The sequence below is a fragment of the Poecilia reticulata genome, chromosome 6 (assembly GCF_904066995.2).
Source record: "Poecilia reticulata chromosome 6, P_reticulata-male-v2, whole genome shotgun sequence".
NCBI classification, from domain to species: domain Eukaryota; kingdom Metazoa; phylum Chordata; class Actinopteri; order Cyprinodontiformes; family Poeciliidae; genus Poecilia; species Poecilia reticulata.
Genome location: NC_088835.1, coordinates 8,352,037 through 8,611,659, shown reverse-complemented (window position 1 = coordinate 8,611,659; position 259,623 = coordinate 8,352,037). Strand labels below are relative to the sequence as shown.

The 259,623-nt window shown below is 39.6% G+C and overlaps 9 protein-coding genes and 5 long non-coding RNA genes across 23 annotated transcripts; 5 read left to right on the top strand and 9 right to left on the bottom strand.

Annotated features, from left to right (window-relative positions):
• The first annotated feature begins 8,713 nt into the window (after positions 1-8,713).
• Positions 8,714-10,810, top strand: LOC145551936 (mannose-binding protein C-like). Its single transcript, XM_081607816.1, has 5 exons — positions 8,714-8,860; positions 9,191-9,387; positions 9,538-9,597; positions 9,723-9,788; positions 10,051-10,810. The coding sequence occupies exons 2-5, from the start codon at positions 9,213-9,215 to the stop codon at positions 10,431-10,433; spliced, it is 684 nt and encodes a 227-aa protein (XP_081463942.1). The 5' UTR covers positions 8,714-8,860; positions 9,191-9,212; the 3' UTR covers positions 10,434-10,810.
• Positions 10,811-14,998: 4,188 nt separating this feature from the next.
• Positions 14,999-18,445, top strand: LOC145551933 (mannose-binding protein C-like). Of its 2 annotated transcripts, XM_081607809.1 has the most exons (6): positions 14,999-15,119; positions 15,449-15,645; positions 15,802-15,855; positions 16,013-16,072; positions 16,349-16,414; positions 16,675-18,445. In XM_081607809.1, the coding sequence occupies exons 2-6, from the start codon at positions 15,471-15,473 to the stop codon at positions 17,055-17,057; spliced, it is 738 nt and encodes a 245-aa protein (XP_081463935.1). In that variant the 5' UTR covers positions 14,999-15,119; positions 15,449-15,470; the 3' UTR covers positions 17,058-18,445. The 2 variants fall into 2 exon arrangements, with proteins under 2 accessions (XP_081463935.1, XP_081463936.1); XM_081607810.1 differs by lacking the exon at positions 16,349-16,414.
• Positions 18,446-28,320: 9,875 nt separating this feature from the next.
• Positions 28,321-29,876, bottom strand: LOC103465938 (interferon-induced transmembrane protein 1-like). Its single transcript, XM_008411169.3, has 2 exons — positions 29,588-29,876; positions 28,321-28,966 (listed from the first exon to the last, which is right to left on the bottom strand). Exons 1-2 carry the CDS (start codon positions 29,813-29,815, stop codon positions 28,784-28,786), a joined length of 411 nt encoding a protein of 136 aa, XP_008409391.1. The 5' UTR covers positions 29,816-29,876; the 3' UTR covers positions 28,321-28,783.
• A 6,519-nt stretch (positions 29,877-36,395) lies between these two features.
• Positions 36,396-37,374, top strand: LOC145551935 (uncharacterized). Its single transcript, XR_014087816.1, has 3 exons — positions 36,396-36,753; positions 36,914-37,051; positions 37,159-37,374. It is a non-coding gene; the product is annotated as an uncharacterized LOC145551935 (long non-coding RNA).
• A 7,586-nt stretch (positions 37,375-44,960) lies between these two features.
• Positions 44,961-46,576, bottom strand: LOC145551934 (dispanin subfamily A member 2b-like). The gene is made up of 2 exons (XM_081607813.1): positions 46,276-46,576; positions 44,961-45,759 (listed from the first exon to the last, which is right to left on the bottom strand). The coding sequence occupies exons 1-2, from the start codon at positions 46,510-46,512 to the stop codon at positions 45,601-45,603; spliced, it is 396 nt and encodes a 131-aa protein (XP_081463939.1). The 5' UTR covers positions 46,513-46,576; the 3' UTR covers positions 44,961-45,600.
• Positions 46,577-47,024: 448 nt separating this feature from the next.
• Positions 47,025-49,615, bottom strand: LOC145551862 (uncharacterized). 2 transcript variants are annotated; one of them, XR_014087721.1, is made up of 3 exons: positions 48,811-49,615; positions 48,483-48,704; positions 47,025-48,357 (listed from the first exon to the last, which is right to left on the bottom strand). It is a non-coding gene; the product is annotated as an uncharacterized LOC145551862 (long non-coding RNA). The 2 variants fall into 2 exon arrangements; XR_014087722.1 differs by having other exon boundaries at positions 48,843-49,614.
• An 8,661-nt stretch (positions 49,616-58,276) lies between these two features.
• Positions 58,277-60,833, bottom strand: LOC145551937 (uncharacterized). The gene is made up of 2 exons (XR_014087818.1): positions 59,887-60,833; positions 58,277-58,702 (listed from the first exon to the last, which is right to left on the bottom strand). It is a non-coding gene; the product is annotated as an uncharacterized LOC145551937 (long non-coding RNA).
• Positions 60,834-67,462: 6,629 nt separating this feature from the next.
• LOC108166348 (dispanin subfamily A member 2b-like) lies at positions 67,463-70,013 on the bottom strand. The gene is made up of 2 exons (XM_081607820.1): positions 69,089-70,013; positions 67,463-67,814 (listed from the first exon to the last, which is right to left on the bottom strand). Exons 1-2 carry the CDS (start codon positions 69,308-69,310, stop codon positions 67,668-67,670), a joined length of 369 nt encoding a protein of 122 aa, XP_081463946.1. The 5' UTR covers positions 69,311-70,013; the 3' UTR covers positions 67,463-67,667.
• A 42-nt stretch (positions 70,014-70,055) lies between these two features.
• cat (catalase) lies at positions 70,056-81,119 on the bottom strand. The gene is made up of 13 exons (XM_081607818.1): positions 80,945-81,119; positions 77,209-77,380; positions 76,916-77,026; positions 76,388-76,518; positions 76,167-76,271; positions 74,984-75,109; positions 74,711-74,902; positions 74,341-74,493; positions 74,125-74,263; positions 72,985-73,115; positions 71,979-72,086; positions 70,731-70,814; positions 70,056-70,638 (listed from the first exon to the last, which is right to left on the bottom strand). The coding sequence occupies exons 1-13, from the start codon at positions 81,008-81,010 to the stop codon at positions 70,573-70,575; spliced, it is 1,584 nt and encodes a 527-aa protein (XP_081463944.1). The 5' UTR covers positions 81,011-81,119; the 3' UTR covers positions 70,056-70,572.
• LOC145551939 (uncharacterized) lies at positions 72,036-76,115 on the top strand. The gene is made up of 2 exons (XR_014087820.1): positions 72,036-72,126; positions 75,866-76,115. It is a non-coding gene; the product is annotated as an uncharacterized LOC145551939 (long non-coding RNA).
• Positions 81,120-82,833: 1,714 nt separating the features above from the next.
• Positions 82,834-112,701, bottom strand: syt12 (synaptotagmin XII). Of its 2 annotated transcripts, none has more exons than XM_008411170.3 (8): positions 112,109-112,701; positions 93,762-93,822; positions 93,293-93,486; positions 91,806-92,192; positions 86,979-87,194; positions 86,209-86,329; positions 85,253-85,386; positions 82,834-84,404 (listed from the first exon to the last, which is right to left on the bottom strand). In XM_008411170.3, the coding sequence occupies exons 2-8, from the start codon at positions 93,805-93,807 to the stop codon at positions 84,231-84,233; spliced, it is 1,272 nt and encodes a 423-aa protein (XP_008409392.2). In that variant the 5' UTR covers positions 93,808-93,822; positions 112,109-112,701; the 3' UTR covers positions 82,834-84,230. The 2 variants fall into 2 exon arrangements, with proteins under 2 accessions (XP_008409392.2, XP_081463945.1); XM_081607819.1 differs by lacking the exon at positions 112,109-112,701 and adding an exon at positions 96,255-96,277.
• LOC145551938 (uncharacterized) lies at positions 87,123-101,262 on the top strand. The gene is made up of 2 exons (XR_014087819.1): positions 87,123-87,255; positions 90,009-101,262. It is a non-coding gene; the product is annotated as an uncharacterized LOC145551938 (long non-coding RNA).
• Positions 112,702-114,161: 1,460 nt separating the features above from the next.
• Positions 114,162-206,435, bottom strand: peak1 (pseudopodium-enriched atypical kinase 1). Of its 4 annotated transcripts, XM_008411173.3 has the most exons (8): positions 206,196-206,435; positions 189,120-189,224; positions 166,642-166,699; positions 157,718-157,800; positions 135,086-138,515; positions 129,414-129,655; positions 122,137-122,954; positions 114,162-118,261 (listed from the first exon to the last, which is right to left on the bottom strand). In XM_008411173.3, exons 5-8 carry the CDS (start codon positions 138,406-138,408, stop codon positions 116,927-116,929), a joined length of 5,718 nt encoding a protein of 1,905 aa, XP_008409395.2. In that variant the 5' UTR covers positions 138,409-138,515; positions 157,718-157,800; positions 166,642-166,699; positions 189,120-189,224; positions 206,196-206,435; the 3' UTR covers positions 114,162-116,926. The 4 variants fall into 4 exon arrangements, with proteins under 4 accessions (XP_008409395.2, XP_008409393.2, XP_008409394.2 ...); XM_008411171.3 differs by lacking the exon at positions 166,642-166,699; XM_008411172.3 differs by lacking the exons at positions 166,642-166,699; positions 206,196-206,435 and adding an exon at positions 205,695-206,174.
• Positions 206,436-214,515: 8,080 nt separating this feature from the next.
• On the bottom strand, positions 214,516-231,504 carry hmg20a (high mobility group 20A). 4 transcript variants are annotated; one of them, XM_008411176.3, is made up of 9 exons: positions 231,234-231,502; positions 227,649-227,716; positions 227,285-227,494; positions 225,276-225,408; positions 223,733-223,770; positions 219,203-219,278; positions 218,559-218,774; positions 215,124-215,256; positions 214,516-214,952 (listed from the first exon to the last, which is right to left on the bottom strand). In XM_008411176.3, the coding sequence occupies exons 2-9, from the start codon at positions 227,712-227,714 to the stop codon at positions 214,949-214,951; spliced, it is 876 nt and encodes a 291-aa protein (XP_008409398.1). In that variant the 5' UTR covers positions 227,715-227,716; positions 231,234-231,502; the 3' UTR covers positions 214,516-214,948. The 4 variants fall into 4 exon arrangements, with proteins under 4 accessions (XP_008409398.1, XP_017160990.1, XP_017160989.1 ...); XM_017305501.2 differs by lacking the exon at positions 227,649-227,716 and having other exon boundaries at positions 227,285-227,570; positions 231,234-231,503; XM_017305500.2 differs by lacking the exon at positions 227,649-227,716 and having other exon boundaries at positions 231,234-231,503.
• Positions 231,505-259,623: the final 28,119 nt, after the last annotated feature.

Here is a 259,623-nt window from a genome sequence, read left to right as displayed (position 1 = left end):
GTTATGTTTGAAATGTAACCTTAAACTTAGAAAAAACACCCATGAGTGAATGAAAAATGATATCATTCCTCTGGGAGGCAGAGAGGAGGATGAGAGTACTGGGGAGGTTACATGCTGAACAAAAGACCTGGTTTGATGAGCTACCTGACTGCGGGGGTGAGTGAATTGAGCAGGATGCAGGCTGAGGAGAGAGGAAGAGGCACAGGGGGCGAGGTAGGACACACAGGGGAACAGGAAATAAATCTAACACTAAAGAGTAGGTGGAAACCTAATAAAACTTGAGCAACAAAACAGGAAGTCATGTTGCTGGTAACCTGAAACCATTTCTGTGAATTAACTTTTTATTCAAGGTAATGAGTGCAGAACAGACTTTGTTTCAGAACAGAAAGTCAGGTCTATTACGTCGTAGGCGTCATGATTTTAGGAATGTTCCGAACCCACATGCAGCAAAACACTCAGGAAGACTGAAGATTAAGGGTTTTATTTACAAGAGTAATAATGTGGTATGAATGGAGAATCCGTAAACGGCAGGCAGGCCAGAAGCGTTGGGGCTGGGCTCTGAAAGGACAGATCCGGAGAGGTGAGTATACAAAGCTGCCAGAGCTTGGGGAATAACGTGCTAGGCTTACGGGGTCCGAAGAACGTCTGCCCAGGGAGGGAGAGGGAGGCCGACTTGGTAATGCTCGCTGTCGTCAGGACTCCCAGGTCGAGGAGATCCAGATTCCTGCTAGCGAGCTAGACTGGTCCCGGACTTCATCCAATTTCCAGGCTCGGTCAAACCACAAGGGTCAACACTCTGGCATGGAAGTGTTGGCTGGAGGCTCCTCTTATACTCATAGAACTAATCAGATGATCTGCAGGTGTGTACTGACACACCCGCAAGGTGGAGCGTCAGGAGAGAGCTGAGGGAGCCCCCTGGTGGCGAGCTGGTGGCAGCGCGGTGACAGAAGATGACAACAGTAGGAGGCTTTGAGGTTAACGTCCGTCTCATTGCACCCACTAAAACTACTATGCAAGTTAAACGTTCATAAGGACTAGCTTCGACTTCCATCGACAAAGAGTTCAGAAGAAATAATTCCTTTTCATGGTGCACCACAAAAAACTATAAACTAACCATACTTTAAAGCAGTGTTTCCTAACCCTGGTCCTCAAGGCACACTGCCCTGCATGTTTTAGGTATTTCCTTGCTTCAGTCCAGCTGATTTCAATCGATGACTGATTAACAGGCGTTTGCTGAACTGCAATCAGTTGAATCAGGCACATTAAAGCAGGGAAACCTCTAAAACATGTAGGACGGACTGGGGGCTTTGGTGGGAGCGGCAGGTGGACCACGCCCAGATGGACTCATTGAGTGAACAGCCGGAGGGGTCGGTGAAGCAACAATCAATCAATCAAACAAACAAACAAACAAACGAAGACGGTAGGAGTGATTCGGCGGATTGCATAAACTGTACATTGACTGTAGCAACATGGCTTCTTCATCAGGAGGGAATAGTGGTAATGAAATGGAATGGATGATATCAAGGTCAGCAAGAATGAAAAGAGCACTTAGGAAGAGACAAGAAAGGGAAAGAAGTTGGTCGGAAGAAATTGAAGCCAGAGAAGAAGCCAACAAAAAGTCAAAAACTAACGACAGCGCGAGTACAAGAGAAAAGAATAACTTTAATAGAGAAGTGGAATTTAAGGTAATAGTGGAATTTAAGCAAGAAGGAGGATTTATCCACCCAATAAAGCTGACTAGAGCAATAGAGAAAGAGATAGGAAAAATTAAAACGGCTAGAATCATGAGTAACAAAAGAGTGCTAATCTATGCTAGCAGTGAAACTCAACAACAAAAGATAATCAGAATGGAAAACTTGATGGGGGAAAGAATCAAAGCACATATTCCAGGGTCCTTAGCAAGGCTGAGGGGAGTTATATCAGGAGTTCCAACAGAAATATCAATGGAGGAGTTGAAAAAAGAAATTAAAGGAGGAAAAATAACAGATGCCACCAGGATTAAAAGTAAAAGAGATGGAGAACTTAAAGATACAATGGCAGTAATTCTGCAATTTGAAAATATCATGCCAGAAAATATTCAACTAGGATATTTGAATTACAGAGTCAGAGAATACATCCCAAAACCCCTCAGATGCTTTGCTTGTCAAAGAATGGGACACATTGCAAAAGACTGTAAAGGAAAACCCAGGTGTGCAAGATGTGGAGGTCCACATGAATATGGAAAATGTGAAAAAGAAGCTAAAGTCAAATGCTGTAACTGTGGAGGAGAACATAGTGCAGCATATGGTGGATGCAAAATACAAAAGGAAGCTAGAGAAGCTCAAGGAATTAAAATAACAGAGTCTCGTATGCCGAAGCCTTAAAAAGAGTAAGGAAAGATGACTCAAGAGAAATTAGGTCAGGAGAAATGGGTCAAAGAAACACAATTTGGAGTTCAAATCGATGGCAGAATGAGCAAAGACAAAGCTCAGCTCCAACAACAATTATACAAAAAACATGCTCACATAAATGTAAAGTGGATGAAAATTCAATGGTGGTGAAAAAAGAAAACTTTGTCGCATTTATGTGCCACATTATTAATGTTACAGTTCAAATAAAGAAGAAAAGTGATAAAATAAAAGCAATTGTAACAGCGGCAGGAAGATTTCTAGATATGAAAGAAATCCAAGCAGATCAGATTCATACCATTTTAAGTGCCACAGAAATGACAGAGAATACTCAGGAATAGACTCTCATAATAATTATTCATATTCTTCAATGGAATGCTAGAAGTTTAATTGCCAATGGACAAGAACTTAAAAAATTTATTTATGATTTAGAAATAATCCCAGACATAATATGTATACAAGAAACATGGTTGAAACCTAACCTAGAATTTAAAATCCCAGGATATAACGTAGAAAGACAGGATAGAAGTAATGGTAGTGGAGGTGGATGTGCCACTTTAATTAAGGATGGAATAGCTTATAAGAGAAACATAATAAATAAAGATTTAGAATGTGTTAATATAGAAATATTTAAACTAAGAAAATATGGAAATATTACAATTATAAATTATTATAACCCTTGTAAAAGTCTTGATAGTGAAATATTTACAGAAGTTGCAGGAAATATAAATAGAAGAGAACTATGGGTGGTGATTTTAACGCACACAATAGGCTATGGGGTAGCAAGAAAACAGATCATAATGGTATCATAGTTGAAGAAATGATGGATGAAAGGTCATTAGTCTGTCTAAATAATGGAAAAGGTACAAGAGTAAATATACACAAAAATACAATGTCATGTCTAGATGTTACATTAATAACTGACTGTCTTGTTGGTTCATGTGAATGGGATATTCACAGGGAGACTACACTAGGCAGTGATCATTTTCCAGTGAGTACAATAATTAATGACAGTATAAATAGGCAACAAGAATTCATACTAACAAGATGGTGCTTTAAAAAAGCCAATTGGCAAAAATTCAAAATTAATTGTGAAAAAACCAGCCATATGGTTACATTAAATGGTAACATTGAGGAATGTACAAAACAGATAACAGAACACATTTTAAATGCTGCAAATTATAGCATACCAAAAATCAAAGTCAAAGGTAAGAAAAAAGTAGTTCCCTGGTGGAATGATGAATGCAGTACAGCAATTAAAGAACGTAACAAAGCATTTAAAATTTAACAATCGAAAACCTTATTGAATATAAAAAGAAAAGAGCAATAGCTCGGAAAATTATTAAAGGGGCTAAAAAGAAAACATGGAGAGAATATTGTTCCTCAATAGGTTCAGAAATAAAATTACAGAATGTTTGGTCAATGTTTAGGAAAATGACGGGGAAAAGAAATGAAGTTAAAATACCAGCATTAGTCCGAGGACAGGAAATATTAGTTTTAAATAAAGATAAAGCAGAACTATTAGGGGAGACTTTTGCTGCAGTTCACAGTGGAGAACATCTTACAGACATTCATAGACAGCAGAAAATACAAAAATTAGGAAATTATAAAAATATATTAGAAAAATGTCAGAAATGCATGTGAACACTAGACATGAATATAACCATGAAGGAAATGAAAACGGTACTGAAAGGGACAGGATATTCAGCTCCAGGGGAGGATCAATTATGTTATGCTATGTTTCAACAGATACCAGAAGTAACATTGAAATTAATATTACAATTATTTAATAGAATATGGAATGAAGGTTTAATACCAAATAGCTGGAAAAGGGCAATAATACTTCCATTTAATAAACCAGGGAAAGATCCTACTAGTCCAAATAACTATAGACCAATAGCTTTAACTTCTCATTTAAGTAAATGGATGGAGAAAATAATTAGTAGATTAGGATATATTGTTGAACATAAGAAACTAATAAATAGATACCAGTGTGGCTTTAGTACAGGAAGATCAACAATGGATGCCCTAACCAGAGTATGTAATGACATAGAGAAAGCTTTAAAAATGAAGGAGGTAATGATTATAGTATTTTTTGATATAGAAAAAGCATATGATTCACTGTGGAAAGAAGGATTACTTATAAAAATCAAGCAGATGGGAATTGGTGGAAAGATGTTTAATTGGGTAGCAGATTTTCTGCTGGATAGAAAAATAAAAGTTAAGATTGGGAATGATTATTCAAAAGAGTTTAATGTGGAGAATGGGATTCCTCAAGGAAGTGCAATTAGCCCAATATTATTTAATATAATGATTAATGACATTTTTTTCTGACACTGATAAATGTATAAATTCTGCATTGTATGCAGATGATGGGGCCATATGGATGAGGGGAAAAAATGTAAAATACGTAGTGGAAAAAATTAAAAAAGCAATTAAGAAAGTGGAAAAATGGTCATATGAATGGGGTTTTAAATTATCAGCAAGTAAGTCCTGTTTTATGGTTATTACAAATAAAAGAAATATAGATACAGGAACACTAACATTATATGGACAACCTATAGAAAGAGTTAAAGACTTTAAATATTTAGGATTATGGTTAGATAAGTCTTATACATGGAAAACACATATAGAAAAGTTAGAAACTAAATGTAAGAAGGTCATAAATTTACTTAAGGCTGTGGCTGGAAATAACTGGGGTGCAGACAGAGAGTCATTATTAAACATATATAGGGCTCTTATGAGATCAATAATTGATTATGGCAGTTTCATATATAGAGCAGCAGCTAAAACAACACTGCAAAAGATAGACAGACTACAAAGTAGGGCTTTACGTATATGTACAGGAGTGGTAAAAACGACACCTATTAATGCTCTTCTAATAGAGACTGGAGAGACTCCGCTGGAAATGAGAAGAATAAAATTAGCCTTAGTATATTGGATGAAAATTAAAAGTAATGAAGAAGAGAACATAACATCAAATATAGTAAAAAACTGTTGGGAATATGCAAAGTTCCAGAGTAATGGATTCGGATGGATGATAAGTAAACTGACCAAAAAATATGGATTAGAGGATAAGGAAATAGCTCAAATTAATCCAATTAGTGTTATTCCTCCATGGCTATTTCCTGAGATCAATGTAGACATGACAATTCTTAAAATGAAAAGTAACTGGAATTTAAATGAAATGGGTGTAAAGACTGATATATATTTAAGGGAAACATATTATAACTACCTCAAAATTTATTCAGATGGCTCTAAAAATCTCAAAGGATGTGTGGGAATAGGAATAAATATACCAGAGTTTGAAACTTACATCTCCAAAAGACTATCAGATCACCTTTCTGTTTTCACAGCAGAAATGATGGCAGTAATATTAAGCTTGCAGTGGGTAGAGGTGGTTCGACCAGACAGGGTGGTGATATGTTCAGATTCTAAAGCAGTATTAGAAAGCATTCAGGGAGAAGGAAATAATAGGAAAGATTTAGTATTAGTAATAGAAACAATACATAGTTTATTTAGATTATATAGAGGTGGTATTGATGTCTGGTTTTGCTGGGTACCAGCTCATGAAGGGGTTAAAGGAAATGAAAAGCAGACAAATTAGCAAAAAGGGCCTTAGAGATGGCAATAACAATTAGAATTCCTTTTGGGAAAGGGGAAGGGAAATCATGTATTAAAAATAAAGAAATAGAAGAATGGCAAAAAAGGTGGAATGAAGAAAAGAAAGGGAGAAGATTGTATAAAGTCCAAAAGTCAGTACTAATTACAAATATTAACGAGAGAAACAGAAGGGAAGAAATAATTATGACCAGATTAAGAGTAGGTCATACCTATTTAAATGACACCTTATATTTAATAGGGAAGAAAAATAATGATAAATGTGAAGGATGTGGTGAGAAAGAAAATGTAGAACATGTATTAATGAACTGTAGAATATATGAATCTGAAAGGGAACATTTGAAAAGAATGGTTAGAAGGACAGGTCAAGAATGGAGTCTTAAAGGAATATTAGGAAATGAAGGAAACATAAAGGATATTTATAGACTAAGGAAAGCATTGTTTACTTTTCTTAAAAATACAAGATTAATAAATAGAATTTAAAAGATGTAGAGAAATGTTGCTACACACTCATGTACAGTAGGTGGCGGTATGCACCTTAAAGTTGCTTGCAATCCGCCATAATAGAAAAGAAGAAGAAGAACATGTAGGACAGTGTGCCTTGAGGACCAGGGTTGGGAAACACTGCTATAGAGGATAGGGATGTCCATTGTGGAATCCACTAAAACTTTTAGACATTTGTTTTATTTTGTTTTTGCATTTTTTAAAATCAGGATAAAGTGTTCACTTTGAATGCTCCATTATTGTTTCTTGCTCAGACAAATGGTGGCTCTGTCTCATGGCCTATTTTGGTTATACAGATCAAGAATTTCTTATTTCAATTATGCTAGAAGCTATCTAATTTGGGTAGTATGAATTATGTGTCAAAAAATAAGAACAACAAATGTTTCTTGATTATTGATTTGTGTGATCAAATCAGGACATAACACAAAACACCACAACAACATGACACTGTCGACCATGACTTATTATTCAAGTGACTGGAGATCTGCGTCGGACTCTCTGGCACAGTGCTTGAATGGTTTACGTCTTACCTAAAGGACTGGGATTCTTCTTGCCAATAGGTAACAGAAGACAGAAGTCGTACATGGGGCACCCCAAGGTTTCATCTTGGGGTCCTTCTCATTTAATATCTACATGGGGGTGACGCATCACTCTTCAATACAATGTCACCAGGTGTCTATGAACCCAAATCAGGAACTAGGCAGATGCATAGAACAAATCAATGCAGGTGCCATAGCTTTTCTCATCTGAATAGAAACAAAATGAAGTAATTCCAGTGTTTTTGGTCTGATCACTTATTTTCAAGCTTCCAGAGAGGATTTGAGTTTTCTGTGTTTATTTTAGCTTCTGTCTCAGTTGAGTCTCCATGTTGTCCTGTCTACCCCTTGATTGCCCCCAGTTGTGTCTCGTTCCCCGGATTAGCCTCTGTGTATACAATCCCACCTGTGTCTCTTGTTCCTCCTCGTCTATCAAGTTGTCAAATGTCATTGTCTCCAGCAGTATTTTCCAGCTGCTACCAGTTCTGAACTCCTCACCTTCTGCTCACCTGTGCCGCCTGGATTTAGTGCATTATTTGTGATTAAACCATCATTTTCTCTACTACCTGGGTCCACTGCGTCTACCTCACCATTCTACAACCACACTTCATGGCACTTCCAGCTTGAAAATGGCAATCAGGCCTGAAATCTGGTGTGTAAAGATGGACTCGGACCTGAATCTTCAGAGACACATAAAGACAATTACAAGGTCAACTTTCTATAATCTGAAGAACATTTTCAGGATAAAAAGAATAATGCCCCAGCCACATCTAGAGCAACTCATCCATGTATTAACCTTTAGTCGAATTGATTACTGCAACAGCGTCTTCAGTGGTCTTCCAGCTGATCCAGAACGCTGCTGTTTGTGCCTCCACTAAAACTAGGAAGACACAAACAGACCACATTCCTCCAGTCCTAAAGTCTTTACACTGGCTCCTTGTAGCTCAGCTACACAAGTAAACGTCCCTTTCTTTTCTAGATATCGTCACATAATGCTGATGACCCCAATCAATGCGTTTACATGATGTATTTCTGGCTTTATGGAGAAATGTATGGAGATTAAGTGGATATTTTTCCCCCTCATATTCACCTGCTATTCCTTCAATTTACCTGGACATACTTAAGATCTGACAATCATAGAGGTTGTGATCAGCACTACTGTCACCTCCTAACAAAAACCTTTCTTCATCGTGGTCTCGGCTCTCTGCATATTTACACTGCATGATTTTCTTCATGTAGTTTCCTCTGTTTCCTCCTTGTAGTAAACAGGCTGGGTGAATTGGTAGTTTTGACAGATTAGTATTTGTTTCAGGACATATCCATCACCTCGTCCACACATGGTGACGGGTCCAGGTGGTCCAGGGAACCCATTACAAAAAAACATGAAGAAATCTTTGTTGTGCAGGTTGATTTCCACAAATGGAAGGTCTTTTTTAATTTCTTTCTCCCATCCTTCTCCAAATTATTTGTGTTTCTCTGACTAGCATGTGACTACCTAATGAGCTGTTACCTGGAATCCCAGGAAATCCAGAAAGTCCTGCATAAATGATGTCAACCAAAAATGGTACAATGATAGAAAACTAACAAGAACTCACTGTGAAAATGTGATCATCCAGAATGTGCTGCTGCTTTGCCATGGAATGATATTTTGTCAGACCACAGGAACTCTCTGCATGTCTTGAATGTTGTTTTTCATTCTTGACTAATTATCTTTTCCTCTGGGCTGGATCTCATGTTTGTGAATCTTCATTCACATCAGAAGGTTTTTGAACGGCAAAGCAGCAGCACGTTCTGGACGATCACATTTTGACGGTGAGGCTTTTGATTCATTGTTTATCATTGTACAGTTTTCTTTCCTTTTAATTAGCCTTGCATGTTTAAAACTACAATACTTGCACTTTGTTAATTTGCAAAAAAGAAAAAAGGAGATTCACAATCTCATTTACTGGTGACTTCAACACTTGAGCATTTCTAATGTTCGCCTTGGAAAGATGTGACACAATAACTGACTGTAAACCTGTTCTAACAGGATTAAATGTTTAAATGTGTGTCTGAACTGATAAAAGACAGAAAAGACAGGATCTTTTCTGTTGAGAAAACGATCTTTCAAACTAAGTATCAAATTTAACTCATTTTTTACAGTATCCAACACTAAACTGAGAAGATGAGGCTTTGTTTTCTCTTCTGTGTTTTCTGTCTGATGGTTCCCATGAGCCTCAGTCAGCTGCCGGGTCCCCCTGGTCAGAAAGGTGAACGCGGACTTCCTGGACTACCTGGATTTCAAGGAGAACCTGGACCACCTGGATTTCCTGGAGCACCTGGAGCACCTGGAGCAATGGGTATCAACTCACAAAGCAAAGAAAAAGTTTTTTCTGAAGAGCTAAAAATCAAACAAAAAGTCTAAGAGAAGAGCAATGAAAAATACTGTAGCCAAATTCTTAATTTTTTTCATGTCCAGTGAAGATTGCTTCATCTCTTTTTGGATTCAGGAACACCTGGAATGACAGGAGCAACTGGACGACCTGGACCTGTTGCCGTGTGTGGACGAGGTGACTGTTTATTATTGGAATTATTGGAATATCATATTAATATAGATAAGAGAAAATCACAGGACAATATTTCTGAGCTGCAGCAAAATGAACTTTGGTAACCAAACTTGTTCTGTTTTATCCAGAGATCTTTGATTCTTTCAGACGGGATATTGAAGGACAGATGAAGATCACCGCTAAGCTGGACCTTGGTGGGCTTTCTATTCAATTCTGATCAGCCAAGAATTAAACCAGCAAAAGCTGTTTTAGAGTTACTGAGGATCTAATGTTTTCTCAATGTCTGATTTAGAGTGTTACACATTTTGTGTCCATGCATGACAAACATCTAAATATTGTTATGCAGCAAAGTTAATAGAGGACTTAAAGCAGTGACTCAGAGAACAGCCACACGATTATTTCACGTTGTCCAAAAAAAAAAAAAGATAACCTCAAATTTTCTGCATGTTTTTCCAGCTATAACCTTTGACTTTGTGAGGAAGGTGGGTCAGAAATACTTTGTGTCCAACAAGGAGAGAGGATCTTTCCAGAAGGCTGCAGATTTCTGCGACCAACGAGGCTTGGAGCTGGCTCTGCCCCAGAGTGAGGAGGAGAACCACATGCTGCTTCAGCTGATGGGTCAACATGAGAAAAGAGCCTGGATCAACATCAACATGAAAAAAGCAGAAGGGAACTTCCAGTCCGACATGAAAAATCGACCTCTGACCTTTACTAAATGGGGAGAAGGACAGCCGGATCAGAGCATTCAGGACAGAGGCTGCAGCATGGCAGCTGAGGACGGCACCTGGAGAGTGACACCAGACTGCTCTCTGGACGCTGACATCATCTGTCAGCTGTAGAAAGATCATCCACCAGGCAGCTTCCTGAGTAATCTAGATATGACTTTAATTAGCCTTCGTAGTGCTGTGCTTCAGCCTTTTTACAACTTAATCCAGATTAGTGCATTCATACTGCTTTCATCACTCAGCCCTGTTCTGCTCGTCCTGATGGAGTTTATCCACACTCAGTCTAATAAGTATTTCACAGATCCTGTACACATGACGGAATATAAATTTACGTGTTCATAATTAATAAAATTAAGTATGAATTGATTTTTTAAATTTTTTTTAAATAGTAAATTAATAGTCATTAGTGGAGCTCAATGTGAAGCATACGGTATACACTTTTATTAAGTTTAATTCTTTATCATTAATAAAGATTTGACTGACAGATAAAATGGTCTAATTTCTGTCCTTTCAAACTAGTTTATCTTAGAATAGATTACCCAAGCACAAGTAGTTTTAAAAAGTTATATTATCAGAGTCCAGTTATGTTTGAGATGTAACCTTAAACTTAGAAAAAACACCCATGAGTGAATGAAAAATGATATCATTCCTCTGGGAGGCAGAGAGGAGGATGAGAGTACTGGGGAGGTTACATGCTGAACAAAAGACCTGGTTTGATGAGCTACCTGACTGCGGGGGTGAGTGAATGGAGCAGGATGCAGGCTGACGAGAGAGGAAGAGGCACAGGGGGCGAGGGAGGACACACAGGGGAACAGGAAATAAATATAACACTAAAGAGTAGGTGGAAACCTAATAAAACTTGAGCAACAAAAATAAACTGTAAGAAATAAACATAAGTAGAAACACTAAGAAGAAATGAACTAAAGGAAAACAGGGACAAGACAGATCTAAACAAAATAAGAAAGTGACCCAAAATAATAAACTGGAATGAAATCAAACTACAAAACAACCTCACAACCCAGGATCCTGACAGTGACATACCCTACATCCTTTCTTCTCATTCTGACCAGTCAAAGTACATTTACTATGGATCCACAGATTGCTTCTTACAGATTAACATTCGCAACCTCATTCAGAAATTGGTAGACAATTTTGCTGAGTCAAAAGCTGAAAAGACAATGGCACTGCAAGTTTTCCAAATTGTTTATCATACATTTGAGATTAAGCAACACCTTTGTTTATAATCAAATCTGAAAAGCAATAAAACACTGCTGTTTGAAACTTACGCTTAGTAATAAAAGCTATAGTGCTGGACAGTGATTTCACAATATTGGGGCCAATAACAAGACAAAAACTGTTTTCAAAGAAGAAGATGAGGAATGCTAATTTAATGAGGTCAATGATTTTATTTTTTTATCTATGAAATGTTCTTGTTCTCCTTTGGGAGGTTCAGTTGTGAAATCAGCAGGGGCAGATTGCCTTAGCAAAAGTGTTAAAGCTGTCCAGGTACTCAGTTCTGTCACCACTTCTGCAATGGCAGGAAGTCATGTTGCTGGTAACCTGAAACCATTTCTGTGAATTAACTTTTTATTCAAGGTAATGAGTGCAGAACAGACTTTGTTTCAGAACAGAAAGTCAGGTCTATTACGTCGTAGGTGTCATGATTTTAGGAATGTTCCGAACCCACATGCAGCAAAACACTCAGGAAGACTGAAGATTAAGGGTTTTATTTACAAGAGTAATAATGTGGCATGAATGGAGAATCCGTAAACGGCAGGCAGGCCAGAAGCGTCGGGGCTGGGCTCTGAAAGGACAGATCCGGAGAGGTGAGTATACAAAGCTGCCAGAGCTTGGGGAATAACGTGCTGGGCTTATGGGGTCCAAAGAACGTCTGCCCGGGGAAGCAGAGGGAGAGGGAAGCCGGCTTGGTGATGCTCGCTGTCGTCAGGACTCCCAGGTCGAGGAGATCCAGATTCCTGCTAGTGAGCTAGACTGGTCCCGGACTTCATCCAATTTCCAGGCTCGGTCAAACCACAAGGGTCAACACTCTGGCATGGAAGTGTTGGCTGGAGGCTCCTCTTATACTCATAGAACTAATCAGATGATCTGCAGGTGTGTGCTGACACACCCGCAAGGTGGAGCGTCAGGAGAGAGCTGAGGGAGCCCCCTGGTGGCGAGCTGGTGGCAGCGCGGTGACAGAAGATGACAACAGTAGGAGGCTTTGAGATTAACGTCCATCTCATTGCACCCACTAAAACTACTATGCAAGTTAAACGTTCATAAGGACCAGCTTCGACTTCCATCGACAAAGAGTTCAGAAGAAATAATTCCTTTTCATGGTGCACCACAAAAAACTATAAACTAACCATACTTTAAAGCAGTGTTTCCTAACCCTGGTCCTCAAGGCACACTGCCCTGCATGTTTTAGGTATTTCCTTGCTTCAGTCCAGCTGATTTCAATCGATGACTGATTAACAGGCGTTTGCTGAACTGCAATCAGTTGAATCAGGCACATTAAAGCAGGGAAACCTCTAAAACATGTAGGACAGTGTGCCTTGAGGACCAGGGTTGGGAAACACTGCTGTAGAGGATAGGAATGTCCATTGTGGAATCCACTAAAACTTTTAGACATTTGTTTTATTTTGTTTTTGCATTTTTTAAAATCGGGATAAAGTGTTCACTTTGAATGCTCCATTATTGTTTCTTGCTCAGACAAATGGTGGCTCTGTCTCATGGCCTATTTTGGTCATACAGATCAAGAATTTCTTATTTCAATTATGCTAGAAGCTATCTAATTTGGGTATTATGAATTATGTGTCAAAAAATAAGGACAACAAATGTTTCTTGATTATTGATTTGTGTGATCAAATCAGGACATAACACAAAACACCACAACAACATGACACTGTCGACCATGACTTATTATTCAAGTGACTGGAGATCTGCGTCGGACTCTCTGGCACAGTGCTTGAATGGTTTACGTCTTACCTAAAGGACTGGGATTCTTCTTGCCAATAGGTAGCAGAAGACAGAAGTCGTACATGGGGCACCCCAAGGTTTCATCTTGGGGTCCTTCTCATTTAATATCTACATGGGGGTGACACATCACTCTTCAATACAATGTCACCAGGTGTCTATGAACCCAAATCAGGCACTAGGCAGATGCACAGAACAAATCAATGCAGGTGCCATAGCTTTTCTTATCTGAATAGAAACAAAATGAAGTAATTCCAGTGTTTTTGGTCTGATCACTTATTTTCAAGCTTCCAGAGAGGATTTGAGTTTTCTGTGTTTATTTTAGCTTCTGTCTCAGTTGAGTCTCCGTGTTGTCCTGTCTACCCCTTGATTGCCCCCAGTTGTGTCTCGTTCCCCGGATTAGCCTCTGTGTATACAATCCCACCTGTGTCTCTTGTTCCTCCTCGTCTATCCAGTTGTCAAATGTCATTGTCTCCAGCAGTATTTTCCAGCTGCTACCTGAACTCCTCACCTTCTGCTCACCTGTGCCGCCTGGATTTAGTGCATTATTTATGATTAAACCATCATTTTCTCTACTACCTGGGTCCACTGCGTCTACCTCACCATTCTACAACCACACTTCATGGCACTTCCAGCATGAAAATGGCAATCAGGCCTGAAATCTGGTGTGTAAAGATGGACTCGAACCTGAATCTTCAGAGACACATAAAGACAATTACAAGGTCAACTTTCTATAATCTGAAGAACATTTTCAGGATAAAAAGACTAATGCCCCAGCCACATCTAGAGCAACTCATCCATGTATTAACCTTTAGTCGAATTGATTACTGCAACAGCGTCTTCAGTGGTCTTCCAGCTGATCCAGAACGCTGCTGTTTGTGTCTTCACTAAAACTAGGAAGACACAAACAGACCACATTCCTCCAGTCCTAAAGTCTTTACACTGGCTCCTTGTAGCTCAGCTACACAAGTAAACTTCCATTTCTTTTCTAGATATCGTCACATAATGCTGATGACCCCAATCAATGCGTTTACATGATGTATTTCTGGCTTTATGGAGAAATGTATGGAGATTAAGTGGATATTTTTCCCCCTCATATTCACCTGCTATTCCTTCAATTTACCTGGACATACTTTAGATCTGACAATCATAGAGGTTGTGATCAGCACTACTGTCACCTCCTAACAAAAACCTTTCTTCATCGTGGTCTCGGCTCTCTGCATATTTACACTGCATGATTTTCTTCATGTAGTTTCCTCTGTTTCCTCCTTGTAGTAAACAGGCTGGGTGAATTGGTAGTTTTGACAGATTAGTATTTGTTTCAGGACATATCTATCACCTCGTCCACACATGGTGACGGGTCCAGGTGGTCCAGGGAACCCATTACAAAAAACATGAAGAAATCTTTGTTGTGCAGGTTGATTTCCACAAATGGAAGGTCTTTTTTAATTTCTTTCTCCCATCCTTCTCCAAATGATTTGTGTTTCTCTGACTAGCATGTGACTACCTAATGAGCTGTTACCTGGAATCCCAGGAAATCCAGAAAGTCCTGCATAAATGATGTCAACCAAAAATGGTACAATGATAGAAAACTAACAAGAACTCACTGTGAAAATGTGATCATCCAGAATGTGCTGCTGCTTTGCCAGGGAATGATATTTTGTCAGACCACAGGAACTCTCTGCATGTCTTGAATGTTGTTTTTCATTCTTGACTAATTATCTTTTCCTCTGGGCTGGATCTCATGTTTGTGAATCTTCATTCACATCAGTAGGTTTTTGAACGGCAAAGCAGCAGCACGTTCTGGACGATCACATTTTGACGGTGAGGCTTTTGATTCATTGTTTATCATTGTACAGTTTTCTTTCCTTTTAATTAGCCTTGCATGTTTAAAACTACAATACTTGCACTTTGTTAATTTGCAAAAAGAAAAAAGGAGATTCACAATCTCATTTACTGGTGACTTCAACACTTGAGCATCTCTAATGTTCGCCTTGGAAAGATGTGACACAATAACTGACTGTAAACCTGTTCTAACAGGATTAAATGTTTAAATGTGTGTCTGAACTGATAAAAGACAGAAAAGACAGCATCTTTTCTGTTGAGAAAACGATCTTTCAAACTAAGTATCAAATTTAACTCATTTTTTACAGTATCCAACACTAAACTGAGAAGATGAGGCTTTGTTTTCTCTTCTGTGTTTTCTGTCTGATGGTTCCCATGAGCCTCAGTCAGCTGCCGGGTCCCCCTGGTCAGAAAGGTGAAAGCGGATTTCCTGGAATACCTGGATTTCAAGGAGAACCTGGACCACCTGGATTTCCTGGAGCACCTGGAGCACCTGGAGCACCAGGTATCAACTCACAAAGCAAATAGAAAGTTTTTCTGAAGAGCTAAAATTAGAACAAAAAAATCTGTAGAAAGACAAGAGCCATAAAAAAATACTGTAGCCAAATTTTTCATTTTTTTCATGTCCAGTTAAGATTGCTTCATCTCTTTTTGGATTCAGGATTTAAGGGAGATAAAGGAGATCTTGGAATTGCTGGATTTCCTGGACGACCAGGTATCTGTTTACAAAGCAATGAAAGAGTTTTTCCTGAAGAGCTAAAAGCAAAACAAAAAAATATCGAGAGAATGAGAAGAGCAATGAAAAGTACTGTGGAAAAACATCCTAATTTTTTATGACCAATGAAAATTTCTTCATCTCTATTTGGATTCAGGCAAACCTGGATTAGATGGACCACGTGGAAGACCTGGACCCGTCGCCGTGTGTGGACAAGGTGATGATTGTTTCCTGAAACTGACTTGAATAAATAAAGTTATGGTAACATTACATTACATTCACTTCAACACAACAGCAGAACAGTTAGACGTTTCTCATGTTTTAACAGACCAAGTCACCAATTGAAAATCAAAGACAAACAATTTTTACTATTATCTAATGCAAATTATTAGAGAAGTAACATATTACTGTAAAGGAGAGAAAACTAGTGGAAAATAGTTCTGAGCTGCAGCCAAATGAACTTTGGTAACCAAACTTGTTCTGTTTTATCCAGAGATCTTTGATTCTTTCAGACGGGATATTGAAGGACAGATGAAGATCACCGCTAAGCTGGACCTCGGTGGGCTTTCTATTCAATTCTGATCAGCCAAGAATTAAACCAGCAAAAGCTGTTTTAGAGTTACTGAGGATCTAATGTTTTCTCAATGTCTGATTTAGAGTGTTACACATTTTGTGTCCATGCATGACAAACATCTAAATATCGTTATGCAACAAAGTTAATAGAGGACTTAAAGCAGTGACTCAGAGGACAGCCACACGATTATTTCACGTTGTCCAAAAAAAAAAAGATAACCTCAAATTTTCTGCATGTTTTTCCAGCTATAACCTTTGACTATGTGAGGAAGGTGGGTCAGAAATACTTTGTGTCCAACAAGGAGAGAGGATCTTTCCAGAAGGCTGCAGATTTCTGCGACCAACGAGGCTTGGAGCTGGCTCTGCCCCAGAGTGAGGAGGAGAACCACATGCTGCTTCAGCTGATGGGTCAACATGAGAAAAGAGCCTGGATCAACATCAACATGAAAAAAGCAGAAGGGAACTTCCAGTCCGACATGAAAAATCGACCTCTGACCTTTACTAAATGGGGAGAAAGACAGCCGGATCAGAGCATTCAGGACAGAGGCTGCAGCATGGCAGCTGAGGACGGCACCTGGAGAGTGACACCAGACTGTTCTCTGGACGCTGACATCATCTGTCAGCTGTAGAAAGATCATCCACCAGGCAGCTTCCTGAGTAATCTAGATATGACGCATTCATTTAATTTATTGATTCATAAGGCATCAAGAGGTAATGTTTTGTTTACACTTGTTTTCCATTTAGGCTCACTATATGTCGAGTATATGATGTGACTTGTATTATTTGTTGTGGGAAACTTTTATTAAGCCTGAGCAGCAAAGGCCTGTTGTAATCGCAAAATTTCTTATTGTTTTTCTGCCATTATATGCAGCCTTTTGGAGGCTTTAACATATTCAAATACTCGCCAAACTTCACCTGAAATAGTGTCCCAAGTAAAATTTTCTGATTCCAATGGAATCTCAAGTGGGTGTGGCCAAACTGCTCTGCAGCGCCCCCTAATCTAAGACAGGACAAACCATAGGTCACAAAGATCTGAAATTCTGAGCGTAGGTAGATCCCTCTCCCAAAATCAAGAAAAAAAGTCTCTTGGAAGTACCCTCTAAAATGTACAGGTAGGCAGCCATTTTGGTTCAAAGGGCAAATTTTGGTCATTTTCATGTCTACATACCCAGTGGTGCAAAAAGTGGGTACGCAGGGTATGCAACGCATATGGGCGCAACACCAGAGGGGGCGCCAAAACCCCGTCTTAAGGGGGCGGCGCGCCGATGATGTTTTCCCATACACTTCAGCGCGCCTTACGCTCCTTCACCTTGCGCAGATAACGAAGTAAATGTAGCGAGCTTTACCCTTCGTATTGTCGCCTCGGGGGGGTGAAGGAGTGAACCCTGACGTTCCTCTTCCCTTTTCTCGGGGGCGGGGGGAGATCTATGCTTCGCATCCACCTGAATAATGTGTAGTTGCGCCACTGTACACACCTCGAACTTTAACAAACTCCTCCTTGGGGATTTTGAGTTATTGGCTTCATTTTTGGTCAGTATGTAGGTTTGGGATGGGGGAGTAAAAGTTATCAAAATCGTTTAGAGCATGTTTAGGGGGCATGGCCAAGCAGTGAAGTTGGCGTACTGGCCAAACCAAACAAAACACTATAACTTTCACTCACAATTGTCAGTAAGTGAAAGTTATAGTTATATAACCAAAGATGGCATCACTCATACCCAAACTAGTTATGAACGATCCGGGTCGATGCCTGACGATCCTATGCCGTCATGTACTGACGTCATCATTACATTTTCTGATCTATGTTCTCTCCACCAACATGAACTTCTGCAAATTGATTTAGCCATTAGTATCTGTCGAGCTTTTTTTTATAGTCACCATCTGATCTATGCCACCTTCTATTCATCTATTTTACTTTTTACTTCATTTATTGCTTTTGATGTAAAGCTGGCTTGGATTGTGATGAAACCTCTGACTGTCACCTCCAAGTTTCTGATTAAATTCTGTTGTCAGAAAGCAACATATTTTAGTTCTCTGTGAAGAACATATTTTCTACTACTTTTGAAGCAATATAAGGTTCCTGTTTCTTAATGCTTTCAACCTGTGGGAACATTTCAAGCAACAATAACAGGATGTGACTTACTCCTGCTTTACTTACCAAATTTCAGAAACCGACGTGCCCAAATCTGCTTCTCATTGGTCACTGCAGCTTTAAACACTCATATTTATTCACTAGTTGTTTACAGAATGGGATTTCTTCTCATTCAAGGCTGTTGTTAGTCATGGGATGAGCTGGTTTCAGTGGCATGTTAATTACAGTGGGTGTGATGCAAGAATAACATTTTCCACAACAAGATTTGACATAAGCAGACTTTAACTGTTTTATTTTGGCACCAGAGCAAAAGCAAAACAACAACCAAGACATGGTGCAGATCAAATCCTCCTCATACAATGTGAAAATTTTGTTAATCATTATTGCAGGATCCGTAGCTTTAACGTCTTGCAGACAGAGCAATGACCACCACAATGTAAATAAAGAGCGTTAAAGAAGTCAGGACCACGGCCACGATGTTGAAAATGCGAGCGGAGGAGGCGTGACGTCGGGCTCCGTCCTGATCTCCAAGCGCCTTCTGGTCTCTGGCCTGAAAGAAGCAAAAATATATATATTATTTTAAAACTGGTTCATTTGCAGAACATTGGGTTATTCTCCATATGAACTATTTTGGGTCAAACGGCAAAGTTTCATCACTCTTACTGCCTGAAGAAACATCAGGACTTTTATCTTTGATTTGTTGCATGACAACTTGACTTCTCATTTTTGACACACATTCTTTCAAAGTAGAAAATAGAAAGTTTAAATGTTTTTTTAAACCCTTTGCAGGTTCATGATCCTTCCAGTTTGGGGATATTAATCTGGTTTTGGAACTGGATTTGACAGAAATGCCATTGAAGTATATAATTTTTAGTTTTGTGAAACAAAGGTATCACCAGTCTTTAATCTTTAATTTTGAATAATCCACCCTATTACTCTAATTGCTAGTCTCTAGGTTTCAGGTATCTACCACCTGGGTTTCACTAAAATAATCATCAGCTCATGAGTTCTGTGTTCCTTTCCTTTTCCCCCTTTTTCTTTTACAGTAACAAACAGAAGCTGGCTATATTAAAGACACATATTAAGGAAATTCTTTTATAAACTCACCCTGACAGAATAGATGAGAGCCCCCAACCCAAGACAGCAAAAATTTGCGTAGACGAAGCTGCACAGCGACCAAACCAGATAATCTTTTGTGGGCTCAATGGGGACGTTCACTACGGTGTGCTGAACTCCTCCAGGACCCACAGGCTGTCCAGGGGACGGCTCGTTGGCGTAAATAGGATGCATGGCTCTCTGCTCTGTTACAGATGGCAGGTGGATCTGAAGAGTCTCTTGAAGTACTGTCAAGTTACTTGGAGTAGACGTACTTTTTATGGTGGTTGTGATTTTCACTGTGGAAATTGTTACCACTGAGCAAAAGAGGAGGTGCAAAATAAAGTGAGTGTGATTGCCAAAACGCTTTGTGAAAGCACCAATATGATCCTTTATTCAACTCAAACAAGGTTTTGCAAATCACGGGGCAGGCTTTAGATTTTAAAATATTCTGCTTTTAATGTGAAATAACCTAGTCCATGTTCGAGGAGGTTAATTATTGACGTCTTTAAATGTGAGCAAATTAAACATCCTGGAAAATGAGGCAGAGTCGTCCTTTGCCCACATCTGAAATTCAGATCTGCAATCTCAAGCCAACTTCAGCTCTGTATTATTATTAATTTCTTAGTCGATTATGCTTCAAAGGAAACTCCAAACAGGTGTGTTTTTAGTCTAGATTTAAAGGCACTCAGTGTTTCAGCAGTTTTGTAGTTTACTGGAAGTTTGTTCCATATTTGTGGAGCGTAGAAGATTACAGAAAACTCTGTCAAAAGAGCAAGTTATTGCATGTAGTGTGAAGCAAGTTTTGTGAAACAAAGGAACCACCCGGTGATCTAAAGTTACTTGTGAGTCACTTACAGATATTGTATGGCAGCCATCTTTCTTGATGAAGTTTGTTTAAAGAAACAAGACTGATCCTAATAAAGCAGGTGGCATGCTAGTTGCTAGCTTATCCAAAGATGGCTTCAGAATGAATATAGCATCAACAGCCTTGATCAATATTGATTTACCAATTTCTTTTTGTTTTACTAAAATCATACTTGACCCAGTTTTTCTTATTCTATTGAAATTTGGAGCTTGGAAATTTTGTTCCTCTAAAGCTCTAAAGCATTTTTATTTTGGCCCATATAAAAACTCTGGCTGTTCTTAAAGGGCCAGAATGTATTGATAAAGTCCATTAAACTGTTAAGATATCAATAAACAGCCAGTTGGTTCAGCATTCAATAAGTGTTTCTTAAAATTAAATGCTATTGAACTGCCTCCCCGTCTTAGTAAATGTGTGTTCAGTCTGTCATCCATCGCTCCCATGCCGCTCGCAACTTCTTTTTGAACGGCCTGTTTACACCGATGTCGAACGGTTGGAGTTCTTTTGTTAATTACGGCAAACTCCGAATTAGTTTGCTTCACTTCCTTTTTCACAGTAGCAGTGAGATGGGCGCGCATGGAGTCGCAGATGAACAGGGACGGTGATGCGTGGGAAAACCTATCTGGTTTTTACCGGAGTCGTATGCTGCAGAACTCGGACAACAATTCTCTGATTGGTTTATCGCTGCCAGCGTATGTACTGTACACCTTACGTCTCTGTGCCAGGGACAGATTTTGGAATTCAGTGCACACATAAGGCGCACTGGATTATAAGGCGCACTGCTGATTTTTGAGAAAATTTAAGGCTTTTAGGTGTGCCCTGTAGTCCGGAAAATACAGTAACTTTAATCGGATTATTGACTACTCCTTGAAAACGGAATTTAGATTACTGATTAGTTGATTTGGAAAGTAACTAAGTTACATTAAAAGTAACTTTTTGGTTACTTTCAGCAGCTGCTGATAACAACGCTCCGCCACCTGTGAAAATAACATTAAACTTTGCTAATACTTACTTACTTGCAAGCTATTTTATAATTGTAACATCAACAATATGTCTACACTTATAAGGTTGACCTGAAGGGGAGATTGTTAAATGGTTACAACAGTACAAAAAAAAAACTTTTGTAATTTTTGCATGTTTTTGTGTGTTCAACTATTGTGTGGAAAACTCTAAATAAGATTTTAGAACATCCACCCTACCCCTCCCTGCCCCCAGCCTCCAGGTTCTGTGTTACGGCCCTGCATTTGTTGTCAGAGTGCATCGCACAGAGCTCCTCCTGAGGCTCCACAACTCAGATGGCCGCTGCACAGATTTGTGACATTTATCATAATATTAAAAATTATAATGGCGTTTAGTTGCACAACTCTACAGACTCGTTCATTCGTGGCTGTTTTCACGTTTTTTGCCTTGTTCATATTAGTCTCGATGTTTGCAGTTTTCTGGAGTGCAACGCGAAGCTTGACGTCATTCACAGCAAATATATTAATTTGACATTAACAAAGACACGGAGGGACAGATCATCCGGGAAATGATGGACAGGGAGAGTCTGACTAAAACTGCCTGTATGAGAGACAACTTTTGGGGCTTGCTATGTGTCTCTGCTTATTTCCAAGCCCAAATAAGCAACTTCATGTTCAAAAACAAGTCCAAAACTGCAACCCGCGACTCATTAAATTTCCACCCCAATGCTGCTTATAATAATTGGGCTTGGTGACAGAAACTCAAAATAGTTCTGTTTTCCAGCAACAAAATGTCCATCTCCCTCCTCCCTCCATTGTTTACATTTCTGTCGCTGCTGATAACTGTTGTATAGAAACGGCGATCACTCGAGGAAATCAACTTAAATTGCTAAATAAAATAATAACGCACAGTGATTTGTAACTTTAATCTGATTACTGGATTTGAAATAGCAAAGCATTAGATGACTTGTTACTGAAAAAGTGGTCTGACGTGTTACTGACATCACTGGGCAGGACTATAACTTGACATTGAGTCAAGTCATGTTTTTGGCCAATTTTGAGAACATTTGCAGTAAAATCAGAAAACGTGTGGGGATCTGCTGATTTTACGGATCTGTGACAAACAGGAGGGACTTACTGATGTAATTTGGGGCCTAGAGGGCCACATGAAAAGCTGAGGCAGGCCAGATTTGGCCCCCAGGCCTCGAGTTTGACACATGTGCTCTAAGGCAATAGTGTCCAGACTTTTTGTCATGGTAGCCAAAAATGTTGAAAGTAGTCAGTTTGTTACAGAATTTAAATGTTTTCTATTATTATTTATACTCAACTTGCAATGCCAACCTCATTTATTTTTTATTTTCACTTTTACCTTCTCAACAATAACCAAGAAAAAGAAAACAACCCACATACTATCTTCTTAGTTTTTCTGCTTTATCTCTGTCAGTTTTTGTTTTTTTAAAGTTTTGTATAGTTTCAAACAGGATGTGACTCACGCTTCCTTTGTTTTCCAAGTTTGAGATGCGGTTAATGAAGTTGAGGTTGCAAAGGTTGCGCTAAATAAAACATGTGGTAAACAGGACATGACACTCTGATGTATTTCAGTTATTCCACATTACAGAGGAATTACCGCAAAAGTGACACAAAACACTTAGAGAAGAACCGGAAAAAATGATGCAGTATGTGTATCTGTTTCCCGTCATTTGCAATTTATTCATGTGTGACCAGAACATCTTTGCAGAAGATGTGATGTTTTAGCCCAATTGTCAATTGCAGCTTTGTTTTCAAAAAGTTTGCATTTTAAGCTTCAGCTATATATTATTTAAAATCCATTTCCTTTCAGTTTCACAGTAGTTGCTGGCAGCCGGTTTAGATCAGACCTCAACAGTTTGATTACTCCTTGTCTATATTTATTTAAGGCACAAAGGATGACATTTAATAGTACTTACCATACTTTCCTGCCATTTGTTTTTTAACTGAATAAAAACAGGAAGCAAATGGAAACCGACACTGTTGGCATTAAGAAAAAGATTTAGAAATATTCTCTTAGAGTTTCACAGTATGAAAACTCCAGTAAGCAGCCAACAAATTAGAGGTAAGCAGACACAAACATATTTAAACTTATGTAGAAATATATATATTTCATATACATATATATGTAACAGAAAAATAAGTGACTGTAGAGTAAGGGTAAATTATTCATTAAAAAATAGCACACTGTGTTTAAAAGAAATGTACAACTATGAATGGTCATTTAACAAAAACAAAATACACGTCCTTGTATATTTGTGCATGAAAAACAACAAACTACTTCATTACAAAAAATATAAACAACTGCAAATGACAGTGGGAATTTAAAAACTCATTGAGTTTGCTGGGAACAGAGATGGTTATAAAGTCTTGCAGCAGCCAGGGGGAAGGATCTACAGTGATGCTCTTATGTGCGCCTAAGATGGAGCAGTCTGTCACTGAAGACACTCTCCATTATCATTAAACAACAGGATAATTTTGAGCTACGTCACCTGGTTTATGTGATCTTCTGAAACATCGGCAGCTCAAAAAATATAGAAATATCACCTAAAATGTACAATTTCACATTCTTAGGTTTCAAAATGAAAATCTTACACATAGTTGAATGCTAGCACAATTCAGTCTAGTCATGTTCTAAAAAAAGATGTTGCCCTTTTGTATAACTACTTTGTTCCATTTTAGCACAAACATTTATTTTAGATATATTTTAAGTTGTGCTTTTTCTTTTTTTTTGCCAATTTCAAATGTACTAAACTCCACTACGTACAAACTTGAAAAAAATGACGTATGTTAAAAATAGTTCACATATTGATTAGTCTGACTTGCAGCCACACTGAAGTCAACATTTATACTCTCAGTGTCCATTAATTTCACCATGGGATCAACTGACCTTTGTATGACCTTGTCTGATTGGTGCGGCTTGTTTTCTCATGACTGTTTGTCCAATTACGCATCACATAACATAAATGTAATGATTCCTTTGTCATAACAATCCCAGCTTTCACTATTGGTTACAAAGATTTCTGTCTTTATTACCCCCACTGTGTCAGTTTGTCACCAAATATACATATTTGTTTAAAAAGATTACACAGGAAACTCTCCACACAGAAAAAAGAACATTTCTGTTGTTTTCTTTTTTATTATCATCACGATGCCAGCTTTTCATTCATCTGAACTAAAACACACACTGTGGATTTTAAGGAAGCGAACTTTATGCAAGTGGACTTCCTTGTTGCCTCAGACCTTGCTACTAGTACTACTGTTACAGTTTTATTTTGGCACCAAAGTAAAAACAGAAAAGCAAGGGAGTGACAATGTTTAGTGTTTAGATGACACTCAACTTTTGTAAGTTGAGTGTCATCTATGATTTTTTGCAGTGATTGCAATCACAACAATGGGCACAACAATGGAGAGAACAATGACTATAGATGTCAGGACGGTCGCCACGATGTTGAGAGTCCGAGCAGTGGAGGCGTGACGTCTGGCTCCGTCCTGATCTCCAAACATCTTCTGGTCTCTGGCCTGAAAGCAGAAAACATATATATATTGTATTAATAACTGGTTCATACTGAGAACATCAGCAAGTCTTAATCTAGACTCAAAGTTGTTTTTTACCAGGTTCAGTAGAAAGGCCATCCATACCACTGAACTACCTTGATGTTTGAGTTTTATTAAATTAACCTATCAAACTGTGATTTAAAGTTATATGTCTCTAATCATGAATTCAGGTCCATATTATTCAAATTAGTCTCTAGATTTTAACAGATTTGTCCAAACTGCATAAAACCCATTTACCAAAAGGAGAATCAAAAGCCAGTTTGAACACTCTTCATGATTTCTGTCCTTTTCAAAGACGCTTAATTTAAGACAAATTAAAGAGAAACCATTTGCATAAACTCACCTTGACAGAATAAATGAGAGCCGCCAATCCAAGACAGAAAATATTTCCATAGACGAAGCTGCACAGCGACCAGACCAGATGATCTCTGGTGGGCTCAGTGGGGACGTTCACTACGGTGTGCTGAACTCCTGTGGGACCCCGAGGCTGTCCAGGGGACACTTCATCAACATGACCCATGGCTCTCAGCTCAGCTCCAGGAGGTATGGGGATCTGAACAATCTGTTAAAGAACGGGTTCACTACCTGGAGTGGTTTTGTTTTTTTAAGATGTCCTGGCTTAACAGGGGAAATTTCACCACTCAACAGCAGTTGGTATGCAATCCTGTCATTTCTAGTTGCTTTGTACGACGTAGAGCGTTCCCCCTCCTTCTTCTTAATAATTTCTTTGTGTTTGCCTATGAGCAAATATTAACTTTGAATCTTCATAAGCCTGACTTTCCATAATAATATAAGAAGTTATTTTCAAAGATTATTGACGAGGGGTGCTGTGGTGGCTCAGGGGTTAAGCACAACCCAAATAATGAGGTCTAAGTCTTGAATGCAGCTGTTGCAGGTTCAATTACTGGTCTGGTGACCTTTGCTGGATGTCTTCCCTCTCTCTTTACCTATTTTCCTGTCTTAACGCATTTCAAATAAAAGCCACTAGAACAAAAAAAATAAAAATTTGACTAGGGGCGTGGTGGTAGTGCAGCAGCAGAGGTGCAGGATGTCTTCTCCCCTCCCTCATAACCCACTTTTCCATCTATCTACTTTGGAATAAAGACCATAGAGCCAAAAAAATCCTTTAAAAAAATAATTAATTAAACATGGGAGTGAAGATGGACTCGTTAAAACAAACAGTCAGATGGCAAAGTTAGTTTCAGTTGGAAATATTCCAGAAAGACCGGCAAATTGGAAGAATGTAGCAAAACTTTACACCCTTCTAAACTAAAAGGTCGGTGAAGGAGGACGTTGATCAGAGTAGCCGCCAAGAGGTCAATCAAAACTTTAGAGGAGCTGCAGCATCTTGCTCCAAACCTTGAAGGATCTTAGCTTCCTCCAGTCTGCTCTGTCCCTTCTTATAGACGCTTCACTGTTGCGTCTCCAGTCCAGTCTGTCGTCTTGGGTTTGAATCCCGGCCTGGATTCTTTATGCATGGGGTTTGCATGTTCTCCATGAGCATGAGTGGGTTCTCTCCGGGTGCTACGGCTTCCTCCCACAGTACAAGAAGATTTTGTGCACATTAGATAATAGATAGATGATGGAAGAAAATTTTACAATAATTTTATAATTATTAATATAACAATTAATTATTATAAAATTATAATAATATAATAATTAGTAATAATAATAGCAATGATAATATGAATATTAATACATTAGTATATTAATCAATACACAATTAATTATACATTATATAATATGATACTTCGTGATATAGTAATTGTTATATTACTATATTATAGCTATATATAGTAATATAATTACTACTAGTTATATTAGTAATAATTTACTAATATAATTAGTATATTATATTAATACAAATATAATATATTAGTATTAATTATATATATAGCTTCTTTGTGTGCTTTGGAGTTTCTGTGCTGATAAATTTTTTTTGCGAACCAATAAAAGCTGGTAGCTCTTGAATTGCTACAAAATAAAGCTGTATTTCCTTCAGCCCACTGGCTGCAATGTTGACACCTTGAGATGCCATGAGACCTAAATCCTGAACATCATGGCATGGAGTGCATCCCGAAAGCTCATCTTCTGAAGTTGGGATATTTTTCCTCCAACAGGTTCCAGAGGAATCACCTCAAACCAGATGTTGGTCTGGATTTTATTTCAATGTCATTTGTGAATGTTGGAGCCTCATTTTCAACAGTGGAGCTATAAAAGTTGAAAAAAAGTTATTTTGGAGAAAATCTCATCAACATCAATATTTCCACTAAAAAAGATGCAAAAAAAAATAATTGTTTGATAAAGGAAAAGCCTCTCAGATTCTGAGCCCAACAGCACCAAACAATTTTTTGTATTAGACAATGTATTTAATTTCACACAATTATCGTGGTAGAAGCCATTTGTTTGTTAAATATTTAATGAAACATATTTACCGTGTTTGATGTTTGTTATAAATGACGTATACTCACAAAGAACGAGATAATTAGTCCAAGTTTGTCGTTTATTGAACGTTCAGAAACTACAGCGGCTGTAAAGAGCCAAAGCAAAGGTAAAACAACCCGAACAGCTGATCAACTCAAAACCACTCGCACCTTTTTACTCTCTCTCTCTCTCTCTCTCTCTGTCTCTCTGTCTCTCTGTCTCCCTCTCTGTCTCTCTGTCTCCCTCTCTCTCACTTAAGCACACCCGTTTCCATGGCAACCTCCTGCGCTCCACAAGCCAACCCGAGATTACGTTGAAAATATAACATTCAGTCCGTCACAATATCAGGTTTGCAGGCTTGATATTTATTTTGCGGTCATTAATAAACACTCTCCTGAACACAGAGGTGATTGATTAGTTAATTTTAAACTGCCCAGGCGAAAACTTATTAATAATGACAATATAGACATTAAGCCTGACGGCATAATGTAACAGACCCAATGTTCAGTTTTGGTGTTTTTGCTACTTTTTTGCTAGGGAAATGTTTGTTTTTTGGTGTTGATTCCCCTGATCGGTAATCTCTGCTCTATGTTTGTTGAGTTGTTGTCTGTCGGTTGCCATGACAACGGGTCCGTGTAAAGCCAACACACAGAGCGAGAAAAGGCGGAATAGAAGTGGTGTTTGGTTCTTCACCTGTTTATCAGCTTTATTGTACCTTTATTGTGGTGCACTGTCTGCAGCCGCTGCAATTCCTGAAAGTTAAATAAGCGACAAAAACTGAACTAATCATCAAACTACGGCTCCTACAGCATATTTAAAATAAAACGATTGACCAATATAAGAGAAATTTGCCCCTTCTTGCATCTTGACAGAACTAACGAAACAAAATTGTTTATTGATTTGTATCACAGAGAATTGATGAAACATCAGTTTTCTCCTCTTTATTTAGATATATCTGATAACAAATGAAGCACTACTAATATTTTTGTGACAGATTTCTGCTCGTCACGCATTGGGATAAAATGGTTTTCTGGACATAACTCAATGAATTACATAGTGACTAATAGGCGTTGTCCAATCCAATAATACATATCAATTAGCAGGAGTATGAAAGACATAAAAATAATTAACTATACTATAATAAGAAACTATATTTAATCCACAGTGCTACATAAAGCTCATTTTGAAACAATGCAAGTTAAAAACATTTTGCAACAAATAAATCAAGTATATTAAATCCAATGTTAGGTCTGTGTAAGCTAAACGTATATATATGGAGATATGCTGCCATCCCTGAACAAATCCCTGCCCCCCTTTTGCCACCCCATCAATATTTTTCTAGATCCGATGCTGGTAATATGAGTAAGGCCTTGCAGCACTTGCAACTACAGCAATGGGCACAACAATGACGAGAAAGACGATTAAAGATGTCAGTACAGTCGCCACGATGTTGAGAACCTGAGCGGTGGAGGCGTGACCTATGGCTCCGTTCTGATCTCCAACCATCTTCCTGTCTCTGGCCTGAAAGCAGAAAAAATATTATTTTAATAACTGATTCACATGGGTTCTCCCTTATTGCCTGCTGTAACTTTGGGACTTTTATCTCTGATTCATCAGATCACACGTTGATTTATTTATTCTTTTTACAAAAACACTCTTTCAAAGTAAAAAATAGAAAGTTTAAAGGTTTTTCAGCCAATTTTAGCCTTTTGATCCACCAAATTTGGGGTCTTAATCTAGTCTCAGAGTTTCAGTAGATATTTTGTTTATTTTTTCTTTCTTATTCTCTACATATATATTGTGATATATCAGCACCAGGCACAGTTTTCTGTTCCTTTCTCTGTTTTTGAAAACACAAAACCAATAAAACTGTGTTTAAATCAAAAAGAAATTCTTTGATGTTTGAGTTTTGCTAAGTCTCAAAGTTTCACACTGTGACTTACAGCTATTTGTCTTTAATCCTTAATTATCCAGGTTATTCTAATTAGTCTCTAAATTTGTCCAAACCGCATAAAACATATTTACCAAAATAGGAATCAGAAGCCAGTTTCAACACTCTTCATGATTTCTCTCCTTTTTTAAACAATCCAAAAAATTTAACATTTCAGACAAATGACTGAGAAACTATTAGCATAAACTCACCTTGACAGAATAAATGAGAGCCGCCAATCCAAGACAGAAAATATTTCCATAGACGAAGTTCCACAGCGACCAGACCAGATAATCTTTGGTGGGCTCAGTGGGGACGTTCACTACGGTGTGCTGAACTCCTGTGGGACCCCCAGGCTGTCCAGGGGACGCTCCATGTCCCCTGTCCTGCAGTGCGACGGTCTCATCAGGGTAAGGTGCAGAGGAGTATTCAGGATTCATTGCTCTCAGCTTGGCTGCAGGTGGAGGATGATCTGAGCAATCTGTTGAATTTGCAGTCGACTTTGGTTTTTAAGAGGGCCGTGGCTTAACAGTGGAAATTTCAGTTTTCAGTCTTGTGGTTTTCAAAAACCACAAGACTTTCATCTCCACTTACAGCTTCTTTCCTTTGTCTTCTTAATAGTTCATTAGTACTTGCTTATGAACGTCCAGGGTTAATTGAGGGTGAATCTTTGCAAACCTAATTTTGCAGAATAATTTAAGGAGTTATTTTCAAAAGTCACTGATTAAACATGAGAGTGAAGATGAACTCATAACAAAAATCAGATGGCAAAGTTAGTTACAGTTGGAAATATTCCAGAAAGACCAACAAAATGGAAGAATGTAGCAAAACTTTACACCCTTCTAAACTAAAAGGTCGGTGAAGGAGGACGTTGATCAGAGTAGCCGTCAAGAGGTCAATCAAAACTTTAGAGGAGCTGCAGAGATCCTCGGCTCAGGTGAGAGAATCTGTTGCCATGACAACTATGAGTCCAGCCCACCACAAACCAATCTGGCCTCTCTGGTAGAGTGGGCAGGAAGAAGTCCGTGTTTGAAAGAGAACCATGTAAAGTCCAGTTTGAAGGCTGGAGGCTGAGGAGCATCCAGAGCAAGACCACCAGGCTGAGGAACAGTTTCTTCCCTTCAGCCGTCAGGCTGCTGAACTCAAGATGCACCAAATGCAGCTTCACCTCATAGCTTGAGGCACATACCAGACACAGACACATAACTACATCACTTAATTTACTTTATGTTCATTTGTTTATTTTATTTCATTATTTATCAATTTATTTATTGTGTGTAGTGGATTTCTTTATCTGGGACATGAGGACAAATTTCGTACCACAAACTCCCAAGATGGTATGACAATAAAAAATCCTTGAATCCTTCTTGCCTCTGGGAAACCCTTTGAATATTTAATGTTTTTCGAGCAAAGAATATATTTTTAATGTGGTGAAAAAGATAGACTTGGAAGAAGATTGAAGAAATTTGTGACAGAGAAACAGGAAGTGGTGAAAACCTGAAGCCTAAAGTCGTCACCAGGGGGAACCTGGAAAATATAAGCAATGAGACGAGTACAAGTCAGTGTAATTATGTAAATATTTTCCTGTTTTTAGTAGAAAAAGTGGAGTTTAATAGTAGGAGGTGTTTTCTGCTGTTTCCTGGAAACATGAAGTTTTGTGTTTTAGCTCATTTGCTCACTGATTCTTTGTTCTAAACTTGAAAATTTTAAGGACAAAACTTTTTTAACCAAATACTCTGTGTCCATAACCAGTGAAATGTCACCGTGGAAACAACTGACCTTTATTTGTATGACCTTGCCTGATTGGTGCAGCTCGTTTTCTCATGATTGTTTGCTCAATTCTGCATCACATAATAAACATGTTATGATTAATTTGTCATAATTTTATATTTTACATTCAGATTTTTGTTTTTATTGTCCCCAATTGTCAATTTATGAACAAATGTTTTTGATTTAAAAAATGTCAGAAGAGGCTCTACACACAAAATAGATTACATTGCTGTGTTTTATAGAGCACAGGATTGTATTTATTATTATCATGATGCAAGCTTTTCATTCATCTGAAATAAAACACACTTTACAGATTTTAAGCAGGTGAACTTTATTCAAATGAAGTTATTCCCTATCGCTTCTGATCTTACTATTAGTACTACTGTTACAATTTTATTTAAGGCACCAAAATAAAAACAGAAAAGCAGACGAGTCATGGTGTTTTAACCCTTGTGTCTAGAAATGGGGTCCAACCGACCCCATACAGGTAAAACTTGTATCATTTGCCACAGTCCTCTACGTTAGCCTCAGTCTTCGCACACACAAGGGTTAAAACCCCTCATACCACACAAAAGTTACTTAGTGATATCTGTAAAATATTGGAAAGTTTACAATCACAACAATGAGCGCAGCAATGGAGAGTAAGATGGCTAAAGATGTCACAAAGACATTGAGAACGTGAGCGGTGTAGGCGTGACGTCTGGCTCCATCTTGATCTCCAACCATCTTCCTGTCTCTGGCCTGAAAGCAGAAAAAGTATTATTTTAATAACTGTTTCATGTGGTGAACAAAGAGTTCTCCGTTCTTGTTTGCTAAAACATTGGTATTTTAACCTTTGCTTTACCACAGCGCACATTGAGTTCAAACCTTTTTAGTTTAAAAAACGTTTAGCTACAACTTGAGTTAGACTCAAATCTAAAACTTTGAGTTTAGATTAAGACCTAGTTTTGGGATCTTAATCTGGACTCAAAGTTTGAGTAGAAAGGCCTTCCACATCATTGAAATAGTTTCATATTTGAGTTCTGTGAAACTAACCTATCACGATGTGATTTAAATCTTTTTGTCTTTAAACCTTAATTATCCAGATCATTCTAATTAGTTCCCAGATTTGTCCAAACTGCATAAAAGCCATTTACCAAAAGAGGAATCACACGCCAGTTTCAACACTCTTCATGATTTCTGTCCTTTTTCAAAGACAAACATAAAATGTTTATATTCAAGACAAATTACTGAGAAACTATTAGCATAAACTCACCTTGACTGAATAACTGAGAGCCACCAATCCAAGACAGAAGAAGTTTCCATAGACGAAGTTCCAGAGCGACCAGACCAGATAATCTGCTGAAGGCTCAGTGGGGACGTTTACTATGGTGTGCTGAACTCCTTGGGACCCCCAGGCTGTCCAGGGGACGCTTCATGTCTCCAGTCCTGCAGTGCGACGGTCTCAGCAGTGTAAGGTGCAGAGGAGTAGCGAGGATTCTTGGCCGTCAGCTCGGTTGCAGGTGGAGGATGATTTGAACGGTCTGTTCCAGAACTGGCACGCTGTCCGGAAAGGGGTTTGTTTTTTATGATGGTCGTGTCTTAACTGGAAATTTAACCACTGAAAAATGGTCAATGTGCAAAAACCACAATAATTTAATCTCCGGTTGCTTTGCAGCTAGGGTTGCCACCCGTCCCTAAAAATACGGAATCATCCCGTATTTGGCTGTTATATGTTGCGTCCCGTATGGGACGCGATTTGTTCCGTATTTCTATAAATGTCCGATAGACACGCCTATCACACACAAATTGTTACTAAATGTAACAATAATGACAAAAAACAAAACAGGAAATATTAAGGTCATCTAAATTCTCGTTGCGGGACCCCTGAACGCTACGGACCGACGCTGTTGTCACGGTTGCCTAGAGACGGACACTACACAGCCGCAGTGAGCTGCTATCAACCCGGATCTTTTTAAAACATCTTCAATTCTCCACAGTCCTTAGAAGCAAAACCTCTCGTAAAGATACAGACGTGAGAAGAAAAACGCAAATCCCAGGCTGAATAATGTTAGTGAGGATGAACACAGGCAATTAAAAAAAAAGTGTCCATTGTGGCGCAGTGCCATACCAGACAGAATAGATTAGGAGAGAAACACGTGGTAATGTGGCCTCGGTTTTCCTTTTTTTTGGAGTTCTATCAATGTTTCTTATATAGTTTTTTGATTGCTTGTTATATTTTGAAGTTATGTACTTTCTTACGTTTAGTTGAGTTAAACTATTGAGTTACTGTTTTGCATGTTTTCTGATTGGTTATTTTTGAGGTCACGTGCCCGGATACCCAGAGAAGCCCACTGCACCAGGTGCAGGTGCTATGCATCTACTTAACTAGCATGGAGACTGGGAAGGACAGAAGAAGGCAATATGCGGCTAGAAAAGGAGCAGATGGACCTGGAGTGATTGTGTTGTTGGACCTGGTCTGCATAGACCTGGAGGCCCCACTGAGCCTCAAGCTAACGGTCCAGGTGAGAGGTGGGGTCACCCTGGACAGGTCGCCAGTCTGTCGCAGGGCAACAGAGACAGACAGGACAAACAACCATGCACACACACACACACACACGCACACACACACACACACGCACACACACACACACAACCTGACAGTCATGTTTTTGGATTGTGGGAGGAAACTGGAGTACCCAGAGGAAAAACCACGCATGTCCAGGGAGAACATGCAAGCTCCATACAGTAAGGCCTGGGCCGGGAATCAAACCCAGAACCTTCTTGCTGCAAGGCAACAGCTCTACCAACTACACCACTGTGCAGCCCTCATTATTACCATTATTATTAATGCACCAGACCCAGACCTGCAGCCATGGGCGGTTCTAGGTGGGGACTAAAGGGGCACCAAAGAATTTATACTAAATAAATGTCTTATGTTAATACTCAGTGGTGGATTCTTTTTAACTTTCACAATTTTACTTTAACAATTTTTTAAACAAAGTTTCTTGTCTGAAACCTTAAGACTTTTATAACTGTCATGACTGATTTCTCTCTGACTGAGAGCACAACTCGTCATCATGGAAAGTAGAAGTCACTTTTGTTTGGTAAAGGATATTTTTTCTGTTAGACATGAGCTGCCATGCAGTCAGGGTGTCTAGAATGTGATGTCTAACAGAATATGTTTACATTTTGCAGACAGTGTGATGTTTTTCTTTTCATTTGTCATATCAGCTTCTTTTCTTAGTTGCTACAACCTGAATACACAATCTTCGAAAGTAGAAAATAGTCATTTTAAATCGTTTTGGTCGACTGGGGTATCAACCTGAACCTAAGGTTTGTGTGAACTGGGTTCAGTAGAAAGGGATCCCACTGAAATTTGGGATCATTTAAACTTAGTTTTCTTCATCACCAGTCCATATTTTTATTGACCAAAGTTTGTCAAAGTGTAGAAAAATACTAATGCACTTTCAGTTGTGGCTTTGGTTCCATTTAGTTTTATAGTTTTGTGATTATTGAGTTCTCCTTCCTTCTCTTTCCTTCTCGTTTTATCTCACGTCAGATTTTTTATTGCGCCGGTCGTGTCCTCATGCTAAGCTGAGCTCCACCTGTTTGCTGTTCTTTAGTTTCTGTTCTCTGTGGGTTTGTGATTCCAACATTCATTCTATTTTCTTCTTACGCAGCTGCTCTCACGCTGGTTTTTCCCATCACTCTCTGGTTCATGCTGACTCTGCTAGTCTTTTCTATTATCTGTTCACACCTCACAATTCCTCTGGATTTTGTATGAGTCGAGTTCCTGCAGAAAAAGGTGGTTCAGCAAAGTAATAAAAAAGGCCCACAGCCATGGGTGTAGAAGAAGATTTCGTGCAAAGCCAAACTACGCAGTCCCACCACAGGTCCTAATCAGAAGGTTTCGTTATGAGAAACTTCTTCACTCACAGGAAAACCAGGTGGTTTATGTGGTTGTTGTGTGGAGGTGCACAGAACAGGCGGATGACTCAAAGCTGGGAAGTCAAACTAACGTCTTCACTCAGACACAAACCAGGATGAAATAAAATCAATAAAACTCTGAACATCGCAGTTCTCAGATGTGAACGGAGGAAGACAGTGTTGTTGTTAGCATAGCTTCAAAGTCAGGAACTACTTTTTTCATTTTTCATTTGGTTATTTCCATATATAAACACACACACATGTTTGCGTGGCTATCTTTGTGGGGACTTTCCATTGACATCCCAAACTTTGACAGAAATTCTTCTCGATAAGGCAAAAAAAAAAAAAAAAATCTATATAAAGTATTTGTTTAAAGGAAGAGCCGTCTGCTTCCTCTCAGTTAGAGAACATTTCCTGTCACCGTTTCCAGCCTGCTCTGTTGACTATGGTGAACGTGGCTAAAAGTCAGATGCAATTTCAGCTGAAAGGTTTGTGGTCAGACTCAGGGTAAAACTGAACACACCGCTTTACTTTAGTTCTTTTTTTTGACACCAGCTGACGGCTGCAAACACACTGTGAACACATGAATGATGCTAACTCCGAAACACTCACAGGAATGAAAGAAGTGCAACAGAAAAACACTGCAAATGCTGCAACCACAAGAAATAAAAGGAAAAGGGAAACTCAGGAGTCTGGAAGTCTGTAGTGTCGCCTGAATGTAAACATGTTTCTGTTCTGTAGTATTTGCATGTGGGGTATTTTGTGGTTGTGTGTTTTGGAGTTTGCATTTGCCTCGTTCACTTGTTTGCGGTGCATTTTGCCATTTGCTGCATGCTCACAGCTGCACTTTTACCATTCTGTATGGCTAACTGCAGCAGCACAGAAAACGACCCAGGTGAAAAAAATATATACTTTAGTATACTTCAAACATACTTAAATTTGTGAAAGTACACTTTAAGTATACTAATTATTAAGTGTACTATCTATAAGTATATCTGAAGTATACTAAAAATACACTTGTACCAATTTCGAAATTAGAACTTTAAACACACTTAAACATAATTGTACCAAAATACACTTTTAATATATTAAATAAAAGTATACTTTACGTGAACAAAATATGAATGAATATGTATGAATTTTTAAGTGCCTTAATAATCTTTGACTATTTATTAAAATTGCATACAATAAAAAAATGATAATCATGATGTCATTTTTAAGAAAGTACCCAATCAATTTTCAGATGTGTGATGTAAAACCATACTCCAGACCAGATGGTGGCGGTTTTGCACATTTTCATTTATTTAAAAAAACACCACAAATAATTTCTTAAATAATTTATCAATTTTATTGTGACTTGTATGATTATTACTATAGCAATCATTCAGCTTCATGTTATAACTGCATGGAGGCTGTTTGTTGCGACTTATACTTTAATTCATAAACTAACCTGGTTTTAATTAAGCTCCATAAGACAAAGAGACTTTGATATTGTGAGGTTGTTGTTGTTCCAACTCGTTCATCGATGTTTTTATCTTCAACATATGTTTGCAGTTTAACTAAGCAAATGAAGATGAAAGAGGAAGCCAGAGAAATCAGGTGTTAGAAAACCTAAAGACTTTCCTGTCTCAGAAGAAGCTCTGACTCCACCAGATCACCAACCAGCTCTGACGATGAACCTTCACATTGTCTTCATGATGTAAGTTTGTTTTTTCAATGAGGAGCTAGCTACATTTTCAACAACAAAAACTGCTGTGTTACCAACACTAAGTGCTTAATAAACATGATTTGATTTAAAGGTAACTGGAAAGAATCTAACATTTCTCTTTCATAACATTTTATTTGTTGTTGGCTTTCAGGACCCTGTGATGGACTGGTGACCTGTCCAGGGTGAACCCTGCCTCTCATCTGATGGCTGCTAGAGATGGGCACCACCAGCCCCCCTCACCCCCCTGCAAGGATCAGTGTGTTCAGATCATGGATGGAAAGATTTTAAGGTCGTTTGTCTCCTTATGTCCACACTTAAAACAGCTTCATAGTTAATGCCAACATCAACTGACTCTATGACATTGCTGACCATTTTTTCTACTTCTAACATAAACAGGCAAAGAAGACACCCAGAAATGTGCTTCCACCCAAGGCATCCGATCCCAATCATCAGTTCTTATGATGTCACATACACAGCGAGTCCACAACGTCTTAAAATTGTATTATTTTTTTATTTGCCATTTTCTGTTCTCTTTAAATACAAATACTTTCTTAGTTTAATTGCTCTATTGTTCTTTTTTGTAGGTTTCTGTAAGGTGCAGTGAACGGGAATGTTCTGTCGTTGATCCTTACTTTCATGTTTTACTGTCACCCTTAAATTTTCATGTTCATGTGTTCACTTTTGATGTGTAAACTGATAATTTATGTAAAGTTCATAAAGTTGAGAGTAAAATTGGACAATTTTAAAATGTCGGTAATAAAGCAAAATATTTGAATTACCTTTGGTATCTTGTGTAATTAATCTTTCCATGTAATTTTAGCCTAAAACAATGTAAGTACTGTAGTAGTTATGCATGTCATTTACAAAATAGGTACGTAGGAATAAAGACTTTCACGAGTAATTAAAATGGTAGTTTATTATCAATAGCAGGAAATCAAAAATAAAAATTAAGTGTAACTTAAATACATTACTAATATATTAATAGTATATTTAAAATATATTTGAAGTATATGAAATATATATTTTTAATAGAATTCTGAGACAGAATTATTACACTCAAAATATAATAATTATATCAAAATATAATAATAAAGCTCTGAAATAAAAAGTATACTTTAAGTACACTCTAAGTACACTTGAAGTTGTTCCAAAAAAGTACGTATAGTATACTAAAATATACTGTTAGTTGTAATTTAATACTTTTTAAATACTACTAAAGTAGACTAAGCACAAAATTAGTTGTTCCAAAATAGTACAGTTTAAGTGCATCAATAAAAGTATACTAAAGTATGTTAAAATTTAGTATACTAAAGTATACTTTTTTTTCACCTGGGGATTTTCAAGCTTCAGAGTAAAAACACAACTGTCTGAAATAAATCGCCGTCTTGTGACAGTTGACTTGGATGGAGCAAAAACATCTATTTACCAAATGACTGTCGTCCTTCTTAAACAGAACCGTTTTGTATGAGACGATGTCGCCGCCACCTGGCTTAGACTGTTATGCCACAATCACATTATAAACAAAACTCATGAAATCAGAATGGAGTGATTGAAATCCCTCTGCAACTTGCGCTATCGTTACTCCCCGAACTCCCAACTGCTTCTGGGACTGATGATAAATAAAGTTTAAATCTGACACAAAAACTGACCTTTATGGAGAAGATGAGGGCCGCCAGTCCCAGGCAGAGCAGATTTCCATACACAAAGGAGATGAGAGACCAGATGATGTGGTTGTTGGGCAGCTCAGCTGGGATGTTCACAACGGTCTGAAGAGGCTCACATGTTCATGAGCCTCAGGGTTCTCATACTGCAGCAATGGAAGAACCAAAACTTGGCGCCCTGTAGCCATTCCTGTAACTTCAGCAGATGTGCAGGTTTTGGAGGAGAACTGATGCTGTTCTGAATGGAAAAGCAGCTTAAAACAGAAAAAAAATACAACAACAAAGTGCTGGATCACACGTTTCTTTCTTCCCCATATTTTCACCAAACTGAACATTACCTGAACAATCTCCTGTTATCTATTAAGTGGAAGATGGCACACATGGCTAACAGTATGATGCACCTCAGTGACTGTCATTTTTTATTTTTTTTTTTACATTTTATGTAATTTTCCATAGCAAAGCAGTCTACCTGTACAGGTAGAATCAAACAGGAGTGACAACAGCATGCCAACAGAGCGGTGGGGAAAACATCATCTAACAGTAAACATAGCTGGCTAAAATTAATTAGTAAAATATATACACAGATATAGTAAAATTACCTGTATTTAACCAAGAAAGTCCCATTGTGTAACTGTTGGTAATTGCAGAGATTATACAACAATTACTAACAGTTACACAATTAAAATATACAAATAATTCCTAAGAACATCACAATTTAAGGAAGTTGTCTTTAGTGTTCTCTGTCTGGACATAAAAGTGCTCAATGGAATAAGTTCTGTTAATTTCCAGGTTTTTTGCAACATGTTCCATGTAGATGGAGCAGCGTAAATAAATACCCCTTTCTCCCCAATTCCGTAAGATGAAATGGGAAGGAGCAAGAAACGATCGCTTGTAAAAATCAACACTTCTCCTCAAGGTTAGATCTCAGATGTAGGAGGAAAGCTCCCAAACATGGCCTTAGAAATAAATGTCCCAGCCTCCTCGAGGACAAAGAAGGTCATCACACTTTGGTGAACAGTTCACAGTGATGGGTCAAGGCTTTACTGTCACTAACAAACCTCAGAGAATCTCGACAGAAAGTATCAATCATTTAAAGCGTTCAGGCCTCAGTAATCTGAAAAAGATGAAAATGTTGCTGTGAGAAGCTGCTTTTATACACTAAAAAAAAATTTCATATATTTCGAAAGAAGAAACCCAATTTTTGTTTCTTCAAAAGATTTTCTTTATTCAAAAGTTGAAACATTTTTTAAAGTTTTGAAAATCTTTTTTCTTTACAACTGTGAGGGAGTCATCAAGCAAGAATCCAAAGTTTCTTGCTTGATGAATCGGGAAGACGAGACGACACAGGAACTAGATTAACAGAAAAAAAACACAAAAATCCACTTCCTCACTTTCATTGTGTGCAGAGAGACTAATTATTTTCCAAAAGTAAAGTGGTAACAACTGCAGATATACAAAAATACCATTTAGAACATGGCTGGTTGTCCACCAATGTAGTGTTCCCTCCTCTCCCCAGGGTTGCCCCACCTCCCACCCAAATCTAAAAACATTCATGTCAAATGTTTGCACTTCAAAGCGACCAGAGATGAAAGTATTGTGGTTTTTGCACACCAACCAATTTTCAGTGGTTAAATTTCCAGTTAAGACACGACCATTATAAAAAACAAACCCCACTCTGGCCAGTTCTGGAACAGACCGTTCAAATCATCCTCCACCAGCAACCGAGCTGAGAGCCATGAATCCTGGCTACTCCTCTGCACCTTACCCTGCTGAGACCGTCGCACTGCAGAACTGGAGACATGAAGCGTCCCCTGGACAGCCTGGGGGTCCCACAGGAGTTCAGCACACCATAGTAAACGTCCCCACTGAGCCTCCAGCAGATTATCTGGTCTGGTCGCTCTGGAACTTCGTCTATGGAAACTTCTGCTGTCTTGGATTGGCGGCTCTCATCTGTTCTGTCAAGGTGAGTTTATGTTAACCCTCTATGGCATGGCGTTCCCCTCAGGCAACAAACCACATTTCTTTACCTCACGTTGCTCCTTCATTTTATTTTTGGGGGTTGATGATTTAAAATACCTGCAGACATATTTTTGTCCAAATAAAAGAGGTAGTGAGGTTCATGTGACCTTTTACTTAGAAGAGGAGCAGTTCTTTTTACGAAGCAGAGGTGCATGCTACACCTTGCCTCCTACTTGTAAGTTATACATCACTTTTCTTCATGTTTAAATTTGGGTCACTCTAACTAAAACATTTTCATATCTGTGAATATGTTAAGAAGCACTGTAGATCATTTCAAGACAATTTGTTTTATAATTTATATGCTAAAACTGTTTTTTTGTTTGTTGCCTCAGGGCAACATTGCGCAGTTAGGGCCATTTTGCTCAGACAATATTATTCTTATGTGACAATATTCAATTGATTACAAAATAATTAGCACAACCAATTTTTTTACTTTATTATTGACTAACAGCAACAGGAGATGGATGCAAGGTCATTTCATGGACAAAAGGTGCATGGTTCATAAGTTGGGGTCATTCCTGATGAAAACATGAGGATCCACTGTACAACCATTATTTCATTGTTGGTTTATCCTCAAAACTGACTTCAGTCCCAAAGAGTGATAAACTGGACATCAATGAACTAATGGCCCTATTCCAAGGCAGGCAAAGAATGAAGCAATACCTGCCAAACCCTAAAATATGGGTCTGCAGGGAACTTTGTATGGCTGGTGCAGATGGTGTTCCTTACAACCTATACAGGGTGAGCCGTGCAACCACCAAATCTACCAGATATGGGAGCTGGTGGAAATGTTGTCCTTTGCTTGGCTCAAATTCTAACAAAGAATCAGAACTACAAACTCTTATAAAAAGAACCTGCAGCCCTAACTATAGTGACTGATGTGAATCTTTTTGCTACAACCCATAGATAATCAGATAAACAGACGGTGATTCACAGGTACGCCAATAAACAAGTGCCAAAAATGTGATATACACTCTTTTTCACATCAGCAAGCAATTCCTTCCTGATGTTTAACATATAATAGGGAAAAGATTGATTTCAACATCCTTAGTGGTTCTAACTCCGCCAAACATACACATGTACAAACACACAAACGCTTGTTTTAGAAATGTGCTTAAATGTACCATTCATTAATGACAGTTAGTTGTTTATTTTATATTTGTGAGTTGGAACCATGTCTGATTTATTTTTGTCAAAAAAAGTTTTTTTATGAATATAGTTTTGTTTTATTTGTATTTCATTTCTCATAATCACTGTAGAAAACTTGGCGTTTTAGACCCCTTGTAGCGCAATGTTGCCCTGAGGCAACAAACCCAAATCCGGTTCCGAGTGGTGTCAGGGTCCAATTTTATGATTGATATGTAATTAAGGGCCAACAAGCTCCCAAAGAATGCAGAAAAAATATTTTTTCCCCAAAAAAATAAAAAGTCATGCCACAGAGGGCTAATAGTTTCTCAGTAATTTGTCTTGAATGTAAACATTTTATGTTTGTTTGAAAAAGGACAGAAATCATGAAGAGTGTTGAAACTGGCTTCTGATTCCTCTTTTGGTAAATGTGTTTTATGCAGTTTGGACAAATCAGGAAACTAATTAGAATAATCTGGATAATTAAGGTTTAAAGACAAAAAGATTTAAATCACATCGTGATAGGTTAGTTTCACAGAACTCAAATATGGAACTATTTCAATGATGTGGAAGGCCTTTCTACTCAAACTTTGAGTCCAGATTAAGATCCCAAAACTAGGTCTTAATCTAAACTCAAAGTTTTAGATTTGAGTCTAACCTGAGGCTACAAGTTAGACTCAAGTTGTAGCTAAACGTTTTTTAAACTAAAAAAGTTTAGCGTTTAAACTTTTTTCTATTTTTTACTTTGAAGACAATAACTCAATGTGCGTTTTGGTAAATCAAAGGTAAAAGTCCCAATGTTTTAGTAAATAACATCGGAGAACTCTTTGTTCACCACATGTAACAGTTAATAATTTTTTTTTTTTCTGCTTTCAGGCCAGAGACAGGAAGATGGTTGGAGATCAAGACGGAGCCAGACGTCACGCCTCTACTGCTTGCGCTCTCAACTTCGCGGCGACCGTCCTGACATTTTTAACCGTCATTCTCTGCATTGTTGTGCCCATTGCTATGATTGCAAACGCTAGAAGATATTAAGGATATTACTAAGTAACTTGGGTTTTCAAACACCACGTCTTTCTCTCTATTGTTGTGCTCATTGCTGTGATTGCAAATGCTGCAAGCTATTAGAGATATCACTAAGTAAGAGGGGGTTTTCAAAAGCTGAGTGAAGCTGACACCAAATCTACATCGATCTACGTTCCTACCCTCATCTATGGTCATGAGATTTGGGTCATGACCGAAAGAATCTTTAACATCTTTAACCGTCATTCTCTGCATTGTTGTGCCCATTGCTATGATTGCAGAGGGGGCAAAATATTCCAGTTATCAATATACCAGATATAACCGATATACGTAATTCTTACGTGGTATGAGGGCTTTTCAAAGACCACGTCTGCTTTTCTGTTTTTATTTTGATGCCTTAAATAAAATTGTAACAGCAGTAATAGTAGTAAAATCTGAGGCAACAAAGAAGAACTTCATTTATAAAGTTCACTTGCTTAAAATCTGCAGTGTATTTTAGTTCAGAATGAAAAGCTTGCATCATGATAATAATAAATACAATCCTGTGCTCTATAAAACACAACAATGTAATTTATTTTGTGTGTAGAGCCTATTGTGTCATTTTTTAAACCAAAAACATATTTGTTCATAAATTGACAAATTGAGGACAATAAAAACAAAAATCTGAATGTAAAAAATAAAATTATGACAAATTAATCATAACATGTATATTATGTGATGCAGAATTGAGCAAACAATCATGAGAAAACGAGCTGCACCAATCAGGCAAGGTCATACAAATAAATGTCAGTTGTTTCCATGGTGACATTTCACTGGTTATGGACACAGAGTATTTGGTTAAAAAAGTTTTGTCCTTAAAATTTTCAAGTTTAGAACAAAGAATCAGTGAGCAATTGAGCTAAAACACAAAACTTCATGTTTCCAGGAAACAGCAGAAAACACCTCCTACTATTAAACTCCACTTTTTCTACTAAAAACAGGAAAATATTTACATAATTACACTGACTTGTACTCGTCTCATTGCTTATATTTTCCAGGTTCCCCCTGGTGACGACTTTAGGCTTCAGGTTTTCACCACTTCCTGTTTCTCTGTCACAAATTTCTTCAATCTTCTTCCAAGTCTAGCTTTTTCACCACATTAAAAATATATTCTTTGCTCGAAAAACATGAAATATTCAAAGGGTTTCCCAGAGGCAAGTAAGGATTCAAGGATTTTTTATTGTCATACCATCTTGGGAGTTTGTGGTACGAAATTTGTCCTCAGGTCCCAGATAAAGAAATCCACTACACACAATAAATAAATTGATAAATAATGAAATAAAATAAACAAATGAACATGAAGTAAATTAAGTGATGTAGTTATGTGTCTGTGTCTGGTACGCCTCCCTGCTGAGGCGCTCCAGGCACGTCCCATCAGGAGGAGGAAGACCCAGGACATGCTGGAGGGTGTATGTTCCTCTGCTGGCCTGGGAACGGCTTGGGATTCCCTGGAGGAGCTGGAACAAGTGACTGGATGGATGGATGGATGGATGGATGGATGGATGGATGGATGGATGGATGGATGGATGGATGGATGGATGGATGGATGGATGGATGGATGGATGGATGGATGGATGGATGGATGGATGGATGGACTTATTATCAAGCATCAATAAAAAAAAGCATATATATATATATATATATATATATATATATATATAGAGAGAGAGAGAGATTAATTTTTGTTTTTATTTTTATGATTGCATGCACTTTAAATAAAACTCATGTGAAGCCCATGTGAGGTGAGTTGTAATCTGCGATTTTTATGAATATAAACACTCAAGTATTTGAAAATGTTTTAATTAAAGTAAATTATTTTGGGAACAATATTGTGCTACTGGTCAGGTATTAAACACACCATGCATCAGTTCATAGTCACTGATATTTAGGACTAGTTGAAGAAGACTGACAGAAAACAGAAGGTACTGAAAACCATCCTGAAGTCGCCACCAGGGGGCATCTTAGCATCTTTTTGTAAAATGTAAGCAATGAGACGAACTGCAGCCAGTAGAGTTCAAGGCTTTTATTGTTTATTTAGAAAAAACTGAAAGTGAATAGGCATTTGTTGCTGCTTTCTGGATACATGAGCTGCTGTGAAAGCCACAGAATTGGGAAGATAGAGCTTACTGAGCAGCCGACATGGCAACCCTGACTGGTATATGATGTAATTTGTAGTAGTTATGGGCATCGTTATGTTTAGAGAACTCAATATGTTAGTTAATCATTTTTATTGATGCATGATAAGTCCATCCATCCATCCATCCATCCATCCATCCATCCATCCATCCATCCATCCATCCATCCATCCATCCATCCATCCATCCATCCATCCATCCATCCATCCATCCATCCATCCATCCATCCATCCATCCATCTTCTTCCACTTATCCGAGGTCGGGTCACAGGGCAGCAGCCTAAGCAGGGAGGCCCAGATTTTCACCAGCCACTTGTTCCAGCTCCTCCAGGGAATCCCAAGGCGTTCCCAGGCCAGCAGAGGAACATAGACTCTATAGCGTGTCCTGGGTCTTCCTCCTCCTGATGGGACGTGCCTGGAGCGCCTCACCAGGGAGGCATTCAGGAGGCATCCTGACCAGATGCCCAAGCCACCTCAACTGGCTCCTCTTGACGTGGAGGAGCAGCGGCTCTACTCTGAGTCCCTCCCAGATGACTGAGCTTCTCATCCTATCTCTGAGACCCCAGCCTCCCTAAGGAGGAAACCCATTTCAGCTGCCTGTATCCATGACCTCGTTCTTTCGGTCATGACCCAAATCTCATGACCATAGATGAGGGTAGGAACGTAGATCGATGTAGATTTGGTGTCAGCTTCACTCAGCTTTTGAAAACCCCCTCTTACTTAGTGATATCTCTAATAGCTTGCAGCATTTGCAATCACAGCAATGAGCACAACAATAGAGAGAAAGACGTGGTGTTTGAAAACCCCTGATATCACACAAGTTACTTAGTAATATCCTTAATATCTTCTAGCGTTTGCAATCATAGCAATGGGCACAAAAATAGAGAGAAAGACGGCTAACGATGTCAGGACGGTCGCTGCGATGTTGAGAGCACGAGCAGTGGAGGCGTGACGTTTGGCTCCGTCCAGATCTCCAACCAGCTTCCTGTCTCTGGCCTGAACGCATAAAAAATATGTTGTATCAATAACTGGTTCATACGGAGAGCATCAGGTTCTCCCTTATTGCCTGCTGTAACTTTGGGACTTTTATCTTTGATTTACCAAAACTCATGTTGACTTATTTTTTATTTATTTTACAAAACCACACACTCTTTTACAGTTAAAAGTAGAAAGTTTAAAGGCTTTTCTAGACATTTTTAGCCATTTGGAGTCTTAAGCTAGACTCAGTGTTTCAGTAGAAAGGCCATCCATGCGATTGAACTACCTTGATATTTGAGTTTTGTGAAATCACACTGTGATTTAAATCTTTTTGTCTTTAAATCTTAATTATCCAGATTACTCTAATTAGTCTCCAGATTTGAACAGATTTGTCCAAACTGCATAAAATCCATTTACCAGAAGAGGAATCAGAAGCCAGTTTCAACACTCTTCAAGATTTCTGTCCTTTTTTAAACAATCAGAAAATGTTTACATTTCAGACAAATGACTAAGAAATTATTAGCATAAACTCACTTTAACAGAACAGATGAGAGCCACCAATCCAAGACAGAAAATATTTCCATAGATTAAGTTCCACAGCGACCAGACCAGATGATCTCTTGTGGGCTCAGTGGGGACGTTCACTACAGTGTGCTGAACTCCTGTGGGACCCCCAGGCTGTCCAGGGGACACTGTATGTCTCCTGTCCTGCAGTGTGACGGTCTCAGCAGGGTAAGTTGTGTAAGCTACAGTGGTGTAACAAGGATCCATGGCTCTCAGCTCAGCTGCAGGTGAAGGACGATCTGAAGAGTCTCTGAAGAACTGGCACGCTATAGGAAGCTGATGTGCTTTATTTGATGCTAGTGGTTTGATAATGATCTATTCATCACCTACCAACAAGGTTACATTTATAAAACCCACAGTGCTTTCATTTCTACTAATTTTGTCAACTTCAGACGTTCAGAATTTTTAGCTCCTAAAATAAATTGCCTGTGCGCGCACAAGACATTTAAGGGTAAATTGAGATTTAGTTAAATCTGTCTGGCCTGAAAGCAGCAAAAATATTCATGAAAAGAAAAAGCCCGAGTTTGTTTTTAAGAGAAGAAGTTTAAAATCCTTTTCTGCTAAAGACGGATTTCTATGCAGTTGGGACAATTTTGAATGCAATTTTATCATTGCTCTTCCATCAAATATTCAATATGTTATGGAAAAACAGCTACACTTTACACATCATGTAAACGACAAAAAAAGGACAAAGGAGTGTTTTATTTTGATTTATACACCGTGTTCCAAATTATTATGCAAGTGATATTTTCTCAGATTTTCCTTAATGGTCAATCCAAATGATGGTCAGTCTAATTTTCAAGTCATGAACCTTTACAGTATAAATCTGTGGGGATTTGAGTTTTCTCTGTGTTTATTCTCAGTTCCGTTTCTTGTGAGTCTCTGTGCTGTCCTGGCTTCCCCCTAGATTGTTCCCAGCTGTGTCTAGTTTCCCTGATTACTCCCTGTGTATTTAAGTCCACCTGTTGTCTTTGTCTCTTGTTGAGTCCTTGTCGTATGTCATCGTACTATTGTCTAGCTGTCAGTCATCTCAGTCAAACTGTTAAGTCCTGAGATGACGCAGCTCTCGTTTGGTCAGTCCTGTAGCTGTTGCTCTCTGTGCTGAACTTTAGTTTTTCACTTTGTTTGAGCCGTTTATCCTCATTAAATCACCATAATCTTCGACAACCTGGGTCTGCCTGTATTCTCTGTCAATACCCACACTTGATGACAAAATCAAATTTTACTGAACAAACCTCCCAATGAGAACAGTTTTAGTTAAACTCAAAATGCACTGTTCCAAATTATGCACCGCAGATTTTCAAAACATTTTATGGATTATAAAAAACTGCGAACGGCCATTCTTCAAATGTCCAGCATTAAATGGTCACATTTACTAAAATTAAAATCCATTTCAATCAAAAACAACAGACCTTCTTCGGTATCACCTGTACAATTCTTGCATCCATTGAACTTGTGAGTTTGTGGATAGTTTTTGCTTGAATGTCTTTGCAGGATGTCAGAAAACCTTCCCAGAAAATAAACTCCTGCTGAAATAAAAAACAAAGCGGCAATTACACTATAAAAGATATACTGAACTATTTACAGCAAATAAATAAATACCAAGTGATAAACTGCTATCAGACTATTTTTTTAAAACACAGGGGGGTGAGCCGAGCTCACTCATTGAGCCAAGAAAGTCCCATGGCCTCGCCCCCAAAACGACCACTGCCTCACACCGTAGTCTATGCAGAGCTCCTCTCCTGCACTTATGTCTTTCGTTGCTTTTATTGGCTCAGCCAGGCCTGCAAACTTTGCCAATACACCTTTTGCATTAAAAGTCCTTGGCAGAATGATTTATTATTCTCCCAAAAGTGGCCATCTGTGGATGACATTGACTGTGGATCTGTGAATTGATGCACAGGTCCTGGTCTCCAGACTTAAAAAAAGAAAATGATTCCTCTCCCTCCTTCAGGGATTCCACCAACCGCTGACCCTCAGAGGCGTTGGTGACCTGATCGTGGTAGCAGCACAGGATAGAGCTCTTTGGGAATGCTCTGGTCGCAAAGAGCCCTGTGGAGGAGAAACTCAATTGAATTAATCCACTTATTGCTTTATTCATTTAATAATAATAATCATCTTAATTATTACAAGTGTCAGTTTCCAGATCTAGGAAACGGCAGGTAAAATCAGCCGACCTTTGCCTGCTCCTGGCTTTTTGCTGTCAGAAATCACAAGTCCAGTCCAACTCTGGCACTGGATGTGGTGAATGAGTTCCTGGTCATCTTCCGGGGCTCCGGTGGATGGTGGCCTCCAGCCCTCTAGCACCTGCTCAGCAGAGATGGAGTTCCCGGTCCAGTTTGACTTTTTAATGAAGCTCTGCTACTTGGCCAGGGTTGGTTTTTGCCAGCTCCATTTGGCTGCGAGAAAGAAAGAAACCACACGCACACGGTTAGAGCTGAGCATAATGCTCCCTGTTTAAGAATCAGACGAGGCAGGAGAGGAGGAAAAATCAAATATAAATACAATTAACAATAATCATCTTAAGTTGAGCCGACCATCACTTGTCAAAGAGGCTCCTTGTTGGGGGGAAACCTGCCTCTACCCTCTTCTTTTTACAAGGCGCTGCACCGTCTAGTTCAGGGGTGGGCAATCCTGGTCCTGGAGGGCCGGTGTCCTGCAACTCTTAGACGTCTCCCTGGTCAGGATGCCACGTTGGATTCAACACACTTGAATCCAACAGCTGAATCGCCTCCCCAGCTCAGTCAGGTTCTCCAGAGTCCTGCTAACGACCTCATTATTTGACTCAGGTGTGTTGAAGTAGAGCCACATCTAAAGGTTGCTGGAGTCCGGCCCTCGAAGCCTGGAGTTGCCCCCTCCTGGCCTAGGAAACTTTGCCTGGGCCTTTTAGGGGTCTGGGCGTCATCTGTGCAGCTGAAGGAGATTAAACCCGTTAAACACGTCGTCACCACACACACAGAGAGAGATCAAATGCATCGATTTATTCACTTAAAGCAGTGGGCCCCAAAGTCAGTCCTGGAGGGCCGGCATCCTGCGTGCGTCTCTCTCTGGTTTAGCGCATCTGGATCAAATGATGGCTCATTAGAGGCCTAAGAAGAACATTGACATGCTGAAAAGGTTGTTACTACCACCAGGGAGAGAATCAAAACATGCATAATGCCAAACCTCCAGGACCGACTTTGGGGACCACTGACTTAGAGGGATAGGAGGTGATAGAGGGAGAGAGAGAAAGAGGCCGTCAATAACCTTAGCTTGAGGGGCTCGTTCCACGGCATCACAATCGTTCTCATTTCACTTCAAAAAACACACAAAATAACCGGGACACTTTTTTTGAGGGTTAGTTAGTTTAGCTTTGTTTGCTTGATTCCAAGGAATGAAAATGGCTTTTCGCAGGGACCACTAAAGGGGCAAGTGCTCAAAAGAAAAAGGGCAAATCTAACCACATTTTAGGACAGAATATTAACAAAGTCACACAGCTTTCAGAGTTTAATAAACAATGATAAATTACAAATTGTGAGATATACAACTAGGTTTAGTACATCGTAACAATAAAAACATAGCAGCTGCCTTGTAATATTAAATATATTGTTGACTACCAAAAACTACATGTTGATCATAATAAAAACCTTTATTTTTGGTTCTTACCTGCGGTACTCGTTCTGACCCAGTTGGTCAACAATCCACTACCTTTGACTGCTCCTAGCAGATCCTTTCTGTTTTGTTTCTGACGTCTTTCTTTATGTAGCGTCTTTGAACTGAAAAAAGCAAAACATAATGAATTATGATCAGAACATTATATTAAACCACACTACCAATTCTTTACCTTTGTATTTAAACCAATATGTTTTTCAGTCCATAGCACAACATAACAATATTACTTAAAGTCTGGATTGAGTTTTCAACAGTAAAAATCAGATGTTTACTTTGTGCCACTTGGTTACCAGAAAACGCACTCATCTCTTAGCATCAGATTAACAACAAATAATTTATGAAATAGATTTTATTTAGTAATATCATTGCATATTTATATAAATATACAAAAACAAAATGTTTTTGCATATAAGGTGACTATGTTTTGTAGTCACCTTGTTGACTATAAAACATAAGAGGTTTCACAGTTTTGCAGGGTTATAAAAAGAAAAGAGAAAAAAATCCAAACATAGAATGTCAGATGTTTTTGTGTCTGATTATCTTTGTATTTTTTTTTGTTTGTGTATTTTCAGCAGCAGTAACAGGACATGACATCACTGTTCCTTTACATGCCACACTTAGGAAACGGTTGTGCTCAAGTCCACTTTCCAGAGAAAGTCACTGATGGGTGTAGTTCTGTTTACTATCAAATCAAATCAAATAAAAAAAAAACATTAAAAATTATTGCTAAATAATAAGTTGGCTCCTTAAAGGTTTTCCATCAGTGAAAATTGACCCCTTATTTTCCCCCCCAACTCTATCTACATCATCCACCTGAGTCGGGAAATCAAATTTTATGCCATTCTTGATTTGTGGTTGAAGGCCTTCAGAGGGCTGCAGCTGGCCCCCAGTCCACATGTTGGACACCCCAGCTCAACAGGATACTTAGTTTATATTTTAGTTTGTGTTCTTCTGTTTTTATGTTTTCTTGCTAACATATCATTGTTAGTCTATTTTTGACTTACTTTATCTGATCTTACTTTGTCCTCATAAACCAGATCAAACCAGATCAAACTATCTGGTTTGATCTGTTTAGTATACGTTTAGTATACTAAACGTATACTAAACGTTTAGTACACTAAACGTATACTAAACGTTTAGTATACTAAATGTATACTAAACTATACGTTTAGTAGCACAACTACTAAACGTATAGTAATTTTGATTTTAGTTAGCCATGCTATGCTAGCTTTGGTGCTTCATGACAAAAAAAAAATGTTGCTTATATTTTATAATTATGTATAGTTATGCTGTTTGTACCCTAACTTTTATAGTCAAGAACAGAAGCTGCTTATATTAGAGACAAATTATTAGCATAAACTCACTTTAACAGAACAGATGAGAGCCGCCAATCCAAGACAGCTGAAGTTTCCACAGATTAAGTTCCACAGCGACCAGACCACATAATCTCTGGTGGGCTCACTACGGTGTGCTGAACTCCTGTGGGACCCCCAGGCTGTCCAGGGGACGCTGCATGTCTCCTGTAGTGTGACGTAATTTTAAAAAAAGTTGTTGTTTTTTAATTACAAAAAGACAAAGAAGATGTACTTCTGAAAGCAAAATCGGGAATAAAACCAATTTCTGTCTTGTAAGTATAGAGGATCACCACGTGCATCACAACGTGTAATAAAAAACAATAAATAGTTTTAAAAAAACCTCGTACTAATAAACACTTAAAAGTGTGGTTTCCATGATTTTCAGACCTGTTTGGTCCAGCTCCTGTTTTTAAAAACGCCACTAAAACCATATGAATTCAGAAGACAATAGAGTTCACCTACCTGTAATGCTAAGAGTCAGTCTTACCCCATAGATGCCTGAAAGCCAAGCCTCATCTGTTTACGTAGATTCTGCCAGCAATTCAGAGGTTTCTGACCGGCCGTTCCCCCTACACCAGGGGTGTCCAAACTTTTTGCAAAGGGGGCCAGATTTGGTGTGTTAAAAATGTAGAGTGGCTGACCTTAGCAGACGTTCTTTACATAGCACAGCAATATATTTAAACAAATTCCAGCAAGCCATTCTGTGTTTCACATTTGCTTTTTTGTTTTAATTTCAGCGATCTAAAGCATGTCTTTAGGTTCATTTGAAACATGCATATCATATGCAATTGAATAATCACTTAACTTCACTTTTTAAACATTAACTGTTTTCTAACGGTTAAACAGAAGTAATTGTACTCTTGAGTGCAAATTACATTTGAAACATAAAACAATATCTCACCATGACAGTTCAACATTTACAGAATCTTTAAATAAAATAACAGAAATGAGCAAGTAATAGTCATATCAACAAGTGCATGGCTCATTTGACATTAGTAACTATAAATGTTGATTAGATTTTTAAGTTTATTATTCTGGAGTGAAAACTGAAAACTTGTCTGAATTTATGACTGATTTTGATCTTGAACAACATTTATTCAGAGACTTATTGTAAATGACAAATGACTTGTCTGCATTAATGTGACGGGTGATACTGAGATCTGGACTGCAGCACATAGGCCAGGTCTGGCGCAAAGGCAGTGGTACTGATGCGCAAGATGTCTCGTAAGTGAGAGTCCATTAGCCGTGTTCTCACACAGCTCTTATTTAAGTTCATAACCGAGAATGTCTTCTCACACAAATACGTCGACCCAAACAAGCTTAGCATTTTCTTACCAAATGCTCGAATCTCTCGAAACCTGTCCTTATCCAGCTGTCGGTAAAAGTTGGCGAGAGAAAGCTGCTGGTGCCGACTGCGTCACACTGCAGCTCAATGAGCTCCAGCTGCAAAGGGTCTGGAACATCATCTGTGTCCACGGAGAAAGGTGGTGAAAAAAGAGCAATCTCCTTCTCAATAGCTGCAAAATCCCGAAAGCGTTGTTTAAACTCTTCAGCCAGAGATGAAATATCTGATGCGTACCGCCTCGTTTGCGCACTGACATTGCTCTGTGGGAATTTGGTCATGATTTCTTGAAGTGCTGAAAAGTGTGCGGTATTGGGTTTGGTCGGTGACAGGTGTCTTTCAAACAGTTGCAGCTTGGTTCCAAAGGCTTTGATGTGCGAATATAGTTGGCTTATGACTGCCTCTGGTCCCTGGACACTGGTGTTCAGGACATTGAGGTGCTTTGTAACATCAACTAGAAGCCCCAAATCAACCAGCTACATAGGGTCACTTAGTTCTCGCATAGGTTGTCCTTTTTCAGCCAAAAACTCACCGATTTCTTGCCTAAGAGCGTGATAATGCAGAACCCCGACTGAGCCATCTCACATCAGTGGGATAGACAACATCTCCATATTCCGCATGAATCTCGTTTAGAAACTGTTGGAACTGACGGTGGCCCAGCGCTCTGGAGCGGATATAGTTCTCACCGGTTCCATAACATGTTCGTATTGGAGATGTTTAGCACACAGAACTTGCTGATGAATGATACAATGGAGTTTTACAGCTTTACCCCCTTCTTCACTTACTTTGTTACTTATTAGTGTTGCTAATCCACTTCGTTCGCCAGTCATGGATGATGCGCCGTCTGTAATATCCATCCATCCATTTTCTTCCGCTTATCCGGGGTCGGGTTGCGGGGGCAGCAGCTTCAGAAGGGAGGCCCAGACTTCCCTCTCCCCAGCCACTTCTTCCAGCTCCTCTGGGGAAACCCCAAGGCGTTCCCAGGCCAGCTGAGAGACTTAGTCCCTCCAGCGTGTCCTGGGTCTTCCCCGAGGCCTCCTCCCAGTGGGACATGCCCGGAACACCTCACCAGGAGGCATCCTTACCAGATGCCCGATATTATTATTATGCCGTCTGACATTATTATGCCGTCTGTAATAATCCCAGAAATTTTATTCCACGGGAGTTTCATGTCATCCATGGCAGCGCAAACAGAAGAGAATAAATCTGTTCCTCTCGTTTGGTTTTTCAGGCTCTTTAGGTCTAGTAGCTCTTCGGTAACGTTCATTTCGTTGCCCACTCCTCTCAAAAAAATAAGTAACTGAGCAGTGTCAGAGGCGTCTGTGCTTTCCTTGCAAGCTAGCGAAAAAAAAAGTCAAACTCCTTTCCTCTGACTCCCAACTGTCTTTTGATGTCTGATGACACTTCTAGCTTCGTGTGTGGCCACAGTGTTACGTGCCAGGCAGACTTCGGCAAACTCTTGCTGCTTCTCAGGACAGATTTTCTTCACCATAGTCATCACGCAGTCTTTGATAAATTCATCCTCGGTGAAAGGTTTGCAATGCTTTGCGATCAGCGCGGCTACCTCATACCTAGGTTTGTAGCCTCTCATTTGACTCTCGGGCTCTTGCAAAATGTCGCTGCTGTGAGATTAAACTAGCTTCAAGTTGCTTCCGTTTTCTCGCTGCGTTCCTTCCCTGTGATCTTGTCGTATATGTCAGCATGTCTCGTTTGGTAATGTCTCTTAACATTGAGCTGTTTAAAAACAGCCACAGTCTCTTTACAAATGAAGCAGACACAGTTGTTGCGTATTTCAGTGAAGAAATAGTCTAATTTCCACCCATCCTTGAACCGTCGGCCCTCGCAGTCAACTTTCCTTTTTTGTTGATTGTCGCCATTTTAGAAAATTGAGTGGAAAGAGTCACATGGGCTGCTGCCCAATAGTGGGTAAATGAGGAACAGCATTTAGTGTGTAAGCTACGCCATATGCAGGTAACAGTACTGCTGCCCGATGTATTAATTCTACGTGCGGGCCAGACGTTATTAATTTTATGACAGAGGCTGTGGGCCGGATGGCTGCATTTGGCTCCCGGGCTGGACTTTGGACATGCCTGCCCTACACTCTGCCGCCTTCAAGGACAAGCCTTCCTGTCCGCCCTCCAACACCGCTCTCCAAACCACTGACAGCCACTCGGCCCCACTCTCCGAACCACCAAGCTCCACGGAGAGACAACTCAATAGGTTTGAAGGAACTCTGGGACCTACCAGTCCCCTCTAAGTCGTTTGAACACACAGAGCGAGTAAGTTTTACCAATTTCTCATTTGCAACCTCCTGTTTACCAGCAACCTGAACTCACCACAATCCTCTTATCTTCCCAGTGCACCAAGAGCAGCCGTGCAGTTTCTGGACCTGCTTCACCTCTATTGTTTGCTTTCTGTAAATAAACTTTTCATATTTCATCCGTCTTATATGTTCATGCATGTGGGTAAGATCCGTTAAACCCATCATGACGGTCTGCAAATTGGCGGTACTATTTATAAAATTGCAGGTGATGCAATCAAAATCTGCCATTTGTCTCATAAGGTGTCGTTTATTCACTTGAATTTTGTGTTTTGTATAACTGCAGTTCTGCTTCAGCAAGAAAAAGTGTGGTAAATGTTGTTTTAAGTTGTACTTTTTTGCAATTTCAATTAAACTACAGAGTACATTTAGTTCTAAAATACAAAAAGATAATACATGTTAAGCAATTCAAATGTACAGCTGATTAGTCTGGCGTCAACTAAACTAAACTAAACATTTTAATCTACTGGGTACTTTTTTTTTTTTTTTTGCTTTTCAAGAAGATCAAAGGTCTTTCTTTAGTGTTATTGCAAGAACTTTGCTGGTGCAGTTTGGGAATAACTGACCTTTCACATCCAACTACAAAGATTTTTCTCTGTCAGTTTTTGACATATTTTTATGTTGAAAATTAAGACTGCACAGACAAAGGACAGGACATTTCTTTATTTTACAGAGCTTTATGGTTTATTATTAGGAAACAAGCTTTTCATTCATATGAGCTAAAAAACAGTACTGGTTTTAGATAAGCAAACTTTACAGAAATAAAGTTGTTTTTCACTGCCTCAAATGGAGGTGCACCAATTTATCAGCCAGACGATTTATCTGTGCTGATTTCCTTAATTTTGGGAGATCGGTCGATTTTTACATGTGAAGCCGATCTGATCCACCGATCTTAACCTCGACAAGGGTCTGAAAATCAACTACTTTCTTTTTCTGCCATTCTGTGAGAGGTTTGACTGACAGACCGGCCCACCAGGCCATGTCTACATGTTTACAGTTAACAATAGTCACCCCATTGTTGCCCATTCTACAATTTGGGGCAACAATGTTGCCCCAACAACAATGTTTCAGACATTTCAGACATTTTATCTGAAATGTTTTGTCTGCAACATTTCAGATGTTTTGTCTGCAACATTTCAGACATCAATTGTTTTGTTGGCCGATGCCAACAAAACAATTGTTTTTTACAGTTTTACATCCAAAACTGTAAAAAACATCACAGTTTTGGATGTTTTTTATTAAGCCTTAGCCTTAAGCCTGTCTACTGCGACTGTCGCAGTTTTGGTTTGGTACCAGAAGAAAAGCAGAAAAGCTGGTTAGTAAGCATCAGGTAGCAAATTTATAAGTAGCCTTAATAACAACCAAGAAATGGTGTTGGAAATATGAAAGTTGGTTAGTAGTTGTAGTAAATACGTGCTGATTGGCTTCCTACCACAATTAGAAAAATAATGCAAATAAAGACCAGTTGAGATGCCAGAGCTGTGGCCATGACGTTCAGAATGAGAGAGGTGGAGGCATAATGTCAGACTCCATGTTGATCTCCAACCACCGTCTGGTCTCTGGCCTGAAAGCAGCAAAAGATATTCATGAAAAGAAGAAGAAGCCAAGTTTAAGTGAAGAAGTTTGAAATCCTTTTCTGCTAAAGACAATTTTCTATGCAGTCTGGAACCGTGTTGAATGTAATTTCATCATTTCTCTTACATCAACTATTAAATATGTTATGGAAGAACAGCTACACTTTACTGCTTACACCATCATGTAAACGACAATGGCGTGTTTTACTTTGATTTATAAGTAGGTAGTTAATTTATCTTTGATTTGCCGATCATAGATTGAGTTTTCTTCACACTGACGTTTGAAATGATTCAACTTATAGACACAGTTTTTCAAATTAAAACAATAAGAAGCAGGGATGCACAATATCATTGGCATGGTATCGGTATCAGCTATTGCTATTAGCTGCAAAATTTAATAAGACATTGACCATTCCATCAAAATAACTCACTGATGTAAAAGACATTGATTTTATAAGACAAACCAGTGACAACGATGCCTCCAGCTCAGCACAACGTCACTGTTTATCTTAGAGAGCAGATGTCATGAATAAATTTGACATGAAACATAATTAGGTGAAAGTGTTGCATCATCTTCAGCCTCCTTTTTAGCTTTTGCTTGTTTTAGCAGGCTAAATTGACAAAAGATAACGCTGTTTTAATGCCACAATAGAGAAAGCCGTATAGTTTCAGTAAGAAGGCATATAGGAAAAAAAAAATTGGTATTGGTATCAGTTACCAGCCAAATGAGTTTTAGCACATCGGCATATCGGATATCGACCAAAAGTCCAATATTGTGCATGTCTAATAGGAAGCTTAAATGTGTCTTGTGTTTTTTTGGGGGCGGGGGTTTAACGATCTTATACAGCCAGTTTTAGGGTATGTTAGAAATGGAAGATATCAAACTGTAACTTAAATTTGTATACTAATTTTCAATAATCCCCCCAGACTCTTATTATTTAAATGATCTAAGTTTGAACAAACCACCTAATCCGCCATCAAAATGTGCAGGTGAAGCCAGTTCTAATGCTTGGAGAAGGAGAATGAACTTCTGGAAATACAATAGAGAATAAAACTACAATCAATCTGGTAAATTTCCTGGAAGACCAACAGGAAGTTGAGCTTAATTGCAACTTGGAATAAAAACGTTATGTGAATTTTACAGATTTCTTACAAATAAAAGTCTGAAAGTGTTTGTTTACTTGATTTGCCTCACAAAACCCAGAACAGCTATTTCCATTTAGAAGACATGGCCACCCACAGGAACTAACAGCTCAGGAATGTAATAACGCCATGGAGAAGTTTAGAGTCGAGAGAATCTGTTGCCATGACAACTGTGAGCTCAGCACTCCACAAATCAGGCCTTTCTGGTAGAGAGGAAATCCGTCTTTGAAAGAAAGCAGTAAAACTGAATCCAGTTATAAATCTGGTTATGATCTTTAAAGAAAATTCAATAAAAAGTTTTAAGCTGTTAAAGCTACAAAACTGGAAATATGAGGATGACAGAGCAGCCAACATGGCAACCTGCACTGGTGTGCTGTGTAATTTCACAATGGGAACAATTGATGTCTGCTCATTTTCTCATGACTATTAAGTTCAGCACCACATAAAATAAATGTCATAATTCCAGTTCTCACAAAGATTTCAGGGTTTTTTTATCAGTATTTTCTCAGTTTGTGTCAATATTTTTATGTATAAATTAAAATTGGAGACTCATCACACACACATAAATGAACAGACATTTCTGTGGTTTAGAGATCACAGCTTTGGATGTTTTTTATTATCGTGAAACAAGCTTTTTATTCATGTGAGCCAGGACACATTTTGCTGTTCGGTTGATGAGCAAACTTTACAGAAATGAAGCTCTTCTTCACCACTTTAGGCTTTTCTAGCAGTATTACTGTAACAGTTTCATTTTGATATCAGAGAAAAACCAGAACAAACAAGCCATGGAGATGGACAAACCCTCAAACATTATGAAAGATGGTTAATTGCCGCCCCAGGCTCTTATCTGACTTGTGTCTTGTGCCACTTTCACAGCCGCGACAATCTGCACAATGATGACAATAAAGACAATCAGAGACGTCAGGGTTGTGGCCACAATGTTGAAAATGCGAGCGCAGGAGGCGTGACGTCTGGCTCCGTCTGGATCTCCAACCACCTTCCGGTCTCTGGCCTGAAATCAGCGAATAAATAAATGCATTATTTTAATAACCAGACCCTTCCGATTATTTATTATTATATTTTTTTTTAATCTATTTATTTTGAACATGATAGAAGTATAAAATCACACACACAAACAAAGAATGCAAAATACACACATTTTTGTACCACAATAATCATAACTTGCTTGAAAAGCAGTTGGAAGAAGTAAAAAACTCATGAACTCCAACCCCTTAAACTCACTCCATTTTCAGATGGGCCCTCATTATTAAATGAAAAAAAATAACAAGTTAATTCATTTTACATTTTATCTGGGTTTATATATGTCTAAATATATACATTCATACACACACTCATAAGCGTCAGCCTCAATTTACATAACATTAGTGCCAACTCTATCCCATATTTCTATATCTTGTGAAAATGATTGAGGAACTATAAGATTCACTCTTTTAGAGTAAAAAAAATTAAATTATCTAAAGTGTAACTTTAGTAATATATTTAATTAGAATTTTAAATATACGCAAGACAAAAAATACTTTTAGAAAGTGTACCAAATACGTTTAAAAAGATTATTAGAAGCATGTTTTTAAAAATGTATTTTACACTTTTAGTAATAAGTATATCGACTTAACATACTAAAATGTACTTTAGAAAAATACAGTATATTTAAAATATACTGACGTATACTAAAGTATGCTATTTTTTCACCAGTCAATAAAGTAAACGGCATCCTGAAGAAGCTCATTTAAAATGGGAACGTTTTTTAAAAACAGTATCTGTGTAGCTATGAATGCTGTGCCATGCTGTTTTCTAATAAAGTAATAATATATTGTTTTAAATAATTTATCATTACCACAATAATGATTGTGGTAATGATAAAAATTACATTATGAACAAAATATCACAATAAAATTGAGTCTGTGTGATTTTTGAATTTTGTGAAATAATGGATTCAGTTATTAATCGTTAACTCATCCAGTCTAGAGTTGCATGATTAGCCGTGGTTAGCTTCATAATTATTAATCAAAATTATAGTTTGAATGAACCTCGTTTGTAAAAACCTTTTACCAAAATGCCCATCAGAAGCCTGTCTCCATCTCTATTCTTGATTCGTGTCTCTTTCCTTTGATAATCACGAGCCGCAGTTGTTCGTATTAAAGACTAAATATGGGGAAACTATTTGCACAAACTCACCTTGACAGAATAAAAGAGAGCCGCCAATCCAAGACAGCAGAAGTTTCCGTAGACGAAGGTGCAGAGCGACCAGACCAGATAATCTTTTGGGGGCTCAGTGGGGACGTTCACTACGAAGTGTTGAGTTCCTGTAGGACCCCCAGGCTGTCCAGGGGACGCTTCGTTACAGTAACCAGGATGCATGGCTCTCTGCTCAGCTGAAGGTGGAAGAGGAATCTGAACAATCTGTTGAAGAACTTGGTTCCCTATACAGAGTGGGTTTCCTGTTTTATGATGTAGGTGGCATAACAGGAAATCGTACCAGTGGGAAAAAAAACCCAGTCTTATTTTCACTTTCTTTGCAGAACGTAGAGGTTCCAACTTTTTTAATCTCTGCAACCTGCTTGTGCTTGCAAGCGGGTTGCAAGCACAAGAAGCTTGTGCAACCCGCTTGCTAAAGTAAATTTAGCTTTGGAGAGCTAAATTTACTTTCTCTCTCCAAAAATCATCTATTTGACAAATAATTCAAGGAGTTCTTTTTAAAAGTAAGTCATTAAAAGCAGAAGGATGGACTTTAAACAAAACTGATTTAAGTCAGATAAAGCACAAAGCAGTGCTTATTTGAAACTTTGATAAAATTACAAATAGAAATCTAAAAAGTGTGGCTTGCACAAGTATTCAAGCCTTTTTATATGTGCAGTTCTAATGCTTTTACATGGTTTTCGTTTTCCTTTCCTTTGCCTATAATAAACACAAACAGAAGCTGCTTACACTCAACACTAATTTATGAGAAGTTCTTTGCATAAACTCCCTTTAACAGAAAAGATGAGAGCCGCTGTCACAAGACAGCAAAGATTTCCATAGACGAAGCTGCACAGCGACCAGACCAGATAATTTCTTGGTGGCTCAGTGGAGACGTTCACAATGGTGTGAGGAACTGCTGCAAGCTGTCCTCGTCCAGAGGACGCCTCATCATCTGGGTACGCTGCAGAGGAGGAACCAGGATTCATGGCTCTCAGCTCAGCTGCAGGTGGAAGACGATCTGAAGAGTCTGTTAAAGAACTGGCACACTGTCATGAAAATAATTTTTTGATGCTAGTGGTACGAGAGTGGAAATTTTACCACTGTGGTGCTGCACCACAAGTGCTTTCATTTTTAATTGTTCTGCAAAACGTGGAGGTTGAGGTGTTTTTAAATTGTTTGTGTTTGCAAAAGACGATTTAGGTCGAATGGAGATTTAATTTTGAAAAAACAAAATAAAATTTCAAATGTGCATGTGCAAAATAGTTTCTCTTTAAAGGCCAAAATGGAGAAGGAGGATGAACTTCTGAACCAACAGGAAGTCGAGCTTAATTGCAACTTGGCATAACTACGTTATGTGAATTTTACAGATTTCTTACAAATAAAAGTCTGAAAGTGTTTGTTTACTTGATTTGCCTCACAAAACCCAGAACAGCTATTTCCATTTAGAAGACATGGCCACCCACAGGAACTAACAGCTCAGGAATGTAATAACGCCATGGTGAAGTTTAGAGTCGAGAGAATGCTGTTGCCATGACAACTGTGAGCTCAACACTCCACAAATCAGGCCTTTCTGGTAGAGAGGAAATCCGTCTTTGAAAGAAAGCAGTAAAACTTTGAATCCAGTTATAAAGTTGATCTTTAAAGAAAATTCAATAAAAAGTTTTAAGCTGTTAAAGCTACAAAACTGGAAATATGAGGATGACAGAGCAGCCAACATGGCAACCTGCACTGGTGTGCTGTGTAATTTCACAATGGGAACAATTGATGTCTGCTCATTTTCTCATGACTATTAAGTTCAGCACCACATAAAATAAATGTCATAATTCCAGTTCTCACAAAGATTTCAGGGTTTTTTTTATCAGTACTTTCTTAGTTTGTGTCACAATATTTTTATGTATAAATTAAAATTGGAGACTCATCACACACACATAAATGAACAGACATTTCATGTGAGCCAGGACACATTTTGCTGTTCGGTTGATAAGCAAACTTTACAGAAATGAAGCTCTTCTTCACCACTTTAGGCTTTTCTAGCAGTATTACTGTAACAGTTTCATTTTGATATCAGAGAAAAACCAGAACAAACAAGCCATGGAGATGGACAAACCCTCAAACATTATGAAAGATGGTTAATTGCCGCCCCAGGCTCTTATCTGACTTGTGTCTTGTGCCACTTTCACAGCCGTGACAATCTGCACAATGATGACCATAAAGACAATCAGAGACGTCAGGGTTGTGGCCACAATGTTGAAAATGCGAGCGCAGGAGGCGTGACGTCTGGCTCCGTCTGGATCTCCAACCACCTTCCGGTCTCTGGCCTGAAATCAGCGAATAAATAAATACATTATTTTAATAACCAGACCCTTCCGGTTATTTATTATTATATTATTTTTTTATCTATTTATTTTGAACATGATAGAAGTATAAAATCCCACACACAAACAAAGAATGCAAAATACACACATTTTTGTACCACAATAATCATAACTTGCTTGAAAAGCAGTTGGAAGAAGTAAAAAAGTCATAAACTCCAACCCCTTAAACTCACTCCATTTTCAGATGGACCCTCATTATTAAATAAAAATAAAAAAAAACACACAGGTTAATTAATTTTCCATTTTATCTGAGTTTACATATGTCTAAATATATACATTCAGACACACACATATTTGTGCTGCGGGGACACACTCAGCGGGACTCACCTGGATTTATTCATGATAACAGGATTTCTGCTGTTTGTCGATAAATTTGGTTTATCGAAAAATTTGTGACAGACTTGGCTGAACTAGCGAACCTCAGACTGTTGGTGTAGACAGAGACGCAAGTTGGGTGTGAATCTTGCTGAGGCTCGCAGCCCAGGACTCTAAAACACACTAACGAGTTGGAATCGATTTTGGAGAAATTGCTAGTTTCGGGTCAGTGGAACGACCAAATTAATTTGGATAAATGGGAACTGAGATGTATCAGAGAGACTTTAGCGAAGATTGAAATTTATAATCTTCCCGAACAAAGACATTCTGTATCTGAATTGGCTTCCCCCGTGTGGCCTTGGAATGGCTGCATATTTCCAATCTCCTTGAAGATATGTAAACACAATGCTCTTCCCACCTCACCCCCTCCTGTTAGCCATGCAGGTGTGGAGCAGAGCGCTCCCAAGGACATTCCTTGATAAACAGCACCTTTATCAGACTTTGCCAGGAGGCTAAGCAATGTGGTTTTATGGCCCCAAGATGTCACCACCTTCACTCATGTCTCTGTTTAGCCCTTTGTTTTATCTGAATGTTGCCATTTGCTCTAATGTGTCCTTTCCTCTTTTTCCTTTGGTTTGTTATTTTGTTTGTATTTCCTTTTAATTTACGTAAAGCACTTTGAATTGCCTTGTTGCTGAAAATGTGCTATCTAAATAAAATTACCTTACCTTACACACTCATAAGCATCAGCCTCAATTTACATAAACACATTAGTGCCAACTCTCTCCCAAATTTCTATATCTTGTGAAAATGATTGAGGAACTATAAGATTCACTCTTTCAGAGTAAAAAAATTAAATTAAATTATTTACCAAAGTATAACTTTAGTAATATATTTAATTAGAATTTAAAGTATACGTAAGAAATTTTTTTTTAGAAAGTGTACCAAATATAAATGTTTAAAAAGATTATTAGAAGCATGTTTTTAAAAATGTATTTATTTTACACTTTTAGTAATAAGTGTATCCACTTGATAACATACTAAAATGTACTTTAGAAAAATACAGTATATTTAAAATATACTGACGTATAGTAAAGTATGCTTTTTTCACCAGTTAATGAAGTAAACGGCATCCTGAAGAAGCTCATTTAAAATGGGAACGTTTTTTAAAAACAGTATCTGTGTAGCTATGAATGCTGTGCCATGCTGTTTTCTAATAAAGTAATAATATATTGTTTTAAATAACTTTTATGATAAAAATGATCATTACCACATTATGAATAAAATATCACAATAAAATTATGAGTCTGTATAATTTTCAAATTCCATCCATTTTCTTTACACCCTTGTCCCTTAATGGGGTCGGGAGGGTTGCTGGTGTCTATCTCCAGGTAATGTTCCAGGCGAGAGGCGGGGTCACTCTGGACAGGTCGCCAGTCTGTCACAGAGCAACACAGAGACACACAACCATGCACACACACACTCACAACTAGGGACAATTTGGAGAGGCCAATTAACCTAACAGTCATGTTTTTGGACTGTGGGAGGAAACCGGAGTACCCAGAGAAAACCCACGCATGCACAGGGAGAACATGCAAACTCCATGCAGAAAGACCGGGGCCGGGAATCGAACCCAGAACCGACAGCTCTACCAACTGCGCCACTGTGCAGCCCTGATTTTCAAATTTCGTGAAATAAAGGATTCAGTTAGTAATCTTTCAGTGATCCAGTCTAGAGTTGCATGATTAGCTGTGGTTATCTTCATAATTATTAATCATAATTATAGTTTAATTGATGCATTTTACCAAAATGCCCATCAGAAGCCTGTCTCCATCTCTATTCTTGATTCGTGTCTCTTTCCTTTGATAATCACGAGCTGAAGTTGTTCGTATTAAAGACTAAATATGGAGAAACTATTTGCACAAACTCACCTTGACAGAATAAAAGAGAGCCGCCAATCCAAGACAGCAGAAGTTTCCGTAGACGAAGGTGCAGAGCGACCAGACCAGATAATCTTTTGGGGGCTCAGTGGGGACGTTCAGTGACCCAAATTTAAACATGAAGAAAAGTGATGTATAATTTACAAGTAGGAGGCAAGGTGTAGCATGCACCTCTGCTTTGTAAAAAGAACTGCTCCTCTTCTAAGTAAAAGGTCACATGAACCTCAATACCTCTTTTATTTGGACAAAAATATGTCTGCAGGTATTTTAAATCATCAACCCCCAAAAATAAAATTAAGGAGCAACGTGAGGTAAAGAAATGTGGTTTGTTGCCTGAGGGGAACGTCATGCCATAGAGGGTTAACATAAACTCACCTTGACAGAACAGATGAGAGCCGCCAATCCAAGACAGCAGAAGTTTCCATAGACGAAGTTCCAGAGCGACCAGACCAGATAATCTGCTGGAGGCTCAGTGGGGACGTTCACTACGAAGTGTTGAACTTCTGTAGGACCCCCAGGCTGTCCAGGGGACGCTTTGTTACAGTAACCAGGATGCATGGCTCTCTGCTCAGCTGAAGGTGGAAGAGGAATCTGAACAATCTGTTGAAGAACTTGGTTCCCTATACAGAGTGGGTTTCCTGTTTTATGATGTTGGTGTTATAACGGGAAATCGTACCAGTGGGAAAAAAAAAAAAACACTGTCTTATTATTTTAACTTTTACAGCCTCCTTGAAAATATGTAAACACAACACTCTTCCCTCCTCACCCCCTCCTCTTATCCATGCTGCTGTGGAGCTGAGCACTCCCAAGAACATTCCTCAATAAACACCGTTATCGTGTTGTTTATCGAGGAATGTCCTCGATAAACAACTGTGCCTGTAATTATAGTAATTACAGGCAAAATCAGTTAGCAGCCAAAGTGAATTTAAAGAACCCCTCTATGTGATGCTGTATTTCTTAGCCTTCATTTACAAAAATATGACTCACTGGCAACAGTTCTATAACAGCCACAGCAAATTATGCGTGGTTTCAATTTTACCAGCATATACATAAATATCTCAGAAGATCTCATAAGGTATTGTTGTGAAAATAAAAACAAGAGCTTAGAGGTTCTAACATTTTACATCTATGCAACCCGCTTGTGCTTGCAAAAGAGAGCTAAATTTACTTTCTCTCTCCAAAAATCATCTATTTGACAAATAATTCAAGGAGTTCTTCTTAAAAGCAAGTCATTAAAAAGCAGAAGGATGGACTTTAAACAAAACTGATTTAAGTCACATAAAGCACAAAGCAGTGCTTATTTGAAACTTTGATAAAATTACAAATAGAAATCTAAAAAGTGTGGCTTGCTTAAGTATTCAAGCCTTTTTACTCTCTATACCCCCTCAAAAAAAATCCAGAACAATCATTTGCAAACACATAACAGCTTCTTAACTTTAAGCATCCATCCAGCTGCTCTGTGAACTCAGAGGTTTGTTTCAGAACGTTAGAGAACAGAAGAAAAATGATTCAGACCAAAGAACTCAGCAGACAGGGCAGGGATAAATAGATATGCTATAGATAAGTTTAAAGTAGTATCTGGTTGGAAAACATAATCCCATTTCAAAGAACTATTCAATCTAATAATGGAAGAAGATCTTCACAGATAAAGCAGCAAGGGGCCACATTATGTCCACAGCTAGGGATTAAGGTAATTATTTATTTTATCTTAAGACGAGACGAGATAAAATAATTTATTAGTCTCCTATAGGAGAAATTTGTTTAGGAAGCAGGGGGCAAAACTGCAGCACAACAAGAACAGCACATCCAAAAAGGACAATAGCCATAAACACACAAAATAAAACAATACATGAAACATAGAGATCAGGACTACATCCCCATAACCACTTCCGTTCACATACTGTACATCCTCTACATGTTACTCTTGATCACCGTCTGGGCCTCTTATTACTCTGTTCAGGCCCGGGCAGGTGTTCTCACTATCTGTCACACCCGTAAAGCCAGCATATTATGGTAATGCTAACGTGCCAATTTGATACCATGAAGTTTACAGGAAACTGCTTCACTGTAAACAACCGTCTTCGACTTCAAAGTCAGAAATGCAGACAAAACGAGGCAACTGTTAAAGACAAGTAATTCAGTTCCATTTAAGATTTTTTTGGCTCTAGTGGCCTTTATTTGATAGTTAATTGACAGGAAAGTGGGTAATGAGAGAAAGGGGAAAACATGCAGCAAAGGTCGCCAAGGCTGGGAATCGAACCTGTGTTGAGAACTAAGGGCTCCATATGTGGGTTGTGCTTAACCCCTGCACCACCACAGCACACCCAAAATAATTCAGTTCTATACAAAAATCAAGTAACTGTCATCTTCAGTTGACATGAAAATGCTTTCTATATCAACAATAAATTTCACTTTGCGGTTCTGAACACCTTGAAATTTCACAGCAATGCTACATGCCGTTTACAACATGTCTTAGGCGCATTGGATTTTGTTGTAATAAATAAAATAAAAAAATAAAAAAACACATTACACATAATACAAAAGTGGTTCTGAAAAATGGCAACTCAGAACACAATAGAACCTCAGTTGAATGATCTCGCGTTAGACCCAGAAAGTGTTTTTTAAAGAGCCGGATCAAGTTCAGAGGATCTCCCACGACGTTTCCAGATATCTTCCAGTCATCCTCACATACACACACATCAACAGGTGACCTTTAAACATCCTTGTCTGAGGTGCTGCTCATTTTCAAATGACTGTTCGCTGAATTCAGAATCACAATGTCAGCTTTCACATCCGGTTACATTACAATGTTACATTACTGCTAAACATTATTACAATAGTTTCTGCCTTTATTATCCCCACTTTGTCAGTGTGTGACACAATATTTTAACATTTCAAAATTAAATTGGAGACTCAGCACACACAAATGAAAGGAGATCTCTGTGTTTTAAAGAGCGTGGTGTTTTTTATTAATATAGTGAAACAAGCTTTTCATTATCGCAGCACATGGTTATGCAGATTGTGCATAAGCAAACTTTACACAATGGAAGTTCTTCTTCTCGGCCTTAAACCTTAATACTACCACCACTAGTACTGCTACTACTGTCACGGTTTCAGTTTGAAACCAGAGCAAAAACAGAAAAGCTAGTTAGCGAGGACTCAAAGCAAGCAAAACAATGATTGTAAGTACGGCGGCTACAGATGTCAGGACGGTCGCCACGATGTTGATGACCCGAGCGGTGGAGCCGTAATGTCTGGCTCCCTCCAGATCTCCGACCACCTTGCGGTCTCTGGCCTGAAATAAGCAAAAATATTTCTGTGAAATGAGAACAAAAAGTCAGTAAAACAGAAAGTGTCATAGTTTTATGCTTTGTTGAGTTTCTCCTTCCTTCTCTTTACTTCTCGTTTTATCTCACGTCTGATTTTTTAGTGCGTTGGTCGTGTCCTTCTCATGCTGAGTTGCGCTGCACCTGTCTATTGTTCTCTAGTTTCTGTTCTCTGTGGGTTTGTGATTCTAACATTCATTTCATTTTCTACCTACTCAGCTGCTCTCACTCTGGTTGAACGGCCTCCCACCACTCTGGTCCGTTCTGACTCTTTCTATTGTCTGTTCACCTCCCAGCTCTGTTTCTGTTTGAGCAATTAATTTTTGTCATGGATTCTGACTCCTGTTGAACTACCTTTCTCTGCAGGAACTCGATTCAGATCTGAATCGAGTTCCTGCAGAGAAAGGTAGTTCAACAAAGTATGGGGAAAGTTACAGCCAGGGCTTTATTCTTGCAGAGTTCAGAAAACTCTGCAGCTCCTCCACCCCACCAGAGAGGTTTCTTTCTCGTAAGGTTTCTTTGTGAGAAATCTGCACCTTCAGTACAAAAACAAGTTGGTTGCGTGGTTGCGTACTGGCAGAGTGTGCAGACTCTCGTGCAAACATCAACTGATAAAATAATATTGGTACATTTCTGAAAACCATAGGTCTCAAATGTCAAAGAACTTGTTTTTGTATTTAGTTACGATGATGGTGTACAGCAGTGGTTTAGAAAAGTTGGTTCAGCAAAATGTTTCTGTTAAATGAGAACAAAAACTGAGTAAAACAGAAAGTGTTTTAGTTTTGTGTGGTTTCCCCTCCACAGTTAAGACCTCTCTGCTTTATCTCACTGGAAAAAAACTTTACCAGCGTTTTCTTTTTGTTAGAGCAACGTGAATGTGACTGAGGCTCGTATATAGATTAGTGTGATTGCAACCGAGTGCTGTGGTTTGAATCTGTGTGAAAGTAAAACACACTTCCTAATTTGTTTGTTTCTGTTTAGTTCATTTAAAATGCCGTAAAGTTCCAGTGTTAAAGGTTCATGAGAATTTAGGGTTTATTCTTGTATTTTTAAGCCAAAAACGGTCTCACAACAATTTAATCGTCTATCCCAATAACTTCTGGGGCAATTTTTAAACAGTAAAATCTGTTTAAAATAAAACCTTCACTGCTCATCAGCATATTGGAGACGACCACCTGTCAGACTGTAACTCCAAACTGCTTCTTTAACTGGTGATAAATATCACCAAGGTTTAAAAACCGACCTTTACGGAGAAGATGAGGGCCGCCAGTCCCAGGCAGAGCGGATTCCCATACATGAAGCAAGCGAGAGACCAGATGATGTCATCGCTGGGCTGCACAGCTGGGATGTTCACGGCGCTCTGATGGACCATCATGTGAGGCTGAGTGTGGACTTCAGGACAGACATACTGCGGCAAAGCAACAACCACAGGCTGGTGACCCTTATCTGGTGGAGCTGTGGCCATTCCTGTAGCGTCAGCAGCTGTGCAGGTTCTGGAGAACCGGAGCGGTTTGAACCTTTTAAGAGCTTAAGTTATTATGACTCGTTCTTCCCCATTTCTCAACTGTAGATTACCTGGACAGGGTCCTGTTGACTTTTAAGAGGAAGATGACACACAAACATAAACACTATCTTTTTAAGACAATGTGAAAAGATTATTATTATTTTTTTTAATATATATATTTCTTTAAACTGTGACTATGTTGCAACAGTAAAATATGAGACAGGTAATCTGGTCAGAAACAACCAATCAGAGCCAGGAGGAAAGTCTTAGCGCTGTCAGTCATGCGTGCGTACGCACTGCTAAATTTACGAATGGCAGAGAAACAACTTGCCGCTCCAGAAAAACCGTTTATCCGCCATCTTTGGTGGCCATGTGCACTAGCCTGAGCTCTGTTGTGCTGAGGGCAAAGGGGAGAACATGAGCAGCGCGTACATGATTGACAGCACTAAGTCTCTCTCTCTGGCTCTGATTGGTCGTTTCTGACAGAGATAGGCATTTGTTCAGATTGCAGAAGGAACTTGATTTTTTTCAGATTGTCTCATGTTAAACTATCACAAAAGATACAAGTAAAAACATTTTTTTTTTTAGAAAAGTTGCTTACTGTAGTTTTAAATAACAGAAATTCTACATGCACTTAAAGGAGCAAAAGACTATTTTAGCCAACTCTCACAACTACACAAGCAGAAGAAAATATTCAGCCCTCCAGTATTTTGAATGATTTTATTATTTGAAAACAGATTAATAAATTTGTATATTAACATTCAACATTGAGGGATTCAGTCAAGTCTGAGTTAAACAACCCAGACGTTAATAATGTCCTTTACCAAGCGATCGGTCGCTTTGCGGTAAGACAGGCACAGAGATCAGCATCGTTTCAAACAGACGCACTTTCAAAATTAACTTTGTTAAACATCTTCAAATATTACAACTTTAGAGAAAAGGTTCATCAATTATTGTTGGTTAACTGAATCAAACTGAAACAGCAGCAAGGCATCGATGTAGTAAAGGTAATTTAATAAAACCGCAGCCTAATCTCAACAGTATTACTTTATAGCATTCAATGCAATAAAATGAATTATTGACGGTTACCTGTCCTGATATTTAATAAAGTAAGGATTAACTGTTTGCAATGGATCAAAGCCAAGCTTAAGCACCACTGCGACAGTAATTAGCACGTTGAGGTTGATCCAAGCAGTCGGCGGTCATGTGAGCAGATCTGCTGATCACATCTTGGAGGACGCGGCGATGGCGGCGGCTCCTGGACGGCTGTAGACACGAGCGTTTGTGTTCTGGAAACGGGAAGTCGGCTCGTTAGAAAATGAGCAGATTTCTGTTAACTGAACTTTTTTACTCCGTGATAACAAACCAGCTGTTTGGTTACCTTCTTGGCCTCGGCGTTGTACTTGTCGAGTAAAGTCTGAACCCGGTTTCCGTAGTCTGGATGGACGGCCTTCAGGTTTTCCACCTGCAGGAAGAACATTGAATAAATGCATCAATGTTCATGTTTCCTGTTTTTAAAGTGATGCACACAAAAAATGTGAGACCAGCACAAGGTCAAAAAGGTTGTGAAAAATTACAATTCTGACAGCAGATTTAGAAAAGGTGCAAACAGGGATTAGTATTTTTTCCATAAAACAGGAAACCAGAGCAGCATATGTGGCTGCTGTGACATCAATGAATGACATCACTCCATCACCTTTTATTTCTCATTCAAGTGTTTAAAAATGATCCTTGCGGTGGCGAGTCACACCGGTGGAGACAAAACGAGAAAAAGACGCTCAGGAAAACAAATGAGAAGAAAAATAAATGTCATTTAAGGTTCCCACTTTCTGAGGGAATTATTCTAAACTGCGCAACATCTGAAGGTTAATTATCCTGACTTAAAATAAACCAAATATTGGAGCACAGTAAGAAAAAATTCAGTGTTTCAGACAATCAGAACATGTAGGATATATTAAAAAAAGAGGATATTTTAAACGGAAATGTGCGAATTCATTTCAATGCACTCAGTGATTGGTTGGGGCTCATTTAGCATGAGCTACTGCATCGATGCGGCGTGGCACGGAGGCCACCAGCCGAGGGGAAACTGAAACAAGTTGTTTTGAAAGCGTCCACTGTTGGCGTTCCTCATCTCTGGTGTTCATCTCAGGCCATGACCTGGTGCATTACACAACATTTACACATTAAAAATGCTGGGTTTTAATGGTTGTTATGTAACATTCCCAATTGTTTTTGACACTGAATGTCAGGATTTCATTATATAATACATAATTACTAAAATTTACAAGATGCAATAGCTCAAATCTTAAAAAGTCAAAGATTTGGATTCATTTTTGCATAATGTGGTTGAAATACTAAAGTAACATTTTAAATGTCCTAGTCAAAACCTTAGAGAACTTGGTTCTCTAAGCAGGAAACAACCCCCCCCCTCAAAAAAAACACAGAGATGTGTTGCTTTAAATGTCGGGCTCTGTTTCCATAGCAACCACATAACCACAAAGCAGGCCTGTGTGCATGTTTAGTTTCATGCAGCAACATCCTGTGGTTGAAGTGGTTTAAAAAGAGCAGCGATCTCTGTACTTCATTTAAATGCCCTCAGCAGCGACGCTGACTTCTGACCTGAACTCACCATTCGTTTCTGGATGAAGAGCTGGGCTCCCTTCAGCGCCCCGGCAACGTTCTGGCACAGCCGCTGGCGCTCGTCCTCATTCAGCACCTGGGTGTAGAAGGCCCGGACCTGCAGCCGGCCGCACATGGACCCGTCAGAACCAGACACAGTAAACACAGTCCTATAGACCAAATCAATTCCTCATATTTCAGATTAAACTTATTTTGGTAACACTTTATGACGTCATGAACATGAAGGAGTCTTCATGAGGTACATAATGACAATTTGTTGTTTTTTAAGGTTTTGTTGGCTCTAGTGGCCTTTATTTGAAAGTAGTTTTACAGGAAACAGGGTAATGAGAGAGGAGAGGGAGAAGACATCCGGCAAATGTCTCCAGGCCGGGAATCGAACCTCCGACCACCGGCATAAGGACTAAGGGCTCAATATGAGGGTTGTGCTTTGCTCCTGTGCCTCCACAGCAACCAAAAATAAAGACACTTTTAATGTAAAGTTGCTTTAAAAGTGTCATGCCATCAGTCATAGACATCCATGAAGACTCCTTCATGGTCATGACGTCATTCTTACCTTCACATAAATTGTTAGCCACATTTTTTGTTTAATTTCAATTGATATGTTTGTGAAGTCTCCATTTTAGAAGCTTATGGATATATTGTGTCTAACATGCTGGGAAAAAAGCATCTACATGCTGATTTGTATTTGTAGAGATGGAGTGAGTTGTTGATGAGAAAAGCTGATTTGGTCTAATTGTTAAGTTTCCACTGTGCTCCAGTTTCAAGTTACACCACCGCAAAACACGTACATGAAGGACGGTGGAGGAGCGGACATTTTTAGATGCTGGATCTGATAGATTGTGATTCCACGTAGCTGTTTATTGTTTGACTGACATGGGCTTGGAAGGATATATTTAGGTCATTTTCTGCATTGAATTCAACAGGCTGAAAATGTCGACTTCCTGTGTGCGACTGGCAAACAGCCACACAGAGGCTGTTAGAGGCGGCGGCGTCACCTGCGTCACGTTGTCTTCGTCTTCGCTGTTGTAGCGGGCGACGTCAGGCGAAACGCTGAACCTGGACTCCACGAAGCGAGGCTGGGTCTGCGGGGCGCTGAAGCTGTTGGGGTAGTAGTTTGGAGCGCCACCTAGAGGCCAGACGGAGCAAGAACTGGTTGAACTTAAGAGGGAGATTTTTAGAAACTATATGAGATTAAGCATATGAACATCAGGAGGGACAAAGACAGTGAAGAAATTCACATCAGTTGATTAATCATCAACAAAAACATTTGACCAGTTTTAACCACATGTGTAAATATTTATGTGTATTTATGTGTAAATATACATAAACTTGTCCAATTCTGGTCACTTTAAAGTCGTAATGTCCATCATTACATTTTAAACCAAAGGTATAGTAGGAAGTTGTTTTTTCCCTTCAGGCTGGCACTTGAACTAACCAAAGACTATTTTTTTATATTTGACAATTGTAAATACATAAGAGACCAACTTTATTTATTTGTATTTATTCTTGCTATTCATACATTTAATTCTTCCAGCTGTCATAACACTGAAAATTTAGCGCCGCGATTTCAGGGAGCAAACGGTCAGAAAATGACCACAGTTTAGTTTCAAGGTGTTACAAATTTGCAAAATGTACTTTACTTTACCTCACTAATAGTGAACCACACAGCATAAATGTATTATTAATAATAATAATAATAATAATAATAATAACAACAGAGTTTTTGCAAGTTTTACCAATTCAAATGTAAATATCATTAAGACCATTAAGAATGAAATTTAATACCTATATCTCCATAAAAACATACAAACTTTGTCCTGCCAACTGGTGATAAATTAGCTTTTACCCAGGATGCAAAAAAGCTAGCTAGCTATCCAACGATGGTATGCTAGCAGTGGGTGGGCTAGCAGAGCCCTCAAAGTTTTGCCTGACAGAAATTTCCAGCAGTAAAAAAAAAAAGTAAAATATATATAATCTATGGGATTAACAGTCCTGTCAGGATACAAGACGTGTGATTAACAGATTAAAGGCCAACTTACTTTTAAAAATGTATTCAAGACATTTTAAGGTCTTAATTTTAGACATGAATTTCAGACTTAGACGTTTTAAGGCGGAGCAGCAGGTGAACGACTCACCCTGGTTGTCAGAGATGCACATGGGGCCGTCTCGTTGGTAGTTGGCCACGCGGGTCCTGAAGGGACAGTTGACCGGGATCTGCAGGTAGTTGGCTCCCAGGCGATGGCGATGCGTGTCTGGGTAGGAGAAGAGCCGACCCTACGCCGAGCCGGACCAGGTTAACCTCTGGTGAATACCAACACCATCTCCTCAGCTGATTCAGGTTACTGCGTCACCTGCAGCATCTTGTCGGGGCTGGCCTCGATGCCTGGAGGCATGTTGCTGGGGTCAAAGGCCAGCTGCTCCACCTCTGCGAAGTAGTTGACCGGGTTCCGGTTGAGGACCAGTTTGCCCACAGGGATCAGAGGGAACTCCTTATGCGACCACACCTGGGAGAGTTGGGAAAGTCGCTCCAGATTTAGATGTTGCAGATTGAAAATGAAACGAATCCGTTCAAGAGAGACATCGAAGGAAGCGGTTTGATTAAAAGGTTCTCCTCTACTTTAGTAACACTTTGCTGGTATCGAGGAACCCAGAGTTCAGTTCTGTAACAAAAGTTCAAACCGAAGGGATAATCAGCCGTTTCACCCTGTTGGGACTCCGTACCTTAGTGACATCAAAGGGGTTGAACTGGAACCTCTCCGCCTGGTCAAAGGTCATGACTTGGATGTAAAAGGTCCAGGATGGAAAGTCGCCGTTAGCGATGGCGTTGAACAGGTCCGCGATGGCGTAATCCGGGTTGGTGGCTGCGAGGCGGTCCGCCTCCTCCACAGACAGGTTTTTTATTCCTTGATCAGTCTTTAGAAAAAGGAAAAAAAAAACAACAGTAAAATCCATCGCAGAGCTCTGCAACCCAACAAACCAGTTTCAGAAACGGACCTTGTAATGGAACTTGCAGTAGACGCATTTGCCGTCAGCGTTGACCAGCTTGAAGGTGTGGGAACCGTAGCCGTTCATGTGGCGGTGGCCGTCAGGCAGGCCTCTGTCGCTGAACAGGAACGACACCTGAGAGAAAAAAAAAAGAGCTTTATCTACAAAAAAATAGATGTTTTACCACTGATATTGCTGTCAAACTGATTTTAAATCAAACAGAGAAGCTTCATTTGGTTATAGGAAGGAAATTAGCTTTGATCACTGACCACAAGATGGCAGTAAAGACCTTTTGATATGATTCTTTGTTAATCATATGTGTGAGAATCAGTGTAGAAGAGTAAGGCTGAGACAATGAATCTGATTGATCGCTTATTGAAATAATAATCAACTAATTTAGTAACCAATTAATCATTAGCTGGAGTAAAAATAATGAAAAAACCCAACATATTCAGAGCAATAAGGTAAAACAATACAAAATGTTTAGATTTTGCATTTAAGATAAAACCACATTTGTTTGCCATCATATTTTAACAAAACTCCTCAAGTGTCATTTTTTATATTCAATCTGTTCAAATTCACTAAAGAAACTGTTATTGAATTTCAGCCAGTAAAATTATTAATCCCTATTTTAAAAGAAACTAAATTTTGTTTATTTCCATCTTTGAGTGTAATTCTAATATTATACAGAAAAAGCTCAAGTAGTTTCATGAAAACTTCGCAGAATATGTCAATTTTCTTTTACCTGATTTGTCAGAATAACTTACTAAAATAATAGTTGCAAGCCGTATATGAGATAAAGTAAACCAAACTTTAAATAATTTTTATTTTAATACTTCATCTATAATAGGATTTCTTGTAAATGTAATCTGTCTTTTTTTATCTATTCAGACAACAGGAAGAATTGCTGATGCTACCGATGCTAATGAGAATCTTAAACATGAACAGGAAGTAGACGTGTTCCTGCTCCATCATGGCTGTGTGGAGAGTCGGAGACAATCTGCGACAAACCAAACCGTCTTCATAGTCCGAAGGCAGAAAGAGAGCGTTAAAGTGGATACTGATGAATAAAACAGATGAAAATGTTCATCAGCAGGAGTAACTATGATTTGCAAAGATCCCCATTGCCCAATAATTAAAATTTGTTTATTTAAGTTTCTAAAAGTGCTAAAGGTTGAATATCAGCGGATACCTGATGCAGATTCTCGGGCCTCAGGCTCCAGAAGTCCCACACCATGTCAGGATCCTTCATATGGGTTTGAGGGTTACGCTTCTGGGAATGAATGAAGGACGGAAACTGCAGAGGGGGAAGAAGAAGAAGAAGAAAAAGAAAAAAAGAAAAAGCATGGGTAAAATAATAAATAAAATGTTTGATCTTCTCACTTGAACTCCAAATTTTAAACACCAACTTACAAGCATCGCATCCCTGATGAAGAAGATGGGGGTGTTGTTGCCCGTCAGGTCCCAGTTCCCCTCCTCGGTGTAAAACTTTACAGCGAAGCCTCGGGGGTCTCGGACGGTGTCGGCCGATCCAGACTCCCCAGCTGAGGACGCAAGCAATTCAATCATCGTTTATATTATAATATTCAGTCTGTTTGTGTAGGATAACAGAGCCACATAATAAAGTTGCACAACAGCGCCCTCTGCCATCATGAACAGAACAGAACATGGTGCTGCAGGGGTAGAAGCGTGTGAACGTCATGGTTAAATAAAGAAATATACATATTGCAACACTGCAGCTAGCTAGGAAACTAGATCAATAGTTAGATGTGTCAACACATTTTTTTTGTTCTTGAGATGAAAAATGACATCAGTGGATCACGTCGGAGGAAAAGAATTTTCAAGTGTGAAATTAAATTATTGCGTGCAAACATGGCATGAGCTATTCCTACGATGACAAAATGTGAGAATATTCCTTGGAAATGAAGGTGAATCTCTTACCCACAGTGGAGAAACGGACGGCGATGGGAGTCGTTTTCCCAACGTGTTCAAACACCTTGGCCCTGCAGTAGCGGGTGATGTCGTGAGTGACCTCAAAGTAGCCGAACGCGCCTGCGTCACGGGAAGAAAAATTTGAAATTTATGTTTACATCGACACTGTTGAATGTTTCAGCGTATCAGCACTGAGAACAATGTAGCAGCTTTTCAAGAGGGCTCATGTGAAACTCGTTTATCAAAGCAAAATGAGGCCTTGATTCCAAAACACATGAGCTATAAGACAATCGTTAGCCAACCTGCGCCTTTAGCGTGAACCACTCTCTCTGGGATTCGCTCCCGGTCGAAGTGGGCCATCTCATCGGTGAAGACCACATCCTGCACGAGCAGAGGGCCCCTCGGCCCCGCAGTCTGCAGGTTGAGCTTGTCCCCAACGGGATGGCCACCTCCTGTAGTTAGCACATCTGGTCTCTGGAACAAAATACAGTCCAAGAATTAAAAATATATATATATATTAAAGTTTTGGTTCATAGCATTCATTCTTATTAAAAGTGTTTCTCATGAGGTGACAAGCAAAGAGTAACCCAATGGAAAGCTGACTGAAAATGTGTTAATACATATTACCCTGGCTAACAACTACACCCCTAACTTTACATGTTTACCAACACAACAATATTAATAGCATTTAAATTCAGTTTGATGTCAAAACCTTCTTTGGATGAGAAAAGAGGATTTTGATTTATCTGTATGAAGACAACAGAAGTAAACATGATCTCTGCCGGTTTCACCAACTCAAATTTAAGACTTTTTAAGACCACCATGAATGACATTAAAGACATGTAACAGAAATGTACAAAAGAAAATCACATTTTTATTTGATTCTTTTGCACAGAATGCACATTGTATCGTACAAATTGGTAGCAGAAGTGAGCCAGCGGCAACGATGAAGGTCATCCAGACAACTGGTGATTAATTTGCCCTTAATGATGCACACACAAAAGCTAGCTTGCTAGTGTTTATTAGCAGCTAGTTAGTGGTAGACACAAACGCCAATTATGTTTCCGTGCGAGTCAAATTTTGCCTGACATAAAAGGTTCCCCGAGAACAATAAACTACATAGAAGATACAAGATTAAACGAAGTTTATGGCAGGAGTATTTAACGTATCTAAGGCCAACTTGTACATTTTCCAATTAATTTCAGACAGTCTTTAATTTTAGATATATGAATTTAAGACTTCTTAATAATGCGTGGACACCCTGGAAAATATCTCACCAATATTAACTTAAAACACAGACCAGCCAAAACTATATAAAAAAAAAACACACACACACATTCTTCAACAGCTCTATCATTCCTAATCTAAACGTATCAACACCAATCCAACGAGTCTGTTGATCACCGACAGATCTAGATTAGGCAAGAAGGAAAACAGAAAAGGCAGCACGTTTATTTACCCGTCTATTGAGGGCAAAACAATCTATATTCATGACATTTTTATTCACATCTCACAGAAAAGGTCCAAAAATTGTCTAAAAGGACAGAGTTTTTCGTCTTTGTCATCGTCTGTCTTCTTTCACAAAATAAAAAGAAGAGTAATGGGTCAATGAAACCGTCATTTTAGGAGGCGAGTGTGAACATAAATATTGGGCTAATATTTGGTTAAGAATAGCGTGTAGCCCTGTGTTCAAGATGAGCGCAGCTAGCTAGCTTTCTATACTCATAACATCCTGGATCAGATGTCAAGATATAGGAAGAATATTTATACTTTTTTACAAAGAACTGTGTAGGTTTGTGGCATGAACATTGATTTGAAGTTTGTGAAGATGGCAGAAAAAACACCTGAACTGCGTTATTTTTTTAATTTAAGAGTTGAATTATCCTGAAAATGAATACAATCTTCTGGTTGAGTAAAAAAAGGGCCATCGCATATCAAGGAACAGATGCTCATTTTAACCATGGAAAAGTTACAACATCCATCAAATATTATGAATTTGGGTCAAAACTTTCCACAGACTTTAATGTAAATTGAAGGAAATAAATTGACCCAACTGGTTCTCAACACCCTGCAAATGTCAATTTATAAAAGCTAGATATGTGCCGATCAGGTTTTTTCCTGCCGATACCGATCACCATGAGGCCCGATCACCGATACCGATCACATTATTATTATTTTTATCATAAACACTACCAGTTACATTATGTGGAAAAAGGAACCATAAATTCACCTTAATTTAGACAAAAACTTGTTTTTAATAACTTTTTCCAAGAAGAAAACTAAACAAAACAGGCATTGTCCAAATTGTACTGCTATCGGTAATACCATCTTTAAACAGACTGATAACTTATGAAGGTTCTGAAGAGGCTAAATAATGCAAAAAGTCAAAATAAAACCTCTCAACATAGCCAAAAAAATTCAAGTATAAAACTTAACATTCAGAGGCAAATACAGGTTCCATTACAATAAATAATCCAGAGTTACTGAAAGAAAACTTCCTGATAGCATGGCGGCTAGCTGATTACTGCTAGTTCTGATTGGCTGTTTCTGACTGAGAGGAGTAATTATGCAGAACAGGGAGGAGATCGATTATTTTTTTAGAGATTATCTGTCTCATGTTAGGACAGCGAAGGTTTTAATACGTATGTAAAATGTATTTTTTTTAGGTTAGATGCTGCAGCTTTAAACAGAGGTTTGGTGTGAGAGTCACTACTAGGTGGAGCAGAAGCGGCGCTCCGTCTGTGAAATATTACTACCTGTAGCGCATAGCAGCGGTTCAACAGCGAGAACAGAACCAGCGTCTTACATCGCAGCTCGAAGACTTAAATAATTTTGTGGGTTATTTGTTTAGCTTTCTGACCATCATGCTAATCTGGGTGAGTGTTTGTAGCTGTGCGCTGCTTTACCTGCTATCTGATCCTCCATATGTCTGTTTTACTGCAGTGAGCCTCGATGTAGCCAAACTCCGTCAAGTTTGTCATTGTTTTTATGTCGTATTAGCTTCGTTGTGTTGATGCATTTTGACGTGCTTCAATTTTCCCATTCACTCAGTGCGTTATAGTTACACATCGCTTAGGATTTGTTGCTGCGCGTTTGCACGGTGTGAAGGAAAGAGGAGACCAGCTGCACAGGCAGGCTGCGAAATGAGATGCAGGTGATCGGTATCGGCAACAAGAGCCAATGATCGCCGATCATGCACTTTTTCACGAAAATCGGCCGATTATGATCGGTGACCGATCAATCGGCACACCTCTAATAAAAACACATAATATATACAGGTCAAAAGTTATTTTCTTACTTTTCACAACAAAATCATGTGCTTTGAAATGCATTGGAGATTTTTTTATTTATTTATTTTTATTTTACATCAACTTAGTAAGTTGTTCACATATTAAGCTAGTTTTGAAAAAAATGTGGTTTAACTAAACCCTTTTTAAGTGTAACACTGACTTTACCCGATTAGATGCGTTTGTTTTTTTGCATAAACCTGCAACATATATATTATGATAAATAAAAGTCCGTCAATAAGACAAATTGAATAAGGACAATACTTTCAGAGCTGAAATGGGTTAAAGCCTCACATTCAGCTGCAAGAGCAGGTGGACTTCGGTCAGTTTAGCAGACTAATGTAGACTGTACTGTTGTTATGCAACTAAAGGCTCAGGTTCCACCATGTGCAATAAAAATGACCCATTTTCACCTCTTTCCACTTAATTTAACCCACGGGAGACATTTTAGGAGGAATGCTTGGAAGAGCAAGCCCTCGCTTAATGGCGTTGTTTAAACTTCAGTTAGCAAAACATTAGCAGCCTCTCTCATTACTGCAACAAAACGACTACAAAACCAGAGTTCTGATTTAAACAACATTTATTAGCATGTTTGAGATTAGCTGACGTTAATAATGTGCGAACAAATGAGTGAACAATCGACGGGGCTTTGACTCTTGTCGCCCCCCAGACGACCCCGTTACCCAATTCTTGCAAGTCGGACACAGTGCAAGCAAAAAATCCTTGATAAAAATGCAGCACTTGTACAAACCTGGGAGCCTCTGCTCTCCTTCCATATCTTCATCTGGTCGGTAGTTTTATCTCTGTTCTCGGCCATCTCGACAAACGGCACGGTGGGTGTCTTGGAGAAAATCGTTATCTGTTTACCTCAATGCCACAGAAAGTCTTCCTGGACTTTGTTCCACGTGACTCCGCCTCTCCTTCGCCCCTCATTCCTGATTGGCTGACAGGACTGAACCGACCTATTTGTCTTTAAAGAAATAAGGGCTTCAGCTGTCCTTGTGTAACGTTATAGCGCTTGAGTCAATTTATTAAGAGACGAAGAAAATCAAAAACCATTAAAATAAAACAATTAAAAAGAATAACAGCAAAACTTGGTTGAATACAAAACGCATTTTTCTTTTCAATATTACACATGCGGAGCGTAGGCACAAGACAATTTAACAAGTTTTAATATTAGATCATAGTAAATAGGAAAGAATGCATACTTTTTACGTTAGGAAAACGTCTAAAAATACAGTTTTATTACAGCTACACCTACCGTTCATGTTACTGTTTGTTAGCACTTGGTTCTTTTTTTACTTAGTAATAATAATAATAATAATGAGATGGTTTTTTGTTCTTACTGCCCTTTTATCGTTTGTCTGTTAGCATTGTCAGAGGCCACTTAGGCTATATTAGTTTGTCTCTCAAGTGTTATGCAAACATGGTCTGTTTGACCGTTTACTTCCACTTCAGTGAGTGTTCACCATGTGTATTCACACTTGACATTTAAATATATGTTTTCTTGTTTTAAAAACATATTCAGTCACTTTTTGATGGCAATTTTTCCATGCAATTCCTTTCCAATGCTTTAGCATAAACATATAATTCAAAATCGGGTTTTCATAGATTTTAATATGTAATTTTTAGTGTTTGGAACCACACCTCTGTAAAACAAATATCATATATGGATAACTGTTTTTTTTTTTTTTTTTTTTACTGTAAGTGAAGAAATCTTGTCACAAACCAAGAACAATCTTGTAATTTAAACACCTTTTGCCCCAGTGGTATGAAGCAGCTGAATCTAAGAATTAGGGTAGGAAGGAACTCAGTGACTCAGTTTGTTTAACTGTAGGTTTTGTTAATTTTTGGGCCAAATGACACTTTGTTGTGAGATATCTAACTGAAAACAGAATTTCAGAGTTGCAGTACAGACTAGCACAATTAAATCCTCACTCATAAAACATATAGTGCTTATGTGTATAAAAGTGAGGCTTTCAACTCCTTCCTCTCACTACGTCTGTTTCATACAAGGTTGGCACAGCTAATATGCTAATATAACATTCTCATTCATTCTATTCATTTTAACATTCTAATTTTTTTTTTTCGGAATAAACCTTGTTACAAGCATTGATCACCACTGTGTCACATTATAGGCAGGCTGGGGTTTCCATAGAGTGACTTTCAATCAACCACATCAGTTGGTTAGGTCTCCAAGTTACTGCCTGTTAGAAAACATTTCTCTTCTTTCCACTCACTGGACACCATCATCATATAAACTCACATTGCAACAGAAAACTTCACTTTTACTATTTTCTTCTTGTGTGCACATTATGTTCAGTAAGAGTGATTTCTGAGTTCAGGGATCTTGTCGTCGTTCACTTGCAAGTTTTAACTGAGTTCTCAGCTGCCTACTGCTTCCTGTCTTTAAGTCTTTTATTTTTTTAATTTGTTGAGGTCTGAAAGACAAGCCCAAAAGAGATAAATTAATCAATCTCATTTCATTTCTTTTTTTTTTTATTTGAAACAGCATTCACGCTATACACTGTATTCTTGAGGCACATTCACATCAGGTGCCAAGGATCTTCATGCATGGCCAAATGTAGGCTACAGCTTTGTTGAATGCAAATTGTGACAATGAATGACAATATTGCTTCATTATTTGGCACATAGGAAATGTATTTTTCTTCTGTATTACCATACATGTGTTATTTTGTTGAACAGATTTGCAAAACGAGGAGTGAAATGAAGTTCCAATCAAACAAAACTAACAAAAACATTAAATTACACCGCAATGCCCGGGGTTGATTATGTGTTAATTCTCTGTACATTTAAAAGTTACAATAAAATACAACTGCACAAGTTTCTAGAGGATATCTCAGACAGATCAGAAGCCACGTCGACATTCTGGGCTTTGTGAATTGAGGTTTTTTCCTCTCACACAAAAATAAACTCATACAAAGGGGTTAGTATGCTTTACATCACAAGTTAAATTCCCAGAGGAGTTTTGATTATAGTTAACTGGTCAGTGATGATATTTATGCTAAAGCTTGTTGTGTTTTTTTTTGTTATTTTTTTGTTATAAGTTTAATGTTGGAAAAACGTGATTTCACACACAGAATTTTTGGAGGAACAACAAAAGTGAGAATGAGAGAAGAGAGTTACGGTGCTCTTCTTTCTAAATCGGCTTATTGCGTTAAAAATAGATTGACGGCCACCCTGAAACAACTGCTACAGATTACAATTATTTCACCTGGATAAAAGTACCTGGATATATATGTTTTAAATGTACAATAAATACAAAACAAACAATAAAACCTCCGTCAGTCTCGCTCTTTACAAGCAACAGCTCAGAATCCACTAGGGAGCAATAAAATAATGAGGCGCAATCAATGACAAACCATTGTGTTTTTTTCCTGAAAGAGGAGCGACACCTGCCCATTTTGACTCAACACACATATGAGAGGCTACAACCAGAGTAGGCACCATGCAAGTACAAGGAATCATCTTACCAAACACTTCAACCCAAACTCTAAGCTCCTGTGGAAGGAAGAAAAACATTTCATGTTCATGTCTCCTTCTGCTGCTTAATGGAGAACCAAACTTACGACTAAAACTGATTGATTACCACAGGATGGAAGTCTGTAATTAACCAAATACACTGCTCAAAAAAATAAAGGGAACACTTAAACAACACAATATAACTCCAAGTAAATCAAACTTCTGTGAAATCAAACTGTCCACTTAGGAAGCAACACTGATTGACAACGGGGACTCTCGTCGGGTCAATCAGTGTTGCTTCCTAAGTGGACAGTTTGATTTCACAGAAGTTTGATTTACTTGGAGTTATATTGTGTTGTTTAAGTGTTCCCTTTATTTTATTGAGCAGTATATATTATATAAATATAATTTTTTTACTTAGCCCTATTACATGAATAAAAATCGCTCACAAATCTACATCCTAACATTGTAACACGGCACTAAACGAGAGTCCAAAGGAACAAGAAGAAGATTTTCCATGGTGAAGGTGTGTGTGTGTGCGTGTGCGCGTGTGGTTAGATCCTGCGCAGCGGGTGCCACATGGAGACGGGCTTCCTCAGCGTGGCCAGCATCTGGTTCCAGTGGGTGATCCCCATGCCGCTGGCCTCGGGGCCGATGATCACGTGGCCCAGGTTTTCGCCCCGCCCGTCGTCGGTGGCCTCTGCTACGGTGACCCTCAGGGAGAGCTCCTGCCAGCAGAGCGACACGGTTACATAAACAGGCTCTGCAGACGTGACTCCGCTTGTTTTTTGAACAAATCTTTATGTAACTGACTGAAAATAAACCCCCAAAGTTCTCTGATGGTTTTATTGATTTTGACCTCAGTGGCAGATTGAGAGCAGAGGAAGGAGTTTTTGGGTGGAAAAGGTCAAATCTGTGAAATGTAGTGACAGCTATTATGTGAAAACACATACAGAACTGATATCCAATTTGGTCAAAAAAAACTAAAAAAACTAAAGCAATTCAACTAGTTTGGTTCAGTAGGCAGACGTTTCCGAAAGCTTTTTTTTTTTTGTTACTTTTCCCATTTCTCCATGTCACCAACACAAACCAAAGTAGAGCATTCTTGTTAAATATAAGAAAACAGCATGCATGGATTTCAAATTTAGTTTCAAATTAGCTGAAAAGTGTGGCGGACATTTGTTTTTAACTCCATGCTGAGTGAATACTTTAAAACAAGTTTTTAAGGGGCGTGTCTTGAATGATTTAAAAAAAATAAAAAGATATGTCCCTCGAGCCCTTTCAGTAAAATGTTTGGCTGATAGTAAGAAAATCATGTAGACTGCATATTAACCAGCCAGTGAAATGCCCCGGATCCTTGAGAAAAAAATAAAAAATACAAACTCCATATATGCAAAACATTGAAAGTTTATCTTTTTAAAATTCTTTACGCTCACATTTTTTGGCAAACTGATTTTTTTTCTAAGCACTGTACCTTTTCACTCTACTGGCACTTATTTGTTTAATTTTTCTGGTTACTAATCAGGGCTGCCCCCTAATTGATAAAATAAAACCAGTCTGCAGTCTGAAGCATCACCTGCAGGACGGCGGACGGCACCGAGAAGATCATGGCCTCGTTGAAGATCGGGTTGGTGTCGTCTCGTTTCGTGGAGGTTTTCTTCTTGCTGATCTTTCTGCCGTCTTGCAGCAGATACACCTTGACAAACGGATCTAACAGAGGAGAACCAGAGAGTCACATTACAGCAGCTTGTCCTGGCTCTATATAAGCAAAGAAACACATTTCAATTAAAATCAGCCATCCCCGTATTTTGCTAAAGCGTGCAAAGGAATTTCACAAGGAGCAGACACGATTAGCTCAGGTGACCTTTACCCTTAGAACGAGTGAGACGAGTGAATTATAACTCAACTACCCGACTAGATGACGATCGATACGTCCTCCCACATTTAATTCCTGCTAGCACTCAACGACGACACACTGTGTGAAACTTTTTAACCACTTTGCGATTTGAAAGCAAATGTAAAATGAAGAGGTTTGCACAGTGCCTTATATTTTTCGGCTGAGAGTTGAGAATTGTGTTGTAAACTTTTACATCTTGGTGGAAGCCTTCAAAAAGTATTTGAAGCATTATGCATGAAGGCCAAACTAAATTAATTAGCCACGTTACTCACGTTCAAATGCAACAGGGTCGTTTTCACAGGCCTGAACTAAAAATGAATTCAACTTAACCTTCTTTAGGAACTGTTCTTTCACCTTTTCTCTCTCTGCTTCAGACTGTTGTCTAGTTTTACTTCACTCCTGAAAGCAGCGCGGCGCACAGAGCGGAGCCAGAGACATTTAAATTTATTTCAAACTCTGATTATGGATAGTACAAGTGCACAAATGTCGGCTATATATATATATATATATAGATATAGGTAAATATCTAATATGCTTTACATATTTACTCTTTACTCTGCATGTAGATGAAACCCCTTTACATAATAAATAAACTCACGATCAGAAAAACAACATTACATGTAGCCTCTCCTCACCTGCTGTGTTCTTCTCATTGGTCCATATTAGATTCTTGCACTTGGCCACGACCACCGTGAGGCGCTCTGCCGTCGGTAAGTAGCTGAGAGACAGCAGAATCTCCCCGACCGCGTCCACGGCCTGTGGAGTCAAACAGGTAAAGGTAAGAAGCTCCTGCAGCTGGATTATAATCCTGACCTGCAGGTCAATCATTGATAGACGTGGGAACTAAAGCAGAAGCTGCTCCATAAAATCTGAACACTTTCTGGAACAGATTCTGGACTGGAAAATCATAAGAAGTCGTTTAAAGGACTGAGCTAACATTTAGTCAACTAAAAATTAGCAACTCAAGCTCTTAAAGTTTCTTATAGTTACAAAGACTGATATTATTATATTAGTTATTTAACAAAAAAAAGTCTGAAACATTTCGTTTGGATGGGCAAAGATGCTGAATCTACAATCTTTATGCATCAAACCACAAACCTCTGGTTCTGCTATGCAGGCCTAACGTTTCATATCTACATTCACTGCTTTTCTTTTCTGTTTAACATCCCATGTGATTCATGATTGCTGAAAATTAGCTCAATGAATTACAACTTCTACTGATGGTAGACTTGTAGTTCTGTTTAGCGGCCAGCAGAGGGATCAAAACACCACTTCATGCCGTCTACAACTTCCACAATGTAAACAGTGAAATGCTCCAATAACATTTTCAGTTTTGGAATTCAAATGAGCTTCAGATTGGAAGCTTATTTTCAGCAGCAATCCTTCCTGTCACTGAATTCAGGACCTTATTGACGTCCTGCAGGTAGAGCCAGGCGTTGAACGGCCTGATGGTCAGGTCCAGGTCCGACAGCTTCAGCTCGGCCAGGCCCGCGCTGATGTTCCGTTCGTCGGCGTCAATGCCAAACGCCGCGCAGCGCAGGCTGTACTCGTCCAGGGCGGACTGGTCCATGGGGACGGAGAAGCGCTCGTCAAAGATGACGGTGAAAGCGTTCGTCTGGACCTGTGGGAACGACGCGGAGAGAGGCTGTCATGTACAAGACTGTGAAACAAATGTTGATAAAGTAAGTACACCCCGTGATTAAATAGTCCGCAGAACGACGTCAGCAGTAAGAAGTTGAAGTGCTTGTTTTCTGTCGCCAAAATACTCGGAGGGAATCAGTTTCCCACTGTTGACTCAGGACATGGAGGTTTGTTCATCCATTGGTCTCTTGAAGTTCTGAACTTTGACTAGATCGGATCACTGCTACATCCTGGTTCTTTTACTCTTCAGCCATTGAAGATTCACTGCCGTGTTTGGGATCATCGTCTTTGCTGAACCAGTTTTGGTCAAACTTCAGCTTTGGCTTCACATCTGACTCAAGATGCAAAGAAGAGTTTGTGGTTGGCTTAATGACGGCACATGGGGCTCATCATACAACCCGATTAAAACCCAATAGTAACTCTGGAGGAGCTGCAAAACTCCACAGCTCAAGTGGGAGAATCTGTTGACCGGACAACTATAAGTGATGCTCACCACTACTTTAGGTCTCAATGCAAAGTTCTTTATGTGACCACTGTACATTCAATTTATTCATTTTAGACCAGCTGTAATTAAAAAGCTGTGATAACATGAAACTGTGATATTTTTACTTAAGGATACCTTCATAGTTTCATACCAACCCATGACCAGTTTGGAACAAATAGGTTAGAATAACTAGGGCAGAGTTGGAATGGCCTAGTTAAAGCTCAGACTTGAGTGCAACTGAGAGTCTTTGGCAAGAATTAAAAGTCCACAGATGCCCTCCATCCAATCTGACTGAGCTTGAGATAATTTATTAAAAATAATAATAATAAAAAAGTAAAATAATTCAGTAAGACTTGCAGAAGCAACTTCCAGTCCAAAAAAAGAAAAAGAAAACGAAGAACTATTTATTTTCCACTATGCAGTCATGCAATTTTTTTGCTCTGATCTACCACATAAAATACGCTGAAGTAAAAGATTCTAAAAATAAAAGTTTAAGGAGTGTGAAATCTTTTACAAGACACTGTGGACTAATGGCGTTTGGTTCTGATCGGCACAGACCAGAGAGTACTTAAGACCAAGTAACAGGTTTAGCTATTAAAGCTATTAAAGCGAATGCAACAGTCTGTATTTAACACCGTTGGGATGTTACTTAGCAACTAGTCACAGCAGAAAATGAAGGAAGAAATTACAGCTACCTACGTGGCACGAAAAAGAGAATATCAATAAAAAAACATTTTAGCAACGCTCGTTTTATTCCTAAATGTTGATTTTGTGATGTGACCGAAAGTCAGAAAAGACATTTAAAAGAGTAACTGAGATCACAGGTAAATAAAAACTAGTGGCAGTGCAATAAAACAGGTTAAAATCATAGCAAAGGGCCGTTGTGTAAGCTTGGGGTCGTTATCTTGAACTTAAAGAGCACCATAACTGCCAAAAATCTGCACAAATAATAATAAAAAATGATCCAGAGAAGAAGTCTTGGTTTCTTTCCTCCTTTCACACTGAGGTTTTCGTGCTGCCGTGTTGGCCTCGTCTCTCAGGAGACAACAACGGCGATGGCAACACCATGCAATAAAAAGAGTAAGTGTGTGTGGACAAGTGTAAGTGTGAGTCACAGCAGAAATAGAAAGATTATTACAGGGGAGAATAAAGGCAAGAAGCCGTGGCAGCAAATATAAATAAGACGAGATGAGAAGAGAAGGAAACAAAAGAAAAGGATTGCAGAGAGAGGTGGAGGGTAAATGGGGGTAAAACAATAGTGATGACAAAGAGATGTGGGATACTAGAATAAACAGGAGCAGGCAGAAGAAAGGAGCCTGCTTGACCGCTAATAAGAGAACAGCGAGCCAATAAGCCTGCGCATCCAACATGTCAGCCTGAAGAAACAGAGCCACACGGCGGAGAGATGACTCACAGCCAGCTGGGGCCGGGAGCAGGAAGTTCTGCCAACGAGGAGGTGGGAACAGAAGGCAGGTGGCAGGTGGGGCAGGCGGAGGGACAAAGGCGCTTTCCCTTCGTTTCGTATTAGAGGGCGGTGAAGAAAATTAGCAGTGAATTTTATGGCAGCACTTTGAAAGATGAACTATTAGCAGCTAAATATGAACGACTGCTAAATGAGGACAGCTCCTGGAACACAAATAATGAGGCAAAATAAAAAGCAAAATACAAGGTTACTAACATCCCAGTTATTTTCTGATCAGTGAACGTAGCATTAACGGACCAACACCAACATCTGCACACTTCGGTGTGGAAGTTGTTACTGCATGAAGACTTAAGAATATACTTTCACCATATGTGTTTGTGTAAAAGGTATAAAAAGCGAGTTAAAGAAAGGATAAAGTTTCATTTGCATTTCTGTGTCAGGGAAAACAAAGGGTTGAAAAAAGAGTACATTATCTAGGGAATACACAGACTGCTGTCACAGTAGGTAACCATGGTAATTGCTGGCATGATGCACTGTAGACAATTTAAAATGTCAGCTCAGTATTGTTTTTAATCTTTATTTTTAAAAAATAAAGCCATGTCTTATAGCATCTCCTCTCTTTCAGTGAGCAACGTCAGCTCTGCTTCCAACATGAATAATTAATGATCACCGACAGTAGGGAAGCTGGAATGAAATATTTTAAGTCCGGATAAATATAGTTCATCACGAGAAATCCTAATCAGCTGCAGTGTGTTTTTGAAAACAGCAGACAGGAAATGGGTCACGCTCTGTGATGGGTGGTTGTGTAGTGGCAAATTGAGCGAGCTGAGATTTCATCAGTCCGTCGTGACAGTAAAATAATTTGAAATCCGCCTTCCTGACTCCAGATCCCAAGGGTGCAGCTGGTGCAGCAAATGAAACCGGCTGCTGTGGAACCAGAAGCGACTGGATTGTCAGGCAGTATGATCGCGCTCCTGGTCCCGTGGGACGGATCACTGTTACAGGGGAAATTCAGCTGGGGCTCCGATCTGAAACCATATTCAAGAGAGTCCAAACTGTCCTCTATGTGAGACAGCGAGACGGTCCTCAGGTCCCCAGGGTAAGATTACACTTCTATCTTAAAAACTTAATGGCTCATAAGTCCACTGGGGTTGTCAAAAATGCTAATGCATTAACAAACTATACCTTGATTTTGTTTCGCTGTCTGATCTTGGTGTAGTCAAAATCTACTTTTTAGTGTAACAAAGTAATGTAAAATTTCCAATGACAGAATGGAAAACCTTCAGTAATTATGCTCTGATTGAGTTTGTGCCACAAACTTTCTGGTGCATGACTGCAAAACCTTACCTATTGTCCTCTATTATTACACTCAGGTAATGTCGAAAAGTGTGCAAAATTCATGGCGTTGTATTTAGTCAAGACAGACGTTTCACTTGACGCCACTGATCTATTTTATATTTGTCAATCAAGTAGTTAAAGTTTAATGTCCTATGATCAGACTCTGAAGTGGTCCAGTAATTATTAGCTAAAGTCAGTGTGTCACGTTAGTGTGTCTGTTGGGGTTCCTCAGATTTTTTATGATCTTGAGGCAAGTTATCCTTCATCGGTGCAGAGAGAGTGTTTGAGTGGTGCAGCATGAGCAAAAACTGAGCAAAAACTGAGCAAAAATGCTTTGATCTTTTTAAAAAATGTGCAGCAACATGATCTAGCTGACGATCAAATAGCAAAAACCACAGCGTCAGAAGAGCAGAAAGGAGATGGTGGATTATTTAGCTTAAACTGTGTAGACGCATATCCCTTTAAAACACTAAGAGAATAATGGGGTTGTGAGGTTTTTCAAGTTAATACAGTCACTGTTGTAACTAAAATGTGGTCAAAATAACAATAATTTTGTCATCTATAGTATCAAAGTCAAAGGAGCAATGAAACTGCCAAATATCTTCTCTACTCTTGTCTTTTTTCCATCTGGATTTGCGTTTGCATCTCACAAAGTGATTCTTTGAGGAAGTCAGATTTGGGTTTCTTTCTTTTGTAAAGAGGCATCTTTGAGTACCTGGTCAACGAGCTCCTGAGTAAAGTTGAAGAAAATGCATTTCTGGCGACATGTTATTGTGACACTATGTTGTGTGTGTAAAGAATGTGTTTCTTATGAAGATATTTTCTTGTCGTTCCTGAAGTGCGGACGTATTAGTTTCTCAATAGCAACTTGCTGGCTAGGAGAAGTGCAGTGCTTTTAGCAGTTTTGCCATGTGTGTATGGTGGGATTTTTCTGCCACAATGCACACATTTTCAGTCTGAAAGCAGGACTTTCTTCTCAAAACGTGTAAAACTTGTACTCAAAACTTCTGCTCTCTTTCAAATGTTCACTCTGCTTTCTCAAACCTTTCTCCTCTTGCTCAATATTTGTCTCTGCTCGGATCAAATTTCTGCTTGCAAACCTTTCTGCTTGCTTGCGAATCATTTTGTGCTTGGAACAAATAAGCACCGTCGCCTGGCAACCTCTCAGCCAATAGAATGAAAGTATTACACTGGGTGCGTTTATTTCCTTCAGAATTGAGAAGATAGACATGAAGTCCTACTTCAAGAGAAAACTATAAAGTAACTAACTGAGTGTTTCCGTTTGATCGCATAAGGAAGAACAAGGCCAGCTCTAACATTGCTGACATTCACAGAGAGGTCCTCACCCTTGTCACTCCCAAGTTAAACTCCTCTGGCCCCAACGACACTCTGATGAAGCAACCGGGGAAGTCCCCTTCCTCCTTCTCCAGCAAGTCCTTTCCCTGGTGCAGGGTGATGTGGAGCAGCTGCCGAGGCGCGTCGAACTCCAGGGTCACTTCAAGCTGGCCGACCGTGAAGTCGTGACCGAAGTTGTTGGCGATGGAGGAGATGGAGCTGAGCGAGTCGGTGGAGACGGAGCGGTTGAGCTGAGCCAAGCCCGTTGGGTCCAGCTCCCTGCTCATCAGCTCCAGGTGGCCCAGCTCCCTGAACGCGTCGGGGGTGTCGCCGAGGGCCAGGCTGGGTTTACGGCTGGAGGTGGTGGAGGTGCGCCGGTGGTTGATGGCCGCCACTCTCTGCAGGGAGGAGAGAGAAGGAGATGATTATGCAGAACTTCCTGCATAAGCCTAAAAGGTTAATATACTTTATTTTACTGGAATGTTTAGAATTTATACAGCAGAGTTTCACTGTTTCTTTTCTGAGTCTTTTAGGTTGGTTTTTGGCCTCTCGTGGTAAAATTCAAGCGATGTCCTATTGTGGTCTTAATAGAGACAATTTAAACGATTCGCATCAGTTTCCCTGATAAAACTCAGCTCTCAGCACCAGCTGCTGTTAAACTGTCTGAGACTTTCATCTAATGATTCTGTGTTTTCCAGAACAATCACAGTTTTAATTAAGGTCAAAGAAAGTCTACACTGGCTGCCGTAGCATACTGACTATGTGTCATGTGACTTGCTCTATGCGCTGTGCTCTGACCACTGTTTGTGTCAGAACTGTGTAGAAAGCAGCTGAAACACTCGTCACTAAATCGAATGATGTTCAAAGAAAATATTCTGAAGCAGGTGATCAACATTTTACTTAGGTTTTATCCACATATTTTAACTAGAACCACATTGAAATATCTCATGTTCCAAATAATCAATAGGTAATATCAAAGCAATAAGTCAATGTTAGCCTAGCACTTTAGCAAACTATTCTGCATGAAGGGGTTTATTGAGGACTAGTTGGGTGAGTTGTGTCAAATATGTTAATAGATGCAAAAGGCTGCCCAACAGGATCTCCTGCTGGGACAAAATATTTTTCAGCATCAATAAAAATGGATCCCACTGGATCCAGAACATCACTGGTGAAGTGGAACTCAGTTATCATGAATGTAATCCATGTAAAGTTGATGAAATGCAATGTGATATTTTACTGTACTTTAAAGTTGCTGAGTTTTCAATAATAGACTCTGCATCAATTTTAATGAAATATTAGACTGGTACTTATTAATGAATACCTAAGCTTAGAATTAGTGTAAAAAAAACAAAACAACTACATGCGAAATAAAAATAATCACTTAAAAGAAAAAAGTTGGGATCACGCAACCAACATCAAGCACTTGAAGACTGAGAGGCTTGAACTTGTCAGCTAAACAGGAAGCTACTTTTTTTTGTGAAGCTTAAACAAATATTACCTTTTGTCTGACTTCTGAGAAGGAGTTTCCATATTTCTCTTGCAGATATCTGTAGTCAAAATTGGGGAAGGGCGAAGGAGCGGGGAAGGTTCCAGATTTCCACAGCTTCCAGATGTTGAGTCCCGCCGCACCAAGCAGCACCAAGAAGCCCACCAAGTAAATCCCCACCTCCCAGCCCGGTGGGTTCTGCACCACTGGAGCAGACGAGAAAAAACAAACCGAACCTCAAAGCCGCTCTGAGGTTTTATTGACAAAAAAAAGCCTCGGAACAGGCAGCATTTAATGAGTGAGAGTAGAAAATAAACAATGAAAGAGTTTCTGAGTTTCAGGCTCTGCATCTGAGTAGAGCGAGTGGGTGGGAACAAACACAACACCTCAAGTCTAAATAAATATTTTTAAAAAATGTGAGACAAAAAGAAATTATGCTCGCATACATGCAGTAGTGTGGACAGATTCATGACATACTCACCACTCAAACGGTAGCCTGATAAATCCTCACTTTCAGCCGAGGACATGATGTCTCATCCAGCCTGCAGGAACAAAACAAACCAGAAATCTGTTGAGTCAAATTCACATCAGAGCTTATCAAAAGTTTCATTTGAACAAAGCTAACAGTGTGAAGCAGCACCAGCCTCAGTAGAAACGTGAAACGCTCATTCGCTTCCACAACGTGTCGATCTAAATCACTTCGACCTGAATTACAGTTAATGTGTCTGCCCCAACCAGTTTAAGGCTACAGGACAGAAACACTATCAGAACCTAACACCATCTGACATCCATCGCAACAGGCGGTGTGAGAGTACAACCACACGGATCCAACAGCCCACTTAGGAAAATTGCTAAAAGTAGACATGGACAGAGAAAAGTGGCTCCTGACCAGATTCCTAACATTTCCAGCTGCGTTGATCCAGTTTGGATCCTCTAATCAGCGAACACATCATACACTAGCGCTAGAGCTAATGACACCCTTAAAGGTGGATGCTGTTTATGTCAATGTCCACTCTGAGGTAAGTGTTTACATTGCAGATGACTGGGAGGATGTTGATTCAAAACCAACTCCTTCGAAATCAAGTGAAATAAGCAGCTGCCAAGATGCAATGCAGAAAAATCTTACGAGGCGAGACAAAGACTTGCTCTCAAGCATTAGCTGTTATGCCAGCATATAATTGGGTTTGGTTTAGTTGTTAGTGTTGGTGTGTGAGATATCGAAGACGGAGGATTTGCCTCAGGTTCCTGGTTCCATGGAGCCAGAGCTCAAGGTTCTGTTCTGAGCTCTTCGATGATTCCCAAAGGCATCCGGCCTCCTTTGTCTCAACCACTTGTTTCTGCCATCAGTGACGTAAGGAAGGTAATTTTATTTATATAGCACATTTTCAGCAACAACACAGTTGAAAGTGCTTTACATGAATTAGACGGAAATACAAACAAAACAATAAACCACAGGAAAGAGCAAAAAGAGAAAAAAAAAAGAAAGAAAGTTGGCATAAAACTAATTGTTGGTTCTCCATGTTTGATTCTATGAAATAGATGGTGTTGAATGTTGATCTAAAGTATATAAACTAAATGTTCCTGTTCTGGAAGTTGTTTCTCTGCTTTCCAAGTTTGTTCTAATTCCTGTTTTGGGTTGCAAGATAATTATAATTATCTTATCTATAATTATAATTATCTTGCAAATGATAATTATAATTATCATTTATAAGCTAGAAGGAGTTTCTCTGGAAAAACTAATATGAGTTTCTCTGCATAATAATCTAAAAAGTATTATGCAAATAATAAGAAATCCACATTTTCTAAACATAATCAACTAACACAAAGGAATAGATACACCAGGAGTTTGAGGGAAAGCCGCCTCTTGGGTGGCAAATCAAGTCGGTTCTTGTGACCTCTAGGCCATCCAGGATCCTACAAACAAGGCTCCACTTCCTGTTTCTTATAGTTCCTGTTTTCAAGGGCGTAGGAACAAGTTTATCGTTGGAGGGGGGGGGAACATATCGGAAACTTGAAAGATCCGTAAATGGCTTGAGCAAAAATGTCAAACAATGGTGTCATCAACGTGTTACTCTAATCTGACCCCTTGTAACGAGTAATCTAACGTGTTACCATTTACAATCCAATAATCAGATTAAAATTACACCTCCAAGTTATGTATTTGTGATTATTTTTAGAAAACACATATTGTGGCTTTCTTCTTTTTCCTTGGGGAGATACGTTTCATATATAATGCCAGCGACACAAACGTAAACGATGGAGGGAAAAGAGATGAATTTTTCATTGAGTGATCAAATTACTCTTTCAAAGTAACTATGCCATCCATGGCAATAAACTAACTACACTATAAATCATATGTGTGTAGACCTGCCACAATAACAAATTTTTATTTTTGATAAACAATATTGTTTTTAGACCATTTTTTAGTAATAAATGTTAATGGAAAAATTATAATGCAAGCACACAATCTGAAAGATCAGTAAACTTTATAATGAACATTTAACACTGCAACTGGAAGGCATTTCAAATATCCAAAATAAATGAACAAAACGACAAATAAAATGAATTTTGAAGTCTTTGTAAATAAAATTTTCTTAAAAAAAAAGGTTTAGCTGAGACCAAAGCACCAACCTGAAAGCTTTTATCATACAGTTTTTTGTAGAAAGAAAGAGAAATAAAAAGAGAAGTGATAAATCATGCCAATGGAAATGATTGAATTTGTTTTAATTTATTATGAGCACGGAGCTCGGTTCATTGTGCGCGTTGAAGCGGACACGCAGCGGCACGAGCTGACGCCGCCGCATGCGCAGCGTGACGCAGCGCCTCGTGCATCTCTGGATCTTCGCAACTCGGTGCGGATCACGCGCGCCGCTCTCCCAGGCGGCTCCAATGTAAACCTTAACTATAAACCTTGGGGCTGGTACAGTTTATAATCAGTTAACTCACACATTATGATTAACATTAAAGTTGCTACCTGTAACTATCCTGGCTCCCTGGCTGGGCTGGCAGTTTTGGCGGGTCTGAATCGCTGCCAACAAAAAACTCTGCTTCATCTCCAAGACGACGAACAAAATATGTGTTCAGTTTTTGGCTTTTCCTTGCTCTCTTTTTTCCATCCTTCTCACCTTGCCGCTGCATGGAGCTCCACTGCATTTCAAAAGAGCAAACAAATTTTATGTTTTTTGAACAATAACCATTTTTGTTGCCAATCTGTTGCTAAGAGATGAGTATGTTTACTGGTAACCAAGTGCCACGGTTCCAGAATATTTCAGTATTCTGGAACCTTGTTGCTGTGCTTGGGTTCCCCAAGGTTCAGTTTTGGGCCCACTCCTCTTTTTACTGTACATACGCCCAATAGGTTTTATTTTAAATCTCCACAGTAAAGGATTCCAAAAAGGTTTGGTTCCCTCAATTTAGAAAACTCAAGAAATCACCTGCCTTATTTACCTTCCTTATTCCTCGTTTAGACAGAATGCTGGATTTGGGGTGGAGCCCTCCATGCATGCTTAGTAGTTTCAGAGTCTTAACATCCATGGTGTTTATCTCCTCCTTTGGCCAACTATTTGTAATTTGTAATTTTTGTAATTTAGTAATTTATTTCAGACAAACCTTTCACCGGCAGTGTAGAACAAACTATTCCTGCAGGGTCTCTGATTACTGGTAAGGCATAGCTGTTTATTGCACTGATCTTGTTCTTGCCATTGAGCTGGCTTCTCAGGACTTGCCTTATTCGTTGGAGGTATTTGGCTGTGGCTCCTTTCCTTGTGACCTCATCGAGGTTGCCATTTGCTTGTGGTATTACCAGGTACTTGTAACTGTCCTCAATGTCTGCTATTGTTCCTTCTGGGAGTGAGACCCCTTCTGTGTGGACGACCTTCCCTCCATCCGACCACACTTCTCTAGTCCGAATAACATCCCAATGTCAGTGCTGTAGATCCTGGTGGTGTGTATTAGTGAGTCGATGTCTCGCTCGCTCTTGGCATACAGCTTAATGTCATCCATGTAGAGGAGGGTTAGGGTAACATTAATGGTGGCCCCATTCTTGAGTCGGTATCCGTAGCCAGTCTTGTTGGTGATTTGGCTGAAGGGGTTCAGATGCAGAACAGCAGTGGACACTTGTGCAAGTGGTTTTCAGTTTGCATTATATATAAATAAAAAATAAAATAAAAAAACAAAACTGCAACTGCAAACCAATTGTGCAAGTGGTTTACAGTATATATATATAAAAAAAATACATAAAAAAATAAATAAATAAAAAATTGCCCTGCGACAGACTGGCGACCTGTCCATGGTATACCCGCCTCTCGCCCGGAACGTTAGCTGGAGATAGGCACCAGCAACCCTCCTGACCCCACTAAGGGACAAGGGTGTAAAGAAAATGGATGGATGGATGGATGGATAAAAAACTGCAACTGCAAACCAATTGTGCAGTTTGCAGTATATATAAAAATAAATAAAAATTAAAAAAAACCTGCAACTGCAAACCACTTGCACAAGTGTCAATCAAATGGGGCAGAAATCAAAAACTCTGGAAAGAATCATAATTCTTTCCAGGAAACTCTCTGCCCCCACTGCTGTTCTGTATAGGTCTGAATCCCCTCAGCCAAATCATCAACGTGAGCCATCCCGTCCTTCCAAACAGACTCCAGGATGGTGGCTCATGGGATCCTCCCGGTCAGAGCCGTCATGCACTCCCGCGACATCTGCCCCCGACCCGGAGTCGGTTAGGCACCTTCTGTGGGAGTGTAGCACTGCTGTGGACCTGTGGGCAAAGGCCGGCTCCTTGCAATTCCCATACTTGCCAGCAAGGGGGATCCTCGACATGCAGCTAGTGCTGCACGGGGTGAGCCACCGGAAAAAGGGCCTCATGGAGATGTGGCTCACCCTAGCCACCATATGGACCTCCAGAAACTTGCTGGTAAGCAGGCACAGGCAGATGCACCCCCCCTGCCCCCCATGGCTGTGATCCGAATGGTGGCAAAAAAAAGAAAAACATACAGAGCTACAGGTGGCGCGCCTGTAGCTCAAGGACACAGCCACAAAGAAGAATCGCCTGCGCCTCTTTGGACGAAGGAGCCGGTGCTCCACGGACAGAGGTCCCACCTGCGGCGGCCTGGCTCTCCGGGTGAGGCAGGTGGGAAGGAGCAATGGGGGAGGAAAGCCCCTCTGAGCACCATCGCTGTTTGGAAGAACGGGATGGCTCCAAACTTCAACCAGACTGGCCACGGATACCGACTCAAGAATGCAGCCACCAAAAGTCACCTCCTCTACATGGATGGCATCAAGCTGTACGCCAAGAGCGAGCGAGACATCGACTCACTGATCCACACCACCAGGATCTACAGCACTGACATTGGGATGTCATTCAGACTAGAGAAGTGTGGCGGATGATTACAAAGAGAGGGAAGGTCATCCACACAGAAGGGGTCTCACTCCCAGAAGGAACAATAGCAGACATAGAGGACAGTTACAAGTACCTGGGAAAACTACAAGCAAATAGCAACCTGAATGAGGTCACAAGGAAAGGAGCCACAGCCAAATACCTCCAACGAATAAAGCAAGTCCTGAGAAGCCAGCTTAATGGCAAGAACAAGATCCGTGCGATAAACAGCTACGCCTTACCAGTAATCAGAGACCCTGCAGGAATAATCAGCTGGCCAAAGGAGGAGATAAAGACCACCGATGTTAAGACACTCGGAAACTACTGACCATGCATGGAGGGCTCCACCCCAAATCCAGCATTCTGACTAAACACGAGTCATAGGGAAGGTAAATAAGGCAGGTGATTCCTTGAGTTTTCTAAATTGAGGGAACCAAACCTTTTTGGAATCCTACAGACCTTTATTGGAAATAAAGGCCCCTCTTAGAGGATTAAGAGGCAGAGCGACCACTAAGTTGATTGTTGGATTCTGTGAAGACGTTTGCAGTCTAAAGAGGATATGCCACAAAATTCAAGAAGAATGGGTATAAGTAGTTCCAGCACGCAATCTCCTCCTCAGGGTGAATTGTTTGGAATTAAATGCTGAACATAAATCTTCTGTTGATAAATTACAGGCCTTAATATGTTTGATTTTTTTTCATGTGTTTGAATAAATAAATTTAAAAAATGTTTCTTAAAAGGATCAATCAATTAATTAATTTTATTTATTAGGGACTCTTTCATACTAAAAGCAGCTCTAAGTATCATGAAGTTGAGGTGAGGTGGTGAGAGAAAATGCAGACGAAGCCCAGGGTGTAGATAGATGAATTATTATGAATATTTAATGATGAGAAGCTCACAACAGTCCAGGAACTGGCAGCACGGCAGAAACGGAGGCTAAGCTCATACCGGTAGCAACAGAGCAGCTGGAACTAGAGCTGATGTCGACTCAGGACAAACAGTTCAACTGACGACGACTAATTGTACAGACTCAGAACTTAACAGTCCAACTGAGTAGACTGAGTAAACTGACTAAAGGTCAACAACGAACGACATACGACAAGTATCTGACAAAGAACAAGGACAACAGGTGGGCTTAAATACACAGAGGGTAGTTAGGGAGCCTAGACATATCTGGGAACAATCAAGACGGCACAGAGGCTCACAGGGGAAAACAGATCCAGACACAGAAAAACCTCAAAACTAAATACACAAATAAACGGATCCTCACACTAAGAGCTGTACGAACAATTAGCCCTGAGGTTTCTCTGACAAACTGTTCCACAAACAGGAGCCATAATACTGGATGGATAATAAATGACTAAAACTATATGATCACGTAAAAGGTTAAAATAAGATTCATAAATATATATTTATAGAAAACAACAAGGAAACTCATGACAAAACAAACCCTAATTGATTTCTATTTGCTTTTTCTCTTTCTCTCTGTCTGAGCCTCGCGCGGTGCATCTGACCTCTGACCTCAACTCCTCCCATCTGTCCTCCCATGGATCAGATGATGTCCCTCCTACAAAACCAGCCGATGAAAATGATCGAGAAGATCTGGAGGATCAAGAAGACAGAAAAGACCTCCATCACCTCCAGGGGACAACTGTCAGTCTCCTGTTGGGCATTTGGACTGAAAACTGTGTGAGACTGAGCTTTAACAACCTCCGCTGGTCTGCTGTCCAGTATCAGCGTAGAGGAAGAAAAGCTAAACATGCATCAGAGCTGTGACAGAAGACGACTCTGAACTGTTGACGCTTGTTTCATCTGTGGACAACATGGACATTTCCTGAGGGACGATCTGGACAACCCAAAGATCCAACACCAGAACCAGTTGGACTGACAGGAAGCCAGAGGAGAGAGACGGGGGAGGATTTAGCTGCAGCAACGCCGAGACCGAGTGGGGGAGAGGGGCGAGAAGGAAGGAACATGAACCCACTGTGAAGGACGACCTGTCTGTAATGTCCATCTAGATCACAACTTTAAATCTGAAACAACAGAGTGAGCAGCAAAACTTCACTCTACCAAGTATCAAGTACTTCAACTTTTGACACCAAAGAGGACAATGTCCAGAGCAACAGCTAGTTTGGATGTTTCTGAAAGGCTCTCCACTCAAAGAACTATTGCTGGTCCACTGTCGAGTGACCGAAGCAGAGAGTGAAGATTTATACTTTTATGACAGGAGGTAACAAATCCTCCTGAGCAGACGATCAGTGTTCCTGCTTCTACGTTTACCTACTTTCCAGATGGAAAATCTGCGCTTTCTTGTTGGGTTTTGAACGGACACTTATCTATACCTTCACTGCACTAATGTAATTTTTTTGTTTTGTTGGGTTTCCTAGAAATTGGGTAGCTTAATTATGATCATTCTTAGTTGTTTCTTAATTCTTCTAGACATAAGAGAAGTCAATTTAAAATAAACTTTAATGTGTGTAAAGGACTCATGTGTTGTCTCTGCCTGGCAGAGCTTTCCATCCAGAATTGCTTCATGATTGATTGTCCTACAAGCTCTCTGTATTGTGCATAATTCATAAATAAACCTGATTGAGTGATTTTACCTGAACAGTGCTTGGTAAGTTTTTTTCCACAACAATGGACAAAAACATTAAAGGCTCTCAAGTAAAAGGCATGGCAGTTTTAGCTAATGTTGGACCCATGAGCCAATGCTAACATTAGCATATTAGCCTGCAAAGACTTTTATGCATCATCTTTTCAAAGAAAAATTAACCTGTAACCATATATGCGAGTATATGGTTACAGGTTACCAGGAACTGACAGAGGCCTCACCATGTGCGTATTGTGAACTCATGTTGCTATAGTTATTTATCTTGTAGCCTAAAGTCTCCCCAACCGTTATCCTTGTGAAAAAGCACAAAAGAGCATTTTTCTGCATCGCTGTCTTCTAAGCAAAGCTGAGCAGCTATAAAACCGATGGGTGCTGGCCTGTGTGTGACTCATTCCTCCTCTCCTCCTCCCTGCTTGTTGGAATCTCCCCATATCGCAGCAGCTTGGGGGAAACGGGAGCATTACACTAATGATGTATAGAAAAACTGGGGGAGGGCTGCAGGCTGTGTGTTTGTTTCTTTTTTTCCAACCAAACACTTTGGAGAACACAACCCATGCAGGCAGGCCGGTGAAAGAGGCTGGTGCAGTGCAGGGCGTGCTCCTGATGTGCCATTAGGCAGGCAAAGAGGATTTCTGACAGGGAGGGAATCTTCTCCGGTGTCTCTTCTCAGCATGATCCACATCATCTCACATACACTGACTTAAGAGCAGATTGCATTAGGACAGAAATAGAACAGAAAGAATGCACTCAACGTCAGGAACTCTGGTCATTAGTTTTCAGATCCAGTCAGACTGAGGAGTTTGTTTGATCAATCAAATTCCTCTTACATAGTGATTCCCAAAGTCTTTTCTCTGATGGAGCATCACGATCCTGAATCCTTTATAGTCAGGAAGCCGATTATTTGGATATTCTCTGTTTGGGAAGCACTGCTACTGGCCAACTTGGCTCTGTAACTACTGAGCTTTCCAGCATTAAAAGATGCTTCAGCCACTGCCTTAAAGGTGACATTATTTTAAAACAGGCGTTGGTAATAAGCTGCAACATGTCTGCATGTCTGCTGGAAACGAAATGGCCTGCAAAGTCCAGAGGCACTGAGAAGCAAATTTATTATGCCTAAAAGAAAAAGAAGTTAATCTGGACTTCAGACGGAGCGTAGCAGACGCTTATCGTGAGGATGAAGTCTGCATGGTCATTTCCAAACGTTAGCAAAAATAACAAATGGAGTCCAGTGCATAAAATTAACCAATGATTAAAATCTGGGGATGAATGATAGCCGACCTGTTTCACGAGCACAAGATCCCTTATGAACTAAAGATGTTAGATACCAAGAATTACAAACTCAAACACATCTATACACCAATGTGCAGAGCAGTAGGCATGTTTAGGTCAAGGGTTAAATACACACACATTACAGGAGGAAGCTAGAATCGAACCTAGAACCTTCCTATTGCAAGACAAGAACTCAACCCACTGAGCCACAGTCACCCCTGTGGGAGAGTAGATTAGTTTTTGCTGGAGCTGAATATTGAACAGCTTTGATCAATAAGAAGAGACACAAGGACTGATGGGTTTTGTCTTAAGCAAAAACTAGCACAGGTTAAAAGTGATGAAAGGTCAGATAAGGAATGAAAAAGACACCGATGAGACGGATAATGGGAACAAAGCAGGTGACTGTTGTCAGAGAAACAAAAAGCGGTGTGTCTGCGCTGACAGAGGAATGAGGAACGCTGTGTGGGAGGAACAGACGGAGAACAGGCCATCAGCCTCTCTCTCTCCTCTCTTCTGCTCGCTTCCTCGACAACCTGATCAATCAATTCGGCTTTTAATCTCCTCCAATGACATCATAATCAAATTACCAGCCTCGCTGCCATGCTGGGATATCACACAACACCCGCAGTCCATATTCGGCCGGCTGGGCCATGTGTCTCTCTCCTGCACTCGGTGTCCTCCGTACCACAGGTTGGACAAATCCGGCTGGGCTTTGACTTTCTGCTTTAATTCATTTAATGCATGGTTTAAGTAAAAGAAGCGCCCACTGGCAAAAGTTTTTAAATCTCAGTGCTGGCACCAACAGAGGGAAAATCTGCACACAGCAGCAAAATGCCCCATTACCTCAGATAAAACAATAAACCTGTATCTCACAGCCTTGGAATATCCAACCAGGACATGTAAGACTTATTACTAACTAATCATTTATTTCCTTAAATTGTAAGGGTGGTCAGTGTGGTCAAACACTTAACTTTTAGTCTCTTAATTTTTTTTGTGGTGCTTTCGGTGTAATGGATTTTTTGTCTCTCTGTGAGGCCTTTCAGCTTTCTTTGGTCCACATTTATTTTCCTGATATCTTAAAAGATTTCTCTTCATTTTCCCACAATGTCACAGAAGGAAGTAGTGAGTTTGAAATGAAGCTTTAAGATACATCCATATTTTCCCTAACATTTTTAAGGAAAATGTTAAATGCTTACAAAGACTCAGCATCCTCATCTGGGTTAGCATAGCAATGCTAGCGTATGCAAACCAGGTCCAGTTCAGGATGCAGAGAACAGCATCATCACAATATGTTTGTCCACTGAGCAAATTACAAACCAAATCATGTCATACATGTGGCAGCTCCTCCTTGGGCTGCCACCTTATCATGGTGGAGGGGTTTGAGTGTCCCAATGATCCTAGGAGCTATGCTGTCTGGGGCTTTATGCCCGTGGTAGGGTCACCAAGGCAGACAGGTACTAGGTGAGGAACCAGACAAAGCGCAGCCTGAAGACCCCTTATGATGGAAATGAACTTTGGATCTGGCGTTCCCTCACCCGGATGCGGGTCACCGGGGCCCCACTCTGGAGCCAGGCCTCGAGGTGGGGCACGATGGCGAGCACCTGGTGGCCGGGCTTTTACCCACGGAGCCCGGCCGGGCTCAGCCCGAAGAGGAGACGTGGGTCCCCCTTCCAATGGGCTCACCACCTGTCGGAGGGGCCAAAGGGGTCGGGTGCATTGTGTTACGGGCGGCAGCCAAGGGAGGGGACCCTGGCGGTCTGATCCTCGGCTGCAGAAGCTGGCTCTTGGAACGTGGAACGTCACCTCTGGTGGGGAAGGAACCGGAGCTAGTGTGCGAGGCTGAGAGGTTCCGGCTAGAAATAATCGGCCTCACCTCAACGCATGGCTCTGGTTCTGGAACCAGTCTCCTTGAGAGGGGCTGGACGTACTTCCACTCTGGAGTTGCCCACGGTGAGAGGCGCCGGGCAGGAGTGGGCATACTTGTTGCCCCCCATCTTGGCGCCTGTACGTTGGGGTTTACCCCGGTGAACGAGAGGGTAGCCTCCCTCCGCCTACGGGTGGGGGGACGGATTCTGACTGTTGTCTGTGCTTACGGGCCGAACAGCAATTCAGATTACCCACCCTTCTTGGAGTCCTTAGAGGGGGTACTGAAGAGTGCCCCTCCTGGGGACTCCCTTGTTCTACTGGGGGACTTCAACGCTCACGTGGGCAATGACAGTGAGACCTGGAGAGGAATGGTTGGGAGGAACGCCCCCCCCGACCTGAACTCGAGCGATGTTCTGTTGTTGGACTTCTGTGCTCGTCACGGATTGCCCATCACGAACACCATGTTCAAGCGTAAGGGTGTCCATATGTGAACTTGGCACCAGGACACCCTAGGCCGCAGTTCGATGATCGATTTTGTCATCATTTCATCTGATCTGCAGCCGTATGTCTTGGACACTCGGGTGAAGAGAGGTGCGGAGCTGTCCACTGACCACTACCTGGTGGTGAGTTGGCTCTGGTGGTGGGGGAGGAAGCCAGTCAGACCTGGCAGGCCCAAACGTGTAGTGAGGATCTGCTGGGAACGTCTGGCAGAATCCCCTGTGAGACAGAGCTTTAACTCCCATCTCCGGCAGAACTTCGAACACGTTCCGGGGGAAGTGGGGGACATTGAGTCTGAGTGGACCATGTTCCGTGTCTCCATTGCCGAGGCGGCTTATCAGAGCTGCGGCCGCAAGGTTGTTGGTGCCTGTCGCGGCGGCAACCCTCAAACCCATTGGTGGACACCTTCGGTGAGAGATGCTGTCAATCTGAAGAAGGAGTCCTATCGGGCCTTTTTGGCCTGTGGGATTCCAGACGCAGCTGATGGGTACCGGCGGGCGAAGCGGCATGCGGCTCAGGTGGTCGCTGAGGCAAAAACTCGGGCGTGGGAGGAGTTTGGAGAGGCCATGGAGAAAGACTTCCGTACGGCTTCGAGGCAATTCTGGTCCACCATCCGGCGTCTCAGGAGGGGGAAGCAGTGCAGCACCAACACTGTTTATAGTGGGGATGGTGTGCTGCTGACCTCAACTCGGGACGTTGTGGGCGGAATACTTCGAAGACCTCCTCAATCCCAGTCGATCTACGTTCCTTACCCTCATCTATGGTCATGAGCTTTGGGTCATGACCGAAAGAACGAGATCACGGACACAAGCGACCGAAATGGGTTTCCTCCGCAGGGTGGCTGGGCTCTCCCTTAGAGATAGGGTGAGAAGCTCAGTCATCCGGGAGGGACTCAGAGTAGAGCCGCTGCTGCTCCACGTCGAGAGGAGCCAGTTGAGGTGGCTCGGGCATCTGGTAAGGATGCTTCCTGGACACCTCCCTTGTGAGGTGTTTCGGGCACGTCCCACCAGGAGGAGGCCTTGGAGAAGACCCAGGACACGCTGGAGGGACTATGTCTCTCGGCTGGCCTGGGAACGCCTTGGGATTCCCCCGGAGAAGCTGGAAGAAGTGGCTGGGGAGAGGGAAGTCTGGGCCTCCCTTCTGAAGCTGCTGCCCCCGCGACCCGACCCCGCATAAGCTGTAGAAAATGGATGGATGGATGGATGATGTCATACAGCATTAAGGAACTGCCATCATCTGTCTGATTGTCACATTCATTTATATGAGCTCCATGGAAATGAAAGCATAAAATTAATTGACAACTTAAGCTGTTGGAGCCAATCATTTGGGTACCATCAATGCTTCAGAGCTTTATGGCAATCCATCTATTACAGGCCTTTAATGCTGGAGGAACCAGAAAGACCCGTTTTCTCTAACAGATGCTTTAACTGTCCCTGAGAGTTCGTCTCTGCCCGTTATGTCCCCTGCATCCGCCCTCCTGTTCAGAGAAACGTGCAGGATGTCTTGACCCCTTTTCTCCTTAGCCCAGTTTAAAGCTCCAACAGATCTGTAACGTGAACAGTGACCATAAACGTCATCTGAGCTTGTGCAAACACACTAAACATGTCTCCATAAAAACATATATTTGACTTCTACGACGGCCTGGAGGTTTCAGTTCTGTTGGTTAAGATGATGTCTGTCACATCTTTGTTCAGCAGTTTAACATTAACAATGGTTTACAGCCCCATCACTGCCATCTTTTAGCCAAAGTTTAAGAAAATTCAGTCTCCTCATCTGCTCTCATCTCTGCAGACAGTTCCTGCTGCTTGTCTGTTTTACATTGAAGACGTAGTTTCCATCTCTCCCAGGTGTCATGTAATTTAACTCAGCAGAAAGAATTAATTCAATATTTCCTCTCAGACCTGCACAGGAATGCTCAGTGAGTTTTATGACTCCAGAATTTATTTTTTAATGGTTTCACTGGTACTGATGTGTCCCATTTTAAGTCCATTGTCCAGGAAATTAAATGAAAACCTTCATGTGCTGTTTTATATTGAAAATGTATTCATGCCAACTGAAGTTTATGGAAAAACTTCAAAAACCCTATTGACTTTTTATGTGTTAGACCAACCCAGAGTAGCGTATGGAAAAAAACTACAACGTTTTCAAGTCTTTGCTTTCCCAAAAAACAATCTAAATGTGCATTCAGGTCCCTCTGATTTCTGAATAACTAATTGCCGTCACAACATATATGATCAATAAATAGACATCACATTTGTGTAATTTAATCTGAGCGGTAATCCAGATGTTGGGTGAAGGTTTCAAAGGTTTGTTAAAGGAAACTGTAAATACGACGTATTTGCTTTGGTTAGATGTTTGAAGGAAGGCTAAAAAGTTCATTTTAGGTGGATGACCTTTCATGACCTTCAGAAACATTTCTTAATTATTAATATCTTTAAAATGACAGCGCCACAAACGAAAAATGTTTGCTGCTCAAACGTTTGACACCAATTCTGTCTGATTTGAAGGTGTGTGTGTGTGTGTGTGTGTGTGTGTGTGTGTGCGTGCGTGTGTGTGTGTGTGGGGGGGGTCGAGGGGTTCGTGTGTGTGGGGAGGCAACTTCACTCAGGTTTATGCTACAGTGGAAAAATTACCAAGTAACAACGCACATCTCTGAACACGTCAACCGTTTACGGAGACATGGCTGTGGGGATTCTCTTCTGTGACCATTACAGGGAAACGTCTCAAATTTGACAGGAAGATGGTTTGAGCTACACACAGCAGCCTCCTGTTAGGACTCTGCAGAGCAAATATTCAGCCAGAACTGATGTGGAACGATTGAACTTGAATATTCAAGTGTTAAAACATGTCCCAGTCAAAGTCCAGACCAAAGTGGATAATATGTTGCAAAAAAGTAAAAAAAAAAAAAAATCATCGCTTTTTAATCTTGACTCCCGGATCGGTAAATTAGTGTTAAAGCAAAAACGATCAATCAAGTGTCAAGTGTTGCCCCCGATCACACTAACAAATTAAAGCTACCACTTATGAGATTAACAACCCAACAATTAAGTTAATACACGACAGTGAAAGCACTTAGTGCTGCAGAAATGTCTGTAAGAGCTGACCTAATGTTTTGGACAGAAACCCGCCCACCTTCTGCAGGCCAGATTTCTCACAAAGGAGGAAATCTGGGAGTCATTGTTGATCTAGTTTGATAACCACGCTTTTATACTTTATACTTTCTTTTTTCATCTTTATTGGTGCATTAAAAAAAAACAAAAACAAAACAACTTTTAGCTCTGAAGCAAGCTGACTTCTCAGTTCTTGTCACCTTTGGTCCTAAACAGTCCAAGTGATTTATCTCCAGCCTATTTGCTGCATCTACAGGCCTTTCAAAAATTTGAGCTGCAGCTACATTTGGCAGCAACCTGCACCAACCGCAGGCATACGCTATAAAAAAAAAGGCAATCCATCACATGATCTATTCTGGAAATATTAGCTGTGATACATCAAGACCCAAGCCACCAGTTAGGAAAGACCAGGCTCATAATGCGGATGGGCTTCTGAGGACTCACAAAGTCTCACATCTTCAGTTTTCATCTTAGTGCTTCCCTAATGTAATAATACTTCTAATGAGTCCAGAAAGGAAGGGGGAATGTGTGTGTGTGTGAGTGTGGGAATGAGAGAAAACGCGAGGAGGCGGGGTCCGTGTTAAAGGAATAGATGAGATGATTGCGAGTGCTGGTGAAGGAATTGAGTTCCGAGCGGCTCGTATTTCAGCTGAGCGAAGGCGGAGTAACACCCACTCCTTCACATTGGAACAGATAATTGAGAAGCTATCAAACACCAGCCAAACGTGAGGGAGAACAGAGACGATGCATCAGCACACATCACCGTGACGTAGCCTTTCTGGTACAAGTGGTGCGGTCCGCAAATCTGGCCACTGCTACAGAAACCCCGAGTGGAAGTTCTGTTTTCCGTGAATCATGTGGGGCACAATAAGGACTGGGTGTTCTGGTCAGAGGAGGGTGTAAGAGAACTTTTTGTAGCAACAAACAAACTCCGCAGGTAATCAAAACAAAACCCATCCATCAGGTGAAACATGCAGGGGTTGCACAGCAACTCAGCAAGTTTGAAACTCTCCAGGGGTTTCAATTTATGAGATTTAAGGAAATTAACATAAATAAACCTGAAGTAGTGAAGGTTAAATTTTAAATATATTTGGGAAAAATACTTTATTTTGTAAAATCTTCATTATAGCAACCACATTTCATGCAAATACACTTGTATTTAGGCTAGCATTCTGCTTTCTGAAGCAGCATTGAGGCTACGTCCCCTACTGGAAAGCTGTACTTTTCTATTGATCTCTAAAACCCAGAAAGCCACATGTTTGATATTATTGATAAATGGCTCTGAACTTGTATAACCAGAGGACCCCAAAGTGCTTCCCTCCCACCTATTGGGCAAATATTCTCCGGATCCAAATGTTACGGTCAGTTGAAAAACGGCAAGAATTCACGTTTTGCAGTTTTGGATCTTAAGAAGGTTCTAAGTGCAGCTTCAAAATACAAAATGAAGAGATGGGAGTGAGAAAAAAAAAACTGAGTAAGCATTTATCGCAAACCATTAAACTTAAACAGGCAGTAGCCATGAAACATTTAAGGCCATATCTCAAAATTGAGATAAAAGTTTCAAAAAAGGATTAATTAGTAGCTGTCGTTCTTGTTGTTTACCTCAAAGAGTGAGAGAGATGGATGGAGCTGTGTACTGAATAACCCTGGAAGAAAACCAGACTGAGGCTACAGACGCTTGAGGATGTTTAGAGATTTTTTTTACCTCCATCCAGGAACGTCCTCAACATTCACCCAGAGCTACAAAGGCTGCGTTCACACTGCAACCTGAAGTCACCCAATTCAGATTTTTGGTCAAATTGGATTTTCTTCCCGTGGTCGTTCACACTTCCAAATATATGCAACCTGTATGTGTTCTGCAGTCTGAACGGGCAAACGACCTGAAAGTGTCCCGCATGCGCAGTCGGGGGCACAATAGCGTCAGCGTTCTTGGTGTTCTGCCAACCGCCACAAAGAAGTGCTCAGTGTTTGTGGAAGTAAACATGGATGCTAACGGTGGAGCTTATCTTACACAATTGAACGGAGCAACATATTAACAACTTAATCCTCATTATAATCCGTCATGGATGTTGTTTTTCTTCCCACTTGTGCGTATCAGGACGCAGAATAGTGACATTTGTCGAGTATGAATGACGTTCAGGTTGGATGAATGCGACCTGGACGTTAGGCCACATTTGAATCAGATGCGTATTGGATTCCCAAGCAGCCTGGATCACATTCGAAAACAATCCGACCTGTGTTGTTCAGACTGTCGTTAAAATATCAGATACAGGTCGCTTTACGTCAAAAAAATAAAAAAATCGGAATTGGGTCACTTCAGGCTACAGTGTGAACGCAGCCAAAGGAATGCCATAGATCAAAGCATAATTCACGTTAGAATGGCCCAGTCAAAGTCCAAATCTAAATCAAACTGAGAATCTTTGACTTGAAAGCTATCCAGTCTGCCTGAACTTAAACTAGAAAAACAGGTGAATATTTCAGCCTATTGGTTCAAGACTGAAAGAAGGGTGATGGATACAAAGGTACGCCACCCTTTTTCTCTGCTGGCCTATCCCATGGTTTGTGTTTGTAACAGGACCAAACAGTGTGGACACATTAGCATGACAGCATGAGCATCCAGAAGGTGCCAGAAGCCCCTCAGCTGCATCTGAGACAGAACAGGAGGGAGGATTAAACCACATTACGGCGTGTTGCTACGGTGAGCATCATCTAATGGGATTACCCGAAATTAAAAGCTCAAGCAGCATCGTTTTCATCAACGTGCATGCACTGATTCCCAGGATTGACCCTGGAGACAACAGTCTGCGTATGAGCTGCAGATTGCATAACGTCTGAACGGTTTCCTACCTTTCCAGATTAGAACCTCCTTTGAATGAGGATTTAGAGTCAAATGGTGCTAACCAAAATCTGGATTAGTCATCAATAAGACAGTGGAACGGCCTCCATTAGTGTCTGTCACTGTAGAAAACAGATCCTCAGAGGAACAGGCTGAGGAGTTTGAAGAATCTGTTTTTGAAGTTTCTTACAAACATAAATCTGAAAAGTGAGGGGATGATTTAGATACTCTCGAGTCATCATCGGAAGAACAGTAATTAGTTATTTCACAAGTCTTGCCGCAGGGACCAAATTGCATTTAACTTTGGACTTTGACTGGGCCGTTCTAACGTATTAACATTCTCCAACAGGTTTGTCTTGTATTTATCTCTTTTTTATTCTTCCCCCTGACTTGTCTGCTGTTTTTTTGCTCCTCTGATGCAGAAGTCACATGCGGGGTAACACAAGGTTCAACCCTCAGACCCTTCCTATTTACACGTTCCGGCTAGCTTAAGTTATAACAAGAAACAAGATTAGTTACCATAGCTATGCAGATGATACACAGCTCTACTTTACAGTGTCAGCAGATGACTTTGTGACTTGGTTCTGCTCTGCAAGCCCAGAACCAAACATTGAGAAGCAGCATTCAGCTTCTACTCACCACAAATCTGGAAGAAACTTCCAGAAAACTGCAAAACTTCTGAAACATTGATTTCCTTTAAATCTGAAGACCCACCAGTCTAGAGTTGACTTTGATTAACAGTAAGTGAAACATTGTGATGTATATTTGACAAAATGTAATTTGAATTTCTTTGTCCATGATTGGTTACTGTTTTATGTTTTTATGGTGTGAAGCACTTTGCACTGCCTTGTTCCTTAAATGAGCTACACGATTAAACTTGACTTTGTTCTCTTAAAGTCTTAGAACTTCACAGAGCAGCTGGATTAATACTGAGATTAAATTAAATTGGCTAATTAAGTAACTTCAGGTTGCATCCTTGACGCCTGACCTGCTCTAAGTTCCTTCAGCTGGAGGTGAGCCACAGGATGCTGCAGCCTGGACCGCCACATCTGGAAACAACCTGTTCCCTACTGAAACAACACAAACCAACTGGATCCTGATTGTAAGGCAGGGAGAGGAAAAAGCCCCTTTCAGTTCCAGGAGATGCGTTAAGGGGTGCAGTTACCTGCTTTAAGACAATCCCGTCAACAAAAGCAGCAGGATGAGAGGAAAGAGGCAGGCGATTTTGTGTATGTGTGTGAGAGAGAGAGGAGCTTACCCGGGGTTTTCTTTTGGTGCAGTAGAGAGAAAGGGGGGAGGAGGAGGAGAGCAACTCCACCGCTCTCCCTTCTTCAGGCGACTCTCTCCATCCAGCGACTCCAGCGGTGTTCGGGGTTTATTTTACCCCCGGTGGGGGGTAGGAGGAGGGACGAGGAGGTAGAGAAACAATGTTCACGCTTCTTCTTCTTTCTCAGAGGAAAGAGGAGGCCCTGGGTTTCTCCAATCAACTCAGAGGTCTGTCTCTGCCGCCTGATGCATCCCTGCTGCAGCTCAGCCCAGTCTGCACAAGCAGAGTCCCTCCCCTGCAGCGCGACCTGAACCCGTCCAGGATGTGAGAGGAACGCGTCCACCGCCTCCCACTGCTGATCAGCTCACAAACACAGAGAGCGAGAGAGAGAGGAGAAAGGAGAGAAGGAGAGAAAGAGGCTGCAGGAGCTGGCTACCTGCTTCGCTACACACACAAACACACCGTACGCTGCGATTACGCAACGCAATCAGAGGGAGGGGCTGGGGGGTGACAGAAACAAGATGGGGAGGGGCGTGAGTGAGAGCATTTCAGGGGGAGATCCTCCTCTTAACTTTCTGAGTCTTCCCTCAGCTCCTGCCTGCTCCTCCTGAGATCTGAGCCGGCAGGGATGATTCAGTGTGAAGTTATGTAAGCCGTCTGGAACGGAGGTGGGCAAGGCGCACTAACACGGAGCGTGAAATAGCAATAAGTAAGAAATAATTATTTAAATGCGTCCTTAATTTATTAAAGCCAGAAGGAACAACTGATTAAAAATTCATTTCATTTTTGAAAACTTAATACAAGCATTTCATGGTTTAATCTGTTTAATTAATTTAATCTGTCAATTTTACCAGTCAATCTCAGTGGGCGGGATTAAGTGCTGATGCCTGACGTCTGATTGCCTGTTTCTAGATATGAATTTGGTAAATCTTGTGAAATGTGTTATGTTTTTTTTTTGTTGTTGTTAAGGGCTGCCTTATCTACAAACTCTAGTAAACTGAAATTCAATTCATAACTAAAATGTATTTTGTGAGTTACAAGCGAACTGGACAAGGTTGAAATAAGATAATGGCCTTCCGCCCTTTATTAAGATCCATTTTTGAATGTTTGCTGTTTGAGTAGGTTATAATATATTGTAGTGGAAGTAGACAATATAAAAACGAGTGGTGGGGCTGATTTTCTCTGCCTTGTGAAGGTCTCCCTCTGGTGGCCAAAGAGAAAACCTTTATTTTTTAAATTGGAATACAAGACAACCCCCTTCATTACGCTTCAAAATCTGACATGTCTACTTTTGGCAATAATTATTTGATAGCTCACTATTAACTTTAAATACTACTGTGTGTTTACTAATATACAACTTTTCTAGTACATTACTAACCTTCAACATGGTTATTACCTTTTTACGCCATTCTGTTCGATTCTAATCTCGCTTCACTGCTCCGCCTGGTCTTTAATCCCATTGAAGTGGATTCCTACGGTAAAATTTTAACGGGATGTTGATTTTCTGCCTCGTTTCAAAATTGTATTCTTCCTGTAGTTTTAGCAAAGGCAGCAGAGGAAGTGAATGAATTAATTTAGTCCCTGTTAGCCGCGCTTACAAATACTGAATTAACATTAACAACTTGCATTTCTCTCTTCACAGTGTGGGACAGTTAGCGCTGCAAACAATTTCCGGTTAGCTTTATAGCGTCGAACTGGCACATTACGTCACGGCCAAACGGTAACGATTGGTTAACTAGGCCACGCCTCCAGGAAATCATTTCTCAGTAAGAGTCCAGACCCTAGCAAAACGCAGAGCAAGGGGCTAGTTTTTACCACTACACTAACTGATGGGCCTAATATCAATGCGGCGGATCACCTTTATTATATATATTCTTGTACCTTAAAAAAATATATTTGATAACTTTTTTTATGATTGGGGTAAGGCATATGAATCAAAGTCAACATAAAGCCCTATTATGGATAGAAACATAAAACTTGTCTGTGAATATGGTCGCCAAAACACACAAACTTACTTAAGCTAAAAAGACACAAAGACAGCATGTATATATAAAAACATATATTTATTGTTCTGTTACAGTCGGCTAACTTGTTCAACAATTAACGGCAATGAAGCCAGAGGACGTACTCTACACATTGTCACAGAAAGCATGACAGAGCTCCTGTTCTTTAAAACTCAGTGGCATTTATCGGCACACATGACGCATCATCCAAACTTGTCGAAAGCCGGTTCAAAGGATGTCCTTCAGCCAAAGTGGTTGTTCTCCTCATTAGGCAAACTCAGTAAAATACTGTACACTGTGGCGTGTGAAAACGGAGATCTTCTCTGGTCGTTTGTTCGCGTAGGACAGTGATAACTACTCACTTTATTCTTCCTCCAGAACATGCGAGAAGAAAGAAAGTCAAGTAAATGACTAAATAACTATCAGGTTCTAACGAGAAATAGAGGTGCTCTGTACTCAATAAAACAGTGTGCAGATTAAAATAGAGAAAAGGTTAAATTTATATATTTTTCTAAATAAAGGCGGCCAGCCACCAGTGCTGTCCCACACACATTCCTCACCACACTCTACTGCAGTAACAAACTCACTCCTACTTTCTTTTTTTTTTTTTTGCCCCCATTTTGTGGACCATTGAGTTGCTACTGTACATCTGCAAGCAATGATCCCTTAGCAACGCTTCTGCTGCAGAGTCTGTAAAACAAACCGGATCCAGTCAAGTAAACTTGTGTAAAAGTGTTGAATCCAACTTAAAGATGTTATTTGTTGAGTTTGTTCAAAATGAAATTCTGAATGGTGGATCGGAGACTCGAGTACCTGCATTGACTCTACCGAATCGCAGCTAGAATGCTGCGATCAATAACACCGATCTCTTTAGTTAAAGCTGACAAATGAGCTGGATTTACTTCAGGACTGGCTGGATTAGAACAAGAGGATGAGAAACATATCCCAGTGGTTGAGTATTTCCTTTCAAAGATGCTTAAATACTTTTAAAAAATGCAGTTCAGTAGGAGGATGCGGCGAAGTTCAAATGTCTAACCACATCGTCCAATTCCCAACTTTTCCCAGTCGTGTCGCGTTATGACCTCAGGCGTCCGCAGAGGGCCGCCGCCACTCTGACTCAGTGTGCAAATATCATCCGTAACTCAGAACTGTCCAAAAACAACTTGACAAAAACAAGACAAACGAACAAAGACTCGTTTTTTTGCAGTCCATGAAACATTCCGTCCGATGGAAGATGTTCACTCTGAAATTCACTTGTTTCTTTTTTTTCATTCCCTCCCAAAAGTTGCAGGACTGAAATAAAATCAGTTTATGTGCCACAAAAACTAACAGAGGAGTCAATTAGTCAATCGCTGTGATAAAACAATCCATTGCACAAACATTGAGTAGAGGTCAGACTTGCAGCCAAGAGAGGATGTGTCCAAGTTTCATTTCAGTGAGTGTGAAGGCATTCAGTTCAAAAGCAGACTAGCTTACGGTTTTTAAAACATTTAAAAATGTGGAGTGATGCAAACCTTAGGGCCAGTCTGCAAAAGATCGACCTGCTGTGCATTCAGATGAAATGTGACGATCCTGTTAAAACTACAAATCAGTAACTCAAAAATGTACTTTTTATTTTTATTTTTTGATTAGTGACCAAACCATGCCAAGAGCAACCAGGTTGATAACAGAGCTAAGTTACTGAATGAAAGACTGAATCTAAGTTGGTCACAGCTGAATTCAGAGGGAGAACAGAGAAGTAAGTTACTTATTTTATGTGGTAAGACGACTACGATTCTTTCAGGCTGCAAGTGAGTGAGAGAAAGCAAGACTTCAAGCACATACCAGGAAGACTAAACATTTGAGAGGAGAATTGCTCAGTTTCATCCTTTTTGAAATGCTGACAGCCTTTTAGAAATCTGGGAATTACCCGTTTTTCTAATGCAAACTGCACTAATGCTGCTAAACACCAATATAAGTTGGCAAAGCTAGTTTAATGTCAACTCTGTAATAACTGTTCTCATTTTAATTAATAAAATCCTTTTTTACAGCAATTGCTGACACACAGTGTGACATTGCCGATTCTCCTAATATAATTAATCACACAGTGCTAAAAGACACAATTCAATGATATTTTCATATCTTCTAATATTCAACTAAAATCAAAATCGAAAGCTTCACCAAAACCAGATCTGAAACCCACATGTCTCTTATGTAGCCAGAAAACCCTATCATTTCATGCTGCAGTTGGCAGCTTGTGGCTGATCTTTGGTTTCAGTGAGTCATCATCTACTCTGCATCAGTTTTGAGTTTTAAACCACTAAACTGTCATGACGACACCAGTGTCCTCATAGACCCATTGACCTGCCTGTAAGTGTTAAGGAGTTAAAATTTTGATTTTGGTTTATTGGTTGATCTTGGTTTATTATTTTTCAATATCAAATCATCTATGTTTTTTTTTTTTTTCAACCCTAAAATTAATCTAATCCGTGATTGGGCGCTAAGAGCGTTCTAAAGAACCTGATGGCTAAAATCTCCTTGCATGTTTGGTAACTTGTTGCTGCTCCTGATCAGATTGACTCCTGCAGACTTCCTGTGCTTCGGCTCATTGCTGAACTTGATTTAAGAACATTGCAGTAATGGGATCTGATCATGAGGTCGTGCTGTTTGCTTGATGAGATGCCGTCTCTCTCGCCGTGTGGTCCGACGGGGAAAACAAACCGCTCCGCGTTCGGCTGGCGCTCACCGTTAGCTTACATCACACTTCATCAGCTGAAGGGAGCAGAGACAGAGGGGAAGAAGTTGGAGGTGTTGCCATAGTAACAGCTTAGAGTTGCTGTGGCTGAGCCAGGTGGTGGGCGTGCGCCGGATGTGTTTGGGTTTGGTTCTGGTTGTGGGGCTGCTGTGGCGGCTGCTGCAGGATGTGGACCACGCGGCCCAGGCTGTCCGTAGTGGCGAAGGCCAGGTACTGGCAGCACAGCCAGTCCTCCAGGCTCACGCTGCAGGCCGTGTCCAGTGAACGCTCCGCGAACTTTATCATCATCAGCGTCCGTTTAAGGTCCAGCCAGTTCTGTAGTGTAGCTTCCCGTTGGCTGGCGGTGGCCCCCGACACGGGGCCGGCACCGCCGCCGCAGCCCAGGGCCTGGAACAGGTCCTCCCGCGGCCCCCAGAGGAGGCACTGCAGGCAGGCGCGCGCCTCAGACATCTGGATCCGCTCCGACGGGTTGACTGTCAGCAGCAGCCTGGCCAGCTGCTGCAGCCCCTGGGAGTAGAGCGACCTGACGGGCAGCGGCGGAAGGTCCGCCCAGGTGTACTCTCGCTCCTTCAGGTCCGGCATCTCCTCGAATGGGTTGGGTCTATGCAGCATCTCGTAGATGAGAATCCCAGTCTGGAACTCGTCACACTTGCGGTACTGCGTGGCTGTGATGATCTCGGGCGCTAGCCGTGACTGGTCACGCAGCGTTTCCTGGTTGGCCGCCATGAGGCTGCTCTTCTGCTTGGCTTGGGAGAAGTTGCTGATGATGAGGCGTGCAGGGCAGGTGGAGGTGGCGGCGGCTGAGGCCCCCGAGCTGTTGCTGCTGCTGCTGTTATTGTTGGGCTCGAGCACGTCCAGGTTCCAAGGGTTGCCGGGCTGGCAGTGGACCAGCAGCAGGTTCTCCAGCCGCAGGTCGCAGTGTGTGACGTGGTAGGGCTTCATGTGCTCCAAGCCGCAGCAGAGCTGCAGCAGCAGGAGGCACACCTGACGCTCGTACAGCTCGGGGTTGTGAGCGTGCCGAGCCACACCCTCCCCCACGAAGTCCGCTACCGTCTGAAAGGGCACCTCGCGCGTGATGACCACCACTCGGCTCCTCAGCTGACCCGCTGAGTTCATGTTCCCCGCCGCCGGGACCTCATCCGATTTAGCTTTCGACACTTCAGAGTCTGTCGGTTTTGTGTCCATCTCTGTCTGTCCTTCATGATTCTTGTCTCTCTGCTTCTCCTCCTCCTGCTCCTCTTCATCTTCTCCCTCCTCTTCCTCTTCCCAAGGCAGCAGTCGGGCGGGGACGTCAGCCAGGAAGTGTCCGCAGTCCTGCTGGATGTTGAAGTGCACCGGGAGGCTCTGTCTCACCGCCAGGCTGTGGAAAAACTGCTGCTGTGTCTCCTTCACATGACTGCGACAGATCTGCAGATCAAAAACAGCAGATTTTAATTTTTACCATTTCATTTACTTATAGCTTCTGCACTTTTTAGTCGTTTTTTAAATTGTTTTACAAAAAAGGCAACATTTAAGCCTGTTGCAGTAAGCAGTTAAACAACTGATGGTATGATAAAACAAAATCAACTTCCATTCTGGTGTTTAATAATTTTTCAAGGGCATTTTTGTTTTTAAAAACTTTTTAATCCATTTTATTTATGACTTTGGTCATATTTATTTATTTATTATTATTATTTTATTTACTGGTTTTGATTATTTTGGATATCTAAAATATATTCCATTTAGTTCAATGTAAATGTTCTTCACAAAATTTTTGTTTATTGGTATTTGAGAGCAAAAAAAAACAACCATGACTGTCAGGTTAATTGGCCTCTCCAAATTGCCCGTAGGTGTGAGTGTGTGTGTGCATGGTTGTGTGTCTCTGTGTTGCCCTGCGACAGACTGGCGACCTGTCCAGGTGACCCCGCCTCTCGCCCGGAACGTTAGCTGGAGATAGACACCAGCAACCCTCCGGACCCCACTAAGGGACGAGCGAGCGAGCGAGCGAGTGAGAATGAGTGAGCGAGTGAGTGAATGAGTGAATGAGTGAATAAATAAATAAATAAATAAATAAATAAATACATAAATACATGGATGGATGGATGGATGGATGGATGGATGGATGGATGGATGGATGGATGGATGGATGGATGGTATTTGAGAGGCCAAAGTTTCATTATTATGCCATACCTGAAAATGGTAATAAAAAAACAATAGTACAGTTTCTCGCAACAATTACTGGGACAACTTATCATCCATCAAAATCTGTTATTGAGACAGAAATTACCATATTATAACAAACAGTGACCTCCACTGAAATCTTTGAAACGGTCAGAACTGGTGACTTCTTGGCTAAACTTTTTGGTTGACTTTGAAACTTTCTTTTTTCTTTTGTTCTTGTAAACTGAAGCAAATATCGTGTTAGTTATGTACAAAGTGAAACAAAAGTAGAAAGCAGTTTTCAGAAAGAGCAACAAGAACTTCTTAGATCACAGTGGACGTCTACATCAGGACTGATGTAAAGTTTTCAACCATACCTTGATAGAAATTACTTAAATTTAGTTTGATGATAATAAAAGCAAAAATTAAATCCAAAATGGTGCAATACATAACATTTCAAAACTGAAGGGGGATGGTGCTCTTACATATTCAAGTACGAGGGAGCAGCGATCTCCACTATGTCTCTGCTGAAGTGCATCATGACAGAGACGAGGAAAATAAAGAGCAAGATGTGCAACTGTGGAAAATCACATAACCAACTTTAAAACTGTGTGATGAGCACTTACCCAAAGTCAGGAGAATTAATGAGGGTTCTGGTGCTCAGGAATGGTCAGCCAAACAACAACAATAACAAAAAAAGTCTCCGAGAGCCAAAAGCGTAATGGTCTGCGAGATTACCAGAAGCAGAGGGACGCCTCTGAGCAGCAGTAAATAGCTTTTTAATTCTGCAAGAAGAAAACCTCAGCTACTGGAAAAAATTAGCTGTAATAAAGCACAGAGTAAATTTATTTCCCTTAATTTGTTAATTTGATTGTTTTTAGGGAAGTGCAATGTTTTAACATGTCAGTCACGGTTTGATAAGTAAAACTTGGTTGATATAAGTAGTTTACCAGTCTATGTTTTTTCCTCCTTGTTCCCATTTGAGAATAAATTTCTTAACTGAAACAGTGTGGTTGTTTTTTCAGTGTCAAAATGGTAGAGAAATATATATACATTAGACATAACACTAATGATCATTTTAGAGATCCGTTAACTGCTTAATTGGATAAAAAATAAATAAATATTGAACCACTGAACCACAAGACAAAGATTTTTTTAATCTTAAATGAAAAATGTGAATACTTTTTTATATAGTTTTGGCTTAATTGCTGGGTGTTATTCTTTCACCAAATGGTCCTTTTTTGAGTTTGCATAATCCAGTTAATTAATTGATTGCTAAATTAGTTTGCAATTATTTAAATGAGCGATTCATCATGATCAATCTGATGAGTCACTTCATATGTGAGTGTCTGTTTTAAATAGATTAGTGTTATTTCATTACTGTAACAAACCCATTCCTTTCTCCATGACAAATCTTTAGTCTTATACGTCAAGCTGCCAACATGTCTATGGAGATGTTATTCACACATCAGCCAGCATAACTTTCTAACTCCGAGTGTGTCTGAATCGGTTTAAAAGGTTTCAAGCTTTAGCGAAGGGAAACTGGCATGTTGGTGCTTGTTTGTGCTCTGCTGCTTCTGCCAGCCTGTTTTATACAACACAAGAGTGAATTTGAGCCTGAAAAGGCAAAACTTTGAAGTCCGGTCAAACTCAGAAAGTATTTTATGAATAGTGCAGCGTCTACTTTAACTCTTTAGACTCTACTAGCCACGGCAACCTTTTCGTCTGCACACACGCACGCACACACGCACAGGTTTTATTGCACAAGAAAGTATCCTCAGGGCTCAAAGTTTAAGTGGCAGCACTGTTATGTAAACACCTTCCTGTGCTTCTGTGGAGGAAGTGGGAGGAGTTCACATCAAACAAACAAAACACGAGGACTTCTTAAGGCAGCCACCACCGGACACAGGATTTTCTTCAAATTCCCTGCTGGTGTCAAAGCAAACACTCCTTCTAATCACCGTTTAGCAGGAGAATCAGACGTTACATGGAGCGTTTAGGGATTATGTTATTAACTGGAGTATTACGGTGTGTAATTCAGAACCACTTTTATTTATTAGGTGTAATTAAACCAACACCATGAAGCTCATTTATAGAGGCGTTCAAAAACATTCACACCCTTGTACTTTTTCCTGTTAACTATGATGTATTCTGTTGCCATTTTCTGTGGCAGACCAGCACAAAGCAGAACATAATTGTGAAGGTTGGTCTACCAAAGAAAAATCTGAAATTTAAAATCAGTCTTCTTGAATCCTCTTTTGATAGATTTGCAGCTGCTGGTCTTGAAGGAGTTTTGGATATTCTTACTTCATAGGCAGCCCCAAATGAGGATCAACAAACAAAACCTTTTAAGTTTTGTCACGTATTCACAGTTGGTTTCTGGACTTTGAATAGGCCATTCTGACCCATGAATCTGCTTTGATCTAAATCAAGGGTCTCAAATTCCTGTCCTTGGGGCTGGTGTCTGGCAGCTTTTAGATGTCTGAATCAAATATTTAGGTCATTAGCTGAATTCTGTTACAAGGCTGAGGAGGTATGACCCAAACTATAGTGTATTTAGGGTTTCTATCTGACTGGACACTGAATCAAAACTTCAGTTGTGCATCGTTTGAAGCCTCTAACAGGTTTTTACCTGGATTGTCCATTACTCAGGTCATATCGTTCCAGACTCTTCACCGTTCTGTCCCTCACATTTATTAAATACTTAATACTTTAAATACTAAAGATCACTATGAGATTAGTTGATATAGGGGGCACGATTTAAATGTGGAAGCTTTATATTACAGAATACGACATAAAGGGGGCAGAGGGGAAGACAAAGAGAAGAGGATGCAGCAAAGGAACTGATAATGGGACTCAAACAGGACAGTGGCACTGAGGTATTTAGCCATTTTTCATTGCAATAATATGACAAATGTGAAAAAGTTCAAGAGGTATGCCTTCAAGGAGCTGTACCTCTACCATTCATTCATGAGTTTATCAAAGAGTGCCAAGGGTCAAATTTTTTTTTAATGTTTTTATTATTTTATTATTATTATTTTTGTATTTTTGTATTTTATTTTTTTAATTAAAACTATTAAAACCTTACATCATGTTAACCTGGTGTAAGGATAAGGTGATCAGCAAAACTACCTGACGCTCACCTTGATGGCGTAGTTGACCAGTGGGTCCTTGGCGTAAGAGGCGGTGTAGTAGACGGCGTCCCCTGCCTCACAGCACGGTTTGCCGGTGGTCAACCTGAAGTGTGACCAGCTGTCAGTGCCAAATCGAAGGTGGTCCTTCTGGCCGGCCATGAAGCGGTCCTCACATTTCGACGCCAACTTCCGTAGGGTGTCCGTGTGAAGTCCCCGGATCCTGCCCACCACCTCATCCCAGCTGTCCAAACCCCTATAGAGAGCGGGTCTATGTGGCTTGGAGGCCCCTCCGCCAGTGGCTCCACGGCCCGCAGTCCGACCCCTTCCGCCCAGAGACTCTGTGCTTGGGAAGACCCTCTTGTCCTTGCCAGAGGTAGCGACTGGTGTGGAAGCGGTAGGCGGGGGGCTGAGGGCGGACACGCTGTTAGTCAGGCGACCCTTGCTTGCGGCTGCGGAGGCGGATGATCTCTCCAAAGAGTCCCCACTCTCCTGGTCGTGAGCTCGGTGCGGCTCCGAGCTCAGAGAGGAACTCTGGCTAGCCGTCTCCCAGGTAGAGTCCAGGTCATACAGAGGGTTGGCCACGCTCAGGTTGGTGCCGCCCGGTTTAGCCTCTGCCCGGGGTCGGAGGGCTCCCTGGCTGAGCTCTTTGACCCCGAGGCTGGGTTCAGTGATGGAGCGAGGGACAACCTTCTTGGGCAGAGGCGGCGGTGTAGCTTTAGATGCTGGCTGCTCCGCGGAGCCGTCAAGCTCCATGGAGGACAAAGTGTCGTTGGAAGCCTTGAGGTTCCGTGGTTGTTTCAGTGGAATCATGTTGGCTCTTGATTGACCTGCAGGAAGAGAAAGATTAGTTTTTAAATGTCTGAAAGGTCGAGCTCCTCAGGTGTCAAAGGTTACCTTTTGGTTCATCATAAATCTGGAGGTTTAGTAACTCGTGGGGAATTCAGCAACAACTATAAAGAGCCTTTTTGATAAACTTCTACTGGTCAAACAATTTTATTTTTGTAACACATTAATATGTGGAAATCCTTACCTGAGGACTTTAAAATAAAAGTAAGACTAAAGGTTGTGCCCTTTGCATGACAAGTATTTAAAAAAAAAGGACAGGGTTTATAAGGTCACCAGCACTGATTTCACTCCACAGGGAACTCCCAGTTTTCCTAGAGGATAATAAACTGCATAGAGACAGAAGATAACTTTTCCAGTCAACTGCTGCTGTGGAGATTTACTGATCCCATCAGAGTGGTTCTGGCATCCGATTTAGCAAATCATTCCCCCCCACTGTATAAAATGAGCAACTCCTTACGTGGAAGTCACGCTGCCGTCGCCTTAGGGATGTAGTCAAAGTCTTTGGACAGAGCAGTCGGGATGAAGTAAATGAGTCTCCGTAATCCTCCCTTGAAGGAATAGATTTAATGTGTTCCTCCAGCAATCTGCGGTAATCCGTTCAAGGAAGCAGACGTCTCCCTTGTCCAGTCGCAGGGATCTTCTGTTGTGACTCAACTGAATTACATAACTTGATGTGTTGCTATGATTAAACCAAATTAATTAAATGGTATAACTTATTTTTTTTATTTACTACATCCAAGCTAGGTATTTACATGTTGTACAAAAAGTAAATGGCGAGAATAATGAGATGAGGAAGTTTTTAGGAGTTTCCGAGGTTTGCAAGCATTAAGGTTACAATGCCTTTAACAAATTTGGGAAAGCCTGCAGCAGGGACATGCTGAGTTAGATGGAGGAATGTGGCACACCTGCGGATGTATTTTTAAGCCAACGCCTCAAACTTTCTGCTCCTTTTTGTGTCATCATGGTAAAAATCTAAAGATATTGGGTAAGGATCATAATTGTGGACCTCCACATCTCCAGTTCATCATTGGGTACAATTTCTAGAAGTCTGTAGTGCCAGGTTTATCTGTTTCAATTTAAGTTTTAATGAATTATAAAAGCACAGAAAACTCCAGCCACCGTAATCTTCAAGAAGAAGCCAGGTTTTGTTTCCCAGAGTACTAATCAGGGGAATAAAACAAAAGACTTTGTGAAGATGCTAGCCTAAAGGTGTAAGCAGAGCGCCGTTCTCCACAGCGACACACTAACAATGGTTGAAAGGCCGCTCTGCAAGGAAGAAGCAATAAAAAATGCTTTACTGCGAGTGTCTTCAGGGACAAAAACATTAATCTTAAGAGACATGTACTGACGTCTGATGAAACTAAAATGTAAGTTTTTGGCCAAAATGATTGTTTGGAGGAAAATGGGGGATATTTACAAGCTTTAGAGCAGAATCTAATCTGTGGGATGTGGGGATTTGCAACATCATGTCTTGTGGGAGTTGTTCAGCAGAAACGGGCTCCTGGACTTCACAGAAAGACGGCATCATGAAGAAAAACATGAAGGGCAAATATTGAAGCAACATGTGTGGATGTTAGCCAGGGAGCTAAATCTTGAATGCAAGTGGGTCTTGTTACATTTGTTACCAAGTGGTGTAAGAAACAAAGCAACAAAATGTGTTTTGGACTGGACATGTCTGACTCAAACGTTTCTATAAAATATTGGAGAAATATGTGTAAACTTCTTTAAAGAAATAAAAAGAAATGATCTCTTATTATCATGGCATTTAGCAAATAGAAATTTGGCAAACCCAACAGACCTAAAATACAATCAGTTAGGTCTGAAGTAATATAAAAAAGAAAAAAGGGTTATGTATTTTTTCAATAAAATGCATGCATTTTAATAAAAACTGTTTTTATCAGACTATCATAAGAATTTTTCAAAGAAATTTCTTCCAAATTTATAGAAGGCAGTGGGTAAAAAAAAAAAAAATCGGTTTCAGTGTTTTGCGTTGCTCACTTTCATCTCTACAGATTCAGATTTTTAAGATATAAAACTCTGATACATTCCCTGCTTCTAATTTTGTTTTCCAGTAACTAATTGCCTCCCCCGCCCACTCCCATCTGGGCCCCAAAACTTTTGTAAAGTTTCTGTTCACACAGCTTCACTTTATACATCATAACTATCATAAAGCTCTTGACATGCATTTGAACATCAAATACATCTTGGAATTCTTGTCACTCTGACCACAGATGTCAAGGATCAAAAATGCCACCTTGTCCACATTGTGGACATTAGGACATCAGCAAGAAATGATTGATGTAACAAAGTGATTGTTGCATCAATCACTTTGTTATTGATGTAACAAAGTGATTTAAGATTCGGCAGATTTGAAACAACAAAGCTGAGGTGGGAGGGTCCTGGTGGTAAGACTGACAGATGACAGAAGAAACAGATGAACACCAGGAGACGAGAGCAAGTAAAACAAGCCTACCTCAGTTCCACTAACAGTTTTCAGCTAACGCGGCGCAGCAGCTGAGCAGGGAGGCGGAGAAAAACACTCTTCTCTGCTCCCATCTCCAGAGTCTGTGCGGAGTTGCTGGAGGAAACGGGCAACTCTCCCACCAGCGCCGAGTGAGGCGGCGAGCGCTCTGCCTCCTCCTGCCTGATGCTCTGATTAAACTACAAGTTGGTGCAGAGTGAGGGAGACGCTCGCATGTGTGCGTGAACGAAGATGAAGAAGCAGGCAAGAGGGAGGGCGAGTCAGTTCGTCAATGTCGACTCGGCGTGGGTCTCAAAGCAGAGGTTGTGATCGTCCTCCCCGCCGCCAAGCAGAGGTGATGTGCTCTGGAAAGTTTCTCGTTAGACCAACAGTCTCTCACTCTCCTGCCGCGTCTCTCATTAGCAGCGTGTAGCTAAGTAAAAATAGGCTGCAGGCAGCAGCTCATCAGATGACATCCAGGGAGCTTTTAACACAATCCCAACACATCGAACCACCACAACAAGTGTGCGCACTCCGAGCTTCACATACACAAACGCTGCTCACACGCGTTTAAAGTCTAATTAGCAAGTAGCGCAGAACAGCAAACATATTTAGTCCCTGATGAGTCATTTAACAGAAAGAGAGAGACCCACGCGCCGGCATGTGCAATGAGAAGCGCCTCACTAATGTTTCTGCTCCACAATACCCATTGTTTCTATTTCTCGTTCTGTTTCGCACCGCCTGATCGAGGCCCGATGCTTTCCCTCTCACACCAGAGCTTCATATTTCAAGAGGCCAGCAGGCAGCACCTGCCAGCTTCACTGAAGCAATGATCTGCTCTTTGTGCTTCAACAGACTCTGTAGTGCTGGCATTTCTTTTACACATTAACAGCTGTGTTCACATTGCGCCTAAATAGATAAATAAAACTCAAAGCTTAGCGACTGTTTTAGTCATCCAGGGTTCTGACGATGCATCGGATAATAAAAGTGGCACATTCTGCAAATTTTTTATTTAATCACTTTTGCCTTTTTATACAATATAAAAAAAAAGGCAAATAAACAAGTAATTAAATTCCTTTTCTAATAAAAAAAAAAACAAAAAAACTTTTATCGTCTAAAATGCAATAAAACAGTATTCCCTTAGTGAACGCCTGATCATTTGTAGCAACGTGTGCATTTTGCAGCTAAAAAAATACTTCTAATAAAATGAAAAGCTCAGCCTTTCTGCTTGATTTAACATCAATACAGTGTAGGGCCAATCTTTTTGAAATTTTTGGACTAATCAATTAATAACTGGATAAATATTCAAACTGGATGAAGCCAAAACTTTGCCACTGGATGAGTTTTGTGTAAAACATATTTAAATTTTTTTTTTTAATATATAAGGCTACATGTATGTAGTTTAGTGTTTAGTTTTTTAGTGTTGTAGTTTTGGCTCAATTGTGTTGTTTTTTTCAGCAAGTGGCCTTTTTTTGAGACTTCAGTCAATGATGAATCGATTGCTAAATTAGTTGACAATTATTTCTAGACTTATGCTGGAAGAATTCACTTTCCTGTGAATCCTTTATATTTAATTTTATAACAACTGTTTTGAGAAATTGCTTTAAATGAGAGCTGAATGGAGCTGACCCACTTTCTGTCACCTGTGAAGAGGGAATCCTTGTGCATAGAAACACCCATTTTCTCTGACATCTTCAGTTTTATAAATTCAAACTGATCCAGGATCATATGTCATAAATAAGCCTGACAGTATAGTATAATAAACAGCTGCATATCAATTGGAGCCGGAGCCATCATGTGTCGTTTCCTGTGACTTGAATTCTGTGTTTGACAAACTTCCTGTGGCTATATTCTCGTTTTATCTGTCATTTTTAAACAGAAGTTAATAGGAACTCCTTCACAGCTTTGCTAATCTAATCTATGTAATTGTTACAGGGCTGACAGGCAGTAATATACTTTTTATCATCACCATGGAGATGATTACTGGCCATTTTGGATTCTTTACAATGATACATAGTCAGTTTTCAATTTTCTTCCCTCTCTTTCTGGTTCTGATTTCAATTTAAACACATGATGTGTGTTTCTGCACATTTCTATCAACTGCACCAATCAAATCTGTAAATAAACTCACAGTCTGAATTTTTATCTAAATGCAGAAATGCTGTATTCTGCTAATCCCTGAAATATTGATGCGATTTGTCAGCACATGGGCATTGCATACCGTCTGAACTCAGACTAACTTTTTAGTTTAGACTACAGTTTTTCTCATCCTTCTTCCCTCTGGTGAGGAAGGAAGGATGACGGTGAAGATGGAGGCTTTGCTGAAGAGACGAGCACTGAGGATCAGTTGTGAGAGCTGAGCTCATAGGTCTGTGTGCCTGGTCACAGACGACAAAGTCAGGAAAAAATTTAGGATCAATAAACAGACTGTGACATTATTATAACAACTTGACTCATATTTATCGCTGAAGATCTTTTGACATTGAAATCTGGGCTTTCCAGTCTGTTAAGCTCCTCTGTTAAAACCGAATCCATGTGTCTGTGCACTGATGGTCAGCTGGCTGAAAGAAGGCCTCCACACTTTTCTACAAAACAGACAAATCCAACTGTTCTGGAAAAATCATTTCCATTTATGGAAAAAAACTAAATTAAGAGGAAACTGAAATTACATACGACTCATGTTAAGGTTCTGCTAAAGTTGGAAAAATACTGAATGACTATTTGATCCAAAACGTCCAATAATCAACCAGCACTTATCAGATTGCTACTTAAAAAAGATGTTTATTCTGTGTCCAGGCAACAACAGTAACATAATAATAAATAAATGTCAGCTGACACTATTATAGCTGTGGTAATCAGCTTGTTGTTTCAGCAGCAGCAGGAATAAGTGTTGCTTCTAACACCGGATCATTAGGAGAACCTGCACCTTCAACTTCAGCACCAGTTGGGATGAATATAAAGCAGGTCAATATCTTGCATTAATGAGCCTCTCAGCTTTTTTATCCTCTCTCTCTTTTTTTATTCTTTCCCTTGCAAGCAGGCCACCTGATGGCTTTTCATCACATCCGTTTTTATAACCCTGGGCTTTAATATCCGTATCCGACCAGAGGATTAGGATCACAGCACAAAGACGTCACTGTAATTACTGTCAGATTAAACCTGAGCACAGCAATAATGCAAGCAGCAACCCTGCGGTCAGTCGTACAGTACATTATGCATGGTCAGATCCTGGTGGAGCGTGACTGTGCATGGGTAAAGATAATGTGCTGCAAATCATATTTACAAAGGTGAGAATGGTCAAAACTGATTTTTTTTTAATGTGCTCATTACTGTAAAATATAGCTGAAGGTTTCAATTATCACTCTGATTATGTAGGAACCAGATGTTTATGAACTGGAGCTCCTAGGTGATTTAGGAGGGAATAACTTCCAAGAAGAATAGAGCTCAAGCTGGACAAAAGTAAAATAAGAGACACACAAACTGATAGTCACCTACAGGGTTTCACCAACTAACATTTTTTGACTTTTTAAGACGATTTCAAATGGGATTTAAGATCAGTCTCCTCGGAAATATATAAATTTTGTCCAGCCAACTGGAGATAAATTTGCACTCATCCATGATAGATGCAAAAAGCTAACTAGCTAGCTACAACATGGATGTTGGCAAAGAGTAGCTCGGTAGCCTCAACCGTCTCGAGACGTCTGAGTGCGACTCAAACTTCTGCCTGACAGAAAAGTTCAGTGAAAAACTAAAATACAGACTATTACATAAAAAAAAATTAGTAGTTTTGCCATGACAAAATTTAAGACCTGATTATTACACTAATGTCCAACTTACTTATTAAAATGAATTGAAGACAATTTAAGGCGTTTATTTTACTTATATAAATTTTAGACTTATTAAGAAATGTTACAGATAAGCCACAGAGGAAGAGACAGTATTTTTGTTGGTTATATTCTAGCTTATGAGCCATTCTTACCTAGGTTGCTGTAGGTGGCGCTGCACCAGCTGGGCGAAGGAGAGTGGGAGTGATGAGAGTGATTCCCATCGTCCTCCGGCTCTCCGAGGCTGATGCTGCCCTCGCTGGCGGTCACAGTTGGGTCGGCCTGGTTGGCGTGGCCCTCGTGGGTGTCCCCGAACACCAGCCCCAGATTCACTCTGGCAGGCAGAGGGATGACCCTAGGCAGCTCCCGCTCCCTGGAATGGCTGGCCGGCACCTGGCTGCACATGACAGAGAGGGAGGGACTGCTATTTATGTTGCAACGTGCCAAAATTCAGCTTCATTGAACCCGAAATTGCATGCCTCTCATCTAATTTTTGTTGTCGTTTTTTTTAATAGTCTACTTTTGACAAGGATTCTGTCCTCAAATAATAATAATAATTGCTGCTATTTAGAAAAACAAAACAGAAGACCAAAGGCAGCTGCTGTTGAATTATAATCAAGCTCCTTTCAAAAGGAATTTCTCTTGTTATTCAACAAGTTACCCTTGTTAGTTTTGTTTTTTTTTAACTCTTAAATCAGTGTTTTCACAGTGTTTACATCTACCTCAGCACACTGTGGACTGGACTGATGAAAGCTTCTGAAATGTGAAGTGGTTTTCTAGGCAACGACACACATGAAGGCAGGAACAAGATGCAGGGATGAGGCAAAGTAGGTCACTGTGGAGTGTGGTGATGTTGTGTAGGAAAAGCATGAGCAGGTACTTAACTTTGATCAGGAATGTTTGGAAAGAAGTGGGATACTTTCTGAAATTTCTACAACAGCAGGAAGCAGATGCAAACGAACCGGAACAGAAGATTGATCCATTAATGAAAGCTGATCTGACTTAGTTAGTTTAGATGTGGGTCATGTTTCAGGCTGACAGGACACTTCCAGCCACTCAGTGACTTCCCTAAGGCTGCTTATAATTCTTCACTAGGATTCAGTATTTGCTAATTCATCTGTTTGCAGATTTCTCCAACTATTCAAGTATTTTTTTCATAGAGTATATCTAAAACATTTGAAAGAAATGCAGCTTGAAAAGCCAAAACACCTACCTGGAATGCTACTGAAAAGCAAAGCTATTGGCTGCCAATAGCTTACATTTATTTTCCTTAAATAGCTGCCATTTACAAGCCCAAGTATTTGGGTTAATTGATATGTTCAAGTCTTCTTCTTGAACATATTGATGTGGAAAACTGCTCTGTTTTCTAAACAGGAGCTATGTTCGACCATTTTTAGCCAGCAGGAACTTAAAAACAGAACAAGTGTGCCGTCTTCCCAGTTGTGGTGTCGTCACATCACAAGTACAGTAACAGATCCTGGTACTGTAACTGTTCTGTACCCATTTATACTTTATATCATTCTAGCTTTCCTGAATCCGACTTGCTTTTTTGAAAGTAAAGACAAAAACATGGCCGGAAGTGTAAAAAGCTCCCAAAAGGTTAATTTTTTACCCCGCCCACTGGCTTATGGGAAGGGCACGTTAATAATTACATCCTAAACGATGTGTCACTTCCTTTATAATTTTTCATCAGAGGTACCATAGTACATTTGATGCAGAATGACACTAATGTGAAAGTTCCCAAAAGTACTCACGTTAAGACACAAATCCAGCTCAGTTCAGCTTAATCTAGATTAACACATAGCACTTCCAGCCAGCCAGTAAAACTGTCTTAGTTTTTCTAGATTTACCACTAAAAGCCTCTCATTTTGACACATGCATGTCAGAAAAGAAAAGAAAACCTGTTGCAACAGTTCAGCTTCTGACCGCCCTATTCTGCCTTTACCCTCAGCAGACACCGAGTCTGACACAAACACCTCTCATCTGGCATGTTTCAGATGTGTTCCTGCAAGCCATGAAACAATCAGAGTCTCTGAAAGACAGCCGATCAACGCAAAGCAACACTTTGGCTTTTTGCAGGATCCTACCGTTGAAAAGGGGAGTGATTACAAAACGGTGAGTGTGATTGTTTACTAAATATAATAAAGCAAAATAAAGCTGTAAATTACTGGCATTTGTGGTGCTGCTGTCAATAAATACATCCGATTTCCCCTTAGATTCTTCCTTTTTCTAATGGAAGCAAACAAAACTGGGTTCTGCACTGAGCTGAAATATTAATTATTTACAAAAAGCCATAAACCTGCCCAATAGGTGAGGTTTCCATATGTTCATTCTGTTCGACACAAAACATTCAGAGTGGATACACATCTCCACAGGCCCTTGACACAATGAATACCTTCATGGCTGCTACACACTTCAATGTCAGGACCTGACTTGTCCAGACAGCACGAAGCAGCCTCGGAGCGCTTCTCTCCTTCTCAGAACTCTGCTGCCAATGTCCAGAAATGTAAAAATAAAATAAGACAAAGGAAACTTTCCTTCCTCCCAGCTATGTCAACACCGCCACACATGGCCAAGTTGCCTTCAAAGGTGTGTAAAAAGATAAGGGTGACAAGTTCTTACCCACTGTACTGGCTCACACAGCTTCCCATCGGAAAACTCGGAATGACAAGGTAGGAGAAATCACATTCTACGTCAAACACGAAGGAAGAAGACCCTCTTTTCCTACAAGTCTTCTTTTCTTGTCTTCTTCTTAGTCTCTTCCTCTTTGAATGCTCTTACCTGTCTAAGGTAAAGTGTGTTGGCCAGCCTTGAAGAGCACGCCCACCGTTCGCCAATAAAACGTGATTAGAAGGAAGAAAAATCTCCTGAGTTAACTCTTTGTTTCCCAACCAAAACAATGTGACTGGTCTGTTTGTATTTTTAGAAAGCCACAAAATGAGCCACTTTCTTCTCTGATAGAGAAGTTCAGTTTCATATTGGGAAGTAAAATGTAACTATTAGCAGGAGTTAGCTTTGGGAGAATGTAGAGTGATAATTTAAAAAGGATGCAACAAAATAAAATCTCAAAAATAGGACTTTATGAGTCAAGTACTGAACTACAGAAACTAAGGATAGGACAAAACATGAATGTGATTGTTCATGAATACTTAACATTTCTTGAGAGAAGGTCAAGGACAGCGGTTTAGTAACAACCTGATACTGATTAAGTTAGTCACTAAACTCAAAATGTCCCTGTTGATTTAGGCTTTTCTTCTACAATCGACGTCCGAGTACCGTATTATCCACACTATAAGGCGCATCTAAAAACCTTCAATTTCCTCAAAAGCCGACAGTGCGCCTTATAATCCGGTGCGCCTTATATATGGACCAATATTGAGCCACAACAGGTCTAGCAACGATGGTAAGCAGCCGCCGACTTCATTTTCGCCCGTGCTGGGATGCTGGGATAGTTGTCAGAACGCTGGTTTGTTAATGAAGTTTGACTGATCTATCTACCTACCGACCTGATAAACAGGTTGTCTGCAGATCAGTTAGCACCACGTTCTCCACCAACATGCTGTGCGCGAACAGAGAAGGGTGACCATCGTCCGGCCACGCCCCGGCCCACTCGCGGAAAGCTCTACTCGCCAACCGGAGTCGGACTGTTTTGTTGACATTCTTTAAGTCAACAAAGTGGCTTTAGACATTCATCCCTTAGTGAAGCTCCATCTAGTGGATGCATAACGTAACTCCAGCCTCTACTGTAGCGTCTATTCTATGCGCCTTATAACGCGGTGCGCCTTATATATGAAAAAAGTTTTAAAATAGGCCATTCATTGAAGGTGCGCCTTATAATCCGGTGCGCCTTATAGTGCGGAAAATACGGTACTTGAAGAACCTCACACCAACCACTGGTTATTTTCATGCACACTGCTTGGCAAAAGTAAAGTAACAAATCTGTTTTTTCTCTGACTATGTAATGATTTACTAAAAGCAATAAATCTACCTCAGAGGTCACTAAATGACTAAAGAATAAAACGGTTTCGCTGAGGTAGCTCTAGCTTTTGGAGGCTGGTCTTCATAAACTCTGGCATAGTCAGGAAGTGTAGACTGCCTCATCCAGGTCATCATTGGTGAGTGAGTAAAGATTAATACTAATGATATTTAGTGTGTTACCTTACCTCACCTTAATGTTTTCATGCATACATGGCATTATTGTCATTCATTTTAATGAAATATCAGACTGGAAGACAGTATATGAAAGTGCTATCAGTGGACCTGGCCTAGTTAAATCACCTATTCGTGGATTTTTCTGTGGAATGTAACTCTAGATTATGTGTTGAAAATGCACCTATTCTTTTTGTTTTGTAGAGAATGAGTAAACTATTCAAAAGATAATGCAATGTGGGAAGCTGAAATACCTACGCACAATATTACTTCACACACTATTGACTGGCGTTTGCAAAGCAGGAATTCACGCTGCTTTGCAAACGTAGCGTGATTGGCTGAACGCCCAAGAGGAGGAATAACGAACAACGTGGATGTTAGCTTCTGCGGCAGTGCCAAGACTGTTCCTCCTGTGCGAATTAATGCATACGAAGGTATATTTGGTGTTTGAACTATTAAAATAAGCTGTTATATACCTTTTAAATGGAGTCACCAGATATTTTTGGATTTTTCGGCATAACCGACTTAAGCAACAGTCAGATGATATGATACAAATACCATAACAAAGACAAACTTGATCTTTGTATCAATGTTACGACATTAAAAAAAGGTCATGAGCTACCTACCTGGAAGGTAGTTTTATGGCTTTTTCTTTACGCCGTTTTATGGCTTTTTTTGGCAAAGTTGTGACTGGTTATGAAGAAATTAATATACTGAAAATCCCAGAGAAAAGAAAAGACGACAACAGCTGCAGCTAGTTGAAGAGGAAAAAACTGAAAAGTCTGAAACCCGACAGAATGAGGCCGAGCTTTTGACAGGATTGAGGAGTGAAATATTTCCTGGCCTTGGGCTCAAAGCAAAGTGAGTACTAGGACAGCAAAATTAGACAAAGAAAAGGATGCAGAGCAGCTTGAACACAACCCTGACAGTTTGCAACATGTCAGGGAGGCAAACATAAAGAAAAAATAGAGAAAAACGGGGCAAAGTTCAGGCTAGATTTAAAAAGGAGAGATCAGGTCATATGAGCAAGTTTTGAAGGACTGAAAATACTTTTGACATGTGAAAATATGAACTGCAAGTTAATTAGATGAGGAAATGAAAGTTTTCTTGAAAGATACGTCAGGATTTGTCAGATTACACGCTACACAGCCATGGTGCTTGATCACATCAGATATATCATCAAATATTAATTCTAATTCTAGAAAAGTTAAACTTTAATGCAATAATCGGTGTTTAAATGTGTGCATAAAGGGGTGAATAACTGACTTGCAGCTGTAATTGCAGGAAAAAGCCGCATCTACAAATTATTGAGTCAGAGAAGGCTGAATACAGACTTTACAATTATGTAAAAGTTTGTAGTTGTAACTTGACAAAACGTGACAATTTTGAAATGCTGTGAAATTTTTTCAAGGTACTGTAGATGTATGTTGGTCGTTCTTTCTGATCCTAAATATTTAAAAATCACTACATAAGATGTGCTGTGTTTGGAGCAGCAGTCAAAAAAACTATTCTCAGATAATATAAAAGTAAATTAAGAACAGTCACAAAGCAAGAAACTTTCAAATCAAATAAACAATATGAGGGACCACATTCAGTAGGAGAGTTTATAGCTAGTAATAGAATCTATACTGTGGCAATGCTTTGATGAGGGATTAAGAGATAAAACAGCAGTTATTACCTGAGGTCTTTGCTGCTGGCGTCTCCTCCAGCGGTTTCTGATGGTGCAGTTTGCCCTGGGCTCAGAGGTTCAGAGTCCCTGCTCTCTTCTGCCAGCAGATCAGTCTCTCTGCACTCTTCTATGCACAGCTCTCCATCTCCATCCCCGATGCTGTTGCCAGTGTCTGGTTTGTATGTGAAGATGATGGTAGGTTTCTGGGTGGGATCTTCCGTTTTGGCCTCTGTGAACCAGTGCTGGTTTTGGGTAGGTGGAGGTGGAAGAACGTGAATCACAGTTCCGTCCAGTCCGACCAGTTTGCCTTTCTCTTTCTCTTTCTCCGCCTTCTCTCTCTGATCGTCCTCGTCTTTCCGCCGCCGGAAAAAGCTCTTGAAGGAGATCCACCTTTTGGGTTTTGAACTCTCGGCTGAAGCCCGCCTCCCCTCCCCGCTGGGGCTCGATTCGCCTTCACCGGGTCGCGCTGGGGAGCTGGAGGCAGAGCTCTTTGTCCAGTTGCCAAAATGTCTCTGAAGTATGTTAGAAGCATGATAAGGGGAGGATGTGGACCTCGGGGGCGGGTAGGGGGCACTGGGCTCAGATCGGGGACTGGCGAGTGGGACAGCAGCAGAGGCACTCTGGGATTTTGACAAAACCTTTGAGGGGTTTTCCTTTTTTGGCTTGGAAAGACAGCCGTCAGTGGTGGAAAACAGAGACTTGGGTCGTGAAAGAGTCTCCTTCATGGCGTCAGGAGGGAGGGCGTACAACTCCTCAGAGCTGAAGGTTTTGGTTTGTGCCGAGGGAGACTCTGGAGGCGACTGAGGAGGCTGGATAGACGCTACAATCTGTGACAGAACTGCGCTGGCCTCCTCTCTGTGACTTACACCTGTCCCAGAAGGAGAAGTTACGCCTTTATCATCATCATCTCCACTTATCCTATAAGAGTGTGCAACAGCATTAGCAGCAGGGCTGGTTTTAACTAGATTTGCAGTAATGGCAAGACTGGCAGAAGAAATTGTTGTAGTGGGAGAAAGGGCCCCAGATGCGGAGCTCATTACAGTGCTCGTTACAGTGCTTGAATCTGTAGTGGTTCTAACTCGCAAACTTGGCACTGATTCAAGTGTAAATTTTGTCTCCTCAAATGAAGTCTGCTCTGTTGTGCCTCTCCCAGACAGAGTTTTTTCCGTGGATGAGGACTGGACACTCTCGGAGGAACCTATCTCTTCATAGGTATGGCTAGTAACCCTACCGCCACCCGTTTTTGTTTGCGACTGCTCCCCATGAAGACCCAAGAAACTCTTGTACACCGCAAGATTGTCATACGCACTAGGGTTGATAACGATGGGTACCTTGACTGCATTCTTAGCGCTACGGGCATAGGCCGGCTCATCTCGGATGATGATAGGAAAAGGAGGCATGCCAGCGTTATTGAAACTGTTAAACTTGATCTCTGATAAATTTGGAGATTTTACGGGTACAGTTCGAGAGGACAACAGGCCTGCGATGGGAGACGTGGGAGCCGACTTGTGACTGCAAAACTGAGGCGTGACAGACTGGCCAGAATTACTCCCCAGATCCACTCTAGGTATCTTCTGCCGAGGACTCGTGCTTGACGTCCATACTTCTTGGTATCGTATTTGGCCGGTTTTCTTTTGTGACAGAGCAATGGATGAAGGTGATACTGACCTCAAAGGAGAAGATGGGGAAAGAGGAGACACTGGCGAGAGGGGCTGGACTAAAGGAGTGCTACAGAATGATGTCGGACTAGAGGGTTTTGGCAGGTTTTTGGGTCGTGGCGAGGAATCCTGTTTCTGTTCATCTTTACTGGCCATCGATGCTGAGACGTCTACCACAGTGTAAGGTTTACAAATGAGGGATTTTTCTAAATTAACTACACGGTATGGTTTAGCCTGCTCCTCTGTAGGGCTAAAACTTATCGTAACTGGCTGTCCAGGAAGTGCTTGAGGCATTGGCATCCCTTCCCTGCCATCCTGGTCCTCTAGTCTAATTGCCAGCACTGCCTTGTGGGTCTCAGCCACCTTGGGTGGACTTAGAGCCCTTTTGAGAGTCTCTTTTGTAGGGGGGGTTGTACACGGTGCAAGTGCCTTGGAAGATGTAGGCGAAAGCAAGCCATTTTTAAACACACTGCTACCACTACTGGAAATCGTTTGAGAGTCTTCTTGTAGTGATGACGATGATTCTGGAGAGGTTGTAGACTCTGAATTTGAGAGGAAAGCACTGCTTTGCGTCTCACGAGGTCCGTAGGGAAGAAGGCTTCCATTAGAGGGGTATCCGTTCAAGATCTCATCGTAGCTATCATCATAGTCCACTGCACAGATCCTCTGTAATGAACGGTTTCGAAGGGGCACCGTATTCCATTTTTTCCCCACTGCAAAGGGCACTGGAGACAAGGTGGCGGCACGAAAATTAGCAAATCTCGGCTGGCCTCGCATACGGATTTCCATGGCTAGTAATTCTTCGTCGCTTTCATCCCAGCTCTCATGCTCCTCATCATCCTTCTCAGTTTCACCCGCCTCGTCTTCCTCTTCATCCTCATCATCATCTTCATCGTCACAGGAAAACTCTGGGTAGCAGAAGCGTCCACCCTCTGAGCTTATGATCTTGGTGCAATCACTAAGCGATACCCGCTTCTGAGCGCCACCTTCGCTGCTGCCGCTTCCTATAGCCAGACAGCTGGAAGCTGGAAGGCCTCTCTCTAGGGACCTACGATATGAGCTACTGATTCGCCCCCAAAATAGGTCTTTGGAACCAGAAAGGAGTGTGGGGCTAGAACCTGGACCCAACCCAGCGATCTCTTTAAGGACATCCGTCAGTCCGCTGTTATTATTTCCACTGGGTGTCCTTGGACTGAGTTGTCCATAACCTTCAATTTCCTCACTGTCATCCTCTCCTTCATTGTTATTGTTGGGCCCACCAGGCCTTTTACTGTTCAGTCCATTGCGGTTCCAGGCAGTAAAAGCCGATGTTTTACCTGGTTCTATTACATTTGTTTGCTGCGACAAGTTGCCATCTGAATCCAGTCCTACAGATAAGCTGGGCAGCATCATAGTGGGCTTCACAGCAATGGTTGGCTTCTTGGCCACAGGAGGGCGGATGTGTCCTGAACGTGCAGGTCCGCCTCCTGCCCGCTGAGAGTTGGCGGTAAGGTTGGGGTTAGCTCTGGTCCTAGCAGGAAGTGGATTTTGTTGTTGGTTTGATGGCGGTCTCTGCTCAGAGGGGGGCTTCCCCCCACTGCTCTGAGTCAAGCAGTGCAGACTTTTTGGTTTGAAACAGTTCTTGCACTCGCCTGGCTTCCACACATGCTCGGTGAAGGTGCTGCAAGCTGACATGGCAGCTGGTCCAGTGGGCAGCCTGCTAGCTCAGTGCACAGGAAATCCCTCCATGAAGCCACAGCACACAGGAAAGGTTTGGAGAACAACAATGAGGAAAACTGCACCTGAAACACAGAAGATGAAAGAATACAAGCTTTTATAAATAATTTGTTTCTGAATCATGACTTTAATTCTTGCAGAAAGATGAAAAAACTTACTTTAACATACAGATAATACATTTATGCCTAGATAATACATTTATGCCTTATGACCGAAACACCTACAAACAAAATGTTATGCCGCACAATCACAAGAACAAGATATAAAATAAAGGCCTGTAGAGACAGAGAAGTAAAGCATTATGGGAAAGCAGTGTCACAATTCCTCCAGAAGGTGGCAAACTTTCACCTCATATAGCTACTGCCATTAAAAGTGCAGTGATGCGTCTCCCAACCCACCAAATGGCCCATAAGAGTAAAAATCACAAATGATGAAGGACAGAAGATTGGAGATGTTAGTCAGGATTATGAGACAAAGGGCTTCAACTTTGTCATTAAATCAAAAGCTCAAAGTCAGGAATCATACTAAACACAGCAGTTTGACAAAAATAAAATAGAAATAAAAGCAGAAATCACAACCAACTTAATGAAACAAACAAAGATTTTTCTGTCAGAATTTGGCTATTAATTCGACACTGTGATAAAAGGCAATTCCACAGCTTTTTGGCATCAACACTAACTTGCTGGTATCTAAACCAGAAGTGGGATAGAGTTTGGACAGGTGGCAAGTCCATCACAGCCAACACAGAGATGCACAGGAGTAACAACATTGTACACACGCACACTTATGCCAAAGGACAATTCAATAACACCAATTAACCCACAACCTTCTTGCTGGACGGCAACAGAGCTAACCGCTGCTCTACTGAGCATCAACTCAGAAACCATACAGCTGATACTTAAAAAGTCAACCTCAGCTGGTGGTGTAAAAAACAAAACTAAGAAAAACATTGTTAAAATACGAATTGATGCAAACAGCACATTGTCAGAGTTGTTTAGCAGTTGTTTAGATTTTTGAAAATAAAATTAAATCTGAAAACTTAAAACGTTTTTCCGTACTTATCTAGACTTGGAAAATGATTGAAACTCATTTCAGACTTTGCAGGAACCTTGCAAAAAGTAGTGAGGTCATCACATAAGCAGTTAAAGGTACGCTGTTTATATAACAAATTGTTTTTTCAAAATCTATACATCAGCTTCTTAATTATGAAGAAATTAGCAACCATTAAAGGGATAGCTCAAGTTTTGCTTTGTTTTTTTTGTGGGATTCGGTTATGGTCTGACCTTGTAAATGTTATTTTTCATCAAATCCTAATGAAGCTGTGACTCATTGCTAAGAGATGTGTGAACCAGTCGTGGAGTCATGTATGTCAGATCCTGTATAGATGAACTTCAACATGAGAAAACCCCACCCAGCGCCAGACACAATACAGCAGGAACTTCTGAACAAAACTTTGCTGACTGACTGGTAAAGGATGGGAGAGGATTCATCCTGTTGCAGCACACGTTGTGCATCCTCCTAGGAAAACACAGGCCATCATTCCAACAAAATCACAAGAGAGACACATCAAGTAACTGACGATGTCTTTCCAAAAGCATAAGAATATTTTTCTGATTCAGACTGGAGAAACTCATGTCATAACCCAAAGCACAAAAACCCTGCTGAGGGACGTGGCAACTCTTTTTATCACCTTCAAATTCCTTGCTATTTCTCCCCCATCTGTGCAGAGTTAATTCAACACTACAACCACAAGGAAGCAAAATCTGCTTGTAATCTAATTTCTTACTGTGCTTAAGATGAATATCAGTGCCACACGCTAACTGGGAAGCCAGGAGATAATGTAATCTGGTGTGACATGTAGGTGTTGGGTGCTTATCGCAATAGAGGCGAAATTTACACAACACAATAAATCAAAGTAGAAGTCTCTATGAAATAAGCAATGTTTCTTTCTGTATAATTTTTGCTTCAGTATGAGAGCATTTCTTTCAGAGCTAATGTTTTTGCAGGATGGCCATCAGCCAAATTGTGACCTATTTTTGGCTTATTATGCAATGTAGATTATGTAAGGCAATGGAAATGTGATGAATTAGAACCAATTTGTTTCTAAAGCAGTTTTAAATCATAACTGTATTATACAATCTTTGGCCTTTTTATTACCTACAGCATGGGCTGGTTACCGGTATCAAGGTATACTAAGATATGAAAAAGTCAGGATTTCAAAGCCACGAGATAAAGTCCACCGGTCATGTGTAGCTGCAGTATCGTGATCCCTGACCTCAGCGGACCCCTGCAGAGCAACTCTGCAAGTCTTCTTCGGAAGGTTTTAAGACAAGTGTCTTAAAGGTTTTGTCTTAAAACCTTCATTGATTATGAAGACAAGTTCATAATCAATGAACAAACAAAATTTCTGTGAACAATTTGGCGACCACACTAGGCATTAGGTTGAGACTTATCACAATATAACCATTTCATTTTAGTTGATAGCCAATTATTGAATTTCTTTTTTTTTTTGCTTTAAATATCTGAAATACTCCCAAAATGCTGAAAGTTTTAGCCACAGTTTTAAATCCACACCATTGTTTTTTATTTTTAAGTAGCTATGAGGCACAGTGGCAAAACCTAAAACTGCTGCAGCACAGATTACTCCTGAAGTTGTTGCTAAGCAACCAAAGAGTGAACAAGATAGTTGATGCCACTCACCTTGCTCAGCTGGCCATCAGAGGTTAAACAGCTGAAGCAGTTCTTCTGCCTACATCTCCCAGAATGCTGTGCAGTTCTGGATCGAAGTTCAGTGGATATTTTCTCAGATCCATTATGCATTAATGTGTCTATTCTGTTATATATTGATATTGGTTTATTGCTTAGCCCTAGCCTAACGTGAAGTAAATATGGAAAAGTTGTTTTTTGAACTCTTTATTTTGTAAGGAATATATCTTGTCAATTTTTCAGTTTCATATCTGTTGTAAAACCAACAGCAATTGCCTAGTAGTAAATACGTTTTGAGGATGTTTTGCTAAAAGTTTTTTATTAATCTCCATTTAAAGCGACATGAAGGTTGCACATGTGATACGTGGACAGACGAAGAAATCTCATGAATTTGAAGACAACTGTCATCACTACAATCCATCACATGTAGAGGACATACTATGGAGTTTCAAAGTAGAACAGATACATGGTTTCATCTTAAATATCCACACAAATCCTGAGAGTTCACTGGAGCTAAGTGTAGCTTTCTCTCTTGGATTTAAAGTAATGTATAAACAAAAAACTAGCCACAGAGATGATGAACCCAACACTAACCTTCCACTACTAAAAAAAACCCAAAAAAGAAGACAGTAAAACAAAATGGGGCATTCAGTGAGCTTTTTACCGTTTTGGTCTCATTGTCTGTGACTGCCTTGAATGCTGCAGAGTGAGCTGTTCATGTGGGATTCAACGTAGGAAAACACTCTGTGGCCATCTGCTCCAGATCTGATTGCAGCAAACAGTGTCTGGTTTTGCTGCAGAGGAGATAACACACAACACCTGCTGCTCTGTGCCGTCACTCCCCCCCAGAACATAGGCTTCATGGGTCCACCATGCGAGCCCCAGATTTGTACGGCTTCTGAAAGCAACTGGTGAGTTAAAACTTTATTTGCAGAACGCTAGAAGGATCATAAGACATGGAGTCCAGAGTGGGACTTTTTGAATATGAAGAAATAGTGTGATATATGCAGCAAACAGACACCTGATGTTCAAAGAGGAGTTTAGTATTGCAATCTTCACAAGTATTTAATGAGGAATCGCAATAACTTGTACATTTGAGGCCAACCAGATTTTCTAAGAACTTCCATGGCACTCCGTTTCTCTGCAGTGGAAATATTACGACGCAGAGGTCCAGCCACTAGGCTGGTGAGGATCCACATATATCTAGTCACAAAGTACAAAGAGGAGCATTCTAAGGGAAGATAAAAAGTCTCTTGAAACATCAAAGTGTCATCTTGGCTTCACCAAGTCTTTGTAACATCTATTTGATGCTATTTACGAGCCAAAGGGTTGGCTGAGAGGCAAGATACTTTTCTGTCCTACACAAGGTGTGGAGTTTGCTAAACTCTACTGGAATGTTCACTGCAAAAGCTCCAGGATGGTTTAGCGTAAAACAAAGAATGACTAATCGAAAAATTACCTCATGCCCTTAGGAACTAGACTGGTAAAAACCAGTAACTTGTTCTATGCGTCACTTTGTACAGACGGTGTGAACCTTCGGCTATCGAGAAACCTGGAGGCGTGGCCTCTGTTTAAATTTTACCCAATAGTTTATGTTTGGCTGTGACACATGAAATGTGCCAGTTCAATGCTATGAAGCTTATCGGAAATTACCTGCGCTACAAACAGCCATCCCTCATTGCAAAGAGAGAAGAACTGATCCAAACAAGGCGGCTGTTAAGGTTAATTCAATAAGTGAAAGCGTGGCCAACATTGACTGAACGACTTCGTTCACTTCCTCTGCTGCCATTGATAAAACTACAGGCAGACTACGATTCTAAAACAGCACAGAAAATCAATGTCATAGTTTACAACTTCTTCTGTTCACTGATTTGTCTAATTCTACCAGAGAAATTCAAGTCAATGGGAGGAAGCCCAGATGGAGCACTGAAGGGAGACGAGAATTTGTTACCTAGCCTGTGCTGTCAATCGGCAAACTGCCGATCCTAATTTCAAATCCAATTTTAGAAAAGTTGATTTTTCTAAATGATATAGATATTATAAAAGATTAATTTATTTTAAAGATTCCTCTTTAATAGGTAACAAATCTGCCCACTACAATATGTCCACCGTAAATAATCGACTTCATCAGTATACCACAAATGCATTTATCCATTAATTAATCTACTCCAGTACTTACTTTTGTCACATCCATTAAAACACTGAGATGACTATCAAGTTATGTTTTAAATGACTGCACTAAAGGAAGCTCCTTAAAGCCACTATTTGCATCCTGACACCAAGATCATCTTTTCATCTTTTCCATCCATCTTTTTTTCTTTTTACACTTGAGGCCTTTTCTCATCATTTCCCCCATCAGTTATAGCTCAGTGAACTGACATGCCAGAAAAATGCTCATATTAAAGGAGATAAAGCATCAGGAAGCTGTCTGAGAATGATTGCAAAGATGTCACTACGAGTTTAGCAACCCCTATGTTTTAGCCACAGTGGCGCACCACCCAAAGCTCGTCAACTCTGCACCAGTTTCCAGCGGGTCAAATTGATTCTGACTCAGAAAAAAGTGCCGTCTGCTCGGCTGGTGCGGTGGGGAAGAGAGAGAAGGGGATTGGAAAGCAGTGCTTGAGGCAAGAATGTGATTTCGGAGGACTAAATTGGAGGACACATTCTATCCAGCAGAGTCTAAATGATGTTTTCGGACACAACAAGTTGGTGGGTGCATCGACTGCCACACTGAAATGAGTACAATACCTCTGAAGACCCAACAGGCACGAGTTAAAATCAATAAAAAACAGAGCAATACAGGAACTTTTCTGTATCCCTAAGAAGACACATAATTAATAAATAGAGCCAACCAGAGGTGGATAAAGTACCAAAAAATTACTGTCATTTAAGAGCAGCAGTACTTCCAGGGTTTCCCCCAGTATATTATAAGCCTGGTGGGCCACCAGGCTTTACTTGCCCCCTCCCCCCACCAGGCTTATTTATTTAAGTTTTTAAAAATGTTTGCATAGATGGTGTTCAGATATTAATTTTCCAATCTTTCAATAACACATAATTATCAAGCAATATTTTCAAGTTTCCTGTCATTTAAAAAAATTTTAACTCAAAAATACAATGGGGTGCTGGATAATTGTCTGCTCCAACCACAGGGCTTTGCAAGTTTTCTGGGGGAAACGCTGATGTCAATGTATTTCAACTTAAGTTAAAGTAAAAAGCAGCTGTCCAGGAAATAACATCACTTAATATTTAAAAATTATGTCATCAAATGGATCAAAATATAAAGATATAAAGAAATATTGGTATCTTAAAGACCAGAATAAAAATATTTCATATAAATAATTACAAAACCAAATCAGGCAAAATAATACTTTTTCCAAAACAAATTCTTTCAATATAAAACATATAAAACTTTAACAAAAAACTGCACATGTCTGGTGTTTTTTATTTTATTTATTTATTTGTTAAAACAAGCTTGTTCTTCATTCAGTGCAGTTTCTCACAGTGGGTAGAATATGTAGAAAGCAGCAATAATTCATAATGACATTCCTCAAGTAAAAATAAAAAAGTACAACTTAGTAGTCCTAAAAGTATCCCCCCACCAAAAAAAAAAAAAAAATCTTGCTTGTGCCCCCACCAGGCTTAGGACGGTTTCTTTGATTATTGTAGGTTGTTTTATACACTATTAACAGTGACAATGAAGATGGGTTAAGGAGCCTCTTTGGTGAAATGGCTGGAAGGACAATGGGAACATAATTTGGTCAGTATGTGAACACATACGGACACTGAGGTCAGGTGTCTTTTTCATTCACAGGAACATCATAATAGAACAACAACTTCAGCGAATAAAGTGACAAGTTAAAAATTGACATTAATTTTAATTGTATTTTTTTCTGTTTGTCTTTTTTAAGACTTAATAGTTGGTGTTTAGGTATTTTTAGTAATGTCTTCCATTAACACATAATTATCTAGTCTGATTTTCAAATTTTCAGTCAATTTTAAATATTTTTTTAACTCAAAAATGAAATAGGCTGCTTTCCTAGCACCGGGCTTCCCTGAGAGAAAATGTAAGTAATTACTACCCAACTCTGGAGCCAACTGAGTGAAATTTAACCTACACATAAATCCAGCTGTTCTGTCAAGGTCATCAGAGGTTTGTTAGAGAACATTAGAGAACAAACAACGTCATAAAAACCAGAGAACATATTGAAGTTTGTGACTGTAAACGTACAATGTGGTTTCTGGTGTAAAGATGCTTGAACAAGGCGCCATAAACCATGAAAGAAGAGAGAAGTGGTTTAAAAAAAAAAACAAAAAAAAACAATAACCGCAATGAAAACAGAGATAATGACGCTGAGAAATAAGTAAGCGATGCATCAAAACAGCAGAACCCTGTTGAAATTTCACATCAGGTTTTTTTACACAATCAACCCTCCGCAGAGACGCAACGTCTTCCTCCTCAGAAATGAGCTCGGTATGGGAGCTGGTTTGGAACAAACAAGTTTATTGAGGGAGAGTGGGAGCTCTCCGAGCTTCATAATAGGAGAATAAGTGAAGCTGAAACCCACAGCCATGAGCAGATGGGTTATGGGATTTTCTACTGCTGTTTGGAAAGAGGGTTTCGATGAGGGCACACGCTGCGTTATGGTTAGTGATACTACTGATAAAATGAAGGTCACTTTTTATCAGCTCTAACTGTAGTGTAGCATTGACTGATTTGATAAAAAATATAGTTTACTATATTCCTCCATATTCTATAAAGGCAGATAGCGAAGACAGGCCAGTCAAAATACTAGTAGTTTGAGAAACACAAATAAAGGAAATATAGAAAACTGTGTGTGTTTTTTTTTATGAAATGAAGAATCGGTTTTTAATCCAAATATTTTGGTGCACTTAACATAACCTAGGATCCTTTTCTGTGTGTTAGGGTCACTTTGGGGTCACAATCTGTTCACATTGAGGTGTGATTGCAGTCACATTTGGTTAGTTGTATGAACGACAACGAAAAAAAAATGCATTTCAGCAAAAATCTGAATTGAACAGATGTCTCCTATTAAAGACACCCATTCAAACTCTTCATATGGACCTGAACCCAAGCGAAGCAGGAAGGCAACACGAGCTAAGACAATGGTACTAAATTAAGACGATTGTGATCTGAAATACAGCAAAACCCGACGTATTCGCGGTTCAGGATTCACAGATTTACCTATTGGCAGATTTTTCTATGGAACATAATTCCAAAAAATATTTACGGAAAATTCACCAAGTTGCAGATTTTTTCATAAGTGTTATATTTTAAAGGAAATGGAGCTTGGGAAACTAAAATACCTAGTTGCAATCCAGGAGCAGCATTTATTTTCCTTGGTGCTGATTGGCTGTACGCCCAAGAGTGGAAATAGGGAAGACTGCAGATGTAAGCTACTGCTGTTGTGCTAAGACGGGTTACAGTGTACATATTAACCCATTTTAAGGTGTAGTTGATGCTGGAAGCAATAAAATATACAGTTCAAAGCATTTTTAGAGAGGGGTCTCACATATTTGTGGGTTTTAGTTATTACTATCCACTTGAATACCAGAGGTTCGCTGTAGTGTAAAGTTCTATTTTGTTATATCTTTTTGAGCTCTCAACCTTTGTCAGGAAATATGTTGTATTTCGAATTGCTGGCGGCTTTTTGGAAACCTCACAGACCCAGAAGGTTTTAAGCTTTACAAAAAGAATATCAAAACTTTAAAACGCAATGATGGATCCGTCTCTATATCTCTGAGCTGCCAACAGTTTGGATCTTTACCTGGTGGAACCACTTTAATCAATTAACAGCTACCATAGAAAAAGAAGAATCATGATTCAAATTTCAGTGTGTAAATGTGACTGTATAACCCCAGAGGTGGGTGGCATATCCCAACAAGCTTTTATTTCCACTACTAAAGCCCACTTCACGGTTGAATCGTTTCACACAATATGGAGTTTCAACCCAATTTCAGCTCAGTCACTTCACCGAGGGACCGCATGTCACTCCAGCCTGGAGGAGCTCTCTCCCACAACCCTCATTAGCTGCTCAATTAAACATGTTATGGGTTGTAATCAGTTTACAGCTAAATACGAACGTAAAATAAAAACAAAATCTTCTCTGCTATTTACATACTCGTACTGGGTTTGAGAGAAACACCAGAAAAAAGTTTCATTTTGAAAACAAAGCCTTTAAGTGAACAAGTTTGGTGGCTTCTTGGTTTCTGAGAGGAAAATAATAGGCAGATTGTCATAAATTAATTCTCAGTTTTAAGTGGAAACAGCAATAACCTCAGTTATTGAGGACACAAAGAAACTAGTGAGTCCCTTACAGACGATACAAATGCTAAACTACAAGTAAACGTTCAACTATTGCAAGCAGACCGTTTGCAATTAAGGTATATGTGCTTATGAGAATAATGTGCTCTGAGAGCACTAATTTCCTCTTCAATAATAAAGCAGTAAGTCATAAAGTTTAGGTTAATGAGGCTAGAGCAGGAAGCAGAAATAATGTGGAAGAAAACGGCACAACCACGACTGACGACAGCGTGTGATCTACAGATAATCCAAAAAAAGAGATTTTATGACCCAAACAAGTCTCAGAGCCGCCAGGAGAGAAGAAACTGGAATAAAGAAAGAAGGAATGAAAGCTTTAACAAGTGAATGCTTTAAGATGGTTTGAAGATCCTGAATCGCAGAAACTGTGATGATTCAAAGGCTGATCAATACTAATGAAGCAGAAACTGGAGTTAGATGATCGATGTGTTTTATACCCAAAACAGAGCGCACACATCTTTACTCTTCTTCTTCCAGACTGATTCATTTTCTCATGAGTGACAGACATAAAGACAGCTTTTGCTTCAAATCCAATAACGTCTCACCAATAGGGCTGCAAGTTACTGATTAATGAATAAATCTAAAGTTGATTGAGGTTATTGATGGACTAACAATCAATCGATGAGCGGCTCTTAAAAACCTGAGTTTTCTCTTGTGTCAAGAGCGTCTTTCCATAACGTAAATGGCTCATTTCTTCATAATATGCTGAAACATTAGATTTAAACATTTTTTGTTTTGATTTAAATATTGACTGAATAAAAAGAAAACTGTGCCAAGTCTTTAGGTTGCTGGACAGAAAAATAAAAGATGAAAAGAACAAAATATGTGGAACTCTTAATTCTCCTTGCACAGAGATATTCAGACCATCTATGGTTGTTATGAAGGAATGCTAACACTTCCCTCCATGAAGTGCAACAGCTCTTTAGATCAACCTTACTTACAGCCATCATGGGATTTTACCCCATCACATATATTTTTCTGCGTTCTTTCACCTTTGTAGCACATCGGTAATTTCTGATCAAGAAGCTGACATTGCTTCATAACATTTTCTTTCACATTTTATAACATTACCACAAACTTCAGTGTATTTTACAGCAATTTTATGTGACACAAGTGAAAGGAAACAAACTTAGCTTTCCATTTTTTGATCTCTGCAGCTCTTAACATACTCAAACATGAAAGGAAGATATTTTTACACAAACTAATCCTGCTTTGAACTTTTTTACAACTTTCTCCCTAACTTACAAGTGTTCCTTGGTCTTCTTGCTTCCCTTCGTCACATGAGCCCCGTGGGCAAGGCACTTAGCCCCATGTTTGCTATTGATCAGCGTATCAATGAATAAAAGTGTTTGAATGCACATGGATGAAAGTGTCTGTAGTGGAAATCGATTTGAGTGGTCTGGATGACTGGAAATAATAATAATGATGTAAATTCAGCAAATTTACCAAATACAGACGCTGTCTTATTGGAACATTTCTGAAACATCAACACTGACAGTTTTAAATTGATTACACTATTGGCTGGCCATGCCACCTTCAATTATACTACTTTATTCACAGAAAAAATAAAGTAAAAAAGTATAAACAAAAGTAATTATCATAGTTAATTACTGTAATCCTAAATATACTATGTGAATACCTAAGCAAGGATTGTACAATGACTCACTGAATTCTCTTTTTACCAAAAATGGATCAAAAATCACGACGCGCCTAAGCCGTCTTGAAGCTTGTTGTGTTGACAGAGTAATGAGTAATGTGACAACTAAATCGCTCCATTATAGGCTCAACTTAGAGCTGATTCAGTGACGGACGTACCTTAGACACAACTAATACAAATGCTCAAAGACTTTGTTAATGTCAAAACAAAGCCTGATAACAGAGGGGTTCAGTTATCACCTGTTGGCAGGTTAAAGCCTCTTTATCTGCAGTTTGGTTTCTGTATAATCACAGGATAACCAAACTGTGGATTAGGAGATTTTTAAGAGAACTTTCGAAAACAGCAAAGGACGATAAGGTCCCAAGAAAAAACTGGATTTATTTGCTTTAATCAAGCCAGTCTATGGAGTATCTTTACCAGTCATACAAGAAGGCAAGTTAGAAGAGTTAATGCAATGCTAAGCTATATCTGGAACCATACTCAACCAGCAGGCATGACTTAAACAATTATATGGTGTAATGTGATAAGAGTGATCATTTCAGGCATTCATGAGTCACACACTAAGAGAGAGACAGTATGAAACCTTGGATAAAATGAGGAAAAATGGAGAGCAAATAAAGGGAGGGGAAAAAAAGGTGGGGGCGAAATGAGAAAGCAACCACATTCTTCTGTGGTATTTGGTATTGTGCAAGCTCTGGGAGAGTGCTTGCAGCCCGGCCTGGGAAAGAGCCAGTGGAGGTCTCCTGGGAAGGCAACCCGCTAGCCTCCAGAAAAACACCAGCAGAGTGGCAAGGCAGACCAAGCCAGATGCGTAGGAGTCACAGTACACACAAAGAACACACAGGGTGAACAAACGAGACGTGCGCACACACACACACACGCACGCACACACACAACCCAAGCAAAAGAAACAGAGATTCATTATGTAATATTTGCTCTAAAAGCAGGAAGATGGGTTTGTGGAAAGTTTGTGTAGCAGCTACTTCAACTGCATTTTCATGGTAAACAGGTTTGTAGATCAGATCATCTTCAGTACAGCAGGGCGTTCAGGATGCAGGAAGTAAAACCCATAAAGGACAATTTGCATTAAAGAAACATGAATCAATGTTTCAGGTGACAAAATTACTACAAAACAAACTTTTAAAGGTGGCCTATTATGCTTCCTTGAACAGGTTATGTTAAGATCAATCTATGAGCTATTCAAAATATGTCCATTATTTATTTATTTGCACAAAATCATTCTTATAATCATTCCCATCTCGAGCTCCTCTCAGAATGGGATATTTTAGGGCCTCTTGTCACTTTAAATCCAAATAAGCTGCTGCTGGCCACAATCCCAAGCTCAACGTTTATACTCGCGTGTAAAAAAGTCTGCAAACAGATGTGCAATGAAACATCCACACATCTTTGAAAAGCAGAAGTGGGGCCTCCTGCACAATCAACAAGAATGCAGCAAGTGGTTTCTGGGTGGTAAAGTAGAAGACAAACACTTGTCTTTTCCAGCAGCGCAAAAAGCAGTAAAACTAGCTGGCCAAACAAACACAAGTCACGGGCTGAGGGCAGTGCCTGCTGGTTTACGACGTTAAAAAAAACATTAATTGCCAAAAACCAGCTAGGCGGTTTTTCTTAATCTGTTTTTAGAAGCAGTAAAAACCCAAATAGACAAAAACGTGCAAAATGTGAATTTTGTGTAATTGGTTCCCTTTAAGTTCAGATCTGCTTTTATGATATAAACTGTCAGTAGGGGGTGATACAGGGTGTTGAACATGAAAGAGAAAAAAAAAAAATCATCCAACTTGACTATAAATGAGCCAAAAAAGAAAGGGAATGACTTTGTGTGGCAGCTTTTAATTTTACTGTGTTTTTGGATCATTTTTTCTTTAAGTATCGGTCATGTTTACTCTCTAAACCCAGTAACAACTGATTCAGTTCAGGCAATCAGTCATGTGAGTCATGAGCTCAGTGTGTCAGAAGTGATTTGTTTCCAGAAATCCACAAGCTAACATTTAGAGCTTCCCGTTTACATTAACGGCCAAAAGACTCCTCTGTATTTTTACGTCTCCAGAGCATAACAATATTTTCTGGGTGCCATGTGTAAATCATAAATGTGAAACATGCAGCGTAATATTTCACATGCTCTAAGCAGAGAGCAAATTTAGACTTATTGAAGGCAATTTCCACAAAGATGTAATGATAAATCTCTCACACAAGAATGGAAGATATAAAACTTTAGCAATATTTTCTGGGGTGGAAAACAAGTTTTTTTTTGCCTCCAATAGTGTTTTATAGATTCATTCAGTACAGACCTTAAATGACCAGTTCTTAGATGTAGTTATTGCTTGTCTGATCTTAAGGTGGTCTAAAGTTTCATAGATTTTAATCCATGTTTTTATCTTTAGTGGAGAATTATCCACTAGCATGGCATAGCATGTTAAAAATTAATGCATGCATCGCTTGGGATAAAACAAAAATGTAAAAAAAAATCAGAAATATGTACACTAACTCAGCGGTTCTCACTCATTTTCCTGAGAGCTCCCTTCCAGCGGTGACCACATCTGACGGAAAACTTGCATACACATGCATGCATTCATTTTTCAGCTTTCTTGATCTTTTAATTCCTCTATCCAGGGATCAGATGTGAGGATATAGCAGCTGGTAGAGGTGTGTTTCTGCTGTGGCAACATGCTGAATTCTTCAACATTCATGTACAGCAGTTGATGCGAAATGGCCTGAAATCCATGAGCATCAGATTCTCCTATCATGATCTGAGAAACATCCTTTTTCTTTCTCTTTAATTTTTAAAAATCTCTCACTGAAAGTCTGAAAGTCAAAATAATTTGTTATGGGATTTTTTTTTCTTCAATGAATAAAATATTAAATCAATAAACTATTTTCCCAAATAATTGTATCAATGTGACCAGGTCTCCTGAGGAAATAGTGATTTATCTTGCTGACATACATCACTTTAATACAAAATGTGGTTAAAGTGGTTGTTAAAGTAGTAATATTTACTTTTTTAAAACCATTCTAATTCCATAAATACACTTAAAACTGACAGCTATGTGTAAAAGCTGTATTTTTTTTTTTACATAGAAAGTTATTTTCTAGGGTTCTGATCAGCATTTACTGTCTTTTTGGAAAAACCAACCAAACAACCAACTCAAATTTAAGACTTTTTAAGACCATTATGAATGAAATTTAAGATCTGTATCTCCACAAAAATGTACAAACTTTCTCCATCCAACCTGCGATAAATTTGCACTTACCTATGATACACACAAACAAGCTAGCTTGAAGGGGTACATCAGTAGCTAGTTAGCGGTAGCCTCAACCGTCTCAAGTCAGAACGCAAGGAATACAGCAACTCAAACTTTTGCCTGACTGTAGAGTCCCACAAAAAAAAAAAAATTTAAAAAATACATGGAACATATGAGATTAAACAGTCCTGTAAAGACTAAATGTAAGACCTGGGAATAACATATTGAATTCAAACTTAATTTTGAAATGAATTTAAGACATTTTAAGGATGCAGGACATCCTGTTCCCCAAATTACTTCCACACAAATGCAGATCTAGCTGGTCTATTGTAGCAGAGTTTAAATCATCTCCTACATATATTCTTTGTGCGAAAAAAAAAGCTACATTACGGGAAAAATAAACAACAGAACAACATCTTTCCAGTATTCTTGACTTTAACACAAACACAGCCTTTCATATCCAATAACACTCTGCACACTGCAGTGTAAAAACGACACAGATTAGCCCGAGGCTGCAGGGTGGTGACTATGGAGAGCTCATGAAGGCTCGCCCTCCACCCGATGGTAAAACGAGCCGAGCTATCCATCAGGGAAAATGAACAGTAGAAGAACAGAGCTGGATCCTTTCAGACTGCCAGTGGGGATGCAGGGAACAGCAATCAGATGGGATCACAGCAAATTCCTACGGCTTCAAGGCCATAAAGTCCCACTGATACACTTGTTATAAATGACTACAACATTGCTTTCACTAACACAGGTTTTTAGGCACTTCAGGGGGCAAGGTATGCCCTGTGATACTTTCAGTGCTCAGGAATCTGTTTGACTTAATGTGGAGTAAGCCTGTAACAGTTACTGCAAAACTTGCATTCATGAGTTTTTTATTTTTCTTGATATCTGTTACGTCTTAGACATGTTCATACTGTTTCTGTTACCATAATGGGTTAGCATCGGGTCTGTTAGTTGCTTAAGATCCCAACAGAAAAACCATAAACTTAATAAAAAGTTTTAAATGTATTTATCTTTTTTACTGCTTATTTGTTATTCTGTGTTTCTGCTTTTAATTATGTAAAGCACTTTGAAATGCCTTGCTGCTGAAATGTGCTATACAAATAAAATGTAATTGGTTTTGATTTAGTTCAAAGTGGTATTCTATTTTTTTAAATATATTTTAAAACACTAATGGATAAAGATGCATCCCAGTAAACTTCAATCTCAATTTAAAGTCCATTTACGTGAATAATCTTATTTAAAAAGTAAAATTCATATGGACACAGTTTGCACAAAATTGTTACTTTCAACCAAAGTGGATTTTATTTAAAGAAAATTTAAAAAATCTGTCTCAGATTGAACAAAAGATGAAGACCAAAACCAACAAATAAATTACTTTTAGAGCAGCGTTACGTTTTAGCCATGTTATGGACAGCAGAGATATGAGGAACACTGCTGAGTCGACGTTTGTCCAGAATACAGGGTGTACACCAAACTTCATTGCTAAAGAAGCCGGATGTTTATGAAGGCAAATAAACTGGAGTGGAGGAAAAAATAAGGTTAAAATGAAAAAGGTTCACAAGTGATGACAAGCTTTATGGAGATACCGACTTAATTTTTCAGCAGGGCTCGGGACCTGACAAAACTACAGACACCTGCTTCACAATGCTCAGGTTATCAAAGTGTTTCATTAGCAAAAACTAAATCCCATAAATTCTCTATGGTAGCTTATAGAGATACGGTCGGTGGCCCACAAGGGTCAGAAAAAATGCAAAAGCTACAACTCAACAACACAAACCACAATGGATGTCATGCTAAAGTGGGATAAAGGAATTCCATTTTAGCATAATTTCAGTTTTAGAATAAATTTCATTTTATCACAACATCCGTTTCAGCTTACATTACGTGTTAGCATAACCTCCAACGCAGCTTTTTGCTGTTAACGCTTTTGATGCTGTGTTGACCCTTCTTGGTCACTGTAAAAGAAAGACGAGATACTAAATGCAACAATGAAGATGAGCCTAATGGTCATTATCACAGTGGCCAGGATTCCTTCTTGGATTTTTATTAGCTGTACGCCAGTCATCAAATGAACAAAAACCAGCGCTTGAACTATGCCACCATGGGACATGAATATATATAATGTGTGTGAGCTAAATTGGATTACTGAACTATAGCAACTCTTCTAATTTACTGAGATCTATCTGTACAGAAAAACAGAATAAACACATCAGATGCATGTAAGAAATTAAAACATAAAAGCTGATTTTGTTCACACTTGGTCTAACTGGAGAACATTTATAGCGCCGTATATACAGTATATGTATTTTTTTTTTTATTTCCTTTATTTAACCAGGTAAACCCCATTGAGATCCAGATCTCATTTTCAAGGGGGACCTGGGCAGAAGTCTGCAGTGCACAGCAACCTGGTTACAAAACAAAATTGATTAATACATAAACACAAGTATAAAACAGTATAAAACAATTTAAAAACAGTGACACTATTTAAAAGAATCTCGTTGCCTGTTTTTAAGAATCACTCGAAATGAGTCCAGTGAAATCAATTCGGACATCTTGAGTTCAGACTGGAGCTGATTCCAGGCTGAAGGAGCCATCACACTGTGATGTGGAATATCTGGAATATTCAGGAAGCTACAGGAAACATGAGCTCTGACTGAAATGAAGCTGGAGAAGCTTGTCCTACTTTCTCCGAAGAACAAACGGCTCTTTCTGCTACAGCTCTCAACTCTGGGAGAAAATAGAACAAGGGAACAGATTTGATAACAGTTCCCAATTACCACCACCAAAAAGAAACCGTTTCTGTGAGTGAAGAATGTCTCTCTGCCTTCTCATTATGATTTTGGACAGCATCAGCCTGGTAGTGATGATGGGACAGGCTTTTTTTTCCCTTCTTTTTTTTTTCCCCCCCCCACTAATGATTTAAGTAGGACTTTGTTTCAAAGCCCTGCTAAGTGTTCTCTGGAGTTTGGTGGTTCTGATCCGAAAATCTGGCTTGAGTTTGGAACGTTTTCACAGCAGCCTTCATGAAATCATTTTCAAGCATGACAGACTTCGTCGGAGGAGGGAAAAACAAAATCCATATTTTTTACACAGATTCTGTTTCACATCATGGATTATCTCGAAAAGAAAAAAAAAAAAATCACAGCATTCGAGGCATTTCAAATAAAAACTGAGAATCCAGGAGGATTTTAATTGCAGAACTAAAACGTTCCATTATGAGAATGTGGAAAAGTGGAGCCTGCTGGCTCCATGAGCACCAAGAGGTGCAAACAACACCACTGCTGTTCTGAAAAACAAAGCGCAAAACACACACAAGCAGGAAGTAACTGACACCAAAGATGGCTGAAGAGATGGCGGAATTTCAACATTATCCTGCACCATTCTCCCTTCCAGGTAAAACACACAACAGGCAGACAGAAAAGTGTTATAAACAGCAAGGAGTTCTACCTTTGATAGGTGTGTTAAATTAAAATGTTTATGTCTCAACCAAAAAATTTAAATGGATAAATGTACATATTTACAGTCTAAATATAGTTAAAAAGGACAATGATATTGTCAGCCCTAAAGTTGGAATCTAATATTTTTTCACTGCATTAAATAATTGTAAAAATATGATCTAATTTATCTGCGAATATTTTACTGACCGATCTCTTCCAAATTAATCACTGTGGAAAAATTGGGGTTTCTCCCATCAGACCGCTAGTTCCCAAAACGAGCCGCAGAATAAACCTTACAGAAGCGCACACAGGGTCAGTGTGACCCCGCAAAAACTTGTGGGGTCCAAATGACCCCATCTCTTAAGACCGCATGAGGGTTAGTGGAGACTTCACACCAGTTCATCACAAGGTAAAACACACCATATAATTCTACCTACATCAGCTCAATTTAAAAACACAATTTATTCCAAAGGGAAATTAAATGTCGTAACATCATCACAGCTGCCTCAAAGAGTCGTTGTGGAGCAGGAAGAGTATCTGGTAGCAGTCAGTCTTGCAACATATCTAAAAAGGCTTCTGACTTCAAATTGTTGCTGTATGAGAGCGTCCTGACTGTCATGACACGCCAACAGCAAAATTTCTGGGCAGCAGATACCATATTGAAAGGAAAAGATGCTTTAAATTTTCTCCTCCCCTCTCTGCTTGGGGTCGAAGTTCATGTATTATTTAAGCTTTTGAGATACTAATAGCTGCTCCCAGTTGTAATAAAAATACTCAACAATAAAAAAGTAATAGCAAAAATCCTTCCAGCTACACAGCATCCAAAACCAGAGGGAATAATTGCCCAAACAAGCAACGCCTCAATCAAAACTCAAACCCATAAACCTTCGGATTGCAGGACCTCCTCCCGTAGCGTTTTTAAAGAAGGCTGTTATAGACTGCTCCCAGCTGCAACATTGGCACTTTGACTCCTACGACATTTTTAACCGGAGTGTTTGGTAATTTGAACCCTTAAATTTTGTCTCAATAGGAGGAAAGCACTCTGCATGACATGACAGTTTTGCTGCAATTAGTCTGAGTGGGTGCGTGTGAAGGGGCAAAACACAGGGTTTCTGTAGGTTTCACCAACTCAAATTTAAGACTTTTTAAGATCTATATGAAAGGAATTTAAAACCTGCATCCCGACAACACAAAAGAAAACTGTAAATAAATAAATCATTTGGGTTGGCAACAGAAGTTAGCTATTGCTTAAGACAAACATCGTCCAACCAACGGGCGATAAATTTGAACTTACTAATGATGGACACTGAAAAAGCTAGCTAGCTGATCAGGCTAGCTGGAAAGTGTGCATTAGAAGCTGGTTACTGGCAGTGAAGATGTTTGCGTTTGATTAAACCTTTTGTCTGACAAAAATGTCCCGTGGAAAAAAAAATTATCATAAGAGATTAAGAAGTCTGGATATGACAAAATTTAAGATCTGTGATTAGCATACTAACAGCAAACTTTAAAGACAAAAATAAATAAATAAAAAAAGCAGAAATTAACACATTTTGAGGCCTTCATTTCTAACACCGTTAAGTACTTTTTCTTTCACCTTTTGAAGTTTTAAATTATAATTTTAGTTCATTTAAAATACAAAACAAGAATTTACTGAAGTGTCACAGGTAAAAACTTTACTGTGACAAATTTATATGACAAAAACCTATTTGATAGTGACACAGTGAGGCTTCTACAGTTGATTGAATGCACATGCACCGCTCATTTCCAGAACCAACAACCAAGAAAATGACACCACGAAACGCAGATGGACAGGGAGACCTGGACACGCACGCTTTCTCACATAAAACAGAAGCTAACTCACAGTGCAATGAATCAAGCAGCAGCAGCAGCCATGGCGGCCATGGAGTCCCAGATGATGGAGCTGAGAGCACTTGCAGCTGGAGCCTACAGATGACAAGAGAGGCACACACACACGGCAGAGTTACTCGAGATAAAGAGATGAAAAGTGTGGAAAGAAAAAAGGAAGACGGAGACGAAGTAGAGAGAGAGAGGGGCTTGACGTGAAGCAGATCATAGCTTATTGTCAGAGCCAGTCACAGTTCAGGCACGGTGTTACATAACGACTATCACATATCCAACACAAATGTGCAAAAGTTGACACGAACCTGCTTCTTATGAAAATGTCGGGTCATATTCACATCACCCTACTCCACTGTACACAGTTCGCCGTACTGTAAATCATCCGAGAGGGCTTTGACAATAAATCCAGAATAAAATTTTGATGGATAAATCTTTTCAAGTGCATAAATATGGAATATGTTTTCCATTACTTTCCAATTTTTTGTGATAACGATACGTTGGAGAAGCACCGCTGCCTTATCACACAGCTGTCAGATTTGCTGACACATTTAGTATTCAAGGAACATTGTCTCCACTGTATGCAGAAAAGCCAGAAAACACAAGAGAGACTAAATGCAACGCACATTTATTGCAGTTTGATTTGGACGCACAATGCTCTGTATAACGCGTCACTTTGAGCGCCTCGCGTCTTTGCGGCGTGTTCGTTTCTGCTCTGTTCTGCTGTGACTGTGCTGAAAATAAACTAGACAGTAACAGCTTTCCTAATCCAGTTGGTGGGTTTAATGCCAACTGTGAAGAGAAGACATACTTTTTCATGGGCAAACTGAGACTGCTCAGCCCGTCAGCGAATCCTACCCTCCTTTGTTGTAGGATCAGTTGGAGGTTTTGTATTTGATGCAAAGTAAGTCGCTCCATGTGGGTTGCTATGCAACAACAAAAAAAAAAAAAGAAAAACAAGCCAAAACAAAAAAAAAAAAAGCATCACCCCATTTTTTTACGATTCCTTTAATGTTCCGCATTAGATGTTTTATTTGCGATGAAAATAACCGCAGGCATCCCAAAGGCCTTGGCTTCTCTGTTACAGCCAATTTAGTTTATTTTGAATGAGGAAAATGTACTGTATGAAATAAAAAATGGATTAAAAAGTCTTTGAAAGCTGCGTTGTATGTAAGACAAATGTCCAAAACTTCAATGTTGATATCCTTAACTGTGGGAGGATATTTCCTGTGGTGTTTCTTGTTAGGGCTCACCCCACTGGGTGGCAACAACTGGGGGCACCACATGAACTCAGAGGAAAAAAGAAAACCTCATAAAATATTAGTATTCGAAGAACAGGTTTTTTATTGCTTATTTGCATATCTAGTGAACAGGGAGTGAGGGCCCCTAAGAAAAACCGCATCTGGCTTATGCGGACAAAGATTATATTTGATTCTCAGCTTCCAATAGAGTCACATCTCATTTTGAGAAGCTATTTTACAGCACAATCCAGCAGGGCTGCACCAACAGCAGATTTCTGGACGGTCGCAGATTACCTATCTTTAAAAAGCCTGACCTGCCAATTCCAATAACCAATCTTCCAAAATTAAGGAAATCAGCACAGATAAATTACTGTACTCCTACAATCAAGTAACTGTGTGACTTTAAGTTGTTATAAAAATGAAATGTATATCAAACATGACTTAATTCGACGCTTTGAAATTGGCCTATGTCTCTTTCAGAAGCTTTTACTCTTTCCAACACTCCGCCCACAGTTCGTCATCACAACAATTTTCCTCCATTATGCCATTTGCAATCGTTCTTACAAGGGCTGCACTTAGAAGTAGCTCGCATGCTAATTTGTTTGCCCTCATATATTTCTAACTTATTTCTATGAAATGTTACAAAATAAAACATATTATAACACAAAATAGACAGAAATATGCCGGCTATAAGCAGTTTCATCAAAAATGATTTTGCCTTAAACTACTGAGGCCTTCTTCAGAGGATGTAGTGAATCAATACAACCCTGTTAGGTCTGCACACCTCAGCAGATCTCCATCAAAGTAAGGATTGTTCACAGGTGCCTTTGCACACATGTCCTTGCCTCTGAACTCTAAACCACAATGTCTCCCTCTGGCCTCATAAACAACAGCTGGTTCTAGTAGTCCATCTGCTACCTGTTAAATTCCCCTAAGCAGTACTCACAGCTCTAGCATACCATTACCTCGACTCCTTCCAGGGATACCGTGAGCAACCGCTGCTGCTTTTACGGCGGATGGCAATAATAGCAGTTTGAACTGAGTCGGCTTTTAATTCTGTGTCTCTGCATTTAGTTTTTTTTTATTTTCAAAAGCATCAGGGGGTTAAAAATAAACGTACTGATTACTTCTATGGCTGTTTTTATCTCTCCAAGTGCATTCAGAAAAATTAAGTTCCCAGTTGGTCTTATTACTCAGGCCTGCAGTGTTGGTTTACTGCAAACATGTTTTTATTTGTTAAAAAGCTAAACGTTGCCCAGTCTGTAGGGCGTAGCGCTGTTTAAATTGGAATATAGTCTTAGAGTTTCACATTTATTCCAGTCTTGCTTTCCACTGAGATTTAAAAGGCACAAGGTAGAACATGCTGTTAAAAATGCTGATGTGCTGCTCTTCTTACACACAGTCTACTGTAGTGTTACCCCCTCCAAATAAAGTTAAAAAGTACTACTACTGCACATTAAAGAAAGTTCACCTCATTTAAAATTTTGTTTCAGGGTGTATCTGTTACTTTTACAGTTTCATTTTGGCTTCCTGTTGTTCAAAACATAGCAGCAAGGTGGAATCTGTGTGCTTTTGTAAATGTAGTTATCCATCCACCCACTGTCTATACCAGCTTATCCTTGCAGGTGGCTTTATCCAACGGTCATTGGACGAGAAGAGGGGTACAGAACCCTGACAGAGCTACAAACTGCACTTTGAAGTTAAATTCTTCACCTAATACGACCAGATTATTTATATCTTCAGAGTAGACATGCATAAATTAAACTTTTGTGGCTTTTTTTCCAGTCTGCAGGTTTTGCTGAGTTTTGACCTGCCACTATCAATTTCTGCAGATTCCAATTAATCTACAGGAGGTAAATAATAATATGTATAAAAGAAAAGAATATCTTTCTGTCTGAGCAGTTACGCTGTACAAATGATCACATTTATCCCTTAATTTCAACTTGTCTGCAATTGTCTGCAAACAATTGCAAAAGCAACTTTAACACTTCGTCCTCCAATACAGGTTTCCAAAAGAAGGAGTGTTGTTCATCACTTGGTACGGCTTATGATTCACTAATCACACCAGTAGATCACTGGCACCCATAAACACAAACAATTTCATTGAAAGGGTTTGCGAACAAAGCATCAGAATGACTTGACAGCTCATCATTTAGCTGTTCTCAAAGTTTTCACTTCTTCGTTCAATCTTTACCTTCCTCAGCCTGTTATCAAAGCAGCAGAGATTGTTGAGAAAAATAATTTATTCTTTTGAGAATTTTAATTCCTAGTTCTAGTAATTCAGAATCAATTCAAAATGATCAAAAATTTATTTTAAAATGTGTTCAAGTTGTACGTCTTTGCCACTATTTGCAACTACACTGCATATCCTAATACGTGCCCAATTGGCCACCTTGTATTTTGAACCATTCTTTGATATTTTGTTTATTTAACCCTCCATCGATCTTAGCATGATGCTCTGGATGAGTGCAGCAGATGTCACTGTCAGACAGTGGGGTAGTGAGGTGTTATCCCATTAGACTGTCAGTTCTCGAAACCACACACACACACACACGCACACAAGAAAACCCTCGGAAAACTGCACACAGGGTTCCTGTGACTCCACCAGACAGAGTAAAAAGCTCATCGGGTCCTAAAACAATAATAGTCTAGCTCTTAAGGTTGCGGAAGGGTTAAGAAAAAGCCAGGCAGCTAAGCTAACCTAATACTGGAAATTGAAGTTACAGAATTTTATGCACAATCCTATTTTTGTTTAAATATACATTGATGGAATTTGATTGCTTTAGATAAATGTTCTATTTATTTACAACATCTTTTCCTCTCGTCAGTCAGATAATTTAAACAATCTCTGGGTTATTTGAATAGAAAAATCGGTTTTCTAATCAAAGATAGTTTCTGAATTGAATCGTGACCCTAAAAATTGGAATCAAATTGCCAGACACTGAAAAATCCACGTCTCTGCAAGACAGGTTTTTCTATTTTATTTTGACCCACTGCTGGCGGGTTAGATGGTAGCTAAACCACAAAAAACACATCAAGGAAATTGTCGAGCATTAAAACTTAAGTCATTACAATTAATACTATAAGTCATATGAGTTTGTGTACTATTCCTGCTTGAAATTAGGATTAAAGTATAATTATTAAGTCCAACAATTGGTCAACCACACGATAGTTGCAAAGAGATCCACCAAGTCTTTTGCTTGAAGGACAATCTACATGACATGACAACAATACCTAACCAACCTTTCTTACTCAATGGCCCGTAAGCTGTACAGTGCAAGCCAGTGAGCTCAGCTGGTTCCAAAAATATCCTACAAGCAACACATGCAAGTTCCAAAACACAGTTTGCCTCTCAAAGCTTGACATTTATGATCTAAATAATGTCAGAGATTACAGAGTAAGCCTGTCTTGAAAGCCTGTGTTTTGTTTTTTTAACATGGTGTGTTCAATATAGTTTATGTCTGTGGTTAAGTTCAACGAGGCACAGGAAGTTTTTACACAACAACATGGCTTGGTGGAGCACCACAGACAAATCGTCACGTAAAATCCAGAGCTTAGTGGCACGCTTGATGCAACACAAGCAGTCACGATTTAAATCCATACCTTCAACACACATCGGTACTTCTGAAAATTGATTTATGAATACCGCTGACACTAGAAAATATAATAGTTTGTGGCAAGCCTGATTTCCTTTTTTTTTTAAACTCGTCTATAATAAAGTAAATGTTGCATCCCACGCTGGACTCTAGATCATTTCTCTTTCCTGTTCTGGTATGGCTCCACCATCTTTGTTTCTGTATCAACTTGCTCCACCTAGGATTGACCAGCGGTGCCCTCTTCAGGGTGGCAGCAATACTACTACACCTAGAGAAGGTCTAAGCTAGCATTACTAGATAATTGATTTGAACTAATTTTGATCATTAATTGACAATGAATCGTAAGTCAATTAATTGCTTGCATCATTACTTGAAAGTATGTTGAAAACGCCAGTGATCCATCCATCTGGCAGGGATTTTACAAATGCATTTATAATCAAACTAAACAAGCAGGTGAGCTTAAATCTAACAAAAAGACAACATGTGGGTGTTGATCTAGCTCATTGCAGCAGCAGGTGCAGTTCAGCTCTCTCTAAAAACACTTCAGGAGCAAAGGACACACAAGTGGCCTGCAGCCTGACCTCATACTGATGTGCCTCTTACAAGTAGTTGCTACTAATTGGCTAAGGCAGCGCTGTCATTCTCAACCTTCTGAGCTGAATTATGAAGAATTCCTACTTCAGTGTGTGTTGGACATTTATTTAAGGTTGAATATGCTGTGGGTCTAATGCATATTGACCCACAGCCACAGTTGGCAGAGGACGGCAGGTGGCACAGCAGGAGGCACCAAGTGACTCAGACCAAAAGGTCTCAAGGTCACTTGGTGGCTTTTCACCCACGGCTGCCGTTCATAAATCGTATGTGTTAAAATTTTGGTTAACATTTTTAGGTCTGACTTTTATACCCTAAACCTGCAATTACATTGTTTCTTAGCCTACTATGTGTAGATCTAAACTACAAGAAACATTGTAAATCATTAAGTTGTCTCTTTCCCCCTCCCTCCATTTTGATAATGTGTACAGTCTGCTGCTGTGACAAGACGGATTAAGTTATCTTTTTGTGAAATCACAAACTCATTTAATTTGGTGCCACAGTAACTGATCACATGATTGGTTTCTTCAAGTTAACGACTTCACTAGTGCAGACGAAGCTTCTGCATAGCATAGTTTGATAGTGGTGGCTAAGCACAAGATGTGGCATGTCTAAGTCTTGATGTTTGTGCAAAGAAATGTTTTGACAAATCCAAAACAACTCTCCTTTAAGCTATAATTTCATAGGTAATCTTTGTAAGAGAATGATGGGATATATCAATAATAGTGTAATGGTATTGGCCAATTGTGGCAAACCTTTCTTTTCTGATTTTTTTCTGTTTAGTAATCATATCAAGCCCATTCTGATTGTTATTGACTAAAGACTTAAAAGCACCACCTGAAAGTTTGATTAGTTTTACTGTTTTTAGAGTGGATGTATCTTTGATAATTAAAATGGACAACAACACAACCAATGTGGCTGACCAACATACTTAGCTTTATCAACAAAAAAAGGAGACATACATCTACAGCTTTTTACTGAAATATGAAATTTGGATAACTTCTCCTTATGACAATGGATTTCTGAAGATTGAGCAGTCATAATGTGATCATTTTTGCTAGTTTCCAGTAAGTAGAGACATCAATCAGGAAGGATCTTTGATTTACAGAAAAGTTTACCAAGGAAAACTGTCTTGCAGTTTAGTGTGAACACACCGCATGCAGAAAAGATTCAAGGTCTGTTAAATTACAGGGCAATCACAGAGTAGCCGTCAACCTCAGGAAATCAGTGTGGTCGAGCCATAGCTGTGGGAGCTGGCTGTTGCATGTTGTAGGCTACACTGACAAAAACATGTTTTTTTCCCCTCTATCCTATATTTACGAGAAATAGAAATACAGAACAAAACCAGCTCCAAAATGTTTGTTGAGAATCTCATGAGGTTTCTGTAAGATTACAAAACTTTTACAGTAAAAACTGCACTGTGACCCATTTTTTTTCTCTGTTAATTTAAGAGGTAAAGCTTCAACACTTGTCTCTCATTGTTGGCAGAGGACGGCTTCCAAATGTTTCCCTGTCAGTTCATTTAGCATTGGCTTACCCTCTTGGTGCTCACACGAGTGAAGTGAAGAACAAAAAAGGTATGAAACCATGCCAATCAACACTTTAGCCTGAGAGTGTGCCTGGATTATTTTTAGGACACAGAAAAGCAGTTTAAAGTACAGAGAGATAAAGTGACTGGCAACCAGCTTTTCTGCTCTATAAAACGGATAAAATGGTCACGGAAGACGACATATCCTATTGAAAAATGTGTACCATCACTTACATACACATACATACTGTATATAAAAACAATGCTCAATTGACAATGACAGTGAGCAGTTTTGAAATGTGGTAGGCATCACAAGTGTATGTCGACTTTTCCCTCTTAGAGCTAAAAAGAAAGACTGGAGTGATAAAACCTGTGTACACTGATAAAATCCTATGTATGCTGAAAGAAAGTAAAGTAAACCTTGAATAAACTCCCAATTCTAAATGCCGGTGTACTGTCTGCAAGTTCTTGCCAGTGGGAGCCCAAGCCAGCCATGCCGAAACATCCTCAATTCTAGAAATTTTCATGTGCAGCAGATTTTTGCTAAAATTTTAAGTGTTCTTCATCCTTTGCAATGTCTTCCAAAAGAGAAAGAGAGGCTGTACTGGCTGTTGCTTCTTCCTGCCCGTCTGTGTCGTATGGCCTGCTCTGGGTTCTGCTCTCTGACAGCTTATGTTGTAGGTTAAACATCCACAGAAAGCAGCTGAAACACCAGTCATAAAATGTCATGATGTTCAAAGCAAAGCGCAAAGTTTATAACACTTGCAATCTACAGTGGCCGTCGCAATTGCAGTTTTTATCCTGTAAATTATGTTCACGCACAATACATTAGGACCCAACTAAAATCTGTTACAAACTGTCAACAAGTCATACTGAAACAGTGAGGAAGAAAACATGATGCATTTCTGAAGACTGAAGCTATATTTCGCAAGTGATCTATAGAAGCAAATCATAAAGCCAGGCTTGTTGTAGGTGATAAGTTGACAGATCATTTTTGGGTATCGCTCTCCTGGAATCAATCATGATGATTTCTGATCTCAAGACCTTTGCTGCATGTCTTCCTCCCTTCTTTCTTTGCCCATTTCCTGTCTGGTAAAAAAAAGACCACAAGTGCCAATAAAATGATTTAAAAAATAAAGGAGATAAAACTCCTTATTAGGGCATCAATATTATTAGTGAAACTGTAACAACATTTCTGTGTTTTAAACACTTTCAGTTGTGTTCACGGAAAAAGTATCAACAAATAATCTGCTTTGGTACGAAACTGTCTTCCACTTTCCAAAGTGTAAAGTTAGAATTTACTAAGACTGTAGAAAGTCATGTTAATATTAATGCTCTCCACAGACAGTAGAAAAAATGTGCAGAAAATGTCAAAAAGAGACAGAAGGAAAATAATAATTCCTGTGTCAAAACAATGCTTTGCTACTGAGCCTTTCTGGAGAATACGCTGTTCTGTTTGCAATATTATTGCAAACAGAATATTATTCATATTAAACCAAATTAGAAAAGCTGTTAAACAGTCATGTGTGGATCTCAGGATAAACTATTTTCTGAGCAATAAAAAACAAAAATTCAACAGCTGCCTAAAAGTGACACTTTGAACAAATATTTAAACTCCAGCTTCTCTGTGCATGAGGCGCGCTCATTAAAATGTGAGCTGGCTTATCCAACGCAAACACATCCTGTTAAATTAAAGGGTGTCCCATCAGTGCCAAGTGTCCCTCGTCTAATCCTCTGACATAGGTGATGCAGATTATCAGGCCTACCACTCCACCTCTGCTGCTTCTCACACTGTTCCCTTCCTCCAAAACTCAAGGAAATTTCTCTGGGAATCTCTTAGAACCTTGTGTGATCGTTACGCCTGCGAGCCCACGTGGCCCTGCGAGAAAGCCCCCGGAGCAACAGTTGGTGGAGGCTCGGCAGATGAGAAACGAACATAAACGGCGACGCAAACTGGATGCACACTACTCACGGAGCGCTGGTGTGAATCCGGTCTGCGGTCAGGCGGATGAATGAGCCACATGAAAAGCCTGGTGGGGAAGAAGCCGGAGCATGAATGAGAGGAGGAGACGGAGGCAGAGCTTAAGAGCGACGAGATGACGAAGGGAGGGAACGAGCGTGGAGCGAGACAGGCACGGAAAATTGTTGGGAGAAAGAAAAAAAACACTAAGGCAAGTTTTGTTTTAGGGGTAAAACAGCAGAGAAACTTAAAAGATAAAGCCGGTACGAGAAAAAGCATAAGATGAAGTCAGCTAGACATGATACAGAATTCCCTTCCTGGTAGTAATTATAGCTCACGCTCAATCCCAGTGTCCACTGAACTCCTTCAGCAGTCACCGGGGCTTGTTAACAACTCATGTTGCATAGAGGGGATTTAAAAAAAAGACACAAAAAAACCCTGAAAGAATGAGGCTAAGAGTAATCCTCCCAGCAGAACTGAAGTCCCAAAGAGCCATATCAGTTCCATGATGCCTGTTAACCATACATCTCAGGCACGGAGAGTCCAGCAGCTGTCCGCCTGCCAGTGATATGGATTAAAGCAAAAGAAGCTCCTAGTCGGCCTACTGCTGATTTAATAGACGGGTCAGCAGCCAAACGGTTTGTTAAATACAGAGTCTAGACAGAGAATGTGACCCGGTATGTCTCTGACGAGGTGCCTGGAAGAAAAATTAAACAAGTGAAGAAAAGTATTTTATCAGAACTGAAAGATGTTTGATTGATGTATGGAGTGAGCTAACAAAGAGTTAAAATAGCAGAGGGAAATAAATTCAGTGATTTTATGGGGGGCATCACTGTAGGGCCACACAACCAGGTATCTTTTACAGCCAAGTTATATTTTCTTACTATAACTTACAAATAGGCCTGTCACAATAACACATTTTGCTGGATGATAAATTGCCCCAGAACTTAGAGATAAACGATAAAATTGTTTTGAGAACATTTTCAAGTAATACAATAGTAATAATATAAAAACGCACAAACACATTCTCGAAGATCAACTTGAAATTCTAATGAACATTTAAACGCTGGAACTTGAAGGCATTTGGTATATCCAAAATAAATAAAGAAAACAACAGAAACGACAAATAAAATAAATTATGAAGATAAAATTATCTTTAAAAAAAAAAAAAGGATAGTTGAGACCAAAACACCAGACTGAAGACTTTTATCATTCGGTTTTTGGTAAAAAGAGGGAAAAAAAGAGAAAACTGATAAGTCAAGCAAATGAAATTATTGAGTTCCTTTTAGTTTGTCATGCAATTAATTGATTTATTTATTGTGACAGGCCTACTTACAAGCACTGAATCTGTGATATTTTTTTTATTTATTTTTTTTTGCTCGATTCACTTTATAATAATTGAAAAAAGTAGATTGTATCTTTTTTATTTTATGGCAAACCATTTTGTTTTTATAGGATTCCCTTTCTGGAAGTAATTATAATTCAATTGCTTATTGCGATAGGATTAGCCAATTAATTAATAATTCAATAGTTTTCATGAATTGAGTTGAATTCAAGACTTGCTCAAACAGAAAAATAACCCAATGCAGCTGTTTCATGCAGCAAAATTGTGGCTCTTTTTGTAGGTCTATCACATAAAATCCCCACTAAAGTTAATTATCAATGTTTGTTGTTCTAATGTGACTAAATATCTAAAAGAAAAAGTACATAGCAAATCTCTGTGAAATGTCCCTAAGCGAATACCATCAAGATAACCCTTAGGGTGTCAGGAACCTAAGAGCCAACACATACAAGCTCAGTCTAAACAAAACCAATCTTTTTTTTTATTATTTTGGTTTTTTCCCACAGATGGTTTGATGGTTAAGTTTCCACTGCTGCCTCCACAGTTTGTCACTTCTGTGAGACTTTAAAACTTTCAGTAAATCAAAACGTTCGCTCTTTCCAATCGAAACAAGCCAGAGGAATTCCTCACTGAAACACTCAAAACATGTTGAAGACAAAGACAACTGACGGATACCAGCTTCTCTGGTGTTTAGTCTCGGCGGCACCTTGGCAGTTCATTTCGCTTTAAGCAGGGCGTTTTTCTGGAGGTGGTATGCGTACGGATGTGACAACAGTGGGCGGTTGACCTGCTCTGGGGAAAGCGCCCCACCACCTGACATCTGGCTTTTTTACACAGCAGGGTCAATATTAAAATAAAGTCAGGTCACAGTAGGTGGAAGGGCCACACGAGGTCAACATGTGCAAAATAATAGCAGCAACTGCTGCAATGACGTCGACTTTTTATCGGGGTTGAAGTGGAAATGAAATATCCAGGTAGGCTGCATATTAAATGTTGCTGTGGGCATAAAAGACACAAAAAAAAAACACACAAAAAACGGCAAAGAAGCAGAAAAAACCCAGGGTTAAATCAAAGTAAGAGGCTGAGTGCAACGCCTTGACGTCTGTCAGTGCTTAGCCGACTTAATAAAAAACAGACACTTTACAGAAGCAAATGTTTTCTGGGAGATGGATTAGAAAAACACAGATACTTTGTAGGCCTTGTGGTGACTGATGCTTGTCCTTCTCTGGAATCGGATGAAAGATAAATCCTTGAACTCATTCTCAATTTAATCACCCCATTTGACTGCAAGGCTAAGTAATAATAAGGGGGCTTTTCTTCCAGATGATGATTTACAGAAACCAAATGGCGCTACTTGTTAGAGAAAGACCAGACCCAAACAGGCTCGTATGGACTTGATGTGTTCTGTTGTGGTTTTATGACACCAGCACAAAAAACTGAATAATTATGCAGTGGAAATAATAGAATATGTTGTGTTTAAAATGCATTGTTCTTGCAGCATCACCTTACGGTTGCAGGTATTGATAGATTGGCAGTATTTTACCATGTTCAGATTATGAATTGCATGGTGCTCAGATGTTCAAAGCTTCATACAGCTCCTCAACTTTGACAGAAAAAATAGCTGATATTTCTCCTGAAAACCAGAATAGTTGTCTAATTATGACCTGCTTGTTTATCTTTCAAACGGCCAGGATCCAGAGATTGGTGCCGTTTTATTGTTTTCAGAGTCTACCTGACTTTTTCAGTCTTTAGTGAGTCAGCTGCTACAAACCACATGTTACCACACATAATGTCAGATTGCTTCTGGGAAAAATGCCTGTGGTTAGGCACCATTATGTATGGCCAACCTGCCCATTATGGTTCACCCCTCTTTCATTTGTGAATGTGAGCTCTGTGTTTGTCTGCGAGTCAAAACTCCATGCATAACTATTCCTGTCATCTGTGCTCTCACACACAAACACACTCACGGAAAACACAACCACATCCTCCACTTGAACTTGTTTTTCATCACGTGTGTGGACATCATGGAGAATCTGTGGAGGAAACTAAAGATTAGGGTGATGACAACGAGGCCCTCCAACCTCAAATACCAGTGAAAACATGCAAGAAGCATGTTTTCATCAAAAATTTGATTTAATGGTAATGAGAATTTTTCGGTTCATAACTGAAAAGGTTTTATTAATTTTTTTAGCATGCAGCATTTTATAGCATGCAAGTAAAAACATGAATTTACATATTGGCAATAACATAAATATCGGCCGACGTTAGTCATTTTTTTCATATATATTGGTATCAGTCCCGTAAATTAATCCAGGGCGATATTAGTCCAGGGATCATGCAAATTTTCACATCGCTGCATCCATTTAAAAAATAAAATAAAATTCACATTCAATTTTCAAACTGATTTTACTACATTTTAACAGAAACAAACTTCTTGGTGGAGCAAATCTAAATTGGATTTTTTTTTTTTTGGTAGTGAATGAGACTGTTTTGGCTGCAGAATCTTTCAATTTGTGTAATGCAACCTGCTCTGCATGCTGTGTTTAGTCTGCTCCTAGCTTAGGGGAAGACAGAGAAAAAAATTCATGAAATGTTATCAGGCAAACATCTGATCCGACATGACTCAAAAAATACACACTTTTATTACAATGTACACACCATAGCAGTCCCAGTATGCCTTTGACTCCCTGTGAAAACATTAAGAGCTTTGAGGATTTAAATCGCTGCTGCTATGAGAATAACTCAACAGGCGAGTGTGAGTTTCAATGAAATGGAAGAATGTTAACGCAATCCATTTCCAGCTCCAGTGGAGAAAGGAGATGACAAATAAAAACAGTTCAGTTTCTTGGCCTGCTTATGTTCCCGGTTGGTGCTTTTCTTCTTCGGTTCTGCCACTGAGCCAGCTGACGTTCGTTCTGTTATGGGTGGACGACAGCATGTCTTTTACTTTTATTTGTCAGGGAGGGAAAACAAAAAACAAAAAAAACACAAAAAGAGCCGTAGAAAATACAAAAATTCAAATCCACCTTCTTTAAATCCATTAAATATTGTCTTTGGTTTCAAAAAATGATAATTTCTTTTTAATAAAACTCGGAGACCATCCGCAAAATTATCACAATGAGCTGAAACAGCTGAATAGACAATAGTGGATTAAAACTCAAACAGCACAAAAGTCTCAAGTCCCCCGCTATTATTATCCCTATCAGTTTGCAGCATTCTGCTGCTTTTTAAATCTGCCCTTCTTTTTCAGCTGCATGGCATGCAATTATTAACGAGATCAAAGCGAATGAAAGGCCTTCTGCGTCAGCGAGGTTGAGCTCGGGGAGCCGACTGACACTAAGTGATAACGGCAAAGCAATGGATTGTTTTTGCCTCTGCATGCAGTGCCATACACGCGAAATACGAGCTTTGTAGCTGCTAACCAAGAGTTGCTGTCAGTTGTTATCTTGGGTAGTAATTCAAATACAGCATGAACTTTTGCATAGCCTCTTTAAAACTATTAAGAAGTCTTCAACTCTGTGAAGTGACATGAAGATTTAAGGTTACAAAATGCAAACTATGAAATAAAAAGAATTAAGTAAGCTGAAAAAAATAAGGTTAGAGACATGAATATGATTATGGCTTTTGGAAGCAGGTTTATCCTCTAAACACCACACTGCACTGAACAGCAATACCACCAATCCAAGGTAATCAGCTGGCTTATTGATAAACCCCTCTTTAATTTTGGGTGATTGATAATCAGCCAATACTTGCATACTTCGCATAAACACAAAACAAGTAATTTTAATGTTAATTCATCCATCCATCCATTTTCTGACACCCTTGTCCCTCAGTGGGGTCAGGAGGGGTGCTGGTGCTTATCTCCAACTAGCGTACCGGGCGAGAGGTGGGTTCACCCTGGACAGGTCGCCAGTCTGTCGCAGGGCAACACAGAGACAGACAGGACAAGCAACCATGCACACACACACTCACACCTAGGGGCAATTTGGAGAGGCCAATTAACCTGACAGTCATGTTTTTGGACTGTGGGGGGAAACCGGAGTACCCAGAGAAAACCCACACATGCACAGAGAGAACACGCAAACTCCATGCAGAAAGACCCGGGGCCGGGAATCGAACCCAGAACCTTCTTGCTGCAAGGCAACAGCTCTACCAACTGCGCCACTGTGCATGTTGAATGTTAATTCAATTTTTAAAAATTCTTTAGAAAGAATTTAGTCTGTTTTTTTGTGATAACCTCACACGCCAAGAGGAAAGAGAGTAGCTTGCGATGCTATCTCAAAGCTCTCTGCTAAAAAGCTAAGAAAATATATGCATATATTTTTACCATATTTATTTACCCAATAAATGCAACTGAGTACAAATTAGCAAATATGATGAAAAGTTGTCATTTTATGTTGAAAGTGATAGCTCTTTCAAGTCTTAAACTGCTGCTTTTCTAACCTCCTGTGAAACCAAGCTGTGCTGCACTGTTACCACTTTACCCTATGCAATTAATATACAAGTGTCCAGTTTCTGCCGTGCTTTTAATTGCCTCCTCCTCTATTACAATATACTATTGTTAATATTTTTCTTACCATCTTATAAAAATGTTTTCCTGCTGCATTACTGTCTAATTAGTAATATCAGCATTGGATTTAAATGTTATATCAGCTCTTACAGCAGCACAGCTTAGCTATAACCATCCCTAAGGTGGTTTACTAATGTAAAATTACTTCATAAAAACAGTTAAAAGTAATATTTTTAAAATTTACCTCAAAAGGAGTCCTACGTGGGAATCACTTGTCCTGATATGAAACATATATTACTTGTGTTACACTGCTATGCATAATTTAAAGGGTAATAAAACTTACAAGACCTGGAGCTTGTAATTCTTAAGAAGATGAAGTGATAAGATGACCGCTTCAGATGGCCATTTGGGCCTGTCTGGCAGTAAAAGCGGCAGAAAAAGTCCTTTCCTCCCCATAAGCAGGGCAAAGGACAGCAATAGAAACAGAATGACGACAGATCAGCTTCGACACGTTTTGGAGCCAGAGGAGGGCATTGCGTCATAAAATATTCATCCCAGACAGATATATGATAGCCTAACTAGATCACAGAGAGTAAAGCAGTGAGAGTGATAAAACGGAGCAAAATTAATGAGTGTACAATTCTGACTCACAGTTCAGGTCTGCTTACATGAAGCCAGGCTTGAAAAACCATTATCTAGCAGGGCAACCGTGTCTGGCTCCCTTTGGAGAACAACGTGGAACTGCAAGTTTGAAAAGTACAAAGACGTACAAGGAGGATTTGAATAATTGAAGTCCAGGATCAGGACGTTTTGGGTCAAATTACCTACATTTTTATCTGTTACACTTGTATTTTAAAAACCACAAGTGAAAAAAGTGAAACTTCACAAGTTTTCCTCTGTCATTAAATGTACAAAAGTTACAAATATAAAAATGCTAGTTTTCAAAGATCAAATAATGGATTTTTAATTGTTCTTCAAATATTGACCATCAATAATAAGAGTACTACAGGTCAAATGGCTGAAAAACACCCACTAAACTTTTCCCTTGGTAAGAAAAACAACAACAATTTGGCCGTTAGAAATATACATGAAATACTGTAAAACAGCTGTGAGAAACAAACACTAGCCGCGTTTCTATTACAAATAAGCGCAAAAGTTAGCTGATATTCCGCAAAGTCGAAAAAACACAATTTCAAAATTGTAATGTTTCCATTAAACAAAAACTGCAATTAAAATCACACATGAATAAGCTTGTTCATATGATAAGTCATTAAGAAACACACCGTGCCGTTATCTTCCTACCACTTTTTGTCGTCTCCTTTGTCATTTCTACCAGCAGTAACATCTGGTTGTTGATCATGCCACTCGTTTGATGCAAAAAGAAAGTTTCCGTTGCAGTTTTGCAAAATACAGTAATTTCGACATAGCCCAAAAAAATCCCACCACATTTTAGCTTCAACATTTTTTATTAACAAGAGTTTTTTGGGTGTTTTTTTAATTGCCCTGTTTACATTTAGCAAATTTATTTTCGCAATTCCAAATCTCTCAATTATATGGTCAATGGAAATGCAGCTACTGGTACCATGGAAACGCCTTTATCAAGATAATGCTGATTAAAACTGAAGCTGGAAATTCATCTGTTATGTCTGCAGCTGACTGCAGGCTGAATACCGCATGAAACAATGGTATGTTTAATAAAGGTTATCATATCACAATAATCTAATAATTTATCTTCAATTTGTCCCATTAAAAATGTCAAGTGGTATTAAGATGTGAAACTGATTAGACCTGGAGAGATATGAATAAAGTACACAGCAGACATTTACAAAGTACTGTAAGTCCCACAAACACAGTACAGGAAACCAAAAACTGTGATAGTGATGAAAAACTCCGTCTTTGTGTAAGCCGTCGAACATCCAGAGAGGTTCACTGGAAGGGGATCCTCTATCATGATCAACAACCATGACAAGGACAAAGTTTTGAGAGCAGCGAATGCCAAAAGCAGAGACAATGAGTTCCTATAAACAGCCCTAGAGAGAAGTGAACAAAAACAAGGGATGACAGGAAAGGGAGAATGGGGCTGTGATTGTTAAGTAGAAAATAATGTCTCTGCCCTGCCTGCTCATACTGTCCTCCTTCTTTGGGCTGATTGCTGCATGTCTCTAAAAGCCTCTGTTAGTCTGAAAAAGAACTGCTAAAAGTCCTCTGAGGTAGATGGTGGGGGGAAAAAAGTGCAGACACAGGAGAAGACGAAAAAGCCAGACAGCATGCATTTTATAAGAGCGCCAAAAATCAGAAGGAAAGAAGAAACTCTCTGTTAACCGACATTATCAAGTTTAAGGTGGACTGTGAAGATGTGTATGTCTAGGTCCTCATAAAGCTGCTTGAAAACAAATATAGCCACAGGAAGCAAAGCAAAAACATGCAGAATTAGGAATAGGCTGCTTACTATAAATTCATATTGTTCCTACAGTTTAAAGTGAAATGTTAGAGAAAGTGCCAGAGAGATGGGCGTGTCCTTCAGCTGTTTGGAGGAATGGAGTTCTGTCCCTTCCCCACTTGTTGCTGTTGGCCAGTTAACTGAAAGAAGACCAATACCCTTTCTTTTGCATAACAGAAAAACAAATTCAGCTGTTCTGAATCCTTTACAGCTGCAAAAATGGCAATAAAATTTATAAATTTTTGATTGACAGGTTGGGCACAAATCATATTTTGAGTTATGTCATCAGTGTCCAGTGTGAGCATCTGTTGCTGAGAGACACAACTGAGTAAATATTACACCAATATGAACAATGCAAGTTCCTAACCTATATTGGCCAACAACTACTGCAATCCAAACAGTTCTTCATAATATGAATATTGCCCTGCAATGGCAGCATTTTTAAGATTTACACTCAACTATGTTCAAATTTGAATAACTAGCAAGTGGCTTGATAAGCTTTTGACAGGCTAATTGCTATTAGGAACATGAGTTAAAAACACTGTCTCTGCATTTTATGTATAACGTCCACAAGTAAAATTTGTACAAATATATGTGCACGGCAGCCATGTTGGATTCTGACGTTTAAGTTGGTGAGATCTTTATCTTTCTCACATCCTGGTTATTTTGTCAACTCAAAATGTTTAATTTTTTGTTCAAACAAGCAGCGCAGATTGAAAAAATAATATGCTCTGTCCATTTTAATTATTATTATTATTATTTTTTATTTTTTTAGATAAAATACTACAAATTGAGATCCAACTCTACTGGGAAACCTGTCTTAACAATATGGTCATATTTGGAAAAAAGAAAAATTTTATGTTCTAACAAGTTTGCAAACCACTGTTATTAAAATATTCTTTAATAATAAACAGCTATAAATTAACGTTTTAGCAGCAACAGGACTTTTCTTTTTTAAAATAAAAACCAAGTTGCCAATGTTATATGTTTGCATTTAAAATGTTTGGTATTTATACTGTAAAACAATGACAATTTTACTGGAGGTTATACTAGAAATTATACATCCTTGAAAAATATCTTGATCAATACACCTATTAATTAAACTAATCAATTAATTTAATTTAAGTTTCATTTAACAAACTGTAATGGCAGCAATAAAGTCTGGTTCCACTTTTCTTTTAAAGGTTAAAAACCATAAAACTACTTGGTTTTCCATGGAGCAAATTCAAAGACTAAAGGCGGTACATTTATACTTCAACAGTTCTACACAAACCTTGTCAGTAGCAAAAAGAAAATATGCACCTTTGCTTTCCTGTGAAGTGCTGAGAAAACACCAACATAACCTGAGGCATCTCCTTGCATCCAAAGTATATGCCACCTGAGTGCAATTGTTTCAACAAAATAAAATAAAAGCTGCTCTGATCCTTCGTCTGCACCGGAAGCCTTTCATTCAGGAAAAACAGATTGCATGAAACAGGGAAAGTTGGTGGTAAAAAACAAAAAAACAAATAACAAGCTCAAGATAGTGCTGAGTAATCCCACCATGGATTAGGACTGAAACGATTGTTAATCGATTATTGAAATAATCATCAACTATTGTAGAAATTGATCACTAGTTAACTGGTTAACAGACTCAAAATAAAGGCTATTTGCTTAAAAACAAACATTCACAGGTTTAATTTGGCCAAAAATGTACCAAATATATACATATATTTCGCATTTAAGATAAAATGCTTTCATAAAACATATATTTAACCCAAAACTCCTCAATTGGCTAAAGGAATGCTCTGCTAAGCTATTGCATTTTAGGAAATAAAATGCTTATTTTTTTTATTTAAAAGCCTGTTTATTTTCATCTTCTAAACAAACACTGAACTGAAAATACTTAATATTTCAATAAAGAAAACTGCAAAATGTGACATTTTTTATCCCAATAAACAATTAATTGTCAGAATACTGAATAAATGAATCGATCAATGACATATTTGTTACTTGCAACCCTGCCAGGGATGACAGACAGATCTGCTTTCCCTCTGTTTAATAGGAATCCCATAAATGGGAGAAGGAAAAATCTGCTGGTAGTGCGAAAAAAAAAAAATCTGAGTAGGGAATATCAAGCGTATCGCTCTTTTATATACTTCAACTCTCTTGATCGGTGCAATAGAAGGGATGAGGTAGTCATTAAAACACAGCAAGATGGTGAAGTCCATCAGCACCACGAGTGATGCATAGAAATGAATTCATTAGAAACGTGAACACGGGCATTCCCCGCTGAGTTTTACAGCCTTGTGTTGCTCTTCTATTTTTAGGATGTCAGTCCTAAATTAGCTCTTTGAAGTCTAATCCGTAATAGACACCAGGAACCAAACGCTGCTGGAAGTGAATTTCTTCACTGCTCAGCATGAAAGTGGGACCCTGAATGCGAATATGGATGTTAAATTTCAGAGTGAAGATTTAAAATAAAGCTCAATGTAGTTAGGGATGTCTTGGAAATCACAAAGGAAAAAAAAGTAACATGAAAGTGCGATTTCTCATTTATGTTGTGAACGCAAATGGATTCTCAAAACACGGCAAGTTCTCTCCACCATAAAGGTTGATGTATAATGGTCGTTAAAATCCCCATTGGTAGCAATAAGACTTATGTAACATGGTGACTAATTACTTCCATTTTCTGTTGCGTCTCTTTTGGGAGAAGACAGCGATCCGACAAATCAGAGAGAATATTAAATGTGTGTTATGTTTGTTTTTTTCTTAATTGACCTAATGACATTTATTGCAGCTTTTATTTGCAGATATACTCATTTAGTCACCATTGTACAGGTTGTTAGGAGTCATTAACATCCCATAATTCATCAACATCACTCGCTAATAATCGAGTGCAGCCTTTCAAAGTAAAACTTGCAGCTTTTATGTCTACTACAAGACTTAAGTATCAGTACAGGGTTTCCTCCAGAGAACTTTCCAACCCCAGTGCTCAGGGCGCTAGGGCAGTCATCCAGCTCACCGCCATGTTTCTGAGTTAAAAAAATTTTAAAGTTGACAGAAAATCTGAAAATATTACCTGATAGTCATGCGTTATTGGAAGACTTTAAGATTAAAGTCTAAATACCTAAATACCAACTATAATCTTAAAAAAGGCAATAATTAAAAAAAAACTAAAGTAAATAAACAATGCCAAGCCTGGTGGGGGCACAAGTAAAGCCTGGTGGGCCATCAGGCTTATAATACACTGAAGGAAACCCTGCAGTATCTGAAATGTAAAGATGGGAAGAAAGAAAATGGTGGCCCCACTGGGAGTGTTGCTTAGATTTGCTTCCAAATTACAAATCTCGACTACGTCTTCAAGGTAAGTGCACATCCAGTTGCGTTCGTACTTTTGCTAGTCAGAACAGAAAAGAACACAAAATGCAATATCCCTTAAACATAAAAACAACCAATTTAATCACAGTGCAACATTTTTAACAAATGCGTCTAAAACTAATTTTGTTCACATGAAATTAGTTACCATCATACAGTCCAGATTCCCTCTTCTGGTTCAACATCCTCTGGATCGTCTCTGCCACAAATTATTTAATCTATTCTGAACCCAATTGTGTTTTGGGTTTTAAAAGTGCTGCAAAATCCCTTAGCAGGTCATGCTTCACTCCCCTCTGATGAAGCTCGCACATCTATGCCATCCAGCTAAAAAGTATTTCAACTCCACCAACCATGCATTCCATCAACAGCTGAGCTTGTGGGAAACGTGCAGCAACAGGACATCACAACACTACCAGAACGACGGATCGGGCGATGAAGGCCTTAGGAGAAATATCATGTTGCAACATGACAGGTTTTGGGCATCTATCTTAATGAAGCGTCAGACTGTTGTGAATTTTACCACGTTGCATTGTTTTGATGAGCGAAAAAGATCTGCACAGCATCGGGTTGCCAGACCACATCTGAAACTGAATTTTATTTGGGTACAATATAAACTCAACGCACGTCAAAGCTTCGTAGGAACTGTGCAGACAAAGGCAAAGTGGTGTAATCGACAGGATGTTTCAGTAAATGCTTTATAGAGACAAATGAATTAAAAATCCAGAATGCAACAGAAACCAATCAACTTACGTTTTTGCAGAGGAAAGCAGGAGAACCTATGTTGTCTCTGATCTTGATGTTCCATTTTTCACCTTAAAAGAACTCCTGAAATTTTATAATGCAACTAAAAACATTTTTAAAAAACCAGAACTCAGTCAGTCCAAACAAAGGACGTTCACATTTACAAATATCAGGAAGCAAAACAAAAAGTCTTTGCCTAGTGTTTCAGGTTGACAGGATACAAAATGACGTGCAGTTTCTGGTCAATTTTAACCCTGTCCCACTTTTCTTTCTGAAAATAGTTTTCACTTCCCCTCCCCGCCTCCCGGAAAATCTAATTTCATTTTGGTCATTTGGCGACAGAAGAAAGACTTGGCTCCGCAGGCCCTCTGGCAGGAGGTACCGCAATGTTTCCAAAGAAAAGGGAAACGCCATCAATTTGAGGATAAAAGTTATTACCTTGTGATACTGGAGGGAAACCATCATAAATTTGCATCTGTAAGAGGCTGAAAAAAAAAAAAACTCTTTAGACGTGGAAAAGTTTCGAGATGTTCAAAAAACCCTCAAGGGGTCCGTGATATTTCACTGATAAAGTGTGGCACCTTTTATCACACTTGCCTTCATATCAGATTCAAACTACTGGAACTTTCTCTGCCTGCTGGCCGTAATTCACCACAACAGACTTTTACTGGTCCCACTGTCTGCAGTTAACGCAAACAGTTAAATGCTGGGAATTAAAGAACAGGACGAACCATGAAAACATTTGTACTGCACTCAGACAAACTATTTATGGTATCTAGAAGCCGGCCTTGGATGAATCAGTGCTGTGGGGCCTTTGTAGAGGGGACACATACACACACTCGCAGTGCAGGTCCAGCTGTTAACCTTAAATAAAAAAGAATCCCTCTGATTTTCAGTTCAAATATTCACTTCCTATATCCAAATTTTAAGCTTTTGAGAACATCTATATGCATAAAACCTGAAAAGGATGGGTCCATTAATCTGATTGGTGCAGGTATTGAATCGCTGCACTTCTTTAAAAGTCTGAGTCGAGTGATCTATCTGGTTTAATCATCACTCATTCTTTACAAATGACGCAACTTGACTGCTAACATCTTGACGACATTACCACAACGCTATCCATCTGCCTCCTGGCCGCGTCAGGGGAACAACATTCTTCACAACTGTCCATCATCATAACTAAGTAATCATGCCGTGACCGCCTAAATAAATGGCTGTCTGGAAAATTTGATGGATGGCTAAAACTTTCATCACATGGCTCTTTTTTTTTTTTGATAAATAAATTTTTGCCAGCTTGAAAAACTATCAGTACAGTGTTGCTCACGGGGTTTTCTTTTTAGATTTTAAATGATGAAAAATCTATTCCAGGATTGTAGTTTTTGTTGAGGTTTATTTCATTATCAAGGACAATAAAAATCATAATTCACTAAAAATTACTGCTATTCAACTGAAGCAACTGAACTAGAGGACGGACTTAAATAAGTCAATGAACCTGAATGCTGTAATATCCACATAGTTATGTGTCAGAAGTTCACCTAGAAATGTATGATTCTGGTAAAATATCAGCGTCGGAGTTTCAATAAAAGATTAACCTTTATTCCCATTTATCAAGTATTAACATTAATTCTTGGTGGATCTTACATGTAGCATATTGCTTATTGAGATGAATATCGACTGAAGATTTGTGGTTGACTTCCAGTCTGACTGTTTGACCTCCTAATGTTGTATTAGGTTGATTAAAAGTTGTCTTATAATAAGAATGTTAAAAAAATAAGCAGTAAACAAATTTATTGTCATTTTTAGAAAAAGAAAACGATAGTTTGCATTTCAAGCTTGTTTTAGCATTTTACATTAGCAATTAGCATTACCAATTATAAACATTAGCAAAATTCTGAACTTTGAATCTCAGTTCAAAGTTTTGAATTATACCCGGTGAAGTCTTAATTTATTTTGCTCTGTTGCAATCTAGAAGAACTTTAGGCATGTCATAGAAAATGCATTTTTCTTTAAAATAGTTTCCTACATCTCTGTTCTGCCTCTAACTTCCTTTTAAAACACACAGCCTGTGCTGAAAATAACAAGTATGGAGCCCTCTTCTGTCAGTAGCATAAAACACACTGAAGAGTGTTTTCACTACCACCTGATACCGCAGTGTGGATGGTTTCCGATTTTTGAAATGCTAACCAATCAGTCTTCGATCTGTACCGATCAAGCTGAAAATCTGCCAGTTGTTGCCAAGTGTGTCATTTTGTTTCTGTGTAAATTTCTGATTAACAATAACTACCTAAGACAGGATTGCAACTGATTAATAACAGATAAAGAGATAGGATGGGACTCTGTACAATGATAATGAAACGTCATATAGCTCAGTAGGTTTATTTTCATACTTACTAATAATGCATAATGAACACAATACTCTTTCTGGCTTGCAAACATATTGGTTTAAGATATTGATCATAAATTAAATATGTAAAAGTCAAAGGCTACCATGAAGCATTTCAGCTGCAATGTAGTGTCAGTCTTTTCCTTCTAGTAATCAGCAAGTTAAAATCAACAAAACATGTCTTAGAAAGATCTTATTCAGAAAATGCCTGTGTTTTCTACTTTTCTATAGTTTCTTTTATGCATTTGAATATTTGGAGATATCTGGTTACTTGAAAACATTTGGAGCTCGTCTTAAGTGACCTTGAAACAATGTTTGTCTCCCTCTGAACATTTTTGGGAAGTTTTCCCAACTTGTAAGAGCTCACTATGCACAAGAGCTGAGGAATGCTGGTTTTGAATGATAATCAGACTTGACAGATGTCAGCGGGTGAGGACTGGGGAAGACATTCAGCCCACTTTTCAGCTTTTAGGGGGGCCTAGAATGTAAACACAGCTGAAAAAACATGTCAAAGAGGGTGGGAAGATCAGGGGTCTGGCTGGGAGTTGAGTAGTCACAACAAGCCAACGATACGCAGCAGAGCAGCTCTCTCACTTGTGTGATCCACTCTAAATGCAGGCTACACTAATGTGAAATAGTGTTTTAAATTTTTATATTTCAAATATGATACTAAAGAGGATTTGCATGCTAAATAAACTCTGAATTTACAAAGTCACAAACCTTTCTTTATGCAAACAAGGCAGATAATTCATAAGCAATTTTACACTTGTACATGTCTTAACAGTGTTTAATTGAGTCCAATTAAGATTGTGATGCCCCGGGGCATCATAGTAACTCCATGCTGCTAAAAAAACACATCCATTTTACAATGTTGCCTAAGTTTGTGTGGGAAACATAATTTGTTCCATGCAGTATTAGGCTGCAGATGGAGAAACACATCACTTCGCAATGACTTGACTCGTGATTAGCTCCATTTCTGGTTTGTTTCTCTAACTTCACTACAGTGCTTTATGAACAAAAATGAAATACGACAATAAAGCAGTCAGTCCTGTCCTAAATCTGGATTATGAAGTAAACGAGACACTTTACGCAAAAAAATGTTTTGCAGAAAGTTGGATCTTATGGCTGCAGTTGGTTCTTCTTTTAAAACCACAGAAGGATCAACAGCTTGACATATTAAAACATTTTTCACGAACTAAAGTCTCTCCTTAGATCTCATGAAGTTGTCAGATTTTCTTAGTAAAATTAATCAATTACAATAACCGATTAATAATCTGAAAATGAGCAGATGGATTAATTAAAACATGATCACTAGTAGTGGTCGCCCCAACTCATTTGCCAGCTGTTCCAATCAATATTAGTGGTACTTCCACAACTTCTTTCATCTCTACTTTAAGCTTGGTCTTGCTTTAAGTCCAAATCGTCTCTCCATTTTCAAAGCCTGAGCTGCACAGGCCAGGCCAGAGGCTGAACAGCTGAAACATCAGTCTCGTTAAAGAGACCGCCAAGACGAAGCTGAATTACCAATACAACAATTGGTGGCAAGACCAAAGGACTTAGTGGAGATCGAGTTTAAAGTCACTGGGCAAACTGGTGGATAATAAATCAGAAAATCAGATTACATGACAGCATTGTGAGGTAAGGAATACTATCTATAAAACACTTTATGCATTTTCCCTGATTTGATCCAATTCCAAGTCTTTGAGGTGTTGATTGATACACTGTTTGATATTTTCCAACAGGACATAAACGCACAACACCGTAAAACAAAAAGAAAAAAGATTGTGTTCATAAGTCCATGAGAATCAATGACAACTGATCTTGAAACTGAGTTTTAGCCGATGTCTTATAAATTAATCCAGTCATAAAACTGATGTTCTGATCTTGCACTCTTTCTCGTCCTCACATTACTGTGATCATTAGTCCTTTACCACCATCCTTAATTCTAATGGTAGCCATTAGCTTTAGACATAAATAAATGTGTGACAGCTTAGGAAATATTGGATTTGCCCCTTGTCTTGAATATTTTATGTATTATGGATAAAGAGTCAAAATCTTCCACTGAGTCAGGAAGCACTACTTTCTGCCATGACGTCACCATCTTGTCTCAATAACTAAGAATCAAATTACTTTCTGGAGAGGAAAGTTTTACTTTTCTTTGAGTGCCTCAAAGTTTTAAGAGAATTATTAACTGAATTAATCAGTTTGTGATGTGACTCTTCATAAGTACAGACAAAGTGTCCGCATAGTGTTGTATGAGATTAGCATCGTCAGGCTATTTCTTCGAAAGTTTAGTAGCAGTCATGTAGTTTTGTAGTAGCGCTGTAATATGGAGTGCATTAAAGTTGTGACAAATTTTCTCAAATCAATACTTTCCACAAATCAAAAATGTCCGATGACACCTGCTTTAGCTAAAGCTAAAGGCTTTGCTTCTGCAAATCTTTAGCTGAAACAAGTTTTTAGCATTATTTAGCTAAGCTAAATAATGTAGATAACATTTCAGTGGTTACTATATGGAAGTTATTAATTAATGAAACCAGTAATAGAACAACTGTGGGTTTATTTATAAATTTGAATGAATAGAGCCTGCTTTAGCTGAAGCAGGTCACATGAATAATGTGTAGTTGCGCCCCTACCCATGGCACTTCAACAATATTATTTTACCTTTTATCTGGAAATAGTGTCCGTTTATTCTTGCCATACAGTCTCTGTAATTATTGCTCAAAAGGTCTTGCCATACCAGTTTATTCCTCCGTATTTACTTTAGTTTCTTAGTTTATTCTTGCATTTTGTTCTTCATTAATTTCCATTTAGTTTCATTTGATTAGTATTATCCTCTCTGGGTTTATTGCTATGTCCACTTTAGTTTATTTCCTGTTGCTACATTTATTTTATCGTTTATTGACCATCAGTAATTTTCACTCATCACCTGCTGCACCTCCTAATCATCATGTGTTTCACATCATGTGTTGATTTTTCACTGTTCAGTGTCGGATTCTCTGTTTTTATGCCATAATTCACATCAAGTTCATCGCTCCGTTTTGCCCGCTTCTTCTTTGGCTCAATGTGCGCGGCGTTTTTTGTTTTTTTTAAACTCCCTAAGGTGCAGGGCGGTCGGGAAACATATCGATGGGGAAAAGGCAGACTGACATAAACCTTTTAAAATAACGGAAACAATTTCGATATTCTGATTATTGAAATTAAAAATGCTGTGGTACCGTTGTTCCATCAAACCCGTTTCATGTCGGACCACTTGCAGCTCCGGTGTTAACGCTATAAAATGAACGCTCTCTATCGTGGTATCACCCATGGAGGGATTTCTTTATTTAAATGGGTTCATTTTTCAGAGGGATACAAAGTGAGGGTATCGTGATTTTAGTAATTACATGTTCATAAGAGCGGGTTTCTATTGTCCTTCCATGGAAGCGGGCAGCTTTCAAATGGAAATAAAACACTTTTTAATATAAATTGCTGCTTTGACATGATCACAGAACTACCAAAACATATGTAGCCTACATAAATACCATACAGCAACGTCATCAGCCGATGTAACGCTAAACTGATGCGGAGCTGCGCCATGAAGCTACAAACACTGAATAGAAGAAGAGCTGCCATCGATACAGTTGCAGCCAAGCATGTTTTAATGTTTCACAATACAGTTTTACCAAGTTGCTCAAAGTCTAAACTGGTATTATTGTGGATTTAAGGTGTAAAGTTTACCTTTGACCAAACGCGCCCCAAAGGCATCCCAGCGCCCCCCTTTTGTAAAAATGTCCGCCAGCGCCCCCTGCCGTCCTCTGAACGCCCCCTGGGGGGCGGTACCGCCCACGTTGAGAACTGCTAATTTAGCTAAAGACCTGCTTTAACATTGTTTAGCTTGGTTAAATGAAACTTTAGCAGTATTTAGCTAAAGTAGATATCTTCCTATGTTACTAAAACACAAGGCAAACATGAAATGATGAGGGTGTAGATAACATGTCAGTGGTTACTATATGGAAGTAATTAATTTGTGAAGCCAGTAATAAACTGGAACAACTGTGGGTTTATTTATAAACTAGACTGAACTAAGCAAGTCTTTTCAGGAAAATATGTTTATTTTTACATTTAAAGGCTCTGAGTAAAGAACAGCCAAGCTCCAAACATAATAAACAATAGCAGTTATTTTATTGATGAAACGGAGCATGGTTACGTGTGTGGGAAAGAATGTCCTTATGTTGGGAGCCTTGACTAAGGACTTGAGAGAGCCATGACAGGAATGATGACCTTTTCTCATGCAATGGCACATTCCTACCATAACTAACGTGAAATGGACTCAGGGTAACTAAAGCATGCAACATGGAGACACAACTTAGTGGAATTTATGGGAAACTTCCACCCACCGCTCGTCAAACGCTTTTATCCAACAAGGACCAAAGTGCATCTAAAAAGTTAAAGAAAATAATCCAAGGTCAGGAGGATGGGGTAACACAGATTAGAAGTTCAAGAAGAAGGAGAAGCTAAATCAACAGTTTTCTGGAAGTCATCCGGCGGTCATTGCTTTGTTTACATTTTTGTGCATCATTTGTAGAAATTATCATCCCACCTGTAATTATCCAATTACTGTCATGGTTGGGAAGTGTGTGCGTAGCGTACAACGCAGCATCCACACATCCACTTCCCTGAAACAGTAGTTGCAGGAAAAGGAGCAGAGAGCTGGCCCACAGATCATTTTATATTGATGTCTCAGACATCTGTGACTCTTTGTGAAATCCATTTCTGCTCTCTGATGGGAACTCCAACAGCTGCTAGCTTGCACACTCCACTTAGCAGGACAAACACAAGGGGCTTGTGAGTTGGATGGGGGGTGAAACACAGGAGTATGATAGGACTACGTGCTCTAGACGCCTACTAATTTATTGATCTCTGCTGATTTTAACACAATAGGCTTCAAGGACATAATGGGTAGAGCCTTTTTCTCCTCTTTCACACTTTTTTGCTGCAAGGTAAACACTTTCTATGGTACAATTCAATTAAGTCCCATAAAGCGGGTCCTAATGGGAAAACTGTGCATGATTTACTCCTCAAACGAGAAGGCAAGGGCACTTTCAGGAGCAGAGCCGCAGTGGTAACTCGAGAGGTAAAAAGCACAGGACACATTCCTGTCCGTTCGTCACTGATAATTACAAAGTCGAAACGCAGCGATCGATAAACAGAGGAACTTTACGAGCATCCATGAGTCAAAGAAGTGATGGATCTACACACACGCCGTTTACCGTCAGTCAATAGACATTGACTTTCACAGTACTCTAAACCTCCACTGGGACTGAGGAGCACTTGGCCTCAGATTGCACCGGCCATCTAAACGCAACATTTAAACATTGGTAGAGGACATTTAGCCTGAAGATGAACTGACCAAGGTTTCACTGGTTTACTTTAAACTCTGACCTGCTTGTTGTGACTTAAGATACGGCAATTTTGTTTGTAACTATTAATTTGAACTTTATTTAATCTTTGATCACGACAGAAAAAAACACACTGCAGGTTTCTTGATAAAGGCAACACAAAATGAATGGAGTAGAAGATTATCACTGTTGCTTGAGCTTAGCAGATTAACAAACATGAACCGATTTCCACATTTATGCACTGTAGAATGAAAGTACAATGATACATTTTAAAAAGCTCATGTCTGCTGAAAAGACACAGGGTTGTTGATCATGACTTGTGTGATGTGAAAAAAGTGTTTCAACCCCAGTTTTGTTGAATACGCTCATTTCAATACATTTGAAAAACCACCTCACCCCAGGGAAAAATCCTTTTATCAAAAAAGATTTTGACACAAATTGGCATGTTCACATTAAGCAGATTTGTTTTCGTAATTCTAATTTGTGCAATTACATGGACAATAGAAATGCGGCTAATAAAAGTTTTATTATTTTAAGCAATTATTTTACACAGTGTAACAGAGAGAAGACACTGCAAAGCAGAATTTCAATATAAAAAATACAAATAATTTACAAATTCGCCATGCTTCATGACAGAAGTTAAAATCTCATATTGATAAAAAAAAAAGAGAAACTTTGGTTGTAATACCTTCAGTACTCCGTTTACCTCCTGAAGTCTCACTCTCTCTCACTCTCTTGCAGCTGGAGTGGACCACAAACATCTCTCAAAAATAAACTTTTAAAATATCTTCTCACATCTCTGTACATCCTGTCTTCCTTTCTAAAAACACCCTACTGACAGTAAACATTGTTAAATTTCACTGACAAGCCGGTAGTTTGTTGAATCCACTGTACAGAAAAAATAGGATTTTAAGTTTACGACCGTTTGCTTTTCAAAGAATATCTTTAAAAAAATAAAAATAAAAACAGCATAAAAACGAGCTCAGCAAGTTCAAAATTTTGATTTTGATGGCCAACAGATTGGTGCACCAATATTTATGCCTCAAACATTTTTAATTTCAATCTGAAGACAGCAGTCATTTTTTAATCATCTTTTAAAAAACATGTTGCATGTATATTTAAATTTTTTTTTCTTGTGAAAGTAATCTTATCTGAACTGTTATCAAAGCAAACATGAGAAAAAAACTTTAGCCTATTGTGGAAACACCAGAAAATAGTGCATCCACTATTGGCTGTTTAATGATTGTTAGAAGTCATGTCAGACACATTACTATACTACTCATCTGTTCCAAGTTCATTCAATGTATAGTAAGCTGTAAATCTAATATGATTGCTAATATAATAAAGCCACAGGAAAAACAACTTCTTTGCAGAAACTAAGGATTTTACTGCCATCCGTTTCTAAATACCAAATAAATCTCAGTCTAGCGTGTTTCATAACGTTGGAACACTGAAAGTCTCCCGACATAACAAAATGCAGAAACAGTAACACATTGTGCTGAAACCCTTTCCTCCTGAAGCATTTTCACTAAAACTGCAGTGATTCCCATAACTGTGCAAGAAGAAAAATTAGACAACACACATGGAAATACGATTAACATTTACCGGAAAATATTCAACTCTCCCTTTTTCTGGTTTTCAGAAAGAAACTGCACATCTTAATATAAATCAAAGTCAGTCTTGTTTTATCAAAAGATATGGAAGCGGAACCTTTCTGTTAATTTCACTCAGCTATTTTTCATCACAAAATATCCAATCTTGTGTATTTTAAAACACAAGATTAGATGTTAATCTTTGCAGACTGACACCAAAGTGAAACTGTCACCAGTGTTGTCTGGCAGCAAGGACAGAAACTGAAACACACACTGCTGCCCTCAGGTCTACCTGGAAAACCATGACTAAACAACCGTTGTGTAAACAAGTGAGAATGTTCCTTGTATCACGGTGTGTGCAAGGTATCGTAATGACTAACACGTCAACAACAGTCTGTCTGGGAAAGCTCCACCACAAGTTATGATTTAAGACAACAGCACTTCTTTATGTGTCTTGTCGTACTGTGTAGACTTATTTATATGTATGACCCAGCATGGCATCCTAACCCGCTAAAGGAGAGGAAAAAAAAGAAATCTATAACAAAAGTCCAAGAAAAGCCTGTGGGATTACAGTCATTTTTGATGTACAGCAGAGAAAAAAAACAGGAAGCACTTATGTAAAACTGTCATGCCTGAAGAGATTACACAACAAAGGGATGCAGCAGCCCTGCTGTGATAATTGTTTACCCAGCGAATGATGACAGCTCGGTAATAAAAGGCAGCAGAAAGTGCAACTCGGCTCACCTGCCAGGCGCCGGTTTTCCGTTTCCTCTGAGGCTGAGCGTATCAGCGCCTTGCTGCTTCAGACAAATTCCTCAGCGCATCTTCCGTCTGCACGCGATTTTTTTCCTGCAGAAGAACAAGATGGTTAAAAACGAAAGGATTTATCTTGTGGAACGAAAACTGGCAGGAAAACATTCTCGTTTGACATAAAAGCAGACATTTTTACACCATATGACCACTGAAAACATTGAAACAACTTGTTGACGACGTAAACTTGAAAGAAAAAAAGATAACAAAAATTGTAAGCTCTCATGCTTAAAGCTTGAATTTAACAGATTAGCAAACATGAACCAATTTTCAGCTTGATTGGTCCAATAATTTGAAACTTAAAAAAACTGACCTTTCCATTCTGCTGCCACTGACGAGTGGACATTTATTATATTGTCATTTTGATGCCATTTTCAAATAATATAATGATAATAATGCGAGTTAGCTCTCTCTCAAAGACTAGACTGGAACTGAAAGACATTTTTCAGCAACTGAAAATAAAATTACTCTTGAAAAAATTTTAATCATCAGACTAGCAATTCACTTATCATACAATTAATTGACTAACCGCTTATTGTGACAGGCTTATCAAATCTCAACCAGATTTTCATAACCTATACTGACAGTAAATGCTGCCTTTAGTCTTGCATCTGATGATTACTTCTAGAAGAGGAAGTAGCAGAGGGTAAAGGTTAAAAATATAACCCACAGCTATGACGCTCTCTCAACTCATCGGAAGTGATGAAAATACTGAGGTTTTCACAGTGTAAGATGGACCATAAGCAAATAATAAACAGGTATCTTCTCATAGTAAGCAGCAAAATCATCACACGTCTTCTTGGCATCGTGTGACAACAAGTCTAGACATAAAATAATTAATGTGATCTCTTTGCGGTCAGCGCGTCTCCTGGAGGACCCGACACGAGAACGCGTCTCAGAACAAAACAAAACAAAAACAAAAACAAAAACGTGGCTCCCTCCTTGATGATGCACGATAACAATCACAACAGCGAAAGACAAAAGAGGCTGGAGTGAATTAATAACGCCGGCAGACACTAACGAGCAATTCCCGACCTTTCCTTCAACAACGGGCGTCACGTCCCACTTCTCATTAAAAGCAGTGAGTCAACAGAAATTAGTCAAGAACCACTCCCCTCCCCTTAAATTCATCCCTGCGGGCGTGACATGCTGGTTTCACCCTCTTACCCCGCAGTCTGGCTCAGGCAAGAAAACAAGCTATATAAGGAAATGTTAGTGTTGAGTTCAGCTTGTGGTTCTAAACTATTAGAAGTTAAGGGCCTGGAGGAAGGGAGGCTGTTTATACCGAAAGGTTTTATTATTATTTAGTGCTCTAAGAGGGTGCACTTGATAACATGATTTCATATTTAAGCACATAATCCAACCCAAATATTGGTTTCTTGTGCACACAGTGGGTCAAAAGAGGTGAAATCAAGTTAATATTTGATTTTGTAGTTGTTTTTTTTACGTCAGCGTTTCTATGAAATAATCCCTGGATGGTAATAATAATCCTTACATGTCTGAAGCTCAAGCCAGACATTACTTACATAAGCCAGACATTACTTGCATAATGTGATACAGATGAAGACAATAGAGTTAAAATGCTCTTAGGTTAAAGTGCAGTAATCGGTCTGAAGTGCCCTGAGCAAGAAATAAAAAAAAGAGGATCCAGGTCAAGCCTCCCCTGGGTTGTTGTTTACTCTTGGGTTTTTAGAGCTGACCACTTCCTTCCTCCCGCTCTAATTGGAACAGCACCACAGTTTCTTCTTCTTTTTCCAACAGACGGGCGGTCAAAACATTTCCATGTGTCTGTGTTTGACACACAGCTACCGTGATGCAAACGGTTGTTCCTGCAGGACCTTAGGCTTCACAAACTGTGGTTAGGATGATGCGGCGGACATCTTTTATGTATAAAGCTGAGAAAATATCAGGTCTGGATCCAACCTGGCAATGCACCATAATTGGACGTTACGAATTCATATGCTGTCAAAGCGAGCTTTGAGCGCTGCGTATATGCGGCAAGGCATTTGATGTTAAACTGAAGCAAATACTGAGATCCCCATGAGAAGAAGGAAGAAAAAAAACACATGCCAAGCTCAACACAACCTGGATCAAAGACTTTGCATTATGCTAACCCCCGAAACCACATGTGATATTACAGGATTTGACTGGGAAACACAGAAAAGTTTCAGAGATTCTCGTCATACCAGACAGGCCAAGGCAAAGAAATTTGATTCAAAGTCGTTTAACGCCTTGCTGTCTGCTGTTCTCAGGATCTAAATTCAATTGCTCATTTCTTAATACAAAAGTTTCTTTTGACTACTTACATTTTAACAGCAATAACAGAATTTTAATCTGAACCTTCAATAATGTTCAAATACCAGATGGACGGATTCAACATTTAGTTCATGGGACAGGAATCAAATAGAAGTATTTTTCTGTGTGTGTATATATATATATGTTTTATTTTGGAGAGGATGGGGGGTTAACCTTGATCCATGCTAATCCAAACCTACATAAAAGCCCAAATCAATTTCCAAATTTTTGAGAGTGTAGGAACCCTCTATTCTTTCCCATTAAAATATATAGAATCCCTTGTCCTCCAAAAGGAGCAACATTATTTCTTTAGGCCAATTTTCTACATCTTCAAATTTCATTACTGTGAGAGCATTAAGCAGACTTGCCTTGAACATTGAACTGGTTTAAATGCACATATGTTTGTCCCACTGAGGTAAGTGTGAAGGGTGCATTCACAATCCCCTTTAATCTAACTCTAGCCTATTTGTCTAGAAAGTCCGGTCCGTTTGGTGAGGTGTGAATGTGCAATCAAACTCTGATGAGGACCAAAAAAGCGAACGCTAGTCCGCCTAAAAACCTAGATCTCCGTTTGATTGAAGTGAACTCTGACGCGGTTCAAATGCATATGTGAATGCCAAGCAGACATTGTACCGCTCCAAAAGCAGGAAGTGAACTATAGTGCAGGGCGTTCTGGGAAAATACAACCAAAACAAAAGCACAAGTCTTATTTATTTTTATGTTAGTGGGAAAAATAACTAATGATCTTTTATCAAAGGTAAAAGAGAAATCCTCCAACTGCTAAAATCTGACACCACTCCATTTTTCTTTACATTTCATGAAGACGTAAGCTGTGTTCATGTCTTCTTCAGAGGTTTTCATGTCGTTTCCTTCAGTGGTTTTTTTGTGCACCGCCACCACAGGGGATGTGCAGAGTTTTTAACACTTGGTTTGTTTGACACAGTGCAATTTGAAAGTGAGCCACACCAGCTGAAAATGGAACAAATGTTGCAACTTTGGTCCCCAACAGAACTGAGTCTATCAACTGTGAAAACAGTCTTCATTACCATTTCATCTAAATAATACAAGAGCCCACAGGATGGGCTCCTAGCTGATCCACAATGGATTTAGGAAAAAAACCTTTTGTTCACAACACATCTGGAAACTGATAAACCAAACCCCACAGCAATTTGCTGATAATTTGGAAAATAAATACATATAATACCTCCACTCCAAGCCAATGACAGCATAAGCAAGTGACTATTTTCCCAAAGGTATAGAATCTGGCAAGTGATTGAATTGTTGCAATCATTGTGAAAGAAAGAACATAAAACGTCCAATAAAGGGGAGTGAGGTCGAGTAGCACATTAACGATGTCATAACAATGCATCTGAAGCCAGAGTGGACAAAGTATCGGATTTGATCATAGAGGCAAGGTTTTGCATCACTTTCACATGACATCAGGCACTATATTTAAAAATTATTCTGGAAGACAGAAGGGGAGTGTGACATGCCAAAACCTCTTTAAAGCCACAGGCGTTGCAACGTATTGCTTCCCCCCCAGTGGTATTTATACATTTTCTCCCTGCATACTTCGCGATTGCCTCCACAACTTTCTTTCAGCCGTCTCAGTAGGCGCGCAGTTGAAACCTCGGGGTGGGCAGCTGGCTCTACATCTGACGCATTCGAGGACAAAAGGGAAACTCCGGATTGTCGTGGTGAGGGCAGCCACCCGTGGCACCGCTCACTGGGGTTCTGGTTGTTTATGGTCGGTACTAATTGCAGGTCAGCAAACTCGCTGAGCTTCAGCAACTCCAGCCGGTACAAAAGTATCCGAGGACTGTGGCACTTTTCTCAAGTAAACAGAGAAACTGTGTCGGGATGAAAACCAACAAGATGTCTCTTTGAAATCTGTGCTGTAAAGGAATGCTCGACAAAAACATAGCAGCCCACATAAGCACTTAAAGTTTTAACTTGCATAAATACCCTTACAAGAGACTGAAATTAACATTTTATCCAGTTCCAACCACATCTTTACTTTTTTTATCTTCACAACTATGGCATTTGTGTTGGTGTATCACAGAAAAACATATATATATAAAAAAGCACACTCTTCCCTTTGCTTTGTGTTGACTTGAATCATGTCCATGGTTTTTTCCAATGTAAAGTATATGGTCTAATTATTGATCAAAAGCTACAGTTTAAGTTAGTCTGTGTTGGTTCTACCATCTCAATATCTAAGTAACAAACCTACTTAATCTGTCTTTTGAAAAATGCTGCTCTCATCAGGATGTGTGACCTCTTTGCAGAGCCAAATTCTTGCTGATGCAACAACAGTAAATTAACATGTGCTGCTCAACTGGCTGAGATGTTATTGCCAGTAACTGCAGTGTGTGCAAAGTGAGAACTTTGTTAAACAGTAAGGGTTTAAGTTAAATTGGGGATGCACCATTTGAGCTTTTCCTAATGACTACTGATTTCCATTTTTCTTTGGTCCTCTTCGTTCCAACTTGAGATGATTGTGTGGTATTCGTGCCAGCCCTATTTGGTCCACTTTAATCAAACTTTTGTTTGTTTGCCAAGAAAGTTTGGTTCTTTTGGGGTGGTGTGAACACGCAAACTCTTTTGCAGAGCAAAAAACAAACTCTGGCCCGCCTAACAACCTAGATCTCGGCACGGCAGGTGAACTCTGGCACGGTTCAAATGCATGAAAGTGGAGGTCGTTCCAAAAGCAGGTAGCAAACGAAAGGGCATTCTGGGTAATTATAACATATATAAATGCAAGACTCTAGCACTACTGGGGAAATGGCTTATAGTCTTTTACCAAAAACAAAAGAGAAATCATACACCTGCTAAAATATGACCCTTCTGCATTGTTTAACTTTTGTTAAGGAAATTGGATTCATGTCTTCTTTGGAGGATTTTGTGTTTCCGTCAGTAGTTCTTGGTGCACCAAGTCGAGGAGGGGGACAGGTTGTTCAAAGGGTTTGGATTGTTTGACACAGTGCAGTGTGAAAGTAAACCGCACCAACAAAAAGTGGAACAAATTTTGGTCCCCTATTGAACCGACTCTACTGGACTATCACGTGTAAAAACACCATTGACCATTAATTTTTTGTTCTAACGATTATAGGAAAAACCTGTTCTTTGCACTTATAGATGCAACAGAAAACAACAAGATTATCCCCATTTAGACATCAAAAACTTTGGTTGATGCATTTATAAATGGAAAATAGAAGTAGTGATGGATTTAAGAAAGTAAAATGAGATTTTTCTGTATCTATCCAACAGTTCTTTAATCAGAGCCATGGCCGATTGACTGATGAACATCTAGATTACCATTTTTGCACTGAATTTATATCCTCAGAACTCAAATTGTGAGTTAGAGCAGTTTATATCACACATGAAGAAAACCACTAAAACATTTAGAATAAACAAGCAGGGTGTTATTGTTCTTCATTATTACAAATTGTATTTTTGCTTAAATGCAGAACCTGTCACCATCATGAGTCAGTGCTGTACTGGAACACCGGCCCAGAGAGACATACGCCGGCACAAGGCAGAAATATGCATTCCAACATAAATATGTGCATGAATTAATTCTGTATTTAAATTGTGTTTACTCAGCAAAAATAGCTACAGCTGATCTCCTCCTGCTCAATGCAAGAGCGAAAACAAAAAAAACAGGAACATCAGATTTTAACTTTGATCTCATCCCAGTTGTGAATTCACAAAGAAGATGAACTGAATAGCAGAGCTTGTTTACCAGCAGTAAGCTTGCTGGCTAGTTTGAGTGCTGCCCCTGTTGCTGTCACTCAACAGTTCTGTGAATCAGAGACCCCCTCGCATTCCCCCGGCTGCTCGTTCCTCTTTCTTTCATGGCCCAAACCTCGTGGCTGGATGCCAGTGTCTCGCCAGCTCAGCCACTGGCTATCACAGTCATACACAAAGCAAACAGAAAATCCACAAACCAGTTCTTCTCATCCAAATAAGGACGGGCATGTGTTCACTCCTTTCTCACCATTCTCAGACAGATACGTCACACTCGCATTGCAGAACTGATACAGCTTTGGTATGAGCCCGAATGCCAGTGCCAGGGTCTGGGTTTGTTTTCGTACCAGTACCGTTTTCATACGATCAAGAAACAAAAAAAGGTACCACCAAAACAAGCAGGTGGATGGGGGGAGTCACAGAGTTAAGATGGGCTCTGATCTGTGTGTGCGTGTAGAATGACATGAGAGTGAAAGGATGGACTATGAGTTAGGTAATTGGAGATGTGCTCTCGCTCAGCTGGCTGGCTTGAAAACGGGGTGAGTGTGCAGGTTTAATTCGAGCGCCAACGGCAAGATTTATTTCTGGAAAATGGACTTGCTGTGTCAGAGGAGGTCAGGCTCTGGTTGTTTATTTACAAGTGTTGAGGTGGCGAACACCGCGAGGCGTTTTCCCCGCGAATATTGCGTAATGTCCTTGCCACCTTGAAATGCTGATCGTTAAATGGGTTGTCCCAATTTCCCCCCGGAGACAGGTGGTCTTGGTGAAGCTTAAACAACAAAGTAATGGATACAAGAGGTTGCTATGATAGTAAGACATAAAAACCGGAATCTCTGTGAATTCAACTTTGGGATGGAACGTTGTGAGTGAGTCATGATGAGCTGGTTGAAAGATTATAAAACATGAAGGTTTATTGTGTTGGCAATATTAAAGAACGCAATCATAGGTTTACCACACCCTCCAATCCATTGTGGTAGTAACTTAGCAGACTCAGCTTTAGAGAACACATCAATCTATCTCTAAAGGTTTTAGCCTCAGACACGTTTCTTTAAATTTAGTGAAGAAAAAAAATAATACACACAAAATACACGCGATAAAAATATATTTTATGTTATCAGTCTGTATTTGAACAACTGTAATCACTCATAAATATACACTGCGTCTGAAGACTAGCTACTGCTTGTGTCCAATGTTATCCATGTTCCCATTAGGGTTTCAACAATAAAAGAGTAAACACAGTTGCTTACATTTTGAGAACAACATTTGCAATAATTTGTGAAATAACTAAGGATTTTCAACAATTTTGTCCATCAAGTCTCAGATTGAACCACTAGCAACACAGAACTGTACTATTTTGCCTGCAGGCACTGGGCAGCCAATGAAACTGGAAACCCGATTCATCTGCAGATTTCAATCTCTCTAAAGATTGTTAACTCTCTTTTTGGAGCCTATCGTCCTCGGCAGCCTTAGGAAATAAACCGTGTAAGCTTTGAGACCAGCTAGGATTGCAAAACTCTGAAGGGCAACATCGCTTTCATTTTTACATTGAACAAGGATAGAAAAGCTGAATCTAGCTCCTACCATTTCCTTTCATCTACTAATAAAGGTTGTCACTGGTCTTTTGCAAAAACATTTGTCCTGACTTAATAATCTGACAATATCCTGGTCTTACTCCTCTCCTATATTACACTTAGGAATAACACTAAATACCAAGACTGGAAGACAAAGTTGAAGCAGAAGGAATCTTCAAAAGCAACCTCTCTTTTTTAAAGTCTATTTAAAGTAAAGTGAGTATAGAAGACATTCCTGCCAAGGTCCTCAGATTTATTGCTGATGTAGAAAGGTCCTGTAGGTTTTTCCATAACCAAAACCAAAAGCAAAAGCTGATCCCACTGACACGGTTCACATCAATCAACAATTAAGTAAACATTAGTGAGGCATAATAGGCGTTTTTACAAGTTGAGAAACAGGTGAGAGGTCTGGAAGACGTCAACAATAAAATGGGCTTACATCACTGCTGGCTCCTGTTTCAAGTTTGCTTTCTGAACTCTACAGGACAAAACATGGTGGCAGTTTATCTCATGTTGAGTACTGCAATGCATTTAAAACCAATCATTAAACTACTGGGTGCAGCAGCTTCAGATTATGACCTACAACTGTGATTTAAACAGTAGCTTTTTTTTTTTTAAAGATATTGAAGCAGGAAACGCACAACTGAGTGAAAAGGTTGGGTTGAAATGCAGGAAGTAGTTAGACGTCATATCACATCAAGAGGTGTTTGAATAACACAGAACAATATTAGGTTCAGTCTCATCCAAAAGGTTTTCTGGGTAACTTTGCTTGTAGCGTTCACCATTTCACATGTGAACAGTTTTGCCTTCTACATTTAAAAATTGAAAAGCATATGTGAAATCTTTACGTATTCTCATTCAAATAATCACATAGAGATGCAACCTTCTCCTGTTTGAGTAAAGCTTTGGCCTGTCAATAATGAATTTAGATTTAATTTTTTCTATATGGACCAATTATTGCTATGTACAGCAGCAGATTTTGGTTTCTTATCATTATTTCTACCAGGATCAAAAGCAGTTGCACACAATGTGCTGTAATTTGTTAAGCCGTCCAGTTATCTGCTGAGAGTCTTGCTCTCTCTCACCCTTTTGCAGTCTGAATGACTGGAGAAATATCTGGATCTGTGTAAAGAAAACAGTTTCCTCTCAAATGTACATTTCTAATCTTCCTCTGACTTCCTTTTTAAAAACCTCTAGGCTAACGGTGTTTTCTTTCTGCTGTTACCACATTCTGTTAGATCTTATGGTTGATTAACCAACAACATACTGGATCTTCAGGTTTATTACCAAATGTTCACGTACCAAGGCACATCTAGCTCAAAATTATTTGATTGTGGTCGATATCTCATTGATGCATCTCAAATTAAAGTCACTGTTAGCTAAATTCTGACTGTCCTTGAAGGTCTGTACCAACAAAGTCAACCAGTTACAAACTCACTTTATATTTACTGAGCAATCAGAGCATCACCAGCTCAGTAATTAATTCAAACATGCTGAAACGTTACACTTGACACTGAACAACTAATGTAAATGTAATATAAACAAACATTTGGTTATTGTCTAGTTTGAGTAATGTTCTATGATAATGGCTAAAGGAAATAGACCAAATGTTTCCACCAAGATAATGTTGAGTTTACTTAATTTATGGTTCCTAAGATTTTTTAAGGTGCCGAAGCTGAACACCTCAGCTGAACAAGCCTAATACATTGACATTTTCAAGGTCAGGCTCCAGTTAGCAGCTTATCAGCAACGCCAGAGCCTTTAGTTCCCCTAATAATCACTGTTTACACAGTCAACATTCCCTATAAAGGTCAACCAGACCTATTGTAGACATGAATAAATTGGCAACGGGGAATACAAAGCAATCAGAAACACCATTAAAGGAATAAATTGATGGAAATGAGATGCTGATCAATAACAACTGATGTCTGGTTGGTCAAAAACAATGTGTTTGGCTTGTACAAAATAAGTAATAGCATTCATATAACTATCCGGTCTCCACCAGAACAACAACTCACCACAGAAGCTCTTTTCACAAAACAGCTCTTGCTCAATGCTGGTAAAAAAAAAAGCAGGCCTTTTTCGCTCACAGCTTCTTCCCTTCAGAGGTGCATCAGCTCAGCAACAAATGTAAAGGGAATGAAGGTGCTGCAATTGTTCGCCTACCACTTCACATCTACATCCCAAATTGACTACAACTTATCAAAGCCAGGTGAACTTTCACCCCAATCCTGCTGATAAAATGTGGTATTAATGCACAAGGAAAGCTCTTGGTGTGAAAGTGTTGTTTATCTGATGAATATGAACCTGAACGGTCACGTCAGGTCATGTGCGTACATGTAAAAAGTCAATCCGATTCCTTAAAAACAAAGCATTTCACTTAAGTCTCAACATGTATCTTCCCGCATTAATTCAGGTCAAGACCGATATTCCTAAACAACAACAAAAAATAGCTCTGCCTTGATGCTCTCCCTTGATTGCAAGCAGAGCTGAGTTCATTTAAAAGATGGCCTCCAGCCCAAACTGTACTTTATCAAGCATGCTGACCTTCAAAAGCGCCTAAAGTTGTTTGAGGGCTGTTTTGTTGCAATGCAACAAATATACCAAATCCCTGGTGTAAACAGAGCGCGACGTTACAGTCAGCCTCAGGCCTTTGGAAAAACTGAGATTGTAGAGTCGAAATCTCTCAGTCAGTCATGTAAATATGCAAAACCTGTTTTGGATTTTAACAAGTTCAAACAGTTTTTCATGTTTTGCTTAAAAGTTCTGAACAATTCCTTTAAAATGCCAGATATACCTTGATTAATCATTTTAAAGTTTTATCTACCTCTCATGTGTATAATTCAACATGAAAACAAATAGTTTGAGAGAAAATTTAGAAATTAAACAAGCTGCAACAACCAGGTTGTACAGGGTTGGATCCCCTTAAGCTAATACTGTGTTGAAACGCTTTTTAGTTCAGTTAAAGCATTTAGTCTGTCAACAAACCAAAACAGCTTTAACACAGATGGATTTGACTAGGCTGTTCCAAAACGTACACTTTTCTGGTATTAATTTGGCCGTATCCTTTAAATCTCTGTTGAACTAGTGTTTAAGACTTTATCCACTTACAAAACATTTTATTCCGTCTGAAGAAAAGTAACCCCACATCATGGAGCTACCACCAATCTGTTCTTTCGGTGAAGTGCATAACATTTAAAATATAAAAATATTTTATAACTTCAACACATATATTAAGATTATTTTTAATCCCACAAGAACTTTCTGATGTAATTTTAATCTGACTTTAGGTGCTCCACTGTAAAAAATGAGCCTATGATCAAGCAGATTTTAACTTCACGCTCTGAAGTCTAATATCAACCACTGCTTTTTTATACTTTTTGCATTAAAGCAGAATGACGTCAGATGAAAAAGATAAACAGACTGCTATTACTAATGTAATGCAAGCAGATAATGGCCCAACCAACAAATAACTGATATACAGAATTATTTGATCTTTTTCATGCGTTTTGCAAATCACAGCCCGATTATTGTTGCTTTGAAACATTGAGTGCTCAGAAAATTATTCACTCAGAAAAAAGATGGTAAAATCTACACATCTAGGACAACAAACTGTTTGCAGAAATATGAAACTCATGCAGTGAATGCATTTGTATGCTCTAGGGTTTTCTAAGTAGATATCTTGATATGATAGATGTTAGAAAAATGAATTATTTAAAGATACTAATTTCCATCAAAATTGATAATATATATACTCATTAACATTTGCCTAACTTGTTGCATTTCTTCCAGCCAATCTTCCAGAAAGAAAAGAAATGCTGAAGGATGCCACATGCTAGCTGTGCTAATGCTACATGCTAACATTACTAACATAATATCTGAGAACAACTTAAACGGGTCAGGAAGGCTCCTGTATTTGCAACAGTAATAATAAATGTTATTTTTTTCTCCTGTTTTGCACAACAATCCCACCACTAAGATTCTCACTATAGGCAAATAACAATAATAATAATAATAATAATAAAAAACCAAGTTCCTTTGCATAAGACATTTTGTCCAAAGAAGTGATTTATTTTAGTGACCATGTTTCGATAAGGAAAAGCAACAAACTAAAGTGCTTTCGGGTCTTTTACTTATAAAAACTATTTCAATAAACAAAACTAAATAGAGGGAAATCTAACTGAATTTCACACCATATGGGAAAACCTCTACAGCCGGTCACACATCAAATTAATCCACTATTACACAAAAAGACCCTGAGCTTCATGCCGAGATGCAATTAAATAGACTCTGAAACTGGAATGAATTAAGAAAATAAACAATAACAACTGTGTGAATTTGGTGCTTTCATGCCACTTTCGATAAATAATGCCGTTTGTACATGCTGTGCAGCTCGTTAGCTCAAGATACAGTAATTAGAGAATTAGAAAAGAATGTTTTGTACATTTTTAGTAAAGCAGTCAGAGAAGAGGTCTCTTTTATTTGAAATAAGTGACTGATTCAAGCCGATTAGTGTGCTCTTAACCGAAATAGATTACAAAAAATGTGGAATCAGTCCATTCAAATTAAGACTCTTGGGTGCACCATTTAGTTGTCACATCATCAGTGTTTTGTCAAGTAATTAAAAATTAAAAGGGTTGGAATTTGTTTTGCTGAAAACTGGCAAAAATTTTCTCTTATATAAAAGGCTTTACTCTTAGCATTGTCGAGCTAATTGGTTGATGATTTTCTTTTCACGTCTTCTAGGACCAAATGTTGAACATTCCAATGTTCTTCTACTCCATTTCAGTCAACATCAGTGCCTCAAGGAAACCTAAAGCTTAAGTGATAGGCTTTGGAGCGCCCAACTGAATGCACAGCTTCTGCAGGTTTTACCAACTGAAATTTAAGACTTTTTAAGACCTTTGCTTTTTTATTTATTTTCTTGTTTAGATCAAAGTTCTGAATTTAAAAAAAAATACATTTTTTAGACATTTCCCCAAAGAAATGTACAAACCTCGTCCAGCCAGCTGGCAATACATTTGCACTTGCCCACTTACTTAAGCTAGCTAGCATTTTTTTGCATTTGTCAAGGTTAAATAACATAGCTAGCTTGGCAAGGGTATGTTAGCAATGAGTCACAAAGATGTCTGCTTGTGACTCAAACATATGCCTGATGGAAATGTCTGGCGAGAAAAAGATTACATATAATATACGATTAAGTAGTCCTGCCAAGACTAAATTTAAGACCTGTGATTAACATATTTAAGGCCAAAATACTTTTTGCTATGCTTTTAAGATATTTTAAGGCCTTAATTTTAGATCCATGACTTTAAGTCTTTCTAAGGATTTCTGGGATCCGCGGACAACCTGGAAAGGTGAATTACAAATTCAGGAAATACAAAATGTCCTGAAATGTTCTGTTTCACCAGACAATCTCCACCTGTTGAACTTCATGGTAAAAAACAAAAAACAAAGCAAGGGACCTAAAAAAAAGGCTATAACTGCTCTGTTTACAACAAACACTCAGTTCACCACAAAACACAATCTTCCTGTTGCTCACCACAAGAATGAAAGGTATGTTCCCCACTCAGAGATGTAGGAAACCCTCCAACAAATATTTGGCCCATAAGGCTCCCGGGACGAGCATTCAGAGGACAATTACCAGGAGGCAAACCCGGATTTGCTGCAAACCCTACTAAAGCCTTTTTCCGAGCACAGGTGAAGCAGTAATGTTGACAGAGACCTAATAGGTACTGTCTCTGGCCACTTGCCAGTAAGTAAAAACAAGAACTGAACACTACAAGCCGACACGAACAAACAAAAGGAAAGCTTGTTTATCAGGAGCACACAGGGTGCTTTGAATGAGCCGAGGCTCGGGGCGGTAATGTACTTAAACTTTCACTGACCTGTACTTGTGACACTTAGGACTAATGAACATTTTACTTTATCCAAAATACTCAAAAAAATTAATAAAAAAAACAAGCAACAGAAGCTGTAACTTCACGGTTATCAGAGAGAAAGACAGGTTGGCTCCATCGAAAGGTTTGCCATTTCATTTGAATGTTAATTTTTACAGCTTCAATTTTGCTAAAGTTTCTGCCATTAATTTGAAAAAGCATTCATCCTCCATCTTCTCTTTTTTAGGTAAATATTGAATAATGAAATGGAATAGCCTTCTTTATTACTTTGGTCCCAGTTTCTATTTAGTAGGGATCTGCAAATGTACAGTTCAGAAATTGGAAATTTCCTTTAATTGACTGATCGGTGATTTTTCTTTTTCCTTTTTTTTCATATTGCACCATTTTCAGCATATAATGCAGAAAATACCAAGATGTACCTTGATGCATTTTCTAAGCTTATTCAAAATCATATTTAGAGACATATGAACAGGCTCTCTGCAGTTGCCCAGAGCAAATCAGTGCTTCATCAACATCATTTCTTGCCATTATTGCACACTGTATAGGTCACACTGAAGTGTATAAAAACACAGCGGACACTTCGACTTCAGTCAGGGTTAGTTTTTCTTTTTTCATTAGACATGTTCCTATCAACCTGGATGCCCAGGTTGAGAGGGTATCCACCACACACCATCAGTGGCAGACTATTTAAAACTTCAAGCATCTTTTTTTTTTTTTTTTTTAATGTATTTTCCACCTTATTCTTGCTGTTGTAGGATTGATTATGTCTGAAACTTCTTGGAAAACAAATATTACTGCAGAACACCTTGCTTCCATTTTTTGAGCCATTTTTTGGTTGAGAACCGATTTGCAGCTTAGCTAAATTTCTTCATTTTCCTCTACTTCAATCCTCACAAAGCCAAAGAGTGGTGATTTCTCACACAAAGTGAAACAGGATTATTTCCATGATTGGTGAATTATTACATCAGTTAAAGATGGAGGAGAAATACTCAATCATCAATCAAATTTTATTTCTATAGCACATTTCAGCAGCAAGGCATTTCAAAGTGCTTTACATGATTAAAATAAAAACAGCATGTGGCATTGAATAAACAGTGAGAAACAGAAAGAGATTTAAAAGAAAATAAAAATAAATAAATAAAAACATTAAAACCCGCACCCCATTTTGGACTTCAGTTAAACGTCGTTTAACTGGGCTTAAACCTCAGAGTTTTAGTTAAAACGCTGTTTTACAAGGGTAACTTTAGTTAAACGACGTTTAACTGGGACATTTTTAACTGGGACAATGTTAAAAAATAAGGATGAATGTGGTGAAAACTCTGTATGTTGTTAGCTCCTTCCTCTATTCTAACAAAAAGTCTACGGAGAAAAATTCTTGCCACGCATTGAGGGCAGGATTTCAGGTTTAAGGAATAACAGGAAACTTGGTTTTGCATGACAAGACAGTCTTTCCATCCCTGTTCTCGTCCCATGATGACCGCTTACCACAGCTAATGGGATTTCAACAAAAGCACTGAAAATACCCAATCAATATTTAATTGAATTATATGTTTAACTCAATTCTCCATCCAAAGCAATGGAGTTGACAAAGCAGCAAAACATGCCAGTAGCCAATGTCAAGACATGCTTGCAATCTTTTAAGGTGTTTATATGACTATATAGTCAAATTCAAGACGTTAAAGTTGATAGTTTCCAACATTTCAATCTGTGTTTGCTCTGTGAGAGACTTTTTGGCTTGCGGGTTATAAAATTGATCTGGAAGTCACAGTCAAGCATCATGGGTTTTAAGTAGTTAGGAATGTGACGAAATAAATGTTTTGTGTCAAGACTATTGTGTGCAAATTCGTGATGGTTATCAGTATTATCTTAGTTTTATGAGAACACGTTTAAGAATACACAAAGAGTAGTAGCAGTCTCCTTTCAGTTCAGTTCCGTTATAGTCCCCAAAGGGGGAAATCTGTTTTGCAGCCAGGCATTTTCAAACACAATGTTAAAAAACAGAAATATAAAAAAAATCAGAAATATCAAAAATATAAACAAGGGAATTATAACTCACAGATTTAGGGACCTGATTGTTGTGGGTACAACAATCTGTTGCTTTTGACCGGAGAAGCCTAGCTTCTATTATTGTAAAGGTTTGAAGGACGTCCCACCCTTAGCATAAGCAGATCTCTAGCTACAATGCTAATGAAATAGGAATACCAAGCCTGTCTACTTCTGAAAATCAGCCATTGCCATGATGATAATTATGAGTTATTGAAAGATTGGAGGATAAATACCTGAACATCAATTGCAAAGTCTTAAAAAATGTAACAATTTTAAAAAGACTTAAATAAATAAGCACTGCTTAGCCTGGTGGGGGCACAAGTAAAGCCTGGTGGTCCGCCAGGCTTATAATACCCTGGGGGAAACCTTCCAATATAGCAAATCTCATTCGCCATTGCAGTATCAGTGTAGGCAATATCACAATTGGAAAGGAGTGTTTATATATAAAGTGTCAAATAATCACATAATACATAGCCATGACATTTTCTGGCAGGTTGACATACTCTTAATCCCCCTCAACCTCCCTCACCTGATGTATATCTTTAGCGGCTAAGATGTTGAAGTTAAAACTTGATGTTTTACCATTGATATGCATCAGGAAAATTGAGGTAAAGTAGTTGCAGTAAAATATTTTTCTGATTTCATGCAGCCTAAAAGATAACCATTATCTTTTATACTCTTGATCAGTATTTCATACTAAATACTGATAAAGAGGCTTGTCCTTAAAGAAAATATTTTAAAAATATAACTAAACAGAATTACCCAATATTAGAATCGGCAGGTTTAGACTCCAAAGGCAATTGGTATCAGTCAGATAAGAGCAACTCAAACATTATTACTGCTGGCTGAGCTCAGATAAATTAAAGAAGTAGCATAAAGTCTGACAAAAGCGAATAAACACGGGATGAAAACAATGCGAGTGTGACAAACATTAAACAAATACTAACCTGGCAGGTGTCAGTTCTGATGGCTCCCTGTCCGTAACTACAGTATGGAGAGCGCTGCTGACATGCTGCAGATCTGAAACGCAACCATGTACCACTCCCCGTTAAAGACCCCAGCTTGGGCAAAACTAACTCAAGCGTTGTCCAGCCCATTTAGTAAACAGAGACCAGTCAAGAGTTTGGTGCTAGCTCTTTACCTTGCCTGGTGTACTCGAGCCGAGCCCCTCAGTATTTAAGCCTTACTTACTGAAACTCCTGACAGCAGCAGCAGCAGCTAACGTTGCAGTCGGGTAAAAACTCGACTGGTTGAAAACTTCTCGCATCCCTGAAAGGTTGGAAACCCCGAGCAGCTAGCGTTTAAAACGCAGAGCCGCTCCGAAACACACGGCTCACCCTCAGCTGTACGAACTGGAACTTGCATCCGTAAGAAAAAACTGTTCAGACTTTGTGACTGAGACACTTTCAATGAGAGAGAAAAGGAAGCCCGGGCTAACTTTTCCTTACCTCGCCTCGCGCCTCCTCGTCGCCACCGCTCCCACTACTTGGTCATAATAAATCCGGGTCCTGACAAGCCTTTCTCTCGACTGAACTGACGTCCCCACAGAAAAACACCCCTAAAAAACCCGGGAGTGAGTAGCTGAACTCCAACTGGAGTCTGTGGTTTCGCTCTGCGTGGCTCCTGCAACAGCCGCAGCAGTTTCTTTTTTTCTTCCACCGAGGTGATGCGGGAGCGCGCGCAGCGGAGATTGGGCCAGCCAGAAGGAGGCGTGCACGCGCAGTTTCAAAGTGACGCCCGCCGAGCTGGCTTCAAAATCCAAATTGTGTGAGACAAACCTAACATTGTGCCTAGTATGAGCCTTACTTTTGATTTCACTCAGTTATTTTTAACAAGCTTTATGCCTGTTAACCTGCCGCACGTAGCGGTTTTATGTTGTAGTCAATAATGGCATTCGTCCAGGGCGCAAGCTGGGTATACTGGGATAACAGGTGAAACGGGACAGGACACATAAAAAGTGATTTCACCCTTCCCTTGAACATTTCATATTGGTGATACACTTAGAAGCTATCATTGTTTTGTACATTTCAAGGCAAAGAATAAATGTATTTTCTACTTAACTTATTACAAATTACCTGTACTAACATACCTTAATTCATTACCCTAAAACAGGGGTGTCAAACTCATATCTAAAAGGGCCCGTTGTGCCAAAATGTGTTGATAAAACCTATTCACAAACTGTTAAAATATAAATTAATTCTTAAAGTTAAATAATATTATTGAACATCTTCTCAGTCCCTCCAAGATTTTGATTCTTTTTGTGATTTTTTGCAATAAAAATGAAAATATTTGTGGTACCAATTTGGAAATATTTGCGCTTATTTACGATGGTTAATGCCACTGTTTATTACTCGCTGTATAGATCAAGGACTATAATCTGACATCAGTTAAAGCTGAGGCAGCTGTTTAGTACAAATAAGAAAGTTTCTGACAATTTTTGAGGAAAAATCTGCAATAAACTCCTAGATATTAGCGCAATTAGCTGATTTTGTGTGAATTTCCAGAATTCTCAAGAAACTGGAGGGACTGTCTGATATAATTTAGCAGTAAACAGATAAAAACTACACTTATTTGATTAATTAAGCAAACAGTGTTTAGTCTAGAATCTAAAGGGCCACATAAAAAGCCATTGTGGGCCAGATTTGGCCCTTGAGTTTGACACATCTGCCCTAAAAGATATTTGACCAAATGCCAAATGAATAAATACCAAAAAAAAAAAATCCTACTAACACAGCTAAACATTTTTAAGTGTTTGTCAGATTCACTATAAACGATGGTGAGTGTGAAGTAAGAAAAACCGAATGCTGAACCTGAAAGAAAAATATCTTTTTTCTCTAATATTTTATAATTTAATATATTTACTTATTGTGAACAGGGTATGTGTCACATTATATCTGCAAAAAAACTTTTTAAATGATTTAGAAATATATAATTTTACAATACAAAGTACCTCCCATTTTAACAGGTGTACTCCTGAGAGCTACTGTGTTTATGTATAAAAGAAACTATTTTGGACCCAAGATCATACCCTGGGGAACCCCACAAGCATGGTGAATAAACACAGAGCAGTTCAGGCTTAAGTAAATCTGACTTGGCTCGTTTAGAATTAGAGCTACTACAGTCAGCAATCCCTCGGACGAGGAATTATTGCAGTTGCTTTTCTGTTTTGGAATATTACTTTCTAACTCGTTATGGCATTTACACACATCCATTTCCTATGGCTGCATTTGTTCACAGGAAGTTACGGAGGCTCGCTTCAAAGTAGAAACTTTATGTCAGTCAGTCTAATTTATTCAAATCCTTGTTTGTTTGGTGGGGGGGAAGCACAGTGAATCAGCAGGGAGTAAACATATGCACAGCACAAAACCACAGTGAGAGTGAGTCTGTGATGCTTATTAAAAAGCGTTGAGTGCAGCCCGACTGACATAATGCATTCGGCGAGGGATAAATGACCACTGGAAAAAGGAAATCACTTCCTTCAGCCGCCCCGGGGCTCTGTGGGGAAATGCCGTGATCTGAATTAATTAGAAATAAAAGCTATTCTTTCCTAGATTTTTTTATTTATTTTTTTTAAGTCTTACAAGTAGATGAAAGAGTCATCCTTTAAAATGTGATCGTTTACAAAAAGTTGACAGCAGTTTGTGGTGAGATCTGCAACCTTTGCCGATGGAGATTTCCCCCAAAGAACAAAAGTTGTCATGTGTGATGACTTCTCAAGCCACCTTCCAAGAAAGACAGAATCCAGTGTGAGAGGAACCTGAAACCTTCACAACCTGAGATGAGGAGGAGGAGCTGAACCAGACGTCGACACGTGGGAATGACTCAAGTTTTTTTTTTCCCCCTACATTCCAGGCATTGTTATCCCCCTCCTCACTGCCGAGCGCCGAAGCCAAGGATTTTCCAAATGTGGAGGAGTGAAATAATGAAGGAAGATGACTATTGTTTCCCTTTTTTTCCTCACCAGGCAAAGATTATTTCAGTTATTCCTCAGCTAAAAACAATCAGATGAGTGTGCTTAAATAAAACCACCTTGCAAAACGGTTCTTACCCCTTAAGCCTGTTCGCATTTTGACATGTTACAGCCATGTAAAATCTGTATGTTATACAGATTTTTTTTTATTATAGACCTACACAAAAAGTGCATAATTGTTAAATGGACCGGAAGTGATAATAAAAATCTGTAAAGTGTGGTCCACGTTGTTAGTTCTAGACTTCAAATCAAGGCTAAAAACCCAGTTTGTTTTTAGTTGCCATTGATTAATAACCTGGAACACTGATCAAAATATTTGATGTATATTTGTTCAATAATTTAGGTTACATTTGACAGTCAACTGCTTGTTTCATAATTGGTTACTGTTATCTTTTTATGACCTAAAAGCACTTTGAACCCTGTTGGTGTACAAATAAACTTGATTTGACTAGACCCCAACAAAAAACAGTGCGATCAGCTGCTCTCCAGAAGCTTGATCCAGGAGAAGCAACATGGTGGCGGTGGCAGCATCATGCAGCAGGACGCTTCATCAAGGCGAGACAGCTGGCTGGTCAGAGTTAATGGAAATATTTCAGGCTGATAAAAACCTTTGCAGAAAACAACATTGTAGACATACCAAAATAGAAAAAGACAGCTGTAATTACACCATAAAGGGTCTATATATAAAGTGTTGACTAAGGGGTGAGGGCACTAAATATAAACACGTCCTTTGTTTCTGTTTTCACAATTACATGCTAATTTGTGTCGGTCAATCATATAAAATCCCAACAAAACACATTGTAATGAGAGAAACTGCTGCAAAAAAGTTACTAGCGTTTTCACCCAAATTTATATTCAGGACCAGACAATCCCCAGTGCAACTTTGAAATGCTCATTCGCGTTTGTTATCCGTTGCGAATGGTAAAGGATTCCCACAAATGTGCACAGTGGATTAGACCCCCGACTCCCTGACAAAAGGTGGCTCAGTTTGACCACAGCGGCCCGTGACACCGCGGGAAGAGAAACCATTCAGGACACTGATACCTCCGCCTGCCTGTTCAGCACATGACGCACTGACTCATCCTCTCTCCTCTGAGTCACTCCCTCCCTCCGTCCCTCCACTGGTCCAGGATCTGTGTGGCTCTCTGCTGGAACTGGCTCCTCTGTCCTCACGTCAACCCCGCTGTGCTCCACGGGCCAGGACGGGGCGGCCAACAACCCGGACGAGCCCCCAGCGGAGGAGCTGCAGAAGGTGTTTGTGTTCCTCTGAGTGTCTCTTTGTTCAGACAAAAGACTGAAGGGGTTGGTGTTTATTTCAGAGGCCAGAAAAAAAACAAAAGGAGGGCAAGAGGGGGCAGTGCATCAACCCTACCGTAAAGAATGCGCAATTATGGACTTCACAACAATGAGGCAACACAAAGAGGAATTTAAAAAAAATTCTATTAGAGAAGTTCTCTTGTGTTGTTAGAGGAAAGGGAGTAAATGTTGAAGAAATATATGGTCAAAGGTGACAGTTTCTGAGATATTAAGAAAATAATGCTTAGTGCTGAGTTGTTTTGTTTTTCCTGTTGTTTTCTATCGTTTTATTATTTTTAGTTGTTTACTTTAGGGATTAGGTTGTGCAATATAAATCCTAAGTCAAATGTATCACAATCATTTAGTTTTTGTCTATTATATAAAAAATGTTAAGAAAAGTACTCTCCTTTTTTGTTTTCCAAATCCAAATAGTTTGAAAGAATCTGTAATCAGCATAAAATAATCCGCTTGGCAGTAAATACAAAATGATGAAAAAAAAGACAAGCATTGAGATGGTCTTTTTTACATTTTTTCCACACAGAATACAGATTTTCTGGGGTTTTTTTAGTTGTCTTGTTAGCTTAGGTCAGAGGTTAGCGATCTTTATGATTCAAACAGCCATTTTTGTCTCATTTTTTTCTTCATAAATAATGTAAAGTCACAAAACTTACGTGACCTATTTTGTTTACATCTAATTTCTGACTAAACAATAAACAAATTTCTTGTATTATTCGTGGAAATTCTATGCAAATACAACTTGAATATTACAAAAAAAATGCAGGAACTAGCAATTTTATAATTTTTTTTACCTTTACGTTTCTTTATTGTCTAACATTTTAGGTCAAATTTAAAGAGCCGGAGTGCAGAGCCTTGGTCTAGGCCATTTAGATTTTGAGCTAGTTCTCCAACAATGCTAAGCAACAGGGACACACACTACCTGTTGAGTGGAAACAATAAGCAATAGTAACATTACCTTTTTTTTTTGTAAATTTTTTTAAAAATGTCTTCTGACGCCCCCCCGACACAGCGCCCTGAGCTGTGAGCCATATGGCCTGTATTAAAAACTGCCACTGATGCACAGTGAAAAGGCAGAAAAGCTGTTTCTCTTCTCCAGCTGTTCACTAAAAACACATTTTCCTCATCATCACCTGGAAAAGAGGATAACTAACCCACAAAGCAGAAGCCCTGGAACATCAGCATTCATTATGTTTTTTTTATTTTCCATGGTGTTTTCACAGCTTTTGGGCAACATCAAAGCAAAACCAAATAACAATAATGATAATAACGGCGCTCCAGTTAAGCTCATTATACAAACGAGCTCCGAGACCCACTGCACACAGTGAGCGGCGCGCACATCTGCATGATGACACCATAAACCGAAAGGTAAACAACTTTAACGGGCTGAGGTAGAGTCCCAGGGGGGAACGCTCTTCACTTCCCAAATTTTTCATCCAGCATGCATTTTTTTTTCTCCCAGCCATTGCTCCTCCAGGGATGACATTAAGCAGGCACGAACTTTGCAAAAGGTTTTCTCAGCTCTAAGAAGATTGGCTATGGTTGGATTAGGCTGCATATCTCATCAGGGATCTCATAAAAGGAGCTGGATGACATTCCCAGGAAGAGGAACTTAACTTGTGAGCAAGCGATAAAATATGGATGAAGTCGGGTGTTTATGTTCTCAGGACGAGCTTCATTTGCTTTGGTGACCGTTGATGTTTTTTCTCTCCCTCTTTCTGGAAGACGCTTTTATTTTTTAATCAAGAAAAATGTTAAATCGGCTGGCACTACTTTCCGTAGCGTTGCTAACGTTCGCTTCTCCTCCAGCCGCAGTCAGAGGCTGGTCCTGTCCACAGCTGCAGGACACACTCGAGCTTCAGCAGATTAATGCTTATGAAAAGTCACAGTAACTCATTCTTGTTGTTGCATAAGGTTTTGTAACCATATGTTGGTGTGGCTTAAATGGATGCAGTCCCTTAAGTTTGATCACATCACAAAAAATCTGTTATCTCATCTGGCTTATCTTTTGCTGTAGTAACAACTGGAGATTTTTTTAGGGAATTTCTCTACATGTGCTATCTAGAGAGACTGATCTCTATTTTTTGCCCATTTTTTCTTGGAAAACAGCTCAAGCCAAGTCAGATTGGATGGATAGTATCTGTGAGGGTACATTTTTAGGTCTTGCTACAATGAATTTACTTCTGGACTTGACTGGACCACTTTAACAGATGAGTATGTTTTGGTCTCATCGTTCCACTGTTGGAAAACAGTGTAAGTTAATACTTGTTTTGGAGCAAACTATTATTTGCAACAAACATAAATAAATAAATAAATAAATAAATAAATAAATAAATAAATAAAGACGGCTACTGTGTATTTCTCTCTATTTTATGTGTTCTAATAATAAAGAAACATGTTAATAAATTGATATTTCACAAAACCACGTATGCTATTACATTAATGAGCTACTAAATTTCACAAGTGATTAGTTTGCAGTTTATTTTGGGCAGGCATTATCAATTATCATGATAAGTTTATTTTCATGATAAAGCAGTCTGATTTATTATTGTATCAATAGATATAAAAAATATTATTAAATTCAGTTAATGTGCGCTGCTTAGCGATGCACATCAAACATCTTCATGTGACTGATGTCCTTAAGAAACATATTGCACATTCACTGCAAAAACACAAAATCTTACCAAGTATTTTTGCCGTAGTTTTCAGTGCAAATATCTTAGTGCACTTGAAATAAGACAAACGTAACGTACAAGTACCTTTTCAGGACAATATGTGAGTTTGTCATTCTGTAATGTTGATGAAAAAGTTCTAGTTCCACTGGCAGATTATTACACTTATAACATGGGACAAGAGTCTTATTAGTGAAATAATCTGCCAATTTAAGTCAGCTTTGTCTTATTTCAAGTATACGAAGATATTCGGACTAGAAAGACCAAAAACATTTGGTAAGATTTTGTGGTTTTTCCAGTGACTGTTTTTCCAGAAGCACTGTTTGTATTAATGGGGCTACGATTGCTGCGTCAGCCACACAGGTTACCTAAAAACAAAGCAATGAGTAGCTCTGTCACTTTTCTCGCCATCACAACAGCACCACAAAAGAACAGTGTGATAAAACTTTAGCTCAATATTGCCCACCTTTTGCTGCAAAGTGAAAAAACCTGGAAAAGCTCTCGTCGCGTGAATACTTTTGAGAGTATTGTACATTACTAGCTAATGAGGTCAGCTAACCAACGTCTGTAATCCATCCGCATGACACTGCCTTTTGTGCTGAGCAGCAGACACCTTACAAGTTAAGGCTCTGCTGGATTGACGACACACCCAGTTTCAGGACTGACTGATCCTGGGATTCTCCGGCCGCCGACTTCAAATGTTGTGTTGTGGCAACGATTGCTTCTGTCCATAAATAAGAAGCATTTAAACAGAGCGAGGATAGCGTTTTTCTAGGGCTTGAATACTGTGAATGCACATAAACATGCAGCTGTCCTATTATTTTATATATTAACTGCACAATACACTGCTAGTCAAGAAGACAGCAAAAGTCTTAAGTGATTTATTTAAAGTCAAAGTCTTCTCCTGCACAGTTTAGAAATGTGTCACTTTCACATCCACACACACAATCAGGGTGGAATTCATCGGCGGAGAGCATTTCTGCTGGAAATTAAACAGGTGTCGGCGAACGGGAATGCATTATTTAAAGCAAATCTGTTTATTCACATTAAAATTTATAGGCTTTAAATCGGGAATATCTACTTTAATTTTTAAAGCCAAAGTGTTTAGCAAATCCAACTGCGGCGTCTCTGCAGAGCTGCTTAACTGGCTGAATAAACTGGAAGTAAATAAGATTAGCTGCAAACTGAGCAGGTTGGCAAATTAGCAGCGATTAGCCACAGATGATTTATGGATATAGTGCAAAGACTTTAAACCCCTAGAAACCTGAGAAGTTCTTAAACCCCCTTAAATTGATTGAACTTTTTTTTTTTCCCATTTGTGCAATTTGGTGTGGAAAACTAAAACTTTGAGACAAATTCTAAGTCGAAGTATTAGTGGTGTTTATCAAGTTTAAATTAAAGTATAAATCCTGCACCATGGAGTTTGTAGTCCAGCATAATAACAGGAACGTCCTGCTCTAGAACTACAAATCGCAAGAAAAAAAAAAGAAAATAAAGAAAATATAAAACAAAATATAAAACAAAAAAGTACAGAAAAAGCAAAAAATGACAAACAATGTATAACTTATCAGAATATACATTAAACTTGAAAATATGGGCGTATTTCAGACTTTTTGTACCCAAAATAAACTTTTGATACAGAATTTTCTTGCTAGAAATACATTTTTATTATTTTAGGAGAAAACGTTTTGACTATTTCCTGTATTTGAGTTAATTTCGGGATTTTTTTTTTTTTTTTTTTAACAAAAGAAAATACATAAATGTTTACATTTTTACTTTTGTAGTTCTGAGGTTGTCACAAAACGGAAAACTGAATGATGAAAACATTTTTATTGAAAATACAAACACTTTTCACAATTGGAAAAACAAATAATGGCACTAGTTTTTTTTTTCTCGTTCTTCTTCTTCGACTGATTATACGAGAGTAACAGACACGTCAGGGACATTTCTCGGCAACGGCTTAATGCAAACACAGCATGTATGATAGTGATGGGTCTGGTGAGGAGACAGACGTGAATGGACAGGATGCAAACAACAGAAAATGTCCAGTTCAAGAAGATCACTACCGCCCTACTGATCGGGTGCAAACTGTTGGGGACAAAATAAATTAATATGAGACGCTACCACACATTCACCAATATGATCACAGCAGAGTCTGGACATTTTGTAACTCGGCTGGGAGACGACAAGTTGATGAGACGTCTTGAAGACGAATCCCGGTCCATCAGATCAGCTGAACTGCATCCGATTATCTGCTCCGAACATCGGCAAAAGAAAAAAAGCGTTTGGAGTTCAGAGTGAGCGCCACTGATTCACCTAGACACCACGCGAACAAACCTCCGGGTTCAGTTGTTTTGTCAATCAGGTAGAGAGAAATATAAAAAAATCCATCCCCAAGTAGACGCAGTGAAAGACGTTCCTACCTGTCCAGGCGGTTGACTACGTCTCTCACTGTGTTGATGAGACTCTCGTGCTCCTGGGGGCTGCTGACGATGACGGTGTGGAGCTTCTTCATGTAAGAGTCGATGGTGTCGAGCGTCGGGGTTTCTCCGCTGCCTACAGACAGGAAGCACGCGTCCTCAGTGTTCAGATTGGCATCGCAAGCGTTTTCGTACCTACTGAACGTCTTCACAACTTTCACTTTCTTTTTTTTTTTTTTTTTTTTACAAATAAAAATCTGAAATACCTGCGTTAGTTTTCGCCCAACCTAAAAGGTTCATCAACGAGTGGAAATCGATTCCATTTGTCGCAGATGTGTGACGAAAATATAGTCATTTTGTTCTGAGCCCCTTCTTGCGACTTTTCGCCCCCCTCCCCATGCAAAACTACTGGGGCGATTGGTGAGAATTTTTGAGTTTATCTGGACAACAGCAGGATCGATAGTTTTGGGGAGCGATTGTCCAAGGAAAGACATACTTTTAGACCAAAACACTAAACTCCCAAAGTCCAACGTAGCAGGCTAACGTCCCAAAGACACTGTCTGGGTTTTTTTTTCTTTTCCTTACAACAACATGGAAAACAAAATGAGATGTTACGGCGCATCAATCATTATTTCCTCCCACTCCAAACTCATAATAGTTGCCTTTCTCTGCCTTGATCACTGTGTTCACTACGTATTAAACTCCACATTTGACAAAACACCATGATGTATAATAACCTGAAATAATCTGCCAGAGGAACAGGACATTTTGTCCATGTTATAAATTAAAGTGCCTTGTTCTAATGGCAGATTATTTCTCTTACTTTTTCATCAAAATCAAGGAGTTATTGACTTGAAACAAGCTCCAATATCTTGGTGAAAACTTACTAGTTTTGTCTTATTTCAAGTGTACCAAGATATTTGAACTACAAAATAGACAAAAAATATTTAAGATCTTGTGTTTTTGCAGTGGAGGGAACACAACAGACAGGCCAACTTAAAAAACCCCATTTAATTTTCATTCCACTTCACATTTTGTGTTGGTCTGCCAGAAAAAAAAAAAATCACAACAAAACAAATAATCAACTATGACAAAATGTGAAAAAGTTCGGCAAGACTCTGTGTCTCAAACAAGACAATAACCTGTAATCATTTTTGCTACAGCCCATGTGGATTCGTCATTTTAACTCTCCCGTTCTCTCCTTCAGTGCGCCACATTCACAAGCATCCCGTCCCAAGTGAAGCTGCAGCCCATTCCAGGCGTTTATTACTTCCAGGCCGCGTGACTGCGATGGCATTTTTGTACGGGGGTCTCAAGACAATTTGCTTAAAATTGTTTCGCTGATCTTAAACGCTGCAGCTAAGTTGCAGTTGGGCACAAACATGCTGAGAATATAAAATCCTCTTCATCCCATAGAAAGCCCGTAATGAGCTAAATGATGTTATTGTTCCCCATAACCTCACAAGAAGAGATCGTCCTCGGAGCGCGGGCTCACTCACGCTTCACTGGAATTTCTCGAGTCGAGAAATGGAGGAAAGAGGCTTCATTTTTCAGCCTTATTCCAATTCAGTTTCAATTCTCTGTAGAAGATTCTCCAGCCTTCTGTCTTTTTTTAAAGGCTAAACTATCAGTGAAGTTTCTGTTTGACGTTTTGTGCACTTTATTCCTGGAGTTTTAGCTCTTTAAAGCTTTTATGCTTACTTCGTAATTACTTTAAATTGTGCTTTTAATACGTAAAACCACTAAATGTTTCCATTCTGAGTTTAAAGAAAAACGTACTAAAAAGATACTTGCGTGATTTGTGAATGGAGGAGGATTAAAGTCACTGAGGAAAAACAAAAAACACAGACGATACTCTAAGAACTCTGAGGGAAAAAAAGGCAATTCTCCTTGTAGTGGCCCTTATCCTCTTCTGTACTTACAGAACCGCTGCCAATAAAATCTTCTTATGAAAGCACAAGCGTGCCTTACTTTTATAGGAAGATTTCCTAATAAAGTTTAAGACATGCGGAGAACCCGTGGCTGAGTCGTAACCCTGGAAATATAAACTGCTGTAATTTAATTCAATTTAAGTCCAACAACTAAAAAAAAAAAAAAAAAATAAACCACAATCAAAGTGGGGAAAATAAAGCCAAACCTGCTCTTTGTAAACTAAGAAGCACACAAGGCTTCGTTCTACCCAGTTTAATTTAAAAGCTTTTCAACAGGAAGTACAAAAAGAAAAAAAGCCCCGGAGGCACTACCTGAAGTTTTGTAATCATCTTTCATTATGGAGCTCTGATGCAATAATTTATGGGCCTATTATGTCTATTTCTGCTGTTTGCCGAGTCTGCAGGGCTGCTGTCAGGAGAGCTAACATGCGTGGGAAATAATATCAACGTGAAATAAAGTTACAAAGGACGACTCACAGCAGATTTTGCCTGAGTATGCAACATGACTAACATGTTTACAACTGTTTAAAAAAACGAGTTTGGTACATGAGATGCAGCAAACTCAGATATGTTTTACCATGTTTGGGACATGCCTTTGCCAAGTCATTCATTTCAGTTTTTAATGTGTTGTCATGTTGGTCAGAAACTTTCTTGTGTTTTCTTTGTAAAATAGTTCAAAATCAGTCTGACTGTATGAAGAGACTGAAATATCAATTTTAAATTCTTGTCATTGGATTTCAGACTGGATTTTGATTGGACGGCTGCAGCACGTGAACATGTGTAGCTCTGGCTGAATGTTTAGGCTTGTTGTTGGTGAAACTCGGCAACGGTCTTAAGTGCTTTGCAGCTAACTGGTTTTCTCACTGGATTTTTTACCTCCATCCATCTTTCGATCAACATTGACCATAGTTGACCATCCAACTAAACAGCAATCATGTTTAATTTCCAAAGTGTTTTGTTTTGCAAAATGTGCAGTGATACTTTTCTGCCACACAACATCTTGCACTTGTACTGTATCAATCATTTTAGACCAGAACGCCCTTCCAGGATTGCCTGACCCCCCTTTTGGCTTTAAGCAAAAATTTAACTGAATTTCTAAATCATTTCTTTGAAAACTTGCTACAACACAATAAGTAGTAGTCCCGGTGCGCACTGTATGCTGGAAACAATATTAGGAAATAGCTAGCTAACTAGCTAGCGAGAGTATATTAGCAGCTAGTAACAGTGACCTGTCTGTGTGTGAGTCAAACTGTTGCCTGACAGAACGTCCTGCGAGAATAAAAATTACCTAAAACATAAAAGATTAAATACGCCTGCCATGATCAAATTTAAGACCTGTGAATGACGTATTTAAGGCCAACACGCTTTTTAAAACTGAAATTAAGACATTTTAAGTCCTTAATCTCAAAATGTCTTTTTAAGGATGTGCTGACACCGTGTACAACATGGCAAAATGCAAAAAGGTCAAAGACTCGTCGACACTTTTTCAGGGCGCTATCTCTCTCACCTGGCAGAGGCACCGTTGAGAAGCTGGAGGTGAGCGCCTGGCGCAGGGTTTCCAGGTGCTGGTGTAGGAGCCCGTTGCGCTCCCTCTCCTGCATCACGTCGCCCTCCAGCCGCTCCACCGCCCCGCGCATGCTCTCCACGTGCTTCTGCAGGGCCGCGTTGCGCTCCTCGTACTCCATGTTGGTCTTGCGCAGCTGCCGCATCTCGGCCTCTCTCGCTAATGGTTTGGGGGGGGGAATCCACAGTCACACACACATATGCTCTTAAGAGTCAACTCTTGGCTTACATGTGTCAAACTCAAGGCCCGGGGGCCAGTTCTGGCCTGCTGTAGGTCAAAAACATTGAGTTGTAGTGACTGCTGCTTCCGCCTTACTCAATGTCAAGTTATAGTTTGCAATTGATATGGTAATTCCTTACAAAAATTTCCTCACAAAATCGGTAATTTTGAGTGCAAAAAAGCACTAAAACAATCTTGGGAGAACAGCTGTTTACTGATATTTTAACAGTTTAATTGGTTTTATCAACACAGCCCTTTAAGAGCATTCAGATTTTTGATATGGCCCAACATAAAAATGGAGTTTGACACTCCTGCTCTAAGGGTTCGCTCAGACACTTGAGTTGTCCTCCCGACTCCTTTATTTTTACCTTTGCTGTGGTTGAGAAACTCTTCCGTGAAGATTGGGATGTCAAACACGGTCCTGTCCTTTCCCTCTGCGTCTTTCTGTTTACAGCCAAAGACATTAGAGAGGGAGGGAGGAAGATTAGCCGAACTGCCAGACACAGTCATTTATCTTACTGGGCTCTGGGTGGGCTGGTAATTGATTTTCTATCTGGCCACAAGACGTACACTGCGATACAGTTTTTATGAAATGCGGGGATGGAAGTAATTTCATCATTTCTGCATCCGAGATAGGAAAGGCCGTGCAATAAATCTGCTCTAAAAACAGGCGCTGAAACAGAAGAACGCGATACAATAGAGCTTTCACTCCCTCCTTTTGTAACAACGCGCCATCCTTCTTCATTTCCCCCCCAACATAATGACATTCATGCTGAATCCCCCTGCTGGTGCTAATCTGGAAGGAGCGGGGTGGGAGGAAGCGACACTATTCCCACGGCAACGCTCATCCCGGTTCAGTCACCTTGGCCACAACCCTCCGCAAGGTTCTTAAAGTAGCTACACAGGAAAGAGAAAAAAAAGTCTCTTAATTACACGCTGAAGTTAATAAAAATGAATTGCACGGTAAGTGGAAGCTAAGCATTTGGATCATAAACACAGCTCTAAGGAGGATTAACCCCCGGCTTCAGTCGTGCAACAATGAGCACTAAATGTTTGGAGCTAGAGGAAGGGCCAACGGCGCTCCCAGGGGAGAACACGGATTATATGGCCTTAGAGTTGATCAATTAAACTAACAGTTCATTTTTATACACTTAAAGTAGCATTTTGCGTCTTTGGTGTATGTTTTTTTTCCCCAAATAAAATTAAATAAACCATGGTATTTTCTCGCCTTTTGTTAAATGCAGGGTCACTGATGTAGCAGTCAGCGATCTTCCTTTGGAGGAACTCTCTCTTGTTTTGGAACTTGCAGCGGGAGGCGGTACGGGCTTCTTAAGTTCAACTGAGTGAATGTCTCTGGAGATGATCCAGAGTCTTGGGTATACGCTCTTATTCACTCTTCTCTTCAGCTCACCCTGCAAGTTTTCTAAAGGATTTTGTTCTGAGGACCAAAAAAACCATGAAAAAAGAGATGGCCCATTTCCCCCTTTTTTGGCAGAAGTCTGAATCTGTTTTCTTGTTACAATTCAGCACGTCAATAAAATATACAAACAAAACTTTGTGGAGGTTTTTGCTCTTTTGGAAGGTTTAGAAGTATGAGGGTTTTTAAAAAATAATTTATATTAAAATATTAGGGGTTTTATCTGATTTCATTGGGGGGAGTTGATCAATGAGACCTTAAATATAAGTATGAAGGCTAGAAAGTCCAAATTAACTTCTGATCTGGGCCAAACTTTAGAAAGGGCTTTCAGGGGCAGTAGCCCAGGGTGCCAAATGTTTCACATTTACATTTAATTTTTTTTTTTTTTAATGAATGTGTGTTTTGCTAAAAATGTACTTTATATAACAGCCATAGATCCATGTTAGGTGAACTGTAGTAATACTTTTGGGATTTTTTCAACTATAAACAATACTCAATTATATGAAAATCATTAAGTTATTGTAATTTTTTTGTGTGTGTGTGTAGGTGTAGGTGTGTATCCTTTGAGCTACTAGAGAAGGGATGTATTAAACCTACTATCATCAGTTGGTATCATCAGTTCACACCTGGTTATGATTATTACTGATATTATTATTGCAACATTTGCAATTAGAAATGAATGCAAAAGCTCAACAGTTTTTAAATGCAATAATCTTAATAAAGTCTGGAATACCGTTCAAAAACTCTTTATTACTATCTTTTGATTAATTTATTTATGACAGTGTTCATTTTTTCTGTTTTTGTTGTGAATGTTTTGTGGGCTGCTGCCAGTCCTGGCCAGGGTTCTCTTGCAAAAGAGATTTTTAATCTCAGTGGATTTTTCCTGGTGAAATAAAGGTTAAATAAATAAATAAATGTTTAATAATGGGCTATAATTTGAATTAGCAAAAAAATGTAATTCTTTAGTGAGTACGGCACCAAAATGGTTTCCATCCAAGTAAATCTGGCCCTGCTGATGACATTTCTCCTCACTGAATAAATTCACTCGCATCAAACAAATTGAATTTTTCTATGATTACGTGAAATTGTTTTCAGGCTCTTCACGCTTCTTTATCAGGAGGCACCAGTAAATTCAGTCAGGGTTGCATATCTACAATCTACAACTTGCCTTGTGTTTGCAAGCTGACAAACACAAGGCAGGCCTGCTGCTGGATTTTCAAAATAAAACAGCCAGACCCACAGTTAATGCGTATCTATCTCTCATCAACGCCACATGACATGTTTCACAATGGAATTATTTATTTAGAAAGAGCCATGCTAAAATGTAATAGCAGAAGTTCCCCCCCCATGATTTACCAGTTTTCAGAACAAACCAGAAAACCCTCCCTCTCCAGCATGACTAGATTTTATTGTTCCACACACAATCATGCATTGCTGTTGAGTCATAACAGCAACTTTGGTCAATACTGCCAAGATTTTCCATTGAACGTGAAGCACATTTAATAACTTTTAATTATTTTTCAGCTCCGTCTGCATGTTTATCATTTCTTTCCTACAATATGGCCAATATTCTATTGCATAAAAAAAGTTTGATCAGGATTTATATATACGTGTGTATGTATCTATTTAAATATTTGAACAATTATATAACAAAATATATAAAACACCACATCAGAGCACGTTCGATGTCCTCAGTCAATCTTTTAAGTCTGTTTAAAATAAATAAGATTAATTTAAAAAAAAACAGTCCTTCCTTAATTATCCCAATCACTTGTTATTTCCTAACTAACTCAAAAGTCCCTCTAGATTTCATCAGCACCACATGATCTTCATCACTGTGACCTGAACTGACACAGCACAGTGATCCTCAGCCTTAGCTCCAGTCTGATTTGTTAATGACGGCTATTTTGTCCCTGAATTTATTTCTGCGGTACATTTTTCTCTGCTCCAATATGATGCTCACCTATTGTATTCCCAATACTCTGGCCAACAACAAAGATAGCTCACTGTGTCTTTTAAAGCCGCTGACTGTTTCAGGGGAGGGAGGGAAATGTCTGCAGTAGGCATACATCTCACCTCTATAGAAAATCTTGGCAATGAAAGCGCTCAGCTTGCTTCCTCTGATTGAGGGTGTTTTCATACCTGATAGTCCGGTAGACTCCGTTCAACTGGGGACAAAATTTGCAACTTTTTTTTTCTTCTACATTTTGGGCTGTTGTGGTTCGCTTTCACACCACATTGCGTCAAAAGAACCAAATCCTTTGAAAAACATATTCACCTCCTTGCCTGAGGTGGCGCTGAACCAATAACTACTGAAGGAAACAAGAAGAAAACCTCCTAAGAAGACAATGAGTGCAATGTCCTTCTTCACAAAATGTGAACAAAAATCGAGTAGCGTCAGATTTTAGCCGTTGTCAGATTTTAGCCGTTGTCAGATTTCTCTTTCATCTTTGGTAAAAAACCAAAAGCCACTTCTCACACTAGTGCCAGACTTGCGTGTTTGCTTTGATTGGATTTACCCAGAATGCCCAGCAGTATAATCCACTTCCTGCATCGGGCGCAGTCACCCGTCCGCTTGCATTCAAATGCAAACTGCACCAGAGTTCACTTCAACTGAACGGACACCTAGGATTTAACGTGGACCGGAGTTTGCTTGCAGAGTTTGATTGCACCTTCACAAAGGAACCAGACGTTTTGAGCAAATGAACTAGAGTTTGATTAAAGTGAACTAAACACTTTAATCAATGTGAATTCATCCTGAAACTCCTGGATATTTCCACCTTTGGACATTTGTTTCTGAGGAGTTACAGCTACTTGAGCACTGACTAAGTTTACAGAAAGACTCTCGAGTTGTGGAAAAATCACAGCCTCAGTCTTGCGGATCATAGCACAGAAACTACAATGACCAACCCAGTTCTATTGTTGTGCTTTGGGAATTTTTGCAGCTTGTTCTTTGCACATTTACTACTGGCAGAACCTCTTTCCTGTGGGAGGAACCGACAGCACCAAGATTTCCCAGGAGTTCTGCACTTTAGTTCTGATGAAGTATGAAATGTCCTGGCCAGAGAGATCTTGGTGAGTGAAATGGTTTCATCAATCCATTTGGTTTGGGTTCTCTTTCATAACCGCCTGCTGCTCCTTGAGGAAAGCATAAATAAAAAGAAATCCACTCTCTTCGGCTGGAATTTCCATATCCCTAAAGTCACTGAGGAAGCAGAATGTTGTAAAATGATTTAAATCATCATATTTTTTTGTTGTTAATGTTTTTGTGATCATTTCATAAAACGTCCAGCTCATTTTGTGGCCCAAGTCACAAACCCCTTAGGTAAGAGCTTTTCACCCCATGACTTAATAGGGTTGTGTAACACATAAAACTCTTAAGTGAACTAGAAGAGGGTTTCTTCCCCTAATGAAATATGATAGTTAGCACTTATGAAGGGCAATTTTGAGCGTTACCACCAGGCAGGAAAGACTTACTGACCTCATGAAGAGCCTCGCTGGCGACTTGGTGCCCAACATCTGGAGAGGAAGGAAAGAATAAATGAAGGGGACATCATCACGGATGAGTCAGATTTTCTGGGATTGCAGGCTTGTCGTCAGCTCGTTACGAACTCATGGAAATGAACGAAAACAGAGAGGTCAATAAAAATGTCGACACTTTATATCAATCAGCTCAAATGAGGCAATCCTTCAAGCTCAGTGGAAAGGGGATTTTTTCCACCAAGCAGAGCCGTTTTTCCTCAACTTTTTTTTTTTTTGCGGAGGATGTAACATTTCAAGATGAACAGATGCAAAATATGGCCAAAAATGGCAAAAAGGTAATTGAATCTTATGTTTAGCTGTCTGAACTGCTACCTTTACTTCCCCACTGACTGGACAAAATACACTTCTAGCATTTGTAGTTCTGATTTGATTTACAGTGAGTGAAATAAACTATATTTATATAGTAAATACACTTCTAATGGTATTTCTTTCAATACTTTTTCCCCTATTTCTTTTCACATTATTACACGCAACTTCATTTCTGAACTCACTTGTTTTGGTTTCTTTCTGTGGATGGATCAGTTCACTGCAAAAACACAAAATCTTCACAAAGTTTAAAGTAAAAGTAACTTTTCAGCAAGATAAAGTATAATTATTATGTGTATGTATATATATATATATATATATATACACACACACACACACACACACACACACACACACACACACACCAGTGGAAATAGGACTTTTTATATCTATATTCAATAATTATCGACTTAAAAGTGTATAAACTTAAAATTATTGTTTTTAAAAATTAAAAAACTATTTTTTCAGCCGATTTCATGTGAAGCATCTGTGAGAATCATTGGAGGGTTGAAACTGTGCTATATGTAAGTCTGATGTCATTTCATTTCATAAAACACGATTATTTATTTTGCCGGAAAGTTACTTTTAAGTTAGTTTTGCCTTATTTCTAGTGTACTAAAATATTTGCATTGGAAACTAGAAGAAAAATATTTTTGGTAAGATTTTTGTTTTTGCAGTGTTGGGTTGTTACAAACACCTGCTCAACATTTCATGTCTCTAGCACCTTCAGAAATATGTTTACCATGAGAAATTGTGATGTGTTGAATACTTATTTTAATTAAAAAAAGGAGAACTCTTAAAATTTCCCTGACTTTCTTTCAACCACACAGGCGTCTGCAAAAGTTGCCCATACAGACTGAACTTAATGCAACCCAAAGCTCCAGCTGATCGCTTGGTGATTGGATGTCTTGGTGAAAGGACTCGGAAAGGTCACGCAAAAAAGAGAAACCACCCATTCCTGACTGCTTCCTCCTCCACTTACCCTCATTACACATTCAACTTCCTGTGAGTCATCCTGTCTGGAAAGGACTCCTCAGTCAACAATGACTGGTTTATCCAAACATCTTCAGACTAAGGAAGCGTCTCTCTAAAACACTTTTCTAACAGGAAGTCCCTTCGTCCTCACCGCCTCCCAAAAAAAGGGAAAGGCGGCTGGCCGCCTGACCGTGTCTCACCTCCCCGGTGCCTCTTGCCCTTCTGCTTCTCCTGGACCTTCCTGGTGAAATGCTTGTAGGCCTCGGTCTTCTGGTACTTCTCCAGCTCTCGCATGTAGCGCTCCTTATCTCGCTCCGCTTCGTCCAAATAACGCTGCGGAGGGAAGGCGGCACACGTTCAAAAGTCCATGCATCTGTTTCAAAAATGCTAGGTTTTATAAGTAGTAGAAAATAGATTAATTAAAAGACAAAAAAAAAAAAAAAAAACTAGAAATTTTTCTGACAAAAAGTCACTAAACCAAATCAGGTCGGAGATTGACAGAATTAAAGGCCGACCTCCGACCTTCCATTCAACAGCAAGACTATTGAAAAAGATGTTTCAACAGTTAAATAGTTTCTTAACGTCGACCAACCGAGGCTGCCCTCGTCAGAGTGTTCAATGACATCCACTTAAACACGGACGGTGGGAGAACCACAGTGCTGGTTCTGTAGGACTTTATTCCAGCTTTTGACACTGTTGACCATGACATTTTACTGAATCGAGTTGGGTCAGATTCTCCAGCCCAGTACTCAACTGGTTCGACTCTTACATAAAGAACAGGGACTTCCTAGTTTCAGTAGTCAATTTCTCATTAAAAGTCACATGACATGTGGGGTACCCCAAGGTTCAATCCTAGGACCCTTCCTATTCAATATTTATATGCTCCCACTAGCTCAGGTTATAACGGGAAATAAGATTAGCTACCATAACTATGCAGATGATACACAGCTCTACATCACGATGTCACCAGGTGACTCTGAACCCATCCAATCACTGAACAGATGCTTAGAACAGATCAATGTGTGGATGTGCCAAAACTTTCTCCAGCTGAACAGAAACAAAACTGAAGTTATTATCTTTGGACCTAAAGAGGAGCGATCTAGAGTTATAGATCTAGAGTAAATGCACAGCTTCAGTTATTACACTAAAACCAGCGATCAGGCCCGAAATTTGGGAGTAGTGATGGACTCTTGACCTGAACCTTCAGAGCCACATTAAGACAGTCACAAAGTCGTCGGCCTTCTATCGCCTGAAGAGCGTCTCCAGGATTAGAGGACTGATGTCTCAGCATGATCTAGAGAAACTCATCCATGCGTTTATCTTTAGTCAGGTTGATTACTGCAGCAGTGTCTTCACAGGTCTGCCTAAAAATATTAATCAGTTTCGATCCACAAGACTGCTGCTCTCGTTCTCACTAAAACCAGGAAGACAGAGCACGTAACACCAGTTTTAAAGTCCCTACACTGGCTGCCTGTAGCTCAAAGAACAGACTTTAAAATACTGTTGTTAGTTTATAAATCACTAAACGGTTCGGCACCACAATACATTAAAGATCTGCTGTTGCTGTACCAACCTTCCAGAACCCTCATGTCTTCTGGCTCTGCATCCCCAGAACCAGAACCAAATGAGGAGAAGCAGCATTCAGCTTCTATGCACCACAAATCTGGAACAAACTTCCAGACTGCTTTTAGAGTTGCTTTGGACTAGCAGCCAGTGGAACATTGATCAACATGTTCGACGTGTATTTACTTGATGATTTTGATGATGAGATTTGACAAAACAATGTTTATTGCTTGTTTCATATTTGGTTACTGTGTCATGTTTTTGTTGTGTGAAGCACTTTTAACTCCATTGTTGATGAAACGCGCTTTATAAATAAACTTGACTTGAAAAGATGAAGGGCTATCATTAGTTAGGGTTACTGTCACTGTCCTGTACACATTCTGTGCAGGTATTCCATAAAGAAAAACAAAGGTCGATGTTTTAGGGTCTAAAGAACGACATGTTTTAGACACAAATGTAACATTTAGCAGTTTGGCTTAGAACAAGAGTTTTCCACGCTCTTTTGTGCCTGCTGGTTAATTCTGACGCTGTCCCGTTTTGAGCGCTGCTGCGACGGGAAGCCAACACAAACACCACCTTCCAGACATTTCTCTTCACGGTTGCGCGCCCAAGAGCCGAGAGCCGTCTGGAAACTTCTCGTCCTGACCTGCTTCTCCTCCGGGGGCAGCTTGCTCCACTCATTGCCCAGCATCCTGGTGATCTCTGGGAAGGGCACGTCCGGACGCTCCGCCCGCAGCTGCTCCCGCCTGTCGTTCATGAAGCGAACGTAGCCCGTCAGGGGAGCTTTGGGCGCGTTGCTGTCCTTCATTGGCTTCTTCCTCTTCCTCCCTTTGGTCCAGCTGCCACGTCGAGGTTTCTGCAGGAACAGCACAAGTTGAGATACGACAGGAGGAAGGCGGCAGGTAGCAGCTTTCGTGGGAGTTTCCTGCCCTCTGAGGAAAAAATAAAGAGAGAGGAAAAAAAGAAAAAGAAGTGAAAAATGCGTCATTTGATATTTGTTAGCTTCTTACCTCATCTCCATTTCTCTGGCTGTTGTTGTCAGCGTTGCCTGCAGGAGAGCCCGTTTGCTCATCCATCACTTTCAATGAACACAGGAAGAAAAAAAACACACAAAAAAACAGGAAATCTGAAACTTAATATCTGTAAATTTAATATGCATTTACATAAGATCCAAAAAGGTCAGTGATTAACTAAGGTAGGGTTTTATCAGAAGCAGCCAGATGGGACAACCCTCTGCCGGCTAAAAGTGGGTCGAGCTTTTTTTTTTTTCCTCAAACACATTGGAAGCAGTGAACAGCAATGCCAGGAAATAGACTACTCCTTTTTGCAGCTGGATCTACTTTTCCACCAAACTCCTCCCAGCCTGGACTCCAAGCTCTCCTCCTGGCTGGCCATGTTTCCTCTAATAGAAATGTCTTGCCGCTATCAATCATTAATGAGAAAGTGACGGGGAAAGAAAACGGTGTTCACTGGAAATGCTGGAGAAGTTGTATTTCAGCGGGGCGGAGGGATTGTACCACCTGGAATGTTAACATGCTAACTTTTCATTCGTACAGCGACCAGAATTAGAATTTATGTGTGTAACCAGGAGGAAAATGTCATTGTGACATTTAGACATAAATAGTGTGCATTGACAAGCTGAACTAACCAAAACTGGTTCAATTCTTCAGTGAGACTTTTTAAGCATTTTTGTTTTTAGCGGTTCTAGACTATTTTGACCAGAGCGGCTAAGTTAGGGTCAGCATTTTTTTTTTTTAAATACCGGTAGTTATATTGTTGAATCAACCTTCCACATCACTCAGGTCTCCTGGTTCTGGTCTACTTTGCATTCCCAGAAGCAGAAGCAAAGATGGAGATTCAGTTTTTATGCTCCATTTGATAAAACGTAATGTTTGTTGCTTGTTTCATAAATGGCAGCTGCGGGGTTTCCAACGGTGTATTATAAACCTGGTGGACCATCTTCCACCTGGTGGACCTGGTGGAAGATGGAGATTCAGTTTTTATGCTCCATTTGATAAAACGTAATGTTTGTTGCTTGTTTCATAAATGGCAGCTGCATGGTTTCCAACGGTGTATTATAAACCTGGTGGACCACCAGGCTTTACTTGTGTCCCCACCATGCTTAGCATTGTTTAATTATTTTAGTTTCTTTTTTTAAGACTTTATAGTTGGTGTTTAGGTTTTAATTTTCCAGTCTTTCAATAACCCATAACTACCAAGTGATATTTTCAAGTTTCGTATCAACTTTAAACATTTTTTAACTCAAAAATATGGCGGTGGGCTGGATGACTGCCCTACCACCGGGCTTAGCAAGTTTTTCTGGGGGAAACCCTGAGCAGCTTTATTATGTTTTTATGGCATAAAGTACTTTGAACTGCTTTGCTACAAATAAACTTGTCTTGACAGTTGTTCAGTACAAAAGATTGGAAAACAAAAAAAGGGCAATATTTCATGATTTAATATATCAAAACTGAGATCCAATCTCAATACGGCTGAAGCTAAAAGTGCACCACCTTAATTTTTGAATTCACAGTTAAAGTAAAACTGTGAAGGCAGGAATTAGCTGTTGTTTCTGTACCAGCGCATATCGTAAAACAATTAACTAAATAATATGTCTTCAGAACGGGGGTAAAAACTGGAATCAGTACCAGATTTACAGGGGGACTGGCCCTTGTTGGCCCCTGTCTAGGACCGCCCATGCAGTTCTTACAGATCGGGCTGAAAGACGCCAGAGCTTAGCTGTACGGAAACATATTAAAGGCAAACGGGAACACATAAAACATGAGCACCCCTAATAAGAATGAACTCTCCAGACGTCACTTAATAAATGTGCAGCACTGCCCTCTGCTGGGGTTCAACCTAGATATATATATATATTCATTCGAAGATTACAAGCTTGATGATATTTTAGGACTAGAGTAGAGCAGGATTTATCATCACACCATTCACTCAAATAAAAAATTGAAGAGTCAAAGTAAATATCTCTTTCATTTTAGAAATTGATTGACCAACCCCTTGGATTGTCTCTACATAATCAATGAGGTTTCAGTAACAAAACATAAGCTTAGAAATCACCAACTAATGCATTTAGAAACATTCATTTAAATCAGTGATCAATTCTGTTAAATGTTTATCATTATATGTGTGAGCAGAGTAACTATTGTAGCCTTTATTAAAGAAAAAAGAAACTGAGGACCATTTCAACATTTCGAGACAGCTACCAAATGTTTAAATATTAAGTGTCATATTAAAGATGTTATTAAACATCTTTGACTTTTAATACAAAAACAAATAGAACATAATCAAATTAATAATATCCATTCATATAGCTTAACATGTCCTACTTTCAAATATTTGTGAGTGCAAAAACCCCCCACCAAAAGACACTGCAAAATATTTAAAATATGAGTTTAAAACATTATATATACATGTTGTCATACTTCTCTTGTTCAAACAGTATGGGTTATCGCCACGTACTGTAAAATGCCCATATGTAAGAAAAAGCATTACTATCTGAATCAATGAGAAAGTAATAAAGCACACGAGGTCAATAAAACTTAAATGATGTTACAACAGCTTGGCTCCCACATAATAGTATAATTAATAATTATTTGTGTGTCATAGTGGTATAGCAATGCTTTCAATAAAAAAAAAATAGATTAATAAAGAAATAAAACTCCGTAACAGATAATGCCTCTATTACTAAAGAGAGAGGTTAAGTACGACGATGCATAGTTTGTTACATACTGTCAGGTTTTACTATGTAAAAAGACGCATTACACATTATTGGCTGCACATTTAAATAAAATAAAAAATTAAAGGAATTTATATGCAGAAAACTGAACAGGGTTAAGATACATTTTTTAAGTAATGCTTCGTTTGAAATGGTCAGCTTAGCTTAAATAAATGGTCAACTATCTTAACGTTACATCAACCGGAGCCTTTTCTAGATTCCTTTAGTAGTGCTTACACGTTAAGTAAAAAAAAAAATGTTGCTAATAAATATCTGTGAATAAATGTATTTTTAGACATACGTCTTAGAAAAGTTTCACCTGTACAGAGAGAATAATTTACTTGTTTAACTTCGGGTTCGCTTCTGAAAGCTAGCGCTAAAATTAATGTAATACAATATTATCAATATGTGTTCAAAGGCACCTTTACCAGCCACAGTTTGCATGCTCACGACTAACAATACCCGGGGCTTTGGGACAAACAATTAAATTATAGAATCAACAGCAGTTAGTGGCTAGCATCACCTACAGTCCATAATGCTAATGTCCTAATAGCTAGCTATCACTACGTTTAACAGCTTTAATGACTAAAGCATTCATTTTTATTTAACAGTATTATATATGCCGACAACGACTTTCGTGAGGTACCAATCATTCACTATGATTTAACATTAGCAAGTGTCAGAATAAACCCAACTGCTGAGCTGGCAGCTAACTGTCCACCAAGCTAACATTAGCGCTCAGTTAGCAACGAACACACGAGAGGAGCAATTATCGCTTTTACTTTGTCCTAATAGCGTTGTAAAGCATACCGAATAACATTATTTTCATACATACAGTGATATCCATGCATTAAAGACTGACCTTAGTGAAAGTGATTCGTTGCTGTAGAAGGCAAATTTCCCAACCAAAACAATACAACAGCTACGCCATAGAAACCCAGTAGATAGAACAGCTATTCATTCATGTCTGGATGCATCCAGCTAAACCTATCTGTTAGAGGAAATACTGAGCAACTTTATTACCTCAGTTTAAACTACAACAGATACGACATGTATATCAGTGAAGCAACATAAAACAACGAGAGTCTTATAAACAGTATAATTTGCTAAAGGCAGATAGACATTTCTATATATTCTAGTTCTTTGGCTGGTCTTTGGGTTTCCGTTTTCATCGTGGATGTATTGCCAAGACCGCCGTCCAGCTTTCTTCCTCTGCTGCCCTCTGGTGTCCATTGCCTTTCATTGCGTTTATTTACATATTGCCACGTTACAACCGCAAACTTTAATGTGTACTGTGATTTTGTGAAAATGATAAATGTTTGACACATGGAGACGTCGGAAATATTAACCAATTCTTTTCAAAACAGTCTGAGCTCGGTCATGGAGCAATATTTAAAAGTCTCTATGTGAATAGATATCTCATAATGAGATGAGCTTGAATTATCATTTTAGAATCTGCCCTAAACGCCTCCACAACTTTCTAACCAACATGTCTAAGTGCGTTCTTTGGTCTTCATAATGCTGTTTGCTCAATAACCTGTGTGAAGTTTGTGGTTGTAATGTAACGGAATGCAGAAAAAGAACAAATTATCCAGACAGACAGTCAACACGTATCTCAAACGTTGCCTGAGATTAAGTGTCAGGGAAAGACTAACACTTATTTGAAACAAACACACTGCAAATCACCAATCAGGGGGGGGAATAAGTTAGCACCCGCATCCTAATTGAATCTTTGATTGCAATCTCATACCAATTATCCCGCGCTAATCCAGCAAAGTTCCCAGGCTCATTACACACAGGTTGGCCACATCAAGCTGCCTCTTGGAGATTAGCTAATGAAGTCACAAACCAAAGAGAAGCGCGTCGCTTTAACAGACAGAAGAAGATACAATCAGCGGCTGGGGAAATTAAATATCTAATTCCACAAATAACCACTCATGTTGAAGTATTCCTGAAGTTCTAGTCAGATGTTTACATACAGACAGGATGATGGTAGAGACGGTGGTAGGAGATTTTCTAGAATAAACCTTTCATTTTTTTCCAGTGAGAACTGTGACTACAACACACATCTTCAATAGAATAAACAAAAAACAAGAGAAGAGTTGGATGGATGCAGAGCAGAAATTCACTTGTTGCAGCAGCACACTAACAAATTATGATGTAAAAATGTGAATATAAGAATGATCCCAAATTCACTCAAAAACAGGTTTTGGAATGGCTTTTAGATTGGTTGAAGCAGGTTAATGTAAAGCTACTGCACAGGCTGGGACTACGCTTAAAAGGTTCAACAATGCCAAGAAACCAGCTAATAGAAAAGAAAGCATAGGTTACCGCTTTTTAGTGAACATTTATCCAAAAGATACATTTTAGCCTTTATGTCCAGTTTTAACATTGTTTGGAGGAAAATTCACAATGAACATTACAATTTATTACCTCACCAAGGCGACAAAAACAGCTTAAATGCAGCACCAAACACCCAAAACGAATGTAAAGATGAACAATGTCTTGAGACGTCGTCTTTGGCTTTTCTGCAGCTCGTCTTTGTTTTGTTTAGATTTTTTACTGAGCTGTGTTTTTGTTTGGTTTTTTTTCAACTGAAGTGAAAACCAATTAAATCTACAGGTGCACAAATTGAACACAGAAGAAAAAGTATCGGCTTGAAATATGGCAATTATCTGCTAGCAGAAAATTTATTTCCTAGCACTTTTTTTCCCCTTTTTTTGCAACAGTCATTAAATAATAAGAAGCGTTGCTGCAGCGTGGAGCCGTGTTAGCCACTAATTGGGTGAGCAGAGGCGTGATGCAGACCAACTGTTCAGCTCCTAGAAGCGGTGGGTCTGCCTCTGTTTTGTTTTTGTTTTTTTTACTTTCACCCCCACCACATTTTCTTAATATTATTTTTTTTAAATAAAGACTCAATAATCCGGAGTTTTTGAAACAACCCCCCCAATACACAAACTGATAGCCACCTGCTCCCGCTGGAGAAGCTGTTGGAAATAAAAAGTCTTAAAGCTGCAAAGTGGCAAAACGCTGACACACACTCCCTCCCCCACCAGGACGCCGAGTGGTGAGGCGTGAAGTTACAGTAGATTAGTCCAATTAGGAAAGCAGTCTAAAAATATATCAAACAGCACATAAAATACCAATGAGAACTGAAGTACAGCTTGCATTGCTGGCCTGAATTTGAACTTTTTGGTCTTTTAAAAAAAACAATGTATTGATTTTTGTCTTTTATTTGCATGAGGACAGGTGTTAAGCTTAAACAAAAAGCAGAACACTACGACATTTAGAGCCTTAGCTCATTTGCAATGCACATCCCCAGATGTGCCTTTAGCAACATAAAACAAGTTAAAAGACAAATCAAAACAACATATCAAGATAAAAATGTCATGCATGATGCCATGAATCCTAAAGTTGACTTAAAACGGAACACGATTAAACATGGCGAGACGTGGTGGTGGCAACATCATGCTGTGGGGATGCTACTCTTCAACAGAGATGGGCAGAGTTGATGGTTGGAGCTAAAACACCAACCCTAAGAATACAGACAGAGCTACAAAGGAAAGGCTCAGATCATACTATGTTTGTGCTAGAACGGCCCAATCAAAGTTCCAATTGAGAATCTGTGGGCAAGACTTGGAAAATCGTTTTTCGTAGACATTCTCAATAAACAGTTGCAATTGTATTCTTGAGGTAGGATTTAATTTGTAAATAAAACACATTAAAAACATATATTCTTCTTCTTCCACCACACTATTTATATAATAAATTGTCTTAATGTATCATATAAATAATAAACTTTTTTATATACATAACAGCTTCTTACTAAATGCAAAAAAAAACAAAACATAAATCACAATATTTATTTGGCCTTTACGCTGAGGAGTATGAGATCTGCGGCTCAGGTGCAGGAGCGGGTCGCTCATTAATTAGGAGGTTGAAAGTCAGGGGCTGCAGCGTCCCTGAGCCAAGGAACATCTGCCTCGGCGCTGACGGCGTGGAACTCTGGGTTGTGCACAAGCATTTGATAAAATAACATAAAGATGATAATAAGCAGATCATTTAGATCGGCTAAATGATATCGGCTTCTCTCTTCAACCATTCAGCCATTTACTTTTTGGTGTCAGTGGAAAGGAAATTGCAGTTCTTTATGCTCGGTAAAGTAGAAATTTGATTAAAAATGTGTTGGTTTTTTTTGTTAAAATAAAAAAATTTTGTGGCAAAATCTCCCACTAAATTTAAAAAATCATGACCAAGTCAATATTTATTGGGGAAGTCAGTCAGACTGTCTGTTCAAGTAACAAGTCTGGAGATTTGTGTGTTTTTCATGATTTCAAATGTTTCCCATTAGCCAAAATTTGGTTTCTGCTGAGTCAGGTAGCAGCGTAAAAACCTTCAGTCACCCAATCGACTGACTTGGCAAGCAATATGTGGGGGAGGGTCCTCATACAACCGGGAAAAAAAGATAATATTCAGACGCTCTTTCTGGCCTGTTACGAAAAGGACTATAAATCTTTGGAAAGGTGTCAAGGTAAAATGTTAGCATTTTTACAGCTATCGCTATTTCAAACCTTTGTACAGCTAATTTGCCCATGTCTAACGAGGTTCTGCTCCTGTAGTAAAATATAAATATGTTTGTCTTTGGACTCCACTGAACTGCAGTGCGAGCCACTAAGTGCTTTTCACACATCCTTTGTATTTTTCTGCCCTGCGGGCAGGACACGTAGGCGTTAGCATTAGCTTTAGCTTGATCTGTGGCGTGTTTGACAGTCGCTGTTCCACTTTACTGGGCAGTTAAAACGTGGCTTTGAACTTTGTTGAAGGTCACACAGCATTTCCAAAAGCTCCTTAGAGACTTCCTCTGATTTTGCTGCCCAAAACAAACACTGAAACGATGTAAGGACGGCGGTATCCTCTTGTTGTGGCGCAGCAGGCTAATAAGGCATAAGTGGCTAATCAGAGCAGTTAAAAGGGCATTACACTGATAATCCCAATGGGTTTGGGGACATTATCCTCAGTGAGAGAACACAGCGTGAAGTTTTCTCATCGCTCCCAGAAGCCGTGACACACTAGAATGAATGCATGTGCATAAAACGGGATTCCTTGCCAATCAAACTCTCCACAGCAGATGATCTCAGTGATTAGCGTTATCGCCTCTCGCCGAAATCATCTGCCAAAAAGGCTATAAAATGAGGCACGTGCAATCATGACCGCCAATCATGAATCGCATGGCTATATTATCTCAGAGCATATCATTACCATCATCCTCTGAACCTCATTTCGTCAAGATTTGTCATGTCTCATTTTCACTGCATTGTCTCTACTGGGGAAACCTTCACCTTGGATGGGGCTATTGCTATTGCTTCTCAAGATCATCCAGTAGAGGGCAGCAGAGAAGTATGAGAGTTTTGTTGATCTACCACAGAATAAAAGGCATGGCTGTGGCACAAATTAGGGATTTAGCTTCAGCAGGAGAATGTTCAAGGGTGTCTGCCCAGGTTGGAGCACAGCTCTTATGTTCAGATTCATCAATATATTTTTTCACAAGTTTTCTTAGAAATCATCTTACTTATATAAAACCCTATTGGATATAGACGCACATCCCCCACTTCAGATGTTTTATTTGTACAAATATTAGAAAACAATGCATCATTTTCCTTCCACTTTATATCCACTCTGGACAAAAATGAAGAGCCCATTGCACTGAACCCCATTAAAGACCTCCTGGTCATTCCACCAAATCTTGATTTCTGAACTCTTCCCGAGTTAAAACATTAGTGTCGTTGCTTCTAAATGAATATGAGCTTGTTTTATTTACATTCTTTGAGGTCTGAAAGCACTGCATCTTTTTTTGTTATTTTGACAATTTCTCACTTTCTGCAAATAAAACAATTTTGCTTGGAATTTCGGAGACATTTTGTCAGTAGTTCATAGAATAAAAAAACAATGTTCGTTCTACTCAAACATAAACTTATGAAGAGGAAAATCAGAGAAACTGATCATTTTAAGTGGTCTCATGTGTTTCTATTTTGCATAAAACACACACACAAAAAGCAACTGAAGTTTGTGGCAAAAATGTGTCAAAATCTTTCAGTTGTTATGATTCATTTTTTTAATGTATATATTCTGTATGTATATGTAATGTATATATTAATGTATATATTCGTTGGGATCAGGTAACTAATCTGTTAAACGGATCATACAAGATATTCAAACGATGGCCTCATGAGGAAAACCCAAATACGATGTGGAGTACAACTCTTTAGATTAAAGAACCAGCAAATAAACACTTTCGGTGCAACACAACAAACAAGCTACTACAATTTAACGTGGAGCGTGAGAGGACTTCAAACATGTACACAGCAGATAAGTTCACTAAAATGACTTTTTATGCCAGCGGACCAGTTTGCCACATTTCATGCTTCGCTTCTCATGTTGACATAGAGACTCGTTCAAAGTGGAAAGAGCGTTGAGCTTAAGCGCCTCCAGCTGATTGCCTTTAGTCATCAAACGTGCGCACTCACACAGAGAGAGCTCCACGACACACAAAGCCAACGTTTAATCTAGCCCTGTGTGCCCCCTGAGATTCTCATATCAAATCACTTTCATGGCAAAGCCTATTTAAGCTGTTTGTCAGAACACTGCTACTAATGTGGCGAAGGTGAATCAGATCTCTGAATTATACTTTTCCTTCAATGGCTGAACGGAGCTTGCTCCACATCTCATGTTAGATGAGTGTTTCGCTGGGTACCGAGGGAGTTGAACAAGTCTCTCGGAGTAAAAGGGAGGATGCCACATTGTGCTCTTGGAGTTATCCACTTGTCATTAAATCAGAAAGGTAAAAACAGCCTCCAGCGTTTCAGTGATCAGGAGGTGGTGTGATGGGATACGTTCATTGACTCAGTGTAGGACGTGTTGTTGTATGTTCACACCTCGAGCATCTACTTGAGCTCTGCACTCAGTGGTAACCACCTGAAGGCATTGGCATGTTATGGGCAGCTGAAGTTGAAGCAGTGAATTCATTAAAAGAGCCAATAAGTTTATCCTGACACAACAATCCGATATTATTAGACATATGTGACGCCGCTTTGGTTCCGCAACCCCATCTGCATGTTTTAAAACACACAAAAGTGTGTTTAGCTTTGTCAATACATGAGAAAATGATGTCCTGTACTTCTGTATGGTAAGTTGGTATTCGAGGTAGTTGTTAGAAATACTTGTGTGTATGCTAACTTTGGAAGTGTTTGCATGAATCAACTGCTATGTACCTGCTAGCATAAACCTGATTTGGTATTAATCCTGTGATTGACTTGCAGAGCAGCAGCTTAAGCAATTGCCTCAATGATCTGCGTACCAATATCCTTCTCCATTTTCCCTTCATTTGTGGACATGACCCTGAGACACTTCCTTCACTCAGGGCAGGACCTTGTCCTTGACCCGCAGAGAGCACTCTGTCCTTTCTCCCGGTCGAGACCATGGTCTTGGATTTGAATTTGGAGGTGTTGATTCTTCTTCACACTTGCCTACAGGTTGCTCGAATGAAAATTGTACATCTCCATCAGATGAAGCCAACAGAACAACATCATCTACAAAAAGCAGAGATGCAATTTTACCAAAATGGATCTCCTTGACACTTTGGCCCTGCCTGGGTTATGAATGTAATCAGTGGCAAAGAGCAACTTGGTGGAGTCCAACTGTCACTGGAAACGTGTCTGACTTACTGCCAGCAATGCTGACCAAGTTCTGACGCTGGTCATTCAGGGACCTTACAGTCTGATATTCCATACTCCCCCAAGTACTTAAGCAGTTGTGCTTGGGGGAGCAGGTTTCTTGAACTCTTCTCTGAGTTCAAGAAACGCACATAAACTGATTTGGGTGAACTCTGGGGACCCTGCTTGGTGCAGATCTGGTCCGATGTTCCACCGCCAGAACGATAACCACACAGTTCCTCCAGAATCCAAGAGTTGACTATCCTGGTGCATCCTTCTTTCCAGAAACCCTGAGTAGTCCTTAACCAGGAGGCTTCTTGTCAACTCACCTTTTTTTAATTCACCTGTATTACAAATTAGTTCTCCAGAAAGCATTATGACTAACATCTCAATCAGCCTTTTGAGCTGCTCTTCCGGCAATATCTCACATTTTCATTAATCCCAAGGCCTTTGAAGAGCCCCTGAAAGACTATGAATGAATCCAGCCGAAAAACCCCATTCTCTTTGTTTTCATTCAATTCCTCACCAATATTTTCCACCTTATACACGTAATGCATTTATTTATTCAGACTGGGCTGTTGTTTCTGATAGAAATGTACATTTTAATATAATCCACTACTCTCAATGCCATTCAAAGAAATTTTACGCCTCCTTTAACATCTGGTTTTGTGTTTTTTTTTCCAGAATCAACCTGAATTTTTTATGTAAATAAATTAAAAAAAAGAGTCTCTTCGGAAATTAGTATTTGAATCAAATCAGCATTTGAAAGAGGTGCACGAGTTCAAGAACGACGCCGGCATGCGTGTGCAGAAGTTGCTGAAAAATGAAAAGGAAGGCTGATCGAGAATTCATCTGTAACGCAAAGAAGAAAAACCTCACAGGTGTTTTGTCAAAAATAAATGAGATATGAACACAGGATATCTATTAAACGCTGCGTGAATACAAATCTGAAAGGTACGTGTGCTGAGATACAGCCAAGGCCTCATTATCAAAACAGAGGTAACGTCTGCATTTACGGAAATACTCGAAAAGAACTCCTCATTGTGAACATTCTCAAAGACCTAAAGAAATACACGGATACGTGCTAAACAAACCGGACAAGACCTTTTTCTGGGAAGCAAACCTGAATTCAAATAGCGGCTCAAAAGCGACCCGGCTGCCCTTTGAAAAGAGCTCAGGACGAGAGAGAAGCTGACAACGGATGATAACTTGATGCATGACGCTGCTGCGAGCTTTAAATGCCTTATCTAAATTCATACACAATGACAGTACCTCTCCCCAACCATGTCACGTTTATCTTTTTTTTTTTGTTCAGCGCCCGGCAGATAATGGAGAAACGAAAATCAATAAGTAAGAAAATCTTGCTGAATGAACCAGGGGATGATAGCTTAGAGCGCTGATGAGTGCGATATATGCTCAGACATACTGTATGGATAATGAGGACGACGGCCGTGAGTTCAGCTCAGCGGGCGAATGCAGCATTTAATTAAACACAGACACAGGCCTGGTGTTACATCAAGCAATAAATAAATAAATCTGATAAAAGAAGAGGAGTACAACAAATTTAGCAAGTCAGCCATTTTGCCTCGAAAAGCTAAAATTTGAAAACAGTTCGCAGTTTTAAGATCTTTCAAACTTTTTAAATGAGGATTCAAGAAGACAGTAGATATGGAAAATGTTCATTGTGCTTCACTTTTCCCACATTTTGTTCTGCTACAGCCTTATTCCAAACTGTTTTCACTTAGCTCTCTCCTTATAGTTCAAAAACGGCTATGAATACTTACATGAATGTGGGTTGTTGGTTTTCTATTTTTAATAAATTTGCAAAAGTCTCAGTTTTTTTCCCCACTTACTCAAACTGGGGTATTCTTTTATTTATTTACTTTTTCCTTTATTTAACCAGGTAAGCCTTGTTGAGATCTGGATCTCATTTTCAAGAGGAACCTGGGCAGACGTCTTTTAGTGTAGAATTTTAAGGAATCAGATTAATTCTATAGAATTCGGAATAAAGCCGTAACATAAAATGTGTAAAAAGTGAAACACTATGAAAACTTTCTGGATACATTGTGTGAGTTTAAACTTTAAATGCAAACTGTAATTTGAGGACATATGAAACAACATGTCCTACTTAAAATTAGACATGAAAAAAATAATAGTTTTATTAATTACGACATGCGTTTTGATGAGGATTGTTTTTTTCAGATTAAAAATAACTTTTAAAAATCACAACAGCATTTATTCACACTTTTTATTAAGCCCACATTTATGTCTTTAAAATGTTTTTATTTTAGTAGTGTTTTCATCAGCTGTAAGTGGAAAATCTTTACAATACACAGAAATAAGACAATCTATGCAATGTCAGGGTTTTCCCCAGTGTGTTCTAAGCCTGGCGGGCCACCAGGCTTTACTTGTGCCCCCACCAGGCTTAGCATTGTTTATTTATTTATTTTTTTAATGTTTGCATTATTTTTTTAAACTTTGCAGTTGGTGTACAGGTATTAATCTTCCAATCTTCCAATAACATTAGATTCTCTGTTATAATCTCACAGATAATGGCAGGATATTTTCAAATTTCCTGTCAACTTTAAACATTTTTTAACTCAAAAACACAGCGGGCTGCTGGATGAATGACTGCAGAGCGCCCCAAACACCAGGCTCAGCAAGTTTTCTGGAAGAAACCACTGAATGTGTTTTAGTTAGAGAATCAAATTACTCAAATAAATGATTTTTTCCCCCCATGTTATTCACATTTATTAAATATGAGTTCACTTCCTTTAATTCAGCAGATCCTTTAAGTTACACTTGATAAGCTATAACCTGTCAAATATATAAACAAGCAAAGTCTAATGAAAGTGCATTCATATAGAAAGGTCAAATTTAGAAAATTTCTTAGCAGCGACATGAAAACTGATGTTTGTCAGCTTTCTGTGGTCATGACCCAACCTGAACCGGCTCATGTCCCACGGTTCTCTGGGGTCACATGAGGGAAAGAAAATGTCACAGCAGTGATCTGCAGCTACCCCTATAAGTATGTACCAACCTGTGGATGTCCTCACCAGGCCCACTCCCCGACCCCACCGGGGTCCCTGTGACGGGACCATCCAGGACAGGAGCCAGGGAGCCCGCTGAGCACTTTTGTCTGACATGTTTCTGCACTTTGCAGAATGCGACAGGCATTTGTACAAGAGTAGAAAAAAAAGAACAGGAAACATTTGTGGCTCTGGAGAAAACGGCGACCCATCATGTCTTTTAACGCACGCAGTGGAGAAGGAGAAGTTTTTTTTTCTTCTTTCTCTCTTTTTGTGTGTTTGACCCGGTCCCACCACAAAATCCACTTTTGCAGGACTGACTGCACAAATTTCTGTATTGCTGCTGGATTTTATTGTGAAATCGAGGAGAAATTTATGCATTCTTAACGCTTTTTACAAAGAGAATCTGGAAGTTGTGCAGTGGGCTTATATTCATCTTTTCAAGTCTCTTTAGGTTACATCTCTACCAGCTTTGCCCGTTCATCATTGCAAAACAGCGATGATGTTCAGTTCTACTAAAAATGCCAGTGAAAATGGACTCATAAGTCTGACTTGCATCTTTGTTTCCGCAGTTCGTCATGCTTAGTTTAATTATTGGGGCTTATTTGAACATGCAAATCACATCCAGCTTCCTTTTCTGGTGACACTCAAGCAGGAAGGATCAGAGATGTCATGTGTCCCAGCGTCTCTCCTCCTTTCATCCAATTATATTCTTCTTTCCATTCATTTGACCTTATGTCTCGTCTCTTCTGCAAATCAACTCCTTGGCTTCATTTCATCTCCCGCCTTTCTGCTCCCTGTGCCCCGTTCCCGCTCGCGGCAAAGTCTAGAGTCTCAAACACAGACTCCGTGCAGCCACGGCAGTCTGGTTGGAGATGCAATTTAATTAGCAAGTCAGGCGATAAATTACCCCGCAATTAAAAGACGGGGCCCCTCTTTTCTGTTGTTGTTTGTGTTCTGTGGGGAGCGCTCCCTGAATAAATGGCAGCTCTCTGTCGGCAGACGCGACACTTCGCTGATGAGCACGCACATGGGGCTCGGGGTGGCCGAGCGAGCCCCGCTGCCAAATTGATAGAAATACAGTTGTGAGGGGCCCTGTGCGACGAGCCAAGCTCCATTTCCTTCTGTCTCGGTAACAGACGAGCTGTATCTCCTGCAACACAGCTCTGGCTCTGGCTGCGGACCAAGAAGCACCAAGGATTTGGAGAAAACACACAGTCGCCTCTCGCATGCTCCATTAGCGCAGATACGAATGGAAATGTTAATGCGCGAACGTTCAACGTGTACGTATGTTGATGCAAATGCAGCCCAGGGAACCAGCAGGTCTGTCGTTTATGTTTCAGCTCCCGCTGGAAGGAGACTTTTAGCTAAACTGTCCGTGTGCTTTTTTTATTGCTTAAGGTTGCAGCATATAACTTTTATAAAAACTATATATTTTTTCACATATAAAACTGTCACCATGTCGTGACGGCATGATATGAGACAGATAATTGGTGAAACGATCAAGCTTTTCCAGCTCCTCCCAGTGCAACTGTTGCAACTATTAATTCACCACTCTTGGTCAAAAACAACCAATCAGAGCGAGAAGGAGGGTCTTGGCGCTGTCAACTATCCTCGTGTATATGGTGCTAAATGTGCTAATGGAGGAGAAACGACTTACCGTTCCAAGGAAAGCGTTTGTCCGCCATTAGCGGTGGCCATGCTAACTAGCTTTAGCTTTCCTGCTGCTTTCACATGTTTCTCTTAGATCATAGATATCAGGCCTGAAAAATCCAGCTTAGCCCGACCCGAGCCCGTAGGCATGGTGTCCAACCCGATTTATTAATTTTAATGTATATCCTCGAGACCTATAATCAGCCTTTCAGTGGTCTGAACTATCTGATATGTTTTCTGCCTCATTGCCATTGCTTGTTCCCTGATGGCTCTGTGAGTTACAGTGGTTTTAGCTCTGAACCTTTGCTTCAAGTACCAGGACTCTTATTACAGCCTCACTGATTCTGGATCTGTTCCGCCAGCTCTGACTGCCCTGTCTGTTAGCTCTACCTGACCACTCATCTTACGCTTACGGACAAAGTGATCATTCACTTTCCTGTGGTGAAACCCGATCAGAGGTGATGAGTGTTTTCCAGCTTACTTTGCATCCAGAGTTCCTGATGTCTACAGTTTCACCACTTTCTTTTTCCAGCGTATAGAGTTCGGTTGTCTGTGTGGTCCTGCGGGTGGAACAAACCCCGGTAAACGGACACGTTCCTCTTGCTCTCTATCCGAGACTCAAGTCTGTCCAGATCTGAGTCTTCAAAAAGGAGTTGTTGGGAAGCAACTTGGGTAAACCTGTTCTCCCACTGGTCACCACTCTCCTCTTTGTCTGACAAGTTCGTTGATGTGGAGAAAACATCCAGCAAGAAGTCTAATAAATTGGAGGAACAGAATATTTCTGTCTTTAATTATGCTTCAGTACCACAGAGATCTAAGTGGTTTTTAGAGGTAAAACCAATACCAGTTATCTAGGGACATTTATAGGAGTCCCGGCAGCTTCTGCTCCATGCTATAGTGTTAAAATAATCACAGTCATCCTCAAACAGAAGGTCGTAGAACAGATCAAACGACAAAATTCACAAAACACTCAGACATTCTGTTCTTAAAATGTGACATTCTCCAGAAGGGTGAATTATTAGGTCTGAGGAAACCTGATCATGCACAAGACAGATGAACCTCTGAGACCCAGGTCAGTAAATACATTTCAACTTTCATTTTGATTGTTTTTATTTTGTTTGTTTTCAGGAAAGGCTTTATCCACAAAAGGTGGAGGGAGCAATGAAAATACCTCTGGAGCATCATCATCATCATCATCATCATCATCATCATCATCATCATCATCATCATCATCATCATCATCCCAAAACAAGAGAAATCACAAAAGAATCCAGAACAAAAACATTGCAGCTCAGTTAAGGTCATTATTGTACAATAAGAAAGAAAGTGGACAAAAATGGCATCAGTGGTGGAGTCCAAAGGTGAAAACCATGGCTGACCAAAAGAAAACGACTGAAAGGCCCTCCTCACGATTGCCAAAAGAAAAACCCCATCTTGAAGCAAAACTGTCTGGGAGATATTCTGTTGACTGACGGGACAAAATCAAAACTTTAGTGGAAAGTACAAATTGCGTTATATGAGTTTGCTGCTCCTCTGTCGGGCTCAGCTCCCTCTGTTATTCGTCACCTTCCTGCAGACTCACTGTTCTGCTCTCGTCCACAGCTGTTCCTGCTAAAGCTCATCTGAATCCTACAGCGTTCTCCATCATTACCTCAGTACAGAAGCTCACTGATTTTATTGTTCATTACTGGTCCCCTTCCGTCACGCTGCCTGTTCAATATTAAAGACTTATTTGCTCCACTGACAGCTTCTGCTGTTGGGAGCATCCCAATGACACACTGTGGTCTGTCATGCTGAACTGTAACTGCAAGTTTTAGGAGAACGGTGGGTCAAAGTTCATTCACAGATACGTAAAAACCCTCACTGCCATTTCTGCCATTGAAGTTGACCTCACCACAGTTATGTGGATTTTTTTTATATTTATTTTTTTTATATTTGTAGACATTTTTGTCTAATGTTAAAATGTGTTTGGTCTGAAATATTTAGGTGTGACAAAAAAGCTAAACCTGATTCTGAGATGGGATATTTTTGCAGCACATTTTTCCTAGCATATGAAAATATGCTAGGATTACTGTCAATCATCAGCACCCCGAGGCTACAACCAACAATTATTTTAGTAATTGATAAATCTATCAATATTTCTGACGATTAATCGATTAATCTGGGGTTGGAAAAATGGACACATTCTGCAGATTTTCCATGAAACTACTCAAACCTTTTCTATATATTAGAAATACATTAAAAGATGGAACGAAACAAATAACTGAGTTCCCTTTTTGAATAAGAAAAACAGTTTGTTGCCTAAAACGCAATAACCAGTAGTGAATATAAAAATTGCCACTCGAGGAGTTTTGGGTAAAACATATTGATAGATGAAGATGTTTCTATCTTAAATATGAAACGTATACATATGTGTGACAGCTGTGGCTTAATTACAGCTCTGAATACGTTGTCTTTTTGTAAGCAAATGAGGTTTTTTGTGTACTCCCTATAGCAATTCATTTACAGCTAAATTAGATTATTTCAACAGTTGATTAATCACAATTAATCAGATTAATCATTTCAGCCCTAGCACCCCCTGATAATTATACTGAACCATTTTCCATAACTTCAAAGTGACCATGTTCATATGTGTTTATTATTCCTCATTTCTGTCAATAAAGCTCAACAACAAGCTTGAAACTGGGGACTGGAAAAAAGCGTTCCAGTGAAACGTCACGTATTCCCGTCGTCACGTTTAAAGCATGTTAAAGCTGAAGTTTAGATCAATTTGATTGATCGGTACCACAGAGACCCGTGGCACGGCTCCTCGTGAGCTTTCAGTTTCCATAGTTATTCCTGAGGTGAGCAGGCAGAAGAAGCGTTTTGTCGCTTTCACACAGTCACTTTGATTACAGTGCACACATGTGCTCGTGTAACACGGGTAGAAGCACCGCCGCTCGCATGAACCGTCACGTCTCGCTCTTTGACCGTGCGGCGCATGCATGCAAGAAGAAAACAAGGTCTTTGCCCTTGTTAAGAAGCTACTGGTCTTTGAAGCTGCCAAGGTTATGAATCCAGTGCAGCTGTGGTTTAATTCAAAACTCTACACATTAAAAAACAAAACAGAAATATTGTTTTTAGCTCGGGTCACACTATAAACCCTCCTTGTGGTTCTTAAGCTGCTTTGGCCACAACAGGAGGACCTAACATATGGCTTTAAATGCTCTTCAAAACTGATGCTTCAGACCAGGTTTCCACTTATTCAACATCCACTGAAGTAAGGATGTTGAAAAAGGTTTGAATTTTGCCACAGTGACAAGAAAAACACTTCGTTTTTAGTTTGTGTTCAAACTAAAAACGAATCTAAGGAGGAATCTGACTGTAGCATTGTCACAACATGCTAACAGCTCAATATCTGAGCAGCAGGTGACATTCCACACCAACACGTATTACAAACAATGGAAGAAATGGTTTGACTTTCTTCCTCTCTCTTTGCCTTTTTGTTCCTGACCTGAATCCATGAATCCAGGGTTTGTTTGAGCTTTTGAGATGCTAACTAGCTGCTCCCGGTTGTTCAAAAAAAAAAAAAGAAAAGAAAAGAATACATCTTTGCCATGATTATGAACAACTGTCCAAAAGCAAAATAAGTGAGAGCAAAAGTGATTCCCGTCACACAGCAGCCAAAACCAGAGGGGATAACTGTCCAAACATGCAGTCAGTGCTTCAACCAAACACGTTCCAAACAAAAGTCTAAAAAAAAAAGAACAAGTGAGAACCAACGTAACAGAGCAACGTGCCACCAGTTTGGACATTATACCCAGTTGACTCGAGCCTTGTGTGATTTGACAATAAAACAGTCCGTCCAGGACCTTTCAACGTTTTTTTTGTGTGATTGTTCTGGGCTACAACTGCTGATTTTACAGCACCTTTTTCAAAACTTTTGAGGTCAAGCTGTTATTAAAAATTTTCTCAAGAAGAAATTTTGCTTGTCAAGTTCTTTGCAAAATCATTCCTTTAATAAAGCTCTGGAAAAAATAAAGAGACCACTGCACTGAAAACCTCATGGCTATTCCAATATTGATTTCTGAACTCCTGAGTTAAAATATTAGCGTTGTTGCTTCTAAATGGACATTAACTTGTTTTCTTTGCATTATTTGAGGTCTGAAAGCACTGCGTCTCTTTTGTCCATTTTGACCATTTCTCATTTTCTGGAAACATGTCCCTATAAAGAGTAAAATCAGAGAAACTGATCATTTTAAGTGCTCTCTTAATTTTTTCCAGACCTGCATATATGAGAGCCTTGCTACTGGCTAAAAAAACAGCGCTGAGGTTCTCTTCTACTTGGAAATGAACATGTAACATTAGTGGAAAGTGTATGTAAATATTTGAACCAGAGTCCTGGAAAAACGTTGACAGCAACGTTGTGTTTTTATAAATAACTGAGGTTTGTTGCGTTGGCAGTCGTAGAGGAAGATAATTAAAACCCCAAAATGAGTCTGGTGTACATGAGTGTGTGTAAACTTCCAACACAACACAAGAGCATTTTAGGCCAATCAGAGAAATACTCCATTTTCACATGTAGGATCTTCTTCTTTGTCCCCCCCACTCCTCCACTTCCCTCCTTGACTGAGTGAAATAGCTTTATGAAATTAGCTGAAACTATATCCCCCCAGTCGTGACCATTGTGACTAAAGGCGTCTGCTATGCGCCATATCTTCGCCTAGCGCTCTCATCGTTTCCGTCTGCTGCTCCAGGAAATCGTGTCCGACTTATCGCCGGGCGATTAACGAGCGGAAGACACGTAATGCGCATGATGGCCGCGCGATGAGAGCATCAAGGCGCTGAGAAGGCTGGCCTTTGTTCAACAGTCTGGGAGAGCGCAGGGTTAGTGGAGAGCGAAAGTAAAAATTAGGCAGGCTTTTTGCAAAATAAGTCTGGGTAATCCATCAGATGCCAGGGCTCATTATGCCAGCGCCACAGCATGAAAGAGAGCCCTTTATCTGGGCTTCCTGTTCTTATTAACGGCACTCAGGCAGAGCACAGTCGCAGTCCCTCCTTCGTCCCCAAACTCTGCGCTGAGGGACAGCTGCTGACACAGAGAAGCAAAGTCATTCTTTGGCCTCAGTTTTCTGGCCAGCGCTGCGGTGGCAGCCCTGCCAAGTTCTGTTGGGCCGGTGGGTCTGTGTTTTGTGTGTCGCCGTTGTGCGAAGGCGTTTGTGTTTGCGTACTCATGTCCGGGGAGGCCTGAATAGCCGCTGTCAGAAACCTTTTAGCCAGCTGCGCCTCATCCGCCTCTTCACCGGCGCTAGCCAAATCCAAAATGGACGGAGCTATTTTAAGCCTGTGATTCTCCAAAAAGTAAGAGATAGAATAAAAAAACAACTGACATGCCGAACGATTGGAGCGGTTCTTGGGCCTCTCGAACGCAGAGCGAAACCGCCAGCGGAATACAAATGGCTATGTGTTTTGTCGGCGAGCGGCTCGTCTGAATTTTACGCCGCATAAGATCTTAAAGTATTTTCCAAAGTTAGTGTGCCGAGCCATCCATCCGCAGGAGCTCACAAAACTCCTGCGGGTATGTGAGGAGTAATGTACCACTCCAGGATGATAAGACACACAGCAGAGTGAGCAAATGACACCTGGTGCATCACAAGGCTATTGGGCCCTTGAGAATCCTCCAAATGATTGCTTTTTTTTTTTTCTTTTTTCCATGCCTCACAGGAGAGCCAGCAAGGAGGAACGGAGACAAACTTCTAATCTGGTCACATTTAGGATTACAGGTGTGTGAAAGATGAACTATTAACGCAACCATTAAATTTAATCTCTTTTACTGCACGGCTTCATGTACAGGAGACTATGCAGACGCAATGCCAAAAGAGGCCAGCAGAGTGCAGTAGGTGACAGTAGTCTCTGCGGCTGCGTCCACATGAGGGGCAGCGAGGGTTGAGGGACATCAAGGAATCCTCAAGTATGGCAGGTGGAGCGAGTAATCCAATGAAAAGGGAGAACAAAACGGCACAAAGACAGCAAATTAGCCCCATCTACAAAGATGAGGCGCTTCAATTATTACAGGCAGATAGTAGCTGGCCGGGTGAGGCGAAGGTGGATTGAACTTTTCAAAGGAGTGTAGGTGCGGCTTGAGGGTCATTAAAGAAGGAGGGGTGGGAGGAGGCTGCTGCTTGAGGGAATGAAAGGTTGAAAATAAACCTGGACTTGTAGCCGTTGGACACCTAGCGAGACAGAGACACATACAGGCAGATGCTTCTGTATGCAAGATGTCGCGCTGCTGTCCCTTCCACTCTCTTCCCTGTGTTCCCTCCAGGCTGCTAGATCAAACCTCATTGAGGAGGTGACTTGGAGATGTGCATTTGGATGATGTAGATAAAAAAACCACTGCTCTGAGCATTCTACATGCAGTGTCTTGCAAAAGTATTCAAGGCCTACTGAGTTTTCTCACTTTTGCCCATATTACACCCTCACGGATCAATGCATTTTGGGGGATTTTTATATGATGGGACCAACACAAAGTAGCGCATAATTGTAAGGTGGAAGACACTGAATTGTTTCAAAAAGCTGTTTATAGATAGAAGTCTCAAAGACTTTTTATTCATTCCTTCTGGCATCAATATTTTATCAAACGACCTTACACAGCAGCCACAGCTGAGGGTTGCTACCAGCTTTGCACATATAGAGACTGAAATGATACCCATACTTATATGTGAATTTATTCAAGCTCACTCAGCTTGGATGAGGAGTGTTTGAACATCAATATTCAAGTCTAGGATCATCAACTGGATCTAGATGTAGACTTTAACTAGATCACTTACTAATGGTTTCTCAAGTCATGGCACATTGCTGTATGTCATAAAAACAAAGCTAAAAGAAACATAATTCACCAAGAAAACGGACACAAAAGTTCCTTGAATTCCCAATCTCAAACTCTAATATGGCTGCCTCGCATATGAAACCTGGTGATAACAGTTTATTTGTATGTATGAGTTATCTATGATTTGTACATGTATGTAGTACTTAAAAACACAAAATGTGGACAAATGCAATGTTACTAGCTTGGGTTGGTAAATACAGTTAGTTGACTACTCTTTCAATCCGTCTGAGATGAGTGAGGGGTGTCATCACTTTAGCTGTACCTCTTATCTAAGATTGTGTTACCAGGGTAACATTTTGGGGAGGACAACTCAGACATCCGTCTCCTGAATGACACCCTCAGACCCAGGTCAGATGGGATATATAGTCCCTCCAGAAGGTTCTGGGTCTTCCCGTCACTGTCCAATAGGACTTGCCTGAAAAACATCCAAAGAGAGGCACTTAAAGCCCCCCTGATCACCTGAGCCATGTTAAGTGACTAAGTTTGATGTGGGGAAGCAGTGACTCCACTTTGAGGTCCCCTCCAGATGATGGAGGCTTCAGCTGAGTCTGGCTGCCCTTCGGATGTGGATAATTTCAGCCACTCGTGTCTTTATTACCCATGCATGTCAATTATAAAACTGACACACATGATTTTATATTGGTTTGCGAACTTGGAGCTGGAAAAATAAAGCAATCTTTGACATAATTTCCAAAGTTGGTGGTAAGTGGAACATGATAGGGTGCAGGTAGGAGTTCACCCTGCAATCAGCTGGTTCGATCCCGGCTCCACCCGCCTCTGTCGGTACTTCACCCACCTTGCCTGCTGGTGGTCAAAGAGTCCGGTGGCGTCGGTGCATGGCAGCCTCACTTCTGTCAGTGTACCCTAGAGCAGCTGGAGCAAACTGACAGGTCTTTGAATGAAGACCAAAAAAAGTCTGATTTTGGCCACACGTGATCAGAGCAGATTCATCCACATCTGCTGCGTCTGATACATGAGTGATGCCAAACTGAAAATGTGACTCCTCATGGGTTTTCTTCAACAATTGCTTTCTTTTTGCCACTCTCCCATAAAGGCCAAAATTGTAAAGAGCACAACTAACAAATCTCCGATCAGCAGATTGAGCTGCAGCTATCTCCAACCCCACAAGATGTATCATGGGTCTGTTGGCTTCACATTTGATGAATGCTCTCTTTGTCTGGGTCAGGGTTCCTGATTTTGATTTGTTCCTTGATCTTCAAGATACTTTTTGTTTAACAGATGTTCCTCTATGACCAATTTCCTTATACCTGCTGATAATAGCTAATCACTGCCACGTTTCACACTTTTCATGGGATTTTCAGAGACATGCAAAGCTTGGGACTGTTTCAAGACCTGATCCTGCTTTGAACCTCTCCAGAACTGTATTCTCTACATGCCTGTTATGTTCTTTGGTCTCCATGATGCTTTTTGCTTGTTAATCTTAACAACAAACGTCTGAGGCTTTCACAGAAGAGTTGTGCTTACAGTGAGATTAAATTATGCATGGGACGACACCATACTCTTCAGATTTTTACTCAGAAAAGGTTATGAAAACCATGTATTCTTTTTTCCTTCCACTTCACAGATAAGATGTGCTTTGTGTTGCTCATTGACATAAAATCCCTTTGAGATGCAATGAATGTTTGGGATTTTAATTCTTTTGCAGTCCACATGGCTAGAGGATGCATCAAAGAGACGGAAAACATTGCAGATCGAGTGTGGGCTCCAGAAAAGTAATATAATGGAAGGAAGAATTTTCCTTTCATAATGCGTACATGGGTGTGATGTTTGCATTCAAACTCAGTAAACACCTGTCATGCACGCTCTGTCATCAGTACGGTCCTATCATCTGCATGTCAAAGGTTACCAAACAAGCTCACGGCTGAGAAAGCAGCGCGATCAAACAGAGGAGAGCAGGAGGCAAATCAGTCGACTTTTCCCCCCAGACGGGACGATTACCGACAGCAGCGCTCAGCCTGAGCACAAACACACACACACACACGCGCGCACGTGCACGCACGCACGCACGCATACACAGGGTATGTTTTCTATCTTCACAGGGACTTTGCATTGAATTCCATTCATTTTTATAGCCTAATCCTGACATTTACCCTTTTGCACACTAAACCTAACTAGTAGAGCGCATTTCAATTGAAAAAAATTAGCCTCTGGAAAAAGTCCTCACTTTCCATACATGATCTCCCTTCATTGGTGAATATGGTTATAATGGTCCTCTGTTTGTAATATACACAAGAACACCTACACACACACACGCACACAGACGTGCGTGCACATCGTGTGCCAAGCAGAGTGCACACATTTCTCACACACAAATGAATTCTATCTCGTCCTTCAGCATGCATTCGGCTAATTGGAGTCTGATGAAGAGGTCCGATGAAGAAACAATGAAGCAGGCAGCAGAGGATATCGTCAGCCAACACAATTGGAATCACAGAATGGCTACGCAGATAAAATCTCTGCCCAAGCATCCAAAAACCCTACAGTTGCCCCCTTTTTTTTCTCTTCCCCCTTTCTTCTGGCGCTGGCAAAGATGAATATGAAGAGGCCTAATTGAGGGCCGTTTCCTGGGGGAGTCGGCTGGAGCAGCTGTATTATTTGCTCAGTCCACCATGCAGCCAGGGCGGCTGTTTTTCCATTTCTTCCTGAGCCCCGGGCCTGCGTGCCTGCCCCACTTCTTTTTTTTTTTTTTTTTTGCGTCCACAAGGCACTCTCAGTCTGGAGAAAGTGGACGGTTGGACCTGGAGGACGCGCGGGACGGAGGGGGAGGTTCCAGTTCTCGTTTCTAGCTTGACATTGAGAGCACGTTTGGATTTAGCCTTCGATACTCTGGGAATTGATCTTATCAAGACAAGAAGAAAAAAAAAATCAATGCATTTGCAGTAGTTCATTATCAGTTCAGAGTCCCAAAGATATCGCTTGATGGTTTGGCTCCCTGAATGGGAAATTCACCGACGTCTTACTGGTCAGAAAGCCCTAGAAGCTACGATGTAACACACAATCCCCCCCCAAGACCCCTCTCCGCTGTCCTATACAAAAGAAAAAAAACAGCCAAGATGAAACTTATTAAACAACAATGACAAATAAATGAAAAAAAAAAACAGGCCCGCTGCCCTTCCAGCTCAGGCGGTGACATTCCGGCAACCCTGAATTTATCCGTCCCATTCTCTCCACGCTCGCCATTCTTCCGAGCACAAAGCTAATATGCGGCGGGCCTGACAGTCGCCACGGCGTGAGGAGGCATTTACATAAGCTTGTGTATACGACCATTGTGATGATAATAAGCGTGTGATCTCCTGTGTCAGTGAATGAGCAAAAACATCTCATCCATTCAAATAGACATGTCAGCCAGAGCATTAGCCTCCCGTATAATTGGCCACAGAGGTCATCCTGGCAAAGCGGAAAGGCGACATTTAATGTGGCGCAAGAATTTGTCGTCCTTGTTCGGGGAAAAAAAAAGAAAAAAAAAGAAGAAGCCCTCCGTCTCGCACCGACGACATGCGAAAGCCGCCCTCGTCTGGCCGAAAGGCGACGCCTGGCCCGATCGGTGCCAGTCACAGCTGCTCACTCGGGGCTTGTGTTTCTCATGTAAGATTTCTGTAATGGTTTCCATTAATATCACTTATGTTTGCCGTCCCCGAAGAGACGTGCGGGGCCCCGCTCGTCCTCCTAATGCATCATTTGAGCGCTCTGTGGCGAAGGGCCGTGACAGTGGTTCAAAGGCTGGCAAACTGATATGGAAACCCGACCTTGATTCGGAAACACTGACACTTATTCAGTCTTCATCACGACTTTAACATTTGGCGTATTTTTAGCTCTTCTCTCAGTGTGGAAAAAAAAAAGCATACAGATATAGTTTTACACTCCAGAAACTTTCTTGATAAATGTTTTCTACGACCAAATGACTGAAACCTTGGAATTGAATCATTCACAACAGGTGGGAACTCATTTAATAGACAACAATTAATTTAAATTAATGTATCAAAACTATTTCCAAGCTACTAAATCACTGAATAAATAGACATATGAGCTGAACAGCAAATATATTTATTGTTTTTGGGTTTTTTTTCTTTTTTTAATCTGTTCTTTCAGTAATTCAACCATCAGATTGGTGCAAAGAGCTATTTATAGCCATTCAGCTTTCAAGTGCTTCAGGAACCTCTGGTCATTCATGAGGTTTCTTTTAAAAATAATTCTTTGGAAGCGTGAACATTAGCGTTGGGAACGTCTGCACTGCTGCAACATGTTAAGCACTAAGATGCTGTCTTAGACTTTAAAAAGCTTTAGTGATAGGCTAACTCCTTTTAGCACAACTTCCACACAACAGCAGCCTCTTCCGGCGTCCCACCAGTTCGATTTTGAAGCGGAAATTAAATCCCGTTGGGATGAGAGAAGCAGCTTGGTTTCCTGCTAATGTTGTTTAGCGGATGTCATTTGTGCATCATATATTCGGGCGTACCGGAAACGCATCAATTACAAGGTTCTGGCTTTATTTCCTTAGAGAACGTTTTCAAATCAGTTTGAATAATGAGCTGAACTTAACTGCACTGGTGGAAAACGAGCGCCAGTTGAAATGTATGTATGATTGGACTGAAATTATTTGTAAATAATTGGGTTGAACGGTTGTGAAATGACACTGTAAAGATAAACCGAAAAATAAGTAGAACATTGATACAAAAGGTTTTCGCAAAACAGTTTAAACTAAAGCATTTTTACAGCCAGAAAATGAAAATGTTTAACGAATTCAGCCTCTGTTCTGTGCAGTAAACAAACCCTTTCGTGCTAACGCAGACAGCTACTGTGTATCAGGTTGCTTCCTTACATAGCTTGGTACATTGTGGAGATGAATGAGCTTAAAATGCTCAAAACTCACCTGTATTTTAAAATATATAACTTTTTCTGTCAAACTGTGTTCAAAAGAACTTTTTATATCCAACTTCTTGGCTTATAAAAGTAGAAACGCATGAAACGAACTGCTTCAAACATTTGCCCTTTATGTGGCAAATGCAGCCGCATTTACACCTCAGTCACTCTAGACTGGATTTTTTTTTTTAATGTTACTTAACTAAATGAGAATGTAGAAAAAATGAGTTACCCCTGCCTGCATAGAAGGGGCCCGATTCCTACCAATAAAACCTCTAAATACAAAAGAAGAAGAAAAGCTAGCAATTCTCCTGAGCAGCTGTTAAGATTTTACTTATTTGGCTATTTTTACAATTTCCTCTACATAATAAACACTTTCAACATTTTAAAGAATTACAAATGGCAACAAGATAACCAGACATAGATAATAAATGTATAAAAAGAGCATTTAAAATGTAATAATGTATAAAAAGAGCGTCACTGATGTTTTTGTGGCGCATCGTCTTAATTTGACACCACATGGAAAACCGTATTACTTAACATTGTTTCAATGGAAATGTGTTTGTAAAACTTTTTCTAACCAAACAATATGTTTGACTGTTGGTGCTAGATTTAAAAGTATAACAAAAAGTTAGCTACCGTATTTTCCGGACTATAAGCCGCTACTTTTTTCCTACGCTTCGAACCATGCGGCTTATAGTGCTGTGCGGCTTATATGTGGGTTTTTCTTCCACCACCAGGGGGCTCTTTAGCAGAAAGTGAATCATTGCAAGTCAAAATTGGAAATCAAAGAAGAAATTGTCCATTAAAACGGAATTAGGTTTTAATAAGGAATTGAAATTTGAGAATGTTGTTGATCAGTTAAATAGCATTGAGGGGAAAAAGAAGATTTTTCGTTTTTTAAGTAATACTGGGATCGTTATGAGAATTTGAGGTATAGATATTAGGATCCAACAGATGGCAGTAGTGCAACAATTGAAATAATGGATGCAAGCTGCCGTTGAAATCTAAAGAAGCAGAAGAAGAAGAAAGCGCCCATTTTCATTTATTTTCTCTTTCGAGCCGAGTTGCTCTCCAGGAACCTGAAAAGTTGTGAAGTCGTGTGTCCTTCAAAAATCCTAACCATAAATCAGACCAGGAAACTTTAGATGTATTCTAAAAAGAAAAGAAAAAAAACAACCTGTAATTTAATTTACATTTGGGATTTAATTAGCGTCGCTTTTGGTTTAGGAGGAAGGTTTTCTGAATGTGAAGATTGTTTGTCTTAAACCCATTTAAGCAAAGTGTTTTTCTCTGGTTGGACTGAACACTTGCGTTGGGTTTTTTTAACACCAGGCCAAGACAAACTGCTGCTGCAGTATCTTATAATTGGCTTCCAGATCCATCACCTGCTTTGGAGATACTGGGCGGATGTCTCCGTATGTTGATTGCTTTTAATCCAAAGCCGTGGATGGAAGGGATTGCATTAGCTGTAATTTAATTTATCTCTCATATGTCCGTGAGGAAGCGGACAGCGAGGCTGATATCTTAACACATGTAATGTGTTATGCGGGTATTTTGATTCAGTAAAGGCAGATTCCACGGCTGACGATGAAAATATAATATAGAGTGCTTTCTGAACTTTATAGAGAAGCAGGGCCAGAAATAGAAGAATATTTCTATTTGTCCAGCCAATGGGCTGCAGCTGGTTATGGTGCCCTATCCCCCAAAAACAAAACAAAACAAACAACAAAAAAAGCAATTTGCATAAATAATACCATACCAACTTTATTTATTTATAAAGCACTTTAAAACAACCACAGCTGATACAAAGTGCTGTACATTAAATCACAACATAATAAAAAAATAAACTCTTACAGTTTAAAAACAAAAACATACAATTTAAAACTAGATCCCGCTGGAGTTGAAAGCCAAGTAAAATAGATGGGTTTTAAGACAAACTTTAAAAATGGACAGTGAAGGGGCCTCTCTAACCTGCAAAGGCAGGGCGTTCCATAATTTAGGGCCAATGACAGAGAAGCCCTGTCCCCTCTGAGCTTCCTTCTGGATCTTGGTACCTCCAAGAGCAGCTGATCTGCTGACCTGAGAAACCGATAAGGTACATAGGGGTGAAGAAGCTCAGAGAGGTAAGCCGGGGCAAGATTATGTAGTGATTTAAAACAAACATAAGAATTTTAAAATGAATCCTAAAATATACAGGCAGCCAGTGAAGTGAGGCCAGGACAGGGGTCACATGCTCCCTCTTTCGAGTTCCAGTCAGAAGTCGTGCAGCAGCATTCTGAACCAGCTGCAGACATGAGAGCAGCGACTGACTGACTCCCAGATAAAGTGAGTTGCAGTAATCCAATCGAGATGAAATAAAAGCGTGGATCACTGTTTCAAAATGCTGCCTGGAAAGAAAAGATTTCACTGACGCCAATCGCCTTAAATGATGAAAGCTGGACTTAACCACGGCTCTGATTTGGTTGTCCAATTTAAAATCACTGTCCACCTTAAAACCAAGATCCGTAATAACATGTTTAAAATATACCTCAAAGGGTCCTAGGTCAACAGTGGAGGACTCACAGGAGCCACTGGGTCCAAACACAATCACCTCTGTTTTGTTTTCATTAAAATTTAAAAAGTTCAAGGCCAACCAAGCTTTAATATCACCTAGACATGCCAGGAGATGTTTGATGGAGTGGACATCCTTCTGCTTCATGGGCAAATAAATCTGACAATCATCAGCGTAGCAATGAAAAGAAATCCCATGTTTCCTAAGTATAGAACCCAGAGGCAGTAACTAAAGAGAGAAAAGCAGTGGGCCCAGAATTGAGCCCTGCGGGACACCATAAGGCATTGAAGCAGTAGATGATTCAGAGTCACTAATTTTCACTGAAATTGTTCTCTCCTCCAGGTAAGACCTAAACCATTTAAGAACAGTGCCATCAATACCAGCAATGTTGTGTAATTAAAATATCATGGTCTACTGTGTCAAAGGCAGCAGTTAAGTCAAGTAAATAATAGAACATTAATAAGACGTTTGCAAGTACAAATTGATTGGTTTAAAGGACCAGTAGTATGTGTTTTCCAGCCACATGGTACCATTCTATAGCACAATCAAGGAACTATGTTAACTGATATTGTTATAAAAATGTTATAAGTATATCAAATATCAAATATGACTTAAAATTATTTTGATTTAGTACACCTGGCCCAATTACAAGGTGTATTACAAGCAGAAAATCTTTAGAATAAAGTGCTTAGTATTAACATGTTGTCACATTACAACCACAGACTTGTACCTGTTTTGCATTTTATGTCAAAGACCAATGCAAAGTAGCAGCTATGTTTAAAGTTAAGGGACAATGCTGCAGGTTTTCTTGAATGTTTGAAACATGAACCACCTTCTCGTCCCTGTCAAAGATGCGCGTTCCCACATTCTGGGAAAGAGGCAACGTTAACAAGCAACGCATACAAATGTATTTTACAATTAATTCAAAAATCTCCTCACGAATTTAAGTAATTCACAAACAATAATGAGACTTTATCCGTTTTTCTCAAAACCGTTAGTAAAAAGATCTCCACTTTTATCAGATCATCGTCTAATCTAATCTAATCTAATCTGAGTGAAACAGGATTAAAAGAGAAAGCTTGGAGTTCTCTCGTTCAACTCCGTTTTTATTAAATCACCTATAAGAAGAGTGATGACAAATTTTCCCAACTCATGTCCATGGGAAAATCAACTCGTGGCGTTACAGATCTCCAGACAGAATAGCACACCAACCTTTTTTTCCCCCTTCCTTTTATTGTCAAAGAAGTTTAAACCCATTGCCTCCATGACAGATTTAGAGGGCTCTGAGGGGATAAGAGCTGGCAACGGGTGTCTAACCAATGTTTTGATGGGAAGTCTTCCTGATCCCAGTAGGAATCAAATCCCAACGTAGTAGCTAATAGATAAAATATTACTTCCCCAGTTGTACTTTGCGGATGTTCCCACTTGAGAAAGGAACGCAATCTTTCGTAGGAGTTGCAAAGATAAATCTCTTCTCAAGAGGGTGTGTGGAAGCTAAAGTTTTCTGGAGTGCAACAGAAAGCCGGAAATGCAGCAAAGGAACTTCGACAGTCACGCTACTGTAGCTGACCAGACAGGCTGAGCTCCACGGCTTACCTCGATGAGATTGGAGCTCCGCACGTCTTGCTCGTTCTTCATCTGCTTCTCTTCTCCTTGTTCTGACGCATGGGGTTAGGTGTCCGGCTTACTAAATCCCCCTGACTTCGCCGCCGAACAACCCCGTCATGTCTTTTCAGGCGGCGGCTTCAGTGGAGAGGAGGCGCGAGTGGAAGACGAGACGAGCCTCAGAGCACGTCCCGCGTGATGTGCTGGGAGAGCTGTCGAACGGAGGTATGTTCACGCGAAACCCCGGGAGAGCTATCATTATAACCAAAATGACTGCAGGAATCAGGCACGGAGCTATAGGGGGGGCTGGAGGGGCAGCTGCCCCCTGGCCCGGGCCCAGATGGGTGCCCATGGGGGCCTCGGTCTGGAGGTGCCAGGGAGGGAGGAATGGTTTCAAGTCGCTTTAATGTCTGATTATAGACAGAGAAAATGCGCCCTCGACTGTTCAGTAAGGTGTATTTAATGTTAAAGTTACTCTCCCTCAATGGAATATATAGTAGTCAGTCCCAGTGACTGTTTGACTCACGGTTTAGCCAATGTGCTTCCTGGGTTAAAAATTAAATGAGAAACGCAGCCCAAACCTACCCCCAACCCCCTTCAACGTTTCCAGCAGCGCAGGTGATACACATGAGGGGCCAGGTTATTGGCCCCGTCACCCGGCCCGACGCTGACTTGTTCCGCTAGTGGCAGGAATTAATGTCATCATCCTTTGAATAGTGTTTTTGATTCATAATTGGACTCAGTAATTATTTAAATTGTCTGGATTTAAACTAAATCTCTGTCTGAATAGTTTAATGCTATTTTTTGCTTGTTTGTTTACGTCTCAAGGATGCTAGCGGCGTTCCTGGATATGAAGTAAAACTTAAAGTAACGGTTAGCCTAGAATACACACGCAAAGGGGATACATGTCTAAATCAGACCGTTCCTTGTCATGCGCCACACGTTGTTTTTAG

What these genes read in the sequence shown, in the direction of transcription:
- LOC145551933 (XM_081607809.1), top strand. Translation starts at nt 15,471, where the DNA reads ATGAGGCTTTGTTTTCTCTTCTGTGTTTTCTGTCTGATGGTTCCCATG. An exon ending in TGGAGCACCTGGAGCACCAG is followed by an intron (nt 15,646 to 15,801) that starts GTATCAACTCAC and finishes TTTTGGATTCAG; the next exon opens with GATTTAAGGGAGATAAAGGA. An exon ending in TGGATTTCCTGGACGACCAG is followed by an intron (nt 15,856 to 16,012) that starts GTATCTGTTTAC and finishes ATTTGGATTCAG; the next exon opens with GCAAACCTGGATTAGATGGA.
- LOC145551936 (XM_081607816.1), top strand. Translation starts at nt 9,213, where the DNA reads ATGAGGCTTTGTTTTCTCTTCTGTGTTTTCTGTCTGATGGTTCCCATG. An exon ending in TGTTGCCGTGTGTGGACGAG is followed by an intron (nt 9,598 to 9,722) that starts GTGACTGTTTAT and finishes TGTTTTATCCAG; the next exon opens with AGATCTTTGATTCTTTCAGA. An exon ending in CACCGCTAAGCTGGACCTTG is followed by an intron (nt 9,789 to 10,050) that starts GTGGGCTTTCTA and finishes ATGTTTTTCCAG; the next exon opens with CTATAACCTTTGACTTTGTG.
- LOC103465938 (XM_008411169.3), bottom strand. Translation starts at nt 29,815, where the DNA reads ATGAATCCTGAATACTCCTCTGCACCTTACCCTGATGAGACCGTCGCA. An exon ending in CTCTCATTTATTCTGTCAAG is followed by an intron (nt 28,967 to 29,587) that starts GTGAGTTTATGC and finishes TTCTGCTTTCAG; the next exon opens with GCCAGAGACAGGAAGATGGT.
- syt12 (XM_008411170.3), bottom strand. Translation starts at nt 93,807, where the DNA reads ATGTCCTCGGCTGAAAGTGAGGATTTATCAGGCTACCGTTTGAGTG. An exon ending in TCTCAGAAGTCAGACAAAAG is followed by an intron (nt 92,193 to 93,292) that starts GTAATATTTGTT and finishes TCCTCCCTGCAG; the next exon opens with AGAGTGGCGGCCATCAACCA. An exon ending in ACCTGCAGGACGTCAATAAG is followed by an intron (nt 86,330 to 86,978) that starts GTCCTGAATTCA and finishes TTGACTCCACAG; the next exon opens with GCCGTGGACGCGGTCGGGGA.
- peak1 (XM_008411173.3), bottom strand. Translation starts at nt 138,408, where the DNA reads ATGTCAGCTTGCAGCACCTTCACCGAGCATGTGTGGAAGCCAGGCGAG. An exon ending in CGCCACCTACAGCAACCTAG is followed by an intron (nt 122,955 to 129,413) that starts GTAAGAATGGCT and finishes CTCTTCCTGCAG; the next exon opens with GTCAATCAAGAGCCAACATG. An exon ending in TGGTCAACTACGCCATCAAG is followed by an intron (nt 118,262 to 122,136) that starts GTGAGCGTCAGG and finishes TTTGATCTGCAG; the next exon opens with ATCTGTCGCAGTCATGTGAA.
- cat (XM_081607818.1), bottom strand. Translation starts at nt 81,010, where the DNA reads ATGGCCGAGAACAGAGATAAAACTACCGACCAGATGAAGATATGGAAG. An exon ending in GGTTCACGCTAAAGGCGCAG is followed by an intron (nt 77,027 to 77,208) that starts GTTGGCTAACGA and finishes CCCGTGACGCAG; the next exon opens with GCGCGTTCGGCTACTTTGAG. An exon ending in ACGAAGACAACGTGACGCAG is followed by an intron (nt 72,087 to 72,984) that starts GTGACGCCGCCG and finishes GGCCGGCTGCAG; the next exon opens with GTCCGGGCCTTCTACACCCA.
- LOC145551934 (XM_081607813.1), bottom strand. Translation starts at nt 46,512, where the DNA reads ATGGATCCTTGTTACACCACTGTAGCTTACACAACTTACCCTGCTGAG. An exon ending in CTCTCATCTGTTCTGTTAAA is followed by an intron (nt 45,760 to 46,275) that starts GTGAGTTTATGC and finishes TTATGCGTTCAG; the next exon opens with GCCAGAGACAGGAAGCTGGT.
- LOC108166348 (XM_081607820.1), bottom strand. Translation starts at nt 69,310, where the DNA reads ATGGCCACAGCTCCACCAGATAAGGGTCACCAGCCTGTGGTTGTTGCT. An exon ending in CCCTCATCTTCTCCGTAAAG is followed by an intron (nt 67,815 to 69,088) that starts GTCGGTTTTTAA and finishes TGCTTATTTCAG; the next exon opens with GCCAGAGACCGCAAGGTGGT.
- hmg20a (XM_017305499.2), bottom strand. Translation starts at nt 227,714, where the DNA reads ATGGATGAGCAAACGGGCTCTCCTGCAGGCAACGCTGACAACAACAGC. An exon ending in GCCAGAGAAATGGAGATGAG is followed by an intron (nt 227,495 to 227,648) that starts GTAAGAAGCTAA and finishes CTGTTCCTGCAG; the next exon opens with AAACCTCGACGTGGCAGCTG. An exon ending in GGGCAAGAGGCACCGGGGAG is followed by an intron (nt 223,771 to 225,275) that starts GTGAGACACGGT and finishes CTTCCTCTCCAG; the next exon opens with ATGTTGGGCACCAAGTCGCC.